Source organism: Xiphophorus hellerii, chromosome 5, assembly GCF_003331165.1.
Source record: "Xiphophorus hellerii strain 12219 chromosome 5, Xiphophorus_hellerii-4.1, whole genome shotgun sequence".
Classification (NCBI taxonomy): Eukaryota; Metazoa; Chordata; class Actinopteri; order Cyprinodontiformes; family Poeciliidae; genus Xiphophorus; species Xiphophorus hellerii.
The window spans coordinates 18,304,265-18,590,432 of NC_045676.1; the positions used below are offsets into that span (position 1 = coordinate 18,304,265).

Genomic DNA, 286,168 nt, shown 5'->3' on the forward strand with positions numbered 1-286,168 from the left:
TGTTATCTGGGACTGTTTTCTCACTTTGACTCTTTCCCTTTTGCTGCAGTAAGTTCCTCATCAGTAAGACATGATTCAGACACTGCCAATGGAGACTTCATTACTTCCAGATGCTCCAGATCAAAATATGGGGAAAATAATTTTGAAAGTTCAATGATTTGTACAGTTTTTATATTTGTTGCACTAGTGCAGCTTGAACTTAAGTAAAAGCCTGACTTGTTGGCGTTAATCTTTTACTTTTCCATTTTCAAATTTCAACGTACTTCAGAACCATCTTCTATCCCGGCTCCACCAGTTTACCCTTGACCACTAGCTCAATTACTGAGATCTGATTTTATTCCTTAACGCAGTAAAATATTCACCAGTCAGACGTCCACCTTTTCCACAGGTCCTCACATTCACTGTAAGGTTTAAATCAGATGAGGTTGTGGACTGAGTCTTGAATGCATAAGTGGCATAATATTACATTTTTTGCTCAAAAATTTTACTTTTTAGCAACACAGACTTTGTTGCATGTAACTGTTAAGCTAAGATAAAGTTTTCACACGAGTGTGTGTGACAACATTTGGGAAGTTTTGTTCTATGTTTTCCATGATTTTGTATCTGAGAGGATCCTGTGGTCAGAAAGGTGCCCACGAAAAATCTAGAAATCTAAATATTTCTGTGAAATGCGCAATTAACGATCCGGATGGTTGATGGTGTGACGACATCCTTGTATGTTCAACATGTTCACCAAACGGGAGCAAGCTAAAAGGTTTTAGGCCGATCCAGCTGTGATTTATTTACTCTTGATAGAAAACATCTATCAGTTAACGCGTAACAATAACATGTTATTTTTATGATGCTCCTCTGACCGTTCCCCACCGCAGCATTTGATCCTGAAGGAACAAACTCCACAGCGATCACACTGCGTTCTTATGCGTGACCCCGATGTGTGTGGGGGTGTGTGTGTGTGTGGTGGAAAAAAGTGCATCACATGTGTATCTGGGATGATGTGTGTAATCGGTGATTCATAGCTGGTCACATGAGGGACACACACGGGGGAGTGTGTATGTGTGTGTGTGTCGCACTGGTGCAACATTCACCAGTCAAACGTAAGAAGTCTCACTGTGAACTCAAAGAAGACGATAACCAAAGGGACGACGGCTGGCTTTTCTGGAGAATACCATGAAACAGTAAATAGGTTTTTGCTGAAGATGCAAAATGTGTTGTTGTTTTTTTAAGTAATTTATAACAGAAAGCTTATTTCATGTCTCTTAGAAAAAACTTCAGTCTTCCTTTGGAAACTATGCTTGTTTGAGATTGTTGCACACACTCAGTATTTGAACATTTATTAGTCCATCTTCCTCAGTTGCAACCTCACATTTATGTTCAGAGGCAGGACGTCAGAGCTCTCCTTCAGTGGCGCTGCTACGCCATGATCGCGTCTAAAATCAGGAACATTGCGATTTTGCAACAACTTTGATGCCAAAGTGAGATCATTAATGCTACTCGCATTTTAAAATGACATTTTTCTTCGTTTTCATACGTTAAATGCACAAACTTAACATTCTATTTCACATGTATGTGTAGTACCTTGCAAGAGTTTTTCAGCTTGATCTTTTTCACATTTTGTCTTGTCAACTAACCTAAATGCATTTTATTAGAGCTTCATGTGAACCGACACAGCGTATGGGTTCAGAAAGATGTTGCAGAAGGTTTAAAGCAGGGCGAGGTCATCAAAACATTATTCCTACCTTTTTTTATTCCATTATCTAGAAAGGGAAAGAATATGGCACAACAAACCTTTGCTCAGTGAGATCCTATGATCATTTGTAAGCTCTTTGTAAATGTGTCTTCAGCTAAACAATGCAAACAGATAATTTCAGAACTGTAGGTTCACCAGGTCCATTATAATTGATGTAACTTGTAAACTATCTCTGTTCTGATGTTTGTCGTTGAGTAAACTCAAGACTTTTTTTTTTTTTTTTGCAAAACGTTACCAAAAAAAAACTCCCCCAAAAAACAATTACAGTCAATAGTTCTCCAAGGCTTCTGAAGGCTTTTCTACAAACCTTTTTCTTTTTTAAACTTTCATTTCATATGGTGAGTCCCATAGAGATACAACACCTATTTTTTCAAAAAATGATTTATGTAAGACATCATAAATAAAATTTGTTACAATTAAAAAAAACATTTTAAAAAGAAAAAGAAAGACAACACTTCAAATCATATGTATCAAAGTGGGCAGAATAAATAATAAAAAGCGAGAAAAGGTTTGAAAGAGAAAAAAAACAATGTCACCTCTGACTGATATTGTTGAAGCAATGATTATTTCTGGCCTGTGCGCCTCTTCTTCGCCTCCCTCCATTTGGTTTGGGCTTTGTCTCTGACATCAGTGTTTCACATCAATACTCTGGCACCGTTTGCTTCGTTATGCAACTACAGTCCGCTCCTTCCGTGCAGACGGTTTGGTCTGTAATCCGTTTGAAAAGCAGCCTGCGGGCTCTCTGAACCTTCTTACCCTCGCACATGCAGACAGATCGTAAAGTACTCATTTCCATCACTCTGCTCGGTGATTATTAAATGAGATTTAGAAATTCAGCTTAATATTATCTGCAGAAACATACATTCTTACTTCCAAGCAGATTCTTTTTTTTTCCCCCTTGTCCATTTGTAGTTCGAGATTTTCACCTGCAGAGGGCGTTCTTCTTTGTTTCAGAGGGCGTGCTGGTGTGCTCTTCATCCCCAACATTGAACAGGAGGAGAGAGCTGCTGGTCATTTATCTCCAAAGAGCGACTGGAGGCAGACGCGTCCTTCCACCTGCTGCTGAAAAGACGTCAACATGTTCTGCAGACGGGCATTGCAGGGAGTCGGGCCGCTGGCACGATGGCTTCTGAGGCCCATATCCAAGAGCAGTATGTTGTTTGTTTACCACTTTCTGGTGTTTAGTCTACTTATCAATTAGCATTGGAACTGGTGTTCTTTAAAAGAAGTCGGAGGAACAGCTTGATGTTTTCGTCATTTGGGGAAAAAGACCGGAAGTAACTTTTCAAAGTGTGATTTAAAAGAAAAAAAGATTATTACTAGCTTAAGTATCAGGGTATTATTTTTTTTTTTTAGGTTATGTTGGAAAAGAGAATCTTAGTTGGTTTTTAATGTGCAGAGTCTGAGTGAAGGAGGTGTGTCCTGGATGGGGAACACGCAGTTCTCACATGCATGACAGCTTTACAGCTAAACTCTTGAATTGTGGATAAAATGTTTCAAACCGTTTCCATACATTGGTAAATATTTGCAATTTTTTGTTAAATTGGCGTCATTTAAAAAAAATAAAATATTGTGAACTATCTGGAGTAGAATCAGTCCGAATATGGGAATCATGCAACAGTGATGGGACTTTTAACATTGTGTACCATTTAGCATGTCTCATTCCTGAATACAAGCATTTTGGAAACGTTGGAGCTGAACTGTTCTCTTGTTCTTTCAGGAGATTTTTCTGTCTTTGTAAGTGCATGCTTCCCCTGGTCGTCCTTTGCATTTGGAGTTTGAGCTTGTGGAATCTGTCCTGAGGGCGAGAGGCAGCTTTAATTTCCTCTTTCAGAAAATTCCTGCAAACCTGAATGCATCTAGGCTGGAGAAATATTATTGTGTGACTTTATGATTTAAACAAAGACAGCAGAGCTGGATGCAGGAAGCTACTGTCCTTGCAGGCTGTTTTCTGTCGCTGCCTGACGCACGTTCATTTTATACATGCAGCTTGAACCTGAGGAATCCACAGGGATTAACTGATTACCTGTATAAATAACCTGCGCATGGAGCTGATGTGTCATGGGTATTAGAGCAGGAGGAAGGACAGATGGCTACAAAAGCATCCACGGCTGGGCAATATGAGTAAACTTTACTAGGAAAGCCGTGCACAAAAATGGAAACGCTGAGCTTTAAATCCAGCAGAGCTAGAACAATAGCCATCTCAACATGCCTGCTTTTTCTCTTTTGCTAAAAGTGGAGCAAGAAAAACAAAAAAACAGCTTAGTTTTCCAATTCTTGAATCTGTTGCTCAAGTAAGATTCTCTGTTGTTTTGGTGAGTTCAAGATGGACTCTCCTTCATCTAAAATGTCACATAGATTCGGGCTGCCTGGCTTGACAAGAGCAGGAGTCTTGTCAACATGGTAACCTTAATGCTTGTGCAGCACTTCTTTGAAAAAAAAAAAACGTTTTGACCACCAAAATCAAAGCAAACTAATCAGACTTTATTTATAGAGCTCTTGTCACACAGTCAAATGGAATGAAGAGCTTTTACAGACATTCAAACAAACATGCCAACAACAATGCAGAATCGCAAAACACATAAAATAAATCAGATATTAATAATCAGAAAAAGAACAGAAAATAGACGATTACATGTAAAGGATTTTAAAATCTTAAGTGATACTTTAAACATAGAGGTAAATAATATTAAACACATGACGATCAAATTGAAAATGCAAAACAACAAAGCAAAGACAAACTCTGACATTCGGTTAAAAAAAAAAAAGTATAATTCTGAAAGTCAAAATGAAAGTCAGGCTAAAAAGAAAACATTAGCTGATCTCAAATTTGAACAATGCATCTAAGATGAGTTTTAGTTTTAATTTTAAGTACCAACCGAAAACCTTCATCACAGGAGCTGAAGAGTTTGCATGGTGAAATTAGATAATTTAAAAACTACACTTTAAAAGCAGTTCTGAAAAGCACAGATATAACCAGTGAGATGTTAATTTTCTTCTTCAACCTCCTCAGCATTCTTGTTGCTGAATTTAGTAATCACCCAACTGGGGAGAGTTGTTCTACTTAGGAGGACCAGGAAGCAGAGCAGTGCAGCAGTCTTTTCATTTTATTTTCATTTTATTTTACCTGATCTGAGTAGTTCAGAGTGTTCAGAGTCATCTGTGTGATTCTCTCTCTCTGAATGTCTGTACATTAATGCCAACTTGTGTTTTGTCAGGATTCTCCTAGCTTTAAAATACAGTAAAAAGGTGGACCAGTGGGTCATCAGAAGACACATCAATATGGAGTTGCGTGTAGTCGGCATCAAGTTCAAAAAGGCTGAAGGTTTTAATACCAAACTTAAAGGGATATTTTGGGATTTTTTACTGTGAGTCTAGTTAAAGGTTTATCCTTCGGGGTCATTTAGTATAAATCCAGATTAGCTGGTTCCAGAGGTGCAGGGGCCAAGACCAAAGTGAACTTCTACTGACTTAAAACAACTCCAATCTCAAAAACATCATTGAGAATCATGAAAATCCTACTTTAAACAGTCACATTCGCATTAGACAGGTTCGTACAAGGAAATGGAGCTTGGAGGTGGTGCGCCAGTAATGACCTTCCTGTGTGAAACTTGTTCTGAGAATAAAGCACACCCATTCCCATCGCACCAGCTTGTCTAATAACAGGTTGAGGCGACGAAAGCAGAGTCATTACACACAGATAAATGTATTGATATATGCATAAATATGTAAAACAAATGAAAGTATAATATACTGGTAGAGTAAGGGAAAATACAACAAGTAAGATCTAATCAAATGAGAAAACCTTAAATAACAATACAAAAAAATTGCGCGCAAGTTGTGAAGGCGATTGTTGTCCTCTGGAATCTTCATCATAGTCTTCATCTAAGCTGTTCTCTTTAGGGGAGTTTAGATGAAGACTGATGTTCAGCTTAGATGTTTCAGACTTCTCCCTTCTCTTTAGGGAAGAAGACTAGATTAAAAAGCTTCATAATTCATAGCGGTATTTTTCAAAAGTTTATTGTCTGCAACACTATTTGGTAAAACCAACTGATCACCTACAACCCGCCCACTGTCGATCTTCATCACTTAAGGTTGGGCTTTGTTTTTTTTAGGATCGATTTTTTCCTCACCAACCAAAACACACATCATGCAGAACATGTTCTGTTTTATTAAAAAAAATAAATAAATCAAACATCGCTGATCATTAAGACTCTTCAGTCTCTCCCTGTGGAGGATTTATGGGCACATCTTTCAGCAGAATTGACATTATTAATGTTGTATGAGTTGTAATAAAACAAAATACACTACTGGTTAGTAGAAAAAAGAAAAATTAAGCTTTTATCTGCTGATTCATCACTATTGGTGAACTCATTATATTCATTTTGTATGACATGTTAAACTTTGTTCAGATTCAGGGTTTTATAAATAGAGGAAAGTCCTAACACCCCATGTGAACCAAGAAGACGCTTCTGTCTGAGCTTCACATGCAAACTCGCCTCTCCTGAGGAAGCAATGTGCCGGTTCTTAAAATGACTTCACCCTCTGCAGCAACTGTATCCATTAATATGCTCTTTGTCTTGTTAGAGAGAGATTAGGCTCTGGCAGCGTCTGCGAGAGTCTTATCTAAGGCTTTGTCTTAGATTGCTCTTGGTGATGTTTAACAACTAAAGCAGCACAAGAACGATCCACTAAAAGGGGCTTTCAGCGGAATTACTGCGGATCCCTGAAGGGACTGTTTTATGAGCCTGAACCCGCTGGACGAATTAGAAGTTGTTTGTTTTGATGCATCAGTCAGGAAGGGTTTTACTGTTTGCCGTGGGGTTAAATTCAGGGACAGTTCTGTGTTTAGCTTGGCTGCTGCTAAATCTTTCCGTGTCCTCGGTTACAAAGAGCTGCGTTGTATAACTGGATTAAAGGATGGAGACATGGTGTAGCTGTCAGAACTTCAATGTATGATGGAGTGACTGCTTACTGATGGAGGAAATCATGTTTTCTGTAATGTCTAACATTTTCCTGTTGATTTGATTTGATTCTATGTGGTGTAGGGCTTAATAGGAGAATGGAGGTTAAAAAAAAATACTCTCTGTGTTTTTATTTAACAAGTTTTAAATTAGATATACGGTGGAAGGTGTTAAATAAATAATAATTTACCTGCTCACTTTTTTCGGTTTGTGCATTTTTCCAAACTCACTCTCTCAATATGTTGTGTTTCCCAGCTGCCCCGGTGCGACACATGGCCTTAGGCGTTCCTGGAGGATCCACCAACTTGGCGTACGTTGTTTTGTGTGGAGGAGGCCTTACCGCTGCAGTCGTCTATGTGAGCACTACAAAACTGAGCAATAACAAATGTTGTCCTCAGCCTGAGAACCAGCTGTATATTATAATAATACAAAATAAAAAAATCTCCTATTTTGAATCTGATACAGAATCTGTGAAGTGAGTTAAAGATTAGAGTGATGGCTACAAGGGGTTTCAACCTCAAAGATCTTGAGTTCATCCTGAAAGAAAAGTTGTCAAAAATACCAGTAAAAACATACAAAAAAGTTGGTCAGCAGTAAAAAGAAATGTTTGGTTGATTAAGAGGTTCACACAGATTATTTAGGGATATATAAACATTATTTGCTGTGTCATTTACTGAAATTAGATTCTACTTTTGCATCTTTCTTTCGTTTTTCACAAGATGGTTAAATTTTAGCATCACTGCATTTTATGTTTTCTCTACTCTCTAATGAATAAAACCAGTAGTCTTTTACCGAAAATTTCTAATATTGACAATAATAATAATATTGATTGTTCATCTTCATATTTATTAATATGTTTTTGTATAAACTGTTCTTTGTTTCGTTCTTTTGTCTTTTGCTTTTTAATAAAACTACTAAATGAGACGTCTCCCCTCACAACTAACCAACACAGATAACTTTCTTTCCTTCAGTCTCAGACTAAGTTACAAATGTGTGAAGTAACATGGATTATGTCACTTTTCATTTCACTTTATAAACTGTGGACTTCGATGATTTATCATTGTCGTCTTGGTGACAGAAAAACGTGCCATATCTGAATAGCTGCAACTAAAGTTTCAGTGATTTTTGTCTATATTTGTGCTCATAAAAGCTTTTTCAGATGAATTTGAATGAACAATGAAATATGACCATGGAGCTACTCAATATGTAACGTACCACTTGGTTATAAGATCCTGAACCATTAGCTATTTTGGTTGAATTAATAGCTTAGCTTGGAGCAGGAGAAATGCAGCAAGAAGTTTGCCTGATTACAAAGTAAAAAAATGCATAAAGTAATGTCACCATTCTTAGGAGATGAAACATAAAGGTTGTATTTTGGGTTGCGTGATATTTTTCTGGTGTCATCTGGAGCCAGTTAACATGCGACCAGAGTGCAGGCTGGACTCCAGACCTCACCTCAGCTTTACACACTGCTTTACACACAGACACAGAGGCTGTTGTTCATGACTGGACGCTTCAGTCATGAACATCAACAACAGAAAGTCTTGTTTCCTTGGAGAACAACAGCATGTTTCTGCTGCCTTATTTCATGATGTAGTGTGATGACTATTCTGTACTAATGTAAGATTATAATGTGCATTTCTCTCGTTCTCAGGCCTATAAAACAGTTAATGGTGATACCGAACGTTACGAGGACAGACTGGCCAACATAAGCTCCGAGGAGAAAGGTAAAAACAGCTCATTTTGTAAAAATAAAACATGCACAGTGTCCCACAAAAACAGTTTCTATGGAACCTTTCTTCTTACATTTTGTCTTAATGTTAAAGTGTTTTTGGAGATCTTATGTGACTGACCAACTCAGTTCTGAAGTGGAAGGAAATAATAAATGGGTTCAACATTTTTTTTACCAAGTCTTAAAAGTGTGGTATGCATATATATTTGTAACTTCCCTTCAACTATGGCCAGCTTTCTTCTTCCAGCTAAAGAAACACCCCCACTGCGTGCTGATTCATATTGTAAGGATGATATTCATGGTGATGTAATAGTAGTTGTCTTCCCCCATAAGCATTTCATGTTGGTTAAAGAATTTGATTTTGATCTCACATGAACAGAACGTGTCTTTGCTGTGACCTCTACAGGACTTTTGTCAAACTTCAGTGGGACTCTATTTTCCTTCCTTGTGACATAAAGTGCTTGATTAATAACAATCCTGTCATCACATATTTTCTAACAAACCTCTGAAGCCCTAGGAGAACAGCTGAATTTATACTGGTGGGTTTTGTTTAGGCTATTTATTAGACAACTTCTGAAGGCAGATGTTAGCAATGGGTTTTATTTAGGGAATGAATGGAAAAGCTCTTCACACTTTTCATATTCTTATTCAGAAAAACAGCCATTTGTAATTTTCCTTCCAGTTCACAATTATTTTAAACTTTGTGTTGGTTTGTCACTTAAAATCTAAAAAAAAAGTAGTTGCAAATGTTTTATTTATAGTGTGAAAGTAGGTCAAAAAGAAGCCTGAACATTTTCTGAAGGACCTGTAATAAATTTAACATCCTCTTGACTAAAACCGAGAGCCAGGCTGTCGCTAAGGCCACGGAGTTTTTACTTGGAATGACAATAGCTGGACCAAGACCTTAATGCTTCCCAAACGTCATTTGTGAGGAAGCTCACAGCTTGTCCTAATGGCCAAATAAGAAGGGCTACATATGAGTTTATTTACCTGGACGATAAATAGTAAATGGCTTGTACTTGTATAGCGCTTTATCAAGTCCAAAGAACCCCAAAGCACCTGTTAATATTATAGAGGTGGAGTATGAATGTGGCATTATTTTGTAAGATAAAATCAGAAATCAGAACGGAAAACACTAATGGCTCTAATCACCAAACATTAAGATCTTCTACATACCAGCAGTGAATGGAGCTAAGACTGACATCTTTGAAAGCCTCATAAGTCACAGGAACTCTGATCGCTTGCTGCACATCAGGTCCTGGTTGCAGGAACTGGAAGAGTTGCATTCACATGCTGTGGAAGAAAATAACAAAATAAACTCCTCCTGGTTTTACACTGGCCCAGTCAGCTTAGCTAACAGTGTGGTTTTTCTGTCCAATTATCTTTTCATATTTTTCCAGTTGTGCTCTTTTCGTACTTGACTTTTTTGGGTTGGACAAAGAGCTGCCTTACATCGGACCTTTCATAGCTGCTTTGATAATTGATGACTTAAAGTAATCCTCTATAGTCTACTCATTATAAGAAAATGTGATTATGTGACTAATAAATAATATCAGCGAAAGGTGAAAAAGTCATTCCAGTTTGATCAGAGGTCATTTTCTATTATAATGATACAGGACAGTCATCGGAGCTGGGTGTAAAATCTACAGTAAGTAAGAGAAGGCATTGAAGTGGTTTTGTCTACAGATACAAAAAAAACAAGTTGGATTCAGAATGAGAGTATGAACCGGAAAACTGCTAAATTGGCTATAACCAAATTATTTGAGCTAAAACCCAGTGAACTCCAAGCAGCATTCCCTATGTCTGTAACGAGTTGCACCAAATGAAGACGTCCCACGCAGTTCAGGTGCTGCACGAAGAGTAATCTCTAAATTCTCATAACTAGCTTGTTTGTGGAAAAGTACCAGGGTGTTTGATGTGAAGTGACTCTGCATCGTTGAGTGGCTGTCTAGTTAAGAAAAGAGATGCATGTTTGAATTGAAAATGAGTGCAGTGAGCCTGAAAACTTTCTGGCTGCTCCACCCAAATCTCCCACATGGTACAGTGACTCCACTCAATGGCTTCATCGTGCCTGTCTGTTTGGATTTGTGTCTGCAAGCTATTTGTCTGCTCGGCTTGCAGAAATCGTGGCCTTGTGCCCTGAGCTACTAACTAGTGCAAAACCTGATCGCTACTGGTTCAGATGTACCATGGAAAAGTTGCTTTGGAGAAATGGAAACTTTAACAATTTGGATGCTGATGTGGGAGAGTGTTTAAAGTTTTTTTTCTGTTCTCAGATCTGATAAATGGTGCAAGCATCTCATTTTTTATAGCTACAATTTAACATCTATGTTTTATATATGTCAATATATTTAGGCCCTGATGATGATTACCCTCATATACTGAACAGTTTAACAGAAGCTGCTTTGCATTTTTAGACCGATAAGACTAAAGGTGCTGACCCAAGAGAACCTCCACAGTCAAAAAGCTTTTTATGCTCAAATGATATCTCTGTTTGACCAGTTGGTTTATGGGAGGCAGTCGGTGGAAAACTACTTGACTCTAAAAGATTATACAGGGTCATGTTTATAAAAGTTTACCAGTGGAAGTTCTTTTTTCCAACTATCTAAAACACCTTGCAATGAATCCTGAAGTTAGTCAGTCTCACTGTGATCTGAGGATCCAGTTTTTATCTTCTTTCCTCAGGAAACATGAGCAATTTTGCCCAGAAGTGCCACAATTCCAGGTTTAATGTATGGTTTACATATTCACAGACAGTTCGGGTGCTGCACTAAAATGTCTGAATGCATGATTTATGTTTATACAATATTCATGCGGTTTTGTAGTTTTAAGCTGTCACATATATGAATGTTTATTTGACAAACACAAAAATGCTGTTACTGTAAAAATCGTACTCAATCATGAAAAATGTGAAAAACATTTTGCAGCTAAATTCAACTTCCTAGTAAAAGGTCAGAACCAAGAAATAACGCCGCCTTCATGGACAATAAGGATTTATGGGTTATGTAGCAACTCAATTTGAAATTTGTTGCCAGAAGTGAATTAAATTATACAACTAATGATACAAAACAAAGTTTTTCCATTCTTCAAATTTAGCTTTTGGAAGGCAAATCAGTGAAAAATATATTTTTTGGCTTGAGATTGAGCTCATAATCTTCCAGCAGGTAAAAAAAAAAACAAAAGAAAAAACAGCCAAACATTGGAACCATGAAAACATCAAAAATATTTCAATTTCTGAGTAAAATATTATGATGTCAGTATTAATGAGAAATTGTTTCGGATTAATTTTCTCTTCATAACAGTGATTCTGATAAATCAGTTGCTTTGAAGTGTTTACTTTCTTATACAGAGGAATGACACACAGGTAGGCCTAAATAGTAATCCATTAACCAGTTTACCAGTCTGCCTGTCATGGCTGTGTGTCACTGAATTAGTTTAAGTAAGCTTGAATGCTTTACTGCAGAGGCCAGTCACTTCTGTTTATCTTATGTGTTTAAGTATAGGCTGTATCTGTGGCCTTCGGTTTAATGTTAAGCAACCTCTCCATTTATTGGTACTCCTGGTCAGGAAATACAACAAATAATTTACTTTGGTCTTCTGAGACACAGATGAAACTTTTTGCTTTTTTTCAGGAACTCTTTTATTTACTTACATTTGTTCTGAACCTCTTCATCTGCAGCTGAAGTCACGTCAGAGGCTACATTGTCTCCTCCAGCTGAATCCGCCCCAGCAGAGGACGAACCGGCTCCCGGAGCTGAGATCACACCAGAACCTGTTCCCGCTTCCCCAGAACCAGTGGCTGAGACGTCAGCCGAACTCACCGCTGACGCCAGCCCAGAAGAACAAGCAGCTGCCGAGGCATCTGAGGCAGATGCCACCGAGGCTCCAGCTGAGCCAGCAGACGCAGAGGGAGCGCCTGTTGCGGAGGAAGAGACTGCTCCAGAAGTTGAACCTGAAGTTTCAGCCGTGACCCCTGCTGAGGACGCAGCAGCAGAGAGCGCTGGTATGGCGGCCGTAGAAGAAGCCCCTCCTGCTCTCCCTGCTAATGCAGAGACTCCCTCTGAAGCCCCTGAGCCTGAAGCAGTCCATGCTGCGGAGGTGGCTGCGTGAAAGTGCAAGTGCTCAGCAGGGTGCACCTAGAAAGAAGGGCTTTTAGGACGTAGATGTGTTATATTCCTGATTCCCTGGCCTGAGGGAAAAGGACTCATGAACCTCATTCTCTTACAAAAAGTAAAAGGAACATGCTCTGGTTTATTTCTGTATAGTAGTGGGTATGTTATGCACACTAGAGGTTCATCAGTCCAGTTTTTCTGAGGCTTTTTTTTCTCTTTACCTTTGCTTCCACATTCCTGAAAACCAAATAATCTGATAATGTCTTGTTTTAATGAAAATCATGGTTTGACTGTTGGGGGAGGGGGAATCATCAATGAGCAATAGAAAGAACCTCCTCGTGTTTTTATGAAAGAATATTTCATGGTGGCCTTAAGAGAGTGGCCAAAAAATCCTGCTGGCTCTTCTTTTTCAGACTACATCTAAGTAAAGTATTTTTTGCACAGCAACAAACAGGCAAAAACATAAATAAAGAATAATTAGTTTCAAATGTTTTTTTTTTTTTTGTTTCACCTTGCATTATCAAATGCTTATGTTTTTACTGTCACCCCCTCTCTGTTTTTAATGATTACACCAATTGGTTTCCATCTTATGAACCTTATCCATGTCATTCTAAAATCTTTTTGGACTTTAAACTTTTTAAGCCATTTTCTTACCTGTATCAAAGGATGCTGTAGCTCCCATTTTTCTCAATACTGTACAATGTTTATCCTTAAAAAAATCACCAATCTGTTTGGGCATTAAAAGTTGTTCTAATAAATCAATAAAGATTAAAATATCACTGGGTCAAAAGGAAATTTGAAATGCTTTAACTAATTCATAATTCCACTGGAGTTTTAAAAAATATACATTTGTACATTTTATTGACTGTTATTGAAAAAAAATAATATTTTTTTATTTTGAACAAAATTTGGTAAACATCAGCACAAGCAGAGCTGGTCCTGGACACGCAGCATGTTTGATCTCAATTCTAGCTAAAAATCATGTTTATTGATTTTTTCCTATTTGAAACTCTTTTAAAATACCCAATGGTAATATTTATAAATGAAGCTCACAGCGACATGCATCTCCGTGCATACAGTTGAAAAAAATCTATCTAAATTATTAAGATAATTAACAACTTCTTATTAAGTTATTATAGAAATAACTATATATGAGTAGTATTATGCTTGTTATGGTTTTATAGCAAACTCAAACTGCTGCGACAAACGATACTCCACAAAATACATGGAGCATGTTGAAAGATAATGTTTAATATCACCTTCAATATTTTTTTTTTACTTATTGGGCAAGAATTGTTCCTTTTCTGATGTAGAACCTCCAACAGGGCCCAAAATTGCACATATAAGCAAAACCTGAACCAGCTGCAACTGACAGATAAATGTTAGACGCCCTTCTTAGATGCTGCTTGAGCATCCTGCTTTCTAATGCCGCCCTGGGCAACTGCCCATATCTAAAACTGCAACTGGGCACAAGGAGCATGAACCAGTCTGGCAGTTTTCTATAGACCATCCAGTTATAGATACCCTGTCTTTGCAAATGTGATTATAAAATAGGTCATGTTTCATTTGGTAGAAATGTAAAATGCATGACATTGGTTGGGCTGATTTAAATCCTACATAAAATATATTGTTTGTAGCTTTAGTTCTTGTGTTTTTGTATAAAATCCTGACTGGTTCCTGCTGTCCCACAATCTGCAAACAGCTGTACAGGCCTTGGCTAGCTCCACCGCAGGGATCATCAACGCCTTCGTGGGCGAGGAGAGTCTGGGGGAAGCTCTGCACCAAATGGAAAACGATGGAAAGGAGCTGAACAACGTGAAGGAAGATCTCCAACCACATCCTCTAGAGACCACAGTGGAAACATCTATAGAGGCAGCTGTTTATATTGAAGAGCAGTTATTTGAGGTGGAAGAAGTGCCACATGGTCTAACTATTGAAGAACTATCTGCTGACCGGATTCCAGCAGCTGACGCAGAGCAGGAGGAAGAGGAGAAGGAAAGAGCTGTTTCACTTCCTAAGGAAATTGCTGAGGCTGAAGAAAACACTGCGATCCCCGACTCTCCTTCGGAGGAAACCGTCTCCTCTCCTGAAGACTCTTTCTCCTCTGATGAGGCTTCGTCTGCTGAGGAGGAGGCCACCGTCACTGCAGAGGCAACACCACAGGAGGAGGAGACTAAATCTGAGCAGATCCCTCTGGGGACAGTTGGTGAGACGACTCAGCTGGCAGCCGCCTCCACCGAGCCAAGCCTAGAAGTTCTTTCAAACACAGAACCAGAACCTCCATCACCTGTGGCTCCAGCGGACAAGGAGGAACCCTGCCACAGCTGCCACTCTTCTCCATCCTCCAGCAAGGAAGCGGCGCCACCTGCTGCTCTGGGAGAGGATCTGCTCGACATGGACATCGCACAAGAAGCAAAGGAGTCCTTTGACAAACCGCTGGCAAAACAAAGTAAGAACACCGAGCTGCTGTTTGTTTGCATTTGATTCAGCCTTACATGTAAGAACCCCTACGCGACTCTGTTCAACCTGAAGGAAGGCCGACAACAAAGTGTAATCCTCCACCTTAAAGGGCAAAAGAATAAAAAATGGCAGTGAAAACAATAACAAAAAGTAATCTAAACACAAAAAACACATTTACACAATTGGTTGTAGAACAATAATGACACTTTTCTAATAATTATAATTAACGAAAAACAAAGTGTGCACATAATAACTATACAAGTAATTGTAGATAATTTTGTGCTGTAAAAAAAAGAAATGCATTAAGTTACTGCCTTAAATGATCCATGTATGGGCTAACAATCAACTGGACATCTGTTACTAATAAAGTGGCCAGTGAGTGGATGAAAATGACTCCATTTTAATTTAATTTGGAGTCAGAATCATCTTTATCCTGTCAACAGAGCTAGTCGTGTGAGAATGGCTATGACTGATGACATTTAAAGGAGATTAACTTAAATTTTGTTCCATCTGCCTTTACACATCTGGAAGTCTAACCGGAAAAAACAAGGATTACTTTATCTCCTTAAAACTTCAGACATTTCTAGTTTTATGGCTTGCAGTTTCCAGTTTTCTTTACATTCTTTACTACACTAAAAAATATATCAGCACTGTTCTGTGTTAATTTAGTTATACACCTATACCACTTTATTATCTGTGCAATTAATTTTTATGGTTAATTAACTTGTTTGAAAGTTGTAATATGTAGACTGTGGATTAATAAGACAGTAGATATTTACTTGCTTGGATCTCCCAACAAGGTCCAATACATCTTTGTTCTTAATGCATAAAAAAGAGAAATGCATAACAAAACATATAGCTGCATCTCAAAAAATATAATATGTATCTAAAAGGTTCAATATTTTTGTACCTCGTGTCAAAAAGTGGAATCATGTGGAAGGAAAAATTATGGAAGGAAAAAATAAACCAGGTTGTAGATTGTTGTCTAGCAACATCCATTCAAGGATTTGGGGGAGCTACACAAGGCCAAGAGGCCCAATATTAAATAAATAACACATCATTAAATCATTAATTAAAAGTATTATAGAATATATAAATTCTTAATTAAATGTTTAAATAGTTAATTTAATAAACAATTTATTAAATATCTCTTAAAATGATTAAAATACAAACTTATAATAGCTGATGCAAATAATTAATTAAACGTGTATTTAATTATTTCATGGATCCTGTTCCTGCGCATCAACATAAAAATAATTTTATCTGTAAGACACACCAGTCAAAGCTGGAGTTTCATTATGTAAGCCTTAATCAGAACTACAATAAAATACATTAAATATTTTTACTCCATGTGTACTGAATGTAGTTTCACTTTCTGAAAGGAGTGACAAAAATTTTTCTGCTTTTTCAGGATACTAAACTGATTAACTGATTAAGCTACTTTTTCCCTATAGTGAAAAACAATGCATACAAGTGTCGTGCTTCCACCTCACATCTTCTTTTTTGTGTTTGCTTGTTTTAGCCATTGAGAATGGAGTTGCGGTGACAGCCATGTCGTGACAGAAAGTTTGCCTTCCTCAATCAAACCTGGGCGGCAGAAGACACCAACAAAAGAAGAGGAGGTCACACTCTGAGGCGTTGTCTTTATTAGCAGGTGTTATTATAGCTTTTGTCCACTAGGTGTCAGTAATGCAAAACCTTCTAAGAGTTTTTAGGGAGTGAAAGTCTTTGATATTGTAATAAACCATAGCCTTAGATATTTCAGATTTGCATCACTGCTGCCCATACACCCAAGTATTTTGCAGTATTTAATTTTAAAGCTTTAAAATTAGAAAGTCACGTGCTGTTAGAGATATAAAACTTTAATGTTTCAAGAAAAATGCCCATATTTTGACGCACACTTCTTTTTCTTTTTTTTTTTAAATTGTATTGTTTATTTTCAGATGTTGCCCTGTTCATCAATCAGATATAGTGACGGAAATCTGTGTGTCCTCCAAATTTAACAGAGCTGTTAAAACAAAAACTTAATAACGAGGATAACCATCTACCTTCTCTTTGTCTGTAATTTTGAGTGTAACTAAAGACTATATAAAAGAAAAAAAAAATGACTGTCCAGGCTGGGACAACATTTTGAGGCAAGCATTGCACATCATATAAAGGAAGACATTAAGAAAAATAATGATTGTAGATGGGATGTTTATATGTTTTTTGAACTCTGCATGACTGGGACATAATGAGGAATGTACTTGACAAGCAAACGATAGCGGTGTCGTCATACCATACTCATATTTCAAATAAAGTGGTGGACAATCTTGCTTTTTCTTTTTCAACATTCATTTGCTGTTCATATTTGTATTTGTTTGAACACCTGAACGAACGTGTCACCTTCAGAGCTCCACAGGTATACCTTGGCTGGTTTCACTTTATGACATTCCATGTCAACTGGGTGTGTATTTATAATGAAGAAATAGTGAATTAAAATGTAAACAGACATAATGTTAAAAAAATCAATTCAACATTTTATTATTAAAAATATAACTATTCAAAATTGAGAAACAGAGTAAAAAGCATAGAAAGTTTATGCAAAAAGAGCAAGCTTTTGAGATGTCATAATTATAGAAATCTTTGTGAAAAGTTTCATTTTTTAAAATTTACTTCTTATTAAGTATTTTTTTTAAAGTCACTCACTGATAGTAAAGTTTTTGTTTTTTTTTTTAATGAATGAAATGACTCTCACTGTTAAACTCTGACGTTTTATGATCTGACGTCAGTAGTCTGATTCTCCCGAACCAGAGAAGAAAACCAACCGAGCCGAGCTAATCTCCTTTACCACTGGAGAACCGAACCAGCGACCGTCCGCTCATCCGTCCAACCAGCCGCGTTTCACCCACACCGGGGGCGCCGGAAGCCTTCAGCGGCTCCGGGGCTCCTCATCATGGCAACGGCCGCTACTGTTACCGTTAACTAGTCCGCGGCGTCGCTGAGCGGCGGGACTCTGGAGGCTGACAGTCGGCGCCAGCAGCAGCGGACACGGGGGACGGAGAAAGACGGTAGTGTTCACACTCACACTGTAAACTCTGGTTAGCAGCCATGCTAACAACAACAATAAGCAGCAGCTGCCTGGAGCCAGCAGGAAGCCGATAAGAGGAGTTTAACCCGACATTAGTCAGCTTTAGCAGCTCGGTTTGTTATTGTGGGTCCAGCTTGTTTTAATTGGAGGCTGTCGGAGCTAGCCTGTTAGCTCTTGGCAGTTACGGATTTCTGCTGGGTTCTTTGAAATTCATAAATTAAGCAGGTTATTTGGCATCAACAGTAGCAATCGTTTCTAGTAGTGACCTTATCGGAAAGTGTTAACACTGAAATTCACCTGCTGAAGGCATACCGGTCTATGAATTATAGAGGTCTGTAATCCAAAGCAGGTTGGATCTTGACTGTATGAGTCAGATGTGTCTCTACGAGGAATTTAAATTTGTATTAGCAACTACAATGGTATGCTTAACAACAACTAATAGCATGAGTCTGCAATAAGGTGTAGAAACAGGAGGTATGTTACAGGTGTCAAGGTGTACTCAAGTTTTAAAAAGTTGCAGTTTAAAAACAGGTGAACTTTCCATTCTTGTGTATTGTTTTTTAAATGAAGTGTCAGATGAAGTGTTGAAATGAGCAAAGTTTTCTTCCAGCTATACGGAATGCTGAGTAATGTTTCTTGCTGCACACTGCCCATCAGCTGGCTGAACAACAGCCCAGAGGCTTTTCCATCCAGATCCTTTTAAGCATTGCTTTATTCACTTTTAATTATTTATATGACTTATTTTTTGATCTTTTGCTCATGTTTAAATTTAATCATGGGGAAATGGACGTACATAAAGAGCGCCACATAAAGCAACAGACTGCAAGCTACGATCAGCATATCATGCATGATATTGGTGTTACGTTGTAAAGAGCAGAAGGTTAAAAATATGTATAATAATATCTACAATCAACACATTTATCCAAAATACGGTGAAATTTATATATATTCTGTATTTTTGCTTATGTTTTTCTAGTACAAAATTGCAGTTGTAATAATCAATATACTATGTTATTTAAAAACAACGTATACTAAAATATGGATTATTTTTGATTTTCTGTTTTTAAAAAAATGATTAGATTGTGTTTATATATATATTTAAATTCCAGGATATATACTATCGTACAACATTTTATTACTCATCCATGCGCTACAGTTTTTACATAGAGGCTAAAAAGACTGTGATTGTGTGGAAAGTATGCTGAGACCTGGTGTGCCCTGTAGTGAAGTGTGTGTGTGCGTGTGTGTTAATGTTTTGACTGTCCAGTATTTGCTCATCCAAAGTCTGAGCAGGCCTTGTGAGAAAGGTTATGGTGGGTCATCCTTTCATGGAGTGCTTTAACAATAAACAGTTAAAGAGTAGATGCTGAGACTGAACTCAAAGACAGATAAAGGATGAAGTGTATCAGAAAAACAGTGTAATATGGACGTTATCTGAATGAGATCTTCACAAATCTGAAGAAATGTTGGTTTACACAGCAAACGTGGAAAAAGTTGAACTTTATGGCCCACAGTAAGAAACTAACACTTCACATCATCCTGAAAACACCATCTGTGTGGTCCAACATGGTGGTGGCAGTATCATGCATTGGGGATTTTTTTTTTCTTCAACAGGAACAAGGAAGCTGTTAAGAGTTTGTTGGAGGATAAGTTTATCTAAATACAAAGCAATCCTAAATGAAAACCTATTGGACGCAGAGGTTCACCACCCAGCGGGACGTTGACCCTAAACAGTCAGCTGTGTTTATATCCAGAGTTTATATCAATGCATTTCAAGTGGTGGGGTGGTCCAGTCAAAGTCCAAATCTGAATACCATTTAGAAATTTTTCTACAGATACTCTATATGCAATCTTACTGAAATAGAGCTATTATGCTAAGAAGAATTAGTAGAAATTCCAGTCTGTAGGTTTGCAAAGCTGGTAGAAACCTACAGCTAAAAACTGTAACTGGAGCAAAAAGTTGGCTCTACAAAGTATTAACTTAGGAGGGAAGAATCATGTATTATTTTTGTTCCAAATTACAATGTATCTGCTACAATGTGTTGGTCCTTCACATAAAAGCCTCCCCCCTGATAGACTGACATTTGTCTATCAGATTTTTATCTGTATTGATAAAAATCTGAGAGTTGTCCAAGGCAGTATGGCAACTAATTATATGATTAGGGTTTCTTTATACAAATCTGTAACCAGCTCTATTAGACGTAGAAGCCTAAGAAGCTTCATCGCCACGTCACCCGTCCTAATAACTCAGTGGACTTTGCTTGTGTGTGTTTAAATATGGGCTGGGCGTAAAGTAAATCCTGAGGTCATATTTGCTGTGTATTTGTTGATTGTATCGTTTGTGTGTGTGTGTGTGAGTGTGTGTGCGTGGGTATGTGTGTAGGGAGGGCAGGACAGGACACAAGGCAGGGCGTTGTATCTAGACCAGCAGCCCCAGTTATTTGGAACAAAAGCTCAGTTGTTGATAGATCATGTGACAGGGTGTGTGCGTGTGTGTGTGTGAGTATGTGTTCCTCCCTCATCATGTGATGCAAGCTCGAGGCAGGCTCTGAGAAGTGCTGAGTCGATTCTGAGAGGATCCTTCCACCGAGGGAGCAGGCAGGCATGCGGGCAGGGAGCGGAGACGGCCGTCCACACGGCTGGATGGACGGGTGTCGGATGGAGAAGACGGAAACGTGCGGGGGGGTTTCTCTTGGCTCAGATGGGAACCATCGGCTATCGAGTCTCTTTGCCTGTTTTTGGACTTCGAACAGGAGAAAAGTGAAGATGCAGTGCTTCATGTCGAATCCACATGTCAGTGACGAGGCAAGTTTGGGCCTGTTCTGTTATCCGTTTTGATGCTTTCATTGGGATTTTGATTTGGAAAACTTAGCGTTTTCAGCGCGACATCAACACCGCTGCTGATTCACCACCAACCAAGAACATTTAGAACAATGCTGTGCTTCGTATCACTTCTCACTCTGGTAGGACTCAGTGAACTGGCCACTGACACATGTAGCTGTTTTCCACCATGCTCCAAAATATCATTTGAAATTTCTGAAATACCCACATGACTCAAACTTAATAGGCCACGGTTATTCATTCCTGTAATTATCCTTGCTTTAAATGCTAATGCAGGCGTTTTAGACTAGCAGCGGTTAGACAGCCGCGTGTCCTCAGTTATCTTGCAGGTCCTGTATTGCTTGTTTGATTGAATGCAACCTGCTTGAGGGACCCTGCAGCTAACTGTTGGGTTTGTTTTTGCTTTTACACACGTTTTGATGTCAACTATTAATTTTCCATCTGTGCATTTGTCCATCTGTCTTGCAGTTGTTAGATTTGATCCCTCAACAAAGATCGCATGCAGGACTCTGCCCGCTGACACACCCTTTAACTCTGTACTTGTTTCTTATTGACTTCTTGCTGCCCAGAGCCACATTTCACAATCTCAAACCGCCCCCTGAGCTTGTTTCATGGTTGAAAGAGCCACTTTACAGTTCACTTGCAGAGCTCCCTGCGACTAAAGGGCTTAAAATAGCTATAAGTTAATATATAAATGAAATTATTGGGACACTAGACCTGTGGATATGTCATGTGATTGATGAGCATGTTGAAAATATGAGTCACACACTAGTCTTTCTAAAATTGTATATGCATTTAAAACCAGAACTTTGCATACACATTATATAAATAGATGTACCTTCTTGTCTGACATAAAATATGTGCTAAACTGTGCCTTTGTTAGGACATTTAGGATTGCCAATATTGGTCAGATGTTTTGGGTTTCTTTCTGCCAGCGTCTCACAATAGTTTTCTGGTATTTTGGCTGAAATGAGCCAAAGTTGTTGGCCGTCTTTTTTCAGAGCTACCGACAAATTATGTGCCACTTTGTAACTAACTAATCCTTAGGGTCATTGTCCATTTAGAAGATGTATAAAATTATCTCCGTCATTGTTCTAAGATTTAGCAAATGGGAATAATGACTCTAATCAGGAAAGGTTTAGACTTATTTAATGTCAGACAATTAGAAACTAGTGGTTATGTATCTTTTTTATCTCAACATCTGGTTGAAACTGTAAGATCTGAGTCCATCATTGGTTCTTTATGATGCTGAATAATTGAGCTAATATCATGTTGGTCTTAGGAGCACAGCATGGCTCATCCATTATACAGTGGTTAGTGTGACTGCGCGTGTTCGAGGAGTCTGTACAGTAAAGCTGGAGCAGTGAGTTTGTAGGGAAAACATATACATTCTCTGGACTGTGCATTAATTTTACAATCTGTTGGTCTTTTTTTAATCATAGTTTTGTATCTATTTTAACCCAGGTGTTTTATTTCAGTGCAAGATTATTTTAGGTAGTGTTTTAACTGTGAAGAGGAAACATGTATTCTGTTGTGTTTGCGCTCTTCTTTGGTTTAAGAAATAAAAGGAATGCGTGACTTCTGTACATTTTTTTTAGTAATCAAATTGTTGTTTTGTAAATTAATTTTTAAATAAATTTACAAAACATCTTAGACCCTTACAAATTATTTACAAATTGAATAATTTGTAAGGGTCTAGTGGCCTATTACTTAAACCAATGCCTGTTTGTTTGCTGAGCTCATGTAATTAAAGTTCATTACAGAAGACTATAATTAAAATGTGAAAAAAATACGTTTAACCATTGGTTGTCAAAACATTGGCAAAACATCCACCTGGTTATCATGAATTGATGTGAAACATCCCAGCAGCAGATGGTCATAATTACAAGGGTACACAACAGTTTGGAATGTGGGAAGTTGATTGACCTGCACAGTGTCCTGATCGAACACTTTTGTGATGAATTGGAGGGGAGATGGCAGGCCAGACCTTCTCGTCCAACATCAGCGTCTGACCCCACAAATGTGCTTCTTTAATAATGGTCCCAGTGGAAGGCCCTCCCTGAAAAGTTGAAGATGTTATAGTTGTGAAGGGTGGGCAGGCATCATGTCAAAATCTATGGATTAATAATGTGAGGGCAAATAATCTCAAAAGTTTACAGTTAAAGAGCTGGAACGTCATCATAATAGTCCTTTGATTTTAAGGGTTTTATACACACCTTGTATTCCAGTAATATGAATAACCTCTTCCTGTGCTTAACAACTGGGCAGAGGAAGTTTAGATGAGAAGTATTAAAAGATGTCAGACACTTGTCTAACTAAAGGTTGCTGCTGCACTGAACAGGCACCGAGAGCTGGTTCCTAGCAACTGTTACCATCGTCCTGTCTGGACACGGTTCTTGTGTTTGATGTAATGACTTGGCTTTCCCTCAGCGCTTCTCTTCCTGTAACAGCAGACAGGCCGAAGCCACTCAGGGAGAGATGGAGATCAGATCTCTGCTTTTAAGCACACATTTAGAAAGACACAGGGAGATTTTAACTGTACTAAGTAGTGATCAATCTCAATGATCACTAAGTCTGTTATTTCTACCCAGCACATTTAATATGTATTAATCTAGTTTGCTTGTTTTTCCAGTGGCTGCTGTTCTCGACATTAGCCGAGGTCACCAGGAGGAGGGGCTGTGTCTCCTCACCCCAGGGGAGAATGAATCATGACGTCAGTGGTGCTGGTTGACACTGGTGGAACGATGGTGGAGTATGTCACAGCTGAAGAAGATCCTCAGCAGGTGGTTGTTCTTATCTAATACTAGTTCTATATTGTCAGCGCCGTGGCTTTATTTTTTCATCCATTTTCCTCAGCAGGAGGGAGCGTATGAGGCCGTTGCGGAGCTGGAAGGAGAGGTGGAGGATGAGTGTGAAGCTGAGGTCTGTGAGGAGCTGGAGGAAGTAGAGGAGGCTGATGAGGACCTAGCAGTCATAGTGGAGGAGGTGCCCACTGCTAACCGGCTGGATGAGCAGGGTTACTCCGCCCAGGTGGTGGTGTATGGGGATGAAGCCTACGTCATGCAAGAGGTGGAGACGGAAGGAGAAGGAGGTGGGATGTTAACATTTTTAAGAAGCGTTTAGTTTTGCCAAATCTGAACCAATCGGATCGACTTTAATGCAAGAAATTTTCATCTTACACAAATTTCGGTGCACTTCATTGTGATTTTATGAGACAGACCAACGCAAAAGAAGTTGATAATTGTGAAGTTGAAGGAAACCGGTACATGAATTAAAAATTCTTTTACAAATAAAAATCAATAGTTTGTATATAACCCTGGCAGATCTCCCAGCTTCAACTACAGCTGGTAGGTCTACTGATGGAAAATTTTACATATTCCTCTGAGCTAAACACTTCGAAGCTCAGTGAGACTGGATGGTTGGTGATTATCGGTGAAGGGTTGCTGAAAATTCGTGATTGGATTTACATCAGGTCTTGTCTGTGAGTGGGCTATCAAACACATGCATAAGCTTTGATTTAGCTCTGGCTCTATGTTCAGGGTCAATGCCCTGCTAGAAGTTGAACCTCCAGCCCAGGCTGAAGTTGTTTGCAGGTTTTTTTTGCCAGGCTTGCCATGTTTTCATCTCTATCCATCCATCTTCCCATCACCTCTGACCAGTTTTCTCTCTCCCTATTGAAGAAGGAGATCCCAACAGTTTGTTGCTGCTACCACCAGGTGTCACCATGGGGAGATCTCTGGAGCTCCTCCAGCTATCATTGAGTTTCTTTGGCCGCTTCTCTGATTAATGCGATTTATGATTATTGGTATATATGGGTCTGAATCACAGTTTTTATACTTTTATTTGTGAAACATGTAGAAACCACATGTCATTTTCCTTGTACTTCACAATTGCACACTTCTTTGTGTTGGTCTATCATATAAAATCCCAATAAAATCCACTGAAGTCTGAGGTTGTAATAGCAATAATGTGCACATTTTATCCATGGTACAGAGTGAAAGGGTCATCTTAAACTTTAATTTTAGTGTCTTTGATTTATTTTTTGTTTGCTAAATGCAACAGAGGAAAAGATTCAGAAAAACCATGCTGTAAAACCTTGGTGTTCTTAGGTCGTAAGACCTTGGTGTTCTTAGGTCGCCACCTTGTGGATAGAATTTCAATAGTTGATGCATAAACAAGAACAGATTTACCAACCTGATGTTAATTAATAGATCAATAGTTAATCTGTTAATAATGTCAGTTAGTTTCTGAATGCATTCAGAAACTAACTGACATTAGTTAGTTTTGCTCTTTCTTCTGAGCAGAATAAAAAATTGTTGCCAAAAATTGTTTTTGCCTATTTAGTAACTGAAATTTAGATTAATAAAATATTTATTTTCTAAAGCAGTTTGCTGCTCACCAAAAATTAAACTGCTACTCCATGAAACTTAAACATGTCATGGTTCGCTAGGTATTTTTGTTTTGGTTAAATTAGAAAATTAATTACTTTAAATTGACCCATATTAACAATGGATTTTTGGGGTTATTTTTTTACTGTGTATGTGAGCAGGTAATTTGATAATTTGGGGATTTTTACCATTTGGCACTTCAGTTGTTCAGTATACATTTTTCGTGGTAGGAGAATGTTTTCCATTGAACATAGGTATGTCTCTTCCTGCCTTGGGGACGTTTTCTACTGTTTTCTATTGTTTTATACATAAAGTTAAACTGATTAGTGTAGAGCTTCTCTGATCAATCAGCCGGAATCAATCAACCAGTTTTTCCCTTCTTGTCTGGACAAACACTGAAAGCTCCCATTTTTTCTTTAGCTACTCCGTAAATTTATCAAAACTAAAAACTTTCATAATTTTATGCCAAAAAATGCATTAACCAATCTCATGTTTACTCTGCTAATATGTCAGATGTGCACTTTTTTGGATAATTGTTAGTGACATAAAATTTAATGCATAAAAAACCCCCAGTAATTCTTTCCTATTCAGTTTGACTTAAGATTCTTGCCATTGTCAAAGAACTTAGCACATTTATTCTCTTTTGTAATATATTAATAACATTAAAATAACAATAAAAATGAACTGTACAAAAATTTACTGGGAATTGGCTAATAAAAGCGTGGCTAGTGAATCTCCAGATTTGTAATTAGTTTGTAAGCAATTCATCCGGTTCTGGTTGTGCTTGTTGCTTCAAATCCTTCTTTCAGTAAAATCTGCACTTTAACACCTTTCGTTATTTCTTCAATTTTAACTTCATTAGAAAATTTCAAATATACGATTTTATATGTTATTTTAAAAATAACCGATTGTAGTTCTGCGTTAGATGCTGAAATTAAATAAAGTTGTATGGTGGAAAAAAAAACAGCAGCTATATTTGACGTATGAACTACGCAGCAGAGGGAGGGCGAAGGGAGGACTTCCTGTGTCGCTTGCGGAGGGATTTATACATTCTGGCGTGATTCGTCTCGTTGAGATTTTGACTCAGCTGCGGAGTGATCCAAACAGTGAGAAGTCAATGAGAATCTGCAGCGAGAGGTGGAAACATGGCGACTTCACAGCATGAGGGGCACGCAAACCAGCTCGATCTGCTCATCAGAGCCGGTAAGGTGTTTCCACGTATTGAAAACTCCGACTTTAGAACCGTGGTTGACGGGCGGCTTTTGTTTTTGAGACTCGAAGCGCGGCGCTTCGGCCCGCCCGCCGCGGTGTAGCGATCAGGAAGTGATCACCTTGGTCGCAACCTGCATGGCGTTGCTCAGCGGCTATCAAAACCCGCTTTAAAAAATATAACGAAGCTTGCAGCTGGACGTGTCAGTGTGCGCCCTCGGATAGCTGCGTGCATGAAGCGTGTTTTGCATGTTTTGGTTGGTTTTGGTCGGAGCTCGATGAACGTGAATAACGGTTCGGCGCTGCACAACCAGGAAGTGTGCAGTTGTTGTCTTTGCCACGCTGTCTGAGGCGGAAGGACATGTGGGTTTATTTTTACTCGGCAACTACTAGATATAAATATGTTATGTAATTTATTACGCTGGTTTTCTCCGTGAAGCTCATACGTTTGTTTATTTTTAAAGTAAATCCTAACAATCCTAAATAGAGCAACACTCCTTAAAAAGTAGGCCCTGTACTTTTAAATTTTATTTAGCAAATTTCAATCATTTTTGCTCAGACTTCAGTCGACTTTCCTTCAGTATTTCCCCAGATTTTTAAGTCTATATATTATGACCCTACAATCCGTTTATCGTGTTTTTTTTCCCCAGCCTCCTTGTTGGACGCGTGGGACGGCCTGGCTGTGCTCGCTTTCTTCCCCTACAAACGTCCAATCAGGTTTCAGCAGGGGCGGGATCTTAGCTGTAGCCCGGCCCAATGGGAGGCCGCGGCGGGCGTTGAGTGACAGGGGAATTTGTGAGCTTCCTCGAAGAGAACTGGAGGGAAATAAAGAGGAGTGTAAACACGGAAGTCGTCAGAGGCAGAACTACTTTTTGTCGGACTTCCAGGGAGATGATTATTACTGGGAGCCACTCCGGCTTTGCGCTCATATCTTGCATTAAAACATATTTTTACGTAATACCGTTTTAATAACATTAGAGGATTCAATGGGGGGGGGGGGGGGGGGAAGAAAAAGTAGAAGAAACTTTCGGGGTAGTATTTTAGCTAGACAGCGAATTCTTCCAGCCCATTGTCTTTGCTAGAGAGAGGGTCTGAACGAGTGCAGCTGTCTAAAGATAGCCTGTTTCTGTCCCCTGCACTGCTAGATAGCCAAACATGGACAGGGCGTAATGCTTATCTCAGGTTTCCCACCGGTGATTGACAACAACAGCAGGTGCCCCCAGGGTCCCTCTCATGGTCCTAGTGGAGGCCAAGCTTCCTTTAACAAAGCCTCAGTTTTACATTCTTGGAGAAATCAAACTGCTTTGAACAGAATTATGATCAAACTTTGTTTTTCCTTTGCTAATAAATATTTCTGCATGCTTACACTGGAGTGCAGCATTATGCGAACTGGAAACGGGTGACAGTTTTATTCGCGAGTATTGGGCTGAACTTGCAAAAACAAAACAAAAGTTTTTAAAGATTTGATTAGTGGACTGCAAAAGTTCTAACCTTTGAACTTTCCACTTTTTGTCGCATTGCTACCACTAATTTCAACTGGTTTTATAAAGATTTTTTTCATGCTAGACCATCACAAAGTTTGCCATAGTGGTGAACTGTATTGAATAGGATTACAATATGTTTCTAATTAATAAAAACAATGCAAAAACTTTAGATATTGTGCTCCTTGAGAGCACTGCTCAGTCTATCATTTGGGTGAGACATGGGAGGTATTAATCAAAGCAGCATCCCAGAGATTATAGGTAACTCTGGGGTGCAGATTTTCCCATATCACAGGGGAAAATCTGTAAACACAAAAACCTTTATTCATCCTCTCCTGAATGCTGACCATTACAGAAGAGAGGCTAAAAGAAAGCGCTAAAACGTTGTTGCTGTATAGAGGAAGGTGCGCTGGTTGGATGAGAAACTGAACTCTTTTTCTAACATCTTGAATAATATGTGAAGAAAAACAACTGCATCACTTTGAATACATCATCCTCACAGTTAAAGGTAGCGGCAGTATTATGCTGTCGGAATCCTCTTATGCTGGATATTTAGGTATTTTATTCATACCTATTAGAGGCTGCAAAAAATTTGAGGCTGGAAGAAAATCCCACGATGGGTCTAGTTAAACACCAGACCTGAACTCATTTGAGAGTCTGTGGAAACAATTGAAAACGAAGGTCTGCTGGGGGTGCTTCAAGATTTTTATTAACTAATTCTGTGTTTATGTTGCAGTGGAAGCTTCTGGCTACAGCAACGTCCACTGCTCTGACAAAACTATCGAGGCGGCAGAAGCGCTGCTGCACATGGACTCACCATCCAGCCTCAGAGAAGACCGCAGCCCAGGTAGCTGGAGTCTGGGAGGCGCTGTTTGTTGTTTTTGCTGTAACTAATACAGAAATAGCTCAGCGCTTTGTCGTATATGTGCTTAGAATACTAAATACACTGGACTGTTCAAGACATCTTAGTGAAATGCTTTAATGAATTTTCCTTTAAAACTTTTCGATTTCTTCTTTTAGAAGCTTTTACGCCACAAAGTGAAGCTGCACCAGACTTCCTCCATGCTGCCATGCGGCCCGATGTGATTGGAGAAACGGAGGTGGAGATTACCACTGAGGACTGCTGCGAGGAGGATGAGGAGGAGGACGAAGAGGAGGAGATGGTCACCTCACTAGAAGAGCCAGAACCCGACAACGAGCCTGTCAGAAAGAAGCGAGGTGCACAAACCCGGCGTCTTTCCTCCTTTTTAAAAATTTTTTTTTTTTTTCATGTTAGACTTTTTTTTTTCATGTTACTTTCATGTACAAATACTATTAAATTTTGGTATTTGTGCTAAAACCTGAAAATATGGGTTATGAGCTCGCTCCAATCCTATTATGTAAGCGCACCATCTAGTGGTCAGTTAGAGCAGTGGTCCCCAACCTTTTTACCACCTCGACCCCCCCCACCACTCCCTCTCACACACACACACACCTCCCGACTGTCGCAGATAGTCGTCTCTTGCGATAATCGGAACTGATCCTCCGGTACTGTGAGGTGTGTTACGACTGATCTGATCCAGTCGGTAGAACTTTCGGACCGCTCCGATCTAATATCGGGCATTTTCAAAATTGTTTTGGCCCGACTATGGCAGCCTGTGGGGTTTTCCCTGACAGGGAGCGAGAACGCAGCCTGTTAAATGTGACAGGTAGCCAATCAGAAAGCGGGGTGACGTAAGAACGGAGGGGAATCCCAAACAGCTGACTGAGAGCCCGGTCAAGTGCTTAATGCAGCAAATAGAGCGGCTGCTCACACCGTCATTTATCCAACGCCTTTTCTTTTTGTTACTTATTTTATCGCTTAAAATGAATCCACAAACTATCACTGTTACTATATCGTCATCCGTGTTTGTTTATATTAAATTCACATATGGTATGTTGGGGATTTTACAGGATTTTTTTCTGGAATCGGAACGTTCGTGACTGGAATCGGTTCGTGTGTGGAGTGTTGCTCCTGCCGTGTGGCTGGACACACGAACCGATCGAACCTGTTGTACATCACCTCGTGTGTGATCACAGAGGTTTGGAAGTCGGCCGACAATTCTTAAATCATGCCACGTGAACCAGACTTAAGACGCACAAGCTCTACTTCTCTAGTCTCGACCACTGTCCTAACTCTCTCTGACTCTGGTCGCTATGGTAACATTCACACATCCCTTTGAAATAAGATACAGATGCGCCACAAAACGAACCTTTTGTTTTCATGAAAATTTTAACTGTCGATAACGGCAAATCAATGGGACCCTGAGCTTATTTGTCTGCAACGAGACGGTCCCATCTGGGAGTGATGGAAAACAATGACACATGAGGTGTGTCATACAGGGTGCTTGGTCTCTACATGGCGAAGCAGTTTGAAGGCTTCATTGCCTCATTATCGCTTGGAATGTGGGAATCACCTACCGGTCTGGGATCAATCCATTCTCCTATCTCCTCTCTGGGCCTTTTCCCCTTCTCAAATAAACTTTCCAAGGACATCTGATCTGTTTCTTACTCATTTTTCTGCTTGTGGGCTCAATGTTGGCGCTCAAGGTGTAACTGAGAGAATCCGATTAAAGGATTTTCAAAATAAAAGATCCGGTACCGGTCCGTGGCCCAGGGGTTGGGGACGACTGAGCTAGAGCCATTAAGCCCAATCCCTGGACCATGATCTAAAAGGAATGACGTGGGGTCAACCGTCCTGTTTCTGTGGCAAAACCAAGAATAAAGTCCGATCGTTCTGGACTTAAGTTGGAACAGATGGCAGAAACTGGTCGACTCGATACAAGTGAAGCTGTTCTTAAAAACAGTGATTATCTGCATATTAGTTTGATACACAGGAAGCTAAACCTTTAATAATTGATCAGCTTATATGGAAGATTTTGACAAAAACAATAACTGCTGTGTTTTAAACAACCTAATTTTCCCTCGATTGTTTTTCCTGATTTAAATTTGGGACCCACTTCCTGTTTGATTAGTGTGAATTGAAATAATAGCAGTTAAAGGGATTTAGAACTTCACACACTTTTTGATGGTTGCACTGCTATCATTATACTTGAAGGTGACCTCTTCAAAATGTTTCCTTTGTAGCTGGACGGAAAACGAAGGCGTCCCAGTCGTCCATTTCTAACGGTGCACCAGATCTGAGCTTCAAGAAGAAACCAAGAGAGGGCAAAGGTATTTCTTTGTTTAAATAACTCCTGCTTCAGCCAACACATTCCCCTTACAGATTCCTTCTGCTGCTTTTTTTGTCAGGCTTAAATGATTCAGATCAAGCTCATTGTAAGACCAGAGAAATATAAAGTAGAATAAACAGAAATTTGGGTCGGTAAACGTGAGTCGAGGCTTTGTGTTCCTTTTGGTCGGCCGTGTTTTGGGCCTCACTACTTTCCAATGAAACCAAATCAGGTTTTTTTTCTAAAAATTTGTTTTAAGATTTGATGCATTTCAGTGCGACCAAAAGAGAAAGAGAGAGAATCTGGAATGAGAGAATCTATTTCACAACCCTGTTGACGAGCATATTTAGCCTAAATGTACTTAGTGAGCTAACATCACTTTGACTTTCAGCAGGTAGCACCACTTATCTATGGGAGTTCCTGTTGGACCTCCTCCAGGACAAGAACACCTGTCCCAGATACATCAAGTGGACCCAGAGGGAGAAAGGCATCTTTAAGCTGGTCGACTCCAAGGCCGTTTCCAAGCTTTGGGGTAAACACAAGAACAAGCCAGACATGAACTACGAGACTATGGGGCGGGCGCTCAGGTAACCAGTCTGACTGATTTAAGGTTTAAGCTCAGTATTTGTAATATTTTATTTTAAAATAATATTTTAAATCTTCATAATTCCTCTTATGTCAGATATTACTACCAACGAGGAATCCTCGCCAAGGTGGAGGGTCAGCGGCTGGTTTACCAGTTCAAAGAGATGCCTAAAAACATCGTCATTATCGATGAGGACAAGGCGGAAATGTCTTCTCCCGATGACCTCATGAGTTCAGAGTCGCAGTCGTCCTACGATCGCGTGCCTCCGCCTTCAGAAAGGTTACTGCAAAACGCAGAGCTGTCGTCTCCCAGGAGACCCAACATCCTGCGTGGCTCCAACAGACCAATCGTGGTCCAAAATCCTGCCGCCACAGTGAGCGGACCAGCGGTGATGGCGGCAGCGCCGAGGATAGTGACGGTTTCGGCAGCGCCCGACGTGAGCCAGATCCCGAACGCCACAGCGCCGAGGTCAGAGTCCTGCTAGGAGAACGTAGATTCCTCTATGATGACACAGCTAATGCAAATATTCTTGACATTTTTTCCCCCCATGCTGAGTGTTTTTCTGACTCGTCAACAGGACGGTTCGAGTGGCGATGCAGGTTCCGGTTGTAATGACGTCTTTGGGCCAGAAGATCTCCACCGTCGCCATGCAGCAGCCAGCATTGACGACTGTGGCCCCGGGGCCCACCACCCTGCTCACTAACGCGTCTCCAATCGCTGCTTCTGCTGCTAATCCTAATTCACAACAGAAGGTGAGTAGATGTGGACGTTTCCTCACAGACAAGTTTCCTTAGAAAGCATACATGCAGCGCTGAAAATATTTTATCCATTGACTCTGTTCTGCCAGCTGTGGGTTTAATATTTTTTATAATATATTGCAAAACGTACAAATAAAATCAGATTTTAGTTTGATTAAAGAAATCTTAGACACGGAGGCCTTCTTGTATATTGGCACCACTCAGACACGAGTATGTGTCCGAGTGTAAATTTACAACCATAGACTACGAATACAAAAATGAATTGACTTATGATTAATTGTCGATTTAATGGTTTATTAGAAAACTGCTGTTTATCATTTAATCTTTAGTTGATTAAGATCAATCAGCTTTATATGAACTCATTAATGCATAGCTTGCATCCCTACCATAGACTGTGTATTTTACGGGATAGATCAGCACAAAATAATATAATTTAAAATTGAAAAAATGGTTTTAAAATGTTTTGCAAATGAAAATCATCTAAAATCCTAATAAGTCATTGAAGTTTGTAGTTGTAATTTGGCGATGTGTAGAAGGGTTGTAAATACCTCAGGCTGGTACTGTTTTGTTTTTTTTTTTTGTATTTTTTATCTTTTTGACTAAAATGTTATTTCTTGTGAAGGTTGTGATCCAGACTATCCCAACAATGGTCCCAGCCACAGCGGAGAACGGAGACAAGATCACCGTCCAACTGGCCAAGATCATCACCATCCCAGCCCACCAGTTAACCCAGTGTCAGCTACAGGCCTCCACGGGGGTCAACAAACCCAACATGGCCGCCTCGTCCACGGGCATCAGCCTCTTAGGAAGCCCCCTGACGGTCCGAGCCCTCGCTCCCGTCAACGTCGCCCCGGGGGCGCAGGTGATGAGGCTCACCGTGCCAACGCAGACGCAACCGCAGACTCTGATGGTGTCGCCGCCAGGAAGCGTCGGCTGTGGCCAAGCGGTGGCGACGCAGTCGCACGTCATCGGCGGCGTCATAAACGGTTCGGATTTGGTGATTGGCGGGCCGGGCGGGGTTACGGTGGAGAAGCTGAAGGCTGCAGGAGTGCAGCTCCAGACGGTGCACGTTCCTCTGAAGGTCCAGCAGAACCAAGTGAACCCAAAGACCGTTCAGAACATCAAATCAGAAGCCACAGACACTGAGGTGGTTATGAAACTGGAAGCACCACGTGCAATTAAGACAGAGGAGCCGGAGTGTTGAGTTACTAACATCTGTTCTTTCCTTTCTCACCTCCTGAGAAGTTAGTTTGTACATTTCTGAAGTTCTTTTTACTATAACTTGTAATAACCAGCAGCAGACTCTTGAAGGACGTTTCTTTGTTTTTGAGTCCTGAAAGTGTCTTCACAACTCCCCTGGACAAAGAGCCGCTCAGTCTCCCTCAGAACGGCAATGGAGCCTTGGACCCAAACTGAGAGGTTCAGTAAGGAAAAAGCAACGGGACCAACTTTGATCACTACACAACGGATCACATGCACTGAGTCCCAATTGAGGATGAATATGAAACTGCAACACTAAACAAACAAACAAAAAAAAGTAAATAAAAAGAATTACAACCAAAAATGTAAATAGAAAAAGAAACAGCGGAGAGTAAAGAAGGTTCTTTTTAAGAGTGTTCATTTCTACAGATGTTAAAAACCAGCATTTTCTTGTTTTTAAACTTGCATCACTGTGTGAAGAAAGCGCGAGAGGACGAGATGAAGGAGATTTGGGCTCTCATTAGGAACGATATCAGTCATGTTTGTATATATTTATATAACTATATATATATATCTTTACAGTTTACTGAGCTAACGGTAACAGACAGCCTTAGGTTTTAATTTGAAATGTTTCTTTTCCTGAACAGTAAGCTGTTTTGTTTTTCTTTTGATACTTTGTACCATGCACAGTGTTATTGAAACTCTGAACTGTTGGACTTTTTTTTTTTTTTTTTCCCCCTCTGCCTCGGTTTGGCTGCTGATGCTGGTGTAGTTTGGCACTCGTCCACAGTGTGCTTGCAGTGTGTCCTTCAGCGTCCCTTAAAAACTCCCCCCAAACCTACACGTAGAAAATGGATTTATGAGTTTTAAAATGTGTTACTTGTTAGTGCAGAATGTTCTGCCGGCAGGCTGCATGCATATGCAATAAAGTAAGATGAATCTGAGCCAATGCATGCTGCCACATCTTTACAGAAAAAGTCAGCATTCGTTATTTCAATAATCAAAAAAGGCATCAAATTATGCAAAACGGCTGCAGGGCATATACAGCTATAACCACTGTGGATCCCCCTGATCACTTTCAGAACAGAGGGTCAATGTGTCAGTCTGCCGTGTTGGTCCTGCCGCAGCATTTCAATAGTTTCGTTTTTCTGAAAAGAGGGAAGATCGTCTGTGTTCAGACTGAACTGTTTGTATATTCAACATTTGAAGCATATTCTATTTTGTTGTACTCTTGTTTCAAAGCGTATTAAAGTAGATTTTACTGAAATACAAATACTTGACACCTGTGGGGGTTTTTTATTGCTCAAGTGGAGGTTTGTGAGATTGTACATTTTTGGCTCCTTGGCCTTGCCGTATGCATTTGTTGTTGAGATAAAAAGCAGCATGAGCAAACATAACTTTACAAACTTATCAGAGGTAACAATGAGGACTTCTGTGGTTTCTTTGCACGTCTTATCATTCTGTTTACCTTTACTCAAACTAAACTAACAAAAGAAACCAAGAGGAAAATCATAAAAATTTTCTGACCTCTTAACTCAGGGGTGTCAAACTCCAGTCCTCAAGGGCCGCTGTCCTGCAACTTTTAGATGTGCCTCTGCTGCACCACACCTGAATAGAATAATTAGGTCATTAAGGCTCTGGAGAACTGATCTACACAAGGAGGAGGTAATTAAGCCATTTCATTCTAGTGTTTTGTACCTGTGGCACATCTAAAAACTGCAGGACAGCGGCCCTTGAGGACTGGAGTTTGACATCTAAGCCTTAACTACAATCAACCTGATGCAACAATCAGGTTAGGGCTACTCTAATTTGCAGATACCTATCTTACACTATTTCGATTTCGAATGATCAGCTCTCGCTACCTGAATTGGACAATAATGCTGATCATCCTGCTCACAGCAATCATTTATAATGCCAATTGGGGCGTCGTCACACTGTGTGAGAAACGAGTTTCTGTAAAATTGCAGTTATTTTGGAAACAAAGCTCTGCAAACTGTCAGAGAGCACTTTTTATGCCGTCTCTAGCATTGTATGCCAGTGACGTGAAGAGTAATTTCCCTTAATGGTGGATCCTTACAGTTACTCGGACTTCCAGATAAAAAGTTACCAACATTTTCAAAATCAACATGACCCAAAAAAAACCAGGAAGCTTCAAAGGTAACAAAAACGGCATCACAACTCTGATATGCTTCTACAGCAAAGATTTTTGTTCCGCTATCGATTTAAAGAAAGTGTTAGGTCAATCCAGCTCTTTCACAGTACCAAACTCAATTAAAAATTGGTGCAGCCATAATTTCATAAAACATTGTAGTATAAAGGTCAAAGTCACAGCAGACATTTAACACCATTTTAGTGTTAAATGTCACTAAAATGGTGAAGAATGTCGGGAGGTAACATTGCTCAGGCTCTGTTCAGCCTTCCTTTGTTTTGGCAGCCGGTTAAACGACCAGAGTTTGTAGGCAATAGTTTGTCCTTCAGCCACAACTTTTACACAGATACATTGACCCCAACAAATTGTTAGTGTGTTTGTATGGCAGATTCAGTGACTGGTCAGGCCTGGTTAAGAGTAGAGGTAGATGGTGCGTTAGCAATATTAAAATGTAGACAGACACCAGATGTCTGAAAGCTTTTCAAAGTTGTAAGCCTAAAATGCTTAAAAGAACCATGAAAACTACACATTATCTGGCAAAGACACTTTATTTACTTTCAGTGTTATATGATGGTAGTACCAAGCAGTATTCTTATTACAGTCTGATTTCAGTATTTTGTAAAAAAAAAACCAACCCAAAGTTCATGTATGAGCAGCTTGATTGCTGATGAAGGTATGAGACGATCAGCTGGTGCAGACTTAGTTCAGGCAGGAAGACTCGCGATGCATTTATCTCTTCAACCTCAACACTGCAACATTTCAGTCACTTCACACTCGAGGCCTCCTGTCTTCTCATCTTCACCCGTTCACTCACATTCGGCTTCCAGGCTTTCTGTGGAGTGAAGCAGCGAGGGAGAACCCCTCGGTCCAAGGAATCAACATTTCCCATTGATGAGCCAGCCTCTTATTCCTTCTCCCTGAAGCTGAAGTCGCAAACCAGAGAGAGGTGGTCGGATGGATAGCTGTAGGATGGAAGCCTGTTGGGTCCGATTTGCTCCTCGTCTGGGATGTCCAGGACAGCGTCCACTCTCAGTGTGTCTTTAGTGTACCAGATGTAGTCCAGCGTGCAGCAGCACTCCCCGGTGCCCCGGATCTTCCATGTCGTGTACTCCGGCTCACTCACGCCGTCCTGACTGAGCTTCTTATAAGCAGAGTCCAAACCTAGAGGGGAAGTGGCGAAGCGTCGGTATACTTCCTCCGACGGGACTGCGTTGAAATCGCCACAAATCAGCAGGGGGACTTTGACGTTGGAGTTGCCGCCAACGAGCTTCTGGACCAGATTCTGAAGGTGCCAGAGGAGGTCCGACCCCTGAGCGCTGCGGAACCACTCCCAGCCAGATCGGGCTTTTAGGTGAGTCGCAGCGACGCATACATACCTTCCACTGCTCCGACAACGCAGAGTCGTCACCACAGCAACCTGAGGCAAAGGTGCACAGTGTCAATAACATTATTGTATTCTTCACGAGACAAAAGAAAGAAATGTTTCCTACTTGATTTGTGGGGATCATCATGGCGGAGAGTCTGATGTTCACACTGTCCAGGAGCTCGAATCGGGACTCATCAAAGAAGAGGGCACAACCATCGGGACCGCTGTTGCCTTCTATGTCCAGGCATGGAGACCAGGGTTTCGGATAGAAATGGCTGCTGTACCCCAGATTCGCCAAAACCGGCTGGAAGGTGTCATAGTAGTGGTCTACTTCCTGCAGACACAGGATGTGAGGTCGGTAGGCCAGAATCTCCTCCAGGATGAGGCTCCTTCTTCGGGACCAACTGAGGGCCTCCAAGGGACACCGGACAAAGTTGTCAACTCCTACGCCCAGAGCTGAAGGTCAGAGGAAGGAGGAAGGTGTGAGCTGCCAAAAACTGCAGAGACACACTGAAAGGCTTCTAGAGGTTTCCAGACTCAAAGACCACTGCTACATGTTTCTGTATGGCAACCTGTCAACTGAGTCTTCCAACCTGACCTGTGGGCCTCTGCAGCTCATCCAGAGTCACTGCTTAGCAAAAGATCAATGCTCGTCTTTCCCAACATGTTATTGGCACCAGAAATGTTAAACCCTTTTCATTGTTACATAACAGAATATGGGTGGGCAATATTCTGGTACTGCCCAGAATATTGCCCACTGTGATTTTTAGTACCACAAAATCACAGGTACTGTTGTGATAACAATAAAAGTGATGATTAAACCTACTTTTAACTTATGTTAAAATATGTTCATAATGTTCTCCAACAAACACATTTTGTGACATTCATTATAGTTGTAATCTCACAAAATGTAAAAGGTTTGCGAGGTTTTTGCTTTTATGGCCACTAGGGGGCAGCAGGTAAGGTTTGTGACAGTGAACCAAAGCCTCAGTGCTGCTGCAGCCTTTCAGATAACGTCTCTTAGGTTATGAAAAAAATAAATAAATAAACTTGGACAAAAAAACCCTTCACATTTTAGATTAATTAAAGTGAAATGAACGTTTCCTCAATAAACCTGTTTTCTTATGAGCTGATGCCAATAACAATCAGTCTACCTTGGGCTAGGATGTTCCACTGCATCACCCTGATGGGGATGCTGGCAATGTCGTCTCCATTATTGATGTAGACAAAGTTTCTATGCAGGTGAGGAGGTCGGTCCCTGAGGGCCTCTTCACACTGCTGAAGCAGCTCCACTGGATCAAGGGGGCATATCGGGGCGCTCTTCTGCTGCTGCCCCCAGAAACACACAACAGATAGCGTTCAGCTTTTTGGGCGGAAAAATGTCTCTAAATAATAACCAATGTCATGAACAAACAAAATAAAACAAAGAACAAGGGAAATGCAGAAGGTTTGTTTACCAGGCAGAAATCTGAATCCAGGTTGGTAAGAGCGGGCTGGTGGGGGCTCAGGTAGGATGGCGGGATGGACAGAGGGGAGCTGCTGCCGCTGAACGTCTGAGTCAGGGTGTTGTACAGCCTGGTGGCTCCTCCACCCATCGGACACACTAGTGGAGAGAGAAAGCCCCCACATGATTACCATCGGAGAAAAACTACCCTTCAACAAGACCCCTGGAGCCGGCACGCTGAAATTAGAAAAACCTCTGGAGAGCTTTATAAAATAAAAAGACTAAACACCTGGTCTTTTTACTTATAAAGAGTTGATGGACATACTTACCTTTCTACCTTAATAGACTGCATACTTATGGAAATTTCCCCAATAACAATCCTTAACCTGCAATAACACATTATTTAATCAGTCTCAGCAGTGCTGTCAGCTATTTCTATCAATAAAATGTATCTAACAAAACATTTAGACTAAAAGTAATCTTATTTTCAAATTAAAATCTTATTGCTAGAAGCTTGAGTCTGGTTTCTGTATTAAACCAAAATTTCTATAAGGCTTCCTGAAATACTGAACAATACCTGGGAAACTCACTGGGTGTGAACAATTTAAAGTGTCAGCCTGATGCCTTTAGTTGCCAGAAACCAGTCGTACAACAACCTGTCAGTGTCAAAATCTCATGTAAAAAGTTCAAAAGAAAATGTGTTTTATTACAATTTCATAAATTTTGTACTTTCTAGAAAACAATATTTGTGTAATATGACTTAAGTGCTCAAATGAGGCACTGATCAAAAACTTAACTTCATTTGGCCATAAAAAGTACATTAGTGAAAGAAAAGACATAAAAAAAATAACTCAAATTTGTAATAAATGTATCATACTAGTATGAGCTCTTTACACTTAAAGATTTGGGACAGGGTTTTGAACACTTGGGTGTTACGTCTCATCAATCAATTTGGAAAAAACCCAAAATGTTCTGACTCACAGCAACATAAGAATCAACAGCACACATCTTCTGAAAGGCAACTCCATTCACACCCATTGTAGACCTGACTCCATGTCCACGTTCCAGACATTCAGGACATGATGCCGCCTCGTGTTTGGACTTTTAAAACTTAAATGTGTAGACATAAATGTTTGCTGAATGTGTCCGGTTGGAAAACCTGCCAATATCTCAACTCCTTACGTGGATTAGGAAAAACGCTGCATGATGTAAAACTAGAGGTACATGATTAAAAAACGATTATCTCTATTGAATGGTGACACACAAACTAAGGAGGTAAAAACAACAAAAACAAACATTTAAAATCCAGACACCTTACACATTCCTCAATCACTCAGGACAACAGGACTGACAAGATTCCCATCAGTCTTCAGTACTGAGTTGAACAGCAAGTTGTCCTATTCTGCCTTTTAACTCAAGCAAAGACAGACCTGTGGGGTGTCAAAAATAAACGCCAGTCCACAGATTTGTCACTGATAACAGCTGCAAGACGTCCAAAACCTCAAAACGCCTTTCATCGTCTGAAAACTAAAAGAATTTCTTTTGATCAATTTCTACATCACTGGAAAATTTTGTTCATGCATTTTTGGGGGAGGAGGAAAATTTTGATTTGATTAAAAAAAAATTGGTCAAAGATCGTCTTTGTAGTTGTTCCAACAACATCAGCTTGTGATTCGGCAGTTATGTTAGTAGGGTACTTTCATTAAAATTACAATTAAAGGGTAGCAACCTTTACACAAACCCACCATTCATCTACATTCTGTGACCTTTGTTGGACTTCAATTTTAAAAAATCAAGTTTTTAAATGAGATGTTTATAAAACAGCCTACATACAACCATCTGACCAAATTCATTGTAAGAAATTCATTTGGTTTGGACATGAATGGAAATTGTCTGATTCACAGTTTTCTTCCAGCTGAATGTAAACCTTGTAGAGGAGAAGTGTCAAACTCCAGTCCTCGAGGGCCGCTGTCCTGCAGTTTTTAGATGTGCCACAGGTACAAAACACTGGAATGAAATGGCTTAATCACCTCCTCCTTGTGTAGATCAGTTCTCCAGAGCCTTAATGACCTAATTATTCTATTCAGGTGTGGTGCAGCAGAGGCACATCTAAAAGTTGCAGGACTGCGGCCCTCGAGGACTGGAGTTTGACACCTGTGTTGTAGAGGAATATAATTGTTTATGAATATTAAAATGTAAAATCCCATAAAAGCGCATTAGGATCAGCCTGAGGAGAAGGTTTTTCTGTTTATTTTACTTTATCCGGTGAATGGTATATTAGAGATAACAATCACATCAGATCTGCTGCTTGTTCATCACCCGAGATATTTTCATCTATGAAATCAGTCGCGAGCTCCGACTCACCTAAAGTCTCCATCACTGTCCTCACCTGCAGCACTTCACTAGAACGTTCTCTGTTCTCCTCTAAATGGAACCGTCCTCCTCACAGATGTGGCTGCTGTCAGCAGAGAGTGGGTTGTGTTTGCCCTCTCTTCTCGTTGCCGCCTTTAAAGCCTCCAGATCAGGAAGCCGGCGTAACCGGCACCTTGCGGGGCATCGGCGGTCACATGCTGCTGATTCATTACTAAGTAATGAATCAGCATGATGCTGCACGACTGCATAACATCCTCGGCACAGGTGCGCAAAACTTGCGAGGCCTTTTTCACCGTCTGCCTCCGCCTGTGTTTTGTAACGTAACATAACTCCAAAAACAAGATCACCGTTGTTATACAGCTGGTTTTTTCCAAGTTGAGTGCTGTTCTTTTCCACACTGATATAACTAGATATAATCTGAATGTTTACAAAGTACTGGAAATGCAGGGACCAAACTTTATGTTCATATTAATATTAAAAACAATTTAAAAAATTTTTTTCGTTTGTTTTAAATTTCCCAGCACAGTACATTGAATAATGAACTGCTATTTGTTAAATGGCTAAACTGTCTGCAACAATGTTGTGCTTTATTTCTGTTGCCCCAGATTTGGCTCCAGCAGTGGACACTTTTTGAAAGGAGATCAAAAACATGCGCAGCAGTGTAATTAAAAGTAAAATTAAATCATTTTCAGCTGTAAAACCTGTAGTTTTCCACTTTAGCCTTGTTATCATGCAGCTATTATTGATGGGAGTTACAAATATTTTTGTTTTAGAAGTTTGGAAAGTTTGAGGAGCTCCATCTTTTTCACAAATCATTTGTCTCATTATATGTAGTATAGTATATATCCTTATATAGTATATACTATGCTAGTATATACCATATATACTAGTATAGTATATATAGTATACGTTATATATCCTTGTCATAAGTCGGAATATGCTTTTAAAAAATACATACATACTGTATCTATCCTGTTTTATGTTCATCTTTATTTTAAATCCTAAAATGTATTCTAAATCCGAAAAATGTTTTGTCATTTAAAAATGACAAAAAAAAATGTCCTAAACTAGGTATGTGTTTAAAACGTTGTATCTTTTCAGAAAGTGATATTGATAAGTGATAAGTTGCGGCTCTCAAAGAGCTTTATTGGCTGTCCTTAAAGCAAAAATGGCTCAGAAAAGCTCAGAGAAAAGAGACTATAGACAGGACAACCAGTAGGGATGCATTCCACACATATGACTGATGAAGCAATGGCATGAAGAAAATGATTGTGGTGAGGAAGTTATACAAAGTCCCAATGCATTAACTAAGGTGGTGGCAACATTATGCTGTGGGGTGTTTTTTTCCCCAGAGATGAACTGAGCTAAATGCAGGTCAATAATTGAAGAAAATGTGAGGCAGAAGTTCATCTTCCAACAAGACCTTAAACATCCACCCGGAGGTATCTGACCTAACCAAAGTCCAGATCTAAATACAATTGAGAATCTGCGCACTACTTGAAATCTGATGTTCTCCGGCGCCCTCCGTCAAATTTGTCAGAGTTTGAGTTGCAAAGAAGAGTTTTGTGTCTTGTTTCAACCAATCATCAAATAATTCTGTTTACAGTGAGTGTGAAAAGGTAAATCAATCAATATTTCAGCTGTTTTGTAGTTTTTTGGGAGTTTGTTCCAGATTTGTGGTGCATAGAAGCTGAATGCTGCTTCTTCTGGTTCTGGGGATGCAGAACAGACCAGAACCAGAAGACATGAGAGATCTGGAAGGTTGAACAGCAGATCTTTAATGTGTTTTGGTGCTAAACCACTCAGTGATTTATAAAGTCAAGTCCAGTGTTTTTTAAAGTCCATTTTTTGAGCTACACGGAGCCAGTGTAGGTTATGACTTTAGGTTATGAACTGGGGTGATGTGCTCTATCTTCCTGGTTTTATTGAGAACACAAGGTGCTTTGTGTGTTCTGCTTCAGTTTAATTCTCATAATTCAGACGAAAAGATTACATTCTTTACCTCACACTTTGATTATGTGGTTGTGTGTGAGCAAACAGTCTCACACACAACCACTGTTGTAAAACAACAACAGAGAACTAGCTGTTCTTGCGGAACAATGATTGGTCGCTGTGTTTCAGCAACCTTCACACATCTCTGAACATCTAATCAAAACCAGCGTGGCTTCTTTCCCAGCAGGAAGACGGTCTTGGAGCCGATACAGAACAACGCGGACTCAGACGCTTCTGTGATGAGCTATAATGCCTCCAGGCAGAAAACAAGATGCTGCGATCAGGTACACAACATTAAGAACCAGTACTTGTCATAAGTGGGAATGACAAGTACCGAGAACAGGAGAACAAGTACTACTACATCAGATTGTATGTTTTGCAGAGAAAGCTCTGATGCACACGAGTGAAAGTCACTTTACCCACACAAAACCTATTATCTATTGTCAAGAAACACCGGGAGACACTAAAATACACTGGGAACCACACTCTCAATTTCAAAATTTCAATTTGCTCAAATCTAAAGAAAGGTGTAAAAAAAAAAAAGTCTTGTTAAGATAGCAGGCTTTTGGTCATGTGGAAGAAATAGGCCGTAACAAATCATTTGAAAATGTTTTACAACATATGATGAGAAATTTTCAACCAAAAGACAAATCCATCAGAGGGAAATAGAAAGAGAAAAGTAAAAAAAAAGTTATCATAATAACATGGTTAATAACTGTGTGCGTAGTCACACTTGAACTAATATTCTGTTGAGCCAGCTTTTGGTTCAGCCTCGGGAATTTTATTTTATATTCTCCTCTACATATAGTTTAATTCTGTAAAGAACAACCTTTTCTGTTTATTCTTGTGCTCAGTCATAATTAATACAAGTTTTATCTCTCATAAAGAAATGCATATATTATCTATCATTTAGATCATATGTTTAGAAGGGTGAAGCAAAGCTGAAACAACCAGACACACGACAAGAGTGATTTAAAAACAGATCATGAACAAAACCTGCTAAGCAAGTAGTAGGAAGGAAGAACTCGGTTGTTAAAACTATCCTCATATACAAATTGTGTAACTGAACTATGATACAACTGAAGTGCCGCTTATTGAAAACAGCAGTACCTTGCTTCATTGTTTTATTTGAAATGTTTTTTCTCCTTATTGGATAAGTGTATCCAAATTAAAAGGTTCAATTTTGTTCTGATTTTTAAATAGTTTTCAGAATGAAAACTTTACAATCTGCTCTTGTTTCTCCATTGTTCAGGTGCCTATCACTGCACTATACAACCTATCTATATCTCTCTACCACGGATCACCAGCTGGCTGATCCTAAAATAAATTATTCTGGATCCTATAATAAATGGACCGCTGCTGTAACATACAGCATATTCGCTGTACAAAAATGAACATCACATCAGAGATCTAAAGACTCGACTGTTCAGTATTTAGAATATAATGTAATTGTTGAATCCTTAAGGTTACAGCTATGGACTAGAGAACTGCTTTTTTTTTTTTTTTAGTCTGCCACGCCCATAAAAGAAATGCTAACAACGCTGTTCATCAATCTCATGATGGCAAAGTATCACGACTATTGTTGTCAACTTAATTAGACAAATATGAATGTGCAGGTGCCGGTCTCTGATTGGTTCCTCGAAGACGACAGAGACGTCCAATTGGTGGCCTCCCGGACTTCCTGGCATCCAACCTCAGCTCATCTCAACCGGCCACACTGTTTGACTGTTAGCGCCATGTAAAGTTCTGGAGTTTGCAGGAGTGAGCTGTCATTTATGTTTGCTTAGTTTTCTCATGTTTTTCTTAATCAGGGAGGTACATTTTTGTCATTTGGTTTATTAAATTTCAATTAGGTAAGTTTCAATTAATATTCAGATAGTTTCCTTTTGTTTGTTGTTTTCGGCATGATAGCTCACTCTGAAGCCATATGCTCCATTTGTAACATCTTAATCAAAAATACATCTTTTTAAAATAAATAACATTATAAAAATGTTCAACTTCGTGTGTGTTGGCTGCTTGGGATCTGAAGAGGATGGATCCTTCATGTTATGATCTGGCCACCCCTAGACGGGTCGTAACAAAAGTGACAACATGATATTTATCAGCAGTAACAAGCTGCAGGGAAAACATTTCCATAAAATATACGATTAGCCCCGACTTGATCCACCTGCTGTTTAGTGACGTTCAGAATTTGTTCATACTGTTGCAACCGCAAACACTCCGATATTTTCCCACGTCCGTGCTGGACGTGTGCAGGGTGCGGGACGTGTGAGCAGAGATCGGATCTGTTCGGTCTGTGGTGTTACGTTGCCCCTTTACTCTTTAACCTTAGCAGCCTGAGTGAGGCAACGCAACATAAACAGCGATGATCCTGCGGCTGTTATAGTAAATCTGGCTCCAGCAATCTGTCACAAGGAAACAGAGCCGTCTTTATCTCATGTAAAAATTGATTACTGTATTTAGGTCAGTGCTTGCTGAACAGAACTAAGACAATCTGAGAAACCCAGTGAAGCAAAAGGTTTGAGATATGCTGTGTGTTAAAACAATAAATTAATCTTGGGGTTTTTATGCTGATTTTAATAAGAAACATGTATCAGTAAAGCTGCAGAATGACAACAGCAGCAAGCTGAATTTATGGAGCAATATTCCCTCAGAGAGGAAAAACTTGTAGCACCTATGCCACACACATATTTAGGAACCTTGACATCATGTATGGAATACATGCAAGAAGCTTCTCTAAATATACAATTCTGTCTACGCTGATATACAAGATAATAGAAGTGCAAATACACAACAAAGTCAACTTCTTGTTTTCCAAACACCCACCTTCTTTCCAAGAGCTGGGGATCCCTTTCTTCTGAAGTTCAACTCTGGAGCAGCAAAGCCTTTTTATCTCCTAACCAGGATTTAGTTCTGCCAGAACGCACCACAGAAAACCACTGTGGCTCAGTCAGCAAGTGTTTGCATGCTTTAGCTCAGAGGGGGGAGTTGGGGTAAAGAATTAACTGACCCTCTAGAAGCAGGGCAAGGTCACAGCGGAGAGAAACCGGATCTGTTCTGCCATCTGCTGGCTGGAATCACACGGTGAACATCAGCTGGGACGTCTGACAAGAGAAGAGAAGGAGGCATTATTCACAGTGATGAACACTAACACAGAAACATGGTGGTGGCAGCATCATGTTGTGGTGAGGAAAAGGGAAGCGTGTTTGAAACGGTGAGAGCAAATTACAGAAAACTACCTGTATGGCAGTGACTGTTTGTCACAGCGATCAAAGCCTCACAAGCACAAATACCGCTCTAGAGAAACGTTTGTAATACGCTTCTAAAGGACACCAGATAAGACGAATAGTTTGGGGGAATTTAAACATCATCAAGTTGAATTTATCGTGACAACGATAAATCAAAATTTCTATCATGATAAGAAGTTTATAGCAATAAAAAATACTGTAAAAGCTCACCCCTAATGCACACTTAACAATTTTAAGATAATCATAGCACCTAGAATCTTCTATTTACTATAAATGGTGTAAAGCATGTGCCCATTTCTTACTTTGCAAAAATGGGAAAGACGAGTAAGACACATGTCTTGAGCTGCAAAGGTTAGAAAATGGCTAAAAGAAAATACCTACGTGTCTTAAAAATATCCCTGAAGCTCACAGAAGGACCAGAGCCAGAAAATAAAACGGCAATTAAAAATTTATTTATTTTATGAGGTTTTTATTCATCTGTGTCAGAATTGCCAAAAAAAAACAGGGTCCTCCAAATCTAAATTAATGCACTAAAAAAGAAAAAAAAAGTCAACCGTATAACACATACTGTATATGACTAACATTGTTGGACAATTGGCGCAGTTGGTAGAATTGTTGCCTTGCAGCAAGAAGGTCCTGGGTTTGATTCCCGGCCCGGGGTCTTTCTGCATGGAGTTTGCATGTTCCCCCTGTGCATGCGTGGGTTCTCTCCGGGTTCTCCGGCTTCCTCCAACAGTCCAAAAACATGTCTGTTACCCTGCGACAAACTGGCGACCTGTCCAGGATGTACCCCGCCTCTCGCCCGGAACGTTAGCTGGAGATAGGCACCAGCAACCCTCCTGACCCCAATAGGGACATGGGTGTTAGAAAATGGATAGATGGATGTTGGACAATGCGAGAACTGTTTCACTAAGGATTTAGAAAAAAATAATTTAACTAAAAATAGAGTTTATTTATATTCTTTAAACTTCACAAATATTGCAGAATGACAAATAGAGAACATATCTTTTTTATTATTGTTTTTATTCTCGTTTATTGATGGGCTCCTATACTGATAGTGTAGGCAGGTTTGTATTGTGATGCATGAAGATGTATAGTGCACAGTCCGTTAGTTCTGCCATCGCTCTATTGCTTTATCTCCCAGTCGTTTGCTAAACTCCAGCATCACTTGGTGCATCAGCGCGTTGATGCTCATCAGCTGCTGGTTCCTGGTCTTCAGCTCTTTCAACCCTGAACCCATAAACGACAGCAGTTCGTCGTCACTCTTCTTGATGCCTTTAATCAGAGAGTTATCTTGTCTAAATCCTTCCTGTATCTCTTTGAGAAGGGCCTCTGATCTGCTGCTGAGCTCCTGGACCTCCTGCTGGTACCTGTTTTTCTCCTGCCTGCTGGTGCTGATGTCCTCCATCATCTGTCTGGTGGAGAGGTGCAGCCTGCTGTTCTCTTTTCTGATCTGCCCCAGCATCAGATTCAGGTCATACATGTTCACCTCCATTTCTCTCAGGGCTGAGCTCTGTTTGTTCACCACGTTGCCGTGAGACTCCTGCAGCTCCTCCAGTTTGACCTTCATCTCCTCCCTGCGTGCCAGCAGCTCTCTGGTGTGCTCCGCCGTGTCCTGGATGGACCGCTCCAGCTCGGATGTCCTCCGAGTCAGCACGTCTTTCTGCTTGCGCAGCTTGTCGTTCCTGAATCTCTCATCTCTCCACTTTCTCTCCACCTCGTTCAGTATCTTCAGTCGCTCCTCCAGCTCCCTCTGCTTCTCGGTGATCGTACTACTGACCTCCTCCGACTCCGTGATGATCTGATCCACCTCCTGCTGGCAGAGGTTCTGTATCTCTCTGTTCTCCTTCTCCAGTAGTGGCATCTGATAGAGCATCAAGTCAAAATCTTCGCTGTCAGGGTGCCGCTCAAGCAGCGCAGCCCGCTCCTGCCACAGCGCCTCATACCTCTCCCTGTTGTTGTGTATACCGGACGTCATTTTCTCCTCGTAATCCTGCTGCCTGCTCTTCTCGGCCATCAGGCGCTTGTTGAGCTGCTTGATTTCCTCTTCTAACAGCTTGATTTTGGAATTCGCCTCCTTCAGATCGACGAGCAATTCTTTCCTTTTGGACTCAACAATCCGCCTGTTGATCTGATTGTCCTCCTGTAGCTCTACGATCATCTTCTCAAGCTCCAGGATTTCCTTGCTGTACTTGACAATGGAGGCAATGCGCTCCTCCAGCTGCAGCCGGGAGCTCTCCATATTCTTGGAGACCTGCAGAAAGTCGGCCCGGGACTCATCCTCCACTCCAAGCTGATACTTGCACACTTTAGAATAGTAGGCCAGCGATTCTTTGAGGACCAGCTGGGCAGTCAGAGCCTTCTTTTGGTCTTCTTCCACTCCACTGATTTCCTCTTGCAGGTTTTTGAGGGTGTGGTTGAAGTTCTCCTCTAGCGTTTTGCTGTGCTTCTTCTGCTTCTCTATCTGTCCGTTCAGCTCTTTGGTCTGCAGTATTTCTTCCTGTAGTTGTTGCTCACAACTACAGTGGGACATCTCCAGACTTTGCACATTGCCCTGCAGTTCAGTCGTCTCCTGGAAGAGCTCTTTTATTTTGCTTTTCGTTTCCCTTTTCTTCTCTTTAAGATTATCTAATTCCAATCCAATCTTCTCAACCTCCTCCCTCTGCTGCTTAATCTGTCCCATCCTCTTGGCTATCTCTTTGTCCAGGTCGTCTTCTTCCTCAGCGAACCTCTCCCTTTCCAAAGCCACGCTTTGCTGGAAGGACCATTTCTGCTGCTCAACATCAGCGATGGAGCTTCTCAGCTCCTCTGTTTGCTCCAGCGTGTTGTCCAGATGCTCCTGCCTGCTGTATCTGAGGCTGATCAGAACATTCAGAGAGAGGATCAGCTTCTTGTGTTCAGCACTCACCCGATCTAGCTCTGCCTGAAGCAATTTTTGTTTTTCTAACAGCTCCTGTATCTTCTTCTTTTTCTCCTCTAGCATCTGAAAGGATAGACTGAGCTCTCTGCGGAGCTGCTCTATCTCCTCGGCGTTAGAGGCCCGGGCTGCTGCTTTGTCTCTCAGGATGTCATCCCTCAGACGATCAGTCATGTTTAGAATATTGTATCTAAGCTTGCAGTTTCCTATGGACTCCACTTCCAACTGCTCACGGACAGCTCGCCTTGAGGCTTCTAACTCGGCTACAGCTTCTGCAATGGCCGTGAGGTGGACGCATCCTTCGGCTGAGAACGGGATTTCGTCCTCTCTAAGCTCCCTCTCCAGGTCCTTCAGACGCTCCAGTGCCGCCACGACGGCGGGGAACTCGGGAACCAGGCAGGAGGCCATTTTCCTCCCAACTCTTTTGCTTTTTGCACCAACGTTGTCGAGCTAAACTTAGCCGTTATGAACCTACCCGCTTTCGAACGCTGTAACCACGGCAACAGAGCTCCATACGGGAAGCCGCTGAGGCCATAAAAGACCAGTAACCGCAAATCCCGAAATAAAGCGATTGCATCCAAAGGACAACGAAGCTTCCACAAAATGCGCTACATTGACTTAAGGATAGAGATTCAAAATCGATATATAACGTGTTTGAAATGTAAGAGAAGCCATCGCGACTATAGGATAGAATGCAAAACGCTCGGTTTAGCGGCTTACCTGACGCTGAGGTTGACCTACAAAATGTCTGTGTCAGCTTAAAATCAAACAGCAAGTGTCAGCACAGTAACCCTGGGTTGCCAGGTTTGAGTTTTATACCTACATTAGTCGTGTTGAATCTCCGCTTTTGTACATCACTGAGCAATAAAATGTGGTTTTCATAAGGAAAGAAGAAAGACGTTGCATCACTTCAAAGCTGTTAACTCACATTTTACATTGTTTCAGAAAATGATTAAGTTTTATGTATGGAACTGCAGTTAAGTCAAATTATCTGGATTATATGATAAATCTGAATTAAGCCTGCTTACCTTTTCAAATTCAAAAATACTTTATAGATTCCAAAGGAAAACTAAATGTCGTTGTAACTCATTAATTCAGATGCTTCAAAAGAGTTATTGTAGATGATGATGGCTGTTGGCAGGAAAGATCTTTTGTAGCAGTCTGTGTTACAGCAAGTCTGAAGAAGCCTCTGACTGAAGGAGTAATCCTAAGAATACACGGTACCTCATGATTTTCTTGATTTTATGAAGAATCTTTCTTTGCATCATCATCTCCAGAGTTTCCTCAGTCGTGCACAGAACAGTACCAGCCTGTTTTATCAGGCTGTTGAAGGTTTATAGCTCCCTGGCTCCGTGTGCTGCTGCCCCAACAGATGATAGGAGAAGAGATAATGAGCAACTACTACTACTATCCAAATGTTGATAAAGGTTTTGACATTTATCTGTCTGAAAAGGCTTGGAAAGCAATTTCTAAGGCTTTTGGACTGCAGCAAACCACAGGGAGAGGCATTATGCACAAATGGAGTTAATATATAACATCGGTGATTGTTCCCAGTTCCCAGTAGATTGTTGCCTGGAGAATTACTCCAGGCAAGAATGAACAACTCATTTGGGAGATCATAAAAGAATCAGAACAACATCTAAAACTCCAAAGCACAGTTGCTTAATTATTGATTCAAGGTTATAAAAGAAACTGAGGAAATAGTATCCATGTGATAGTTACCAAAAAAAAACCTTTTGAACAAAAAGAACCCAAACGCACGTCTCGCATTTACAAAAGATAACTTGAATAAAACACAGGATTGCTTTAAATAAATCAAACCACTATAACTCATCAGTGTAAAAAACAAAACATGTTGGTGGTTTTATTGCACTCTGAGCTCAATGTTGAAAACACCTTCACTATATGTGGGCAGTTTTGGTAGCCTATAAGGAAGCCTATAACCTGCTTTGCTAGTTCACGATGAAGAATGCTACTATTGGGAATATGAGAAAATATGTAACCTTGTGAGGGTTTTCTTTGTTTGAGATTGTATGTCTTTAATATTTTAAGTATAAAAAAAAATTATAACCAGGTTCTTTTTCTATTCATCTGTGTTGTGCCACACACCCCATCCCGAGAATGAAAATATAATTTATACATTTCAATGTCATATTTCAAAACAAGAATCAAACACATTCTTGCTTTTATAAGTTCATTTTCAATTTTAGCAATTTAGCAATGACTTTTATATTTTTTCTCAGCAGTTTAAAACTTTAACTGTTCATTATAGAAAAAGTAACGACTAAAACAGCTGATGTTTCGATTCTTTAACCAAACTGCAAAGAAATGTATCAATCAGTTTGCGTTTGTTTACATCTGCACATGTATTTCGTGCAGTTGTGTTGACAAGTGGACCTGGCAACCTGAGTGATCGCATGGTGTTGACGTTTGTCGACAATTAAATGCGTAAAAGCACAGAAGTACAGCGGATAGATCAGCGCCCACACCCTTATGTTGACATTTAAGCATCCTTACACAGTAACAACGGATGTCGGTTACATTATATATTATGTGACGATTATCGGCTAGTCTGGTTTGAATTTTATACTCACCTAATTAAAGTAGTGGTATTCCTGCAACGGCGCTTGTTCTACACGCTGCAGCTCTGGCAGAAGCTCCATGGCTGGTCTGCACAGAAGAACCACAGAAACATGGACCTCATCTCCAAACCCAGGAGCAAATCTGTGGTGTGGACATACTTTGGCCTGAAAGCGGATGAGAAGGGACAGCCTCTGAACACCGGGGAGGTCATCTGCCGCCTGTGCCGGAAAATAGTGCTCGCTAAAGGAGGAAACACCACCAATCTGAGGAGCCATCTATCGCGGCGCCATCGCGCAGATTTCTATGAGCTCACTTCCTTCGCGACTGCTGGTGGTGCTTCGTTTGAATTTCAAGGTACTCTTCGGCCTATTGTTAAGGTTTCCCCTCTTAAAATGCATGGAATATTAACTGTGCATGCAGGTTTTGTTGTTAAACTGTAACTGCATACCTAACAGGCCTCCTTTTTGCCAGGTCGTTGTGCAGATGCAGAGTAGTTGTAATAAAGTTTCAAGAACATGAAGTTGGCATTCAGCACTAGATTAAAGGGCTACTCCACTGCATCTGCTATATAGAATATATATGTATAAAAATAAAAACTAGCATACACAGAATGCTCAAATGGAGTCCTGCTTAAAAATTACATCACCTCAACAACTCAAACCTGGATATGTGTAGATTATTTAAAAAAAAAAAAAAAAACAGCATCGTTTTTGGTTTGTGAAAGTTATTCTATTTGCAAAAACACAAGGCTATAAGACATTTGGGGCATCAGACCATATTTCATTGGGTCCTAAAAACTAAATCAACGACACAACTTTAATAAACATCTTCACAAAACAGCTGTATTAATAATATGAACTTACACACACAAGTTAACTTTTTATGTATTTAAGCTTCTTGTGTGGCTAGCTATCTTGAACTCTGAAACCTGTTGGCTGTCCAATCACTCAGCACTGGACAGAGAAGTGGGTAGTAGTTGCGTTTACATTAGTAGTTTTACTGCATCATGTTTTTACTTTTACTTGAGTTATTGTATTATGAAGTGTCACTAGTCTTATTCGGAGTGAAATTTCTGGATGTTACATATATTTACACTAAATAAAAAAACAAACTTTTTTTTTTTAAACTAAAAATGAACCTACCTAAATATATCTACAGTTTATGAAGTGAGATTTCTTATTTGTATATGTTTTTTGTCAACAATTTCCCTGGAAGAAACAAAGTATATCTTACCTTTTATATGTATTTGTAATATGTTATTTATTTTGACTTGTTTTTTCAGTCTTTAAAGTTCCTGAATTTACACATAACTTTGTCTGATGACATCATTTTATCATTTTGAAATATTAAATCAGATGTGATGATCGGTTACTCAGTACTTAAGTAGACTTTTAGCAAAATGCTTTCTTTACTTGACTTTTTTTTATTTTCTTAGGCTACTTTTTACTGTTATTTACCTACGAAAAAATATGTTGAAGTAATGCTACTCTTACTTTAGTATAGTTTTTGTACCCATCTACTGGATTTAAAAGGGGCTGCATACACATGCAGACCACAATTTATATATATATATATATATATATATATATATATATATATATATATATATATATATATATATATATGTATATACAGTGCATAGGTACTTTGAAAAACTAACTTTAATCGGATTACTGATTACTCCTTGAAAAAGTAACTTAGTTAGATTACTGATTACTTGATTTGGAAAGTAGCTAAGTTACTCCCAAAGACGGGTAGAGGAAATAAAATTAAATTACAAAAGAAAATAGTAACGCAAAGTGGTTTCGATAAGTAACTGTAGTTTGATTACTGGATTTGAAATAGCAACGCGTTAGATTACTCGTTACTGAAAAAAGTGGTCCAACGTCAGTAACGCGTTACTGACATCACTGTATATATATATATATGTGTGTGTGTGTGTGTGTGATATATATCCCACGCTACATTGTGTGTAAAAACTGTGCAGCCTTTTCAATTCCCGACCTGGTGATTTTCCGCATGTCTTCCCCTTTCTCTCATTACCCACTTTCCTGTCAATTCACTATCAAAAAAATGCCACTAGATCCAATAAGAACAAAAAAGAAGTGTCAAGAGTAAAAGGGGCATAATGATTTTAGACTTTTTAAGATCTACTAAATGTTTTATATTAATTGTCAGTACAGCAAATTCAAGTACATGTTAAAATTTTCCATCCAACCTCCTTTACATCAAAAAGGTATCACATCACCTTCTTGGTATATTTTTGAAATATTATTATAGGTATTTGTAATTAAATCCTTACTAATTACTATTCATATTAAAGTCTGAAATAGCTTTGTTACCCCCCACCCAGTCTAATATTGAAAGATGCACCAATCCTGGACAATACTGATATTGGGTTTTCAATGAGAATAAATGTGGTGCAGGTTCCTTGACATAGTTCTGAATTTAACCAAAGATTGACAAATTATCCCCGTTATTGCTTCAGTATCAGATATGTGATACTGAAGCGTCTTAAGAAGTGCTTCAGTCTCACATACCTGCCCTTTGAGCTGGTTCTGGCTTTACCTTAGCATGTAGAACAGTGTGGGGGGTTGTTTCCTTTTCCTAATGGGGACATGTTGTTAGGAATGTGTGAGGGGCAATTTAAATGGGAAGCAGTGGGGGAAGGGAGGAGAGATCACTGACCACATGAGATAAGAGAAAAATCCAAAACCTGTTGGACTTGTTTTATTAATAAAATGCTGTATTTTAAATGAATTCAGTTCTAACTTTTGAGGGGTTTTTTGTTGTTCCTGTTCTATTTTGTTTTGGGTTTTTTTTTTTTAGTGCATTTCTGCAGCTGTGTTGGTAGCATTATCTGGCAACCTCTGCTGTCCCTGTGTGTTGCCGTTGGTCGACTCATAAAGACGTAAAAACATAGAAATAGAGCAGATAGACATTGAACTATTAACTGGATTTTTTTGTGTGTGTTTTCCGTCACTCCGCCCTGGAGGATTGTTCAGACTGAATCCTGAACAATACACCGATGCGCAGGGTTTCCCGCAGAAACCCGATCCTCTGGATCAGTGTTACTTTGGCACATTAAAAACATCGGCGCAGTTCTCCTGGGGACACGTCTACCGCACAGAGTTCTGTCTGCAGCTCTGCAGCCAGCCGCTCTGCAGAAAAAGGGGGCCGCAAAAACATGGATCTCGTAATCAAGCCGAGAGCAAAGTCATTCGTGTGGCTCTATTTTGGCTATAAAGCTGGCGAAAATGGCCGGCCGTTGAATCCCGATGAGGTCGTTTGCCGTTTATGCCGAAAGATTGTGTGCGCAAAGGGAAACACCACGAATTTAAGGAGTCATCTCAGGCGTCGACATCCAAGTGAGTTCAATGAGAGCATTGGTTCTGCGACCGCTGGATCTTCCCTGGAGCCTCAAGGTAATATAACGCTACATTTAGCTACTGGAAACATCCACCAGCACTTTTTCTATTGGCATAATAAGTCGGGCATGAATCATTAGATGCGATCCTGCTCTGTATTTCCAAGTGTTGCTGAATGGCCCTAAAGCGTGGCCGTGTTAAAGTTGCAACCAAGTAACACGGATAAAACACGTCTTTAAAGCTGAGAAATGAATTTGGAATATTCATCGTACTTTGAAACATTAAAACTAGCCGATGCAAATGCAGACGAACCCAGAGGCTCTGAACAAATGCGTGTTAAATTCATACAGGATCCCTAACTGATTACAAGGAGGCCATCGAGTATAGGTATTGGAGTTAGTATTTTCTCCTTATTTCATTTTCTATTCTGACTTGTAACTTATTTTCTTTGTTTGCCGGTAAATTGTACAATGTAGCGCCTTGTACAACATTGTGCTACGCCTGCGCACAACTTAAATTTACCTAGTTGCTATGGTATTCCCTAAATGGCTGAGCACGTGCAGCAAACTAAAGAAAACACCAATATTTGTCCAAGCCTGTATTATCAGTTTAAGACAGGGGGCGCTGTTCTACTGCCCCATCAACACTTTACACACCACCGCCCTGGTGTGGATTGATACAATTGTCGCCATTTTCTCGAAGCATATTAGACTTTATTTATGCTACATAGAATAATGTAACTGAGGGATTGGAACTCAAATCTGGAAGTGACATCATAGCCGAAATGAACGCATTCCTGACGCTGCTTTCGTTGTATCCCGGAAGTAGAAGTTCTGAATGACGCTACAGCAAGCGTGACTATCCTGTTTCGAAAAGTAGAGAAGACAACGCTGTTTTTTTTTTGTTGTTGTTTCATTTAACTTTTATTTTACCAAGATTTAAAGAGTAATAATATAAACATTTCATTTACAAGAGTTGTGGGCTAGACGGCAGCACAACAAGATGCAAACAAGACGGTTTTGATGCAGATGGAAGTTTCACAAGAGAAAATGTTGCTGATGAATTGAAAATTAAAAATCAAAAAATAATATAAATTATTGCACAGGATAAAAATTCAGTGTTGTAAATTAAATTTCTTGAAAAACATCTGATTCTAATGACTCTATTCTTACATAATTTATGTTCAATTAACCCTAACAACTGCAATTCTTCTGACAGTTAAAACCTTATGGAAACTTCACTTGTATTAATTTGTGACCATTTAAATTCCAATTTTAGTATGTTAAATCATCAATACCTCACTCTATGCTACTATAGTAGCACCCAATGACATAATCCAAGAAAATCTCAGTTTGCAGCATATTAACTATCTCCTGCTGACAGATCGACTATAGAAAAGCAGACTGTATATCAGCTGATCTCAGCATACAGATTGATGGTGTCTGCGTCACTGCTGATGGATGATTGAAGAGAAGATTAATCTGAAGCGAGGTAGGCAATGAGATGAAAAAATTGGAAACATCAGACATGGGCAGTGTCCAACTTGGAGGTTGAGGGACTGCAGTAAGCGTGGCTCCTAAAAAAAAAAAATCGAAATGCTGGGAATGATTTTACTGGCTGGTCTGAGTCACGCGGTGGATCTGGCAGCAGACAGCAGTATGGATTTTTTATTTTTTTTTACTTCCGAGCAGGGCCATTGTGGGATTTGCATTTCATGGCATATTGACCTGGATGGCGAGTATAAGCAGTTTTCTATTGGCATTGAATTTTTAAAAAACATTTCTGGATGCTGCCTTCTATACTGACCACCATTTTCTTGTTGCCTTTAATGAAGCCAACACTTTAACAGTGATATAGATGGATCACAAACCACTTAAATGTACTGGCTATTTGTGCAAAGATGCTGGAATACCCTTAAGTTTTCCTGTAGCAGGAACTTGAACACCAGTTCGAGTTCCTAGAACTGGTGAACCTATAAACGTTCTAAAAAATGTTGCATTTTTGTCTTGTCAGCACTATTTTAGAAATAAGAATAGTTTGGTGTGTGAAGGCTTTGAAGACTTAGGCAGCAGAGAAATACCCAGATAATTCTGCTTATCTAGAAGATCTACCTTTTAATTAGAAAGCCGTGTTTTGTCTATACAGTTGCTACAAAAAATCAGTAGAAGGTGCATCTATAAAATATTCAAATTATTTTTTTATTATATGAATGCTTTGCAGCTTTCATCTGAAGTTGATTTCAAATACATGATGTTGCTGTTGTATTTTCTCCAGCTCTAGATCTCAATCACGAAGAACTCAACGAGGACGTGCCGCTCCTCCAGACGCCTACCACCTCCAATTACGTTCCCGATGCGGTGGTACCTCCGGGCGAGCCGTGGCTCCATGGCGGCCCCTCCCGGGCCGTGCTGTCCCTGCCTGCCTGCCTCTCCCTCCGTTCGGATGGGGCGTCGTCGGGCGAGGAACAGATGGAGCTGAAGGTGTACGCCAAGTGCCAGCTGCAGCAGGGGGTCCTGTTTGGGCCCTTTCTGGGGGAGGTGTGCAAGGGGCAAATGCCGAGCAACCTCAGATATGCCTGGGCTGTAAGTTGACACACCCGCAAGATTTTATTTAACAGGATCATTTTGTAAAGTTTTGAAAACAACTTTTCTAGTAGCCGGCAAGTAAATTTTAATTATGACAATAAATATTTACAATATTTCAGAAAATCAGCAGGAAAAAATGTTGCGTAAGCGTTCAGATATTCAAGCAGGATTTTTATTTAATTTTTTGTTCTCTATATACAGTACAGACCAAAAGTTTGGACACATCTTTTAGTTCAATGAGTTTCCTTTATTTTCATGACTATTGACATTGTAGATTCACACTGAAGGCATCAAAACTATGAATAACACATTTGGAAATATGCAGTAAACAAAAAAGTGTTAAACAACTGAAAATACCCCTTATATTCTAGTTTCTTCAAAGTAGCAACCTTTTGCTGTGATTACTGCTTTGCACACACTCTGCATTTTCTTGATGAGTTTCAAGAGGTAGTCACCTGAAATGGTTTTCACTTCATGGGTGTGCCCTGTCAGGTTAATAAGTGGGATTTCTTGCCTTATAAATAGTCATGAAAATACAGAAAACCCATTGAAATAGAAAGGTGTGTCCAAACTTTTGGTCTGTACTGTATATTTTTGTTTAGTTATTTATTTTAACCCTAAATTAAAGATTTATAATTTGTAATTTCAAACCTTATTTAAAGTTTAAACAAATTTGTGCTTGAGAAAATTCCAACACATTTACTGAAAAAAATCATTTTTTTTTCTAGATCAGAGATGATTTTGCCTTCACCTATGTTGATGCATCTGATGAGAACAAGTCTAACTGGATGAGGTGAGTTATTGATATCACATTGCCGATCTTCCCCTGTCAGCCAACACGACTCACTGAAGATGTTTGCTTTGTTTTCTCAGATATGTATCATATACAAGCAATGAGGACGAACACAACTTGGTGGTTTTCCAGTTTTACCGTCACATCTACTACAAAGTTTCCCAGTCCATCTCAGAGGGAACGGAGCTCAGAGTCTGGATCGGGAAGGATTACGCCTCCCTTTTGGGTCTAGGCATGAGTGAGTTCTCATCTACGGGGTTAATGTCCTGTGGTGGATGATCTGGTGCATGTAGGCAACTCATAAAAGTGGACTATTATCAAAAAAGTTCATTTATTTCAGTCAATAGTTTATGTACCTTCTAGATGTGTTGCACACATAACATTTTATTTTACTGTTTGTTTCTGTCAACTGAAGATTATGGCTCGCAGCTAATAAACCCTCCAAAATTCAGTGCGAGAAAGTTTTGAATATTTCATAAAGCCAAAGAAATAGACCTTAATTCAGATATATTGTAAAACAATTCTGACATTCTTGGCACATCAACAGAGCTACAGGCTGATGCAGTAATTTGTGCAAAACAAGTTCCTAAGGAAGTATTATGTGTGTGTATATAGTATACCCCACATGGATATACTATATATGTGGATATATTTATTTAATTTGCTTTAAACACAATTTTGAGTTTTCATCAGCTATTATCAAAATTAACAGAAATGAGTGCTTGAAATGTATGTAATGTGTCCACATTAGGTTCAATATTTTAAATAGAACTGCTGAAAAAAACAAAAACTAATTTTGGCTATGTTCTAAGTTATTGAGAAGCCTCTTGCACTGTTTTTTTTTTCCAACTTGCCAACTTTAGGCTGACTGGACTAAACTTGGTGTTCTTGGTAGGTGGCAATGCAAAATGTGAAATTGGAGACAAGGAAACTGCGCTGCGCCTCCTGCAGGACGTCCAGCTGGTTACCCTCCCAGAGCCGAGCAGCACCTCGCTTTGGTCCGACAGCAGCCAATCACAGAGCCCCATGCCTGTCATCAGTGAGGTGACAACTGTGTCAAACCCAGAAGTAGGCGGTGATCCGGGCTCTGCCTTCCCCCCAGCCATCCAGAACCAGTTTGTTTACAGCAGCTCCAGTGTGACCGACAAGTACGATTTCCTGCCTGGCAGCGAGAAGCTGCTGAGCCATCCAAACGCCCATCAGCACAGCGCCTGGCAGTTTTTTGGTTTGGAGCCGGATCCCACCGGTCGGCCTCTGGATCGAAGCATGGCGGTGTGCAAGTTGTGCATGGAGCGTGTGAGCTGTGGAGGAGGAGCCACAGATCTCCAGAACCATTTGACCATCAAGCATCACCTCAAACCTCGAGACATCACCAAAGATCGCGTCCTGGCAGCAGGTGACAAGAAAATAAATGGTCAGGATAGGATCGATCTTACAACACAACCATGTTTACGATACAAATTTCTGTCACATATGACAAACCTTTAATTCAAGACCAAAATTACCATATATATATATACATATTAAAACATAGCCTAGAAAAATGAGACAAGAACAAATAAACTTTGTCATTTCATGACATATTCTATCTGCCTGAGAGAACATATGATGAACAGCAAAGGACTGAGCACTCAACCCTGAGGGATTCCCTTCCGCAGGATGATGGCATTGAACATGAGTGTCCAAAGTGAACTGACTGTCTCCAAGTCAGGATCCAGAGGTGACTTGCAGTGTTCAGGCCAATCAGGAGTAGTTTCTTTATTTCTCTCTAGGGTATGTGTCAAAATTGAGGCCCTGTGGCCAAATCCAGTGCACCATATAGAACCTTCAAGATAACAGTAGTGTGCTTAAATCAAATCAAAACTGCTTTTATCTGTATCCTGCAAGATTAAATCAATGTGAAAAGATGTTCAATGTTATTTCATTTTAAGATGTACTCATGGAATGCAGTTTGTAAATGGGTTTTATCAATACATTTTAGCATAGCTGGCCTTTTGAGGACTTTCATGATCTTGATATGGCCCAAATTGGAAATGAATTTGACAGCCCTGCTCTAGGGAATTAGTATTTTTAAAAAGCTAAGCTAAAATCATCAACAAGACTAAATCAAAAGCATATAGAGCCATTAAATGGGAAGAAACATTATGGTATTCATAACACTACATTGTATCAAGTTTTTATTAACCAAGTAGTGAGTATTTGTTCACTATCGATTTTCCAGGGATGCCCTATGCAGACCACACTTTATCCTTTAGATTTTATTAATGCTTTTAGCCAAGGTTTAGCCATTTTAACGCCTTTTTGTTTCCTTTGACAGGTCAGCGTATCGTTCCTGTGATGGCTCCCGGTGGCGTTCACACCAGCTCTCATGTCGCGACATCTTCTCAAGTGACTAATGCCATCACCAGCTTCCTCATCAAGGATCTCCAGTCGCCAACTCTAGTGGAAGGAGAAGGCTTCAAACAGCTGCTGCACACGCTGCTGCCCTCCTACAAGGAGCCGCTCTCCTCCCAGCAGCTGCAGACCATCCTTAGAGACCACTACATCAAGGCCAAGATCAACCTGGTCCAGCTGCTGAGGAGGAAAACTGCGAGCACCGACATCGAGGAGATGAGCGACTACACCGCTCCCATCGAGTTCGAGCCCCGGAGGCGGGGGCGACCCCCGAACCTCCAGAGGGCAGCTTCTCATTTCGTCACTTTGAGCGTGGACGTTTGGCTCCACAGCTGGCAGAACAGCTGCCAACATTACCTCACCCTCTGGGCTCATTACATCGACGATTGTGACTTCAGTCCTCACAACCTGGCTCTGGCCACCCAAAGACTGGAGGAGAGTGGAGCAAAGGACTTAAACCTCCAGGCAGTGGAGACGCAGGTGAAAGCGATGGCGCAGGAGTGGGGGGTCAGCCAGCCAAACCTGGTCTTGCTGGGAATGGAGGGGAAGCACCGGATGATGCTGCGCCCCATAAAAACGGAGAAGGGAGTGGAGGCTACAGGGAGTCTCCCCCACCCAAATTCGACAACCTTTTTAGAGAGGGATGACTCGGCGTCACCTGAGGAACCGCAGGTGTCCACCGAGCACTTCAGCGAGGGCCTCCCCTCTGTCCCGTGTTTCTTCAGCGCCGTGCAGGGCTGCGTTGAGGAGGTGATGCTGCACCCGGTGATCTTCAAGACCCTCTGCCTGTTCCAAGGCGCTCTCTCCACCCTGCTGCTGCCTCCAGCTCAGAAAAGAGGCTTGTACCATCATCATGCGCGGAAGCTGCTGCACAGCCTGACCAAGGCAGAGCAGGACCGGATCAAGCTGTGGGCTCACAGCCAGCCCACCTGGAATTTGCTCTATCCGTTACTGAACTCTCTTATCAAACACAAGAGCCTAATCTGTGATATAATAAAGGACGTTAATGAAGAATGCATGGCCAGAGAGGAGATGGCCACCGAGCCCTTGGGCAGCTATCAGGCGAACTCCGCCTCCAGCACGTCGTCGACGAGCCTCCCCTCATTGCGCTCCGAGTGGAAGGTGGTGGAGGAGCTCTGCTTGGTCCTCAAGCCTCTGGACGTGGCCTGTAGAACTTTGGCCAAAGAGGCCTTTCCTCGTCTGTCCCTCATCAAACCCATTCTCACAGGCTTGCTGTCACGCCACCTCGTGCCTCGGCCGGGCGACTCCTCGTCCATCCTGAAGGAAGTGAAGAGGATGATGAGACGGAACCTGGCAAGCTGCTACAACAGCCCAGCAGTGAACAGGGTACTGTGCGTGGCATGTTCCCTCGACCCCCAGTTTCACGGGCTGGGCTTCATGGAGGAGAAGGTGAGTTTTGATTTGTTTTTGTGTTTTTTTTTTGTTGTTTCTTTCAAATACTTTTCCTAATACACTTTCTCCTTCCACTCAACTTTCCATTTATACGTTTTAGATGGAGAAATCCACTTTATTTAGCAATGATCTGTTGTGACTTACCGTATACTTTTCTGCCAGCAGATGGCAGTCTTTGTTGTTTGTTGTTTAGGTCAACACATGACATTACTGTATAAAAGAAAAATAATATTTTTATTTTTAGTCGTCCGATGGTATATTTAATTGAAAAGTTAATTTATTGCTGTAAATGTGTAAATTGTTTGAACTTATTACAAAAATCAATATAATTCAATTCAAGGGTTTTTCTGTAATTATTTTAACAATTAAGCTCGTGAAAACCTCCCAAAAATGTGAATATTGTTGATTATTCATGTGTTTTGTCTTTTTGTAAATTTAGAAAGAGCAGAATTAGTTGTGATTAGTCAATTTTAGTTATATTTGAAATCATAACTAAAATGATGTGTTATGAAAATCAACTAAAATTTTCATAACTAAAATTATTTAGTTTATTAAACATTTATAAATGGATGTTTTATAAATCCATTTATAAAACAAGACCCATTGTTTTATAATGGGTCATTTGAAAATAATTGCAAAGAAATCAATTAAGTAGTGGCATAATAAAAACAAATAAGGTCATTTTCGAAATTAATAAGTTGTGAAAAAAATGTCAGATTGGGCAGATTTTCCAAGTTAAATTTACCTTAAGTTGGACCAAGGCCTTCCTTGAGGCCAAAAAATAACAGTTAGCTCGTCGGCTTATCCTGAAATTTTAAACACAAGAAATTTGCTCATAGATTCTCTCAATGTTTAGTCCGGATCAACATGGTGACGATGGTCTCAGACATCAGATCTTCTCCAATTTGCCTGATTTAAAAAAAAAAAAAAAATTCTGGATGAGTTTCAATAATGTGCAAAGAATAATAAACTGTTTTAACCTCATGTTGCAGGAGCAAGTGGGCACATTCAACTGGCTGAAGCAGGAGGCTGTGAGGATTGCGAAGGAGGACAGGAAAGGGATTAAAGCCAATCAGATGAAGAGAAGCTCCCCTCCCGTGTCCCCGGAGTCAGACAGCGAGATCCTGCGGCGGAGCAAACGCCTCAAAGAGTGTCCCCCGATCAACTTCAGAGAGCTGATCGTGGAAGACGAGTTCAGCGATGCTGGGGAAAACGACGACTGCGGCGACCCGTCGGACCCCTCTTGCCACGCGGGGCTCACTGGCATGGAGTTCCTGCTGGGCGACCTGTTCTGCTCCACCCCCAGGAGCAGGCAGAGCTCTGTGGAGGAGTCCGTCGACATGGAGATGTCCGTCTTCAGAGCCGACAGAGGGGCCTCGCTGGGGGTGGAGCCGCTGCAGTGGTGGAGGACCAAGGCGACTCAGTTTCCGCTGCTGGCCTCAGTGGCGCGGGTTTACATGGCCGCTCCGGCCGTGGCGGGAAACGCCGCCCAGGACTTCGCACAGGAAGGACCGGGGAGAACCACGAACAGGAAGAGGTCCACCATTCCGCCCGAAAGTCTGGACGCTATCCTGTTTCTGCACCACAACCGCATTTCCACCGCTGAGGGTGGGCAGGAATGATGGCGGGAAAAAGGCTTATTGAACATTAAAGGGGTTTCTTTTCCCCAGACAGGTTCTGATGAAAAGAACTGAACCATTCCCTGCCGACTGGACTCGTCTGAGTTAAAAGTGATCCAGAAACCAAATCTGCAAGATGATTTAAAATTTGAAAAGCGGTGTCATCCTGGAAAACCAATCGGCAAAGATCCCCTTCATCTGATTTTGCAGATTGGTGTTTACCAACACATTCATGGTGTAGTTTTTCTTTTTATATTTTATTTTATTTTTATTTTTTTGGGCTGCAGACTGCAAAACTGTATTAGATTAGATTTTAACTACTGATTTAGATTTAATTTAGTTTATTATCCTGTAGTCCTTTGTGCCTTATCACATTTTGTTAGCCAACCCGTCACATGACATGTTTTCTAACCAAATTCAGCTTTTCTTCCCAACTTCTTTTCATACCTACAGCTGGTTATGGACTCGTTTTCTGCTGTTTGTCTTTGATTTCTTTTTGTTTTGTTGATAAAAATATGAAGTAAACCTTAAAGATTGTATCAGTTATGATCACGTTGCAACGACACTATTAAGTAAAAATCAACTGTAAAACATGCTGTCATGTTCAAATAAAGGTTAGCATAACCTCTGCTGTGATAATTTTGTACCACCTCGTATTACTAAGCATAATATCTGTACCATAGACTTTATAGAAGGAATTTTATACAGTCGGTGGTCTGTATTGTGTGTCCCTGAATGTATTCTTTCACCTTTTTATAAACAAACACAGAAAAAAAGGTTATTGTCCAAGTCATGTAGCAAACCTGTCCTATACTTCTTTTTCCAATAAAACGGATTTAACAAGGTAAACATTTTCTATGTTTGTCATGCGGGTGGGGAGACTTTAATATTCACTTCTGGTGCAACATAAAGTAGTAAGTTCATTTTGGGCTTTGATGATTTATTTAAACTTTTATTTTTACAAAGTATTTCTTGAAGTCAAGGTAAAAAATTCAAACCACAGAGTACTATGCCAACTGTCAAGCATGGCAGTGGCTTCCTCATGCTATGGGATTGTTTCTACCAAAAAGTGGCAAAATATGGACCACCACATTTTTCAATATCTCTAAAACCAACAGCAAATTTAACGTTTGGTATAATTTGATCTTCCAGCAAGGCAATGTTAATAAAAACACATATTTACAACAATTTTTTCCATATACATGAATACAACAGCAAGAACCCTGTTATAGTCAGTAGTTTCTGTCTTTCAATCTGGGAAATTTCAGAAGGTCATTTCCAGACTTATAATTCACCAAAACTGGAATTGACAGAGGGTTTACCCGTTCACTAAAAAGAAAACAAATTTTCAAACTTACAAGTCATAAAAACACATTTGTTCCTGTAAAACATTAAAAAAATCAGTCTGTTTATAAAAATCATATAAAATATTCTTATTTCTATTTTCAAGTTAAAACAATGAAATGGAAACGAGGAAACCCTGAAATATTAAACTTATCACACAAAATCATCCATCATCTACAGTTTAGCTTGAGCCAAACTGGGACCAATATCAACATCAGCTGGAGGGATGTTCTCCCTGCTCCGGGCTTTTCTCCTGCAGTGGATGAAGACGTAGACGGGATGGATGAACACCAGAACAGACAGGAGAGTGAGAGTAATATCCACCTGAAACAGATGGCGTATATTCAAACATCTGAAGCATCATACAGTACAATGCGTTAAACACAAAGATGCGCTCGTCTTTTGTAAATTGATATCTAGTGCTCACATAAAACGGATCTCCATCCAGAGGTCCTTTGACGAGGGAAAAGCAGGGATACTGCAGCAGAGAAATGACAGCAGAGAGCGACATCACCAGGCCGTACAGCTTCCCAAAGTGACGGGCTGGAAATCTGAGAAGGAGGGAGTCGAACACACAGAAAGTCAGAGATGGCTTTTGTTCTATTGTGGGCAAAAATATACTGTGTCCTGCAGCAACTAAAAGACACATAGTGTCTTTGTGTGTACCAGCTGAATCGAGTGGAAAGTTAATTCTGAAAATGCATGAAGATTGCTACGCAAATTACATTTTGTTTTCACTTTGTGTAATAACTTTTGTGAAGATATCATTTTAAAGTATCAAAAGGAAAGGTCCCATTGCAAGGAGGGAAACTGGATTAAATATCAGAGAACACCATGAAATCTTTTAACACATGGCCAAAAGATGTGACAAAGACAGACATATTTTTGTTTGATGTAACAGATGAAAATCATCTCTTTTTTGAAAAGATTAAAAATCATCTTTTCATCTGCAAAAATAGTTTCCATAAGTGATCAACACTTAATGTACAATATTGCTTAGTGGAAAGAAAAAGAATACAAGGGTCTCAGAGTTTGTTTTTTTTAAGTGTTGCATGCATCTGTATTCACCTACTTTACTATGTTGCCCCTAAATAGAATCCAAGGCAAACTGTTGTCTTTAAGTTTACTCAATTACTGAAGAAAATAATTTTGTAAGCCACAATAAATTAAAATGACATACGTTCATAAATAATTCTTTTATTTATTTATTCTTATACCAGCCACTTACGCAATGCTAATGAAGGCTGCATTTCCGCCGTAGAGAAAGGATCTGTTGAGGACCTGTAGGATGAAGGTGACGTACTGCAGTGGGAGGACAGGAATGGAGGCGCAAACAGAGAAGAGCAGGCACTGCAGTGAAGTCAGGAACAGAGACAGGTAGGAGGAGCGCAGGTCAGCATCCTGTTCAGTTTCTCCTGCAACAAGAGGACAGAAAGAGGGAAAGGTTGATGTTGCACAGACATGCAGTGTACTGGTACAGGCTCCAGGGATTTACCAGGGGCTCCAGGCTTTCCCTTGTGTCTGTCCAAGATGAGTCCGTTCCAGGGGGCGCCGAGCACTCCGCACAGCTGGGTCATTGCAAAAGCATTGGTATACTGGCTCACTGAGAGGCACGTGGCGGAAAGCAGAACACATCAGAATCATTAAATCATTTTGATGAAGAAAATGAAAAGAAGAAGAAAATGGAGAAGAAGGTGTGAGAAAGTCACCCAGGGTGGGGTCGTTTCTGGCCAGCCGGCTGAGCCTGGAGTTGAGCGTGCCGATGAAGAGATAGTGTCTCAGCTGCAGTATGGACAGCCACGACAGATGCCAGAGGAAGAACCAGGACCAAACACAGCTCCGGAAGCTCGCCACTGAACAAATCAGAGCAGTAAATCCATTAATATCAGCCGTCTTGTGCCAAGCAACCTGCCACTGAAGCAGTAGTACAAATATCTCAGTACACTGAGAAGGAGTTCATATGTTTCTTACTTCTTCTTACTCCTTTTCGAGTGTGTTAAGATTATTGTAGTACAAAAATATGTCTTTTGCATTCTCTGTCCATGAGTGTGATTTTATATTCCTATCATGTTCGAAACAAATAAATAAATAATAAAAATAATAATAAAAACACTTAAACTAAAACAAAAATCATGTAAAAGTAAGCTTTTCAGCAAGATAAATGAGCTTCTTTTACGTCACCAATTCTTGAATATATATTAGGTAAATTATATGTAAGTACTAGTTCAGCTGGCACTTTCACTTACAACAGAAAAAACATGTTTTGTTATAAGCAAAAAAACCAAACAAACAAAACTTTACATTCAAGAGTTATTTACTTAAAACAAGCTCATATAGTAAGTAGAGTCTTATTTCAAGTGTACCAAAATACACGTAAAATAATATCTCATCCTGTTTTTATCTAGTTTCTATTTTTTTCTACAAACTAGATAAAAAAAATACTTGGTTAGATTTTGTGTTTTTGCAGTGCAATAATTTTTGCACATTTTGTTGATGTAGCTCAAATACATCCTGAAGAAACACACTGAAGTTTGTGGATGTAATGTGACAGGAAGTAAAAAGTCCAATTAGTGTGAGTGCTTCTACAAGACATTGTACTGTTTTAAATGCTGCTAGGATGTGATATAATCTGTTGAACTGATCAGCTTCTCCATAGGTGTTGTCAATCATAAATCTGATACCTTTTTCTGTGTTTTCGACCTCTGTTTCATCCGACTTTGCCGTTTCATCTTTCCCACTGGAATCCTGATTGGATGCATCCTCCTTCGTCCTCTTGACCTGCTCCACGTTGTAGCTGTCGGCCTGTCCACAGTTCACCCTGGGCATCAGAACACACTGCATGCCGTCAAGTTTCAACCCAGAAGAGAACCTGAAAACAACAATGAATAATAAGACGCTCACCCGTATGTGTAGCGTGGAGGCAGTGGGTACGGGATGTGGGTCTTGGGCATGAGGAGGAAAGTCCTCGCCAAGTGAATGATGCTGCAGAGGGACAAGGCAATAAAGGAGGACTGGAGAGAGATTCCTCGCTCGTGTAGAATCTGTAACGGAAGATGGAGACAACATTTGGTGATCTGAAGCAGTCTTTACATTCTTCATCTGTAGAATCTTTTCTGTGCCACTAGGATTATTGTCATCTAAACGTAGTAGGGTTCATTGACTTTCTGTATCACTAAAACTAACTTCAGACTAAAGTCACTGGCTGATGTTGCAACGGTTTTCCCAGAAATTGATCACAAAGTTTAGGATTTATTTTCCCACCGCTGATAACAGTCTAGATAATGTAAAAATATTATAAAGGTTTCCAGTCCTTTGCTCCGGCATAGCAAACTGTCAGATTTGTTCTTGTAATTTTATTTACTCTTAAGACATTTCCTAAACAAGTTTGGAACAGTACACTAACTCAATGTGGTTGAAAATAGTTTTTTGTGTTGTTTTTACCTATTTTGTTTTCTACAAAAGTTGCAACCCACACTTTATGTCTAGATAAAATGAAAGCAATGTTATCTTGTATTTTATTTTAGTTTCCGACTTTTGCTAAGTTTGGTGTTTCAGCCTATTAAAACAAATCCATACTTAAATAATCTGTTCCATTTCCACCAAATTAAAATATGTAGCAAAACATGGCAATGCACCTTGATGATGAGGAAGACTCCTGAAGAAGAGTCAAAGGCTCCGTTGTAGAAAGTAATGATGGTGGAGCGATGAGCGGCAAACAGGTTCCCCACCTCCACAAAACAAACAAATTCCAAATATGTAGTTCCAATAAAATGACCTCCTGTATTTGATTTCCAATGAAGGAGCAGCTTTTTTTTACAGAATAACCACCTGAATGTTCGTCATAAGGAGCAGAATTCCTCCCACAGCGATGCAGGATAAGGCAGGGAAGAGCATCAAGGAATATGCTGCAGAACAGTGGAAGAGAAAAAAAAGACAACAATCTTTTATCTCGAAGACGAATAGCAGTTTGACTAAATGTATTAAATATGTCTCCTGTGAATTATTCTTTCTACAACCTTACAAATTAAATGTGTTTGTTTGCATAAAACAATTGCAGACCTGCACTGGAGAAGGCCACAAAAAGGGTTCCAGTTGTGTACAAAGATCTGGAATGAGAAAACACATGAGTATCTCTGGTCATTTATATAACATTAATAAAAAGTTACAGGCATTATTGTGTTTTTGTTAAAAAGGTTCATTTTTAATGGCTTACATTGTTACTATCTTGCTTGTTATTTTACTACGCCAATTTAAATGGTAATCACAGTAACTATTGACAGTATGTGGTCAAAGGAGGTGACGTCTGTCTGGGTGTAATCTGTCTTTGTAAGACCCTCCCTAACTTTATCACGTTGTAGGTTCCTCCTCTCATCCTAACAGAAATAACTGAACCACAATCTCAATTGTTACATGTCATAAAACCTGTTTCTTGAATTTTGTATATAAACCAGTCGGAAGACTAAGCAGAATTTCAAGACTGCCGATGTAGAAGAAGTTCTCTATATGCATTGCAGACTGCAACCGAAATCTAAAATCAATAATTAAATGGATTAGTGCCCTGAGTTTGCATGCAGATTCGGGCTTGAACTTACACTGCCAGCAGTCTTGTTACCATGGTGCCAAATCGATCAAACAGGTAGCCGTTGATCAGACTCAGGAAGTTGTTCAGGAACGAGGCGATAGTGAAAACCAGAGAAAACTGCTCATCCTGACCTCTGCAGTCTGGAAGAAAGAGAAACACTCAGACATGGACGAAGTTATGGAAAAAACATGTTGAATTACCCACAGAGCAACTCTCAAACGTGTACACACCAAAATTTGACCACAAATAATTACTTCAAAGCTTTTTCCAGTCACATTGTGACTATAGCTTCATGGTGTCCCAATCTGCAGGTGTGTCTATATACTTAGAGAAATATTTTTTATGCATCTTTAGATCTGGTTTCAACATTTAGTCTTCTTGTGTGCTGAAACAGCATCAGTTATAGTTACATCAATTTACTGTAAATGAAGTTCGGTGACGCTAGTAGGACTTTCTTGATGTTTTCATGACTCAAAGTTGTCTTCAAATATGCATATTGTGCATGTTGTTGACTTAACGTGTGCATTTAACAGGGTAAATATGACAAGTATAAAGTGCTTTGAGTGACCAGTCTGACTAGTAAAGTGTAAGGATATCTTAGCATAAATAGTTAAAGTTATGAAAATAATAATGTTGGTTTTTTTTAAGGTGTGCTAAAAATATTATAGACAGATTGGTTGGTACCCCTAAAGAGTGTGTTTTACTCTCCACTTTACAGGACAAAGAAATCCTATTTATATATAAGTATATGTTGTCAATCAAATCTAAACATAAATACCGATTCAAAGTTGGTGGCACATTTTTAAATTCAATAGTTCTGAATCTATGCATTCAAGTTCTGTTTATTAAAGGTGAAGGCTGCAAGATCATCTCCAGGTAGCTACATGTCCCTTTATTTTGATCATCAAAACTGATATGCTTAGAGTAATTTAATGTCTGACAGTGAGAAAAAAACATTAGGTCTTGTTTTATACCTAATATATAAAACAAGACAGCAACAGCGCTGCAGCTCTGATGACTGATGTTTTTTACCCAGCTTTAGGATAGACATTCATGTAATGTTAGAGCATTTTGACCCAACTGACAAACAAACAGCAAAGATCAACACCCAAATAACTGGAGAAATAAAAAAATAGCCCCATCTTCAGAAACTTAAATCACAAAAGTCTTCTGTTTCTTCTTGTGCTCACCTGTCTCCACCAGAGAGCTGTTGCTGGCTGTGTTGTTGCTGCACAACTCACTGAAGTACTGGTCTTCCTTCAGCACAAACACCAGAGAGGTGTAACCAAACACCACACCAGCAAAGCACAGACACTCCAGCATCCCTGAGATCAGCGTCAGCCAGTAGCGCATCTTGGAGCCGACCTCGCAGCCCTGCATGCTTCAGTCCTTCTCCGCAAGAGTTCAGATGAAACTTTCAACGACAAGGTTTTGTCTTCAGAGAAATCTATTCTGTTTTCTAAAGCTCCCTGGGGTTCTTCCAGCAAGCAGCAACCATCTTCCTACCTAAGAAACATGAGAAAACAAAGGGGAAGATCACTTTTTTTAATTTGTCAGTTCCTCTGCCATCTTCTGGTGAGCAGCATTAAATTAACACCATAGAGCCAGCTGTGAAGAATATGTTACGTGGGATGCATCCCAAAGCTGCTAAAACAATGAGAGGCTGAAGGAACATCTGCTACTGGACAATATAACAGATGTTTTATTGTCAGTGGAAATCAGGGTGTGTTTTTACTGTATTAGAGCAAAATTAAAGATCTGATGCTGGAATTTATTTTAGTAATTAATGACTTAACTTCAGTAGAGCAACATTTGAGCAAAAACAACTACAGTAATACTACCAAGTTTGAAAAGCATGTATTGTTTTTGTTTTTTTACTGATAATCCTTCACAGCTAACCAATGCAATGCATGCATATCAATTCTTAGCAAAATGTTTATTACATCATGTATTTTTCTTCTTCCAGCTACGCTATAGTTTTGAGCTGAAGATTTACTATTCATAAAACATCTTCATGGCTGAGATTAAAATGAAACTTTAGCCTTTTAAAATATTAATAACAATTTTAATAATAATAACTTTCACCTCGGTGAAGCCTCTTCAGTCCAGTTCCTGTGAGTTTATCTTGTCAGCTCTGTGACAGCATGGCAGGTTTTCCCTCTTAAAATGCTTCTTATCTTTCTCATAATGAACCGACGCTACAACATACTGACAGCCGACTTTACGGACAGTGGGAGTTATCTGCAGGAAGTACTGCCTCTAATCCAGATTAGTTGGGTTAATCTATGAGTACCGGCACAAGACAAAATACTGGTGCAATAAAACTCACTTACATAGGCTCTAAAACAGGATTGGTAAGCACAAAATATATTTAAATTTACTTCATGAAATGCTGTTTGTGCGATTGAACTTACTTTTGCACTCCTACACTTTTATGCCAGACCTGGAGACACAACTAAGCCACTGATATGCCATGCAGAGTAGCTTTGTGTTTCCGTCCACAGCACCAGGAGGGAAGCCAGATTAAAACAGATGCTCTGATTAATAATATAAAATGGATAATCTAACAGATCTGAATTTCTTGACAGTCTAAGAAGATTTCTCCAGGCTTTTTCAACCGACGTCAGGAAATCCAGATGCAACAAACAAATATTCAAGTGCCATCTGTCCACAGCTTGCTGTGGAAAAAATAATGACCAACTACTGTTAAGGTTAGAATCACTCAGTCAGGTTTATTGATATTCTGTGCAGGAAATGAGCGCTTACAAATGATGCGATGTTGAACAGGTCAAGGTGAGAAGCTCTGCCAGCAGGAAAACAACATGTCAGTTTTATGGGAACAGTAAAGGGAAAATAATTGTAAACACTGAAGAGAGTGAGACTATCTTCATATTTGCTCCACTGAAAGAGACAAACTTGGTCCAGGTAAGGTTCCTCTGGGAATGTTGATAAACATTAAACCAACAACATAACTATCAGATGATCAAAAGTCAAATTTAATTAAACTGAAATAAAATTTGCTACATTTTATCCCCTTGGTTATAATAAAACCCAGTTTTATAACCACATAGTAAAATTTTATTTTACCCACCATTTGATGTCACATAATTATCACGAGGGAAATTTTATTTACTCGAGTTCATCCAAAGAATATGCAGAAATTATAGGTATAATTGGTGTTCATTTTTTTAAAGATTTCTGTTTGTAGCAAAGCATGACAGGAAACTCTTTCAGATTTTAATAAGAAAAAAATCTCTATATAAAAAGCTCTATATATGTAAACATAAATCCATAAAATGTATGTCAAAAGTAAAAGTGGATAAAACTGACATTATCAAATTTCCTACCATCTGTTTAACTTTGGGAATTATTCAGCAAGACAGCACCATCAGGATTGCAGTGCTGTATTATGCTATCATGTAATAAAACATGGTTTTAAAATGTAATAAAATGTAATAAAAACCGCATTATGTAATAATTAACACATTTAACCCTTGGACACATTTTAAGTCAATATAACCATAAGGTGCCTTTGAGACTTTCCCATTTCCGAAAGCTGAGGGTTTCCATTGAACTTCATTAAGTTGATGTTATTCTATTTGAATTGCATATTTAATACAATTTGTATAAATAAAATGCCACCAAAAAAACAGCAAAAATATTTCCACCATGTCATCGACATATTCAAAGCAAAAATAAGTACATTGTAATAGTATGGCGATTGTAAGACGTATATTTTTAGAAGGTTTTTAGGTCTCCTTTTCAACAATATATTTTTGGTGATGGAAAAAGATTTTGAATACTAATAAAATTATGGCAAACTCTGTGTTTCTTATTAAATCTTTCAGACTTTCTTTTCTAAATAAGAGCCGTCTTCAAAAATATTCATAAATCCACTTTTAATTAACTTAAACCGTTCTATTTGGCCCTCAATTATTTGTAAAGGAATCACACAAACGTATAGAAAATAAATTGTTTATTTTGATAAATCAGGAAAATGACAAGGTGAACAAGGACATAACAGGGTGGACTTTAGACATAATAGGGTAGAGATGTGAAATATCATAAAATGGTGTCATAAATCTAATGAACATGCACGTGGTGACTTGGCCCTAACTAACCTCTTGTTTTGTTTCTTATATTTATCCGTTTAATTGTTTTGGTTTTTTTGCAAGCTGTGTCTTCAATATTTCTTTCTGTTTATTTTAACCCTCTGATCCTTAAGTAACTGGACCCTACACTCTTCCGTAAATGGGTCTTTTTTGAAGCATGTTAGAATCAATGTGTTTTTATGCTACTACTTGTAATTTTGATTCAAAATAATGTTTTACATAATATTTTCTACCATCTTTTATTCCAAACAAGAATAATTTCATATTTGAAATAGTTTTATTTTTCATTTTTTAAACATTTGTAGAACAATTCGTAGAACATTTGTGACAATTTGTAGAACATTTTTAAAACCCTTTCATGCATGAATTATGATCCTTTGTGTCAGAATTTTTTTTCCATTTTTAAACAGTTAAATGTACACATTTCAAAGAGATCTCAAACATGATTTAAAATCAGCATCAGTTTTGTGTTTCTTACATTTAATGCTACAGAAAATCTTTACCACTTTCTTTTGACTGTTATAAAAGTGACATTTTCAGGAAGGAACAAAGTTCTTTAATCTTGTGTGATTCTTCTGCCTAATTTAAATGCAAACAATTCTTACATGTTCAAACTGTTCAAAGACTTAGTAAACTTCAACATTAAATCTCTTTTATTTAATTCCCAGTTATCTATTTCCAGTGAAGTGCTTCAACAACAACAACATAAAAAACACACGTTTGGCCATCTGGGCATAAGATGTTTTCAAAACTCATGGGAATCAGGAGATTCCTTACAGGAGAGAATATTTTTCAGAAGGCTTTCATATACCGGTAATTACCAAGATGACGACATTTTTTCCTCTCTCTAAAATAGTTTTAATCTTTAAAACATTTATTTCACCGTTCACAGAACTTCTTCTCATAGGGGTAAGAAAATAGCGATGACAATCTCCTTCAAGTAAATATATAATGTAATAATCCAAACTGGTTATCTTTGCTGCTTTTGATGAGGCCTTAATTGAGGGGATCAGATTAATCAGTTTAGAGAGGTGTGTAGAGAAATCTCTAGGTGAAAAATTGAGAATTCGCCCTGGGAAACTTACAGAAAACTTAGTAAGATACATAGAAAAGGACAGGTCAGTAGGAGGCCCTCAGATAGCCGCTAGACATTTCCACAATGTTTGACACTTAGGTGTCAAGTATAGCTCCATTAATGCTCCAGCTGAGGAGGTGGATGAAATGCAGAGGCACCAAGAGCACACAACTCAGCCTCGTCCTTCCAGAGGAAAACCTGCAGCTCAGTGAAAAACAACATGGACACCGCACAAATCCAAATCCCGGCAGCTTCTCACTGGTAAAATTAAGTTCTTCCTCTCCACTGATATCACATGATCGCTCAAGATGACAAAGCATCAGTTGTTTTTAAATGATAATTAGATATGACTTCAACACAATGTAACCAAACTATCCAATGTAATTAGTAGGTGATGAATTACACCTGTTTTTCCTGTAAAGCAGGGCTGTCAAACCAATTTTCATTTTAGGTCACATCAAGATCATGAAGATCCTCAGCAGGCTGGTTGTTGCAGAATGCATGACGTTATATTCGATGAGTACTTCTAAAAATGTCATATTTAACACCCATTTTAAGAACTTTGGTTATGCGTTTTGTAAGATCAGTAAAGGCGTTATCCTCGACAGGTGAAACCTCTGGAGAAGTTCCTCATTTCGGCCACACGGTGGCAACATCTGAACTCTACAAAGTTTAGGTAGATCAGTAAATATTTATTTCTCTTCTAAAGTTTCAAGAATAGAAAAATCTAAGGCTGTAACGTGTAAACTCTATGCTATTTTTTTGGAGAGCCAGAAAATAAAACCAAATTTAACTGCTGCAAAAATAATAATTAAAAAAAACACAAACAAATAACAAGGAAGAAGTAAAACACAAAAACAAGACAAGTGTTGATGAAAAAAAGATGATACGAAGCCCTTAAGTTCATTTTGTGTTTCCTTTGCAAACCAAGATTCCAAGGTGTTGCGAAGTTGGAAGTTGCTTGAGGTCCAGTGAGAGGATTATGAAAAGTATAGAAGAAGTTGCAAATAAATCCACCTCGGAATCCGTGACACTTCCGCAGAGCCACAGGCTGGTCACCTCCATGCCACGCTGCACTGTTGCAGTAAATCGCGGAAAATATATTGTGTCTAAGAAATCAACTTTTAAAAAATACATATTCTAATTAACTGAGTTGCACCTGTATGCGAAGCTTCTGGAAAATGATCTGAGCCGAAGTTGGATTTCTTCCATTGTATTGGATGTGACATAGTCATAGGGGAGGAGTCCTGTGGGAAGGTGAGGAGCCACACCGACCTTTCCCATAGGAGTGACAAAAAGTTTCTTCTGTTTATTGGATCATTTGTGAAATTTAGAAACCACCATAACCCTAATTACTTTAGAATAAATCAACCCTGGATCTGGCTCGTATCGTTTTGAACTATCCTGCTTTCTTATCTGTCGCTGGCCCCCACATCTTCCTCCCCCCAGCGGAGAGGAAGAGGACAGACAAGTAGACAGCGAAGGCGAGGAGGAAAGGAAAAAACTGCGCTGCATAGGTGTGTGTTTTCTCCGGTATTCACCGTGGTTCCTCTCAGCAGCTCTCGGGTGTAAAATCGCCCTGCGCCGCCGTGTTTTTGTTGTCTCACCCAAACTCTTCACCCAGCCCGGAGGGGTCGGGCTCCCCCGGATTGTGTCAAACAAGAGAGCTTGGCTAGGCCCGAAGCCATCAAACACTTATGGACTTTAAGAAAGAAACCTACTGAAAGTGTCTACTACATGGGTAATGCCAATCCTGGCAGTGTTTCGTTTTGTGTGTGGCTGGTTTGGGGTTTGTTGGTGGTGGGAGCGGAAGCGACTTTTGGTTTGCTGAACTTGGCTGCCTGAACAGGCTAGCGGCGTAGCGTGGAGCTAACTGAGCTAGCATCAATGTCTACGTTTCGTTGATGAATAACTCGAAAGTTGTATTAAACTACGTTGACCTGAAAGCGGCAATTATATAGAAAAGAGAACAAACTCTACACATTATGTCGGTAAGTTTTAATACAAATGAAAGACTTGCGTGGTGTTATCACGTAAAACATCGCCTCTTCACTGATTGACGCGTTTGAAAAACGCTATTTTAAAAAAGATTCCTCCGCCTCTTTCCCCGGGATTTCCTGTGTACCAAGGACAGGTGAGAGTACACGGAAGTCCCCTGGGACGCCTTACCGCATACTAAACCGTAAACTCAAAGTCAAAGTCCAGCTTGCTTATCAATTTCGTCCTTTGTGTGCCCTGAAACGCCCACTCTCTGTGGGTGGTTAACCTGCGCCGAGCTTTCAGGTGACTATCCTCCTGTTGTGTGTATGATTGCCTTTGATTTTGGTTCACATTTTGGTCTGTGTTTAAAGTCTGGTGTGAAATCTCAGCTGCTGTCTTTTGATGTGGTGGGGTAGGCAGAGGAGAGGGAGACGGCGTTTCAAGTCTAAGAACCTGTTGTGTGGGTCTGGACTGGTGGGGCGTGGTGACAACAGGAGTGTTGCTTCATTTAGTGTGGAGGCTTAGTTTTACCTTCACTTACAGTTTTTTGAGTCTGAATACAGACAGGAAATCTGCCTGGATATGCAGTGCCTTGCTAAAGTATTCATTCCAACTTGAACTAGACACTTTAATCTATTTTACTGGGATTTTATTAGACAAAAAAAAAGAGATACACAATTGCATTGTGTGGCAGAGTGTGGCGTGTATTTATATTTAGCAACTCTGAGACAATACTTTGTAGAAACACCTCACAGCCGTCAGCTGCAAATCTAGAAGGCTGCTATATTTATCAGGTGATCTTTGCAACATAGTTCAGACTCCCTGAGAGTGAATGTAGAGGTTTTGTGAACTGCAATTTTCAAGTCTTGCCTCGGTTGGTTCTAGGTCGAGTCTTTTATTAAGGTTTAGCGTGGATGTACGGTATGTTAAAGGGGGTCACTCCAGTTTGAAGTGGTTTGAAAGTTTTAACCCTCTGAGATTGTTGTTTATTTGGCTGCATCCATTTACCCATCAAGTCTGACCATTTTCGCTGATGCTGCGACCACCATTGTCCTGCAGACAAATTCTCCCTCCTGAGCTGCACCAATGATACCTTGGGCCTCTTTACTGCTTCTGTGATAATCTAGATTCTAGATTATTTGATCTAGAGTGTGTTCTGTTTCCTAAGAGTGTATTCACACCAGTCTTGTTTAGTCCGTGTTAATTAAACTGATTTGTATGTCTACAAAGTCCGTTCGTTTGGGAGATGCGAATGGGGAATCGAATTCTGATGTGGACCAAAAGAGCTAATTTTGGTCCACCTAAAAATATAGGTCTGTGTTTGGTTGAAGTGAACTCTGGTGCGGTTTGAATGCATTATGTGGATGTTAAGCAGACCGGAGGCCGCTCCAAAAGCAGAAAGTGGGCTATAACGCTGGGCATTCTGGGTAAACACAACCAAAACAAACGTGTGAGTCTAACGCTAGCGGGAGCAATGGCTCGTTGTGTTTTGCCAAAAATAAGAGAAATCATACAACCGCTAAAATCTGATGCCACTTTCTTTTTGTTTTCATTTCGTGAAGAAAGAAGTTGCTCTCAGTGCCTTTTTCAGAGGTTTTTGTGTCGTTTTCTTTAGTGGTTCTTGGTTCTGTACTTTAGTGGAATGTAATTTTCTGTAGGATTTGTTTGGTTGCCTAGACTGCCACACAGCAAACCCGAAACTTTGTTTCTGCACTTGCAATTAAATAATTTCTCGTTTACTTATTTTTTCCCCCTTTGCTACAATCAGCTGATCAGTGAAGCATAGAAATGCCTTGCATATTTCTGTGTTCACCCTATAGTGGTTATTGCTGCAACCTGCTGGAACACAAATGGAGTAGATTGAGGACAAGTTTGGGCACGCTTAAAAATGTCCCCTCTTGAAATGAGGGAAGAAGGGAGTGGCCACTGAAAGAGAAAATGGACACAACGTCCTTTCTTTAGATACTTCTTTTGTTGCTTGGAATGATTCCTGGCCGTTCTGTCTGTGGAGACCAAAGTTTTCCTAGCTGGTCGGGTGTTTTAAGCAGGGCTATCATTTGCTAGTGTGTAATGAATGACTTGCAGGGCGCACCATGGGTGTGTCCCTCTTCTGACACACATTGAGGCTGGAGTTCTGCTATGCTTGCTCCTCCTTGCTGTCTGTTTCTCCTTTTTTGATTTATCTCCCTTGATCTACATTTCCACCAATCACACCTTCAGCCTGTTTTTACTTGAAAGTCGGGTGTGTTGGTTGCCTCTGCGTGTTCTGTATGTGATGGTAAACGCAGAGTGGATCAAAGTGAGCAGATAAACGCAGCGGTGAAGTGAAACCTCTGCTCGGTTGCCTCCCTGGGAGCTCGTGGTAGATTTCTTGGAAAAGTTGACCACCGACTTGTTCGGCAGCCGTTGCGCAAACATTCTTGTCGGCAAGCGATCACTCTCTGTTCGCAGATTAAACGTAGTAAATCATTGTCAGTTTTAATTCAACGCAAGCTGAAATGCGTGGCGAATTTTTAAGTGATTTAAAATAATGTAATTCTATAGAAAGATAGTTTATTATCCCACAGTGGGGAAATCCTGAGAAAATTTTATCTTCAGAATGTGTTAATTTTTAACTAGCTATTAAACGCTGCAGCCACTAATATCTTTACCAGTTCCCTGTTTATACTCCATTCAATAATCACATGGTTTTGCTGTGTTGATATGTTTCCTTTATTTCTTACCACTACTTACTGCAGCCTAGAATAACATGGTGCTAACCAGCTTCTACACAAAGCAACAGTTACATAATCTCAATAGTGGTCAGTGGATTTAGTGGCTTCTGCTCAGATGTTGAAGTATTGATGGATACTCTACTATCAATGGAAGCTAATTTATTTTCAGCTAGTCAGTGGGTGCTAGCTTCTGTTTTCTTTTCCCTGAGCTGAAGGTGGTCCTGGACTTTAAACAAATCATTAAATCAAAGGGCTTATAAGGTTAATAGACATTTCTCTTTAGGGTTAATGAGAAATCAAGGCATAATGTAATATGTAGATCATTATTAGCTGTGTACAATTAACAGATGCCTCTTAGTGGACCAAAATGAATAATATTTCTGTAATGTATCTTTTGACTTGATTCATGTTGTAAGATCTGTGCTGAAGTTTTATTCTTTTGTGATGGCTGAGAACAAAGTCCGTCATTTAGAAATAAAAAGTCAGAATGTAGCGTATTTTTAGATCCCTTAACTTTTTTCTAAATGTTAACCCAATAAGATCAGAAGGAGGACTTGTAAAATGTGCAACAATGGTTTAGAAATATTTGTCAGCTAAACCAGCAAAAAGCACAAATACACCACTTCTTGTCATTTGATATTATTATTTGATTTCTGATCCTGTGAGAAAATTTGGGTTAGGAATCAAATGGACAGTGCAAAAGCTAAGTCGATTCATGTTTGTTTTACTTTCTAGGTCTAGGACATAGTTTTAAAATGATTTAAATACATTATTTGTCCTGGCTGCTGCTTGGAGTCAAATTGTATGTTTGTTAAATATATTCAAAATTCTGATATAGTCCATAATTAAAACATAAATTATTTAAATGCAGACACTGTGTTTTTATGGGATCTAAAAACGTCTGTAATGTTCCTATATCTGCAACAGTGAAGTATTAAACATCTGGTATTACAATATTGTCCATATAAACATTAGTAACTTACGGACTGCCCCACCACGGCTCTGTCCTCCTAAAACTTAATGTGAGGTCAGCACAACGTTAAGTTTCACATATGAAATGGTGAAGGGGCCAAACGACCAGCACACCTTTTACCCATGACTTCTCTGTTCAGTTGGTAAGGATTTAATGTCTAAAATATGCTAAACAATGAAGTTAAGTAACAGTAAAAACACATTAAACTCTTTAACTTTAAAAAATAATTAACCCAGACTGAGGCTAAAAAGTTGAGCAAAAATAAGAAACTATTTCGATTTTCATTCTAAAAGCTGTTTTCCAGATAGGTGATTTCAGGGAATTTGACCAAGTTGTTTTAATTTTAAGTCCCTAATAAATTTGTTGGCATTGGTTGTTGTTTTTACCCTCCCGCCTCAAGAATTAGCTGAGCTATGTGACAAAGGTGACTGAACCACTTTCATTTTTCTAGTCTTGTCAACAAAGTATGGCATGTTCTACATGTTTGCTGATAGCTCATTAAAAGAGATTTTGGATCACTAAATGGTCTTATAATCTTTAAGATGAAGTAGGATTTTAGGTTTAAGAAGTCTGTGTTTTTTTTCTTCTGCTAAATGTTTATCACCTATTTGTCCAAGAGTGTGTTGTGCCTGTTTGCTGCTATGTCATTTACCTTTGGTTGGTATTTAAATTTCCCTAGAGTGTACTTTGTGCTATTTACCCCCTAATTTAGGAATGCAGATGACATTAACAAACAGATTTGGCCAATAGCCATCAGTGACAACGCTGCACACAAGTCAGACATTTACTGGTTGTTAGTCGGTTTTAGTTGGAAAGAAGCCAGAGAAACTAGCTAAACTGAAACCAAGAGGCAGAGTATGAGACAGTTTTGAAGATAAAGAAGAACAGGTGATTAGTGGAAGTGACTGCTGCTCTGGGACATGCCTTTCATGTCTATTAGTGACATGCAATTTCATAGCTATAGGCTGTGATGTTACTTGTGGTGATGAGAAAAGTGATGTTAAAAGTTATTGCATAAATAAATCTCATTACCTCACAAATTTTGGAGAGTGATAAACACAAATATCGCTTTAAAACTAAAGTTTATGCATTATCGATTGAAGTTCTTAGCAACACCAATTACTTTAAGTCGCATATCTGGACCTCTAAATGCTAATCAATAAATATAAAACCTTTTATTATGAGACATAAACGTAACATAAACCTACCTGAGAAAATATAGCTTGACAGTAAATAAACCCAATCATACTGCCAGTTTTTTTTTTTAAGTAATTGTCATCCATTAGCTTATTTTTGTTATTGTAGGAAGACTAATTGTTCTGAGTTTTTTATTTTATTTTATTTTTTTATGCTTTTATAGACATGACACAGATGAATTACAGTTTATATTCCATCAATATTTTGAATATATTAAAATCATAATATATGCTGAGAGGATGCTTTTCCTCTCAGCCAGAGGGAAAAGCATCCTCTCTTTTCCCTCTGAGAGGAAAAGAGAGGATGCTCTTTCATTGGCCATACAAATTTGGCCAATTTGTATGGCCAAATTGGCCATACAAATTGTATGGCCAATTTGTATGGCCATACAATTTGTATTGGCCATACAAATTGTATGGCCAATTTGCCATACAAATTGGCCATACAATTTGCCAATTTGTATGGCAAATTGGGTGCCAATTTGCCATACAAATTGGCACCCAACTTCAACACAATCAAAACATAACCATGACTGATGATAACTACCGTAATCTTATTTATAACACTATCAAAGCATGATAATAATGTCGGGGACATAAAATGTAGATATGTTTGCAGTTGGCCTTGTGGTTGAACATGTTTTCTTTAGTGGTATTTGTTCAGTTATATTCAGATTCCCTCCATGCGCCCAAGGCCACTCATTTCCTTTCCCACTAAGATAAATGAGCTTGTGTTGTCTACATGGGGCAGTTGGCCTTGCAGAGGTTCCTGAAAAGCCTGCATGAAACCCTGGGTGTGAGTTAAGGTGGACATGTTTGAAACATTCACTTTCTTGGGGTCTGCCTTAATGGCCACATGTGGAGTAGTGTGGGCCAGGACCAGAGCCCCTTGTGGTTTCATGTCAGGATGGTAAAGGTGGGACTATCTGGATTTAGGCCAAGGTCAATGCACAAAGCACCACAGGGTGTTCACCAAACCTCTGCGACCATTCAGATGAAGCTGAGTCAGCAAAGCGCTTGTCCAGGCCACAACAGCATTTTAACTTCATTTCAGCTGTGAACAGGATGTGTGTTGGACTACCTCAATGACAGAATGATTGAAATAGAAGAGATGGTGTATTATAAAAGAGATGGCACAGTTATAGTCCATTAAGCAAAAAATGTTTTGGGGGGGGACTAAATATCTGCCATATACTGGTTATGGTGTATTGCTTCTTTGAGAAGTTAATGGCTGCACTGCCCCTTTAACAGAGAGGGTTTGTGCTGCTAATGGCCCAATAATAGCGCAATGGCCGATTCCCAGGCTTTAAGTGACGGAAACCATTTACAGCTTTCACAGCAAAGTGCATCTTTCCACAAGAACGTTGAGATTTGTTAGAAGTTGTTGGGATTGACTAACTCTCTATAGCAGAAAGGAAGGAACAGGAAATTAGGTTTACATTCTTGATGTGTTTGTTCTGTCAGAAAGATGTAACAACTCTTAACTTTGATAAAAAGACTTATCTCAGATTCTCACTAGATTTGCATGGAATAAGAAAACCACATGATCTCTCTATAAGATTGTATAACATAAACTAATTGGTTTTATTGAAAACAAAAGCAACACTTCTGGTGTATAAATTACTAACTTGTTATATTAACGTCATAGCTAGACCTGTCACTACAATACATTTTTGCTGGATGATAAATTGTCCCAGAAATTATTGCGATAAACGATAATATTGTCATTTTGAGACCATCTTTAACTAATATAATAATGATATAATAATACAAGTTCACCCTCTCAAAGATTAATAAGTTTTGTACAGACCTAGAGTTTATTCAAAGCAGCCAAATACTTTTTTTAAATTGTAGGCAGCCTTTTAAAAGCTGAAGTTCTGTTTAAGTTATGTCACCCGGTTCACATTGAAATCTGTTTAAAAATTGTAATCCCAGAATTATATATTTTAAAAAGAAACAAATATTGCTATAAAGCCTTCTATAAGTGATATTTAAATGTTTTTTTTTTGTTATTTTCCATAATAATAAAGTTGTAATAGTGTATTCGGGTCAAACATTATAACTGTTACAGTGGAATATTTTCAGACCAAAACAGAGCAGATTCTGCCTTGGAACAGAAATGCATTCAGCTTCTTTTTATTTTTTAAATAAAGTAAAACTTTCAGTAACAAGATGGAAAAGGTAGATAACCTTTTTCTAGGTATGTTTACATTATCGTTGGGACTTTTTAAAACTGCAACCTGCTGTAACCTGAGACAAACACAAACCTGAATGGTATGAAAACAACTTTTTTGTCAGTTTTAATATGGAAACTTTGTAAAACCTGGTAAGGAAGACCGGTCCATGCTTACCCGTTCCCATTAACAAGTTGCTTTTCTAGATCTCATTGGCAACACCTGACAGCCTTTTCAACATAAACATGCTTTTTGTTTTATTTTAGAGATAAGTTTAAGCCAACTTGTTTTCTTGTTTACCTATTTCACCTAAGAAACAGTACAGGGGTCTACCCACTTTCTCTTTCCAGCTTTTTTGTTTAAAATACCAAGACAAACGCAGATGAAAGATGAATTATGAGCCCTTTATTTTTTTAGGACAGCTCCCAACAGCTGAGGCAGGATATGACACCCTAAATCTTACTCTGGAATGTATGACAATGGTACTACGGGAGTGTTTTCTTGCTGCTCCAATGTGCTTTTGACCACAAATGTCTCTATTTTTTTTTCTTTAATTATTTTTTCCTCCCACACAGACGGAAAAAACGTTTTACTTAACTTCACAAAAAAGTTGCCAGTGCTCTGTTGGAGTATTTGAGAATAGTAACAAGCATACAAACTTGCCACTTTATTCAGTCTCTCTGATACCCAACCACACATCACTTATATACAGATGTGAACACACACTCAAACTGGCGTACATCCACACTTAATACCGGAGTCTTTTTTCATTCAGACAGTCCCGTCTATGCGGTCGGACAGCAGATTGGAGATCCATGAGTCAATGAACTTTGAAGCAGAAAATGATTTTTGCCCTGGTTTGGAGATGAGCCATGCTCATGTCATTCCTTTATTAGACTCTGCTGAAGTAATCCTTTTCCAGATTCCTCTGTCCTCCCACGCCAGGATGAAAGTCTAAGACTGTGATGGTCTTACTTTGGGCTGGACTGGCCTCTGTAATTTAGGTTTATACCATCTATGGCATGTGTTTAGGTTGCGTTTTCTTTATTTAACAGTAGAAAAAAAAAACCTTTTTTCTCTGCGTTTTTCCTAAGCAACCATGTCTTAATTTCTTTCCAAGCATTTCCTTTGTGGCTACATGTTAAATTGAGTTCATTTGACATGATTGATTGCCTCCATTATTCACAGCAATATAGCTCAGTAGGCTGTTTTAAAATGGCGTATCGGGTCTCATTTAGTTTTATGGCATCGTGTGTCAAGCGGTCCATTTATGTTTGACTCAACTGTCTTCAGTCTGGTGTGTTCACACAATTTTTCAAAGAAGCTGAGAACAACCACCAAGTTTTAGACGATGGCCATGGACGGTGTTATCTTGGATCCTTGGTGGTTAATTGTTAACCAGAGTTATGGTTGCGCAACGTTGGATTTTTTTAGGTACAGTCATGGCTGCTGAGAGGCATTTTTTAAAAGTCATTACAGACATAAAATACAATGTAGCTCTGTATTCATTCACTGGACAAAGTTCAAACACAAGGTTGGCTTTTTTAGCTTGGCTTCATTTTTGCTTTGAGAGGCTTTAATGACATTTTCTCTGCTGCTAACCCTATCAATACCCTTTAACTTTGTTTCTAGTTTTAACACAGATTTTAGTGCAAAACTAGAAATGCTCCAAGAATTCAGCCAATCAGGATCAACTGTGCTACTTTAGATTTTTAAAAGCTTGACCAATAATTGGCTGAATGGAAACTTAAAAAATTGTTCCAGGTGATAATAACAGCAGTACTCTTTCTGACAGAGGAGTACCTAAAATAAATTCTCTGTTTAACACTTTTACTATACGACTCGAGTAACTTTGTACCACTAACCTAAATGTCATAAGTATCCTTACAATAAAATATATCTTATTTAGAAATTGATATATAATCACAACTCTTTTTGTTGTTAAATAACCTGTCTTTTTTGTTGCTTCGATGCATTGCCCCAGTCTTTAAACTTTAGAAGCTCACAGCCCCTCTCTGCTCTCACATCTCTCCCCTTTTCATGTTCGTGCTATTTTGAAGCCAAAAGGTGCTAACAAGCTCCACATGCTGCAGCTGAAAATTGCCGCTCTTCCCTCTTGTTGTAAATCTCACTTTCTAATTTTAACACTGCATAGCTGTAGGTGAAGAAAGATTGAAATGTGACGATAATCTGCTTATGTCACTCCCTGTCTTGAATTGTTTTAGCAATTTCTGCTTTTTCTGTTTCCACTTTCATCACTTTTTCTCTGCTTTATTTTCCAGCTTCTCGCTAATTAAGTATAAACTTCATTATCGCTTCTTTGCTGTTTAGATTCCTGGCTGCACCCTGTGTCAGAGCCTTGCTTTTTATCTGTGTGTACGTTGGTGGTTTTCTGTCTGTCCTCTGATAAATCCTGGTGTTGGACTCATCTGTCCCTGTGCTGTGTGGTGACGGTCCTGTCCTGTCCTGTGCTCTGCTCTCAGTGTGTGAATGGAGCAGTGTGCGAGTACGGCCTCCCTGCTGGCCTCCGTGCGGGAGCAGGAGAGGCAGTTTGAGATGCTGAGCCGGGCTCTGGAGGAGGAGCGGAGGTCGTGTGCCGGCACCTTGCCCCGCCCCCTCCCCAACATGCAGGTAACGCCCTCTGACCCTTCTACCCTCAGTACCCTCATGCACCTTTTCCATCTCAGTCCTCCTCGGATTCTTCCCTTTGATCTGAAGCGGTTCATCCATTCATTCATGATCACCCTCATCTCATCTGTGCTGGACGGCAGCAGACCCCACAGCAGGAGTTACAACATGTGACTCTTAGAATTCAGCTTAAAGAAAGTCAAGTAAATGCTTTTTAAAACTTAAGCCCCAGAGGGGTTTTCTGAAGTATGTGTTTAAAATAAAACACCCAAATCTAATTTATATTTTCTTAAAAATTACAAGCTCTATTTCAATGATCTTGATATCAGGAGACTCCATCAGAAGTGTAAGTGCCACAGCAGCTGCTATAGTTTTAGAGAAAATGAGAATGGAACATATGATAAAATAATTTGGATTAGGCCTGTCACAATAACGTGCTGAACAATAAATTGTATTAGAAATTTCTGCAATAAATGACAATATTGTTGTTTTGGGATAATTTTCACGCAATATATTAATAATGCATAATAATGCAAGTTTGCTCTCTCAAAGACTAATAAACTTTAAGAATGTACAAAACACTTAACACTGGAACTGGAATATCCGAAACGAAACACAACACCCAAAAACAATAAATAAAATGTAAATAAAAGCCACACTGAGTCGAAACCATAAATAAAATGGATTATGAAGTTTCTTTAAGCAAAATTGCCTGTCAAAGATATTAAGCATGAGAAAGATGAGCTTATTTTAATATACCATGCGATTACTTGCTTATTGGAACAGATTTATCCCTCACCAGAATTTTTTGCATTATGGTGTAGCATATACAGACCTTCTAGAAATATCACAAATAAGGCTACAAACTTTTGGAAACCACAGACTCACCTGTGGACATTTCCTTGACAATTATAGTTCTAATTAAATAATAAGAAATTTATATTTGACTCAAATTCAAGTGCATTTTTTTGAAATCCAGTGTAGTAAAAAATATTACGAGAAATTAACACTTTTTTCTGAAAAGGGGGATTAAAGTAAAAGCACCAAAATATATGCTTTTTTTGGCACTACCGGAGCTCTAAGTTACACAAAGACGTTCTCGTGATCGTTCCCCTCCAGCTGTCAGGCTTTGGAAATGCTGCGCCGCCCGATGGTTTTGTCCCGACTTGTCCTTGAATGTGTGCATGCAAAACTACGTCTTGCTTTAATGTTTGGTTTGTCGTTCCGACTTTTTCTGATCCGGATTACTCTTGTTCTTCTGTCTTTACTTGCTGGAGGGTATCCCCTGTTGGGGTAAGAATGAAAATAAGATCCCGTCTTTTGATTTCGTAAAGTATGGCACTGTTTTGCTTGTCAGTCACAGGGTGAGTCGGTTACTTGGCTCTGAACCCAAACTTAAAACGCTCGATAATTCTTTCACTTTCTGAGATAAGCCATTAGTGTACTGGAACAGTTTAGCACACTTCCTCACCATCAGGGAACCGTTGCTGCTTTAGCCAATAATAATCCACCTCAGCCTGCTGCTCTTGCATGTAGCCACACCTTAATCTGACAATGTCTCAGGTAATTTCAAGGCTGTTCTGAGTCATAAGGTGCTGCTGTAAATGCAGGATGTTAAATAGTGAGTGTGTGCAGATCAGGAAGGTTGCTTGTGTTGCCCCCATCACTGCTGTGTGTTGTTGTGTGTCAACATTGCCTGAAGGCTCCAGCATGCTTCTGCTACTCTCAAGGCAACACAACATGATATCAGTCTTTACTGACAGGTATCCACATGTCTCCATCTGCCCAGTTGCTTCTCTTTCTGTCTGTGGCTTAATCTGATCTGAACAATTTGTGTCCAGCAGCTTAATCTGATGTGTGTGTGTTGAAGGCTTTATTGTCATCAGTTTCCAGCCAACAATGTCTTATTTCTGTTTTTGTTTTTTTTTACTTTAAATCACGAAGGATCTCTTTTTAAATGTGTTCTCAGCAGGAACAGAGGTCTGTCTATGGCTGAAAAATCATCAGTCATGTCAGCTGTTCTTTCTTTCATTACTGACAAATTCTCCATTTGTCATCGATTCATACCACCATCACAGCCCATTCATTTAGTTTTATTATCATTATGCAACAATGCCCTGCAAAAGTATTCAGACCTCCTTGAAGTTTCTCATATTTTCTCTATATACAACCTCAACCTTTAGAATTGTTTTCACCCTGAATCCAAATAAATATAATTCGCTTAAAGCCACAGATGTTATGTTTGGGAAAAAAAAAAATTGTTTTTTTCTAAATGTCTTATATGGGAAATTTGTTTTCATTTTATATAAAAAAATTATTTTTAAAATAAATGAAGCAAACATCAAACTATTTCCTCCCGATTGCTGGATAATGATGGTCAGTTTTTACATTTTCATTTGTAAAAAAGTTGCCAAACCCATAAAGTTTCCTACCACTTAAAATATGAATCACTATGTTTGTTGTCATTGGAAATTCCAATAAAACAGATGTTGTGGTTGTAAAGTAACTCAATGTGAAAGGTTGAAGGAGGATGGATTCTTATGCAAAAACCGTATTAAGGTAAAAATGTTTTACCTTCTTAAATATAGAAACCTAAGTTGTATCGTCATGACTGTAAGTATATATTTTTTAAACCATTTGTTTTGATTCTGGTCTTTTGATTACATCTCTGTAATGCATGATGGGAAAAAAAGGTCTCGTAACATTCCTTTTTTTCTTGCTACACAGATGTGGCTGAAATTAAAAAGTAGTCTGATAAATTGCTGCGTTCTCCTTGTTCTGGATGAATAAAGGCATCTGCTCAGTAGTTAGCGGCGTGACACAAATGCTGTTTGCCTAGAAATGCATATTAAATTCAATTTCTTGTTAGTGCTGAGTGGGATTCTCTCATGAACATGATTTTGTTTCTGTCTGTTAACAGAACGGCCGCATTCCTTGTGATGCAGACCTAGAAAGGCTGACGCTGAACGAGGGTTACATCAACGGGACACATCATGTAAGAATCAGACCTCTGATGCCTGAAGCTAGAGATAATGAGCATCACATTCCTTTTCTGTCAATGGATAACTACTGTATATACGCTTTAGCAACATAGAAGTTATAATACGCTTTCTACAATATCAGTAGCTGATACTGATTTTAATAAACCACACACTGGACAAATGGAGTATAAGCTATAGACTGCATTTAATGCTCTAACCCTCATGACTGGAACTGGTTTGAGAATAAATAGTTTATTGATCATCACACAATAAATTGAGCTATGTTATGATATTATATCAAATCGGCCCTATGGAGTCTCACAACTTGAGACATTGGGACTGAAATTGAGCATTGTGTACATGTGCATGTAGTTCAGGATGGAGCCTGGTCAGCTGATGCAGGAGACTTTCACAATGGAGGAGCCTCAGGATTTGGCCCCTGTAATCTCCGTGGAGATGGATGACGATGGGACTACAAGGCGCACAGAAACCACGGTAAGGAGGATATCAAATGGCAGTGGCGTGTTTTAGAATCGAAGAGTCCAGGTGCATCTCAGAAAATTAGAACATTATTCAAAAGTTCATTTATTCCAGTAACTCATTTGAAGAACATCATATAAATGCAGTTCACATAGACTGATGCTTTCAAGAATTTCTTTCTATTAACTATGATGATTTTTTTTAACTTTCAGCTAATTAAAACAACATTTAAGATTACATCATTACATCAGACTCATAAAACAGTTTGAATAGAGAAGTTTCATACCTGCTTAAAGATTGTTTTCAAAAGATACTTTTAATCTGACAAAAAGAGCCTTGTTGGGAAGCATATTTTAATTTCTTGGTGTATCTGTGTGCCATTTTGTGTCTATTGCAATTAAATGTTGACAGGGATTTTATTTTGTTTTGAAATGTTTGAGAATGTTTTCTCCAGCATGATTTTCAGACGTTTCCGATTAAAGTAGCGTATGAAAACACAAACAGAACTGACTAAACCTCTCGCAGCAGCTACACGATGTCTTTTTCATGTTGCAACTAGTCTATGTGATTTGTAATGTATTAACACAACATGGCTCATAGTTGTGATCTGGGATTGAGAGAAAATTAGGTTTATCAAAATTTAGCTTTCGAATTCATGGTTCTTTACTCTGATACCTGTAAATAAAACCCAGACAATCAGCTTCCTTTAAAAACTAAATAAAACCAGGTCAATCCTTGACAAAATGTCAACATGTGTAAAGAACACAGCTCCTGTTTTAGGGCTAGGTGTGTTAACAAAAAACACGGTAATACACTCGCTCCCTTTATTCCCTTTTTAGGTGAAGAAAGTTGTAAAGACCACCACTACTCGCACAGTCATCCCCTCTGTGTCGGACACTCTGTCTGTGGATGGAGGCGGTTCCCTTGTTGGGGGTTACGCCTCACCCATGGTCTTCAGACAGGGCCCTGGCGGCGCCGTGCCCATGGAGTACCCCACCCATACCGTGCCCCGCAATTATCACTACAGTCCCGCGGGGGGCTACGACGACTACCGTGGAGGACCTCCGTCTGAGCCATACTCCAGCCTTAGCAGGGGGGCTCGGATGGACGATCGCTACAGGTAACAGGAGTTTACTGAAATCTGAACTCCTCTTATCAGATTTTAGTGATGTAGTCGCTGCATTTTGAGCTTGTTGCGTTCAAATGTTTAAATGGATTCATTTCGACTCAGTTTTCCCTCCACTCTATTCTCTGTCAGACCAATCCACCCAGACGGCTACAGAACCCTGGATCCAAGCTACCGAGCTCCTAGCAGGAACCAGTTGGACCCATATGCTGCCCAACCACAAGTGTGTTCAACAGTCACTGCATCATTAGCTTTAGGGCTTGTTTTAACTGAATCTTGCTTTGGCATGCTGATCTTGCAGGTTTCACCTGCTAAGTTAACATTGATGATTTGTTTGCCAGCTGCAGTGTGTCAAAATTTACTGGAATAACTGGTCTGCAGCTACTGTAATGCGTTATTTCCATCCCCATTTCCATTTCTGTCTTTTCGCAGGTTGGGCGACTGGGAAGTGCAATGGAGCTGTCGTCCATTCCCCGGTTTGTCGCAGATCCGTACGGTCTGGAGGATGACCAGCGCAGCATCGGCTACGACGAGCCAGACTACGGCATGGGACACCCAATGCACTACAACACCATGCCCCTCAACCACGCCTTCCCACATGGCCCTCCGCCGCGCAGGACTGGGTGAGTGTGGTAGTACGGTTTGACAAAAATTAGTTTTTTCTCTGCCATAACTTAGACAAGCTTGTTCTCCCTCTGCAGGAGTTATGAAGGTGCTTTAGATGGTGCAGGAGAGGTTTACTATTATGGTGCCGGGGCACCTCTGGCTAAGGGTGAGAGGGGCAGCGTGGCTTCACTGGACACTCTGAGTATGAGGAAAGGACCACCAGCTAGTGGATGGCGTCAGCCAGAGCTGCCAGAGGTCATCGCCATGCTGAACTACAGACTGGACCCAGTCAGGAGCAATGCAGCTGCGTACCTGCAGCATCTCACCTTTAAGAACGACAAAGTAAGACTTTTTTTTTAATCATAAAGATGACCTTCTCCATGTAGTGCCCTTTTTATCCACGTGAGCACCTGACCTTAAAAGCGTTTGTGCACACCACTGAGCCTGGTGAAATATAAGGAAGCACATGAATAACATCAACCTCCTTGATTTGCAGGTGAAGTCTGATGTCCGCCGACTGAAAGGCATTCCTGCTCTTGTGTCCATGCTTGACAACCCTAACAGAGAGGTCAGAATTACGCTCTCTCCAACTGGTTTTCTGTCTGTTTCATAAGTTATTTATGCCTGAGCTAAGTGGAGCCAAATTAATGCCTAAAAGGATCGAGCTTTTACTGCACTGCTTTTACTCTTTAAACTGAGTGCAATAAAATGTCTTAGGCGATGTGTTTACATGGTAAATTTGGCGAGATGGAAACCTTCTGTGTTTGTACAAAAGGAATTAAAGCTATAAATTTGAATTATTCGGGGACACATGGTCTTACTATGATTTTGGGCTTAATCCATATGAATGTCTTTTTTTTTTGATTACTTTCATATAGATGCCAATGTTGCAACATTTTTTTATTTTTTTCTACAGAATGTAGTGTAATAAATCTCAATATATTGTACAATTTGTGTCTGAAACCAGTTTTAATAATCTTGAAATCAGATATTTGTTGGAAAATTCATGTATTGGTTCAAATCAGAGCCACTCTGGTTGGGATTAAAGGTGGTTCATAACTCCACATTTCTGTGCATCTAGAGTGAGAGAGAAGTGTGTTGTACACTATGTGCAGCATAACTCTGGGTTACAACATTCTGGTTCCTTTACCTGCGTTTAATCTTTTGTTTACAGAGTAATCACTAGTGTCTCATAAAGGTGTCCCTGGCTCTCTGTTACAGGTTCACTTTGCAGCGTGTGGAGCACTAAAGAACATTTCTTTTGGCAAAGATGCAGACAATAAAATTGCCATTAAGAACTGCGATGGAGTTCCAGCGCTGATCAGGCTGCTGAGAAAGACGCGCGATCAGGACCTCACAGAGATCATCACAGGTTAGACATATTTTATTAAAAAACACAGGCTTCATATGGTCTGGAGATCCGGACTGTACTGTAATTTCTTTAATAATTTATCTTTAAAGCTGCTTTTCTTTCAAAAGAAATGATTGAATGCAGTTGAAAGAGCAGAAACTTGGCAATATTTCTTCCACTAATCTGGCAGCCGGCTAGATCGCCTTCTGTTTGAAATTTGCATTTCGTTTAGTAGTTTTATTGTACATACAGGGATTCAGAAACTTGTTGCAGGTTATGTCATCTATTTCAAGCCCATTAAATCCATTATGTTCTTGTCTCCACTTCCTTGCTACATTAAAAGTCTTCCTTCTGCTTTGCCCTACTCTTGTGATCAAAAGACTGAGAACTTTTTTTTTTCTCTCTGTAGGTTTTTCATTTGTGGTAAAGCTCATTCTACTGATCATTTTCTTCTGTAGTCAATGCACATGAGCAAAACAAAGATTGAATGAGAAAAACACAAGAGTGTAAAAAACTGAACTGAATTACAGGGACAAGAATGAAAGTTATATTTAGTTAAATTACAGAATTCAGTGACCTAAAAAAAAATCACATTCTTGCAGGCTGTTTCTCTCCAAATTGGATTGTTTAGGTTATTTTGGTATAGAGACAGTATGGATCATGATATAAAATGCTGAATAGATGTATGTAATGAGCTTTGTTTCATTTTTATATTGGCTGCTTACAGTAGCTGATAAATGTGGGTTGTAGACGGTCTTTGGAACGTGTACCTTGGATAAAATAATGAAACTCTCAGCAAAAAACGATGAATAGGAATAAAAGATGCTGACGCATAACAAAATAAATGATCTATGAAACAATAGAAATGGTTATTCAGAAGTTGTGGATTACTATTATTGTTTTAATAATGCTATACAAGCACATTTCATGTAATTCAAAATTTGCAGGTGTCCTGTAGCTTTCCAATTATCTCTGTTTTTAAAGTCACACTTTAAAACAAGACTAAACTTCGTCTTTTCACACATTAATCATAAAATGGTGTGTTCTCCCCAAAGGGACTCTATGGAACCTGTCGTCCCAGGACTCTGTGAAGATGGAGATTGTGGATAACGCGCTGCACGCTCTCTGTGACGAGGTCATGGTTCCCCATTCGGGCTGGGAGCGGACGACCAACGGTGCTGGAGGGGGCGAAGAAAACGGCAAGCCCAGAACTCCCGAGTGGGACACGGCGCTCACTAATACTGCGGGCTGTCTGAGGTATGAAGGAAGGAAAGGGAAGAACGCAGATCAAAGTTGCCGCTAATGGAGGGGAGACCTGATCTTTTCAGGAAAACAACAAGGAGTCTGGTTAAGCAGATTGATAGTACGAAGGAAGAAAGTTAACACAGCAGAGGACCTGGGTGTGTTTTTATAAAGCCTTGTAGAACATAGTTGGAATGCAAAAAATTTACAAGCTTTCATTAATCTGATTGAGCTCTGCTGCTCTTCAAGAAATGTTTTGTCTACATAAACATAGTCTGACTAGAGTAATTATGTAATGAATAATTTTTCTGCAACATTTGATCTTACAAGTGTGTATTTATGTTGCTTAGTTTTCAAAAGGTTTTACCAAACAAAGTCAAAAAGTGCGGATCACCCTAAGTTCTACCAATTACTTTCATACGTCACCTGATGTTATTTTATGTTAATCCCCATAAATACTACTGTTCACAATCTCTAACACCACACATCTCCCTGAACCCACCCTCTCTACCATAAAACATAGAGAGGGCAGCATCATGTTATGGGGTTGTTTTTCCTGAGTATATTGGTCAATCTTGGGACAAAAAGTCTATTAGAGGCTGGAAAAGACTTGAGACTGAGACAGAGGTTAAAAGTCCAGCAGGTCAGTCGCCCTGGACTTCCAGCGACTTCCAGCAAAATGCTGGAAAAACAGCATTTTGTTGCTGTTTTTCCAGCAACAAAATGCACATCTTTCTCTTTCCTCCATTGTTATTTCACCCTTAGTTATATAGAGTGAACTTTCACTCTAAACAACAACTTCAGACAAGAGAGAGCTACAGTGGAGTGGTTTAAGATCAAAGCGAACCTGCTTTAAGATTAGACTGACCCAGTCAAAGTCTGGATCCAAAACTAACTGAGAATCTGTGACTGAAGCCTGAAAATGGCTTTCCACAGATTCTTTCCATTGATTCTGATTGAACCCGATCGATTTCAAAGAGTAGTGGAAAGTTTTGATATAAACCAGGTTTATATCAACTCCTGATTCTATAAAGTATTAACAGAAGAGCTGAGCTTAAATGAACGCCACACTTTTAAGATTTGTATAAGTAAAAAAGAAAAAAAAAAAAAAAGAGTATCCTTGTTATTACACCTCGCAATTGAGTTGGTGTGTTCCTGACAATTCTTTCAGAGCCCTGCTGCTTGTTAAATTTGGAAGAGGTCTGCCACAATGTTTAAATAAATCAGAGGAACGGGAAGAAAGGAATTTAAGTTGTTACAGGAAATAGCAGAGAACAGTGGGGCAATGGCCTGTATACCGCAAACAGTATTAGCAGGCCAGTGGGTCTGTTATCAGTGGATTCGCTTCAACAGCTCGGTTAATTAGAGCTGTTCTGCTTCATGGGAGAAGTATGTAAATAATGTTATCTTGAAGACTTTAAAAGTCTTGGTGGTTGAAGATTTGTGCTCGGCATCAAGTAGGATCAACATCATGTTGAGCTTTGACTGTCTGCCTGATGTTCCAGAATGAATCGAGTGAATTGGGGATGAAAATGAGACATTAATAGTTCAACTTATAGAATCTGGTTTTGCTATAAGATGGATGTGAGAAGTATGGTTTGGATTACTAGCTGTAAGAACCAATCTCAGGGTACATTCCTTAGGGGATCTAAATTCCCATCTTAACTCTGTTTAAAAGGCTTCCAAGATTTCCAAAAACCATCATTCTTCCTGACAGGCTGAAAGCTCAAATAAATACAGATGAACAACTTTGCTTTAATTTATTAAACTTTTTCTGTGATTTGTGTGAACTTTCACTCAAAATAACAACTTTAGACATGTGATATAGTTCTCAGTTTGCAGGTATTTCAACCCGGCTATTAATTAAAGTTTTTGAACAGGGATGAAAACTGTTTGAAGCTGGTGCAAACAGCTGATGGCAACTGGTTTATTTACTCAGCTTCTACTCGAACATAGCAGAGTTTTGAAGAAGCAGAAATTTTGCATCTCCAAGTACAATTACCAAAAGTTCTAAAAGTTATTTCAGCTTTTAATTTGATTCCAAATAACAGTAAAAAAGAGAGTAGTAAAGTTGGAAGATTATCTCCATATTTTCAGAAACCAGTGAGTCTTCTCCAGGTCAGATTTATCGCAGCTAATCTTGCCTAGAAACTGTCTGCATTTTCAGATGTTAATTAGGTAAAAGTACCACGTTTCGACAACACAATATGGAGCTGCGACTTCAGCATGTCATCGAACGAGCATTCGCTTTTTGATTCTTAGCTTCTACCTCACTAGCTTCCACCACATTGCAAACAGTAGCCCGTCTCCCTTCAATGAAAGTGCTCATGTAACACACACATATTCCTTATCAGGAATTGTGCCGAGCTGAACAAGTTAGTAGCACAACATAGCACAATGCTATCAGCCATTGTTTTTGTTGTCATCTTCCCGCTCAGAGATGGGACAAACCCTACAGCTGTGCGTTCTGTGCAAGTGCACTTTCACACCTGCAGATTTCTTCACACCTCATGGGATGTTACAGAAAAGTTCCACTCTGAGGCCTCGTTACACCGAGACACTGATGAATTAAACAGCAACATTTTTGATGCAATCCAGCCGCTCGTTTACGCGACACCAACGACGAAAGTCTCTCACAGTGGAACTTTTGAAACCATGTCTCAGAGTGAAACTTTTCCATAACATCACCTACGAAGGTGCGTAGTATTCCGCAAGTGTGAAAGTGCACATGCGCAGTATGCACAGCTGTTTGGTGTATTCTGCTCATCCACTGGCACATGATAATAAAAACAAACGAGGATAAAGCTGTGCTACTTTCTGTCCCTCCATAGTTCTAGTGAACTTCCCGACTTGTACGTATTCGCAGTTAGAGGGACTGTGTCCTGGTGTTGGCCGAAACGGCCGTCTGTCGCTGGGAATTACAACACTGAATGGCTGCAGTTTTCTAGTCTATCCTGCTTCCTTTATGTTCTTTGACTAACTGAGTTAGTCAAGGACACACACACAGTTCAGTTTGAGCTTTAAGTAAGAATGAGTCAGAGATGTAACCGGATCTTGTCAGACTGTACTCTGACTGTACTCTTCTTTGTGAAACTGCAGATTTAAATGGAGTTTCATTCAAACAACTTTTGTTCATGTTCAGACACAGCTGTAATTGTTGTCGGCTCATGTTGTGACCAAAACTGACTCTTTTTTTTTTTTTCCCTTCTTTACGGCTTTTCATTTCTCAGTTGCCTCATTCTTCTCTTTTCGTGTCTGATTTTAGGAACGTGAGTTCAGAGAGAATTGAGGCGAGGCGGAAGCTGAGAGAGTGCTCCGGTTTGGTCGATTCCCTCATGTACATCGTTCAGTCCCAGATTAACTGTAAAGAGCTCAGCAATAAGGTACGTGCAAGATTGACTGGATTTACAATCAGTATGTTCAAAATTCTGCATTTAAAACTAATTGTGTATCCTACAATTTTTTTTATTAAAAAAAAAAAATTTTTTTACACCTGCACCTTGTTCTCTTTATGTCCACAGTTGACTGAGAACTGTATTTGTCTGCTGAGGAACTTGTCGTATCATGTGCACAAAGAAATACCGAACTTCGAGGCCTACGATGAGAGCAAACAAGCCAACTTGAGCGCTGCCCCCTCAAGCCAGAGGGCTGGCTGCTTCAGCTCCCGCAAGGGCAAAGGTCGGTGTCACAGAGTGACATGGAGTCATGTGTTGTGTGTGCTCATTCAGTTTGTGGGGCATTTAGGGTGATATCACTGACTACACATTCCAACTCAACTGATACCAACACACACGCCTCAACAAACAAAACTACTTGATGTTTGAGGAATGTCAACAATCTCTTCTCATCGTCTGTGGTCGCTGCTGGTTTTTCATTGAGAGCATTGATTTGTTTCAGCTGCAGCTTTCTTTTTGCTGAAACACAAGCTGATATTTATCGTATCTGTATTCATGTTAACTGAGTTCATACAAAAATGGTGAGTTTTTTAATTAGTTATTTTTCGCTTGTTTACTTTTTGATCATTAACAATGAATGATCCTAATTTTCTCTCTTTATGAGAGTAAAAGTTCTTTTTGTTTAAAAAGATCCCTGCTGATAGAAACTTTACATTTCATGATCATCTAACAGCACATGTAGAAACAAACTGTTTAATACACATCTTGTTTCTTCTGAGGAGTTAGTTAAAGGGTCGGGCTGATGTTAGTTTGCTTTCTCTGAGCTAGTTGATGTTTGTTTTCTTTTACTAAGCTAAATCTGTTGGTAATAAAAAAAAGACACATCTGCTTTTATTAGTTAACATTTATTTAACTAGATAAGATAATTGAGAACAAATTCTCATTTTCAACCACAACCTGTTCAGAAAACATTAAAATATCATACAACAAAATATCTTACAGAGGAATGTCATAACAGAAAAATTTCTGGAAATACAACCATATTCGTCACCTGTGAATGATACAGTGAGATCATAAAAAGTTACTTTTTCAATCCCTTTAAATATTTGGATTCTTGAATACATACAAGGCGCATGTCATCTGTGTTGGTAGTCAGGATTGAACGAGGTTATTTGGGTGGCGGAGTAATGGCTGCTTTCCCTTTTAACGCTTTCTCTCCTTCATTTTTTTTTCTGCCACTCTTTTCTTCCTTATTTTTTTCTCTTCTCCGTTCCTCTTTTCCCCATCTGGGTCGGCTACAGATGAGTGGTTTTCCAAAGGTAAGCTTTCTTTACCTCTGTGTAACGACACTTAGCTTCCGCTGCTTGATCTTGTCTGATCAAGTCTGGGTTGTTGACACTAACAAGCACGCCTGCTCTTCATTGTGGTTGTCCAGCACCCTAACCCTATGTTAAGAACTTGCATCTTAGTTTAACTTTTCTTTTTAGGTAGTGTGTTTGCAGATGTCAAAATAAGTAGAAATGCAACAACAGTAGAAATTGCACTAGAAATGTCTCCTATTTAGACGTAGCATACACTTGTTTCTGTTCATTTCTTGAAATGTAATGTCGAAGGTCTGCTGTTTCTAGGAAAGAAAGATGAGGAAGCACCTGAAGAGAGAATAAGTATCCCACCAAGGGCCACGCCTGCTAAAGGTAAGCATAGACTCTGAGGCGATGTTTGGCTGCATCACATAAATCTCCTCTACATTTTTCTCTTCTCACCTCCTGTTACATGCTTCCTCCCGCCTTCCTGTGTCCGTCCATCCTGCAGGCTATGAGCTACTGTTCCAGCCAGAGGTGGTCCGCATCTACACATCGATGCTAAAGGAGAGCCACAACCCCATCGTGCTGGAAGCCTCAGCTGGAGCCATTCAGAACCTCTGTGCTGGAAGATGGACTGTAAGAGCCACCTTAAGCCATCATCCTTTTCTCTTTCACCAGAACTCCCTCTGAGGCTGCAAAAGCTTCTGCATTTCTATCTTTATTTCCCACCATCACAGTCTTCCCACTTCTCCTCCTGAGCTTTCAGGCGTTGATCAGTGAAGATGCTTTAGAACCAACTGACTCAGAACGTTTTGTCCTTGAAATGTAATTACCTGTAACAATTTGTGTTACCCTTGTTATCAGCGGCAGTGTAACAATGAATCATCCTCATAAGTTGTATGTATTTTGCTTCCAAGCGGCTAGATATTCCTGTAGTTTTGGGAAAAGGTTTTGATCACTATTTTAAGGCTTGGAAGTTGTCTCTTTTTTTCATTTTTTAGTTGCTTTTCACTTGTTTTTTAGTTTAGACCATGTGTTTTGTTTGATAAGCCTTTTAAATATGACTCATGAATCAATCAGGTATTAAAGGCTCCTGAATTCAAATTTATTCATGGCTCTTTGTCACCAAAAACTCTAAAAGTCTAAATTTATTTTGTTGAATCAAATGTAGATACTTTTGTCTTTGTTCTTCAGGTGTGGACTTTACTAATTTTATCCAAGCAATGCTCTGCAAAATTAACAACTTTGTATAGGAAAGTTCATTTGTTCTTTCAGAAAGCTGCAGAACAAATGACAAAAAAATCTAATTAAAAGTTTAGAGAAAGAAAAATTATACTGAAAACATTTCTCTGTGACAACTGTGTTTTTGTGTGTGATTGTCTGCAAATGCAATGTGGTTAAAAACAACTTATTGTGGATTTAGTTGTACCAGTAAACAGAAGTTGCTTCTCCTTCTAATTGGAAATGTTTTTTTCTTTCTTTTCTTTTTTTTTTTTTTTTTGACCAAACCTCAATGTTTTGTTTGTAGGCATCATTACTAAAACACTTGACTGCTGATGCTTATTTCATATATTTGCAATTTGTAAGTTTTCAGAATAGTCACAACTAGTAGTTTACTGAAAATCCTCTGTGCTCCTGTCTGTTTAGCATGGACGATACATCCGTGCGTTGATGCGTGAAGAGAAAGGCTTGGTCGTGGTGAGCGAGCAGCTGGACAACACCAATGACAGAGTCGTCCGTGCCATGTCCGGAGCCATCCGTAACCTGGCGATAGATCCGCAAAACAAGAAACTGCTCGGTGAGGCATCAAAAGCCATTTCCAACCAAACAGACTCTGGGTTTCTAGGGATGGATTGGATCGGCGCTGGTGTTTGTGTTGAAGAGTGTTTAACTTTTGTTCACCTCTGCCTGTTGGCAGGTAAATACGCGGTACCCTACCTGGTGGGAGACTTGCCTGGTGGTGGGCAGAATCAACCAGTGAAAGCGCTGTCAGAAGAGACGGTGGTGTCCATACTGAGCACGCTCCATGAGCTGCTGGGATCCGACGTGGAGGCTGCTAAAACCTTGAGGGCCTCGCAAGGAATTGAGAGACTCGTGCTCACCAACAAGGACGGGTAATGGTGGAATCGGAAGCATATTAATTGTTTGATCAGGGTGAATGCGCATCCTTAAAAAGTCTTAAATTAATGCATCTAAAATTAAGGCCATAAAATGTCTTAAATTCATTGGTGATGGTGGGGGGGGTTGGCCTTAGATATGTTACCACAGGTTTTACATTTTGTTGCGGCAGGACTATTTAATTTCAGATATTTTATGTAGTTACATTTTTTTATCACAGGACTTTGCTGTTACTCAAAACTTGAGTACTGAGTTTGTTGTTCTGCACACAACTCAGTTTTGAGTGGCTGCTACCAGGAACTAGTTGCTAATACACCCTGCAACAGTAAAAGCAGGTTAGGGCAATTATGTCCATCATGGGTAAATGCAAATTTTATTTTAGCCATTGGTTAACTTCTGTCGGCAATCCACGCAATTTATTTATTTGTGATTCTTCTTTTGTACATTTGTCGCAATTTAGGATCTTAAATTCCATTCGTAACCTTAAAAAGGTCTTAAGTCTTGAAGCAGCTGTGGTTCTGTGGGTAGAGTAGTCATCTTGCCTACCGATGTGTGTATTAATGTGTGTGCAAAAGGGTGAATGTGAGCCTAGTGTAAAGTGCTTTGAGTGGTCAAAATGATTGGAAAAACGCTATTTAAGTTCAGTCCATTTACCATTTAAGTGTTAAATTTGAGTTGGTGAATCCTGAAGAAGGCCTGATTTAATATAGATCAGATTTTATTGTGCTTCTGTGGTTGCTTGCTTGCTTTTTCTCTTTTTTTTAACATCCAGCAATTTTTTCCTCTTTGAACTTTGGGAAACAGTAACCGCTCAGACCGGGAGGTGCGTGGAGCCGGGCTGGTGCTGCAGAGTGTGTGGGCCCACAAAGAGCTCCGTCGGACCCTGGAGAAGGACGGCTGGAGAAAGACCGACTTTATGGTCAACTTAAATCCCCCCAAATCCGATGACAACAGGCTCAATGGAAGACATGACGACAGCACTTTGCCTCTCATTGATAAAGGTTGGGAAAATATCAAGATTTCCTTCACGGTTTCACTGTATGTACACATTAAAAACACAAACACCTCACATACCGGCTTATTGTTTTTGCAGCTGCCTGCGTTTCTATTTATACTTCTAAGGATTCAACTAACATGATTTATTTTTCTCGTTGTTTGGTTTTGAATTAAGTGTTGCAGTTTTTGTATAAAAAATAGCTAGTTCAAGGCTTTGAAGACATTTGCTGGTCTTGTAAGCCAAAGAATCCAAGAAGTTCAGACGCTTCGGAAACCTTGTAGCCTTGAGGAATGAAGAGAATCTGGATTTACCCAGTACAGATTTACAAAGCAGCGTCTGGAAACATACTGAAGACAGTCTTCATAGTCTGAAAACTATATTAACATAGTCAATCTTGAATGCCAGTTTATTAATTAAATATTATGCTTGCTGTTACTGCTCATAAATAAATCAAGTAGCGGGCTGTTTCTCTGTGACTGTAAACCTTAGGTCGACCTGACATTTAGAAAATAAAGCTGTTCACTCAATTTTAATGTTTTGCTTTCATACAGGTGGGAAAAGAGATGAAGAAATGATTCCATTGAATGAGTTTGGACCAGGCAAGTGCAGAAAACATTACATTCATCTACAGCTCATAACAGTGTAGAAGAGACATTCTAGTTATGGAACATAGTGGAAACCCATGAATGAGGAAATGCTTTCATATAGATAATCAGTGAATGTGTGAGAAGATGGTGAATAAGAGTTGAATGATTAGAATTGATCTTAGAACAGCTGTACTTCTACTAATTTAAACTCATCAGATATAGTTTGCAAGTATAATTTGTGTTGCCTGTTACTTCATTACATTCCTGAGCAGGGTGGTGTTTTTTAACATTACTTCTGTTCAAAAGTTTTTAGTCTTTGCCACTCGGAAAGTGGAGCAGACTTGTCTAAAACCCAAACACAATGGCTACTCTGAAATAGACTTTCTATTGAGCCAAGCTTTAGGAAATGTTTTTCAAAATCTAAACATGAGCTCAATCGAGGCAAGAAACGACCGGGAGATGGCATTCTAATTTAGTGTAAGGTTTGACATTAACAGAAAGGCTAAAATATTAAACACCAATCCTACTGTACTGTCCTATTTGTTTCTACTCTAAGGCTAATGTTTTTTTTTTTGGTCTTGTGGCTTATGCGGAAAATCTATTTCTTTGCAATAATACAAAGTATCTTACTTGCTGAAGACAGCAATTAGAATGAGCTCATGGTGTCTGAAAAAAACCTCTGAGATGTAACAAGTACTGGGGGATGTTTTAGCAGCTACTGTACTCAAGATTATAGACGGCAACACAAATATTTAGTTAAGATGGCAAATTAAGTAACTCATTTTATGGCAATGAGGTCCTGAAAACCTGGCTTGTTTTTTTTTTTTTAGTTGATTTTGTTATTTTTGAATGGACCCAGCTCTAAATGTCCTCTAGTTTCTCTCCAGGGAGAATTTCTTCCTGGTTTTCCAAACAGAGCTCACTCTTACTACTTTTAATTGCATGAAAGACACACTTTACTCATTACTACTCAGTAGAAAAAAGAGGTTTTTCTTTGCAATAATACAAAGATCCTGCAAACTGATTTTATGTAGATTGAAGTTGGTCATATTCAATTAAAACCATATTACATACATGCACTGTATTTACAAAAAACATTAAATTAACCTACATTTTTCCTGTTTTTGGTCAGTGAGAATTTCCAAAATTATTTCCATTTCCCAAATGCCAGAATGAAAAGAGTTTAGATCAAGATCTCTTTACTCCAATTCAATAGTTTAAATAAACTAATGTTGAAATTCCTTTAATAAATTTGGAAATCTCTGAAGATGGAGTCAGTCCTGAGGATTGAGGTAACCTTAAGGGCTTTTACTCTCTCAGCAACATAAAAATTAATCGATTTTTTGCAATGAATCAAAACTTTAGCTTTTGAAGATTTAATATTTGGAAAATCTGGATGTTTTTGTCTTATTTTTTTTTTAAATTAAGATATTTGTACTAGAAACTAGACAAAAATATACTTGGTAAGATTTTGTGTTTTTGCAGTGCCGTTCCGTTTGGGAAGAGATGAAGTGTGTGTGTGTGGGTGTGGGTGTGTGTGTGTGTGTGTGTGTGAGAGCGGGTTCCACAAACCTGACCCGGTTACATCGGTTCTGTCAGGAAAAATGGGCCAAAATTCCAGCAAACTGTTGTGTAATCCATGTGTTGGGATACAGAAAACACCTCAGTCATGTCACGCAATTCGAAAAGATTTCTACCAGATACTGAGGAAACTTGTGTAAATCTCTGAATTTGAAAACATTTTTTTAATCTCTAAAGCAATCCACTTTTATTATAGAATTTATTTTATAGTATAATTGTTAGTAGTCCTAACTGAATGAAAACGGTACAAGTATATTTTTTAATCGGTACAGAACAAATGCATAGCTATTTTCAGCTGCACAGCCTCGCTCCTCCTGGGTTTCATGCACATAGGAAACATGAAGATTTTCCTGGCTTGTATCATAGATGTCTGTGTGCCACAGAATCTTAAAGACATCTGCTTCCCCCTACAGACGCCTACTCCACACTGGACCAGAGAGGCAGAAAGAACACGCTGGATAAAACACTCGATGCTGCTGACCAAGACTCAGTACAGGTAGATTCTGATCCCATGGGAACCCACTTCCACAACGTTGCATGACTGCACCCTCGGTCAGAATTATAGCTACCTTATCGCTGAAAAAGAAAACCTCTGGAAAACACTTCCAACACCTTCTTTCCTAACCCCAGTTATTAAGAAACGATTTTTCATCTGGATTTATTTGTAAATTGGGGTTTAGGACTGTTGGTCAATAAAAGCCCAGTCACAGCGCTTCTTCAGCTGCTTCAGCACCTCTGTGAAATATTTCCACTGACGTTGTATCTGTTCAGGCAGAGTTCTCATAAAGCTGGGAAAAATACATGTCGTTGCTTTTCTCGTTTAAAAGGTTGGAAATTCATGGATGTGATTAGATCATGCGCAAACACACACTGAATGCGAGGTCCGGGAATGTTGTTGTGTGAACGTTCTCACACCCACAGATGGCATGTTGTAGCACGTCCTATCAGAGCAAAGTGCTCGATCTCTATCTTGAACGTTATCTCCCATGCGTCTCCCTGAAACATGAACTAACATCGCACTAACATTTTTATTTTTTTTTTTATCTCATCCTTTGTTTCCCTTTAACTACATCCTCTGAACTTTTTGTGTCACACTCAACTCATTGTTTTTCTTTGTTCACCGTTCTCTTTGTGTTGTCCCACCTCTGGGCTTCTCTTTCTGTCTTTTCATAATCTATCACACTCTCTATCTCTTTATATTTTGTCTCTTCTCTCAGGGAGGGATGTATGGGGAGAGGCAGGCTTCATTGCCTCTGTTGGATTCTTACGATGGTTAGGCTACATCCTCTGTCACACTGCATGTCAGCGCATGGTATGTGTCCCACCAGCTTCCCTGCTCAACTCACCGCATGGCCTAATATTGTAGAAGTGTGTAAAAATACCTTGCAAAAAATTTTTTATACCCCTAGATATTGACGTTTTGTCATGTTACAGTCAGAAACGTCTATGTATTTCACTGGGACTTTGATTTGATAGATCAACACATGATAGGAAAATGAATTAAATTCATAATGTATAGATGGAGGAAAAAACATGACGCAACTACAGATCAACAGCAGAGGTAAGAAAATCTACCTGGCAAGGTCTGGAAAAAAATTGGAAATTAATTTTAGCCTTTGCCAAATCTGGAAAAGTTTTCCTTCAGTTACCAAAGATAAAAATAGGATTTCCTGGGGAATAAATGGCTTTTTACTTTTACCTAAATATAAATGGAAAACTTTTTCTTTTATCAGGAATTGAGATATATTCAATTGATTAATAATTCTCTCTTTTTTTATAATTATTTTACTGCTGGGTTTCAAAGTTGACGTAAGGTTTATGAACCAGATTTAGTTTATAACTTTCATCAGTATATGTTTGAACTGAAGAAAGTGATTAAAAAAAAATATTGCATTGAGTTTAAAAACTCAATGCTTGAAAAACTAATAATAAAAGTGTTGGCACCATCAAGCAATGGGATTATTATTTTTGTGCAGGGTTAAGAAAGCTTCTGGAAGTAATGTGCGGCTGGGTTTTATTTAGGGGTTGTAGAGTTAAAAGGTTGCTAAATGCAAATGTCTGGCACCCTTTTTTGATTTTTATTAGTGATAAAACAGCTGAGAAACAAACGTCCCTTTCTTTTTATTTCCTCTCAAGAATTTATGTACTAATTTGTGTTGTCTGCTGCATAAAATCTCAAAATAAACACCATGAGGTTTGTGGCTGTAACATGTAAAATATTCCAGGACTTTTGCAAGGCACTGCAAAAGCACCCATTGTTTTCATTGAGCTCTCATTGTACTGTATTTAAACCCTTGTTTTGCCCCCTCTGCTGGTGGAAACTGTTATTTTTCTTATCTTGATGTTTTGCTTTTTTTTTTTTCTCACACAGTTTTTGTCTTAAGATGTGATGACATTGCTTCCCACAGCTACTTCTTGTGAATCTTGTGTTATTATTTTTCTGAGTTTGAATTTGAAGCATGAGCACCTTTTATCACTCGCTTCACACAGTCAGCTCCCAACACTCTGATTTTCTGTTGTTTTTCAGAAGAACTGATTGTGTGCATCGCAAGACGACAGCCTCCTCCAACTTACTGCCCCTGCTGAACTGACAACGGGGGTGACCACTACACTACCGCCAGGATTTAACTCCAACATGTACACTCACTCCTTTATGTCGCAGCTTCTCTTCTTCTTCTTCTCTCTCTGTTACATTCCTCTATTGCAGCGGACGAATGAATGAAACTACAGGAAGTGATGTGGATCTAAAGCGCTGCCTGTGGACAACGGATCGTGACTCTATAACCACTCTGTGCTCCGTGATTCAATAACCACTAAGTTTGAGTTTGTGGCTTATGATTCTACATCTCTGTGAACAGCACTACAGTACAACCTACCAGGAAGACACTAAAAGGCCTGATTTGACACTTTTTAATGGAAATGATCAGACTGGAACACTTTGTGGGGAAGTTTTATATTCATGATGATGACACTATTTTGACAAAATCAAGGGAATGTGTTTTGGGTTTTTTTCCCTGACTTTTGCTGGCTATACGCTACAAAATTCTCTGAGAATAATTGTTTCTGTCTTATTAGATCTGTTTAAAGCTTCTGCCTCTTGTTGCTGTAGTGGTTGATCCTCTACTTGCTTTGCGCTGAACTGCTACTTGTATACATGCTCCGTACCTGTGCCAAAATGTTGAGGCAGAGTTCAAAATCTTTTTTCTCTTTCAGTAGCTGCACTTAAAAAATGTCTTTTGCTTTATTTGACGTGCTGCCTGTGTTTCAAAGTTTGCATCGCTGATCTCTTTGGGGCCTCTGACCTTGGTGAATATCCATAAATATAAATCAGTGCAAGTATCTGTAATACATATGTGTCAGTACAGAGGAATAAATGAGAATATTTTTCCTCTGGCTTGTTGGAACAGACAGAAGAGTCTGTATTTAAAGTGATCCTTCTTCCAAATAGTTTAATAATCCTGGAAAGTCTTGGGAGATGCCAAAGCATCCGTCAAACTGGATCTGCTGGTCTTTATGAATGTGCAAGAGAACTGTTGCTAACAGTGCGCTAACTGGAGTGCCTCACATATTGGATGTATCCAACATAGCCTGAAAAGACAAACGTTTTTCACTTTCTCCTATCGCTGCAGCTTATATGTTGGGAATACAGCAGGGGGGGTTTTAAAGCCTGTTCTGGAAGAATAAGTGAACTAATGCTTAAAATCTCCTCTTTGTATGGCATAAAATTCTCGATTTCTGTTTAACTTACTGCTTCAGAACACTATTTCCTAGGCGAATCCATGTTGTGAGTTTTAGCCCACATTTGTTAGTGCTGAGTGAGATGTAGATATTGTCTGGATTGTTAAAAGAAGCACTATAGGGGGGAAAATGTATTTGGGTTGTTTTGTTTAGTTGGTTGTTTTTTTTGCTTTGTTTTTTTTTTTTTTTTTTTACTTTTCCATTCCAGGTGAAAAATTATTCTCTTTTTCCCTAAACGGACAACTTGCCTTTGACCATAAATTTAATAAAGTTGGAGAACAGCAAAGGATCATGTCAGAAAATCTGTAAGGAGGCATAGAACACAATTTGCTACTAGTTAAAATGGTGAAAAGAATAAAAGCACATCTAAACTATATATATTCAAGAGAATATTTGTTAATTTTAATGGTTTTATGTATTTTCTTTTTATATTGATTTGGGAGTTCATTGTTTCGGGTGTGCTGGGTGAATGCATATGCAATCAGTTTTTGTGTTTTGATTTAAAAAGAACTGAGTTTACGTCTTAATTACATGCAAACCAACATAGCTGGATTAAATCAAACTTCCTACGCAGAACATTCTGATTGTGGATTACACCTTAATCTCTTTGCCTTGGCTCTTAAAAGTTGCACATTCTCATTTATGATTGAATTATGTAACTAGCAATAATGTTTTTAATAAAAAAGAAAGCTAGATTTCTGTCTTGTTTATCGTTGTGATTTTGATTTTTGTAATGAAACGGGAATAATGTGCAAGTATAAGAAATCAAATGTTCTTTTTATGTGGATAAATTAACCAGTGATATGTTGTACAACATAAACCCGAGGAGGGGGAATCACGTACTGGTAGATTACTGCTCCTCCTTCATTATTTGTGACCCACCAAGACGAGGTGAGCTTTTTTTAAATGAAGTATTTAAACAGAGCTGCTGGCAGAGGCATAATCAGTATATCCTGTTTAGAAGTAGTTCAGGTGATCGTTGTGGTTCTTATATCATGGTAGAAAAACTCTTCTTCAGATGCATTGTAATTGTAAATAAGAATTCATCTTTAATTACTCACTTATATAAAATAAAGCTATAACCAAAGTGTACGTTTAAATTTAAGTGGGGATGGAGTTCAAAATCAACAACCACAAACCTAAATTTTCACCAGCAGCTCTTTTTCGCTAACCTGCTCCCTTCTGCAGCGCACGTCAACAAATGTCTCTTAAAAGCATTTGAGTTGTTCATGGTTACTACTTTCTGTTCAGCTTTATGTCATAGATCAGAGTACTGTACTTTCTTTAAAACTTATTTTGATTAGCAGTTCTTCAGGTGTTATAAAGTTTCCCTGTGGACTCTGGCTGCTTTCCCCCCCCCCCCCCCCCCCCAACTCTTGGTCAGTAGAGTGCCTGCCTATTGTCAGAGGAACGAGTTTTTTTCATCAAGCTTAACTCTGACCTGTGTGAGTCATTCAGGCATACAAAGTTCTGTAAACTGAAAATATGAAAAAGTCATAATTAAAACTATGATGTGAGGAAAACGTGATCCTAAAATTATTTCTGAACATTACAGTGACTACTGATTATATCCTGACTTTCTTTCTGTCAAGGTGCCTGCCGGTCTTTGTTAACTTGAGCATCTCAGTCAATTAAAGTAAGAGGGTGAAAATTGGTAGCAGGGAAGCTTTGTCCAATTGGTCAAATATTGACATGGGGCTGGATTTGCGTTCATGATACTTGAAATATTAAATAAAATACTGTACTGAGGCAGATCTTCATAATTGCTACATTATGCATGTTATTTGATATATTGTGTCATATGCAGTAATATTAATTTTTAAATACTTGTAACAAGTAAAAATATTTTAGCTCCAAAGAACTACTAACTTAAATTGACAAAATTTCTATTATGTCTTAACAGAACAGGTTTCCTCTTTTTTTCCCTCCTGTAGTTTGGCAGAGCGGCCACAAGATGGCATTGCGCCGCGCAAAAGCGGTGACTCCTCTTTAGATTAAACAGCAAACAGCGAGTGAGAGAGAGAACTGGTGAACATTGATCGATTCTTTTTAATGTTCAGTTTAACGTAAGTTTCATGTGAAAAGATTAGTCGCTCGTTAGACAAATGCTTGAATGCGCTATAGAAAAAGTAAAGGTGAGTATTTTTAAGCTAACCCGCAGCTAGCAAATTTAGCAATGTAACATAGCTAACATCATCAAGTTCAGGGTTTATTCAGCCGGGCTAGTCGTTAGAAAAAGTTTTTATGCGTCCTGTTTTAGATTTCTTGATCTGCCTAATTACAAGAGCTAACAGTCAGCCTTAACGTTTTGTTTTTTTTTTATCAGTGAAGGTCGTAGACCTTCACTCCAGCATGGAAAAAGACGGACCTTACTACACGTGTTCTTCTTTTAGACCCTTAAGAAATCGAAAACTTTTAAGATGAATCAGAAATGTTCAGTCTGGTTAAAAAAAAAAGAGAGATTATTATAGATTTCCAAGTTAGACTACAAAATTTAGACCCGTCCCTAACAACTGGATTTTGCTGAAGTTAGCATCCGATGTAGCACCAAGGGGGTTTCCGCTAAATTTGACTGGAACTGGATTATTTTCAAAACTATGTCCATCCTACACCGTGTGTCTTACAGAATATGTGATGTCTATGATATAATCCAATTTAAATTATTATTTATAAATTATTTAAAATTATATTTTGTTTGTTCTGAAATTGTAAGTTATCCATAAGCAGCAAGGCAACCCCAGACCATCACACTGCCATCACCGTGTTTGATGCTCAGGTCATAACGGTACAGATGTGAGATGGACCATTGTACTCTCTCTGCTCAGCAGTGATTTAGGCCTTGAAACGTTCTCATGGATCCAAACCTCTACCTTACTGCTGGGTTAACCATGACAAATGTAGACTGCAGTGCTTTGTTGCTCCTGAATGAGCTGTTAAAACCCTTTTGGATTAACTTTGGTTGGCCGGCTGCTTCTGTACCATCATCACCGTGGTTCCCTCTAGTCCAGAAGCCATAGAAATTGCTTTGTAAACCCTTTCAGACTGATGGATGTCAAGAACTTTGTAGACCAAGACATATTTTTGCGTTTGAAGAGCTTTTCGCCTAGGGCTGGACAATAAATCAATACAACATACCGCAATGAACACGTGATCAATACCGATACATGATACATCTGATCGAGTATTCAATGTACAGAATATTCACTGAACTCCAATCCAGAACCGCACAGCATTCTGGGAGATGTAGGCAGAGGAAAAGCTTTAACCGCTGGACCTCTCACTGTGAGCCAGGCCAGGTGAGTGGAATCAACTAACTCCTCCCCCCTGTTCTTGGGCTACGTAGCAACAACCTGTCAAGTAACAGCAGCAGTTTCAGGTTAAAAATAAATCTAAAGGCGTGGAATAAAAACTGTAGATAAAACAGGAAAGGTCGCGCCAGTATTTCAGATATTTAAAACAAAATCTAATTAATAATTAATGATATAGACAATTACTGATATCGACTGATATCATATGCTTCTATCATGATAAGTTTTCAGCCACATCGTCCAGCCCTACTTTTCGCCGACCTCATGTTGTCAGACAGGTTGGGTTTAAGTTTCTATTGTTTCTATTTGATCTGATTTCATGTATATAAGTTTGATAATCGTATTTATTTGTTCCACAGATCCGGCAGTAACCAGCCCTTGGTGTGACTCATTAAACGTAGCCCCAAAAAATGTGATTAATCACAGGTAATTAATGATGTAACCAAGAGACAGTTGTATTTCCTCACAGGGCTAGCTTTGATGTAGAGCTTTTTGCCTTAAAGATAAACATTATTGCATTTTATGTTGACTCTGGTCGTCTTAGTCCAACATTAAAAGTAGTTTGTTGATCTGAAATATATTTTTTTGAATTGCTCCTCTTCATTGGTGCTTTTTGCTCCCAGGATCTTGTGAACATGCAGAGGTTCTGGTGGCCCGGCTATGAAATGCAGCTTCTTGAACAGCTGCAGACGCAGCAAAACCGTGCCCAGTTCTGTGATACCCTGCTGCAAACTGAGGGTGAGGCCGCTACTAAAAGCTACATCAGGAAAATCATGACACTGTATCCCACAAACTCAAGAAATCCCTGTCAGTAACTCTCCAACTTGCCTCCACCAAGGTATCGCCATCCCAACCCACAGCTGTGTCCTCGCCGCCCTCAGCCCTTACCTGAGCCAGAGGCTGTCGGACTCTCCCTCCCCTCCATTGGGGCAGAAGCGCCTGCTCCACCTGCAGGAGGTGACGGCCCACACCTTACTGAAGCTCGTTGGACTCCTGTACTCCGGCCGGCTGGAAGTTAAAAGCAGCAAGGAGCAGAACGACGTTCTGGCCGCTGCCCACAAGTTTGGAATCTCTGACCTCGTGTTGGGATGCAGAGATGGGGAGAGGAAAGGCGTAGAGCTGCTGGAACGAGGGCGGAGGTTTCACACGGGAGAAGGCACAGAGCCGCGCAAAGGGATGGAAATGCAGGATGCACAGGTTGAGTCTGAGATAAGTGGAAAGACGGAGAATGATTCTCTTGTTCAAAGGAAAAGCTTTTTAACTGTTGGGACACAGACTGTAAACAATACTCTGATGTCTGTGGCCAGTCCTGGTCCTCTTTCTGATCAAACTCCTCCAACTATAGAAACAGCATTTTCTGTATCAAACTCGTCTGCCTCACTGCTACCTCAAAACCTCTCCAAGTTTTCGCTCACTTCTTACCTAACCGTCCACAGCGAGCCAGAGTCTACAGCTGGACAGTCCTCTGACTGTTTAACACACTCCTCATCCTTCTCAGCTTCGTCCAGGTACAGAGGGACGGTGCTACCGGTCGCCAATGACGATGTCGGTTCACCAACATCTCATGAAAAGAACATTTCCAAACAGTTGGTGGAGCAAGAGAGGCCAGGACAGGAAGATGGAAACGCGACTGTGGATGGAGGGAGTTGTTCTCAGCCAAGAGGAGTCTGCAGGGAAACGATACGGGGAGAAGAAAAGGAGAAGAGCAACTCAAATTTTAGAAGAAGTGGAAAGAATCTGGACAGGATGAAAGAGGTAGAGCAGATGATGGACTCTGCACAGATTTCTGTCAAGGTAAGACCTGCACACTGCACTCAGATGATGACACTGAACAATAATCAAGGGAAACTATAATCAAAAATGTCTCATAATCTGGAAAAATTTCATAGTATATCAAAATCTACAAATTAAAGCCACTTTTAATGGATGTTTTGCATCCTGGAGTAATACTTCCTGTATGTCTCTGTATGCTGGCGAATCCTCTTCCCACTTTACAAAAATACATAGCGGAAAATGCAGAAGGTAACCTGGTAAAATAGAGACAGAAGATACAAACGTTATCAGAACTTCATTTGATGTGTTTGTTTCATGGCTGTAAATTGTAATGCTCAAAGCAATGAACCCACAGGAACTCAAATAGGAGGAACAGATCTGTGGTTTTATTACATTATTTCAATAATCTTTGGCTCAGATGAAACTGAGGAGGAGGACTGAAGGAGAAGAGTGGGAGATTGTGGAAGATGCAGATGAGACGGCATCGGTTCCTACCAACCCGAATCAGGTAGATACATAGCATGTTCAGAATTTAATCTGTTTTATGCCACAATGGATTCATTTTGACAAACTCTTGAGGGTTTTTTTTTTTGCATTCAGTCTAGTTGGGAAGGTTTTCCAACATGAACAGGATGTTAAAGGTCGTTCATCCAGCAGCATTCCCATCAGTTCAAGTTCAGAGTTTTGACTATGCTGCTCCAAAACCTGTTTTGAGTTTTTCTTTTTTTTTATCCATTCATAGTTGGTCTGCTTCAGGTAATTGTTCTGGTCTGAAACCCAGGTGTTCCTGAATGTAAGATGACGAACTACTGCCCTGAGATTTCTCAGTTTCAGGGTTTCCTGGTAGAGAGCAGAATTCATAATTCCATCTATTGCGAAAAGTAGCGTAATAGTTCATCACTCTACCGCCACTGTGTTCGATGACTGATTTTGGTAGCATATGGCAGATAAAACAGGACACATTAGAGTTTGTGGGTCTTAATGGGGCCAACCTGTATAAAAAAGATAGACTAAATAAAAGTAAATCCTTCAAAATATTCCTTATAGTTAATACAGAGCAGTAGTTTTCCCCCTGTGCAGATTCACATGGAAAATTATTAGATTTAAACTTAAAAAAAAAACAACCAAAAAAAAACGTGTTCCTAAAATCCGACTCGTGTCTGTTTCCATAGAGTTGCTCCAATCAGAAACCCCCTCAATTTGCTCCTAAAGTTGTCAACTCCCCTGCTCACTCTGTCCATCCGGTCCAGAAGCCAGAAGCCCTGAAGGTCCAGCTTGTCTTAACCTCCTCCCCCCAGCCTCCTAAACACGCCAACACCAGCTCGGACTCGGAGGCGCGCTCCAGCGGCTGGCTCTCTCTGAGCCGCAGCAGCGAGCTGGAGTCCGAGGGTCGCACGCCGCTTCAGGGTCCCACGGAGGAATCTGATGAGAAGATAGACAAGCTGTTGGAGAACATCATAATGAGCATGAGCATGCTGCCGGACCTGGGCAGGAGCTGCAGGAAGACGCATGTGAACCACGACAACTTGCCGACCTATTGCCAGGTCCCTGGTGCAGAGAGCGGGGTGGGGCCGACTGCGCCTCTCTCTGACGTCTGCACAGAGGAGTGTGTTTTCTGCCAAGACCTGGGGAGGCAGGGGAGCCACTCAGACACAGACACAGGTGGGTATTGTTTAACGCTGCTTTATTAATGTGACAAAACCAGAGCTGAAGTGATTAATTGTGATTAATCGATTATTTAAGTAATCGTTCACTAATTTAGTAATTGATTTATTGTTAATTGGAGTGTACAGACTATAAAAAGTCAATTTGCTGAAAGAACAACAGATACTCAGAGCAGTAATTAAGTCAAAACTGTAAAAAATATATATAAATGTTCTACCCAGAACTCTTCAAGTGGCAGTTTTAGCGTCACCTGGTTCAAATTCTGCAAAAAAAGTCAAATAAAATCAATGTCCCAGCCCTACTCTATGGATGTTAAGTCGAGCAGAAAGGGTTGAGTTTTTCACATGTTGATGTCACAATGATATTTCTAGCTGCATATGCATCCTTTGCTACAAATGGTCAAGTGCTGTTATTAAATTGTAGGTAATACATTTTTCTTATTTAAAAAAGGAGTTGGATTATGTGTTTAGTTGCATCATTTAATCTATTTTTAATATTACATTAAAAGTCTTCAATGGTTTAATGACAAATCTGCTGTATGAGCCAGTCGTTTTATCCGATTAATCGATTTAATAATCAGAATACAAAATAATCATTAGTTGCATCCCTAATCAGAACATTTGATGTCTAAAAATGATCCGGGAAGGATTTTTATTTTCAAACCGAAACCTGTACTTAATGGACTGTCCTCTCTCTCTCTCTCTCTCTCTCTCTCTCTCTCTCTCCTGTTGATCTTTAACCCTCGATGATCTGGTTGTCTAGGGCTCCATTACTGTTTTGGAGCTCAGAACCAATCAGGCTACACAAACCCCTCAGCTGCACACACTGCTCTGCAGACAGAGCAACCACAGCACTCAGAGTTCAGATCCTTTGTACCGATGGATGGGCTGAGCTGGACCGGAGGAGAGAGCTCCCCGTATCCCGTTTCGTGTTTCTCCAACGGGCAGAAACTTCACGACTTGATACTGCAGCAGCCATTCTGCCAGGAAGACCAAAGCATCGAGTTTTTGTCTCTCTCGCATGAAAGCGACTCACAGTCAGCCGATGCGTTTTCCCTGCCAACTATGGAGGACTTGAGGCTGCCACAATGTCTTTCCCCATTAGTGCCCTCGGCAGGTCACCAACAGCCCGACCCCAGCGTCTCGGGCCGGATGGAAAAAGATGTTCAAAGTCTGCCCTGGCTCACAAAGAACGCCTGCATGCTGACATTTCCACTCAACGCCATCACAGCGGGTAAAACTGAGCTGCTGGAAGCGGACAGCAACACACAGCAGTCGCAAAGCTTCAGGAAGCTCACGCTGAAAAACGAAGGACAGGGAGGCCCTGCGAAGAGTGTGGGACAGAGAGAAATAAAACCCAAACGAGAAAGAAAAACTGACGCCATGAAGAGGAAGAAAAACAAACACGATGCTGCAGAAGACACGGCACCGCCCAAGAGGAAAAGAAGGCGGCGACCGGATTCTTGGAGAGAGTTGGCTAAAGTTTCATCCCTGGACACAGAAGTCATAAATGCAGCAACAACAGTTTGTTCTGTGAGTTTGTCGTGTAAGAACATTCTGATGAAGCAGAGAGAAATCGGCATCAGCTCCTTAAACAAACCCCCGTCAGCATCAACAGCCACCGGCAACGAGAAATCCAGAGAACCCGGAATGCTCTGCACCAAACAGCCGCGGATCAAAACCAGGGGCTTCGTTAAGCAGTCTGAGCGCGACACGAGCAACGCCGTCTCAGATAAGTGCTGCGTTTTAATCCCGATGATCCGCCAGCCCGTCTTGGTGCACAAACAAGATCCAGCCGTGACCAAGAGGAGACGTGGGAGACCGCCTAAAGTAAAACTTGAGAATTTTCCAGAAGATGCCGGCGCCATCTTTGAGAACAAGGGTCATGTTGAGGCCGGCGAGGAAATATCGGAGAAGGAATCGCCAATGGAAGACATAAAGTTTGGAAAGCTGATGAGCAGCGCAGGCGAGGGAGAGGCGAAGCAGCTGAAGAAGACCACTAGTGATGAGAGCTCTGGAAAAAACAAAACTGATAACATGAAAAGTGGTGGACCGCAGAAGCAGTCGTGGATGGTGACTCTGAAGGAGTTCCAAAAACTGATTAAACGCAAACACTCCAAAACAAGGAAAGGGACTGAAGTCCAAGACAGAAACAAACCTGCGGATGTTGGAGAATTAGAAAAGCAGGCACAAATAGACAAGAGTGGCACCTCAGAGACTCACAGCCAGGCGCTTTTTGATGCTACAGTTGTTGAAAATCACAACCAGCTTCCCAACACGTCGGCAGCTGCGTGTAAAACGAGCCTTCAGGATGTGATGATCAACTCAGAGGCCAGGAAGAGCTGTGGTTCAGGCGAGGAGGACAGACCGGCCTTTTCCTGCGACGTTCTAGAAGAGGAGAAACAGTCTGCTGCAAATCTTGATGAAGGTATGAAGAGGTTTGATTTTCATCAGTGTTTTTGATTTGATTTAGCTTTTAAAACCTCACTGACTGTCAATGCATCCCAGTCTGTGTGTTGCCACCAAAAGACTGAAATGTAATTATTTAAGAAGCTGAAAAGGTCTTGCACCTCTTGAACTTCTCAGCATTTCCTCGTGTCGCAACCACAAACTCCAACGTAAATTGTATGTGGTACAGGGACATAAAGCAACACATATATATGTTTAGTGATAAATAGGCCTGTCACGATAGCAAATTTTGCTGAACGATTAATTGTCTCAAAAATTATTGCGATAAACGATAATATTGTTTGAAGACCTTTTTACACTGAAAATGACGTAATAACGCATGCGATTTCCTGCCAAAGTTAGATACACTTTATTTTCAAAAGAACACTTAACGCTGGAAATGATAAACAAAATAAACAAAACAACCAAAAACAAAAATAAAATGGATTCTCAGTCTCCATTAACAAAAAATGTACTTGAAAAGAAACTAAACAACATAAAGCCAAAGTGTAAATAAATACTGCATTCAACCAAAAGAGTGCAGATTATGAAGTCTGTATATTATGTTGCCCTTCAGTAATAATTAGATTTAAATAGAGAAAATGGGCACATCGACTACCTGATGCAATAATTCACAGTACACGATTTTTTGCGGCTATTTTTCCCCTTACAACAATCTTAAAACGTTGGTCTTTCTAAGATTGTGAGGTGTGTTATGGTAGATCGTCGTTGCCGCTCCGATCTAAATCAGGGGTTTCCCCCGACTGGGCGCTTTAACGCAACCTGTTGAATGTGACAGGCAGCCAATCAGAAAGCTTGGATTCTCCTCTGTGTTTTCTGATGGGAAATTACGTCGGGGAATCCCAAACAGCTGACACGACGCAACCCGAAGTCCAGCGGACATTGGAGATGATATGTGGAAACAACATTAATGTTTATTCAACATGCAAAGAATATAGAAATGACAAGAGGAGGAGTTGGAGCGAAATTGCTACCGCAGTTGATAAACCCGGTAACTTTTCAGCTGTTCTTCGTTAACGTGATGTAAATAGGTTATAATGATTTTCATTCAGTCAGGACTTTACGCTGACACTAGTTACATGCATTGCAGGTAGATTGTAGTAAAGCATTGATTAATGCCTGGTTTTTAAATTAGTTAACTGGACTTGTAGCCATTATTTTGTGCCCATTGTTGGACACCACACGGCCGGACCGAACCCGATCGAACCGTTATAGCTAGGATTTCTGTCGGCTAATGTGTGGACTGTCAGGTTTTGAAAATGGGCCGACAATCGGCCGGCAGATCTAAGATCGTGTCGTGTGCGCTGGGCTTTACACTAAGGAAATGAGGAAGGGAGGAGTCAGTGGAGAGCACCGAAGTTGAGCCTTTTTCCATTTAGTGTCATTAACAAAGAGAAAAAGGCTGAAGAGACGATAGTGCCGATAATTAAAATGACGTCGATAGTTTTAATTTATCGTACGATTATCGTTTATCGCGACAGGCCTAGAATGATTCGGGGTTTTCATTTTATTTTCGAAGCGATGATCTGAAAAACATGGTGTACATTGGTAGTCGTCTTTTTTCAGGTCTGTCTCTGCCATCTTTATTAGGGTCGGAGGTGTTTCCTGTTCTTTGCAAAACAACTGAAGCTCAGTCAGATCAGCCGGAGAGTCTTTCCACAGATTCTCAGCTGGACTTTGACTAGGCCATTCTAACACACCAATAAGCTTTGATCTAAAAAGTCTAGTCATAACGTTGGCTGTCATGCTGCTGGAAGGAACCTCATCAGTCTCCAGCCTTTGGCAGCTGTTAGCAGGTTTCCAACAGTCTTCTTTTTGACTTCTTGTTCTCTGACTGATGCTCCCTGCCGGTTTCGATGTTTAGAGTCGCGACAATCTCGTCCCATTTTTTTGGGTCCCTTGGTTTTCATTGCTCTGCAGCTTCATTAGTGCTTGTGATTAATCCTCTGAGGCCTTCAGGTAACAACGGTATTTATACATAGTAAATAAATCACAAATTGAGTCACATTAGTGGACTCAATTTACCGATTTGGTTACTTGTGAAGGAAATTGCTTCTATTGGATTTTATTTAGTGTTGTCGATGTGAATGGGGCTGAATAAAGGGGCGCCACACTTTAAAGCATTTTAATAGTAGAAAATGTTTGCTTCTATTTCACAATTATGCACCAGTTTATGTTGGTCTGTCACCTAAAATTGTAATAATATACATTGAAGCTTTTACTTGTAGGGGGTGCAATCAATATGATGTAGATTAAATGATACGGGTGTTCAGATACAACAAGTTCACTTAGGATACTGATAATGCAGTATTTGCCGATACTGATATCAGCACAAATCATGTATACTTTTATTACTTATTTTTAGGCTAAACAACATTTTTTCAGAGGTAAATCTAGGAAGGAAACTTAAAAGAAAGCATTAGAAATGATAAAGAGGCTTTTTATCTGTTCAGGAAGCTCAGTCAACTGGAAAATTGTTTTCAGACGCTCCTTCCATCCACAGAGCTTATCAGGTTTTAACACATTCGCTGTTGTTGAACATTTGTGAAAAGGTGAAAAATATCGGTGTGACAAAGCGCGGTCTCCTAAACGGATGTCAAGTGCCCTAAATGTCACATAACTAATCTTAACAATGGACATATGGAAAGCAGTGTAGCTTTCCATATTGAAACAAAAACTCATCTAGGTTTGCTCTGTTTTACCTAATTTCTGTTGCATGTGAAGAGTGACGTCGCAAAAAAGAAAGCCACTAGAAAATACCTAGCACAATTTGTGTCACCAGGTGCGGATGGCGGCAGCACTTTGTCCGGCTGCAATGAGAAAGAGGAGGACGAAGAGGTGGACGTCATACTTTACTCTCCTGACAAATTTTCAACCAGAGAGTTAGAAGAAAGGGTGGTCGTCATTCCAGATGAAGAGGAGGAGGACGAGGATGTTATCGAGATAGATGTCATAGGAGATGAAGAAGAATAATGCTTTGTTATGGTTTTTGTTTTTTTTACCATGTTTGTTCAGCATTTTTAATAGTTACATATTTTTATATAATTTTTGGAGTTCATTCGTTTCTATCTGGAAGATGCTTATTTTTATTCAATCAGAATTTAGTTTTCCACCAGATTTAGTTAAAAATGTACCGTTGGAGTGGAGGATGTTTACATTTCTGTATTAACAAGCAGGAGGAAAGTTCTCACTGTTGTTTATATTTTTCAAATAAATTTGAATGATTTCTGTGAAAAGAAAATTAGAAGCTATTAAGTTGAAAACATTCCTATGTGTAAAATATAATGTTATGTTTATTAAAACGTTGTCTTTTCATGTTTGGCTTTGGCCTCCACTTCCTCGGCGTCTAGGGAAACGCCCCTAGGGGGCGCACTGTTTTGGAAGCCCTCGTTTGACGTTGTCTTGCCAGCGGAAGTCACAGAGGAAACGCTCCACACGTGTTTTAGCTGCAGATTTTGAAGGTTACAAGAGAAACAGCGGCTGGGATTTGTGTCCGCAGCAGAGGGTCAGAAGAGCGGCGTGTGTTGCGGTTAGAAGCCGGGGCTGAGCAGCACGGAAACGGGAGACATGGACCCCATGAAGGCGCAGCAGCTGGCGGCGGAGCTGGAGGTGGAGATGATGGCTGACATGTACAACCGGTAAATCTCTTCTAACAAACCAAAATCGTTGCCGAGTTTTGCACACACACACATGCACAAATAAATAAGGTGAATGTCGATCACTCAAGTGTTTTAGGTTGATCTAGAATATATTCTGATCAGAAGGGCTGTTTTCAGCCTACAACTTCTAAAGTCGTACATTTTGTATCTTCTAATGTGAAATCCATAACTAAAGTATGTTCACCCCTGGACATTTGTCACGTTACACTTAATGTAATTAGCAGATAATTTGATCCATCCCACTGTAGCTCCGCCTGTATGTTAAGGGTCCATTCATCATCATCTTCATCCCATTAATTATGTACAATTTCCCAGTCGTGACTAAAAAGAATCCCCGCAGCATGGCGCTGCCACCACCATGTTTCAGTGAGAATGGTGTGTTCAGGGTGATGTGCATTTTGAGTTTTTTGCATGTAGCATTCAAAAGTTCAGTTTTGGTTCGTCTGACCTAAACTCTTCTTCCAGAAGGACAACCACACGGCTTGCAATGAACTTCAGCAGGAACATTTTATGACTTTTCTTCTCACCACTCGGTCAGAAGGTCACGATTTATAGGCAGAGCATAAATGATCAGTGTTGCATTCTTTTTGAAATTCTTCTCTGGTCTTAAGGTGAGTTTTCTATAAGATAATAAAATATAAAAACAATAATGTATTAAATTACAATGTTTCAATAAAATAAAATCAAAAATCATAACAGAAAACAAATTATTTTATACGTGTCTACTCCTGTATAAAGCCACGTCAGTTTAAGTTGTCATTTCTGGAGGGTCAAATTGTTATGCGGTAAAAGAAGAATAAATGCCGTGGGAATATTTTTCCTCAGTGTAACAGGAAAGAGGCTGAACACAGGTGCACACAAAATGGAAATCATGTCCTTTGTGTTGAAGCACGACACAATTCAATACAACACATGCTTGTGGTCGTAAAAAGCCATTTAACGTTTCAAGTGTCACATGAAGAGAATGTTTAGATGTCTTCCTTATTTAACTGATAATTTTGGTTGCAAATGTTTGCCTGGTAAATGTTTCCTGAGCAACTCTAGCTGTTGGAAAGTAAATAATAAGATTTATTTTAATTACGGATCTCATTTCAGAAGATGGTACTGTGAGAATGTGATGTTTGCTAAAAACAATTCAAGCCCTCCTGGAAGCACTGGAGTGATGAGATGGGAGTGTTCCAGCTGAGACTGTAGGATCCAAAAACACAAAGAAGAGGGCTGGATCTGATCGATAAAATATACTGGGCCAGGTTCACTTACTGGGCCTAAACCCTAGTTCCGATTTATCCCTTCAATGTGTCCTAATCTGAAGTCAAATCAGCAGATTTCATGAGACAAATCTAGAGCTAATCCACGTCCAAACGGGGAGTTAAATTAAAACTGACTGGAGGCAGATTTAACTCTAGATTAAAGGCTGTTTGCATGATGAACATGGATTATCTTAAAGATATTATCGATGCTAAAAAAACAAAACACAAGATGATCGCTCTGACGGAGGAATAACCTGCCGAATGGATTTAACAGCATTGGTTCTTCCATGCGTACAAAAACAATGCAACTGAGAAGTTTTATTTCGGACAACGCTTTCATGTGACTCAGTGATGGAAACCCAAGTATTTATCACCTAAATGAACAAACAAACTGTCAGGACAATAGTGCACACAGTCTGTAATTAATGCAACATGTGAATGAAGAAAGAGTTGCATCAACTCATTCTGCCATCCAACAGCTCAGTAAGTATAGAGTGACTTTCTGTGTTGATTGATGTCATATTCCCAATATGGTGCAAGGTTGTAGAGTGAAAAATGTTTTCAAAACATGTACCAAACTTGTGCCTTGATCTACAACATTTTATCTGGACCCACTCATGATTCCAGATCTCCTGTAATGTGCTCAGTCTGAAGCAGGACAGCACAGTGGAAATGATCCCGCTGACATCAGGTGTGCAGCAGGTGTGTAATGAGAACAGAAACTCTTCAAATTGAATGATTGTGTGAAAATCCGGCCAATATGAATAAAAGAAGGGAAATCTTTCCGGAAGTTGTCTGAGTCATGTTGGTTTGTATTTTATTTCAGCTAAATTGATTCACAACAGGGGTGCGTGGATTCATTCCTCTCATTCAGTCGTCTCTGGTTGACTCATGCTGCTTGCTTTCAGTTGTTGGGTTCTTTGAAATAATACTTCTCACATTGCTGACAGTTTTCAACGTCATTTTTTTTCTTCCTGTCTTCGTTTTATGATCCTTTTTGAGTTTCTCAGTGCATCGTCCTGTTTCCACCGTGTGCAGCACTTCTTACAAAGGTTTTGATTTATTAGTGAATGTTTAAAGCAAAGTAGCTGGAAAAGTTGTTTTGTGAAATGTTATGTTTCTAATTTGAAATTGCACTTTTTGATCCAAGTCATTCATCGGCCATCATACTCGTCTGCCATAATGTTTTGTGAAATTTCATCAAAATTCATTGTCCTGCTGTTTGAACAAATGCCAGCAGGTGGTGCTGTTGAAGTTTACCAAACAACAGATTTTGAGCATAAATGAAGTAACTTCACTCTTTTTTTTTTTTTCTTTTTTTTTTGGATGACTGACTTTTTGTCTGTATTAAATCAACAATGTGACTTTTTCTGTTCTCAGGATGACAAACGCCTGCCACAGGAAGTGCGTCCCGCCACACTACAAGGAAGCAGAGCTGACGAAGGGCGAGTCGGTGTGCCTGGACCGCTGCGTGGCCAAATACCTGGACCTTCACGAGAGACTGGGACGTAAACTCACAGAGCTCTCCGTGCAGGATGAGGAGATGATGAGGAAAGCGGCGGTGGGGAGCGGATAGAGACTTTGAAAAAAAACAGGATCTGTGTAGAGAAATACAAGAGTTTGGGCTGGGATGTGTGGGATCTAACAGACTCATGTCTTAATAAGAGGGAGGGTAAATCAAAAATGTTAAGTTAAAGGTTTTGAGGGTCCATAAAGATGAGATTCCTCCTCTTTTGCATCAGAGGATGACGCAAACGGCAGCAGTGAAGAAGTAATGGAGGGAAGTGGTTCTCCACAAGCCTTTCTGGATTTTGATTCTTCAGATTTGCCTGAAGATCTCACCTGCAGAGAACCGCAGGTGTCCTGGGAAGAAGGACACATGCTTAGATTTTACTCTCAGATTTATGGCTAATTTCCAGCTGTCTCTGGTCCAGAACCATTCAAGCTACTGAGCTGTTACTGATTATGAAATGAACTCGGTCAGCTGTTCACATTTTTTTTTCCGTGTTTCAAATAAATATGTAAACTCATAAGGTTGCATAAGGTCGCAGACATAGCCGGTCCAAGATATAAGTAACTTTAACTGCTGCCTAGAGCCTCCAGACCAGCAGGGGGCCCCAACTGGGCTTGTGTATATAAAAATTTCAGATTTGGAAATATTATTATTAAGAATGAACTTACTTTTGTATTTGGTTCCCAAATTTCTGAATATTAAATTGAAAGAAATATTAAATGAAAGGTAAGATGTGATTTAAAGAACTAACAAATGACGGTTGTTTAACAGTCATGATTTAATGCCACTAACTTAATTATTTGTTTTGCTTACATTTGAGCTGGATGGTTTTTTTTAAATTTACATTTACCTACAAATAATTTAATTTTTTTTGTAATTTCTTATAAGCGCTCGGGCCCCTATGTCCTGACTTTAAACTGTATTAACCACACACCAGATATGACGAAAGAATAAATAAGTCTGTGAACTAAACCTGCCAACAAAATGTTTTTACTGCTATTTCTTTAGTAATAAATGGAAAATTATTAATTCTAGGCTCAAGGAACTCATTCTGTGATGGGATCAATTTATCTTAGCAGGAAATCATCACACTATCAAACTGAGGCAGACTAAGAGATATGAGGATTTTGTTTGGTGGGTGTGATCTGCTCAGGGCCCCAAATACTCTAGCGTCGGCTCTGCCTGCAGGATCTGTATAGTTAAAGCTATACTGAGTGTACAACTAATTTAGAAAACAGTGGCTGTGTTGTGAACCAAGACACTATGCAACATGTACTCGCCATTTTATTTTTATGTCCAGCTTTTGCTGTATGGTTCTTCCAGATAAAATGGACTTTGCTCTTTGTTGTGCTTGTGTTGACTTTGTTTGGCTCTTAGTGGACCACAGTGATTTGCCAGTTAAAATTTGTTAATGTGCAAACCACACGGATGGTCTGTTGTTAATCACGCTCAATAAAAACAGTGTACTGTGTTTATCTTCTGAGCAACTGAATCTGTCCCATGCTTGATGCGTCTCAATCAGTGAAGATTAAAAACATCATTTGTCAGTATTTCAATAAGAAAAGTGGTTGAAAATATTTTTTCATCACAAGAAGAGGGCTATATTCCAAGTTTTTATTTGTGTTTGATTATTATATCTTGCAGCAAATAAAAACTTAATTCGCTTTCCTCTCGTAGTTAAGATGTCACATAGGAGCAATGGAAATGAAATTTTAATTGAGGGAAGTTATGTTTTGGCATCATAATACAAGAAAGGTAAAAGAATGAAAAACTAGCTCATTGCAAATTGTCAGTCATGACAATTTGTGTTTACTATGAAAATAACATTTTCATTTTATTTTCATAGTAAACACAAACACCACGACTTTTTGTCTTGTGTACACTCATTCATTAAAATGGGCTAAATACAGCAAATGAACGAGTGACTGTATCAACTTCTTCTTCCTGACTTTAAATTAAGCAAATTTTCTACACTAAAAAAATAAAAACTACTGATTCCAAAAATCTAGAAGATTTTATATCTTTGTATCTACAGGGATTTATAGATTCTCTCTCTCTCTCTCTCTCTCTATATATATATATACAGTATATATATACAGTATATATATATATATATATATATATATATATATATATATATATATATATATATATATGTCTTTAACCTTCACAAACCAAAAACTTATTTTAATAATATGGAAAAGCAGTCTGACTTAAATTTTTAAAAATGTACATTATTTTTGTAGCCCACTCGTCCTCTCAGTTTTGACCCACATTCCTGACCCATCAGTTCTAATTTATGCAGAAGGTTGTTTATTTACATCTGTCCAGTGGGCAGTCATTGACGTCCTCCCCAATGAGGGTAAGCTGCCGAAGGTCACTGCTCAGGAAGCAGACAGTTCACACAGGGCGGTATTATTTAAAAAACTTAGTGGAAGAAAAACATACAAAAGGCATAAAAAGATGCATAAGAAACAGCACTGAATGGATTGTGACGCAAAACCTGTTCAAGAGATCGAGATTGACGAGGTGTGGGCCGCAGCTGGATTCAGTCCAGTTCTTTTCAGAGGAAAGCCATTTTTGCATTTCATTTTTGAAATCAAGGAACCAGAGTCTGGAAGAAGAGCGGATAGGCACAGAATCCAAGTTGCTTGATGTCCAGGGAAGTCTTTTTTAGCCTGTGATAACTTGTGTCACCTGCTGGTCCACATTGTTTCTTTTTTATCAAGACCGAAGACAGCACTTTTTTCAGTGAAGGGACTTTGACAAGTTTTGTGGAGATGCTGATTTCATTTTCCATCAGGACTTGCCGCCTGCGAAAAGTACAAACAACTGCACGACCTTAGCCTCAGCTGAAAGTCAAATAAATATAATAAAGCAAACCGGGCTTCCTTAACACTTGATTAGCAAAATCGATTAGGCATCTCCAGCCCTGCACTGATGCAAAAGGAGCCTCAACCAAATATTAAAAAGCATTTCACGTAGATTTTTAAATGATCTTTTAGGCATTACGACACAAACAAACATAATCAGATTTTACTCTGTGTAATCAATCTACGTGATACACAAGTTCTTTTCAGATTGGAAATGAATTTTTTAATCATCTTCTAATTTTTTGACATGTACCAGTTGTCTGTCCCAACATGCGTCGCTCTGTAAATGGGAAGGATTCGGCTTCTGGGAGGTAAACAAAAGTTCTTCGGTGTGTTGCAGTGAGAGTAGGCAGGGCTTCCTCAGTATGAGTGTGTCTGTACCTTTAAGACAAACTGCGACTTAGCAGCGGTGAGGAAGTGAGAGAGCAAACTTTCGCTTCCCCCGTGAAACTTTTTATTTATACCTGCGAGCCAACTGTGCTTCGGAAACGGGAACCAACAAACAACTGAGACTAGAAGTATCAGAGAGAGGGGGTGTGGGTGTCCGCATGTCTCTGGCTGGCAGGTGGATACTTTGTTCATTCTGCAAGAGAGTCCTGAGACCGACGTGGTGAGTGAATTTTCTCTGTTTTCTTAGATAATAAAACAAGGACGCTGTAATATGAAGGTTAGTTGGAAACACGTCTCAGACTGTGGGGTGGAGCAGGTTTGGAATGGGTCGTTCGTGCACCACAAAACCAGCTGCCCCGGTACTGGTCCATCCACGCCTAATGACTGCATTATTAATAGTCAACAAACGTGCGCAGTTTATAAAAAAATATTTTAGAACTTAACTTTGTTTCCAAGAGAAATTGTTCTAGCTTGTACTCTTGTACAGCTGAAGAATTAAAAAGAGAGCATTTTTTTTGACAATTATTTGAAACTATACACGTTTATTTAGGATGGGAGAGTTCTTGTTATATAGTTTTAAATAGTTTTAAAGACTTAAGGCCTCCGTGACCTGTGGAAAAATTTGGTCATCACTTCCTCATAAACTTTAAAGTCAACTCCTAAAGCGCAAAGCTGATAGCTTGTGCACTGATCCAGTTTTCAAGAATTTGTTGGCTTATTTTACTTGAAATTTCCGTATGCATGTAATAAACACAAAAATGTTGATGATCAAACCGATGGCTATATATCAGATTTTTATAAAAAAAAAAGGTCACGTTTTACTTATTGTTGAATTGGCAAATATTAATTTCATCATAGATTATTGATGCATCATGGTGTTGATTTCTGATCTCAAGTTTTCTCCTGAATATGTGGTAAAATTGTAAAGAGCATGCCAAAAATATTCACGTCTTCACATTTATATATGTTAAATATATATATATATATATATATATATATATATATATATATATATATATATATATATATAAATATACACCATTGTGTTTCACTGTGTTGATTGTGTGTCAGTTAATAAATAACTTTGTTTTGACCATTTGCATGAAAAGCAACTAAATTAACAGAAAATAAAAAAGCCCCCCGGATTACATTTAGAAACCTGAAACCACAGAGTTTTTTCTTACTTATTAAAAAAATCAACTCAAAGAAAGAAGAAATTCCCATTGCTATTAATATACTTTAGGAAAGTGGTTATGTTTGAAAAATGCTAGGCTAAAATAAGTTGAAAAAATAAACTAGTCCACATGCAAAGAATAAGGTTAATATTCAAACAAAACACAAATATAAGGACAAATAAGAAAAAAACTCAATAATAATAAAATTGAAACATCTGACAGGATGAAGGATGATCATTGAAAGGTACATTGTCAAAAATTATGTTGCTTTCAAATAATAATTGTTTTTGCTATATTTACTTTTTAAAACGTATGAATAATCTTTGATACTGTGTGTTTATTAGGCCACTTTTTTATTTCCATCCCTTTGTTTTTCTTAATTTCAACTTTAGAAGTAATCTAAACTCCAGGTATTAAGAAGTAATCTAAACTCCAGGTATTATTAGTTATATTGATAACTTGTGACGTAAGAGGACTGTTTTAATTAATAACAGATTAATTATTTTGTTAATTAATTATGAACTAAGTATTGGTGTGGTACAGAATGAAAGAAAAAACAGCTATTAAAACGTACAAACGTTAGCAGACTACATAATGCATAAATGTGCCTCAAATTATTAAATTATATTTATTGTTATTTCAACAAACCGTTAAATACAATTTCAATGAGTTTGAGAGTAAAAGTTTTTAATCTTGTGCACTGCCCTCTTTTGGTCACCAGATGGAGGCAACTGAGGAAGAACAGCTTGTTGAGGATGGTGATCAGGTTGTGGCGCCTCCCAATGGTGGCGTGAACGAACTGCTGGATGTGGGGCAAGAGGGAGATGTGAGCTCTGATTAGGATCTGTAAAAGATGCTTCTTTCTTGACGTAAACGGCTGCTGACGTAACTTCCTTTTTTTGCTCAGATGGAGGAGTTTCTGGGCCCACAGGCACAGTACAATGAGGAGGAGGAAGAAAGGAAGTACTACAGAAGAAAGAGGCTGGGAGTCATCAAGAATGTTGTTGCCAGCAGCTTTGGAGCCATGATTGTGTACAGTGTTTATATGGGTGAGCTTCTAATCATCTATCCATCCATCCAAATGACTGAAATTTCTGGAAATTTGAGTCTGGAGGCGTTTGGAATTTTGGAAAGATGTGTTGGAATCTCGACAGAGAAAAGAGATAAAAACCCTGAAATATAGCAGAGATTAAGATGTGTTTATATCATCCTGTGTTTGTTTTCTCTAGGCCTTTTACAGATGCAGCTGACTCTTCATTACGACATGACCTACCGTGAGGTGAAATACAGCAACCTTGGTCTTGTGGACATCGACCGGAAGATGCTGATGGGCATCAACGTGACCCCGATTATCGGCCTCCTTTACACCCCCGTACTCATCAGGTAGAGTCACACAGACATAAAGTAAACATGAATCCCTTTGTCTTTATCTGATGGTTCTTTTTCACACGTTTTATCTCCTTCTCAGGTTTCTTGGCACTAAGTGGATGATGTTTCTGGCCTCAGGAATCTATGCACTATTTGTCTCAACCAATTACTGGGAGCGGTACTACACATTAGTTCCTTCAGCTGTAGTCATTGGTGTGGCCATTGTGCCTTTTTGGGCTTCGCTGGGAAGTTATATAACAAGGTGAGACGCAAAGCGCTAAAGAAGACAAATTTTTGCTGATCCCTTTTGCGTCAGGTTGAATATAAGCACAGTGTTTCTGCTAAGTGAATAATCTTAGTCATGCGTGGTGTTTTGGTTATTTTCAATTAATTTGAGATACGAGTATCCATAAAATAACACCTTCTTCTAAAGAAACTATGGAAGCAAATGAATTACAAACAAACAAACAAAAATATGACATCATCATACCTCCTGCCCCATGCTCTGGAAGTCACCTGGTCAGATAGAACCATTATTCACTATTTTGTGTATTCTACAAAAGCATAGCAAAGAGACATACTTTTATTTTAACTAGAGACCTTTGTCAGTGGCAGGACCTACAAAAATGAAGCTGCTGAGCATGTTGATGTTATATATAAAGGCGTGAAAAAAACATGGACAGGAAGCCTCCAGAACTTACCTTGTAAAATCCCAAACTGGTTTTGAAAATCTTCAGTGGTTCGACTCCTCGTTGATGTTTTGTTTCCTCTTAAAGCTACTGATTCAGTAACCTATGGAGCATCCGGTGGGAGTTGTGAGGCCCTTTCTGTAAAAATTATCGGGAAGAAAGGTCCTTTTCTGAGCAAGGTGTCAGTACGAGGAGCTGCTTCACTGCAGATCTAAAAATGAACACAGCTTTGCATCATTTTAGTTTAAAAGTGAAGCCGTGCGTAAGGACTGACAAGTTATGCCCTTATAGCTGACTGCCACTATTTTGGAATCAATTTGATGATGTGTTTATGGTTTTAAATTGTGGAGTCTGTGTTGTCTTTTGTGTTTGCATTTTAAATTATATCGTTTTACTATTTGTGATGCGATCATAAGCCAACTAGGAACTGACATTGCATACTATCTTAGACTAGCAGAGTTGTCCCCAGAAAAGGCATAATTTATCTATGTTTTTGTTTTTCAATAAATGTGAGCTTTTTTTTTTGTCTTAAAGCTCATTGTGCCACACACTCCCCTTCCCTCCTGCAGGATGGCCCAGCAGTACTATGAATACGCCAACTACAAGGAGGAGCATGTTCAGGAGCAGAGGAAGCTTCCAAAGGGGGCCTGCTACAGCTACATCATCACCTTCCAGTCCATTTTCTATGTCATCTTCAATGTGAGTCTGCACCTTTGCCCCTGCTCTGCAACCGTTTTCCACTTGTGCATCATATTGTGAAAAACCAAGACTGAACATGAAGAGAAAATCAACGTAAATGTTTTTGTTGTATTTTCTTCCATGTTAGCTGAGCTTCGTCTTCGCCGAGTTCCCCATGCGTATCGTCCTCCACGATCACCTGCATGAGAACTACCACGTTCTCTGCAACGTGAAAACATGTGGTAAACACATCTCATTTTGACTGGGGACAGATGAGTAAAGCACTTTACTGAAGAAACTCTGATTATTTGCATTTGATTATGTTTTAGCGGAGAGAAAAACAAAACTCCAGCCAAAAGGTGTAACACATGGACAGAAAAAATAGCTTAAGCCTCTTTATCAAGTTACAACATTTATTTCATCACCTACAGGTTTAGTGTTAAACATGCTACATCATCCTCCACAGTTATTAGCACTCCTGGGTTAGATGTGTAAAAAAAAAAATTCATATTCATAATTTCATCTCACCCTGAAAATGATAAAAACAAGACTTTTTTCTGCTCACTTGAGCTGTAGATATCATGCAACCTAGTGGTCCATTTTTGTCTTGGGTGCTACTCAGAAAAGGGAAAGACAATATAACATGTCAAGTGTTGAGGTTCATAAATTAGAAAATGGCTGCATGTATCCAGCTACTTCTTCAAAGTTGCACATATTTACAATTGGAACAAAAAACAGGGAAAAAAATGGCATTAAGATTAATTTAGCTTCTAAATACTGATGTGACAAGTAAGTAGCAGACAACAATTTGTCAAGTTGCTATCAGTGCATGGGCATTACGTAGGGGTCAGAGTTGAAACTTTTAAGTGTTTATTTCATACATCGAAGTGCAATGTGCCAAAAATACTGCAGCTTTACCTTTTGCTAAAGATACAAATATTTTCTGCTGGGCACTCCTTTCCTTTTTAGTCATGTAATCTTGTCAGATTGAACTTTTGTGTAACAAGCATACCAAAGAATGGACTCCTTCAGACCAAAGTGAACCTCTTCATGAGGAACTGAAACCCTGCTGCTATTTGCAGCCAGATTGGTTTTTAAGACTGCTCTGCTCCTCCCAGGAAGTTGAACATCTGTAAACCCACATCAACTCTTCCTACAGTTGTTCTTGCATGGAGTTTCCCTTTAAATTGTTATTAATTCAAACCATAGAGCCTTCACTGGTTTGTATTGCCTTGGGGTTCAGGGACTCATCTACAGTCGGTTTGATTAATTTTCTTAAAGCGGAAGTGCAGATGGTTTCAAATGGAAGTATAGGTCCTCATTTTTCCTCCAGTTCATCCAGCTTTTTAACATACAAAGCCTTAAGCATGAACTCTCTTTGAAAAGCCACCTCTGACAGTTTCCCTTTTTTGTCACACACACTGAAACTAACTTTATTTATATCTCTGAGAAACTGAAAGCATAAATTTCCAAACACCTTTGGTTTAAATCTTCATATTTGCAGCTGTTTTCTACTGATCAAACCTGCCTTTTTATCCGACGTTCAGGTGCTGCAATCAAAGGCATCATCCCGGGCTTCAACAGCACTGTTCTGAAAAACCTTCCCCGCTCCATGCTGCTCATCGAGGTGGAGAGCATCCTGATGGGTTTCGCCTTCCTCGCCATGATTACTGTAAGAGATGCACAAGAGGACAATTTTACGTTATTCTCTAGATCAATCTTATGATCTTTTTGCTGTGGTTCTTTTTAACTATAAAAATTTGTTTCAAGATTTTGATAGTCGTACTAGAGTCATTATTTGAAGAACAATCGTAGCTATTTAATAAGTTGTTTTAGTTTTTTACTCTCCACTCCTTGCATGCTACTTGAATCTGCATCTTATAAGCTGCAAAGGTCAAATACAGTTCCTACATTCAGTTCCTGTAGAGATCCCATTAGACAGCATGGTTGTTATACATTGTGTGTAGCAGCAGCACCGCTTCCTGTTTTACTCGCCGTTTTCAATAACAGGTCATTTGAAAGCTGCTGGTCTTGTGTGTGGTTACTTCTTGTTCAGGCATCAAACATTTGACCTCAAGCTTTCTCACTGAAGAGGAATAATGAGACGTAATCAGAAAAAATTAAATTATTCACTGTGAAACAGAAATAGTGTCTTAAGTATTTATTCTTTGAGAACCTTGTCACATTTTGTCATGTTGCAACCATGAACTTCAACACCAACTCCGGAAAACGTTTTAGGGTCTTTAGTGGCTATAGCTGTCACGACTGGTTTCCCAAATAGTCCAAACTTCTCGTGATGCGGAGAATATTCACGTTACTCAGCATTATCTTCACTCAGCATGATCTATAATTAGTGTGTTTTCTTCCCACAGTTTCTGCTGCTGTGTGGCCCCGCCTACCGGCCGACAGAGGAGATTGACCTCCGCAGCATCGGCTGGGGGAACATCTTCCAGCTGCCCTTCAAACACCTGCGGGATTACCGCCTGCGGCTGCTCTGCCCCTTCTTCATCTACAGCGGACTGGAAATGCTGTTTATCATCAGCGGGTTCTCACTGGTACTGAACTAATGCGCTGATTTTCTACAGTGACCTGCTAGTTACATCCAGGCTTGGTCGTAATAAATGGTATAATTATCCCCACACAGTCCTATGGCGTCTGCATTCTGGGCATAAAAACCCTCTGGCTCCTCATCCTGGTCTACGGCCTCTCCTGCTCCGTGTTCTCCCTCCTCTCTCTCAGCCTCCTGCGCCTCCCACGATGGGTGTGTCTAATGGGGGGCGCTGCGGTGCATGGAGTCCTGCTGGTGGTTCTCCTCGCTCTGACTGTTAAGCCCAACTCACCGGAGTATCTGGGTCCCCTGCTGGTGATCATGGTGCTGTGGGGACTCGGCAGCGCCCTGAACAAGACAGGGGTCAGCAGTGAGTATCTGTGGTCATCCAGCTAACATCATAAGTAGGGCTGAAATGATTAATTGACGACTGAAATTCATTCTGTTTCTCTGTCTGTCTATTTTTAGCTTCACCCTACATTTATTGTCTTACTAATATTGTATAAAAAAGAGATAAGTGGTTAAATTAAACGTGTAGAATGTTCTAGTTTTTTATCCAATTAATTAGTTAATCATAAGAATAATTGATAGCTCAATCAAATAAAATAATTGTCAGTTGCGGCCCTAGTCACAGCACAGCAACTCTTTCACCACAGATCATTTGGCTTCACATTTTTAATGATAATAGGAATATTAAACAGGTTAACATAAAAAATACTAATACACTCTTAACATTTTTAATTGACCATAATATGGATGCTTTTTAAAAAGGATTTTGAATTCTTGTGTTGCTCTGAAAATGGTTTTTCTCGTATAATCATCTCTGTGTGCCCCAGCCGTTGTCGGCCTTCTGTACGCAGAGGAGAAAGAGCGCCTGGATTTCGTCTACACCATCTACCACTGGTGGCAGGCCATCGCCATCTTTGTCGTCTACCTCTGGTCCCAGATGCCCATGAGGGTACGTTTTAGCTAATAGTTTTTTCCTGGATGTAATCATATATGCTAATATATGTTATTTTTAAAAAATCTTTTTGCCACTTAGGCTAAACTGTCCATCCTTCTGGCTACTTTGTTACTGGCGTGCTACTGTTATTGGGTGATGGAGCGCCGCGTGGCACAGAAAGTGAAGCCCAGAATGCCTCGCATCCCTCGGCCAAGACACAAGGTGACCCATCTCTCTGTGCATCTACAGCTACTTAAAGGGACAGCACAGATTTTCTGAAGTAAAAGTTAGAAGCAGTTGAAATCTTATCTGCAGTAGTGATAACAGAGATTAGTTAGTCCTGGAGACTGAAGCTAATGTTTGTTTTCAGTTTCCGCATGTTTGCCTCAGGGTGTTAAACAGAAGTTAATACTTTTTTAACACAGGAAAATGAAGTAAGAGGCTGTGTACCTCCCATGATCTTCCTGTGTGAAATACAAACTGAGAACAGAGCATGAAATGTGACTCCAGTTATAGCAAATGCCTGATTAAAAAAAAAAAAAAATGGTACAGAGGTGTTGGCATCATGTTGTGGGGCTGCTTTGCTGCAGGAGGGACTGGTGCACTTCACAAAATAGCAGAGATAAATGTAGAAACATCTCAGAACATCTGCCATGAAGTTGGAGCGTGGGTTCAGTTGTGTCTTTCAAATAGACTAAATATGCAACCCTATTAGTTATGAATGTGCTTAAAGACAACAAAGTCGATATTTTGGAGTCGTCATCACAAAGTACCAAACTCATTAACTCAGAATTTGAGGACAGTGTTGAAAAGATGTGTGTGAACAAAGGACCAGAACTCCAGCAAACTGTTGTGAGAAGCTGGGTGGTGATTTTAAACTGTATAAATAAATAAATCATTCATGAGACAGTCCATTAAGACTGGAGAAGTCTGATCCTTTCTGTTTATTTCATACTCCTGATAACCTTCTAATACAGACATGAAAACTTGTTCACCTGATTGTGCAGGAGTGACTGAGGTCTTAAAATCATGGCTGGGTTGTAAAACATCCAAGTGGAGAGTAAAAATAAAAGCTTATGTTTTTACCCTCAGGTGAAAGGCTACCGTTACCTGGAAGAGGACAACTCTGATGAGTCAGATTCAGAGGGAAGCGAGGAGGATGACGATGAAGACGAGGAAGAGAGGACGGAGGAGGATGAGCGCGTTGTGGAGGAGATGGTGGCAGGGGACAGGGAGGAAGAAGGCCGGGACGCCAGAGTCGAGGGCGCTGACTCGCCCAGAGCCTGGAGAAGAGGGGCCGAGGGTCAGGGGGCCCACGTGGAGGACGACGGGAGGGAGATATGACAAAATGAAAGAATGAGGAACATGTGGAAGCGCTATTGACTATAATGTTAACTGGCATCCTTTATATAGTTAAAGCACAAAGGGAAGAAGGCCTTGAGCGAAACCTTCTGCATCATGGTCACATCTTGGTAGAATTGTCTGTGGATTGTCCTAAGAGCTGGTTAGTGCGGCCAGCTTTCCCTTTTTCAGATCATTGCAGTGGCATACACCTCGGCATTTTACACATTTACAGACTTTGATGTATTTCTCTGGTGTGTTATGTGACAGACCAACACTTTTACTCCACATTGTTGCCCCACATTTATCTCCATCTGTCATCCCACAACCTCTGATCAGTTTTACTGCCCCTTCTGAAAAAAAACCCATCCCCACAGCATGATGCTTCCACCATCTTGCTTCACCATGGTGATTATTTGTACAAAGTGGTAGTTTTCACAATTACATGCTACTTTGTGTTGGTCTATCACATCAAATCCTAAAGAAATACATTAAAGGTTCTGGTTTGATGAAGTCTGGACAATTTTACTGCTAATAAGCACCTTAACAAGGAACTACAGCTCTTGTTTTGTAATTTTTTAAACATAAAAATGTACATAAGTTTATGGGCAAACAGATTTTTTCCCCTCATGTCTTAAAATGTTATATTTCTACATGTGTAGAAATATTTTGCAGTATATTAAGGGCTGTACTTTCCAATGCCTGATCACACTTTGAATCTACTTTCACATCTCTTCTGTTTCTTAACCTCATGTATCTTAGAAGATGCTTAAAATTCATACACAGTTTTATGCATGTTTTTTTTATAAAGCTAAGCAGCAGCCTAGAGGAGGCCATGACAGTCTTTAAGGGTGATAAAGCCTTAAAGATAAAAAAAAAAAAAAAAAATACACACAAATGATGGTTTTTCAGATATCAGTGTTTTATACAATTTCGTTGAAAGGAAAGTTTTAAAAACATTTTTATCTTAAATGTATGTTTTTTAATGTGATTTTGATGTTTTTGGATGAGACTCTATATTTCTTGTAAACATGTTCTGTCTACAGTGGGTAGAACGGGGAAACAATTTAGAGCACAATGCTTTCAGTTTTCTATCCGCTCAATTTGCGCTTCATGTTTACCAGATCTGTCGATGAGCAGGATCTTTTGTTGAGTCTGTAGAGTACTTGGCTGTAAAAGAAAGATCTGAAAGAGACAGATTTGAAAAAAAAAAATTAATTAGCAATTGATTTTATCATTTGAATAGCAACATAAAAACTTTGTATTAATATCAATTGTAAGACAGCCTGCTTTATTCTGTTGAATGTGAATAAGGCTTTTTTTGTGGTTTTAACTTCTGTCTTGCTTTAAGACTAGGATGACAGGGTGGCTGTAAATCTGCTTTTCTGAAGGATAACAGAGAAGAATATGAATGTGTGCTTAGATTTAATACAGTTCAGTATTTTGCAGTTCCAAAGGCGAACCAAGACCGATGGCTATTTAGTTAGCAGTGTCTGCGCAGCTTTTATTGCCACTGAAAAATTCATAAAATCTGCAAAAATATATAAATGAAGCTACTCTTATTTTTAAAAAGTGCAATGATTTGTCTACACCAAGCAAACAAACAGATAGGTGATTTATTGCAAATAAATCAGTTCAGCTACAGATTTTTGTGTTGAACTATAGAAAACACAGCGTGTGTGTGTGTATATTTCTAAACACACACACACACACTGTTCAAAGAGAACTCAAACTCCTGATTAGAACAGCAGTGAGGCGGTGGTATCGCAAAAATACAATAAAAGACATTTTAATTTATAGGAAAAATGTGTTGTTCCACTGGCAGATTATCACTTGTACTTTTCCATTAATATTAAGGAGTTATTGACTTAAAACAAGTGTCTATATTACCCTGAAAAGTTAATTGTACCAAGATATTTGCACTAGAAAGAAGACAGCAAATACTTGACTTTGTGTTTTTTACAGTGTGACACTGCTGCAATGGTCCTCCAGCATGAAGGTCCTGGGTTTGAATCCCAGTCTGGGGTCTCTCTTTGTGGAGTTTGTCTTTTCTCCCTTTGCATGTGTGGGTTCTCACCTCTCACAATCCAAAACTGTTATATTAATAAGTTATTCCAAATTACACATAGGTCTGAATGTGTGGGTGTGTATGCGTGTGTGCATGTTGGGGTGAACTGGTGATCTGTCCACAGCATTCATCAATGTCCATTAGAGACAGGCACCAGGGTCTCTGCGACCCAGACAGGACCAACTGGTCTAGACGACGGATGGATGAATGGCATGCGTTTGTGTGTTCACTTTTATTAAAATTCTTCCTCTGTCTTGGAGCAAAAGAATGTCCCCCTCATTGCTTTTGAACAGTTAAACAGACACTAAACTCTGCAGGATTTTCAAATGCTGCAGGGGCATCTAACCTGTATCACTGACTGGATTAAGTCTGAAAAGCTGCACTTGTATTTACCTATCCAACTATTGAAAAGTGTTAAGTTTTCATTCAAAAAATGCAGTTTCAGTTTTTCCTGTGACGCAGAAACAGCTTTGTGTGTGCTGTATGATTATGCCTAATGGCCTCCCTTCTCCCAAATGAAAGCTTGACCTGTCACAGGAAGAAAATCACCGAGGGAAGATAATAACATTAATTTGCAGCTTTGGTCCAGATATTGTGCTTATTCTTTGTAATGCCGTCATCACATTCTGAGCGGTAAAGTAGAGCAGATTTATTGTTAACGTCCTTCATTATGCCTGAATCTTTCCTGCTGTGACAGGAAAATATCTGGAGTGCAGAAATATCCTGTTAATGACGACAAGTTGACTTTTTTTCTTTTTTTTAGACCTGCTGTTTGGTCTTATAGAGATGTTTTATTCTGCGGGAGATTTTTCAATGTCATTGCAGTGAAGCGCAGGTGCTTCCAATGATGAATTTGTCCCACTCCAAGCGAGGTCCTGCTTCTGTATGGAAACATTTTTGGCAGGATTTAAAAAACAGATTTTATTTTTATTTGGTTGGCTGGTTTTACACTTGGAGATCACATTTCTTGGTCAATTTGAGAGTGAATTTATACCTGAACATGTTATCTGTATTCTAGGGTATATTAACTATTATGCACAACACATATTTTAGTGAACTGAGAAACATCCTTATTGCACTGTTCCCCATATATTTGAGAGTTTGCAATAATATATAGTTGCTGTCGTCTTTACTGATATTTCTTTTCTGCATACACTGAAGCAGGAGCTTAAAATAGATGAAAGCGATAAAGTTTTGCTTACAAGATGTGTATTGTATTTTCTATCCACCATCTTTTAAAATTAAGTGGTAAAAAATTTTTTTTAACATGTATCTCCATGGAAACTCTGAAGAACAGCAAGTAAAGAATAAGATAAAAATGATTCCTTGAATCAACTTTCAGAGTTTGTTCAAATACCTGCATTCTCATAACAAGGACAGTTCAGCAGACATGAGAGTTCACTGGTTTAATCAAGAAGAGTGGATCAGATGGTTGACGGTTGCTCTCACCTAAATTAACTCAAAGAATAAGTTTGTCTTATTCTTTAGGGTGTTTGAAATTAACTCTCTGTAAGAGAGACTAGAGACAGAGAGGAGCAACAAGTGATATCACGGTTACTCAAACAATAAATTAAACACAAAACAATGTATTTAAAGATAATTACATGTGTAAAAAAAAGCCATGAGCACAAGCTGATACAAAAGGATCAGGGAAGGTGGAAGATTATGCTAAATACAAATGATCTATTTTTGCTTCATAGTAATATTATTTTTATAATACTCACTCATGGATAATTTTTGCGATTCAAAAATTGTCTAAGTTACTCTTGAGATACCTGCCTCCGTTTTGTGTGCAGCTATGAAAGTTAATTAGTTTCGCTTTGAGACAGGATTCGTGACCGTTTACAATGTGAGAAATGCTCATTAAGAATATGTTTATTTCATGAATCCACAGCTGAATAAAGAGTTTACTGAAGGATGCTCATGGGGCTTCTTGTTTTAATAAGCCTGTCTGCTGTGATGATCCGCAGAAATATAGTACATAAATTAGTCATTAAAAATGAGGAGAAGCTAAATTGTTCTTTTTTTTTCTTAAGAATCCCACTCTGGTCCCACTCTGTGTGGATACATAGAATAACAAAACTATTGAGAAAGAAGCTTATTTATTTATATGTTTTCTTTTTCTTCTACATGCATCAGGTGTTTATTATCTTTTTGAATGATCAGATGTTTTCTCAAAAGTGTCTTTATGTGTAACAGAATAAGACTTGCTGAATTCATCCATAGTGGCCCCTAAACTTGTACATGCTGGGTAACATGTTCTTCCATTTTCTTCAGATGGCTCCTCATATTTCAAGGCTTAACTTATAAAAAAACAAGTTAAATAAAGTTGAACTTGTTTCTTTGTTTCCATATTAATCCAAAGAAACGATGGGTGGGCTTGGGACGTAGCTGCTAGATCCCACATGGTTTGTGTTGTAGTTATGGTCCAAAGCCCCTCTGAACCAAACTGAGGTGGAGCTCAGGGGTTCTTTTGCTCAAGTTCAACCTGCTGCCGGTCTCGATACGAGGCTCCTCAGTGCCTGGTGCGTCTGATGGACTGGATCTTTGGTGTCTGGCAGTGGGAGCCCCAGTTCCTCCAGTGCTAGTAGTCTCCCCCATGCCTCTCACACTCCATGATGTACTGCTGACCTCTGTAGCCTGGGTACTCATAGCACACAAAGCTAAGGAGAGGCAGAGCCACAAAGGGGATGTTAAAGAGACAGCAACAGGCTCGGTCAGATCAAGCATAGACTTTTGAAGCAGTTTCAGCACTAAAATGTGATTTTTTTTCTCTTCACTTTATTATATTTGAAAGAAATTGTTTAGCTTTTAAGTCATTTTTATCATCTCTGTTGTACCATTGCAAAAATGAGAGATGCTGTCATCCTCACATGTAAAACATTTAGCAGTAACATTTGTGTTCAAAGCTCTCCATCATAAATCAGCAAATTCAAAGACTGGATTTGGGAAAATAAATTATTATCCTGACTGAAATCTTTTCAGATTATATTAGAAATATATAACATCTATCCTTCCTCTTAAGCCACTTGTTCAGGCTGTTTGGAGGTGCTGGGTCTATGTGAAAGATACCATCACCAGTGAAATCAAAATTCCAAAAAACTTATTCCCTGAATGACTAAACATGTTGACTCCACTGTATGTATGAAAACATATTTTATGTATCTTCTCCCCTGAGTGGTTTTTGTTTTGGATGAGCAGATTCCCCCCCTCACCTCCACTCCTGTACGAGCTTTAACAGCAGAATCTCTCTTAGAACTGAAAATGTGTTCTGTTTGTTGAGAAGTCAAAGCAAATGGGCAGATACTGACAAAAATAAAGTTAAAACTAGGACAAATAAAACTGTTTTGCAGCACAGTGCATTATTGTATTGGAAGCAGCCATCAGATGATGGGTAAACTGTAGGATAAACATGATCAAATAATCAGGATTTCTCAAAGCTGAGCCATTGACACAAAGCAGCACTATTCTTCCATCCATCTATTATCTTAAACGCTTATCTCCAGCGGTCAAAGGGCGAGAGGCAGGGAACACCCCGACCGGACAGGTCGCTAGCCGCAGTACTATTTACACCAAATTCTGGCTCTGAAATCTTAATGTCACACCTGAAATCAAAAATTATTGGACCAGGTAACATTTATCTCATCTGTAATTTTCTGGATTTGGAGAACTGTAGCCTCAGTTTTCTGTTTTTAGCTGACAGGAGAGTCACCTGGTGTGATTTTCACAGGGTTTAGATGTTGATATTTGAGCTACTGTTGCCTTTATATCCTCTTGACCTATTTTCCCAACACCAACAAGACATTTCCATTCACACAACAATCAGACAGTCCTCTGTAAACCTGAGGGATGCTTGTACATGAAAATCCCATCAGATCAGCATTTTCTGAAACACTCAGACCTGCTCGTCTGGCACCAACAGTCATGCCACCTTCAAAGTCAATTATATCTTATTCTTCCTTATTCTGATGATAAGTTTAAAACTCAAAACATCTTCAGTATGTCTAGTTGTGCTGCCATGTAATGGTCTACTTTAATAGTTTTGCTATCAAACAGTTAAATAGACATGCTTTTCAAAGTGGCTAAGGAAGTGAATGTTCATAATTCAATTAACTTATGTAACACTGCAATAAACATTTGAATGATGGTCTTCTTCTTACAGCTTGCAGCTGCACCAAATTTTTATTTTTTCCCCCAGTTCTAGTTTGTTATGTGAATGCAATGGACTCTGATTGCTTTCTCAAGACACCTGAGAGATATCATTTTAATTGTTTTGTACAGTAACTTCCTCTTTTCTGTATCCACTGCCTACTTTTCTCTTAAGAGTAATGCTTTTGAATTACACATAAAAACACTTTTGTTTCAAACTCACCAAATGACTTAATGAGTGTTGCTTTGTAGATAAAAGAGCGTTTGAGCTCCATTGTGTTGAAAAATAACTCAGCGATAACGACTAGCTTGGATTGTTGCCTATTTTTTTTATTACCCTGTCTTTTAAGATTTTCTGAAACTTCATTTATGATAAAAAAAAAAGCCAGTAGACTCACTTACGCTCCGCTCTGCACATGCATGGAGCCGACCTCGGGCATGAACCAGCCCACGGCCTGCAGGGACGGATGAAGTTCTCTCTCTCGAAAATCATCATGCGGTTGCTTTGAGGAAACTGCGAAGAATATGTTACCATTAGCAGACCTGCAAACAAGATCCAAAGCTTTGGCTCCTCATCCATTAAAGTTTTACTTATAGCACAATAAATGGGGCGAATCGACATGAAGCGCTCGGTGTGGTAGGATAAAGAACCAGCATTGGCCACCCGGTTGGGGTACTCACCCCTCTCTACGACGAACAGCTGGCAGTCATGGCGCTCAAACCCACCCAGCTGCAGATGTGAGTGGTGAATGTGACAGCTTCAGATGTTTTAGTAAAAAAGGTTAAATATGTAATATGAAAACTGTGAACATGAACCTGGCAGTGCACACCTGACAGACAGAAACATTTAAGCAAATATGGGGGTTTTTCCCCCAATATTTTTTCACTCTTAAATGATTTTTTAAGACTTCTCATGAACAAAAACAACAGTGTGCTGACAGCAGTGTAAAATCTGCCTCGTATTTCCTGTGAAAGAAAATTGCAAAAGTGATTATTTTAAAATATAATACAAAGTGAGAAGTAGGCGTTGACGTGTCACTAAATGCATTTTTTTTCTTTGTTTCAGGAGTTAAAGTATTGGTTAATCGTGTAAAAGTTGCTGTGTCAGTTGATTTAATACAGAAAGGATTTAAAAAAATGTTTCATTAAATATCTACAATATATTTAATTATATACATTAAAAAATTAACTGATTTCTTTTTTGAGATTATTAGAAGGGATTTATGTAACAATACAAGATAGTACAATAATGTAATTGTTTGTGCATTTAGATTTTTTTGTGAATTACCCAGCATGTAAATACTTCAGTATTACAACATAATGTTCTTTCCTTATGATGCCATCTATTTTGTCCCTCCTGCAGCAAAACATCTACAGTTCAGACCAAAAGTTTGGACACACTTTCTCATTGAATTCAATGAGAAGGTGTGTCCAAACTTTTGGTCTGTACTGTACACAACATGAAACTGCCACTCTATACTTTAAATTTAGGATACCGTTATCTCACGTGCAAGCTCCATCTTTCTGCCAAGCTCTTCAGTTTTAGTTTCATTAGCTGTCTTTGAATGCATTTGGAAACGAGCATCTGGGTTTTTATATTTATTTTTGAAGTAATTTAATCAGCTTTCCGGCTCCTGACAGAACAGGACTGGTTTTACTTTGAAAAATGACGCTCCCTTTCTAGCTTCTACCAGCAAGGTATTGTTGGTTTTCTCTCAGAATTATATCACATAAAATACTAATAAAGTACATTTAAGTTTGAGGTTGTAATGTGACAAACTGCAAATTAAAGGGGAGTCACTGTACAAACAACCTTTTTCCTCTGGTGATGTTGATATTTCACATCACTCACTTCTCTCCTCTACTTTTTGGTGAATGCAGAATACACACCACATATATAGAGATAGATATAGACGCAACAATCAGCTGCTCACTGAGACCTGCAGGTGCACTGGCTGTGTGACTCAAGCGCCACTCTCCACTCGGATGGAGCGGATGTTGTCCACGCCGCAGTCATGAACTCCAGACACTTGCCCTGGAAGTGCTCCTGCTCAAACACAGTCACCTGTGGGGGGAGCAGCACATGGGGAATGGAAGGAAACTGAGCCTGTTTACAACAAGTATTTTCAGTCTAAGTGAAAAGTGTGATCTTACTTTAAAAGAAGGGAGCGGTGCCCATGGCCCTATTTATGGCTAAAAAACAAGAAAAGGTCAGGAAAAACCCAAGGGAATTTTTGTAATTATTAAACAGTAACTGAATAAAAACAAAATACACAAAAATGTTACATTTTATGCTTATTTTTCACTAAACACACAAATTATCAAATAAACCATTTGTGTCTCAACAACAACAGTTCCAGTTTGACTGTTGTTGTTGAAAAAATCAGTAATTTAAATCTTACCAGACTGTTTTCCTCGGACTTCCCACGTAACAAACCCTCTTTAAGATGAGCGGCCACGCGCCGTGCACGTGCCACGCATGAGCTCTCGAGACTGGCTAGGTGAGTCTGTCAAGTGTGATGAAAATAAGAAAAACTTCTTCCGGCTGGCCAAAACCTTCAAAATAAAAGATCATCGTGACCTACAGACCAACTTGATACTGTATGCAATATTAATATACTTGTAAAAAATAAAACTTTATGTATTTTCTGAAGCATTTCTGTCAAAATACAAAAGTTAGTATTCGACAAAATATTTTACATAGACTAGATATTGCTAAGAATATTATTAAAAAGATACTATTATTACGTATTGTTAAACAAATTATCATTATGTCTTACATGAAAGTGACAAATATGTTTAATGAGAAGGTGTTTTTTTTTTTTTTTTTTACCATTATTATTTTTAATAATTAATATTTCTTGACTTGCTATTTCAGGCAGACTTGTTGAAAAAAAAAACTCTGCAAACTCTGTTGTTTCATGTTTTTACATTCATTTGTACATTCTTTTATTTATTCTTTCATTGAAGACAGAAGAGAAGATGAGTTATGAAAAAACGCTTTTTGAGAGGCAACTATTTTAAACACTGGAGAGTTCCGGGGTTCGTCTACCTAATATTGATCAACTTGACGCAGGTTGTGGAAACAGGCGCTTCTGAGCTTAAATCTGTGCGTAAAGTGAAGGAATGAGTCGAGCGCGCACACCAGCGGTTAGGATCCAACTCTGTCTTTGTTAATCCTGAGCGCCCTGTCGACTCAGCAGATCATATAGACAGGACCCACAGAGGTCCGGCTTATGAATGCCGGGGCTGTTTTGGTCTAATCGTATAGGTCAGCAGTGCCACCGTATAGCGCAACAATGGAGGAGGACTATAGGCAGAGAATGAACAGGATTTTGAAATACCATTCAGGGGTGATGGCGGTAATGATGGCATCCCAAACTCAAATGTCTAATGGAGATGCGACCAGTGTTGTGGTTCCAATCATTATTATAATTTATCTAGGATTAAAATATTTTAAAGGGAACACTGTTAAGTCTTTGCATTAGATCACACCTAGATTCGGACGTGACATAAACCTACTCTTTAAGCAAGTTTACTGTGAATGTTCCATTTTCTTCAAAATACATTTCTCCAACTTTAGCAGTAGCAGAAATGTTGCATAATGTTTGTGGAAACTGCTGTTATTTGGCTGTTATAGAAATGTTCCTGTCCAACCTTGCTCAGGTCTGGCCTATTCTTGATGCTGCGCTGTGTGACCCTTTTGTGCCCCCAATATAATGCACAGTATTGGGATCTTAAAATAAGGCGGGAAATGATTTGGAAGCAAGAATGCTTACTCTAAACATTTCTGAGTTACAAATAAATGTAGATTGACATATTCCTGTTAAAATGTTTTTTCTTTGTCATGTAAGAGAATCAAGTTTCTGTTTACAATGATAGGCAGTTTCTCCTTATGTCTCATCCTCCATATATGGCATGTCTTTTTGCTTTTGGGAGGCATTTCTTTGTTAAAAACACATTTTAGAAATAATCAAATATCTGCTTTGAAAAATCTATGGAAAGGTCAGTTGTGAATGGAAACCCTGTGCTTTTAAAAGAGGTATGTAGCTATACTTTGCTTTTATGCTGCCTTAAGAAATGACAAGCACTGTTACTACTGGGTGAGGACTGCTGGCTCTCCTTTAGCATCTGAAAGTTTTATCTAACAATATAACCATGTAGCATCACTTGGATTGTATGCTGCACAGGCTGAACTGTTTTTAATTTTAAGCTGCAGAAATACAACTTAAATGTGTCTAATGACACATTTACATGGTAGTATTGAACCCTGCGGTGCTACAAATAGCTTGATGAAGTGAATGACAAATGGGTAAACATGGGTTTGATGAATGAGTTGTAGAAATGAAGGCAGAGCAGACTCCGCTTTAAAACAGAGAGATGAGTAAAACAAACCATGGCTTGGCAGAAGATGAACAGAAACAGACATAAACGATGGTGTGTGTTCATAGTTTTTACTACTATCTTTTCTAGTTAATGCTTGCTTTGTTATAGTGATGTATTCTCCAGCAGCACTGCCCTTTTTGAACACAAATATCTCCTATGTGAGAGTAATAAAGGTACCTTGACCCGGAGTAAGACAGGATATCACACAGCCTTTCGAGTGGGAAAATAATATGGGTTGGGAATAGTCAGTGAATACAAAAAAATGAAGACAATCCTGAGTGGAAATAATAACAAAGAAACTTAATGCTTATAATTTTAAGTGAGCATTTTTTCAGATAATGTTCCTATTTTGAGCTTTAAATCACATCAATGCTTTATTGCCAAATGTAAAATGTAAGAAAATGAAACAAAAATTGTCTAATAATCAGTTCTATTAAACATATCTCATCATTTTATCAATGTACAGCATTTAAAAAGACCTCTGAAGAATGAATGACTTCTGATTCTACATTCACATGATTTTGGCCAAAACTTGTTGAAAACATATTCCAACAGGTTTCGGACAACCTTACAGCTGCAAAGCCTGCCAGAGTAAAGCTTAACACCGACAAGGTTCTCCCCAAATGTAGGTGTGTGTTTTGGAAATATTTCTAATCTTTCATGAAAAACATTTATGAGGTCAAACACTGATGTTAGACAAGAGTCTCTGCTCTAATATATCCCATGGATGTTTTGTTTGGTTGAGTTGACTTTGTGCAGGTCAGTCATGTTCTTCTACACCAAACCAACTCATCTGGATAATGGACCGCTCTGTGAATTGGTGCAGTCATGTTGGAACTGACGCCGTCATACCCAAACTCTTACCAACACGTCAGGAGTAAAACTGAAATATATTTTGAAAAACTACAACTTTGAGCTCCAGTCTCTGAAAATAATTAGCTACAGTACCCCACCCCTTCCCCCATAACTGTCTTTGGACCAAACTTTACACCTGACAATGCAGTTCGGCAAAGACTGTTCTCCTAACGACTTCTGAATTCAGATTCATCCATTGGAATTACAGAGAGGCATTGCAGAAAACATCCCTCCAAGCATGGCCACTGCTTTTCAGTGCAGTGACCGTGCATCAGTGGCTCCATCACTGAAACCCATTTTATGAAGCTCTCTCTCTGCTCATCAGCTAATGTGAAGAGAGTTGGTGACTTTTACCTTCAGTTTTGTGCTACAGAGAGCAATTTGCAAAAGACAGAGGCAATTTCTTGCATGCATATGTATTTTATTGAAGTTTTGTCACAGACTAATGCAATGTATCACAAATTTGTTAAGTGAAAGGAAAATAATACATCATGTCCAATATTTTTCAAATTAAATACAAAACTGTAGCAGCAATTTAACCAATCCCCATTAATTTGATACAAAAAATAATTCAAATTGGTTGGGTGATATCATACCTGTGTGTTTTACACTAAATTCAACTGTTCTATGATTAGAAAAAGAGTTAAACAGACTCTTCTTGCACTTATAGGATTAGTGTCATTATTCATGTCCATAATGATTATGTGCAACTTTAAACCAGATCTGTAAATAAAACACAAAATGGCAGCAGATCATCATCCCTTGATCAGACTGTCTACTCAATATCCGTTCTATACAGATGAAAAATAAAACAACAATTAAAAATCATACTACAGTAATGAGAGCTTCATATTTCATGTATGTAGAAATATAAATGTGATGCCAACAAATTTGAAAAAACCTGACATGATAGAATACTTTTTGTCTTTCTTTTACCTAAACGTTTTGTACTTTGTTATTTCTAAATAAATTGGTTTTCAAGTATGACTGAAATTTGTTGATGGCCCTGAAAACAGGAATCTACTCTACAGTTAAAAGCTGTTCTGTAAAGTAACTTGAACGCCTCTCTCTGCTCTTTTTATTTGATTATCAGACTCTCTGCAGTGACAAAGGAAGCTCAATGTTTGATTCATAATGCGTCCTCTTCCGAGTCTTGATTCTCGCTGCCTCTATCTTGGGGCTTTGACCATATTCAAAGGACAGGAAGTAGGCTGGCCATTGAACACCACTTTGCTTTACGTCAGCTGCCAGCGTCTCAGCTGGAGCACAGCTGTGGCCTCAGCCCCCTTTCTGAGTTCATGTGATGCTGTACATCACATGAACTCAACTGCCAGCTCATGCTTCACATATGGCCTGTCTGTTTCCTCCACGCTCTGCAGCCCACACCCAGTGTAATATTACCCTCACCCACACTGGAAGGAAAACACAGAGGGCTTTTAATTTAATGACCTCCTCCTCCAGTGTTCATGAGGGAGATTTAGATGGGTGTTTGTCCTTGCATTCACAGAACCCCTTTGCTCACCCAAAGGTATAATGAGGTTATTGCTTCTCCCAGCTTATTGCTTCTCTCGTTATTGTTTTACCCAACTCGTTTTTATTACAGCTCCGACAGAAACAGGACAGAATATTTTTGTGAGAAACCTCACTGTATAAAACTAGAAAACCTGCCTGCTGTTACACTGAAAATAACAGGAGACCAAAAAAAATTAGGTATGACAACAAACACAGACAAAGATTGCTAAATCTTTGTCAAACTACAATTTTGAACAGATTTTTGGGTATAGTTTATGAAAATATATGATTAGCCAGTAGTTGTGGTTGCTGACTCAAGTTATTGCCAAAACAACTGGGATGTTTTTGTGGAGCAGAGATACAGAAGCTGATCCTAGTTTTTAGGAAGATGATTTTTGCTAAGTGAAGGGGAAAAGGAGGACAAGGAGGAGAAACTAGAGACAAGGGTGGAGGTTCACCTTCCAGCAGGACAACAACCTCAACCAATACAATAAATACAATGGAGTGATTTGGATTCATCAATTAGAACAATGCATTCAAAGTTCAAACCTAAATCCATGTTTTATGACATGCAAGTCTTATTTTATAAAACTGAGGTTGAGCTACATATAAAACGACTACGGGCAAAGATGTCTGTATCTACGCATCCACAGCTGGTTCTGCCATTAGACCTACAGTGGTACTTGCAGCAAAATATGAATACAGAAAAAGGTGAACGAGTTCTAAAAGTAATTAGAACTTTTCAGATTACCACCTGTAAAGAAAATGAAGAATGTTTCATTTTTCACAGAATTATACGTTGCTTCAAGTTGATCAATTCCCTAAAAATAGGAACAATTTTTTTAGAAGACACTTAATACGACATAAAAACCTGCACATAGAACCTCCTGTACTGTCATAATTAAAAACTTTGTGAGTTTTTTTGTGAGTCTTTTGTCTCACTTTTGAAAACATATCCTAGCAAAGTTTCACAATGCACTTTTTCTAACTTTCTGTAGCAACTAATGCTGCTGCAGCTACCCGAAGGCTGACATCAAGTAGACATTTGTTTCTAGTTATGTCATATTTTTCCTATTTCTGTCCTTATTAATTACTAAACACACCTTTAGCAGCATCTCTACTTTATAAAAAACACAATACCAAAGGATTCTTGATGCTAATTGGTTGTAGTTTCCACTGCAACAACCAAAGTGTCTCTACTTTGCAAGAAAGTGAAAATGAATAATTTTGACAAAAGAAAAAACAAAAAAAACTTTGCACTTTTGCATTAATGTAATTATAAATAACTTGACATTTGGCATCATTTATTTATTTTCAATATTATTAATAGTTTTACTCAAGTGATTTGGGCCCACTGCTGGTGTTATCAGCCAGTTTATTTGTAAATTCAACAGCAATGTCTTTAATTGGATAGTTTGCCTCTTGATCTAACAAAAAGCTTCGAGGTCATGTGTCTTCCTTGTAGTTTTCTTTTATATCAACTGGTATCCCGTGTCTCTCTCTGCGTTTGATGATGGGGTATTTCTATTCTGTGGGGGCTGTGAGCTCAGCGAGTTTTTTTCTATCTGCATAATCCCCTCACTCCAGGCGCCAGCATATAAAAGCTACAGTGGGGCCCCTGTACTCCCACACTGACCACCAGCCCACTCCTTTACTCACACACTGCCACAGGTAAGACAGTGATCAACACCCCGCAGAAAAGAAAAGAAAGGAGGGAGAAAGAGTCCAGATATTTATGCTCATGGGAGTCAGAATTATAAAATAATATTAATTAATGTGATCTTATAATGGAAAAATCCAGCATTATTAATGAAAAATATCATGGCTTGCTCATAAAGAATATGGCAGGATTTAAAATCAAATTTTGTGCTGGCACATGGTGAGAAAGCATTTCCAGTAGCCAGTGAACGGATCCATACTGTTAAACTGAATTAATTTGAGTGATTTTCTGCAGCTCACTTTGTCTTTTGTGCTTGTTCATTGTTTGACTGCGGATAAAAGACATTGATTGTTTTGAGCTCCAACAAGTGATGAACAAGTGTGGCAAAGTTTGAACAGACTGATGGATCTTTTTGTACCATCTGTCGAAAAACAGCTCAGATTTTGCTTTGCGTTGCTTTTGTTCTGTTGTGCAAGTTAAATGTTTGCTAAAGTGGGACTCTGTGGTCTCATCTCAGGTGACCAAGCTTTTATTACTCCGCTCAAAGACAGAGAGAAAAAAGGGATTTAAAAATGTTCCAGACAGGGTAACAGCAACAACCCTTAGGAATTACATATAAAAAACACTGAGAAAAAAGGGAAAAAAACTATATTAAAAAGTAAAATTAAGCAAAGCAAAATGAAAAAGTACATTTTGATTCATTTTACATATCTGAACAGGAGCAGGAAGAAGCTTGTTCACATTAAATCTAATCCTTTGTCTACAAGGTAACGGTTATATTTTTAAGCAATATTAATGACAAAATCTGATTTATCAAGAAAAAGCAAGTGGCAGAGATATTTAGTGCATTGTAAATTATGTCAATGTTGTGAAAGCATCTTAAATTGTAATCTCCTTCTTTGCAGAAAGCATGTTTTAAAGTTTAACTTATTGTTTGTTCTGAACAAAATCTGTGCTGCTTCAAATTTTACTAAATCAAGAAATATATTTAGATTTTAAGGAATAAAAGCAAAAAGTTTGGTCCCTACTACCAAATATGTAAATAGATTTAATTGCTTATATTTTGAAAAAAAAAACCCAACAACAACAAAGTTTTGGACTTTTGTCGATTTAAGACTAAAAGTTTATTATGTTTTTAAAGGATTATATTAGAACATTGTAGAAAAATCAACCAAATTAAATAGTTTACTTTAATTGTTTCTACATGTCTCTGGGATATGTGACGTCAAAATTATTGAGTGTTTGCCAGTGGTTGGTAACTTTTAAAATGTTAAAACTATATCTTTATCACAAATCTTTTCTTCTTCTGGTTTTAAGTCATGTCTGCTGGAGGAGAGCAACCCAAGTCCCAGCCTGATGGGAAGGCAGCTCAGAGCAAGATGGCTGAGATGGGCATGATGTCCTACAAGGTAGGAAGAGTACACCCACGCATCTACAGCAGATTTTCAAACATTTCCAGCTACTCTGCCTTGCTGTCTTTGTTAAACAGACAGTGTGAAGCGGCTGGCCTAACAGTTTACTCTCTGAGCTCTCACCTGCTGCTCCCTCCTGCTGGTTTTTAAAGCTCCTTGAGTAGGTGGTCGAATGCTACAAATGGCTGAAAAATACTCCAGGAGGCCAGTTAGTGCTTTCCAGAACAACATGGGCTCTTCACAATCACCTCTACCCTACACCCATTATTAGGAAAGTTTTCTCCATCTCAGTTTAACCAGTTCCTTTCTCCTCGCTCTGTGTTGATCAGATGTGCGTATACGACCAGGAGAACTTCCAGGGCCGCTGCATTGAGATCACCGCCGAGTGCGTGAACGTGTGTGAAATGGGAATGGACAGGGTGCGCTCCCTGCGCGTCTGCTGTGGGCCGTAAGTACCGCGACTTCCGCACGCCCACGGGTTTAAGCACGGCACACAGAGACCCCACTTCTCTGAGCATACAGCAGGTGATTTCACTGATGTGCCTCTCCATTATGGGACACTTTGCTCTTTTAGGCAGTCAGGGGAGGCTTTTATCCTCAGCGATTTGCACAGAGTGCAGAAGGAGAGTGAGCTTTAGTTTTCCAGATAGCATCTGACTTTGACCAGAGCTGGGCAGCAGCTTTCCTCTGCTTATACACTAACCAAGAAACTGCAGTTGCCGTGTGAGCAGAATGAAAGACAAAAGCACGAAAACAGACAATAACAGAAAAAAGAGCATCATTATACAACTCATTTTTCCACTGAATCCCCAAAGAAGCATCTCAGGCCAGCATATGTCAACAATCAGTTTTGGGAAGGAGTCGACAAGCAGAAGAGCGAGATCAAAGGCTAAGCAACGCTCTCGCGAAGGGTAATCAATGCTGCTCTCTGAGTTTAATAACTGAAAGGCTTCCATAATCAGAGATTCAATGCACATCTTTCGTCTTAGTGCATTTTATCCCATTCCTCAGATTTGTGGGCTTTGAACAGATGAACTTCTGTGGTGAAATGTTCATCCTGGAAAAGGGCGAGTACCCCCGCTGGGATTCATGGAGCAACTGCCAGAAGAACGATTACCTTCTGTCCTTCAGGCCTGTGCGGATGGTGAGCTCTGCTATGCTGTCACTTGTGAATAGAGCTTGCTCTCTTCTAGTTTTCCTCTTCATTTCTTTTTTTGTTTTGCTCATCCAACACATTGCAGGATCCTGAGAAACACAAGATCTGTTTATACGAGGTCGGAGAATACAAAGGCCGTAAGATGGAGATCATGGATGATGATGTTCCCAGCCTGCCTGCCTACGGTTTCACCGACAGAGTGGGAAGCATCTTGGTCAGCTGTGGGACGTGAGCATCTTAAAGTTATTTTACCTTCGTGGAAATGCTTCCTTTTAGGTTGACCTCATGTTTCCAACCATCAACGTAATAAGATCTACCTGCTTGATTTTTGCCTCAGGTTTAACAAACAAGTTTTTTTTTCTGAATTTATTAAAGAGTATTTATACTATTTATGGCATGTTAAAAAAAAACATCAGATCTCATTGACCACAACACTCTTAGATGTGGATGTAATGACTGTGGGAAGAAGACACAGCAATAACCTTTAGGAGTACAGTGTGTACAAAAAAGTCAGAAGTAGAGCAAAAGCTGTAAAAAGCTCTTTATAAGGAAACTGTATTTTCCACAGAAGCATGACAGCTTTTCCTCCAGGCTGCTACGTCAAAGAGCTCGACATGAACTGGTCACTTAACTCCTTTGCCTTTTTCTACCTTTAGTTTTCATTTATCGCAACTAAAAAAGTGATGTTTGCCACAGAGTGTGATTTTTGGATGTATAGTCAGACTGGCCACATTTATTTAAGTTGATTCCAGGAAGGCTGGAGACCAAAGTTGTTCTCTTTAAATTCTGTCTTCAACATCTTTCTGACATGCTGGATTTGGAAATGTTGACAGACTTTAGCTTTTTCCATGGAATACTCAGAGACAAGTAATTAATACAGCTAACAATGCTAATCTGTATAATTCCTGATTGGGGAATGATCACCAATGTTATACAACGTTGCATTCTGGGTGCTTAGTTGCTGCTCATCAGCTCCACTAAACAATGCCACACATAGATGACTGTTTCAGATTAAGAGAAATAGTCAAACTTATGGATGTTTTCTGTATAATAATTTGTCTCAGTTTATCTTCTCAGTAGTTTTTTATCACTTTACGGATAAATGTTGGCCCAGTGGTGATTCCTGCATGAATAGAGCCCTAGGCAAGCCTCTGTTTTTAAGCCTGCATCCTCAGATGCAAACAAATCCAATTTGTAATCAGTGTAGAATATCTCGGTCCTGATTTATCTTGTTCATATGTAGTGCTTTTCATGGTTCAATGTTAGTAATCCAAAAGGGCCTATAAAGTATGAAAATGTCTCATTTTGTCTTTCATAAACGTTTACATTTATGGTTTGTAAATCTCAAACTAAGAATCTCTGTTCAGTGTAGATTAATCAGATTCAGGACTTACAGATTCACTTATTTAATATTTCAGATTTACAGGCAGAGATAATCAAATTCAATCCATATTATTGGAAAAAATAAAAATAACCCTTTAGCTTTGCAGTAAGTATTAGAGTTCAAATTAGATACCAATTACAGTGCCTTTAGCCTGCTACAATGAACAACCAATTTTCTTCACACTCATGTAACCGCTGGTGTATTACTGGGTAGGGAGTCATATTGCTCATAAGAAAACAGACACTGAGTTGGTCAGAGGAGAAAACAGTAATAATTCTGTGGAGGACTGTCTTTTCTTCACCACCAGAAGCGCCATAGCGAAGAGCCGCTCTGTAGCTAATGAGGCGCACTTGTTGCAAATGCTGGTAATAAAGTTTTGCTGGTTAAATTAAAAATAACAAATCTAAGCCAGGATTCCTCTACATATCTGGTATCTCATCGACAATGCTAGGATCATCTCACATAAATCTTTACTTGATGTTTAAGTGTGGATTTGCCACACTCCTACACAGCAGTTGCAACAACTAGAGGAGCCACCAAAGGACAAGTGAACTGAAAAGTGGCTTGTTAAAGCTTGCAGTCATTTTTGAAGTTCGTCGAAGCTGTTGTTCTGATTTTATAATTACGTAAACGCTGATTCATCCAGGAAACCTCCTACTAGAAGAAGTTAAAGACCTTTGCAGTATCTTTGCAGTTTGTTTATATATACATCAGTCTCCGAGGGAAGAAAGTTTGAAGTCACATAAGCTATTTAACATAGGTTATTTTTAAGTCATTGCTTATTTGAAACAAAGGCAGCCATTAGCATGTACAAACCGACACTTAGCAGTGCTATCATGTGATTTGTGAAGTACTGGAGGCTGCAGCTTTGACAAAACAAGGAGGCAACTTCTGCTCTCCATAACCACTCAAGCTTTCAGGTCACATGATGCTACCTGAATCGTTTATTCGGGGTACACATTGGACAGAAAATGTGAAAATTTAACACACAAAAAAGACGTCTCTTCCACAAAATCTAATTTTGTCAGGAATCACATCATGCTTCTAAAGCATAAAAAGTTTACAGGAGATTCGAAAAAGAAGTTAGATTAATTTAATGTGTTTTATGGCAAAATGAAAAGATTAATTTTTCTTTTACGTTTTAAAGCTTGGGTTTCAAACTGCATCCCTCGAGGGCCAGAGTCTCGCAACTTTAGATGTCACTCTGCTTCAGCACACCTGGATCCAATCTGAACTCTTTACCAGAGCTCTGCAGAGCTTGACTGCATGAAAGTGAGGCAGTTTCACCATGTAATCCAAGCTTGTAGGACAAGGGACACATCAAAAAGACTGCAGTTTGAAATCACGGTTTTAAAGGAAAGACCATCAACCGTTTGAAAAAAGAAAATTAATACATTTCTTGGTTAGAATATTCTAAATTTTTTGGAAAGTGTCTATTGACATACAACTTACTAACTTTTTGGTTGTACTGAAAATGAAAGAAAAAAGAATATTTGTTAAAATCAGCCTTTTCTATATAAAGGTGTTTGTATTGTTGGCAATTGCTATTGAAAGTCCTACAGAACCACATGTTGTCCCAGAGCCACAAATTACAAAACCTTCTTTTTTATACAGGACTCCCTCTTGAGGGAAAGTTTAATAGATGTTACTTCTACGAATAACATCTACAAGCTGTATTTGCTTCTAACTCTGAGGTGTCATGAAAAATGTCTAAATCTGGTATTTATGTCACCAGGATACAATGGCGTTGATATCAAGTTCCTCTTTTTACGTCACTGCATCCTCTATTGTGAATTTGATATTCACAGTATAAGGTGGAAATTGCACAAGTCTCACCTTTGTGGCTTGAGATCTTATTTAACTTATCTAACAAGTACATATAAGCAGTGCTTTGCCGTGTTTGTATGCCCGACTGAGGCTGCAGCCCAACTACCACACAGACGTTTTCAGCATTTGCATCTTCCAGTCGGCAGATCATACATATTTCAGCAGAACTGTCAAAAAACATTGCACTCTGATTCTCAAACTACTGCGTCAAAAAAAGTCAGCGCCTGCGTGCCGCTGCGTGTGTCAGACGGTTTTCATATCCGTGACGTCATTCTCATACAGGCAGAAACAGCTTTCTAATCACCAACTCTCAGAGCTGTCTGAGAGAGAGAGACAGAGAGAGAGACAGAGAGAGAGAGAGAGCAGGAATAGAGACTTTTTCCATCAGCAGCTTGCTGAGGGTGTCGTGGACGTCAGCAGCTCTGCGTCCCTGGATGTGTTCACAGAGGTGTGGTTGCAAACAAAGCTTCTTCTCTGCTGTGATTACTTTGTTCTCAGTGCTGTGAACCAGTGGAAACAAACAGCTGGGTAACAGACCAGGCTGTGTCTGAAAGCCTGACGGCATAACAAAATAGATCAATGTGTTTTTTATCTGAGAGATTGTTTACCCACTATGATTTCTCTGCATCTGTCTCTGAACAGATTTTATGTACATTTCTCACTTATCTCTCACTCGTCTTTCACCCTTCTGTTTGCCTTTACTTGTAAGCAAAATGAATGAATCATTTTCATTGCAACTTTGGAGCTGTTCATGCCATGCTTCCTCTTTCCGTCCCCAGCTGGGTGGGGTACCAGTTCCCCGGGTACCGGGGCTGCCAGTACCTGCTGGAGAAGGGTGACTACAGGCATTTCAATGAATTCGGAGCTCCCTGCCCTCAGATGCAGTCCATCAGACGCATCCGCGACATGCAGTGGCACCCACAAGGCTGTTACACCACGTCCTCCAAGTGAAGCTCGGTGAGGGTGAGGAAAAGAAGAAGTGGGGGAGAGGTGGAGGTCTGGAGAGGTGAAGGGGGGAGGGCAACGAAGGACAGGAGGAAAGAGAGGGTGTGTTGATGTTTCCTTCGTCCTTGGTGGTTCAATGTGCAGAGTAGAGGGAATACGGTAGGGAGTTATTTATAGTTGCAATTCGGAAAACAGTGGAGAGTTACAGGAAGTTGTAGAGGAGATAATTACAAGAACCACTGGGACTATATCTGGTTAGAGAAACTCTTTACTTTTCTCTGCCTCTCTCCCGGTCTCTGTCATGCCCTGCCTTTCCCACATCCCTCTTCCTCTCCCCTCATGTTCCACATTTCACCCACGTCAGCCCTCACCCAACCTATCACAGCCTGAGTAAGGGAGGGCAGGAGTTTGGATTTGTTTCATGTTTGCGTGACGGACAAAGGAAGATCGAGTAAATAAAGATGGAAAAACTCTGAAAATTCACTGCTCCCATCCTGCTGCTACATCAGCCCTAACGCCAATAAAGTTACTCTCCTCCTAATTCTTTTGATTTGTCTTACTTAGCCAGTGTGCTAGAGATATATTTTAACTCAAGGAGACGATGATGGACACCTAAGAATAAGTCAACCAGCTTGCAATATCCCTCCATCATGCATTTATTTCATTTTTTCCCCCTGAAAGACAGAGTCTTCTGCTAGAGTTATCAATCTCTTGTCTGCCGCTGAGTTTAAAGTTCTTCTTGTTGTACTAGTTACATTTTTGGAATGAACAGTGCTGCAGAGATTCTGGTATTTATAATGCATATCCACCTTAAACTTCTCCATAATTTTATCCCAGATCTGCCTGCTGTAATCCTTGGTCTTTGTGATGGTGTGTAAACATCACAAACAGCCCGATTAAATCACAGTTGTGTTTATCGTTTAGTTGACTTCAAAAAGCATTTTAGTATCAAAAGCTTAATAAGTTTTGTTAACTGATTTAACTATGATGTTTTGATGACTAAACGTGATCAAGTGGTTTTCTTTCCTCAGCAATAGATTTTCATGAATAAATTTTTCTGAATGTTATTTATGTTTCTGACCACATTTAATCAAGTAATGCTGGTTGCTATATAAAATCACGGCCTTTTGTTGAAAGAAATGACAATTATTATCTCCATAGAGCTTCAAAGCATCTTTTTGTTCATTGCTTAGGTTTGCTCCTCAAGTTTGCTCTGATTATACTTCAGATTAAGAAGTTGCTGAGCAGAGCAGGAAATATTTTGCTTAAAGTCCACAATATGTTCATAGCAACAGGTAAAAGCTGAAGTCATTCGATTTCATTATGAACAGTGTATCTCCATCCATCCATTTTCTTTACACCCTTGTCCCTAGTGGGGTCGGGACAGGTGCTAGAGCCTATTTCATGTGAGACATTTCGGGCGAGAGGCGAGGTTCACCCTGGACAGGTCGCCAGTCTGTCGCAGGGCAACACAGAGACACACAGGACAAAAACCACGCCCACCTAAGGAGAATTTAGAAAAAACAATTAACCTGACAGTCCTGCTTTTATACTGTGGGAGGAAGCCGGAGTACCCGGAGAGAACCCACGTATGCACAGGGAGAACATGCAAACTCCATGCAGAAAGACCCTGAGCTAGGAATCAAACCCAGGACCTTCTTGCTGCAAAGCAACAGTGCTACCAACTGCGCCACTGTGCAGCCCAACACAGTGAAAAATTCAACTTTTCATCTGAAAAGTTGAATTTTTTTCCCACATTTTGTTAGGTTACAGCATTATTGTATTAAATTAATCTCTTTCCTCAAAATTCTATTTCCACAACGAAAGTGTGGAAAATATTTTTTGCAAATGTATTGAAAATAGGAAATCACAAGGCAGTGAGATTATGAAAGCACATTTACATGTGTATTCACATGTATGGGGCTCAGAACTTCGTGGCAAAGGTTCCATTGAATTGTTTTCAATGAACATCCTTGAGATGTTTCAACAGCTTAAATGAAGTCCACCTGTGGTAATTTCAGTGGATTAGACATGGTTTTCAAATCCACACACCTGTCTATGTAAGACCCCACTGTTGACCGTGCAGGTCAGAGTGCAAACAACTAGTTTGAAATCAAATGAATTATCTGTAGACCTCTGAAAAGTAAAATCCGGATTCAGAAAAAAAAAAAAATCTTCTGCTTTCAAGGTCCCAATGAGCCAAGTCAAGAAAGTGACTTGCTACCCAAAGGTCTCCCTGTTGTCCAGAGCTCTAGCTTTCTTCTGTGGAGAGAAGAAGGACAACTGTCACTGCAGCAGTCCACCCATCAGGCCGGTAAGGTAGAGTGGCCAGATGAAAGCCTCTCCTTCTCTCCTTAAAGAGGAAATATTATGTATTTTCCAGACACTTATCGCCATTTTATAGCAAAATCAAGCAACTATCTTACCTTCAGCTGTCAAGAAAATATTATATGTAACTTAAAAGGAGTCCAACTTATCATAGCTTATTCAGAACTGAACTAATGAACTAAGCAGTAGTTTAAAACTTTGTGGAAAGCCTTCCTAGAACAGCTGTAGCCATTAGAGCTGCAAAGTGCAGGCTCACATTATATTAAACCCTTTGAATTAGGAAGTGGTTCAAATTCATGTTTGTGTGAAGGCAGACAAACAAACAAACACTTTGGCCAATTTAGGGTATTTGTTATCTTTATATTGTAGAAAGATTTGGTTTAAGAAGCAAAATCAGAAATTTGACAAATGCAGAATACATGGAAACTAACTTCTCTAGCACGATGTTTACACATGATTCACATCTTACTACATTTAAACTCATCAGCAACAGAGAGTGTTTTTCTGAGTTGTTCCAAATAGATGGGGATTCGATCTGATTGCTGTTTCCAGCATAATGTCGTCATTCTTTCTAATCTTAGTTCCTGTAATGGAACGATACATAGTTATCGTAAAATGGGTTACATTAGTGCCAAATATTTTCTCAAAGGGGTTCAATTATTAAAAGAGCATTAACTCTTCAACATGTCTGAACTTCGCTGAGTCATTCCTGTTTTACCATCAAAAGTCAATAAAATAAATGACCAAACGTAAAATTGGTTGTTCTTTTCAACCAATTTTATTTTATATTTTAAAATCCAGCTAACGTTCCGGGCGAGAGGCGGGGTTCACCCTGGACAGGTCGCCAGTCTGTCGCAGGGCAACACAGAGACACACAGGATAAACAACCATGCACACACACACCCCCACACACGCACACCCCCACACACACACACACGAACACCCCCACGCCCACAAACACACACACACACACGCACGCACACGCACACACACCCCCCCACACACACACCCCCCAGCTGGAGATAGGCACCAGCAACCCTCCCGACCCCACTAGGGACAAACAAGGGTGTTAGAAAATGGATGGATAGATGGATATTTTAAAATCCAGCTGTGCCAAATCATTGCAACAAATGTGGTGTGATCTTATTAAAAGTAACTCACATGCTGAACCTGCACAGAACTGAATGCACTGTTAGTTGCTCCTTCAAAACTTTCACTAACTTAACTGGATGGTATGAATAACTTATATTCTGGAGCATATCTTAAAGGAAGCTCTGCTCTCAGCCCAGCAGTGTTTTCACTCAGCATATTTCTCAAAAGAACTCAACTTGATTTATACTGATGAAAACCAATTTGGCCCAGCGTTGCTTATTTGTAGAAAAAAAAAGTCCATCCCTGCTTCCAGAGAGTTCTAACAACACATTACGTTTTCTAGCTTGTGATAAACCACTCGTGCATTATTTATCAATTCCACTGGAGAAAATATTGATGCGGTCTGCAAACATCCGCACAGACGTTGATGCAAACACACTTCTGCATTGACATTGTCTTTCTATTCTTGCACGAAATCGTCAGTTATTCTGAGTTAATGTTCTCCTTTTCCTTTAAATGTTCAAAAATTCATAAATTTAATCACACATGTGGGAATTTATAGAAACTCTGTGCCACGTGGCTATGGTGGGTTATCCTGGCAATCACACTGCATCACTGATGATTAGATTTTAATGGAACAAGCCTTTTAAGCTGCTTCAGTCATACAAGTGTGATAAAGCGACTTTCAGGAAGTTACAGGGGGTATTAATCATTATTTGGCTGCAGACGGATCGAAAAAATAGCTCAGCTTTAATCTTTTAACCCTTTCTTGAAGAAGAGGACAGTAATGTTTGCAGACATCTGACATGCTGTCCTGTCTTGGGGACTGTATTGTTGTCAGTTCTCAGTTACAACAGCAAAACAAAGCAGCACTGTCTGTATTCACGTATTGATGAAAAGTAGAATAAATAAAAGGTCCAAAGAGCAGCACAATCTGATGCAACCCAACACTGAGTGATGGCAATGCAACCTGCTCAAGTTCTCAGATAGATGTTTATCCACAGGCCTGGGGTTATACTTTGTGCTTGAACTAAGAATGCGCATTCAGACACACTTGTGGTTAAATATTAATGTGCAAAAATCAATTGCAGTGTTTTCCTTTTAAAACTTAAAGAGTGGGTTTGTATTTTTATTTACTTTTGAAAGATTTTTGTTATTTTTGAATGTTGATCCCATTATATTTTATTCTTGAATGGTGTTTTCTTTTTTGATAACCAGTTTTGGTTATAAGCAACTGGCTTATTAACAGTTAAGATAATTATTTATTGCAACAGAGAAAATAAAAAAAGAACGTGGCTATCATTTATAAGTGGTAAATTAAGGACTTGGAAATGTAATTTACCACTTTAAAAAAAATATGAATTTTAGTAATTATTAATTAAAACAGAAGGTTTCCAGAGCAATGCCTAATTATCACAGATTACAACACACTAATTTAGTTTCTATTCATCAATAAAGCCATTAGATCATTATGTATTTGACCAAATTTGTTCTCCATTATTTTCCTTTGTAGTGTTGTAAAGTTGTAGAAAATATTTAGTATTTAAAACTTCAACCTTCTTTATTACAGATAAAACAGATCGCTTCATGGAGTCTGGCAGAGTAGGTGGTTCAACGGGTGAAAAACTGCTTTGAATTTAAGCAACACACTATTAGGCAGATCATAATGGTAAACCTAACTACTGACGCACTATTCTGCTTTTCTCTGAATGATAAAGTAAGACATGTCAATAGTTTCTGTCTAAACGTGGCACAGCAGCTTTCCACAAAATGGTGTAAAACATTGCAATTCTTAATGAATACAAACAATTACAACAAGAATCTGCTGTGTGGGATCTTTTGAAAGCACTTCAAGAAACATGTAGAAAAAGGCTGCATCAGTTTCTGCGGCTTAGTAGTTTTTCTTTGCATAATCAAAGTTCAATTTTGCCCCACAGCTTATTTGAGAATCCTTTCATTGCACAACAGTCCTTTCAGGGGTTGCTTTGAACAATGTTAAACCAGCACTTCTCCAGATAAAAGCTGTGCAGGAAGAATACGCCTAAAAAAAAATACTTTTTTCCCCCCCAAAAGCTACTCAGCTCTTCGTGTGCATCTATTTGTTTAGACTGAGATCTTCTTAAAAAGAAGTTCAGATTTACAGGCAGAAAAAAAAGTTCATTGAATTATTAATGGAGGAACAGTTTGATTAGACTCACAAACCTATTCAACCTCAACGGATTAATGACATTCAAAACACAAAAATATACGTAAATAAATCAGAGCAGGTGTGCAAAACTACATTGTAAGAGCAGTGGCGATCTATTTCTGTCTTCTGTGAAATGGTTCATGCATTTGGTCTGAAAGAGTTTTTGTATGTTTCCTCTTTCGCCAAGGGAGCTCTGACGTAGCTGCATAATGGAAGCAGCTAAAAGGCTATCTAAATTATTTCTTAGAAATCCTTGGAGGGCCTTTCTTTTGGCACCTGAGGCTTATAAACCAGTGCCCCAAGCTTAACATTTGTTTTTCGAAGGTTATCAGTGTTCATGACACATCCAGGTGGTGTGTGTCAGCGGTACACTGCCGCTCCTTCATGAAAAGATACACGTGAGTCAAGCTGTTTGAAAAGATCATTTAATTTAATTTTTTTTTTTGCATCCTGATTCTATGTGTTGAAGACTTCCCCATTTTTTCACAATCTCACTGCCCGTTTCTGGCTCAGAGCTGCAGGATTTTGTGACAGCTGGATCGATAAAACCTATAAAGTTTGATGCAGCTCAAAAAACAGAGAGACAGTGAAATCAGCAGTTAAAAAACAAAACAAAATATTAATACATTTTACTTGGTTTTCCTGCATTTTTCATCAGTCCCATCACCACGGCTGCTCTGCCGGCAACTCAGAGATTTACAGTCAGGAGAGAAAGCTGTTGAGTAAAAGTTTTCAAAGTGTGATCCCCAGGGGGCTTCAAAAGCTTCTAAGGAGTGTTAAGGTAATTACTCACCAGCTGTCCAAAGAAAAAGATAAATGCATCTTTTGTGGCTCATGAGCCCAGAAGCATTTCTTCAGGAGAAGATTTACTGATTGTGCAGCACATATTTATCTGCAGGTGCTCTCAGGCAGGAAAAAACACAACTTGCTAGTAGACTGGTGGACATGTTTGTGGCTCAACAATAAGACTAAAGACATTTATTCATTTTCCAATCGAGGCCTAAATCATTAAACTACTAGCTGGTCGTCATAGCAATGAAAGCCAAAGCTTTGTGCAAATTCAGAAAGCATTAAATATCTTGTTAGGACTCATGCAGTTGGGAGGTTAATTTAAATTTTGCCCCACAGTCATGGAGCAAATTGAAAAAACGTATTAGTTCAGTTCCAGCATTTTGTTCCCCTGGCTGAACTTAAGATCATTATGTGAAAATGTTTTAACTGAAGAATTATTTTATTCCGTATTGCTATATTGTTGGGTATTTTAGCGAGGACTCCCTCAAATATTTGATTTTATCTAATGTAACTTCATGCTTTTTTTTCCTATATTCAAACCAAGGGAAATCTTACTGTTTTTAAATTGCGTAGTTTAATTAAGCCTTTAGTTGGTTTAGAACTTTAAATTTATGCTCTATGTTGAGATGATGGCATCTGACAAAATGTAATGCTTATTGCGTGTTTCATAATTTATGACTGTATGGTGTAATTATGATGTAAAACTTTGAACTGCCGTGTTGCTGAAATATGAAATACAAATAAACCTCATTTGATTTGATGCAACATGAGTCTGAGAGCAATCCCGCACATTTCACTCCAGGAATGTTTCTCACACAACACTGCGAAACCATGTATTTTATTTGCATTTTCTCCATATTTACTCTAATTTAAAAACTAACATGTAATTATATTCTTATTTCGATGGCAGTAAATAGACTCTAGTATGACCAATGGATTTCAAAAGTCATCTAAATAAAGGTTACATGTGTGTCATTTATTTACAGTATAAATATAGCAGCTCTTGAAATGTTTTGGAGGTTTGTAGAAGATCATTGAAGAAACGGCATCATGAACACCAAATCAGATAGCAGACAGATCAGGAAGAAGGATGTGGAAACGTTTAAAGTGGAATTAGGTCACAAAAACATAATCCATTGCATTAAACGTCTCACAGAGAACCGTCCAATGAAGCATAGTTCAATGGGACTAAAACATTTTGTGCTGCAAGCAAAACCAATAAGTGCTGAAAAACTAACATTAAACATCAGCCTGCAGGAAACACCGTCATCATGAAACATGATGGCAGTATCATGCTTTGGGAATACTGTGAAGCTGGTAAGAGTTGATGGGAAGTTTGACATCATGTAAACACAAACTTATTAGAAGCTGCTAAAGATTTGAGACTGCAGGAGAAAGGATGCAAAGATCACCTGCTGGAAATGTTCAACCAAAGAGACAAATGTCTAGAGAAGTGGTGACTCCATCCACTGAAACGGAGTTTGAACTATTTTCACAAGACAAATGTATGCATATTCCAGTCTCTAAATATGGATAGATTGTGAGAGTGATCCCAAAACACTTGAGGCTGTAACTGCACTCAAAGGTTTGACAAAACATTGATTTCAGATATCTTTTTCTATGAACAAATTTAAAAACCATGTATCTTTTTCTTACGTATTTATGCAGAACTTTATGTTGGTCTGTCACATAAAGTCTTACTGAAAAACATTTGACTAAATGTAAAAGTTAAAGGGTGTGTAAACTTCAAACACGCATGACATAGTAAATACATATTTATAAAGATTGAAAAGATGCATTAGTAACTACCTTTTGGCAATAAATTATGTAATTTCCATCTTGGTTATGGATCAGAGGAAAAAGCTACAATTTTCATTACTGAATGAAACCTCCTGTGATCTCAGCTTATGTTTACTGTTTCAGTTTGAGTCATTTCAGCATTTCTGTAGCTTGACACTTTCTTTAGAGCAGCTTTCTATACTAGTGTGTTTAAATAATCACAGCAGGCTTTAAAACTGTAACACATGTAAGTAGGCAACAAGACGATGCACTGTTCCAGCCAGTTCCTCATTATCTTTTCGTTCAACCTGCCTGAAATATAAACCTGTGGTAAAACCCAGTCCAAATAGAAAACATTCCCTGGCAGTCTGGCTCCACAAATAACCCTGATTTCTTTTTTTCCCCTCTTTTTCCCCCTCATACTCAAGAGGGAAAGACACACTTCACCTGTCACTCTCACACCCAGTTTAGTTTCTGCCTATAAATACATTTATAGAAGACACCTACAAGGTGCAGTGAGACTTCCTCACTGTGCTGTTAAAATTAGATCGGAGGAGCATTGACGTCAGACCAATACACACACACACACACACACACACACACACCCACGCACGCGGCCACACACGCACGCACACCCCAACACACATGAGGAGGTTCATATGAGAAGACCAATGCACGCACACACACAAGCTCTCGCTGCTTCGTCACTCTGTGAATTGGGACCGTCTCAGCAGCAGGGCATTATGGGATAGTTTATAGGAGCTTAATGAATCCTCATGTTACAATGCAGCTTGAGAATGACTGGGAGGGAAGCGGAGACACACACAGAGAGCCACACATATTAAATCTATCTCCTGTTTGTCACGTTCATGGTCAAATTTTCCCAGCATGTAAGGATTTAGGTCCTGCAAGTTGACCCACAGTCTCCATCAAAGGGTCATCTCATTTCTGGGTATAAAACAACAATACAATCATTTTTGTTTCCTTTACAGAATATTTACGCCGTTTTAGTGCAAATAATACTCCAGCATTATAGGTAAGTTGTGCAGAGTTTCTATTATTTGGGATTCATAAAGAGGTGGTCATTAAAACCATTGCTGCACTCAGATCTCTACTAATGTCTTTTAAAATTTAACTCCACTGCTGATTAAAAAATATTAAATAAAAATGGTGGACTCCAGTCATCTTGACGTCAAATAGGGTCTTTGATCAATCAAAGAAATTCACTTTTGAAAATATATGCATTCAGGACGTGTTTGCATTGCTTTGAAAAGCGTCAGATGAAATCTGGGCCAAAAAGAAAGACATCTTTTAGATACCAATGTGTCTGGAAAAACTTGTGGAAATTATGTCCTATTTTTGAGAGTGCTGCTCAGATAAGGAGTTAAGGAGAAGACAGGTCGGGAGAAAGTTGTGAAAAAAGTTCAAAGCAGAATTAGATTATAAAAACATCATCTCAATGAAGAAGGTTCGTCTGAATTTGAGACGATTATGACACATCTGCCAAAACATAAAGAGATGACTGCCCATCTAAAATGAAAAACTGAAAAGGAGATGATTAATTAGAGAAGCAGCCAAGAGGCCTAATGTAGGTCTAAAGGGCTTGCAGAGACTTTAACAGCTCAGGTGGAACATGTAACATTCATGAAAAACGACTACTGTATTTGTGTTTTTCATAAATCTGGGCTTTATGGAAGAAAGGCAAGAAACATCTATTATTGAAATAAAGCCTGAATACATACCATTTGTAGTTTTCCACAGTGTTTGTAGGCCACACAGAACATATTGGGAAGATAAAATCTAAATAAAACATTTTGTTGACAGAATTATCTAGGGATGCTTTTCTTTAGCAAGGACAAGGAAGCATCTCAGAGTTGATGCAACAATTGATAAAGTTCAATACAGGGAAGAAACTCCTTCCAGGAGGAAAACAGACAAACATACATCCAGAACTACAATTAAATAGCTGATCATAAATTAATCAAGATAAATTCATGTAGTAGACTGAGAAAATCCTGGCCTGTATTTACTTGAGAATCTGTAGCAAGACTTGAAAATAATAATGGGAAAAAAATGATTATTTAAGAGAGAAAACTTGTTTTAAAACCAAACTGAACGTGTTCAGTTTGTTCAAAGGCAACATAAATCTTGAGGTAAGAATCTATAACTTTTGTATGAGATTTCAGATTGATCCTGATGTGTGCTATTAACTCGGACCAGCAATCTGATCAACTAGAATCACTTCAAGATGCCTGCAGCGTTTCCAGTAAGCTCTTTTTTGGCCAAAGACACATATATGTCAAAAAGACCGTCATCAATTTGCTAAATCTTTGGAATTTTTTTATTTTTCTGGTTCTTTTCTTGTACAAAGAAAATCATTCTAATCTCAGAATTTTCCATTTGCATGAGATTTGAATGAAGTATTTCATGAGGAGCCCAGTAGTAAAAGAGCCTTTCAAAGACTTCCATGGATTATTACAATCACCAACCACGTTATTATTCGTGCCTATCCAGCTGCTCTTTAACACAACTACTCAATCGGCCAATCACATGGCAGCAACTCAAAGCATGTAGGCATGTGAAGAAAATAACTTGCTGACGTTGAAACCAAGCATCAGATTAGAGAACAATGGAATATTTACCTGACTTGGAACTTAACATGACTATAACCACAAAATGGTCTGGTCTTAGAAACATCTCCCTGGACTCTTATACAGAACCATCTTTGTTTTAGAGAAAAGTGTCCAAAATAAGACGTAATATCCAGAGAGTAGTAATTATTCCCCGTTGATGTCAGAAGTCAGAGGACAATGATCATACTGGTTCAAGATTACATGAAGATGTCATCTTGAACATTTTTCAAGGTGACATCTTTCAAGATGTCATCTTATTCAGATGTCATCTTGAATAAGAACATAAAGCATAAGACATTTTTATAAGACATAACCAGATGACATCTGGTTCAAGCTGCTCTTGTTTCAGTTAAGGAAACCAAGCAGAGGGAATAACTCATACAGACTCAGCAATATTGGACAAAAACATGAGAACAATATTTCTTGCAGAGATTAATCTAGATTTCAACTTCAGAATAATAGATTATTAAATTAACCTTCTCAGTTGAGCACTCCTTTCGATCGGAGTACTTTATTTCTGACCCACTGTACATTATTTTAGTCTTTATTCTATTTTTACATATATTTTATCTTGTGTTAATCTGCATACTTTCATATCACTTTGCTGAAGTTGCATTTTCCCACGGTGGGGCAGTAAATGATATTCTATTCTATTCTGTTTTTTTTCCATCGTCAGGTCGGTTTGTCTGATCTGTATTGTTCCTAAGCTTAAAACCTAGTAAGCCAGCAAGACATGTCAGCTTCATAAAAAATTTAGATGAAACCGGCAAGCATGCTGTGTTGTGCTATGCAGCACTCTGGTAGGCAAAAACAACAAACTGTAATCTCAGATTTTATTTTACAACATAAAAAGTGAGTTAAAAAAGACAAAATATGTTCTTATTGAGAGGTCTGAGATGATAAAATTAATCATGTTTTTATATGTAAAATAACAGATAGTATTGTTTTTTTTTTGCAATAATTATGTACTGAGCTGTGTACTAAGATTTATACAACACATCTGTTTCCACCTTGGGTGAAGAGATTTTTAAACGAGCAAGCAAAAAAAATACTATTACAGTAGTCTAATCTCACACTGAATAAAATCCTTCTGGATACTAAATAGAAAGTTTTGGACATTCTAATGTCAGAGTAGAGTAATTCCTGGTCCTACCTATCTTTTGTTTAGTACAACTTTAAATGTTTAAACATTTAAATATGAAATATATTGCTCGGTCTCTTGATTTGAGCAGGCCGTGGTAAGCAGCTATTTTCTTGTAGCCATTTCCTGAAGATCTACAGTCATCTCACTTACTAGAATAATATGTTTATGTTTTTATTTTTCAATTAAGGAGTGGGTAATAGAAATGGCTTTGTGTCACATCTTAAGTATCCCCTAAGAAAGCAAGTCCTTGCACTGAAAATTTATTAAACTTCAAAAAGTGAAGTATAAATTAGAAAAAAGTGTCCATTTGTCATAGAAGGACCAGAGTCCAAGCAGCAGACAGATGGACTTATTTCCTCACTAACAGTTATTTCTTTATTTTGGTTTGGAAACTACAGATGTGGCACAGAGAATTTTATAAATGAGCACCTTTTCCAAAATGGAATAAATGTATTTGTAAAGCTTCATGCATCCTCACCAGTGGACTGGATGTGGACGGCAAAGCGACTAAAATCAATCCACCACTTCTGTTTCTTTCTGTTAGTTAATGCGACTACAAAACATGCGACCTGCACCGTACTGAAAGTGATGCATGTACGTTGGTCTGATGTCATTAGGCTTTTGTTGTGAAATGTAATGGAACGAGTACCAAGGGATAATTAAGTACTAATATGTTTAACTGTTCTTAAATGAAAAACAGAGTAGATCTAAATTGGGCCTAATTTTCTTTCCAGTGATTATCTAATTAACATACTAAAGACTACATTTTTTTTTAAGAACTATAATTTATCAAACTTTCTGCACAGCAGGGAGGCAAACCTTTTAACTTAATTCTCCCAATGCATTAAATCATATTAGTTTACAAGGTAAATATTTAGTTGATGCATTTATTACTCAGTGTTATTTTATCATTATTTGTTCTCACCTGTTCATTTCTTTTTCAAAGCCTTCTTAGGATTTCTGCGCTTGGTAATGAACTCATTATCTTTCCTTCCCACTAACTGCACAGAAACAGCTTCTCAGAAAACATAATGAGTTTAATCAGAGTTATAGACAAAGTAAAACCATCAGATGATTCTTAGCCATGTTTATTTCTTTTAGTTTAACAACTCTTTGGCTGACGACTAAATGTGTAATCAAATTTCAGTTTACATCCATATTTTAAAGCACACAGTTCTGCGTGCGACCTTGTTAATCATTACATTTGGCTGTAATTTGAATGATGTCACTGTTACATGCACAAGTTTGAGCATTTATCTTGAGTAGGTGGGTTCTGACTCTTTTAGCGTCATTTTGTAATGCTGAGTAATGTAAAAAATATTGTCCACAATTAAACAGTTCAAGTGTTACGAAACCTAAGCAAATTTTTGGCTCTTTCTGTGGACACGGTCCAGCTCTGCCCCGCAGCCGCACATAATAACTATTAATAAATATCTGTCCACACATTTGCAGCCCTGTTCACGCACACATATACGAGCACACAACTAGTTGGGCCTGACAGTTGGTGTGCGTCATGTGGTGTTGATGCTCATTCACTGGCTCTACGAAAAGTCTGAGGCTGACTGCTGAGTGACGTAAGATTGATATGTAACTCCTCTTCTATCTGCTCAAACAAACGAGTGGGTGTGTTGAGCTTTCAGGAAAATAGATGGGGCACAGAGGAACGGGAAAGAACTGGGAAGAAAGCAGTGCTGACTAGGAGTTTAGTTTTTGGACGTGGTCTGTGCCACTGCACCGAACACAAATTGATAGCAGACATGACGAGGGACCAGTGTTTGGGACATTATTTAGTTTTGAATTATGTGTAAATTACCATTTATTTCACCTCCCGTTCCCTGATGTTTAACTACATCTTTTTCACTCCTCGTCTCCCTAATCAGACCCCCTGTGTCCGCCCATGTTTCCTGTTTTACATCAGTCGCTGTCTAGCTCGCAATCTATCCACAGACGAGACCTCTTTCCTCTTTAGTTTACTGTGTCCACATTACGCGCCCATCTGCGTCACGCATGAGGCATGCCTGAGGGTTAAAAATAACAGATGAAAGGGGAACAGACGGATGCAAAGAGAGAGGTGAGGGGGTACTGATGACTAGGGGAGTTGGAGATGGAGGGCAGAGGAGGAAGAACTTGTTTTAAAGGCAGCAACTTATAGGAGAAATCTGAAAAATCCATGACCCATAAATAAATAATGCACTGGTAGTATACTAAAGTCTATTACCAGCAAAAGACACAGGACTGAGGGAACACATGGTTGAAGCTTTCCAAAGACACGAGGTCCAATAAAAGCATCTGAATCCTGAATAAGGCGAAGATAATGGACACTGACCACAATGACCATGAAATTGTGAGGCATGTTAGTGTGCTTTTCTCTTTTTCACGAGCTTACATAATAAAAAATTTAATTAGATTTGTCTGTGGAGTTTTGTCAAGCTGCATGTTACGCCCACAAACTTACTTGTATTTCATTGGGAATTGCTAAGCAAAGTAACACACAATAGTAAAGAGAATTATGCACCGTTATTAATTATTATCGCATTTAATTTTTTCAAAGAAAAATGTGCAATGTTTGGCAAACCTTTATATTCAGTCTCTCTGAATCAATGCTTTGTGGAGCACCTTTTTGTAAACTTACAGCTAAATGTCTTTCAGGGTCTGTCTCTAGCTGCTGTGCATATTTAGAAACAAAACTTTCCTCCCTTTGTTCCTGAAAAAAACAATTTTAGCTCATTCAGGTTGGATAGAGTCTGAACCGGCCAAATCCTGCCACTGATTCTCAGTTGGTCTAATGTCCTTTGATTGGGTTATTCTAATATTTGAATATACTTTAATTTGAACCATCTCAGTTCAGCTCTGACTGTATGTTCATGTCTTTTGCTTCTATTTAACAGGTTGCCCTCCACTACTGCTTTGTTTTTAGCTCCAGTTATCAACTGATCAGCTTCCCATGACCTGCTAAAATAATGCATCCCCAGAGCATGATGCAACCACCACCAGACTAATGAAAAGTGCTAGTTTCCCTTTGTGCATGGTGTGTACAGCCCGAGTAATAACTAACAAGTTTAAAATAACTGAAACAGAGACAAAGATGTCATGAAAAGGAAATCCCAGAGAGAATGACGTGGTGAAAAATGTCAAAAATGTCTTTGTTTGAGAGCTGCAGCAATATTTTTAGTTTTAGACAATGCTACTACAACAAATGGGTCATTAAGGAAAAGGCTTACTAAGCATCTTTAGGATGCAGTATACATATCTAAAGAAAGTTCTTCATACAACCTGCAAACATCACAAAAGAAAGTCTATGCAAAATTTTGAAAATTTTTGTAACTAGAGCTTAACCATTTATTTATTTTTTTTAAATATTTCGTTTTCTTTGAAATTATTATTTTTTTGGCTCTAGTGGCCTTTATTTGATAGTGAATAGACAGGAAACAGAGTAATGAGAGGAGGGGAAAGACATGCAGCAAAGGTCGCCAGGCCAGGAATGGAACCTGCGATAGCCATGTCGAGGTCAACCCATATGTGGGTTGTGCTTAACCCCTGCAGCACCGCAGCTTTACTAATTTTAATAAAGATTTTAAACTTAAATTTCACAATGAGCATAGTGACATTTTTAAGTAACTCAGCAATATTGTCTCAATTTGTTTGATAGCATATAGCTCACCTCGTAATTATATGAGTTTATTTTGTACAATAGTGTTAAATGTGACACATTTTGTTTGACATATTTCTTAACTTTTTTCTGCATGTAAAAATCTACAAAAGGTTACTGTAACTTTGCAGCGCCAACGCAAACTCAGCTTCTTGGTTAAAAAGCTGCTGAGACAGTGTGTGCAGTGTGTAGTTTATTTTCCCAGTTTCTATACCAACACCCACCTTATTTAGCCACAGATATGAATTTAGCTCAGATATGAATACCTGAGGTTATATCTGGCAGTCTTCATATTGCCCAATATTGGTGTTGACTGCATAAGGTGACAGCGGTGTCAGGGTAAAAATATTGTACTTGCAAATGTCGACAATGGTTTGACAGCATTGACAGTGGCTGAATAAAGCATTGCTTCCTGCACCATGGCAGTGTTAGGCTAAGCAGGACGTTGATTTTTTTCTTTTTGGTACTATTTCTGTTTGCTTCTAGTAGAAAAACACAAATAAATGTGCAGCCAGTTTTTGTAGAAACAGTCTTAAAAATCCCAATTTTTGTTTTCTGTCAGTAAATTAGCATTACGTTGAATTTCACCACTCGTGTTATTATTTTGTCCTTCGTGGATTGAAAAGAGCTTGACGGAAGCTTAATTTGAGTTTTGAGTCTCCTTGCTTAATGAAAACACTTTATGTTTGGCTGCAGTTGCAAAGAAGTGAGAAACCGAGGACAGGACTGTTTGTAAACACAATTACTGAAATACATTATTAAACACATCACAGCCTGTGTGCCTGGCTGAATGCATTTTTAAATTTTTTTTTTTTACTGTATCTGCATGGGATGAAATTCTCTTTTTTTTTTTTTACAATACTTTATTTTGGATTTTTTTTTTAGTAATAACATCACAAGTATTAACTGACAGGAAATTGGTTCACAATAAAGCACAATTCAAACAATGAGACATACTTAAAATAAAATACATTTACATTAATATAACATAACTACCAAATGACAAGAAGGACTGGATGGGGGTGGGTAGAGTGGGGGAAGAGGGTAACCAATAAGGATGAAATAAAAATATTTATGAATCAGAAATAGGTTGAGAGACAGATGGTATCAGATTCGCTCATAAATCCTGTCGAGTCCAGCTCGATTACAGGAAGATCAGTCAATCCAATGTGCTGGTAGATTTTGCATATACCTTAAAAATGGCTGCCATATTTTATAAAATGTCTTACTACTATTCTGCATCCAATAGGTTACTTTTTCTAGTGTCACACAGCTATTGATCCCACAAAACCATATTTTAATTGGAAGGGGGCGTCTGATTTCCATTCTGGGATGAAATTCAAGAGTCTGTTATTATGGTTAATTGAAACAGTGTGAGCACAAATCCTTGACTACTGGGTAATTTAAATCAAATGTATCAGTCAATCCCAAGGTATATATTTACACATCATAAGAGAACTAATCCTGTACCTTGAATAGCTTTTAGTATTCTAAAGAATGTAAAAAATATGTTACTTTAATCTTGAGTGAAAGTTCCTTTGCAAAATATACTTATCCAAAATGCAATAACAGTCAATTAAAATTGGTTTAAATAATTTGTTTCATAATAATGTGCAACAGTTTAATCAGTCACATTTCAATGTTATCTAAAAGGCTCCTGGAGGCCAACATCACAATTTCTTTTCACCTTTTCTATCTCTCTTATAGTTTTTAATGAGCTGTAATTAATATATATATATAAAAAACAATGTGACCAAAAGGTGTTCAGGACATCTGAGAAATTGGCAATAGAATAAAGCTTACAGCAATGCCAGGAAACCTTCAGCAAATTGAACAGAGCCGAGCAGAGAGACAGATGGAAACACGACAACAATGGAGCAAATCAAACAATGAAATACATCAGAGGAAAAAATTAAATTCAGCTCAGAGAAAATGGCCTGCCCAGGTTGGCCCCACCCCTGAGGACTGACATTGATCAAACCCCCATCTGTCTGTAGACAAAGCTCACCTCAAAGGAAAACAAAACGGGAGTCTGTGCATTTATAAGGCCAATAGATGAAAGTCAGTCACTGCTTTTTCTAATGTGCATGTGATTTGTCACCAGAGAGTTCGCTATAAATATACATTTGAAAAGTTCTGCTTTCTAATCTTTCGTTGTTGAAGCCAAAATAATATGAAAACAAGTTATGGTTCCAATCCCAGAGAGATTCATGGTGGTTACATGTAATTCAGAATAAACTCTTCCTATAAAAAAATACAGAGACCATTATCTGCTCACGGTTTGGGGGAACAGATCCTATTGGTCGGGACCAGCCAAATCTGCATTAATGTACCAACTATTTCTAAATGCGTTGATAAAACCTTCATCACATTGGCTTTAAAGGACAAATAAAGCTAGCAGCCAGCGTCTTACACATTTTAACAAGCTTATCTCCCCTTATGGAAGAAAATGCAATTGTGAAGGATGGCCATCACAATCCATTTCTCCAGCATCTCCCCAATACTTGATATGATTATGTTTACCCATTTAAGACATTAAATTTGATGTTACCACATGTTTCATAGCTGTATTTGCTCTTTAAGAGACTCTATTTTCCCCTCCTCCCCCAAAATGCAACTAATCTAGAAATAAAGTAGGTAGTTTGTTTACCTGTTGGGAAATGACAGAAACACTAAAGGTTGTAATATGCGGACATGATATGTTGCAGATGTGGCAGATCTGCAGTGAGTAGATCTGCCACGTCAGTGCTTCCATGAAGGCTGCTCAAAACATCAATATTGGCTCCAGGGTGACAGAACGGATTTATTTCATACCCTGGAATGATGATCGGGAAAACTTTGTTAGTACCACAACTCCAAATTGCTGAATAATAGTAAACAAAGACTATTGAAAAACATTGTCATAACCCACGATTCCTTTAAAGACAATTCGTGTCAAACTGTTTCAAAATATAAAGGATGGATAGATTATTTCTTGTTTCCTAAATCAGCAGGATTGCATTTTCTAAAAACCAAGGAAAACCTACCCATCCTTGTCCCTTTTTCAACTTTATTTTTGTCCTGAGTCTGACACAATAAATGCAGTTGATGCATTTTTTTTTTTATTTCTCATTATAAATATAAATTTCACAAGGAAGGCAAAAACAGCAGCACCAAAACTATTGGACTCTAAACCTAAGGAGACATTGAGAGAGTAATGACCAATATGGATTTGTTAATCTATGACTGTCACTGTGGACATAATTTAGTTAATGATGCAAAATCTCAGCTGGGATAATAAAAAACGTATCATACAAATAAATATCGCATTCTATTAGTTGTAAGATATTAACAAAAAATAATCTGGTCTTTATCAAATTTTGATATTACCTAACTCTAATCTCAAGTTTACAAAACACAGATATGCCACTATTTATTAAATAAACAATTAGTCAAAATGCAAAGTTTCAGAGAAGCCAAGTAAACAATTGATGCACAAAATGTACAGTTGAAAAAAGGTATTTGCTTATACTGAATAAAAAGACTATATTTTTTCCCTACTGTCTGAAGTTAAATCAGACCAACCTTCTCTCTTTTTAGGTCAGTTAGAATTATCAAAATTATTTCTATTTGCAAAATCCCACAATAACAAGCAACGGAATATCAGAGATGTGTTTATGAATATCTTTAAAATCCGATCTGCTGCAGATAGGCACCAGTCACCCCTGACCCTGGAAGGACAAGCATTTGTCACATTTGTCTTTGTTTGTGCAGTAGCAGATTGAATACTGTGGTAAGCACACATATGAAATGCCAGATTTTAATCACATGAAATAATAAAAAAAATATGAGAAAAATATGAATGCAACCTTTATGGGGTATCAAAGACAGGAACACATGCTGACTTGCGACTGACAGATGGGAATAACTGGATTTTGTGAATGACAACTAATAAATTAAATATGTTTATATTTGTAATGCTTACATACTGAAACATGCCTATTTCAGACATTTATACTTCATTCTAATATACAGTATAACTGTATTCATATTTTTTCTTAGTTTTTAGTCCTCTATCTTCTATGTTTGTTTGAAGGATGCAATTCAGAAGAAAGATGGGATACACAGAGCATGGCATCTCTAAAGAAGTGTGTTGCAAGAGGAATGGAGGAGGCAGAAGAGGAGGAAGGAGAGTGGACTCTATTGATCTGAATGCATGAACATATATGGTTGAGCGTTATACAATTGTTCCTTTACAAACGAAAATAGATAAGACTTAGAAGTTGAACACACTAAAAGGCACAATCATGATGCTGTCATTTGGTATGATTTAAAGTTCTTTGCTGCATGGCCAAAAAACATTGCCTCCATAAAAAAAAGTCAGTCACTGTAATATTTTATTTTAGCTTTGATTATAGCACATATTCACTGAGGCAATGCTTGGATAAGCTTCTGCAATGTCACAAGATTTGTTCCCATCCAGTGTTGGATTAGTTTTTCACCAAGATCTCTTATTGATAATGGGAGAGTCCCGCTGGGAAAAGGTCCAGACTCTGTGGTGGCCAATCCATGTGTGAAAATGATGTCTAACTATCTCTGAACAGATTGACACAGATTGAGCCTGGTGAGGCTGCCATTGTCTTCCTCGGATGTTCTCATATTATCTGGGAGAAAACAATCCACTGATGGAACAATATGGTCATTTTTAATCAAAAATGATGGTTCCCCATTTTCCTTCTATTTTAATAATAATGTGTTCGACAGTTTTTATCACATGTTTAGCAATTTCTGCAACCCCCTTAGATATTTTCTAAGTTTGATGCCAAATATTTAATCCTTTTCCACAACCACTGGATGTGTCTTTTGAGATGGTTGTTTAAGAAATGAGAAGCTACTCATTGCATCACTTGTTGCCAGCTGGAAGACAGCAGCAACTATCCAATAGCTGGCTTGTACCAATTTTATTTGTTAAATCCAGGTGGAAACGTGTTTTTGTTCAGACAGTGCATTATCTCAAGTAGAAGAAATAAAATGACAATAACAAATGTCATCACATGTTTGCATGTACTCGTCATTTATATGAAATTTTAAGCTTTTAATATTTATTTGACTCATTCTTTCCCAAGAATTCTACTACATACAACTTTAATAGTTTTCACAAACAAGAATTGGGTCTGAATTCATCCCGGATTTGGCTTCAGCTACACAAGATCGATGTTTACATACACAGATTCAAACCTGTCAGCAAATGGTGCTGAAGCCATTTTTAATTGTATGTGGCAAACATCTCTTAGTTTCTGGTAAGTCGTGATAATTAACTGCATCAAGAAGTTTCTTTTTGGCAGTAAAATAATCTTTGTGTTTGACAGGATTTATTAGATTAAAGAATGCTCAGAATAATGGGATAGTCCAAGGAAATAACTGAAGATATACGAGAAACAACTGTAGATGAACATTAGTTAGGAAGATATATGAAAGCTGTTTCGACACAACTCAATATCACAACTATAATTCTAAATTAATCTTCCTCCAACATTTGGAGGAAAACCTGATCTAGCTCCAATCAAAAGAAAATGATTTTGAGGTTGAAAAACAGATACTTAGTCTGGAATTAACTACTTCAGATTTTACCTCATTACCTCTACATTCTTCAACTTCACTTCAAATCAAGTCGTATTGTTTAAACTTGGACGTAGCTGGTTGTTCCAATAGAACGATGATACCCAAACACATACACACTGGTTTATGAATTCATGAAGCAGGCAAACGTTAAAACATTAAACATCTGAGAACGAAAACCAGAGAAAGAGAAAGAGAGAGAGAGAGATTTGTTATAGTATATCTCTGTTTCGTTTCTTTTTTATTTTGACATGACAAAATGTGATTTTCATCTCTATCATCATGTATATGTCATCACTATAAACAAGAGACAAATAAATTGAGAGAGGCTTTCTCCGACTTTCTCTCAAAAACAAAAGTTTGACTCATCTGTGAAACTATTAAAAAACAAACAAGAAATCGCCTAAAAATTAAGGCAGCTATTTGTAAAGATATTGGGGGACTTTTGAAATAAAAAAGGAAACAGATGCTGGCCGTATTTCCAGTTTCCTTATAAGAAGGAGAACTGACAACACACCATTGTGTGACAGAACTTGCGCCAATGTGTGGAAAGACACCAGCAGTTTATGGTTAAGCGGAAGCGGTGACGCCAAGGCGCCAAACAAATGAAAAATACTGGCAAACAAAAAAAAAAAAAGGGAGGGAGCTCTGCAAGACAAAGAGAAGCAAGATGTAGGAGAAAGGAGCTGAGCAAGACGAGGAAGAATAGTGCCGGCGTCTTTGTCTGTGATTATTGGACAGAAAGATTCTGGTGTCTCTGAGAATGCTTGTGACTGATGAGATGATCATCACAGTGAGCAATTTGCTAGTTTGCTTCAAAACAACACATGTTGAATCACTTACAGTTAGTACATGTTCTGGTTCTTTACTGTGTTTGATTTTCTGGTGTTCTTTTTCTGAGGCATCGTGGTCTCGCTGGTTTTTAAGCTGTTCATGCACATAAAAACGTTTTTTTGGGAGATGCCTTTGAACATGCACTCACATCCTCTGGCTCATTAATGTGAACTAAAGGTGGTCAAACAAGTTCACCTGCAGTGCAAGCGCATGCAGAAATGTAATTAAATCTTCTGCGCACGACACTTATTAAAGGACGCTGCAAAGTTAAGAGATAAAATTGATTGAACCTTTGTCATCTTGAAAAGATTTAGCTAAAACCTGTCAGGTACAAAAGTGAAACCATCATAAACAAATATTTGAATAAATAATTAAATATGTGCATTAGTGATTAATTAATACACAATTAAGTGTTTGTGACAATGTCAAGATCATTTGTTTTAAAAGGGCTTAGATCCCATCTGATTGGTTAACCTGCACAACTAGTATTAGTGTTGTGCAGGGAGGGACAAAACAATTACTGTTACCCAGCAACCAGCGACCAGCAAGAGTTTCACTTAGGCATGAAAATTATAGTAGGTTAATAGTTTTTTGTGAAACCACATTTTCAGCTCACGGTGTTTTAGCCTCGCCCACACGAAAACAAAGATTTTACACCTGAAGTTTAAGATCTGATTAGAAATGACATCATAATTCGCTGACAGATGTGACAAATTCATGATATGCTGCTGCAAAAAACTGCAAGTTAATGAAATAAAACTCCTTTTTAATCATTTATTTTCACATTTAATTAGTTGGCCTGTTTTATGTATATTCAGCCACTTAATGTAACATAATTATCACATACTCAGATACATATGTTATGACTAATTGATTTATTTTCACATTTAATTAGTTGGTCTGTTATTTACTCACATAACTTAATTATCGCATATGACTAATTAATGTGTCTTGAATTGTGAAATTCTTGTTACTCTGCAGAAATGCTGCGAACAGAAAACATGTGGTATGTGGCTACTAATCAAGTACATTAAAGAAATGTATTATCATTAACCAGCTACACTGGCTGGTTATCAGAATCACATAAGTTTCACAAATTTCTCATAAAATCTGTTTCATCTCAATAAATGCCGACAAAATGTCAAACGCTTTCAGTGCAACTTTACAACTGATGGCTGGTCTTGTTTTGCATTTGAGCCCAGACCACAGAAATCAGAAACGACAAAAAGCAAGACTGATCAACTAATCAGCCTTTTGGACAATGTGAGAGCTGTGTTGTGTAATTCAGCCAATGGAGAAAAGTGCTACTGAGGTTAGCCCATCATTACAGTTCATTATCTGAGTCTCACTTTTACCCTCTAAAAGTTACTTTGCACATTGATGACATACGCAACACATATTCACAGAATAAAAAAAAAACAAACTACTTTAGACCCAAAATTTAAACATAACAAACCGTGAGCATTGAACCTTGTTATGACCAATTATGGATTATTCAAATTGAAATTACCTACAATTTTGACCTTTGCTTTGCTTCATATGCTTTTCATAAAACATTCCAATGTAGCTGCAGCTGGCTTTATATAAGCAAACCTCCACAACAAAAATAGAAAGCATGACTCTTTTCCCAGACTACAAGGTCTTTTTCCCTAAAATATACATTTCAGCTGGTCAGCTTAAGTGAGTAAAAGTCTTTGAAATTTTAAATGAATGAATTTACTCAATATGCATAGGGAATATATTTTTTTCAGCCAAGTTCTTTGAAAACAGAAACACCTTCAGCTTGGTGTTCTGTCACCCTCGCTCACACCCTCTCTGATCTGCTACCATCATATCACCTATGATGTAACACCGCGCTCAAACGCTCTGTCACACCTGCAGCAGAGGATCCTGGAGGCTCATTAGGACAGACCGAGTGATTGGCAGTTTATCTCAGGGTACTTAGCGCCAAGGGGTGCAAAAGATGTCAGCGTGCCATGTTAGTAGGTGCATTGACGCACTCAGCAGTTAGTACGGTAACAGTGGATCGAAGCCCAGGAAAAATGACACGTGGATCCAAAACGGACAGACAGACACGCAGATGGACAGATAGACGGGGCTGGCAGATGTGAAAGAGTGGGCGCCGGCCCGGGGAAGCCGCGTTTTGTTTTTGTGTGGGGAATGCACAAACAAGACGTAGTAATAATCACACCAACCGAGGAGAACTGCGCCCACACAGCACTGCCAACCTGCTGTGTGGGAAACTGGCACAACGCTGACTTACTGTTGGGCCGCGGTGGCATTTAGACAAAGTTTACCACAGCGGGCAGGCATGCAAACACAAATTATCACACACATTTAATCACAGCAGGTTCTGTGGGTGTGTGTAAAGGGAACGCCAAGTGAGGTTTTGGCCCCTGGACAGGCAGTGGGCACCAGAACCTTTAATCCACAAGCAGGAGGTATGAGGGAACAATAACACTTAAGGGCGTGGTGTGATGGATCCCCTATAATTACTCATCTGTTTATTATTTCTGTGGCTCTGTTGGCACAGAAAGAACTGCAGACTGTCAGCTCTGTGTATGAGTGTGCGTACTGCATGCAGCCGTGCACAGGCTCCACACACTCGCACAGTGACTCCATCCACCATCATTCACTCATCTGCTGGCCCTCCTGTGAATTTCTATGAATGGCTGCACTTCTGTTGTCTGCATCCTCAAGGCTCCAGTCTGAGCAGCCTGTCCTCATTGTTCACTATCAATGAGAGATTAAAAAAAGGTGGAATTATTTCCCAAGGTCATCTCTGACCGACTCCACTGCATCTCTTGCGACTTCAGTCTAATCAGTGATGTAAATGGTTCTCTTTTTATTTTTTCTTGTCTTTCATTCCATGAAAGACAATAAGAAACATGCTCTTTAGAAACCTTTCTACAAACGTGGAATTGTCTGCAGCGATTTATGCAGACAGGAGTCCCAGGCTAAAAATAATGAATAATTACTCAAAGCATTCTGTAACAGTGTAGAGAGGTTTAAGCAACTTTAATCACTATTTCAGAAGACACGATACATTCATGATAAAGCTATAGAGTTTAATGAATTCTTTTTGTACATTTTAAAAGTAGAAACATGAAAAATCTTTTAGTACAGCAGGAGGTTGGAGCTCATTTTTGGACACAAACTTTATTAAGGAAGATGATAAGATTAGCTTCCAAAGCCTAATGTTTCTCTAAAGCCGTCATGTTAGCTTGACAACAATACTACTATGGTACTACTAATGTTTTGTAGTACATTTTATGTTTTCTATTTTTGGTGGTGTGGCTTACATGTATTCAAACTTTTTTTTTCTGGAAAATAAATCAAATCTTTGATTTTTGCTTTCAGTCTGTTTGACTCAGAAACCTTCAGGGTGTTTCTGCAGCCTAAGAAATGGTGCTGTATTTTTTCTGGACTCTACCTTGCCACATATTTCACTGTTTTTGTTTTTAAGAGACCAGCTTAACTATTTTAGCAAATTTTTGCAACAGGTCATGTGAACATCTGAATTAAAAGAAGAACAACTGGAATTAAATAAGATAGGACAGGATTACATTAAGCATTGACCACTGGTCAGTTCAGAGTCTAAATAAATTTGGATAAATATAGGCAAAGAAAAAAAAATACTAAGAGATTTTTAATAGTCTTAATTTTCTCACCTTTCAAATTGTGTTTTTACCATTTTGAATTACCCTCTAGTTCATGTAGGTCTATCACATAATATATTTTTATACCAGTCTTTCATCTATAACACCCCAAAACCTAAACTCATCAGGAATAAACAGAAAATTAAAAATACATTTTCTAAACATTCATAAGTTGTTAGATTTGTTACTGAGAACGCAATATTGTTTTGCTTTGAAGGTTTTCACTTTTTTGTTACTTTTAGGCTGTGACAAATAATAATAATAAAGAAAAACACTTTGTAGTTTTATGTAAACTGTGTCATATTTTAGGAATGTAAAAAATCTTTTATGCACCGCAATTTTATGGTATTTTTCCTGTTAAACTAACATACTATAATTTCTCATATTAGAATTTTATAGTCAGTTTTAAGTTAGCGCAAACTTGCTAAGTACAGGGTACATTTTACGTTTATTTATTTTAATCAAATAACCTAACTTATTCAATACTCATGAATGAGTATGATGAAGGTGCCAACAAATATAATCTAAACAGCAAACATATGGAAAAATGTTTTTCTGCTCAGAATGTACCAAAATTAATTTTTCTGGTCTTAATGTAAAACTGCTTTTGGTGAAGAATGAGCACTGCAGCGCTTCTTTAAAACATCAGCCCAACAATTAAATATGGTGGTGGCAGCATTATACCGTGGGAATTCATTTTCTCACCAGAGACAGAAAAAATATAAACAACAATGTGAGCAAAAACAACTAAAAACAACCTGCTTTGGGGCTGAGACACGCCTTCCAGCCATATAATAATCCTGAACATAACCAGAACTTGAAAGCTGCTGTGCACACAAGGTCTTCATCTTATCTGACAAACAAAGCTATTTTGCAAAAAAAAAAGAAAAAAAAAGAAGCAAGCAATGTAGTTTGCCAATGCAGAAAGCTTTGTAGAGACATAAACTACTGTGAAATAATGGTTCTACAAAATATTGGCTCAGGGAGGTTGAATCATATCTCATTATTATACATATTTTTACATAGCGCTGCAAATGCCAGCCAGTCTTGTCTAACAAAAGTAATCTCAGTTATTATGGCCTGTTTCTCAGCTTTTATCACACCGTTTCAAATACTGGTAAATCTAACTCAAAATGAGGAGAAAAAAATGGCAAGTACTGACTCCGGAAAGCAAAAAGACGACAAAACACAACAGATGCCTTAATGTGGACGCCACTTCAAGTCTGTTCAGCTGTGACTCTCAAGCTGTCACTGCTTGTGATTGAAAACCAACAGTGACATGTCATCAGTTGCATCTATGTCACTGTGACAACTTTTTTTTTCTTTGCTAAAATTACTTTCTGAAATCAAAAATAAACCTCTGGTTACTCAATTCTAAATTAAATCAAATCAAATTTTATTTATATAGCACATTGCAGCAACAAGGCATTTCAAAGTGCTTTACATCATAAAAACACAAAGTCATAGAACACACAGCCAACAATTGAAACATTACATCTAGTCAAGTGCTATTGTTAATTTTGTCCTTTATTATGTTTCAAAGGCATCTCTAAACAAGTGGGGTTTTAGTCTAGATTTAGAGGCACTCAGTGTTTCAGCTGTTTCGCAGCTTTCTGGAAGTTTCCTCCAGATTTGTGGTGCATAGAAACTGAATACTGCTTCTCCTCGTTTGGTTCTGATTCTGGATCTGGTGATGCAGAGCAGATTAGAAGCAGAAGACCTGAGAGGTCTGGAAGGTTGTTACAACAGCAGATCTTTAATGTATTGTCGTGCTAAACCGTTCAGTGATTTATAAACTAACAACAGCATTTTAGTCTATTCTCTGAGTTAAGGGAGCCAGTGTAAGGACTTCATACCTGGGGCGATGTGCTCTGTCTTCATGGTTAAATGAGAGCGCGAGCACTATTAAGTGTGAACACTTTTTTGCCAATTATATGTGAGGTGAAATAACTTCAGACTGAATACTACAAAAGAAAGCTGTGAAAACAGGTAGCCCCTTGCAAAAGCATCTTTACCCGGTGAACTTTTTTCAGATTTTGACATGGTAGGAAAATCAAATTAAAGTTTCTTTTCACAGAAATAATATCCAAAGTGTGCTGTGCATTTATATTTACGCCAAATCTGTTATGTTGTAGAACTGGGTTTAACTCTAATTACAGATGAAAATCAGGAAGCACATCTAAATATGTTTTTGTCTGATCATGCTTTTGCACTTTTTGAGATTGAAGTTTTCAGCCTTTTTTCCCCCTCAAAGGGGATCCAGTTTTGTTGATGGACAACATCTTTTGTTTGTTTGTTTTAAAGTTTTTTAAAAGATTCTCAATGAACAATTTTGAACTTTGACTTTACTATTCTAACACAAAACGATACTTTAATCTAAAGAGTTCTATCGTGGTTCTGGCCGTATACTTAAGGAGTATTTAAGTTGTTGTTGACTGTGTGTTCTATGACTTTTTATTTTTGTGTTTTTATGATGTAAAACACTTTGAAATGCCTTGTTGCTGAAAGGTGATGTACAAATAAAATTTGATTTGATTTTGATTTATCCTGCTGTGAACCTTCACCTCACTCTCAGGTCCTTTCTAGCTCTCTAAAATGTTTACTTCCGGAATGTCTTGGTCTTTAGGTCCACCCATGCATCCCAGCTTGATGCTGCCGTCACCGTGTTTCACACCAGGTATTTGTGCTTATGGTGATGGGTAGTCATTTGTTTCCTCCACACATATAAAACTAGTTTTGCATTTTGACTAAAATAAGCTTGAATAAGTCTCATCTGACTGGAACTCCGTTTTACACATTTCCTACATGGTTTGTGCTACCACAAGACTTCTTCCTGGTTTTGTTGGATATTGGCTTTTATTTGCCACTTTTTCCTAAAGAGTTAATTTATGAAAATTTTTTTTACCTGACTAATAATCTACCTGAGCAGTGGATCTCAGCAAGTCCTCCAGAATCACCAAAGCACCCTTGTATGCTTCTCTGGTTAGTGCTCTCATTGTGGGGCTTTCAGCTAAGTTGGATGACCACATGTTGCTTGGTGATGGGCTGTGCCATGTTCTGAGTGTTAGACTGCTGTTTGTTCAAGTTTGCTGAGAGTCATTCATAGAACAACTGCATTTATACTGAGAGTATTTTACACATATGTTGACTATGTTTACTAACTGTGATGTGAAGAGATAGTTGGTTGCATTGGATGTCATTTAGGTGAATCAGAGTTGTACTCTATACACTATTTTTTATCAATCAGTTTAATAATATCCCAATAAAACTGAGTGAGTTATGTGGCTACAATGTAAGACAATATGGAAAAACTTCATTGGAAAGAGCATTTCTGGAAGGCATATGTCCGAATTTGACTGACACATGGCATTAGGTACTGACACCTTCCAAGTGCCAATTCCTTCCTTGTTGATAGGTGGCATTCCAGAGTTCCGTCATCAGTAATTATGTCAGCACTATCATTAAACCACAAACAGGAGGACTGCGGATGCCGCAGTTAAGCACACCAACAAAATTCTCTTCAATGGCGGTTGTTTGGTGTGACTCGCTATCTTGTGGCTTAATCATAACTCGGGGGCATCCTCCTTCCCTCGGACAGAACCATCTATAGGACTGTTTTTTTTTCTTTGTATCACTCTGTCTGGGCGCAGCGCGCCGGAAGCAGACCATAACAGTCTCTGAGAACGCAAGCCAGGAAACAAGCCTCTGCTACCCATCCTCCGCTCTTCCACAAAGCCCAGTCATCATTACCGGGCACCGTGCCTTATTGGCTTGCTCCCGCCTCCCTCATCTTCTTACACACACACACACACACATGCTCCCACCCTTCCTTCTCTCTGCCATCACCAATGTGCGTCGAGAAAGTCTCCTCCTCCCGGTCCTGAGCGCACGTCTCCAACCAGCCTTTTACGCGCGTAGAAGCTCTTCTCGAGAATCCCCTCGCGGTCGGCCCCTCCCCTTTCCGTTTTCTCGCCGCCCTCATTCATTCATGACCCCCGAGCAGTGACGTAGGAGATTCCACGGTGCCCACTGCCGTAGGCAACTACGGCATGCTGGAGTATATATGGGACAGTGGTGGCCATCAGCCGGCACACTCTCAGTCGCTCCGACTCGGGAACCAGAGCATCAGCGGAGATAGCAAGGCTTTACTTCGCCCTCTCAGGCTAACTCGCTTTGGGCTTTGGTTCAGGATGGACAACTCTTCTATTTCTCGGAGCCGACGAAGCTCCATCATGCGCAACTGCAAAAGTAAGTTTCTTTTCCGTCTTTGGCTGGGGACAATTTTTGGATTTTACATGGAATTGAAACGTGTTTGCTCTATGATTGAATTTGTGCATGAATGCATTAAGTTTTATAAAAAAAATTATATGTGAATTCTGTGATGTACCGTATATTATAAGCAGAGAAAATTGAAAGATGATGAATGTTTTACTGTTCAGAACCACAGATGAATCTCCTATTAATAATTTCAGTCTTACTGATAATTGCACATTTTTCGTATTGGTAGAAGTAGAAACGAGTTTTACTAAAGTCTCAGAATTCAATGTTGTGTTTTGACTGAGCGGTTTTGTGGCCATGTTGTGCGTAACGGTCAGAGCGAGTGCGTAAGTGTGATAGGCATAACTCAGAGGTGTGTATTCTTTTGGAAATTGTAACTTTAGCTGAAGTTTCCGTGTATTCAAGCTCTTTATTGAAATTGGAGAATTAAACGCGTATTTCAAATGAGTGCAGTTGCTTTAACGTCAGGAATCTCTGTGCTTTTGCACTGGATAAAAGAGGATGAATTCAGCACCACGGACTGCTCTCACCTCTTTTTCTTCTCTGTCTCTCCTCCAGACGGTCTCTCCCTCTGGCTGGTGGTCTGGCTGGTCCTCGGCAAGCCAAATCCGGCGTCGGCGTGTCCGCACCACTGCGTGTGCTACCCGACACCCATGACTGTGAGCTGCCAGGCGCAGAACTTCACCGCCGTCCCCGTGGGAGTGCCGTACGAGTCCCAGCGCGTGTTCCTCCAGAACAACCGGATTACGGAGCTCAGAGTTGGCTCTTTTGGCTTCGGAACTCAGGTAGGAGGGCAAAAGAAAAAAAAAAAAATTCAAAACGTGTTTTAATAGTATTTTTTCCCCCAGCATTTAAATCTGAAGAAAAAAATAGCTCAAGATTTTTATATGTCTTCTTGTAGGTTCTGTGGCTGTTCTCCAACAACATCACATGGATTGAGGCAGGTGCTTTCAGTGAGCTGAGGGACTTGGAGGAGTTGGATCTGGGAGACAACCCCGGCCTTCACAGGCTTGAGGGGGGAGCTTTCCGCGGCCTTGAGAAGCTCCAGAGCCTCCACATGCACCGCTGCCGGCTCACTGCCCTGCCCCATGACATCTTCCACAAGCTTTACAGCCTACAGTTCCTCTACCTGCAGGTAGGGGCGCTAGAGACACATTGCTGCACTCATTTCTAATTCACATACACGTGCAGCTGCCCACATTGTGCATGTGCTACCCACATTCCAGATCAGATAGATGAGTTAATTTCTTTCCTTATCTTCTTTTCTTGATTTTCAGGAAAACAACCTTCACTTCCTGCAAGATGACATCTTTTCTGACCTCATCAACCTGAGCCAGCTGTTTCTCCATGGCAACCGGATCCGAACCCTCTCAGAGAACGTGTTCCGTGGCCTGGTCAACCTCGACCGGCTTCTCCTCCATGATAACCGCGTCCGTCAGGTGAACCGCCGCGCCTTCCGCGATCTGGGCCGCTTGACGATGCTTTTTCTCTTCAACAACTCCCTGGCCGAGCTGCCAAGCCAGACCCTAAGGGACACCCAAGGCATCGAGTTTCTCCGCCTCAATGCCAACCCCTGGTCCTGTGGCTGTGAGGCTCGTGCCTTGTGGGAGTGGTTCCGTGAGGCCCCCGTCTCATCATCCGAGGTGATCTGTGCCTCTCCTTCCATCCGCCGTGGCCAGGATCTCCGCTTCCTCCGAGAGATGGACTTCGCCCTCTGCCCCCTGCCTGACCCTGGCTCCATCGCTGGCTCCACCACCACCACCTTCAGCACCAAGACCCGCTGGTGGTTCCACAAAAACAAGCCCCAGTCCTCCACAAAAGGCATCTTTGAGAAGTCGTCAGAAACTGTCAAGGCTGGCTTGTATGGAAAAGGTCCTTCTACAACCACCTCAGTGGTCAAGTATGAATTGGCGGATGAAGAGCTGGCTCTGCCCAAACTTGACCCTGAAGAGTACTGGGCAAACTACGGCAATGAAGACTCAGGTGTCACAGTGCGGTGCTTTGAGCTTGAATGTCCACCTGAGTATGATTTGCCTCCATCTTCCTCTCCTCCCAGATCATCCTCACCCTCTTTACTCTCTCTACTAGCCCTCTCTGTCTTCACCATCTGCCTCCACCTACTATTTGGCTGAATTGAACTCTTAGTGCCACACCCCTTCCCTTCCAGCCTGTTTTAGAGGCTGAAGGAACCCTGTTAGACTCTTTATACCCCCTTTGCCCACTCTGCTGTCAGGTTTTCCTCAAGGAACAGCATGGGAGATTGGGGGAATGGCTAGATTCTTAATCTACCACCTATAGGGCTTAACACTTATTCAGGGCTGCTAAGAGTTCTTCATCTACAATCATCTACAATGATCAACAGGTATGGCTTTCTGTGCCTTACCTGCATTACGACTCCCTGCGAGCAGGGCTACGAGGGCTGAGTCCATCACCAGTAAGAAGGCAATTTGATAGCAGTTGTGTACGATGTTGTCAATTCTGTCACCTCAACTTTAGTCAATACTACTAGTGCTATTAGTGCATCCAGTTATCTGGCTGCTATGAATACTACGATTACTGTTAGAAACAGTGTACAGTAATTACACTACTGTAACCACTTAAAGTGTCATGTAAATAGGTTTGTGTTGTGAGTGGCTGACTTTGTGGTCCAGCGCAATCACTTTTCATTTGGATCCAGAAAAACTGTGAAGGCTTGTGCCTCTACTTGACAGAGCACCATGCACAGTGAAGCAGGGAAGAGATAGGAGCACAAAAATACTGTGAAGACAAAGACGATAGAGGGGAATTCAAGATGACAGGGACAACAAATGGGAAGGAGGGAGAGTGTTTGAGCAACAATAAGAGTGGGAGAAGGTCAGTGCTGGCAGTAGAAGCAGCAACCTGCAGGAGATAAGTAATAAATCTGGTTCATCTGTAGTCCTCCATTCGCCACCCTCTGTAAATATGGTGTTGTTTAGCGACAACCACATGGAGAGAATGCTTTCTTTCGGAAAGCTGGAGATTTTTGATTTTGGATGTCTTTCTGTGACATATTGATATAATGTGTGATGATTGTTAACTTGAATGCCAATGAATGATCTTGATATAAAAGATATACTGAATATTTCCTGTATCATGCCTTTCTTTGATGAATATCTTCTAATTGGAGGGTTTTTTGTGGGCGGTTGGTGATTTTGAAGCAATATGAATGCAAGAGAGAATATGGTAAAGCAAAATATAAGATACAAACCAAAGTAGCAGATTGCTGTTGGGTGACAAAAGTGTGACTAAAGAGCTTGTGGACCTAAAGAACTGACCACACAGTCACATGGGCAGCTCTGGCTATCACAGGCATCTGTGAGTGTGCATCAAAGGCAATGAATGGATTCACAAGTTGGCAACTCTGCAAAGGCAAATACGTCACTAGATTTAGCACTTCACTGACTCACCAAGGGGTTGCGCCAAACGGACAGACGAGGTGTAAATTGGATACTTTTGGTGAGCAAACTAAGAGAGCAACACAGGAATCCGGAGCCAATAAATTAAGACTCCCGTGCAGACTTGTTGAGATGAGGTTACTCCAAAAAGTCAAGTTTTCCTGGGGATTCTGAGGCTGCAAGTCATTTTGATCAAGAAGCAGAAAGAGTTAAAGCTGAAGCAGGAAGTTTCCAAATATAGTCATCCACACTGAGGGAACAAAGACGATGTTGATGTACAACTATGCCTTTATTTCCTCTCTCTGCTCACCTAATGTTACACACTTTATTTCAAGCCATCTCGAGCCCTCAAAGGTAGTGGAAGAGATTCTTCAACGAAGGTTATCAGGGGAAGGCCAGGATGTAGTAGGAGTGAAAGAGTAGGTGGTTATGTTAGAAATCTTCACACATGCAGACAGATGCAATCAGAGAGCTGGTGAGCTTCGCAGTGCTTTTCACTCCTTTGATATTTCTCGCCACAATGAGGAAAGCCTGTGGGAAATATTCAGTGCTATCTTGCTGTTTAGTAAGTCTCCTAGAGGAGGTCAAACTGAGCCCGGGTGCTCTCTAGTGACCATTACGTCACTTTCAGATGACCAAAGTGCCAGTTATACCATTTCCCCAAAGTTTCCTTTGTTAGTCTGACAGTCTGCATGTTTTATGTTTTGTATCTGAAGAGAGAAATAGTCATTAATATATTAAACACTGACTTGTTATTTATTTTTACTGTAAAAGAAAAAAGACATGTTCTTGAAAGAATAAATTCATACTTGTTTTAACAAAGTCTGTTTGTGTGGGAGTTTTATTCTATGTCTTGGCAAATATCCAGTCAAGCACCCAAAGCAAATAGAGTACAGCACACACACACACACACCCCCACCCACACACACCCCCACACACACACACACACACACACACCAACTCACACCCACCGACACACAGAGACTGCTGGCCTTGTGTATGCAGGCAGCTGACCATCCCTTTCAGCTACACAACTACTAATAAAAGCAAAACAGTAACAGAAAGTGAGCAGGTCTGCAGTTCTCTGCTTAGTGAATCTAAATCAAATTCAAGCAGCAGGAATCTTAGCTCTCACTTATATGAGACTGGTACACATTAACACATAATGTAAATCATTCAATCTAAATTATGAGCGTACAGATTAATGTCATTTTATTGACAATTGATTTTGTCATTCTAAGTTAGGCCATGTCGTCATGAGTTACAAAAAAGTCACTCATTGTCAGTTTTTACAGTATAAGATGAGCTTAAATACATTTACCTGACAAGCACTGTTTGGAAACTCAAGAATTTCACTTCTGTTTATAGACTGCTTAGTTAAAACATTTTCATTAAACCTTCATGAGCTGAAGTTGAATAACAAAGGTCTCTTCTATATTAATACATGAACAATAATCGTCCCTTTTCCTAAACAGCTTCTGAAAGGCTCAGAGGCAACAGAAAAAACTGTAATAGCATATTTTGGAACAAAAATATCCAAACTGTCCTAACTGAATGCACAACTGTTCAAAGCTCCAATTTGCATTTTGTGCAAAGCAGTGTGTTTCACTAAAACGATACACTCTGGCAAGAGCTGTTCTCCTGGCATCTGCCAAACCACAACATTTATTGCACAGATAACATATTATCAGACTTCTGAAAGTGACTAATAGTTTTACAAATTTAGGTAGTAGCAGTCTGCATCTAGATGCTGGATATATGTGAATGACCTGAGCACCTGAATTCAATGATTTACCTGGGTGAGTGAATATCTTTGGCAGTATTGTGAACAACATTGTTCAAAAACAATGCATAAAGGATTTAATGTCTCACAGTGCACTGTGCAATCCAGCATTCGCAAGGGCATAGCAGAACCGCAAACCAATACATGACCATCCACTGAATCAGAAAGGTCAGGCAAAAAAAAAAAGATCAATAAGAGAAGTAATAAATACTTTTTTGGAGGAACTGCAGAGATCAGTAACTCAGGTGGGAGAATGTTATGACAAGATAACGCATGTAGCATTTATGAAAGAATGACAAGCTAAAAAGCCATTGTTGAAAGATAGCCATAAGAAGTCATATTTTAAATTGGCAACGACAAAATAAGAAACACTATAACATAAAGATGCAGATCAAAGGATATTTACATGTTGAAATGGAAAAGTCAAAGTATGGATCTGAATCTAATCAAGAATTTGTGGTGCAAGTTAAAAATTGATGCTCACAGACAATCGTCATTCTTTATTACTGAACTTGAGCCATTTTGTGAAGAAGAATGGATGAAAACCTGAGTATCTAAATTGGCAAAGCTGGGGGAGCTTTGTCAATTACCCCAGTAAATGTACTTTATTGGGATACCTGAGTACCCCAGTAAAGAAGTATTCATTTATTGGGATGTGTTTCTGTCTTTAACTCGACAAAGTTATAAAAAGTTTTCTGCATATGAATATTTTTTTAAACCTATGCATTCAAGTCATGCAGTTGCTAAAATAAATTATCAGTTCGTTTTCATTTAAAGTTACAATATGTTTGTGGCAGATTGCATCCCAAGCAAACAGACAACCCTTTCATCCTGCAAGCACACAGTTTGCTCTTCGTGGCATAAAGCTCACTCAGAAATTTCTTACTCTAGTTTGTCATGCCTATATAAGGACGAAACCAGCGCATCACTCGCCCCATCTTTTAGATTCCCATTGGTCTCTGAGCTTTTGTTTGGCAGGAAAAAAATTCGATGACGCACCTTCGTTGTAGAGTACATATAAACTGTGTGGGTTTGATTGGACGCCATCCATGTCACTCAGCAGTCAGAACGGACATTATCTCTAGGAATGTGAGTGAGGTGGAGGGAGCGGTTGTGAGCGAGTGTCTGTCGACGCCTCAGTTATGTTGAATAGATGAATATTAATGACTCCCAATTTAACTTGTAGAAGAGAAGGAGCGGTGCAGAGACAGCGTGGAAAGCTCTGCGCTTGTTTGAGTGCGTCACTATTCTGTCACACTTCTCTCCACCTGCTGGGCCCTTGCTGCTCTCGCTTTCCTCCTCTCCCCACACACATTCATACATTCTCACCTTCGCATGTGCGAGTGCAATTTGCAAGTTATTCATCTTATTTTGTGTTCAGGAGCTGAATTTATGCCACCCCACAGACATTTTACTTGAGTATATCTGTGCTCCCGTTTCACACTTTTCCTGTTTTGCTAAAGCACCTTGACGTCATGTTCTGTGTTTTTCTTTAAACATTTGCACACTTATGCTTGATTCCTTTTTAGGCTGCTTTATGTAACTGGAAAAAAAGAGTTTTAATTCATGGTCTTTTCTCTCAGTCTTTCATGTAGCCACTTAGACAATGTCTGCAGGTCTGCTCTGGAGCTGCTGTCCAAACCAAACTCATCTTCTAAGAGTTTTTTTCTCTCTTTGACTTATTTACAATATTCTGCTTTAAAAATTCTCCTCAGGGTATGTCTGCCTTTCAGTTGTTCTTGTGTCATTTTCAGCAGCCAGTAAGAACTGCTCCGAATCTAAGAGATAAAAACAAAAGACGAGACAGAGGTGAGAGAAAAAATATATTTTGATGTGCTCCCGAGCCATAATTGTTTGTTTGTTGTGTGTGAGAGGCAGGGAAGCTAAATAATAGCCAACTCTGAAATAATAACAAGCTTGCTTACGTAGAGCATATAATGAAAACACAAATAAAAGTGAATTCTTTTCCTTTTTTTTTTTTTCTTAGAAATTTAAGACATTTGATTGTGTGTCATGTTATCTTACCAAACATTGGACACATACATAATCACTCATGTCAAAGAATACGGAGAGTGGCCACTGTGCAAATAGATAATAAATATGTAGGTGTACAACAAAAGGACTACAAGGGGTGAAAAGTCACTGATGTCAAACCAGGACTGGAAAACAGAGCTCACCGCTGACAGAGGGCTGAAAATAAGGACTTGTGTGAAAGAGATAGCGACAGTAAGATAGCAACAGAGGAGGTGTGACGTTTTGAGTCATGTTCTTGGATCTCTGTTCAGTGGAGAACATTTGGACGGCTTAAGTGTGCAAGCACACAAAACACGTGCGAACATACACCCTCTTTGGCAGAGGTCTGCGTTGCTGCTGCGCCTTAAGAGAGGCCGACTGGGAGACAGACGTTTCTTCGTGCATCACACAAGCGGGACCACGCACATATACGGGCCCACTTGTACATCAACAGGCAAACTCACTAGGATTTTTCCAACTAGGTGGCCAAAAATATCAGATATCTGCTGTGTTTTCCAAAACACAAGCATTTGGAGGTAGGTCAAGAGCTCTGCAACAATCAGTCACATTTAAAAAATTAGAATATGGGTTCTGAAGAGGCTCTTAGTCAATGTAAAAGTATTTTTTAAAAATAACAACCTTTAAGAAGGCATTAAACATACTTTAATTAAGCTCAGTTTTCTCTGTTAAATAAGTTGAGTTATTGATGTGGTTTCTGTGCTCAAATTTTAAATGTTGTAAAGAGGAAATCCTCAATGTCAAGAGATAAAAAGGCTTGGAAAAACATCAGTTTACATGTAATTAGTCTATCTAAAGTGTTTCACTGGTACCAAGTAAAGGAGTGGTTTGATATCCATGAGGCTAGGTAGTTGGGCTATTGTAAAGCAGAATGACGTGACATGTGGGTTCTCTCATGAACACACTGAGTCTAACATAAGACCAATCTGACACCATTATGAATGAGATGCTATAAAGTACGATATGTCATCTCGGCTTAATCCAAACCTAAATTACATTAAGAGCTCATTCTGCAATCAAATGTGTTGCCTCTCTAGTAATGATGATCACTGACTGATCACATGACTGTGAGCATTAATTTTCAAACTCATATTGCTAATGTCAGATTGTTTTTTATGAAAGTGGACTAATTTGGGGGCATCTGTAGGCAGATGGCTGCAATAGGGGGTATCAGTAAATCGACACTAAGCAGGTTTGCGCCTGACTTTTAACATTTTTATAAGCAAAGAATTAGTAATAGTTTGTTTTGAGTTGTTTTGATTTATGGATTCTAGTTTTATTATTATTCTGTGTTCCTTAGTCTCTTTCTTTGATTACATCAGCCTTGTCTAGTGATTCTAAGTTATATTTATTTATTCCTTAAGTCTAGTCATTCTTTAGTCTTAGATTCATTTTAGTTGCCTTATTAGCTGTCCTTTGCCCCTTGCAGCAGTTCTCTCTCTCTCTCTCTCTCCTCAGTTTGTCTTCTGCTCTCCCCTCACACCTGCAACCTGTGAGTCAAAAGATTTAATATCGGGGTGCTATCATGTAAAATTTGAGACCAAATGTCCTATGGGCATACTAAGACTTAACTTTCCTTGTGCAGTTGTGTTCACCAGGCAGCAGTTTTTCCCACAGGAAATCTTATTGGCTAATGTTAATAACCGTCAGAAGCTGAAAAAGCCCAGAATATTTGTGGAAAGCAGGGGGTGGGCATGTCTGATCTCTCTATCATATAATCATAAAGCAGCACCAGAGAATCGGACCACCCACAGTTTGCACTTCTTGGTTCTAGACTTTCTCAGAGTTTGGCTGAATAAAGCCATTATAGATCAACTTCTTCTTCTTTGATTTAATGTGCCACGTTTTCTGGACTCACATGGAGCGGTTCCACTGGGTTCTCACAAATCACCTCTCTTATTTGTATCCTGCAGCTCTGAGCTAAGCTTTATATTCATTTCCACATCTTCCCACTTCTTTGTCTCTTTCTCTCACCAACTCCTCCTTCACATTTCACTTTCTCTCTTCTTTTTGTCTCCTATGTCATCCTCTCGCACGTTCTGTTCTGTTCTGCGGGTGATGACCGGCCGTGTCACCACAGTGTGGCCTCAGTCAAGAGTCATTTTTGGAAATGTGTTCTGCTGCAACACTGTTTCATCATATGGGCTTCAATTGATTACACAGAACAGTTAGAGATGGATGGGATGACAAGGAGAAGACGTGGGAAAATGTTTTTTAAATTTTTCAACCAATAATGCTGCATAAAAAAGTAATTGATTTGTTACGACTGTAAGTTAAGTTTTTTTGTTGTTGTTGCTTTTTAGGTTTTGTGGCATGTTTAAATTTATTTTTGATTTGGTTTTGCAGAAAAGGTCAAGCAGTGACAAATCAAAATACAAAATTGTGGTTAAGGATAAGCTACATGCCTTTAGATTTTAACTTCGATGCTGTTTCATGAGTAGATTGGCGAGCTAGGGTTTTCTTTTTTTGACAAGTTATGAAGCAAAACCTTTAACCTTTGTGATTCAGTTCAACGTGGTCTCCAGCATTTTGCAGTTTACATGCTCTATATTTGTACTTCACTCCAGGCAGGTTTATAGTGACTAACAGAAAAACTCCAGCAGTAGCAGTAAACATGATCCGACCAGAGGCATGGAGTGGAGAGGAGCAAGATGACAAACAAGGACATAAGTAGCTCACAAACTGAACAGCGGGGGATTTAACTCAGGGCACCATTCACTTAATGAAACTACAAAAATGCTTTTCCTCTCAGCAAGACATAGAAATTATTTACAGTAAGAAAAAGAAAGCAGTGCTCCTGGCTTCAATCTAGTTCTTTCTCCTTTTTTGGTAGCCGGAAATTGACCGAAGTTCTGCGACTGCAGAGTTTACGACCCCGAAAACTACCTGGGGAAATACTAGTTACTAAGTCAGATATTAAAATGATTTACTTCTCCCTGTATTAACTAGTTGTATATTTTCCAAAACAGAAATTTTCCACATTTTTATATCTCCTAGATTGAAACAAACATGGAAGACCATTTAGTTCCATGTTGAAATCAGGGTTCTTCTTTTCAGGTGCGGGCTGCTGAGTCATATTTTGTCTCTCCAAATCATATGGCTTTCAGATCCCGCTGTGGGAGGGCTTTATGGCAGCTTGCATGCTTCTCGTTTCTCTGCATAAAGGAAATGTTCCTCCTATAATGTCCTTAGCTGTGGGTGCCTTTCAAGTTTACTGAGTCATCGGTTAAATTAGGTTAAAAACGAACCATCAGTCATGCCTTTACTGTGAAGGGATAAACAAATTTGAAAAAAAAGAAAAAGAAAAATGTCCAAATGTGTCTGGGAGAATTACAAGATGATCAAAGCGTGGCGGATCATCACAGGCTGACAGTAACGCAGTTCGGTTCTGACAAATCTTCACCCAGTCTGACCTTGAAATAAACAGAAACGGATGATGAAAAGCAGTGAATATTTTTCTGGCGAATACCAGGAGATGATGTAATAACTGGGTGACAGGAAACTCTCACAGTTTCAGATGCAGATGGACTTATGTCAATTAAAACTTCAAAATGCCTGAAGTACATAGCATACATCACATTCACTAGCATGTGAAGGAAGTACACTTTGCATCCTATAGGTACTCAATAAACTCTGTTACTAAGCCTTTGTTAAGTATTTATTGGATCAAATGCTATTTTGTTCAATTTAATTTAATAAACTTGTATTTAAAAATGGAAAACAAGAAGATAACACTTAAATAGATTAAAAATGATCAAATTTAACAAGACAACTTACAAAATGTTGAGCTGAGTCTTTCAAATCATTTAAAAATAAAAGGCCTCAAATCACAAATGCTCATTTTGAATTCAATGCCGGCAATGTAGTCGAGACAGAGACATGTTGCCACAATGTTGCATCACCTTTCCTTTAACAATTGTCTTTATCTGTTTGAGGAACTAAAGGGAACAACTCTTTCATCCATTTAAATGTTCACTATACGTCTCTGACCTTGCATCTCATACTAAAGAAAACCCCAACAACCCTGGAGTTTGATTCTGAAAGGAGTTTTAAACTCTCAACTGAAGGATAAAGTTTTCAGTCATACATTTTCATTGATATTTGATTCTAACAAAGCATCTATAGCAGGGATATTGTTTGAATATTTTCTTTTGCTTTTAACATGGTTGAGTTTTGGCGTGCATCAGATACAGAGAAGATAAACGCAGCAGAAATATACAATGATGAATTTAGACATTGTTGTTTGAAAGCCGGACAAATGTTTTAAAATGATCAAGTTTACAGAGGCACAAAGTTTCTGTCAATTTCTTCAAAATCATGAATGAACCATATCTGTGTGTCTCACTGATGACAAGAAACAGGGCAGGGGGCGGGTTGTGGATCAGAGTGTAGACTGATCGTCTTGGATGTGGGAGGATGTGGTTTGATCTACAGTTCCTACAAGTGTCAAACTGTGATAGAGAAAGGTAGTTTACCCCTCTTTAATCTTGCATCTGTTTCTTTGAATGTGACATACAGCACATATAGTGCGCCTCCAGAGAGTACATATGATGTAGTTTGATTTACTTTAGCTACAGTTATGAAGTATTTTAGCATTATAAATTACAGTACAGACCAAAAGTTTGGACACACCTTTCTAATTCAATGGGTTTTCTATGTTTTTATGACTATTTATAAGGCAACAAATCCCACTTATTAACCTGACAGGGCACACCTATGAAGTGAAAACCATTTCAGGTGACTACCTCTTGAAGCTCATCAAGAAAATGCAGAGTGTGTGCAAAGCAGTAATCACAGCAAAAGGTTGCTACTTTGAAGAAACTAGAATATAAGGGCTATTTTCAGTTGTTTTACACTTTTTTGTTTAGTGCATATTTCCACATGTGTTATTCATAGTTTTGATGCCTTCAGTGTGAATCTACAATGTCAATAAGTCATGAAAATAAAGGAAACTCATTGAATTAAAAGGTGTGTCCAAACTTTTGGTCTGTACTGTATGTGTTTGTAAAATTCTTGTGATAAGTACTTCATGACTTTTTTTTAATGAATAAGTGTATGGAAAGATTTTAAAGCAGTTTTTGATACAATAACAACACTTAGCTCTGATTTGGTGTCATTGGCATAAATTTTAAAATGAGTTGTGTGTGTTTTAAAGAAAACTTGTGTCTTCACACTTTGTACGACTATATATATTCTGTACTAATGCCCCTGTCACATTATTGTGTTTGTGGATAATGATTCAGTGAGTTGCTGTGTAAGGTGAATTATCTTCCTGTTTTGATGTACTACACTTTTGAAAATATAACATATGCTGTTTGATCAGCAGCTTGGTCAGGAAGATTTTGTGGACTTTATGAAACATTTCAATTCTCAGGCACCACATGTGAAGTGATATTGGCTAGTGCTATAAAACTTTAAGTACTAAGCAATAGTCTCAACAATCATGTAATAATAATGTTTTCTAATCTCAATGCAATTTAAATGCCATATTTTTTAATGGTTTTTAATTATGCCAATATACATGGCAAAACAGGAATCCATAGCACCAGCTTTAAACTACTTCAGCTACTCATATTTTAGTAAAAAATAATTAATCTTTTTCTGTTTCCTCACCTTCTCTACAGAGTATCACATCATAATTTTACTGTATAAGAGGAGTAGCAGAAACGATGAACACTGACAGATTGTCGAGTCAAATTTTGCAATGATCTGTTAATTCTGATTATAGACTCCTGGTTAATAATCACTGCTTACACTCTGTTTTCTTCAGCCTTAAACTCAGAAATCAAGGAGACACCCACAGGCCTCCACCTTGCTCTCCTTCAGATCCACAAGCCAGTTCCTGTTTCAGACAATTATCACCTGGAAACCCTTCACCCAGGCGTGCTCAACACTCGTCCAAACTGCCTGGCAAACATATAAATAATTACTGCCTTTTACAGAACTTGTCCTTCACCTTGTTTAGCGATCTGGAGATCCTCCGCATACCAGCTGTTTCAATAACTCGCCTCCTCCAAATGAGAACAATTGAATTCACAAGACTGCATCTAATGAACCACCTGAGCTTTTGTAATACCCTCTCACTCCTCATCCAGGCATTTCTTAGCTGCTGCACAGTCCCATCGTTATTCAAGTCCTTGTTGTTGGATTGGTCTTTTTTTTTTTTTTTAAAGAGGAGACATTTTCATAGCTTTATTAAATCACTTAATGCTGATCTTTGTAAATCTGATTATTCATGTTTTCATGGTCAGAGTGACTACACATTGATGATGTCCACTGTTGTGTATTCAGCTAATTGAAAAACAGTAGCACAGATTAATTTTTTTCTTTACTGTTCTACAAAACAAATAGTTAATAAAATTGCACGTTTCTTGGGGGAATCTAGGCGTCATTTTTGACTGAAAAATGAAGTAAGTTGCTGTATTTGTAAAAATAAACTTTTAAAGCTACATTTTAACTTCAACAGGTTAATCTAAACAGCTAGAATATTTAACAAACAGGAGAAAAATGAGTGGGAGGCAGGACGTATTCATTCCACGTATATGTTCTCCTGAAACCAGTAATAAGATGTGGAGATAAAGTATGTGTGGGTGTGTTTGTGGTTCTGCTTTCTCTGGCTGCCTGATGAGTCCTAATTGAACAGCCTTTTGATTTTAAATAACATTTTTCAGCAAACAACCTGGAGTTTAGAATAAACTGATGATTTCCTGAAAAGTCAGGGATTGAAATACTGAAAAAAAAATGTAGCCTTGCTTTTGTGTTTAGCACTGTTTTATAATTTTCACCCCACTGATGTAGTTCAATTAGCTAAATCTTGAAATATTCTCATGTTTGTTCTAACATTTTGTCTCAGTACTTTCACTTTAGCCTTCCATTCCCACCCTCCTCCGCGCAGACGATTGTATCACTCAATGCATCACAACTAAAATACGTCATTGTGGTTAAATATAGAACCCAACTGATCCCACAATCATGTCACTTTTGGCATGCTTGGTCTTGTCTTGTGTGCAGTGATTCTTTTTAATCCCAACAGACCTTTCGAGAATCCTGTGTGTTGAAGTGAGTCATTAGCTGCCAGTTGTCCTGCCTCCTCCCAGTACCGCTCCTTCTGCTCCCAGAGTCTATTTTAATTCAGTAGAAATTATAAGTGACTGAATTACAATCGCTGTGTTTCCTCTGATATGCCCCTGTATGCACAGTATCTTGAGAGGCTCAGTTTTAAGCCTCGAGCCAACATGGAAACAGTTGGTGTTTGTGTGAGCTCCTTAATGCCTTTATTCAGTTCCTGTTGCTATTATTTCACACTTTATTTTTGAATAATTTGCACTCCAGGTTTGGTTTATTTTTAGTTGAGTTTTTGATGGATAAAAAGAATCGTTTGTGCAAAACAATTTATAAAATTGTGAGAATTTGAGATGGACTGCCTTTACACATGATTTCAATTAATTTATGTTTCAAAAGTAAAAAAGTTTTCTCTCAGCTTATTTGTGATGAACTAAAAAGTTATTCTAATTTTTAAAACTGGGAAACCGTACATACCTGATCCTGTAAAAGCCCATTTTGTAATGAGTTAATTTCATTTTTTGTGTTGGGATATCTTTTAAGTAATTACCGAATGTATACACTTTAGCATTTACATTCTAAGCTAATTTCATCTTCATTTTGGGCTTTTCAGTAATGATTTAAGCTCTCTCTTTTTTCTACTATAAATTTGTCTCTAACACACAAGAACAACAAGAACAGTGATAAAACTGTTATTTGGTCTTTATCCTAGAATAATTTTATCTATGACCAGAATGAAGGCGCATGAACTCATCAAACCAATGATGGGCGTCATCACAGCAGATAGAGTTCGCTCAATCATTTTACTGTGTGAAAATTAGACAAACTAAAGCAATTTTCCTCAATTCAAAGGGAATCTGACTCTACAGATGATAAAACTGCAATATAAAACACACATCTTTAATGAAAAACAACTAATAGCAGCAGAACATCCTTCTCCACTTGTGGCACAGCCTCATATTGAAGCAATAAATACTGAGCCGGAAACACAAAGTCCATCTAACAAACATCTGGTTCAAACCGAACAATTTCTGCCACAGCTCAATGTATTCAGTTTTTTTAAAGAAATGGACATTGATATAAAGGTTACCTAAAAAGTAAATGTCACTTATTGTACAAGCAACAAGTAAGTGAAATGAAGTGCTCTGTATTTGTTGAAAATCCTCTTGAGTAAATTTTCATATATTTTCAACAAGAAGAGGAGGATGCAGTTCTGAGTTACTATTTGTACTAAAGTTCACAAGAGGGCAAACTAGCTATGAAATTGTGTTACAACAAGCATCAGAGTAATGAACTCGCTTCAGAAAAGTCAGAATAAACAATTAGCGCAGTATACATTTTTGTAATTAACTTGGTCTCAGATCAAACCCTATGATTTAAACTGCAGATTTTTTTCTTGTTGACTGTTCTTTTTATTATTTTTCTCTTTTGGATTTAGTTTCCCTAGCGTAGTATTTTCCTTTCTGGTTTTCTTAGTTTCTCAGAGGTGTTAAATGTCCTGCTACATCTCAAAGTAGCAGAACACCAGGCCTCAAACACTAGTTGACAAAACACTATTCATATGGCTAATATGGATAGTTAAATAAAAACTATTGTTAAAATTTAGGATTAAATTAACTGGATCAGTTTGAGAAAAATTGATTCAGAATTCACATTGGGAGAATGAAAACAAGTATATTCATGTTTTTTGTTAACTTAATGGGAGTCAAAGTTCCCTTTAGTTTTTCAGTGTTTTTGTGGATATTCTCCTCATTCTTCACAGAGGAGGTCCAGCATTGTTACCCTGCCAACAGCTCTTTTCATGTCCAGCCCCGTTTAAAAGTCTCTAAATCCACCACTGTGTCTTCTCTATTTTAAAACAAAAGATGCATCAGAAGAAAATATCCAAATATTCATTCTTTGAAATAAGAGTTGAAACTAGTTTGCTGACAGATGAGATTGTGCAATTTACTCCCAAGAAACACAGGAAGCCATCATGATTTTTTGCAGACCAGATGAAATCTCATTTCCTGGTCAGCAAAAAATATCCCTAAATCAGCAATTACAGTTATGGCACTACTATAGACAAATATACTCTGTGGTGAGACAGAAAAGTTTTGAAAGATTGTGGATATGTCAGTAAATTGTGGTTTTAACCTGACTCTACTTACAAAAAATATGTTGGGTAATATTACATGTGGGGTGATTGGTTATTGCCTTTTTTTAATTGCAGTTCATGCAGAAATTCTGAATAAAACAAATGAGAAAATTTACTCAAGTGAATTGTTCTGATAAAAGCTTTACTGGTAGAGATACAAGATCAATATCAAAACAAAATAGGGACAGGACTTTATTGCTTTAATTTCAATTAATTAATGACATAGATTTTATCTTTACAGCATTATTAATGACATTTTTTGTTTTTGACATGTGAAAGTCCCAAGCTGGAACCTTTGTTGAAACAATCTGATGATAAAGACTATTGAAGTTATGCCAAAAGGAGCTAGCCTATCACCAAACCTAATAAAGCCTAAAGTAGCATTTCAAAATGTTTTGTATCAGCACAAATGTCCCAAAAGCTTATGTCAATGTCTAAAGTAAACAATTCAAAATAAATATTTTTAAAACTAAGCTATATGGATGATCAGGGGTTCCTAAAACACTTGAAAACTGAATGGATGTAAAAGCACTTTAGACCAATCTGAGGGTTGAATAACCTAAATAATAAATGAAAAAGAAGAAATATCTTTGTTGTTGAGCTCATTTGTCTATTTATTCAGTAATTTAAGGGCTTTTTTAAATTGAAAATGTTCATTTTGTTGATATATGGTATTCAGCTTAAAATGCTGACCTTGCAGTTTTATTCAGAGCAGTTGTTCGTAAAGGCTACCTCATTTCAGTTTAATTTTTCCAAACTCCTGCAAACAGACAAAGAAATGTTTGAACAGGATAGAATATGTGGGAGAAAGAAACTACTTACTTTTAGTAAATATCCAGGCTTTGGAAAACAGTGTACCACATTGTTTATCCTGTTGTGGTTTCAACCATAAGTTGTTTCCCAACTACTGGAAAATAAAAACACAGGATTTTATTACCGAGGGTAATATTTGCTTATGAACATCCTTAAAAATTAAAAGCAAAAAATATCAATTGCTCCAGCATCATTAATAAAGGAAGTATATATTTCTCCTCCTCCCAGTTATTCATAAGTCTTGCAGAAGTGGTCACACCGGAAGCAAGGCATATAAGATTCGATGGCTTCTACAAAAAAATTGATTTGTCCGCTGTCCTTGGTTGCTTCTCATCCAACAGAGGTAAGTTTTTACACATGTATGAAATCATGAATTCTTAAGAAATGTTTCAATGATCATCACAAACACTTTAAATTTACTTTTATAAACTTTGCTCTCATGCTTAAGATAAAATCCACAACAATGTGAGATTTTTAGTTGAAATTATATAAATTTGTGTTGTTTTTTTTGGTCACACTGATGAAAGTTTAGCTTCTGTTTCAGAATCTAACAATGTCACATTATAATTGTTAAGGTTTCACTTCATCAATAGTGCAGAAAGATGAGTGTGGAGTACCAAGTCTCAAAGACAGATGATACGGACATGACCAGAAGTGAAATTGCCTACAAAAATTTTTCCTCTGATGGGAAAAATTTTCTCATTTCAGGTACTGACACAACCCTAACTTTTACTCAAGCTTTTTCTCATTAACACATATCTGGTATATCTAACATAACCATTGTTATCTTACCAAATAATGACAGATTCTCTTTACTGCTCATATATCGATATTCTTATTAATATTCTAATAACTTCCAAAATTGTTTTTAGAAGCAGATAGAGGAGTAGTAAAAACTTTAATGCAAATTTGTAAAAATAGCTTTTGGAATATTTGTGGATTTGTATGCAGCTAAAGCTCTGAATTGTCCCTGTGTTGTAAAAAATTATTTTGTAAAGCAAAACATCAACCAAGCTGCAGATTGTTTTGACCAAACATGAAACGAACGCTATCTTCATTTTTTTTCTTCAGCTTGCGTCCCTTCCTTTTGCAAAAAGAAACTGAAAGTTGCCATCTTGCATTTATTTCAACAGGCAACTCTAAATAATACCACATCAACAATCGTAGCCCCCTTTGGATTTGAATTCACTCGAATGTGAATTACTTTAACTGATTTTGTAGTGTTTCATTTTAAAGGCTATTATCCTAAAAGCTTTCACAATTCAACTTTCACAACTTCCTCAAACGACTTCATGAATTTTAAGTTTATGCTTCTGCTTTCCCTGCTGTCAATCAGTTTATTCCCTGAGAAGCAAGAGCTTTAAGGTTGCTACAATTGGCCTTGGACTGCTCTGCGTTGTGCTGGTGGCATGGCTAATCGGTCAGAGTGTTCACAGTGAGTTATCCTTTTTATAAATTTGCCCAAATATTCACACTGTGTGACCTAAAAAAATGAAATGACTGATTTGTGTGTTTTTGTTTCTTTTTTAAACTTCTGTGTAGATCAAAAGGTAAAACAAGACCATCAGGACACATTAAAAGCCCTCAATGAAAACAAAGAGCAGCTTCAAGCAAACCTGAAGACAGTGCAAAGTGCAAAAAGAGAGCTAGAAGCCAATTTGAAGCAGCAACAGGGAAATAGCAATTACTTATCCAGACAAATAGACATACTGCGTTCCAATAACAGAGAACTAACAAATGAGAGAAATGATCTTAAGAATAAGCAAAGAGAGGCAGACGCCAACAAAATTGCTTTAAACAACGAGTTGGGACAGCTGAGAGACAGTACAGCCCGGCTGCAGAAAGAAAGAGATGCACTGAGCACTGCCCAAAGCAACTTAAATACACAATACAATGCAATTGTCAAAAGAACCAAAGAACTACAGGCTAATTATGACACTGTTACTAAGGACAGGAACAATTTACAGAACAAATTTAACAATGTGAGCAGATCTAGAGATCAGCTCCAGTTAAGTTACAATGACATGATCAATAAGATGGAGGAGCTACATGACAAATACAACTTCTCCTTAAGTGAGAAAGGCAAGCTGTCGAGCATCCACCTAAACCTTACAGCTGAAATCAAAGTACTGGAAGACTTGAACAATATGCTGAGAAAGGCAGAAAGTACCTTGCAGAGCTCATATGGATCGGTGCAAAGGGAGAAAAGTGAACTTCAGAGCAGCCTGAAGAATGTAACCACTGAGCGAGATCTTCTGAAAGCAAACGTTGATAACCTGACTGCTGAGCAAGAGGAGCTGCTGGGGAGAATCGACAAACTGAATGCAACTCTTCAAGGTAACATTGAGGAAATACTCAGAAAAGTCTCTACTGAAGCCTTTAACAATTTTTTTTTTCCTTTTTAAAAATAATGTCTGCATAGATATTTGATATCAGAGTATTTCGATAACACTTTCTTCTGAAAAGTTAGGAGTTTTTTTTTTTTATTTTAGTTTGGCTAGCTAAGGAATGTGTTCAACTTTGTTGTTTGTAACACAGAGAAACGTTGCCCTGCTGGCTGGAGGAAGTTCCAGTACAGCTGCTACTTCGCCTCTACCACCAAAAAAACCTGGACGCTAAGCAGAGAGGACTGCCACAGCAAGGGAGCAGACCTGGCCATCGTGACCAGTAAAGATGAAATGGTGTGTTCATCTAATATATACCATGAAAGTGTCAATAAAGTCAAAAGTCTTTTTAAAATATCTAAACAAATCTAATCAATAATGTGGAGTTGCACAAAAAAAAAATACAAATAGTGGATTGGAAATCGGTAATATTAGAGAACCCTTTAAAAGTTTAGCCATGTATAGTATACTTAATCTCAGTTATTATGGTTGTAAAAATTTTGGTGCAAATCTCAGTGGTTTCAAATGTCCATATGTATCTTGAAATTCAATGGTGTAAAGACAAACCATTTTAAGCAATGACCCACAATGCACTTCAGAAATGCATTTCAAGTCCAAAAGTGACTTGCTCAATTTTTACTACCAAACTGTGACCTTTTCATCCTTAATCCCTATGCATTGTATTTTAAGAGGTTGCTTCAGAGATAACATGACGTTCATAGACTAGACCCAACGTAAGGTTTTAAAATGCACTTTAATTTTTACGTTAAGATCCATATAAACATGTGGCGAGATGGTTGATATCACCTTAACAGGGCAACCAACTCTCTAAGTAAATCTGAAATTTCTTTTAAAAAACATTTATTCCCAGCATAATAAGCAAGATAGTATTTTATCAACTGTCTTGTTTTTGTCCTCCTAGAACTTCATCAACAGCTTGTACAATGACAAAGAGGTGTGGATCGGTCTGACTGACGGAGGAGTGGAAGGGCAGTGGAAATGGGTTGATGGAACACCACTGACTTTAACGTAAGGAGCTTTGAAACATTTTCTATCCAAAATTTAAAATCCACATAACAGTTTTTATTTAATTTGTGCTTTTGGGCCACTGCATTATTTAGGTTCTGGGCTCAAGGGCAGCCAAACAGCCATCAAGGGAGGAACCAGGACTGTGTGGAGGTCTGGCACCGTACCAAAGGGGATGGTGACTGGAATGATGAGAATTGTAGCGTTGAACAACACTGGATCTGTGAGAAGTAGCTTTCCTTTGCAGCTTTGCTTCCAAAAGACATTCAATCATGTATATGAACATATTGTCATCAGATAAGACCAAAATCAGCAATTTTGATCTACATTCAAAATGGTATACTGTATGTGAGGAAAAACTAAAAATGCTGTGAGCACAGCGTCCCCACAGTGAGACATGATGGTGGCATCATCATGCTGTGGGAAGGTTTTTCTACAGCAATTACAGTAAAACTTGTAAACTCAATAGCGTTCACAGAATGTAATTATTTACATTTTTTGGTCTTGAAAAAGTTTTCCTTTCTTTTCATTCAGTATTTTCTGCAGTGTAATTCGCATATTTGGACTTGCGCTGGTATTTCATTTGTAAAATGGAGCTTGCTGGTGATCTGTTTTTTTTTGTTATTGTTGAATTGATCATTATTCCGACTCCATCTGAAAAAGATTTATATAACACATTTTTATCCATTTGTTCTGAAGTGTGCTTAAAAGATTTCATGCTTTGGACCAAATTTTGAATGAAAATATATTAAAAAATGTAAGTTTTTTTTCTAGCTGGTAATTCTGCGTGAGAGTTTAGTAACACTTAGATTTCAGTCTTTTTTGTATTAACGTCTTGTCGGAATCCAGATTAGAGGTTGTACATTTTTTAAATACCAAACCAATTTATGCTACTGATAACTTGATTCTGTGAATAAAAAAAATCATTTTCTTGAGAGTATACTTGTAACTATTATGTGGTTGTATGTTGTATTATTTAGCTTATTATTGATCATAGTTAAGTTGCATTCTTGATCCAAAGTCTCGTTCTCTCCAATCAGTTCTTGCAGATTTTCTCTTTTGAAATATGTGATCAAGTCATTGTAAACCTAAATGTATCTTATTAAATGAGAATAATGAACAGTGTAAGATAGGTCTGCCTGCCATCTATCTCCTCTATTTTTTCAGTACTTTTCAAAATCTTTCTTTGTTATGCCTTTTCACATGACACAAAAAAACGACAACCAAAAATAATATGAACGTCATGCAAACAAAGGCCAGAATACAGCAAAATAAAAGGTGGATAATTGAATTGAGCATAGCTGATGAACATTTTGAGTGCAATTCCTCACCAGTATTACAGAAAGTGTATCACCATTAGAGAGAAAATGCCTTGATTGCACTTATCTCAGTTTTTCCATTTTAATAACTGTTAAATAAATATTAGTTTTTTTTTTTAAGTCTCCACACTTCCATTCTTCTAATATAAACAGATTTACACTTTTGCAGTTCCTGGGAAAACTTACCATCTATATCAAATTAGAAGGTTCACATAGTTTAATTATCCTTGATGTATTTAATATATTTGTCTATAATTTTTGAATTTGGGGGCTTTTTGAGGAATTGTTTGTGTCAGTCAATAAATTATTTTAGTACAAGCATCAACTGATACTAATCTGATACTTCATTAATGTTAATAATGAAAACAGCGTAAGTTCACAGAGCACATTTAATCAGTACTGCATCCTTTTCTAGTAATGCTGAAGTCTCTCCTTATTTTTCCTTTTCTTGACATTTACAAATATTTTGTCCCAACCACAATGTATGCAGGACAGGGTTAATGCTCCAACACAGGTTAACTCAGTTAAAAAGAACAAATATAACTGTCTTCTTTGCTGAAAACCTTTCGAAAATTCCCAACTGTGTACACCTGGCAGGATCACTGCTTGATGTTATGATACAGCGAATTTTTACACTCTGATCTGACATTTTCAGATCAGAGGAACCAGAAGATGACTATCCTCTCTATGAGACAGAGTCAGACTGTTTAGTTTACATCTGTGTTTAATGTACAACACCTTGTAAAAGCAATGTGCTCTGATCTGTGTATTTTGACGTTCAGATTTCTAGAACAGAGCCCTCCATCTGCTGTGTATCCTGTCTTAAAGACGCCCCATGATGTTACCCACAGGTATGATTCATTGAATACAGTATTTAAAGAGTAGTGGGCTACTTAAATGCTATGTTCTCAATCTTATTGTGTGAGGTAATTTTTTTTTCAAATATTTAGTAGATTGTCAAATATTTAAAAAAAAAAAATTCTGTCATTTTAAATATGATCAACAGATTAGCTAAATGTTTCATTAGCCAGTTGAAAAATACTTTTTTAAGAGCATTTCACACAAGAAAACAACCTAAGAACACTCTCAAAGTTGGTTAGGATTGACTTGAATGTGCTTACATATTCTAATAGATGGAGGTAAAACAAGTTGCATAATAAAATAAACAATTGACATAAATTATGTAAATATCCATTAACTGTGCCTTGTATGATTTAGTTACAAAATTAAACAAATACTGACTGATACATGTTTTACTTCTTTTCTCTCTTAGACGGTACTATCCAAAAATATCAGAGTCCATATCTTCATCTGACACCTGTGATTATTCATCGTCTAAATCTAGGGATTCCCAAAGCAGCAGTGACACAGTTTTAAATGATCGGTATCATCTAACCCAAATGTAGAAGTTGCTGTCATTCAAACACTTTTTCTCCAGGCTCCATCAAGGATCCTGACATCATGTCACAATGATAATAACCCAAATCAACCTCAACAAAGAAGTTTTCCTTATGTTTAAATCCATCCACATTCTATCAACCTGCCAACAAGGGAGCCCACTGAGTTCTTAATACGCCATTAAAGACCTTGATCTGACTCTGCAAAATAAAATTAGTATTTCTGATTAGTTTATGATTAGAAAAAGTCTTCATTTGTGGGATGATTCCACTTTACAAATATAATTCAACTGTTCTTTATTTTGTAATTACCTGCTTTTCTTTACTCCTCTCAGCCATGGGGAGTTGATGTGTGACATTTGCAACCACAATGCAGCTGTGAAGATATGCCAGACCTGCAACGACTTCTTCTGTGAGCCCCACGCCCGTCAACATGGCACACAGTTGCAAAAACACATTATCAAAGACATCGGCAGTGACATCCAAGACAGAAGCTGTCTTCATCAGAAGTCTAAAGATTTTTACTGCATAGCTGATCACATGCACATTTGCAGCATTTGTGTGGAAGGAAATCACAAAAGACACAACATAATTTCACAGAAGATTCAGGTAACCGTGAGATAATAACTTGGAAAACATTGTTTTGCTGGATCTTCACTAATAATGCTCTTTTCTAACAGGTGGATGTTGGTGAGGACCTTGGGCAGCACCAAGGTCACCACTTGTTTACCAGTTTTTGATTCTTATTTTTTTTGTGTGAATGTTGTCTTGATGTCAAATATCTGGTTTGGACAAAACGTGTGCGTAAATAAGTCCAAAACAAAAGTAAAAGTTACTCTAAAGTTAACAAATAGCAGAGACAGAAATTATGATTGTGTAACCACTACTTAATTTAATTAGCAATAAATTCAGTAGGAAAGTTACTTTTGTTCTAGGGTCACACAGGAGGATGATAAGCATACAAGTTTTAACAACTCAAGTTTATTTTTCTTTCCCCACAAACAAAATAATAATCCAAGTAACACTAATTACTTTAATAAAATTAAGGTATAAAACTTAAATTATCCACCCTTATATTTAAACAGTAGCTTTAAAGCTTATTTCAACAAAATAAGTTACATATTCCAGTTAGTCCTTCAATATAACAGTTCAGTCAGTCAGTTCAGTCAATGTGCACATAAGTTGTCCGTTATGAAAATGTTCATGAACAAATAGTTTGTGGAATAAAAAAAAAGATTTTTGGGCCCCCTTTTTGTTCAATAAGCTTATCTGTTGTCCAAGCAAAATCTCCAGCTCCAGCAGCACCAGGCCCTCCAGTCCCTCCATCTTTCCAGGCTTCAGTCCAAGTCACAAAGATGGCGGCGGGACCCTCCTGCTTCTGGAACCACTGGCTCGTTCAGGTATCGGTCGTCCAAAAAAAAAAAAAACCTGCATGCAGAGCGTTAACCGATCATGCAGGTTTACGGAAATCATAGAAATCTTTCAATTACTTCTCAGTGAAAATCAAATTAGCGTTTAAAATAAACTAAAAACGCTCAGTAATAAAGGAATTACTTAATAAGCATCACTTCATCATAAACAGTCTCATTTCACAGAGCTATGCTGCTCACAGAGCGACACTTTATACTCCGGTTGGTTTTTTTTCCAGTTCGAAAAAAACCGAGCAACGTTAGCTGCAGCTAGGTAGCCATTCTGCGTAAGTAAGCAGCTGAAAATAAAACAACAGACTCACCGGAGAACTCTCAGAACAGAATGTACATTATCCAGTTCAAAATAAACAGATTTCTCTCATATCACAGCAGCACTTATGCGTAATAACTTCTCTAGTTCTGCTGAAATGTGCTTAGTCTGCCATTTCTTTTTTCTTCTTCCCTCTTCTTCTTCTTCTTCTTCTTCTTCTTTTTTGTTTTATGGCGGTTGGCAAACAACTGTCAGGTGCATTACCGCCACCTTCTGGACTGGAGTATGAACCAGATGCCTAAACCCTATAATCTCCCTATTAGACCTGTTTTTCTAAGAAACCTAAATACGGAATTAAAAACCACATCTCCAGAAGATTTTTGTAGCAGATCTCTAATATTTAATTTAACTTTATTCCTATTTAACTCTTCTACTAATTCCTCTCTTTCTAGATTATATTTATTACATTCCATAAAAATATGTACAACTGTTTCCAACTTTCCACAAAAATTACATAACCCCGTACTATGTTTATTTATTATTTTCAAAGTACTATTTAGCCCTACATGTCCAAATCTTAACCTAGATATAATATCTTCCTCTTGTTTATTCCTATTTTCCTTTCTACACTCCCCCACTTTTTTTTGAATACTATAATAAAACCTTGCCTTCTTTTCACCCTCCCATTGTTCCTGCCACTTCTTCTTGTAATATATTTTACTTATACTCTTTATCTCACTTTTACTATACTTAACTTTCAATTCAATTTCACTTCTCTTACTCGCACTCTTTGCAAATGTATCTGCTAATTCGTTTCCAATTATTCCAATATGCGCCGGAATCCAAATAAATTTGACAGTAGATCTATGTATCCCCATTTTATGTATTGATTTATTTATATCTATCAATATGTCTTGTCTTGCTTCCGACTCTTGTTCCATAATACTTATTAATGCACTACTTGAATCAGAACAAATTAACACTTTCTTGTCATTTAATTCTTCACTCCATTTTAACGCCATTGAAATAGCCAGTAACTCTCCTGTGTATACATTCAAACTATCCGTTAATCTTTTATTTTCCATGATGTTTAAATCTGGAATTATAAATGCTATCCCTACTCTATCATTTACCATTTTTGATGCATCTGTATATATTTGTAAGTATTCTCCATATTCCCTTCTTATGTATCTTTCCACCTCTCCTTCTACTGTCTGTCTTCCTTCTTCTCCCTCTTCTTCTCGTACCGACACAGGAGAAATGTGGGTCTAGTGCCCCCTACAGGACATTCTACATACAGACAGATCAGCATAGTTTATGGGGGTTACGATTGAAATCAGCTTTGATTCTTCTGATTAATAGGGTAAAAAGATTTTAAAGGTCCTTAATGTTATATTGCTTCTAGCTGTTTTATTGCTTATTCATTTTTATGATGTTATAATCCCTTAGTTACATAACTGTCACTGACCTTTCTCCAGACCTGTGAAACACCTAGTATAGTGGGAAATGATGCAACACTGTAATAATGATACTGGAAGGTGATTTAAATTAGATAAAGTGTGTTGTCGGTGACTGCCATTTTCATGGAAAAAAACATGCAAAGATCTGTTCAATTACTGCTGCAAAATACCTTAATTTGTCTACTTTAAGAGTTACCACTGAAACAGTGTTCTGTAGGCAGATGCAGAGAGTTTTTAGAGTCGGTTCTTTCCTGCTATATTTGCTGTCTCGTATCACACCAAATCTTGTTTTATAACATCAGGATGTCCTGTGATTTGTGGCAAATTCTAACTTGGTACACTTTTTTTTGTTGGCCAGTGGTGCCCCCTCCTGGTGAGCTCGAGTTCATGACAGTGAAACCAAACTGTGTCGCGTTAACTTGGGGACCCCCCAGGAACTACGAGGAACTAAGAAGTTCAGAGTTAAATGGAGCTCTTTAACAGAGGTAGAAGTTTTTTTTAGTTATCAAAGACCTGAATAAAGTGGAGATAAACAACATTCATCTTGGAGAGCAGTATTTCTTCAGTGTGGCCACAGAAGATGAAGGTGGCAATTTAAATAAATGGGTGACAGCATGTGTGTCTACAGGTAAAAGTCATGAAGCAAAAGCATGTTTTATTGGGTTAATTATTAAATCCAATAATTTAATGGTTTAACAAACCTTTTTTCATTGTCTTCCTTCTCGCAGCCGTGCCACCTCCTCGAGATTTGACAAAAGATTGTTTAGAATCCATGATTCTGTCTTTAACTTGGAGCAAAGGAGAAAACATGGAAGGAATCCCACATCAATTCCTGATTACCATCACAAGTCCAGATAAAGTACCTTTTGTAATATACACAAAAGATTGCCACAAGACATTATCTGACTTAAAGTCAGACACAGAGTACAATATATCAGTCTCAACATTGCTGAATGACAAGACGAGTGATCCGGTTTCTATCTCTGTGCACACAGGTGATTTCATTTGTTTTATCTGTAACCAGTTAACAGTTAGAAGCAATCTTGCTGAAGTATAGTATCTTGAAAAAGTATTCACATCCCTGAAACAATTTCCCACGTTTTAACAAATTTCAATGTGCAAGTCAAGGCAGCTAAATGTTGTAGAAATGCTTTTCAATATTGGATAGAAATATCTCCCAAGGCATTTTACCCTTCAATAAATGTGATGAATTTGTTGCTTTTGTCTTGTTTGACAGGGCTTGGCCTCAGGGAAGTATTGACAAAATTGGACTTGAAGACGAGTATGACACCAAGCTAAAAATTAGCCACATCCTCCAAATTATTCAGCATGACACATCAGAGATCAACATCGAAACAACAGAATCCCTTACTGAAGCCTTTCTAAGGAGACTTTTAATGTGTGACAAAAACGCTAGAAGTGTGAAATGTGTATCTAGTGATCTGGAGATGGACAAGAATTCAACAGTTGAAGAACTGGATTGTTTCTCTGCTCAGACAAGTTCCTTCAGCAGAATATGGTTGGTAAAATGGTACAATGCCAGTTTGCAGTCCCGCTCCTGCTGCCAAACATTGAAACAAGAGAGCTAACCATGATGCTGTGATATATGCGTGAAATTGTCCAAAATTTCACACCCTGGCAGCAAGCATTCAGAGGAACAGGCAGTGAGGAAAGACTTGTGTTCTCTGAAATGCCTCTTGCATCATTTGCCAGGCTGGGAAAGCACTTCCTATCCAAGACTCAGATGTTAAACAAACTGCTAAGTAACAGAGAGCAGTACCATGACATATTTTACCATTCTGCTTTGGAGTGTGGAGATGTGCCACGAAGAATTTCAGAGGGGATTGTCGAATTCAGCTGGTACCTTTCTTGTGGCAACAGTTCTGTAGATAAGTTCAGTGAACCAATGGCTGTTGCCAACTTCAGAGGGGACATCAGGTCCTTTGATAAGCAGTTTACATTCCTCTTGCAGTCGTCTGCAGTTGTTTATATCCTCTGCGAAGAATCAGAGTTTGAAAACTTTAAATATCTGCAAGGAAAACATGTGCAAGCAAAAGTGATTTTGATCAGCAGCAGAAGAGGGAAATCGTTCAGATTAAAAATGTTGACATTTGAGCCAAACTTAAAAAAGGGTAAATTTAAGTGAAACAAAAGCAGCTGAAACAGAGTTAGTCAGGCCCCTCCAGGAATCGGTTTCTCAAATGCTCAGGAAAAAGTCGAAAAAGGTGTCTCTGGAAAATCTGGATGAAAGAGCTCCGTGTTGTGACATCCTCGTCGATGAAGATAGTGATGAATGCCGAAATGCTCTGAAGAATGCCAGAAAAATCACTGCACGTATTGATAAAATATCTGAGTTCGAAGACGAAGAACTACCAACTCAAGGAAACATCTGGAAAGCAATTTCATGGGTGCAAACAGAGCACTGGAGACTGCGAAAAGTTGGCAAAATAAAAACTGAGGAATACCGTAAGTCCCTGGAAAGAGAAGAAAAAGACTTCAACAAGAAGCAGCAAAGGTTTGAGATGACAACCACAATGTCAAACTTCCTCAATGGGTTGAGTGCCTCTGAAGTTCACTGCTCCTATTTCCTGAAATGGTTGGAAATGGCACTAGAAGATCTGTCCCAGCACCAGCTGTCAGCTCTACTGAAGCAATACATAGCACTAGAACAAAAGTCTCCAAAAGAAACAGATAAAATAGCAGATGTTGACCAACAAATTTCTATTTCCTCTTTACAAATAAAACAATTTTTTCGAGAGTGTGGGCAGCGATATACATGTATGGCTGGCCTCACAGAGTTCTGCATTCTAAGGAGAAAGATGGAACCGCTCCCCATGTTTGCTGCTCAGATGTTGCTAGATGGTGTCCCTCTTGAGTTTGTTGATGGAGATGCAGCAAACATTCCCTTGAAATGGATCAATGCTGTTCTTTCTGAGCTTCACTTCCTTATACAATCCAACAGTAAGGTCAAAGTCATTTCAATGATCGGAGTAGAAAATTCAGGAAAGTCAACTCTCCTCAACATCATGTTTGGGACCAGGTTTGCTGTCAACAAAGGAATGTGCACTACGGGAGCTTTCATGCAGATGATCACTGTCAGCAAACATGTAAAGAGCAAGATAGGCTGTGACTGCATCATGGTCATCGACACTGAGGGACTGAAGGCCCACAAGATGGTACAGGACAATCATAGCCACGAACGTGACAAAGAAGTAGCGCATCTTGCTTTGGCACTAAGTTACATCACAATAATCAATATTTCCAAGGACGCCTCAGTGGAAAAGGAGTTCTTGAGGATGGTACTTAATGCTCTGACAAGGGTAAAAGTTGAGGACAAGAAGCCATTGTGCCATTTTGTTCAAGTTCACATGACAGGAATGCCTGCTTCTGATCAAAAGAAAAGAGATAAGGCATTGCTAGAACAGTTCAATGTGATGATCCAGAGGGATCTTCAGATAAAGGCGACAAAGCTGATGATGTAGTAAGCTTTGACTCAAGCACCTGGATCTGGCACCTTCCTTTTGTTTGGAGAGGAACTCCAAAATTGGCTTCTTACAGCTCCTACTACAGTAGGATTGTACAGGCTATAAAACGTTGCCTGCTAACGGACCTAAGCAAATGCCCTGAGAGAGGTGATCTGATGGATTTTGCAAAGAGGATAGAAAGCTACTGGAAATCTCTATGAGGCATGACAAGTCGCTAAGCTTCCGGTATTTCAAATCCAGGAATAACTAAACGTGCTTTACGTCACTCAAAGAGAACAAACAGAGAAAGATCTGGCAGAGTTGATCCCAGACAGTGTTTTACAGCGATTCGTCGCGTCTCGGATCTTCCCTCCTATTCTGCAGAAAAGACAATCACGACTGGTCTGAATCCTTGCTAGATAGGAATTAAATAAACCTATCACAAATCTAACCATGAAAATAGAAAAGAACAATAATAACTGTTAATACAGTGAACCTAGAACATTTGAAGAACTTTAGAGATTACCAGCAGAATCTGTTTGACTGGAATCAGAGGAAATGGGAAAAGATGCCTGGGTCAAAAATTTGAAAAGAGAGTTTAGTCCTGAACTGCATCTTTCTTCTGGTTTGTTTGGTTGAAGCCTGCTGTCACACCTGGATGCACACCTGAAGGCACTTCCTTCTCAACAGTGGTCTCTAAAAAAGCCTTGGTCATCCAGTGCCTCACCATTTCCCTTGGGAATCTGGAATTTGGTTGACTGTTAAAATCTCTTCTATCAACCGAGAGCAATTCTGTAAAACAATCTTGTTTGGGGAGCTATTTTATTTCATGGTATTCTGACTTGGATGTGATGCTTGATAGGGGTTCTTTCCAGTTTGTAACAAGTCAGGGAGCTTACTCATTGTGTTGTTGTGTATCTTGAGGTAAGAACTGTTTTTATTTTCAGTCACCAGAGGACATTTATTTGTCCTTGTTTTGGAGTTGTAGACTATAGTTAGTGCTTCTTTTACTCTGTGCCTCCTAGTGTTCCATTTTAAGAAGTGTAACAAAAACCCTTAAAATGGTTTTAAGAGTTTTAAAATCTTTATTTTGCTGTTTTTCATGGTCACCTGTTTATCATATTTTTACTCTTTACTCTCTGGTCTTTTTAACTTTATGGGCAAATATGAATGGAGTTAAGTAGCTTGATTGTTATCATACAGTCAGTCATACACTGGACATGGCAAACATAATTTATTGTCATCCACCCATTTCCAGGTGGTACTGCTTGCTTGTGGAAATGCTATTGATTGTGTCTTCAGTTTCCTGTAAGACGGCAAGCATCACATCCAAGTGATTTTTTGGGATGTAATTGTCAGAAATGAGCTATATGTCTAAAATAACTGGCAGTTTAGCTAAAGTTCATTTTTATTTTTTTTGATGGTTGTTCTCCTGCAGACATCTGAAACTCAAACAACCTTAACAAGACCACTTTTTTTTGCGTTATACACTCAGATGGAGCTCAGTTTATAGATTTAGCTCTCGCATTTGAAACATTTACTCCAAATGAAATTGGATTACTAATCCTGCGATTAGTAGATTATTTCCCTTGGGTTATCAACAGATGAGGAATTGAGATGAATGCCAAGACGAATTTGAAACAACTACCAAAAAATCCTGTATGTTAGCTCCTTTCAGTTTGTCAACAAAAAATAATCAGAGGGATACACCCACCTCATGTCACTGCTGCCTGTGACCAGGCCCAAGTGAAGAACTATGGCTTCTGAAAAGGTGTATATTAGTAATTCAAATATAAATTATGGTATATGACTGACAAACAAGTAGAGCAGTTAGTCTTCTATGACTAGAAGACTTTTCATCCTTGTCCTTTGAGAGGTTGTTCAATCCAAAATTTGGTAAATCACAGGGATCATCTTTAATTTGTTACCAGGAATAAGTTTTGATAGGGTTGCTGTTTACTTTCATACTTGACTCCACTGGGACTTACTAACCTCTACTGATAATCAAAGTTACACTAAGTGTAAGTTTAAAAAATTTGCAGTAATTATCTTTTAGCAGTAATAATTAATTGCCTCATCCTAAGAAATTTTGAAAAATTCATCTTTTAGTATGAGAAATAATCAATAAAATAACAGTACACATATTAGGACTTTTGACTGTTACTTTAAAATAAAAGTAACAGAAGCATTTTCATAATTCAAATTTGACTTTTTATTATAATTGAAGTCTATAAGCTGATTGTCCATGAAAATCAGTTTATTGGGAGTCAAGGCCAGATGTTTTATTTGACCTTCCTTACATTGTTCTTAGTTATATTTAAACATTTGAAAAAAAGTAAAATTAAAACAGTTTCAGACAAAAGGATAGCTTGCATGGTCTGACTATTTGATGACTGTACAAATAATATTTTACACTGCATGAAAAGAGGGATTTTCGACAGCTACTGACACCTAGCACTGCCTCGTGCTTAGAGATTGAGTTCTATCGGCAAGAGTTTTTTGTCAGAATGGGAAATTGTAGGGAACTGCAAAGAATTGTACTATTTTAAAAGAACTTTTTGAAAAGTACTATTTTACGGAGTTACTTTTTCAGTATCGTATTGATATTAAAGCAATGTTCCAGCGGAAAACAACAGATGACACCACGGCGCTCCAAATAATTATTTGCAAAAGTATGTACTTAGAAACTCATAAGGCTATTTAGAAGAAATATATTATTTTTTACAGACTTTTTGGCAAATATGAGAAATTCTCAAATTAGTATTACTAAACTGACGTCAAAATGATATTACAGGCTGTTGTGCAGATTTTATGCTATATGGAAGCACAGGAATAGATCATTCTAAATATTATAAATGTTTGATACCTTCTAAGAATTTGTTGATTGAGGTATTTGTATATAAGCTAGTTTGCTTGTTCTCGCAAAATAATATTTTTCCTCTAGTGATGAAAGCAGACAACAGGCTGGCAATAATTAGGTTGTTATGTTTATTAATATTTAAATAATAAATGTTCATGTTTATTTCAGTGTTACATTTACCTTGAGAATAAAGTTAAATATTCATTTGAAAATGTACACAACTGCATCTGGCAAATTGTAAAAATAAACAGAAAAATATATTAATATGTCTAAATAAAATTTCAATGTGATTTGTCGTCACATTGTCAGACATTGACATAAAATTATTTAATACATGTCACATTTTATTATTTTTTTAACAAGTCTTGGAGTCATTAATCTACAACCTGCTATTACGCACATACTGTAATACATTTTTACAACGGATAAATAAACTAATGGGTCTACCTGAGAGGCAAGTGAAAAATTACAGAGACCAAGAATTTTTTTTGTACATATGCAAAGACTTAACAGTGCGCAGTCTGGTTCATGTTGGTTTCAGTGCAGTAAACCGAGACTCGGAGGAGATTCAGCGAGACATCATTCGCACGAATTCTGTGGAAAGGTGAAAAACTTCGTTATTGTATTTCATCAAAGTGAGTCAACAATGCGCTGAAAACCTTCAGCTGATCAAGAACACAGAGGTGCATGCTCACATTAGCAGAAAAGGTTTTCACAATTTTGCTTGCTCTTTGCCTTCTAAAATCCACACCCGTACAGTATTTAATTTCATGCCCCACATATCTTTTCATATGTACTTGCATGTCAATAAACACATCTAATGTGGGTCCAAATCTGAAGAAATCAAAATAACTTAGTGGAACATCAGGTTTTTTCATCTCAATGCAGTATATGTATAGATTCTGATGCACATACTGCATTGTACACACAATAGTGTATGCATATTAGAATGAAGAATGTATAATTCACATCATTCTGCTGTGTCAGGGAGAAGGTGATTACTTTTGTGATGTAACGCTCATGTTAATTTCCTTCCTCCTAATTGACCATCTTGGACTGAACGGTGAGTGATGTTTTTGAAGTGGATCATGTGTGATATAAGCTATCCCATCACATGAGCTAAGTCAAGCTAACAGCTTGACTTAGCATGACATGAACTGCCTATGAATAGCTAAAGTCAGCAAATATTTGAGTCCCGTCCAAAATGACCTGTGACTGTGTACCAAGATATAGTGTAGCTTAATATTCATTCATATGAAGAGTAAAAACTGCCTAAGCACTACTGCAGAAGCTAACATCTACACAGTCTTCCCTACTTCCACTCTTTGGGAAAGAGCCAATCAGTATCAACAAAAATGAATGGCGCTCTCGGATTGGCGGCTTTGTAAACGCCAGCCAATAGCATGTCTAGTAGCATTGTGCCCAGTTATTTCAGCCTCTCAAGCTGCCTTTTCTATTGAAAATCCACAAAAAGGGTTTTTCTGGAAATAATTTGGTGTCACAGAAAAATCTGTGAATAGGTGTATCTATGAATACTGAACTGTAAATAGGCGTGGGTCCACTGCAGTGTTTAAGCTTTATAATATCTTACCTTCAAAGTCCACCTGTCCGTCTCCATTGAGGTCTACGTCTCGCAGGATCTCATCAATCTCACGGTGGTTCAGCTGTTCTCCCATCAGTTTCTTCATAGCTTCCTTTAATTCTCCAAGGCTAATCTGACCATCACCGTCCGAGTCAAACTTAAAAGTAAAATAGTTTTGAAATTAAAAATTATATATATATATATATATATATATATATATATATATATATATATATATATAAAGAGCTTTAATGTTTAGTAATATGCTGCTAACCTCTCTGAAGGCATCCCTCAACTCTTTTACTCCAATCATGTCTGCAGTCTCAGCAAGCATTTTGGGGCCCATCAGTTCCACAAAGTCCTCAAAGTCCACTCTGCCACCGCCTGTGAAATATAATATTATATTACTTGCTTTTCTTTAGCACAAAGCATACTGTGTGATGTTTTACATGAAATCATAGAAGAAGAAATTCTGCTAATTTTGGCAACAGCTCCATGGTAGTGGGTCTAACTTTGTTTACCTTTACTGTAATGTTTGTGGGAAATATCTTAAACTGACTCCATTAGTGTTTTGGAGACTCACAGATCTGCTGGCTTAGCTCAATAAGTTCCATTTCAGTCGGCATGTATCCCATAGTCCTCATGCACTCTCCCAGGTCCTTATAGCTGATGAAGCCATCTTTGTCTTTGTCAAACTCTCTGAAGGCTTCACGCAGTTCTGCAGGTAGAAACCAATTTGAGTGATAACAAGAGGAAATTACTAAGTAAAAGATTTATTGCTGCTGTAAAGGAGTGTGAAACAGTTTTTTTTAGATTATGGCAAAGGACATTTACTGAAGTATCTGATCTCAGAAGCACGTTGTTCTCAGAAGCTAACATTGGTGGACCTAAGTGAATTTGTGAATATTTATGCAACTGAGATATTTTGCTAAAATAAAACATTGTTCACATTCAGCTCAGTAGGTGTGACGTTATAATTTTAAGTTGTGCAATATAAAGTTCAGACTTCAGCAGTTGGCAGTGGAATTGTTGATATTTCAGTACCTTCCATTTCCTCTGGTCGTAGGTCTCTGTCCTGTGTTGGTGTGAGTCGGAGACAGACAATGAAAAACAAAAGGAAAAAGAGTCCATTAACATTACTCTCTGATATAACATTCACATCACTGACAGCACTGTTTTAATGTTACCCTTTCACCTCTCCAGATTCTCTCAAACATTTTTTTCCTTTCACCGTCTGTCAGTGTGAGATAAAACTCTATAACAGGATTATTTGATTTTTGATCTGACTAAACAGACTTTCTATGTCCAGCTGCGGAGAAAGTATGTCACAAATACGCTCCAGGTAAAGTATCTGAATTGTGTAACACAGACATTCTTAGTGCATTAAAACTGAAGAAAGTTTTTTTTTCCTCTGTGTGTGCACTTCAAAATAAAAGAGAACTCTGTGAAATCCAGACCTTTCAACCACTTTATTGCAGAGTAAAACACAATGCCATTATTTATTAACATTAAATTATGGCAAAAAATGTTGGACAGATGACAAAAGAACAGCTCCACTTGCAACTGTCTTGGTTTCCGGCATTAGTTGAAGGTTATGGCAGGATAAGTCTCTTGACTACTTGTTCTGAGAGGTCATGACATCAGCAGCAGCAGGAATAATACAGGCTTGGATTAGAGAAAACAGGGGACACTACAGCAGCAGGGAGATTACAGCTGTAAATTGTATTACAAATCATGAAGGCTTATCGGTTTATCATTTCCCTATCTGCAGCTTATTTTCATCTGCAGCTGAACTGCTGCTCGGTCGACTTTTGTTTTCAGATCAATATACCTGAAAAGGCTAAAAGAACGTGTTAGACACTTGTTTGCAATGACTTTATGGATGATATAATATTTGGACCATGCCTCCTTTAGTCTTGTTCCACTGGTCACGTCTGAAACAAATTCTCACACTGTGCACAAAACCCAGAAGCTTTACCAGTCAAGCTAAAGTCAGACCCTACTTTATGCACCAAAATGACAAGAGTGGAAAGAAAAATAAAAATGTTAACAGCAGGTTTTGCAGATGCTGTTCGCAATTTTATTTTTATGAAAATATTAAAAAGATTAAAAACCCTCTGTTCTCTGTCTAGGGTTTCCATTATTTTCCTTCTCCCATGGATTCAAATAAGATTCTGTCCTTTCTGTCCTGAACTAGTAGCAAAACAGTTGAAATGTATTTGTTAAGGAAGTTGGTCGTAAATCTTTACATGGCTGAAATCTGTCACAAAGGATTTTATGCCCATTCTTTAAGCACACATTTAGATCTTACAGCAGACTCTACAAGTAAAGAGGTAAAGCATCAGAATAAATTGTTGACATGAGATTTGGTGAACCCAAGTTTTTGTTGCAGTTTACAGAGTTTCTTAGATTTTTACCTACTTCATTTAAGCATCCTGTTCATTGCAGTGGCAACATAAACCTGAGTCTTTATTCAGCTTTGATGGTGACAGTTCAAGTTGTTTCAAAAGTGTTTAATTATTGCTCTGGCTGTAGATATGTGCAGGTTTACACAAGTAGCTGTGGTACTGAAATAATTTTGATAGCTGTGAATTTTTTACTGAAATAAAACTTTCTTTTGTCTTTTGTATTTTAGAGAAAATTGCCTTTTTGTCAATTCCTATTCATACCCCTAGGACAATAAGGAGTGACCAATTACTCATTAAAAGATCATTTCCACTTTGAAATGCATAAAAAAGGAGAATAAATTAGAAAAAAAAATATGTTTAAGGTATTTTAAAGTCAAATAAATGTAGTGCCAGAAATTTAATAAAGACTAAGGCTTTCTTGAAGTGGAATGTTTTTCCTCAAATTTGCATTTGTGACATTATGCTAGTGTAATAACAAATAAATATTTTGCAGGTTTTTTTCTCAATTTTACCAAGGATACCAATAATTACATATTCTGTATCTCCTTGCAAGTGCAAATCATGATATTTAGGCATTTCTGCTACTTAAAATTGCAAAGGAATTTTGAAATGGTCAGAAAAATGCATCAATCTTTTCCATGTGATGCGATTGAACAATGAGTTTAACAAATTTTTTCTAATAGAAACAATTGGATTTGTTTAAATTGCATTTTAAACATTTGTTAAGTTCAGTGTGAAGTTAAAAAATGTACTTTACGATGTGCTAACATAGATATTCTGCTGTTTGAAGACCAGCTGCAATTGTTACACGTCTATTTTAACTGCGTGAAGGGTCATTGCTGTAATGTGCAAGAGTGTTGACAGGTTCCTCAAAACAACATCAAGGTCGGCTTTGAAACACAGCAAAATAACTATATGATCATCCGATCATCTTCAATATTTCTCACCTCAGGGGAGAAATATCAAGGGCTTCATTAAATGCTTTGTTCTGCTTTCTTTCTTATATATATGTATGGCATCCATCTGATTTAAGTCAGTACCAGACTTCTAGCCATGTTTAATTACATATGTCTCATACATGAAACACAGCTGAGACATTACTAGTGATTTTCATGCTTTCATAACAAAAAATATTTTTTATACTCCGTTTTGCACAAACATGAACATAGGAGTGGTATGGATGGGCAATGAAGGTGATTTTAATTGTAAAGATGACTCAGCAGATTGCATTGACTCAACCTTGTCCAGTATAGTTGGGTCAAAGAGTGTAAAAGAGTGGATCAGAGTGAGATGGTGTAAAGTTGTGACTGAGTGGGTGTAAACTCTTGTGTAGGTGAGCGTCATACATACAAGTTGGCTTTGAGCGAAGCCCTGTCTGAGGAAGATACAAGCAGGCCCCACTATGTTGTGCAGCATGTTGCAGTTCTTAACCAGAGTGCACAGGGGGTCATCAAATTCCCGCTTGCTCCCTCCTTCCTCCTCCTCCTCCTCCTCCTCTGTGTCCACCTCCCCCGCACCACCCAGGGAACCTAGCATGGCCGTGGCTAACGCTGTGTCGCTTTGCTGTACGGACGAAGCCCCCTTGGACAAAAGGAACCAGTTGGATTAACATTATGATATTCTCTTCAGAACATAAGATGTCATTTATTTACTTTCACAATTTTTGGGGGGATTCTACAGGACAACAAATGACTAAAATTGTCAGTTTCTTTGTCTATTAAATCTTAATTTGATATAGTGTCTTGTATGTAAATCAAGTAGGATGGGTCATCCATGCCAATTTTTTACAAAAAATAAACTTCCATGTATTTTACTGGGATTTTGTGTGATAGACCAACACAAATAGCACATGGAATGAAATCTTTGTTTATTTCGAACAAGTAAAATCATATATGGTTTTCAATTTTTGTACACTAGGAGACTCCACTTTTCTAATATCCCTAAATAAATAAAACCATAACCAACCAATATCTTTCATTCATTCATCTAATCAGCACACAGAGTCTATCTGTACTACTGTGCCTGTAATAAATATTTTAAAATCTGGCTCCTGGAAAGCCAAAAATGTCAATACAACTATGGTCTGTCAAATACCTTTAAATTACTGGTACTATATTTGTTTGTTCTTTTCTGTTATTATTATTTTTGTGTATTTTGTTTTAACCAACCTGCCAGTGGGACTACAGATGTAAATTAGCCACTTAATTATAATCTTATAAATTTACATGCAAATATTCATTAATATGTACTATACCATTAAAATAATAAACTCAACTGAACTGCTTGTAATATAATCACTATAAATCCACCAGCTTTGTGAAAGTCTCCAAGGTTTGGTAAAAGACAATAAAAGATAAACGGCAATATAAAGACAGTATTAGTAATTTTCTAAGCTTTGAACATCTCACGAAGCACTATTCAACCCATCATCCAAAAGTGGAAGGAATATAAAACTGCAACTCCCAGCAAAAAATAACTCTTGATGTAAACTGAGAAGCTAGGCAAGGAGGGTCTTTTTGAAAGAAGAAGCCAAGAGGTCCATGGTAACTACAAAGTTCTGATTCAGAGTGATATATGTTAAGGAAGGACACAATGAAATTAAGCCAAAAAGTGCCCTGATCAGATGAAAAAAATACAAATAAAAAACTTTTTCATCTACATAGAAAATTATGTATAAGGAGGAAAACTACCAGTACAGATCACACTGAAAATCCCATTTCCATTGTGACACATGGTGGTGGTGGAGTTATGTTGTGGGCATGCCTTTCTTCTGTAGAGACAAGAAATCTGGTCAGTGCAGGAAGAAAACGTGCTAGAGGTTGGAAATGACTTGAGACTGGTTCAAAGGTTCATCTTCAAACAGGTCAATGACCCTAAACCTACATTATGGTTGTTACAAAGGATGGCCTGGTTAAAATCAGTGTTTTAGAAGGACCAAGTCAAATGACTCATCTAAAATCAATATGCCAGAAGGACGACTAGGATAATTTTCAGTCTGTAGATGTGGAATCCTAGAGGGGAAACAATCCAAAAGACTTGCAGCTGCAAAGCTCCAAAGGATGGTTCTTAAAAGTACTGACTCAAGGGAGTTGGATACAAACACCCACTATATTTTGCAGATATTCACTTAAAAAACAACAACTTGAAAACCATGCATGATTTTTCTCACTATTGTGCACTGCTATGTATTGATCTGTGACACAAAATCTAACAAAATGTGAAACTGTTTCTTTATCTAATTTCATGCTAATACATACTTACCTTTTTCCTGGTACTGTCCTTGTTAGAAGTCTTGTTGACGTTTCCCATCACCCTCCCCACCTGCCTCCTCACACCACCACCCTTTCTTCGTTGGTGGTCGCAACACTTGTCCAAGACTTCTTCTTCTCTTTTTCCTTTACCCTTCTCCGCTGCTCAAAAGTCACATAAAAGTGGAAAATCCATGCTAGATCCAGTGCATCCCACGTCGAGAGGGGGCAGCTCCTTTCAAGAGGAAAGAAAGTGTGTCCGACTACACTGCTGTCACTAAAGGCGACTCCTCTCAGTTCACGTATCCCGGATCCTATTGGTCCACTGAGACGTAAAGCAGGTGTGCGATGCCACGCTAAATCCTAAACTCCTGAGCTTTAAAACGTTTGGTGTGACAGTATAGAAAGCAGGATGAGAGAGATTGACGGGGTGGGTCAGGAACACTGGGTCATATCTGGGCTGAAACATGCTGCTCCTGCCAAACTCTGGCTGTGATTGCAGGACTTGACCATTTTTCTCTCTCTCTCCCTCTCTTACAGACACACACTCACACAAGCTCTTGTTTATCTTCACAGATAATTTCTTGAATTCGGTTCAACTAAATCTAATTCATCTCATCCATCGTCCCCTCACTACCTCTCCAACATCATATTTATGCTCTAAAAATGACTAGTCTGGCAGAACTCTAAGGGTGTGTGTGTTTGAATCAGTGTATGTGTAAATCTGCAGGAGAAAAAGGGGGAGGAGATGGAGGAATTATGGATGGAGAGTTGGCCGCCCGTTTAATCCCTGGAATTTCAGATTAGAGGAAAAGAGCTATGCTGTCAGGCGATGGGAGTGATGGGGTTGCGAATAGAAGAAATATGTGTTTGAGATATTGTCAGTCTCTAACATATACTGAAGAAATGTCTGAAATATATACAATCTAGAAGATTATTCAAGATGATGTTTTGGAAATAAAAATCATAACGGCATCCTTTTTTACTTAATAAACTTATTAATGGATTATTTGAATTAGGCAAAAGGTAGAATAGCTGAATATGGTGACCTGCAAAAATATTCCCATATTTTTCTCGTTATAACCTGAACTTTAAATGAATCTATTAAAATATTGCATGATTCTAAAGGTTTTAAAAAAGTGATATATATACTGTATATATTTAATGTTTAGAAAACTAACAAAAATGAAAAAATAAAAAACAAACAAACAAATTAAAAAAAAACCCCAGAAGGACATGTCATGGATTCCCACACCTGGAGCCTCTCAAATAGAGTCCAGTGATAATTGCATTTGAAGCAACTTGATTAATACATAGAGTCCACCAGTTTGTTGATGGAATTATGAGTACCGCAGCTCTGTGAAGGCCTGTGACAGCTGTCCCGACTGTCACAAGCAGACACTGTTGGTAATGGTTTTTTGTTTTCCCTTAATATTACTTTATATATTGATTAGTGAGTAGTTTAGATTTTTATCTTTAAATTTGTTTTCATTAGTCTGACTCTTTAGTTAACTATTTGTTGTGCACCCATTTAGTTAACTTTATGTGTCAGTTCTTTGTATATTTTGTTAAATACAACAAATTAATTATTTTTCTTTTGAGTTACCAGTTTCCTCTGGACCTGTGGCTGAAAATCAGAGATGAGCTCCAGCTGATTGTTGTCCATATATGGTTGTCAAACTTCCTCAGCGGACCATTCCATTTGTTCACCAGGGGAGGGGGAAATTTGGTCTTTAGTTTAATTTGACCATTTATTTAATGTTTCTTCTTTTGGAAAGTTAGTTAAATTCTGATATTTATTTCATTTATAGATTTAGTAATATTCTGACCAATATTTATTAGGTTTTTGTGTGTTTAATTACCCCCTAGTGTGTGTTAATGGTCTGATCAGCCACTATTTAACTTCCCCTCATGTCTTGTTTGTTAGGTCAGTTTGTGCTCGAGTTTGTTCTGTTACCACCTGAGTTGTACTTTGTTATGTTGACCTCAGTTTGGGCCCAATTTATCATTTTGGATTCTTTTTGTTAATAAATTAAGATTATATTTTGAATTTTCATCAATGTCTCTCTGGCTGGTTTATGCAAAACCTTCACAAGGCCTCAGAGTTTTTTCAAGAAACATGAATAAACAGCATTGTAAAGACCGAGGAACACAGCAGACAGGTGAGGTAAAAGTGGATATCCACATAAGCAGGTCAGGAAAGCATCTCATCAGTCAGAGAAGCAAGGAGAAGATCCTTGATAATCCTGGAGGAGCTTCAGAAATCCTCAGCTCTGGTTGGAGAATCTGGTGACCTCCCAACCATACATGACAAAAAAGCCTGACTGCTGATGAAACTGAACATGACTGAGTTTGGTGTATTTTTGCAAAAAGGTGTGGCTGAATATTATAGTCTGTACAAAGCTGATACAGACATGCATTGTAAGACCAATAAAAGGTAGCTCTGTGATATAATGACCCAAAAGGACCAAGAAGAAGTCCCACTTTCAGCAATGTCTTGAAAATAATTGAAAAACATTTGTCCTTGTTCTTGCACTTTACAGTTATGTGCTACTTTGTGTTGGTCTACCACATTAAATCCTAACAATAATAAAAAAAAGTAAAGAGTTGTAATGTTAAATGATGTGAAAAAGTTAAACACTTCTATAAGGATTCAAAATCTGTTATAAGTTGATTTTTGGAAACCTTCAGGTAGAGTGAACCAGAATTTCTCCCCTCTCCAACAGCTGCTGCCTAATTCCCATCCCGTTTGTTTATTTTGTGAAGTCTCCGGTAGTTGCTACTGCCATCAACAGCACCACCATCTGGTGCATTTGTAATACAAGCATGGATCATCTTAACCAGACAGGTAAACAACATTTTCACCTACAGTATAACAGTTAAAGTGTCATCTCTGTAGTTAGTTGTTTTACTGATGTCGGATCCATTTTGGTTTCTGTCCAGTTATCAGCCACTAAACCTCGCCGTGATTTATGAGTGAGAGGAGAATTTTCTAGATCTGCTTTTGATTATATGTGTGTCTTTATTAAAGTATTTCAAGGAATTCATGTGAATACATTTTTGGTCTCTGTGTGAAAAATATTGCCAATATTTACATTTGTGTTCATGTGAACATTGTCAGAAACTTTCACTCTTTTTCTTTATTTCTAGGTGTCTTCATCCTTCATCTTATTCTGCAAACAAAAGGGATGTTTGTTTCTTTTTTCTCAATCAGTCCTGATGATGGTAAATATATAAAAATTGATCTTCAGATATCCAATATTTATAGTTCTTTTTTAATCCCCATCTACCAATAGTAAGAGCTTTTAATCCAGTGTTGTGTGTGTTTGTGTGGGTGTCTGTTTTAGCACAACTCATGCTGTGCTGTTTGCGTGCCAGAGATTAACACATGAATAAGGCTGCAGCTCTAATCCTCGCTGGACGGTTTAGGAGAAATTACACTTTTTTTTGTCCTTTTCAAAATCTAGTCTTCAGCGCTCTCATGCTCACTCTTTTCTTTGGCAAGCACCCTATATTTATTGTTTACTCCTTCTATTACATTTTGTATGTTCATCCTTTATATTTTTCTAAATAATTATGATTATTCAGGTAGATTACATGTTTTGTGAAGCAATAGCACTGTAACCATTGCTGTCATCAACATTTGTGATATTGTACTAAAATATTATAAGCACCTTGAAGAGCAGAAGGACGTATAACATTTTGTTTACTTCCATGAGCTCTATGTGGTTTAAAAAATAAAATAAAAAATAAAGTTCAATTTGAGGGGGAATAAAAGCTGAGCAAGACTTTATCCCATCCACACAATAATTGTCCATCATCATGTTTCTCAAGATTGGTGGAGATGACCAATCTTCATCTCCACCCAGTTTCTGATTTAAATAAGAAGCTGCATACATTTATATTTATTTATGAACTTTTGTACAATTTACATGGTCACCGTTTCACCAGCAGGTTGTGGAAAACACGAGACAATGATGGAGAAACAGTTTAAGAGTTGTAATACTCATAAGTGGCCACTAAGCGTCAGCATCATACCTTCCCCCACAACACACCAGAGAGGAAGCACTTGAAATGTTGCTGCTACATTTTCTGTTTTGGGACAATAAGCAGAAGTGAAAAACAAAAAGGATTAACATTGTAACTGTGAGTGTGAGGTTAAGCATGTCATAAGTATAGTTATTTTATATTTATATTTATTTTAGTCTCTAAGCAATAAAGTATTTAATATTTTTTATGGTCATATAATTCCACACAGATAGCATATTTTTTAGTGGAGAAAAATTATATACAGTACAGACCAAAAGTTTGGACACAGCTTTTAATTCAATGAGTTTCCTTTATTTTCATGACTATTGACATTGTAGATTCACACTGAAGGCATCAAAACTATGAATAACACATGTGGAAATATGCACTAAACAAAAAAGTGTAAAACAACTGAAAATACCCCTTATATTCTAGTTTCTTCAAAGTAGCAACCTTTTGCTGTGATTACTGCTTTGCACACACTCTGCATTTTCTTGATGAGCTTCAAGAGGTCGTCACCTGAAATGGTTTTCACTTCATAGGTGAGCCCTGTCAGGTTAATAAGTGGGATTTCTTGCCTTATAAATAGTCATGAAAATAAAGAAAACCCATTGAATTAGAAAGGTGTGTCCAAACATTTGGTCTGTACTGTATATATATATATATATATATATATATATATATATAAACCTGCACACCAATTTCCTGGCGACATCCTCAAGAAAACATCTCACAGTGTAGTGCCATAGTCAGGGGCTGCTTTCTACTTCAACACCTGACTGCTTGCTGTAATTGACCATGAGTTATGCCCTCTACTGGAAAACCCTGATGAAGTATTATATAACATTTTTACTAGGGGATCTTAACCTAAAGTCCTCTTGAGTTATGTGGAGCAATATTTCAGAGCAGACCAGGAAATTTACACCTGAACAATTCAAAGAAATCTAAATTAATATTTTGATGTGGCCTAGTTATTTTTCACATAGGGTTAGATAGGTATGGATAACTTTTTTGCCATAATAAATTAATAAGACATTTTTAAACTTATTTTTTTTAGTTACACATTATATCACTCTTTTTATATAAATATTTTTGGATGATTTGAAGAAAATTGTGTGAAAATTATAAACAGCATGACTGGGTTCACATACAAAGCTGAGTTTGACATCAAACTGTGGGCCAAGTAATGAAAAAATGCCCCAGATTCAAGCATCACAAAAATGATGCAGCTTTTTTTTTTACTGAATGTAAAAAAAAAAAAAAAATCCTGTCTAATTTGCCAGTCTAGTTAACATCGTGTCTCTCAGTCATTAAACCCCAACCACAGCAGCTGTGTGACAGTTTGCGCTTCATCCCTCAACAACAGAGAGCAAAGCAGATACCCAAAAAAACATGGTCAGAAGATTTTCTAACAGGAAAATCTAATACTGAGGTGCTGAAAAACAATGTGGACAATTTCCAAGAGTGGGGATTTACATGACACCAAATGCTAGTAGCTGCACTGTGGCTAAGGTCAAACAGTGTGACTGATATCATCTGTCTGTGTATCTGCACACTGACACATTAACACACATTTGTAGAATAGTTAATAAATCACCCAGTTATAAGGTTAATTGTGTAACTTTATAAAGCAACTAAACATAAAGGTGTGGCATCTTTATAATAGTAGCTAAAATGTGTTGTCCAGAACATTGTCATTACTCTACTTTTCCATAAATTGTCTCTCACTGATCCAGAAGAAAACCCAATTAAATCTGGGGGTCTAGCCAGGTGCCCCCTAATATATTATAACATACAAACTCCAACAAACCCCTTAGCAGTCCAATGGGGATACACACTCTCGGATTCACTTTTTGAAAAAAATCTGCATTAATTTTAATTTGGCATTCCACAGGTGTTGGCCGAGTTCTTCAAAAACTGGAAAAGCGTGTCACCCATGACAGCTCAACAATATTTAGAGTCTAAAGTGTCTCATAGGGTGCCCTGCTACACTATGATCTTACACCATGGTGTTTTATGTTTATATGTTTTACTCTGTGTAGCCAGATTCTGCCTCCTCCACGTATGATGTGTTTGATCCTCAAAGAGCTCCTAAAAACATCCTCAGTCTAGAATGGCAGCCCACTTTCTTAAACAGAAAAAAAGACTGGGATGTTCCCTTCCTTCCTTTTCTACATCGTTGACTTACTTATCAGAACATGTATGATGCCTACCGAAAGTCTTTCTCCAATGACTTTCAGACCACTGATTTTAAAAGCCAAATCTGCAACAGCAGAACTGAACGAAGCCTTATTACATTCATTTTCCCCCACCTCCTTTGGAACATAAGAGAATTTATCCAAGAGGAGAAAACCAAACATTGCTTGCAGCAAAAATATCCCATTGCTTTATTTACCTTTTGCCTATTCGCCATTCATCTAAATCTATCCAGGACCAACAATATCATGGATGAGGAACAGCTACCTGCTGTTCTAAAGCTAGTCTCCATCAACCACTTGTGATACCACATCATTTTAGAAATGATGTGGTATCACCCATGGAATAAAAGAGAAAGCACTCTCAGAGACAATCACACAGAACATAATAATCTGCTTTTATTTCTGTGTATTATTTGCACGCTCTCTTGACCCTTCTGTGAATTTTCTCTGAATTTTAAGTATTTAATATTTTATTGAAGCAGAAGATAAGATTTCCACTTTAAGTTTTCTAAGATAGCAGCTCCTGTTGGCAATTCATGATCATAAGAATGTCATGATCAGTAGGGAGCATAGCCTATATAAAAAGATTTTTACCAGCTCAATCAAACTAACTAAAAATAATGGATCTTTTGATAAGGGTCAATGAAATGCCATAATTTTGGAGGATATAACTCATAAGACAGAAAGATAGAAGACAAAAATACCTGCGTAGATGTGCTGACATTTGGGACAAGTTTCTTTCTTTGGCAAAGCATTTCTCAAACATTAGTAAATCTTTCACATTATTTAGTTATAAATAGGTTTTTAACACTATTATTACAGTCCTGATAGTGATGATTATTTTACTTTGATTTTTAAAGTCAAAAACACGCAGTATACATTTACTGAAACTATCCTTTGCAATAACTTCTGTCTTTTTAAGAAATTCCCAGATAATTATCATCTGATGATAGAGATAAGTCTCTATATTACATACTGTGACACACTTTAAAGTCCTTTTGACTACTTCTGAATGTCATAAACCCCTAAATAACTTTTCAAAGATGTGTTTTAGCTGTATGATAGAAGGTGTTTTTAGTAGATAAGCTTCAGAAATCCCTGGACTCCATATGAACAAGCTAGATATTAGCTACTAATCCCATTTCAAAGTCAAATTTTTTTTTTGTTCTCAAGATAAAACATAAAATACATTAGACGGAAATGCTTGTTGTTAAAGCTAAAGGCCACTTTGGGTATTTTACTCAACTCAAACAAAGTTTTGAATTCAATCATTGTAGGAAAAAAGTTATTTAATTCCTCCCAACACCAAACAAAATAGAAATTAAATTCTAATCTAGAGATTTTAAAGTTTGGACAGACTCTTTATAGCTAATTTTGGAATAGTTGTGACATAAGTTTGCAGTTTTTTTGCTGACAGAGTTTATTGCATCGGTGCAGAGATTGTGCAACATCATGTTTGACAGTTAAAAGAAAAGCTTTTGCTTTACATATTCTAATTTCCATACTTCAAACTTTTGATTTCTGTTTAACAGTTTACTGTAAATCATTGAAGATATAAACAATTTTTTTGTATTTTCTGCAACATGGAGCATTCTTGCTTTCTGTAACCAAGTTCAATAAATTTAGCAAAAGTCACTACATATTTGTAGAAAAAAACAACTGATAAAAGATGAAAACCGTGTTACACCATTCATTTTTCATTTTAAGATCAGTAAAAGAAACAAACAACAACAAAAAAAACTATGCACCATTTTCTTTTGTCCTGTGTGTCTCAATCAACCATCTGAGTTGGTTAACCAGGTTTATTTATTTAGCCCAGGGCTGCACAAAATCAGTCAGAGTCAAAAATGGCCCCCTGGTTGCATTCTTGAAAACCCCTACAATAAAGTAATGTAAACACAGAAGTGGTTAATTAGAAAGCTGTTCACAACTACAGTATTTATTTTAGGCAATTAAAAAGGATTCTTTGTCATTTTTCCAATAGACAGAAAAGTTTCCACCACAACTTTTGCATTCCCTTCAGATTAATTTTGTTTTAACAATCGTTTTTACTATTGTGGTTTCTTATTTTAGATATAAATATCATATTCAATACCCATTTTTTAATTGAAAACAGAGAAAGAATGTAAAATAATAATTTAAATACTGTATTATATATGAACTGCTATTAAATGAACAAGAACAAAGAAACCATCATATAATTTGTATGGGAACAATGGGAGGCCATAAGAAGAAAAAGGTCCTGGTGCAGTCATTAAAAGACCTGACATACATTTTTCAGCCTGCCACCAGACAAGGCTGTGCTAAATGTCCCACATTCCCCGCTCTCATTCTCAAACACCTACTCGCTACTGAAGGAGGATAATGCCATTTGCACCTGTTCAGATTTTCTCTGATGCTTTTCCATGTGACGTAAAAGTTATATGTGAATTCTCTTTTTAAGGTCCTGGAGGTCCTATGGATTAACGATTCTGTTCAAACAATGCCACCAGGGGATAAATGTAGGCAAAATGTCACAGAGAAGTCAGAACTGAATGTTCTTTATCTCTATATCCATGAGCGTAGAGTCCAACTGTTGCTGCACAGTGTCACAGTTATAATGGTCCATCAACTAACCCACTTTTAAATCTGTCCACAAAATCTGTTCTTGTTTTTGTACTCATGCCCTCTTTGTATTGTCTGCGTTTTCAACAACAACCACAACAACCCCAACATTAAAAGCTGGTATGTTAATTGCTAAGCCTACTGAGCAAAACATGTTTCCACACATAAATAATTTTTCTTTTATGGTAACATTTTGCTTTTGTTGAGTTCTCCCCTTTATTTTTAACACTGAGTTGTCAAATCAAAGTTAAGTAAATGGTTCTATTTTATGTTGCCATTCTTTCCACACTATCAGAATTTTTTTATTGCAGTCCAAATGGAAAGAGACATTTGGACTGAATATACTAGATCAGGGGACTTCAAATCCAGGCCTCGAGGTGCCGGTGTCAGGCAACTTTTAAACGTGTCCCTGGTCCAACACATAAAATAACTGAATCACCTCTTGAGCGTGGAGTCAGGTTTCCCAGGGTCTTGCTAATGATCTGATTATTTGACTCAGGTGTGTTGAAGCAGATAAACATCTAAATGTTACAGGACTCTGGCCCTTACGGCCTAGATCTGGAGACCCCTGCACTATGTTAACTAATAGATTTTTTGGCACTTTGTTCTCCTTTGTCATTACTTTACCCATTTATAACTACATGACAGTTGAAACCAGATAGTTGTATCAACTATCAACTAGACTCATGCCCAATTTGACATTAAATCAAACACTGAAATGTTAATAGGTCTGCTATGATTATTTAAATTTCCTAAATGGTTTCTGTGGCTTTATTATTAAAATGTAAAAATTGATTAGAAAAAAGAACTACTACACCATTAAGCATCATATGGAAAAGCCCACATGATGATGTCATGACTTTGGAATCTTCTGATAGGTGGATTCACAACATTTGGGTTAAATGGAGGAACATCTGTGGATATTAAGGAAACAGCACTTTCTTCTGGGAAAACCGGGAACTTTTAAGAGAAATCGCTCTAGATATAAGGAAGAATGTTGATCCTCCATAAGTCTGGTTCATGTTTGGATGCAAACACCAGATACTTGAAGATGCCAAATTCATGTATTCAAACTATTCATTGCGAGTATCACCAACATGAGGTCGTCCAGCCATCTCCGTTCAGGAAGGAGATGATTCTCTGTGTTACAGATTAACATGCTTTGGTGTGAAATGTGCAAATCAATCAACCCAGGAAAAAAAACCTCTTGAAAATCCTGGCATTTGTTCCTTGTAAGAGATGGACATAACCTAAATAAGGACAATTTATGGAGCAAAAGGGGTTAAAAAGTCTCTCAGGAAAAAGGTGACATAAAAAACAGATAATTTAAATACTATATTTTGTGAAAGGACTTAAAATTTTGAGGGACATACTGCTTGGGGTCCTAGTTGTAGAGTGGCACCAAAGTTTATGTTTTGGATAGGACATCTGAATTTTAAGAAAGATTAAACAATAATAAGTCAGCACTTGCTGCTCAGACATACAATGTTCTTACAATCTGAGACACAGCAGAGCAGACAGCAACATCACTCACATAAAATGCTTTTTTAAAAAAAAAAAAAGTTCCTTCTCTGCCACAGCCAGCTGGTGGTGAACAAAATTACTAAACATGTTCAACAATAACTTTATTCTAACTTATGTATGATGCATTACTATCTATCAAAACTGGAAAGGCACAAAGCTGTACAATATTTGCAATAAACTACTTGTTACATTTACCCAATATTTGTTTTTAAATGTGTGTTCACATTCCAACTTCTTGTCTAGTGGCTTCATATATTTATCTATCACATTTTGGGTTTTTTTCTTTCCTTAATCTATTGATCAACAGAACTTGGCACAACACTTCCAAAGTGCCTCTACATTCATAAATTAATGAACCTTAAAGATCTTTAACTTTTAGTGAACAGAAAGAATCTTGCTGGACTAACACAAGAAACATAAATGGATTTAGTGTCAGAAAGTGAGTAAATTTGGTCATCAAAATGTTTACATAGTGTACATAAATATCTGATTTTTAATCTAGATTACAGAGGTGGAAGAAATGTTCTGCCATATTGCTTGCTGACACTTTGTGTTTAGCTGGCTTGTATCTAACAAGGATCAGGATATTTCAGAGCAGCTCCAACATAAAACTTCCAACAAGGATTAAATCCTATGTTCTGCATTTGGGCAAAAAAACAAAAAAACAAAAAAAAAAACTGCCAGCCTTTCAGAGGTCAGATTGTACTAAAAAAAAACTCATCTTGTTCCTGAAAGTTCAACTCTATTCTCTGCAGTAGAAGTAAACTCTCCTCTAAGCTCTAATCCCCCTGTACATCACAATCAGTCTCTTCTATGTTTCTTTACGACACTCAGCCATCAATCCCTCATCCCGACCCAACCTTCTTTATTCTGTTTCTCATTATTCAGTCCATCTGTTGCTATGGATGGCAAATCAGAATACAGAATGAGAGCTAGATATAGAAACACAACATATTTTACGTTTTCTATGAGACTTTGGATAAAGTCTCCTTTTATAATTACTGTTGTTGGTCTTGCTGCTATGCTGTCTGCTGGGACAAAAATCCCATCTGGCCAGATGAAATGAAAAGCACATCAAAGATATCACTACACGTTCAGGGATTATTTGGATTTCCTTTATCTTTGTTTGGAAAAGTTGAGTTTATTCAAATGACACCCAACTATTTTTGGCCATCAGCATCAGCTCTGCAGAGACAGCACATTTATTTGGTTCAAGTGTGTTAGAGAAAGAATGAATCTAAAGGTTGCTCTTGAGAACTGAACTTAAGCAGCTCTGCAATAAACACATCAGCAATGATGAGTTTATTGGCCTTAGAAGTAACCCTGCATGTACTAAACATTGTGACTTATAGCTGCCAATTTAGCCTTGCTGCAAATAGTCAGCACATATGACTAAATGTGCACTGTAGAGAAATATCTTTGCAATATGAAGCTGAAACCACATATCAGATTCTGAATAAGCATTATTAGCTAAGAATGTGCAAATGAACAAGGAATTTGATGTTGGTTTTAAACAAGGGCGTAGGTTTGGTCTAAGTTTTGGTGGGACCTTAGAACTTACTTACCACCACCCCCGCACCCCCCTCACCGACCATTTTTGACCGTGGGGGGGGGGCGCACCACATTGGCTTAATAACCCCCTCCCCTCCTGCCCCCTCCCTATGTGAAAAAATATTACATAATTAACAGACCTATTCTACCTCACATTCAGTGCTGACCTCACTAAACACCGGACTACAACAAATGCGTTGCGTGATAGATATCTAACTTATGGGTCCACTCACTGTACTTACAGCCGAGGTAGCGAAATAACTTCTAATGTCTGTCGTCCTTTTCTTTTTTGGTGGCGACATGGTCTCGGAGACTCATAATAAATGTCAAACTCAGAAGGAGACGCGTTCACTTTCAGCACCATGGACCAAGCTTCCGTTCCGCGTGTGGCCAGCTGGCCGCCGCCTGTTGCAGCTAATCAAAGAACGTAGATCCACGTTCTGTGAGCCAATAGCGGCATGGGTCGTCTTAGTTCAGAACAGCGAATTTTAAAATGAATGCTACCACTGCGTAGTATATTGAAATATTAAACTAATCAATGTAGATTTTCGTTTATTTATTTTGTTTTTGTTAAAAAATACATATGTTTTTTTTTTTTAATTAATATGGCAAAAATTGGTCGGGACTATTTTATATCCCTTGAATATTGGTCGTGACATGTCACGACCGTCCACACCCAAACCTACGCCCATGGTTTTAAAGCACTCACAGCATACAGACCTAAAGTACAAATATATAAACTTTAGAGGAAATACAAATAAGGATAAAGGAACAACATGCATTCATTTGCAGTCCATGTTTTGTGTGTTGTAAGAAAAAAGGATTGTTGTGCAAAAATGCTTATTTTGTGTTTGCAGTAGAGTTTCTGACTGTTCAGGTTGTGAAGTGTTTACTGGCAAGGGATTCTCGCTGAAAGCAATATCTTAGAAATTACTTTTGAAGCATATCAGTCAGAAACACATTGTGCAAAAAGGGTCACTTAAAAAAGATGAATAGACAACAAGTATTAAGTATCTTTTTGTCATTTCATATATCCAAACCATATAATATAATAAACTTGTGTTTCTGCTTTCTGGATCTTGTCAATTCAATCGAAGTATAACCTTCCTTCATTTCTGAAGAGGGAAAGCACCAGTTCCATTGCTTGACATTCAGAGAGAAGGTGGACTTTTCTAAGAAAATACAATGGCATCTTGATCAGCAACATCTCTCTACCTAGCCTGCAACCAGGATTCATTCATCCCTTGTTTTTTTATAGGTTATGAATGAATAAATGGATTAACACCTGTATAAAACCCGTTTCTCCAAAGACCCATGGATTTTTCTTGTCTGAGTGGAAGGATATTAGCTGAAACACCATAATCAAATTCAGAGATGTTGTCAAGGGAAGGTCAAACCAAATAATTTGAATCGCCCACTTGGTGCTGCACACACTGGATGTCTGCTTGCAGCTATAAATAACCCATTCTGGTTTCCCATTCTGGTTTCAAAAGGACGATGTTTATCAAGACAAAATAAAAGCAGTGATGTGGTAGTTTCCTGCAGGTCAACCCTGAAATGTTCCCTGTTAAAGGGAATTGCATTATGGGGTTTGTAAAGGACCCAATCACAAGGCTGGCAGTGGTGGAAATGAGGAGGCCTTCACTAACAAATAAACTGAGGGAACTTGCACATAAATCACAGGGAGAGGAACATGGAGCACAACAGAATGAACGATGGCAGCCAGTGAGGTGATGCACTGAGGCAAGGCTAGAGAACAATCTTGGCTCCAAATAAGTTTAATCAGGGGAATGTGGAATAGCTGTCAAGGAGAGCAAACAAGGAGAATGAAAATGAAATAAAAAGCACAAGTATCACACAGGGAGCTAGACTAGACACAAAATGATCTATGGATCAAAGGGAAAAGCCTAATTCAAAAATAGGAGGGCAAACCAAAATGCACAGACAGAATAACACAACAGATAAGTAAGAAAGTAAACAAAGGAATGAACCATAAGAACAATAATGAATACAGAGAAACTACTTGGATTTTGCAAAACCTTACAAACATATATTAACAACAAAGAAATTATCAGAAAACCAGTCAGGAAAATTTATGAAATGAGAAGTGATTTAGGTGATTTTCCTGATTTGAAGATATTTGCTCAATTTTACATTTTAAAAATCCAAATTTTAACTATCCTAAAACATGTAACAATGGAAAGAATTATTCAAGTACAAATAGTATTCTAACAAATTGGGTTTTGATGTGATAAAGAGTCTATATACAACCTCTTTTACTCAAACCCATAACAAATCATGCGGAAAAAAATCAGTATGTAGACCTAACACTCTTCTACAAGCACACAAACAGAAGATGAAACCTAAAATCTAGGTATTATTAATCTTTCCCTGATAGGGCATGGCAAACTCCATATGACCTCATGCAGACATTTTGCAAAACTTTTGAAGACCATTGGAACTCACTATTAACACTACATAAAACTGTAATAACAACACAAGATACTTGTTCATGCTGACTTTTCCAATAAAATTTCTGTCACACACATTTTCTGTTTTCACCCCGAAGCACCAAAGCACAAAAACTGTTATCATGCCAGCATGGAACATACATGGCCAATGACAATCTTTGTTCATCTTAAATTTGAAATATAGCCACAAAAAACGACTTCAACAAAACAAGACTATTAAAGTCACATTGATATTGTTGGGGCTGATATTATGCCTGGCTTCTGATAGATTTATTCATATGGCAGCATCAACACATTGGAGCTTAGAGAATGAAGGCTTTTGTAGGAGAAAAACTCATGTTTCCTTTAAGTTTTCTCTCAATTGTTGCTTTTAGACCTCAATTGTTGCTTTTAGACATTATAGGAAAAAGGCCAGATGATGAAAGCACAGGGAATGCACCTATTCATTCATTTGACAAAACAAATCAGTTGAAGTCCTTCAAAAGCTGATGAGAAGGCAGATTATTCCAACCAATAAAGGGCTTATCTGTTAATGCGACTGCAATCGTTCATTCTTGAAAAGAAGGTGTATTTTCTGTGTTTCCATGTCTGACCTCGTCAGATTACAGTCACAAATTGCTATGCAGAGTGCATTTTTAGACGCAACATATAAATGCTCAGCTGCCATCTGATTAATTGAAAGCAGTCCATGCCTGATAGCGGCTTATGTCAGCCAAGCAATGTAAACACCAGCTCATGAACTCAGAAGTGACCCAATTTTCTATTTTATGGCCCTACCTGTCCAAAGACGGAAGCCACAATGGGGTGCAGCTTCCTCTTGTCTCCTTCTGGCAACCAGAGATCTTCAGGGTCTCCATCAGGGGAGGACAGACTCAGGGTCTTGGCTTTGGGCTTTGGGGGCCTCTTTATGCTTGCTGAACTCCACCGTCTGAAGGATTCAATCTTTTTCTTAATGGAACCCTAGAGAGCAGTATCAATGGTGTCAACCAAGCGTATCAAAATTCACTCGAAAGAAAGACAGGACGAAAACATAAAATGACACCATCTTACAAAATGGAAAAAAATGTTCAAATAGATTTTTTTTCTTATATTTAATAGAATAGACTTTGTATCTGCATCAGTGGCAGAACTTTGCACATTACAGTCATATATTCGCATCCACATCCACTGACCTTCTTTATTAGCTTCCCCTCCTGCACGTCCATTGACTGTACCCTTTTCATCTCAGTCATTTTTGCAGTCCAGCTGAACCACAGAGGCGTCTTTATTTTGCTCTCCCTGCACCTCGGTCTCTCGTTCTGTCCTACTCTTGATCTGTCACTACAGCATCTGACACCAAGTCATAATCTGAGGTATATCCCCCCGCTGCCTTTGCTCCTCCTCTCATCCCTTACACTCTCCATGTTTTACCCCTCCTCTTTTATTTACATCCATCACTCACTTTATTCTGAATTGACCGGATTTTATTCATTCTCCAGATTGTGCACATTTTCATTCACAACGAAGCATATCAGTGGGAAATGTTCTTTAGTCCTGTCATGCAATTGACCCTATATAGAAAATAGATCTAAATATTCAGTTATATATTTAGCAGAGGTGTATCAGTGGCACTCCTCACATTGTGTCTGATATGAGCCTGCCACTATTTTCCGCCCATGTATGAGAGTTCTTTGATAATCCTGTATTTATTTCCGCACTCACCCTTCTGCTCTCATGCTAATGTTGGCTTATCCTCAATCCTCTGCAATTTATAGTGCTTCACATTGTTCATCATTTTCCCCATATGGGATGTTTCTTCATATGCATGCGCTAAATCGTACATACACATAAATACCAATAAAACATCTTGACTGCAAGAAGCTAGCGCTGGCGCCCAGGACTCCATTTCTGCTGCGTTCCTCAGAGAAAAAAATTATTACCATTGTAGAAATTTATAGCAGAAAAAGCTTTTTATAAAGATCATTATATTATTTATATTAATCCAAGTTAGGCTGGTTGAGATCCAGAGTTTTCAAGGTGCAGACAACTAACTATAAAATACAACTAATAACAAATACAGCCAAGATGAATTTCAAAAGCAACAAAACTTGCAAGTGCTTTTGTCAAGTTCTGTTAGGTTTAATTTACTGTGAGATCCCTACTTGAAAAGGATAGGTCTCTACTGTGGAACATAACTGGGTTTCACTCACGGAGTCTTCATTTTAGTTAGACCATCTTTATTTTCATAATTTTTGTAGACCAACCACATAGGTGAAAAACCTCAAAACAAACAGAAACACATCTATTACAATCTGAAATTAACAAGATAAATACATTGTGAAATTAACAAGATAAATTTCCACCCCTTTAAACCATTTAATCCTAAAGTGTAATAAATAGCAAATGTTTTATAATAAAATTCAACGCCAATAATTAAATTAGCATATTTAACAACATTTAATTTCATAGTCAAACATCCTAACCAACTATTTTTTTCACTTTCTACTTCAATAAACACCAAGTGTATTGTCTTTTTTTTTCTTTTCAATAATATTAACTCTCAAACAATCAATCCAAGTCCATGTTTATGAGCAACAGTATAGTAAGCTTACCGGCTGTCCTTCACAGTTTTTTTAGAAACTTTTGCACAGTTTCAATTTACATGCTACCAGGATTGTTTGCTTTCATGCTGTGGCACTTCAAAACCAGGAGTGACAGGTCAGTCACCCCTTAAGTACCTACACTCTGATTGGTAGGAGAGTGAATCCACCTGGTTCTCATCACTCCAGCAGAGAAGAAAGATGCAGCAGATGGGTTTGGCAGAGGGGAGTGGCTTGCTGGCAGTTTGTCAGAACAGCTTTTAAAAGATTTTAAAAATCTTAGAGAGCTATTACGTGCGATAGTTTCAAGTGTTGCCGCAGGGAGTGTCAGAATTAGGGGGAGCATGTGAGATGGTCTATTTTCCAACTCAGATGGGATGTTCAGGTTAAAAAGTCCTGAAAGTACAGGTTGCAAACTTGATGTTTACTTGATGTAAGTCAAGTCAAATGAAGTTTATTTGTATAGTATATTTTAGCAACAAGGCAGTTCAATGTGCTTCACATGATAAGAACATAAGACAGTGAACAAACAAGCAACAAACAGAAAAAGAAGCACAGATAATAACTTCAATTTTGTTTCTGTTCAGCTGGAGAAAGTTATTGTACATCCATGAACTGATTTGATCTAATAATCAGTGCTTGGATAGATAATTGGACCTTGTGACATCGTAATGTAGAGCTGTGTATCATCTATTTAGCTATGGTATCTACTTTTATTATTTATTATCATATGAGCTAACAGGAGAATAGACATTTAATAGAAGATGCCCCAGGATTGAAACTCACAGGTGATTTCTCCCTCCAATGAGAAGTTACCTAGTGACACAACAAAGGCCCTGTTTTTAAATAGGATTCAAACCAATCAAGTACCATAGAGTACACCCAGCTCTCCTGTTGCATCAATTTCTTGTTCAACAGAGTTAAATGCTGCGCTGAGGTTCAACAGAATGAGCACTGAGGTTCTTCCATATTCTAAAAGTTCATATGTACAATAATAGTATAATAATAATGTATAATAGTCCAAGTACTGATTTATATATCAAACTGCTCCCCAGGATATCTGTGCATGAGTGTAAAGATGTCCTGTTGTACATTATGTGTTATAATGTACATTCTATTATATTTTTTAAAGAATTGTGAACAACTTTAGAGGCCACATTAAAAATGCACACAAGAAACGGCCCGGCTAAAAGAAAGAAATCTCTTTCCATGGGAAAAAATGTGTCAAATTCAACCGTTCCAAATACGCACGGTACAATAGCTGGGTGTGTCATTACAAGCATTTGTAATCACTTTGAACGTTTATTATAATCCTACAATATAAGCAAAACAGAAACAAGTTTTACCAATAAGAAACAACTTACCAAAACATCCTCTTTTAATTAGATTATGGATGAAATACATCTGTCTTCACAGATTTATGTAGCTAAACCTTGTGGGAAACAAAAAAAATGTTTATGTTGGTCAACAGAGCCTGTGTTTAAACAGTCAAAAAAAAAAACTCTGCTCCAAAAATCATCGCATTTGTTTCATGAAAAAAAGAGACATCATTCTTGCTAAAGTTTTCACAACAAAGAAATTTTGATTACTAACAACTTTGAGTAGACTCTGCTGTAACAGACACAGTGGGCAGTGTTAATGTATTTCACATCAGGCTGTTACATAGAAAAAATTAAGCAATGACATCTAAGTGGCACAACAAATGCTGGCATTCATAAATTCAAATTATGCACATGTGTATTACTATTATTGCTAACCACAAATTACTCTTGTCATTTTGATTAGTTCCTACTGTCTTCCTTCTTATCATCCTTGATTCATCTTAATTTCCATCTGTGCCTCTCATGCTATATCACTGTCTCACTGGCCAATCTTTATTAACATCAGAAGATGACTCCACACCAAAACATTTCAGTCAAGTTGAGCTTGACTCGTGTATTTCAGTATCTTGATATTTTTCTTTGCAGCTTTGCTGTTGTCATCAGATTATTGTACTGTCAAACCAGCCAAACTCACACTTCAGCTTTTAGAAACACGATTTTTCTCAAAGCATGTATAGCATCCCTAGATTTTTAGTCTTTTCATTTCCACTGACATGTTGGCCTCTTTTTCTCTTCAGCTGGCCATTTGGATTTTAAGATTTATTTATTTATAACAGAACATGTATTTGTGACCTCCCAGGCTCCAAACGAATATTTTTCTTCATATGAAAGCCATTTGCAGATGCATCAAACTCTCTTTTGAGACAAAGGATAAGATCATAAAGGTTAGCCATCTTCTTCCCTTTTTATTAAAATAGTTCAGAAGTTCTCTTTTAGCACACTCTTTCAACATTCATTATGTCAAAATTCAAATTGAGAACTTGTTTCTGTTCAGTAGTGGTTTTAAATACCTTAAATATGCAAAGCAATATTTGTCACAAAGTTTATTTGAGTTAAGAAAAAAAAAATTGGTCACACTGAAAAAAGAATACAGGAGATCCAACTTAAAAAAAGAGAGTTAATTTGTTACAGGTGACCACGTTAAAATTATCCAACAAAATACATTTAGTTTATCACGTTGTCATGTTAAACAAATGTAAAGTAAGTTAGACAACCTTAATATGATTTCATGTAACAAAATACTTTTTTAAAGTTGGAAGTCTATTCTCCTTTTTCAGTGCAGAATCACACATCTGTGAAAGTCTCCGATGTCAGAGAAGAGAAAGCTTAACGTAACAGCTTCCACATTGCCTAAAAGTTGGTTTTTGAGAGGGCGAGGAGTCCTAGTTGACTTGCTCCAGGGAGCAAAGCGAGTCTTGGAGAACCTTTGAGTGTCAGAACTTTCAAAAAGCTTTGATCCACCAAACAGCCTGACCTGATTGCGTCAGAGCCTGGGCTGATTATGTTTCATCAGTTTTTTTCTTAATTTTTAAGGTATGCTTTGGTGTATTGAATAACTTGTTAGTGTCCTTTTAGCATTAACAAACTGGTTCCAAAACCAAAGTGACAGAGCTCCAGGTGTCTAAACCTGGAGCAAAAAAGACCACTGCTACTGTTCTATCTTAGAGTGCTTGGTCTCAGTTGGCTGAAGAAGAATGTTTGTTTAGACGCACAACCATTCTGTGCTTTTCTGTTGTCCTCTCAAAAAACCCAGAAAACATCCTTTACAAGACATTGTGTCCTTATAATTATTTTAAATTCATGGACTTTTAGTGAGTGATCTTAAGTCTAACTTTTGGGAGTTTTATTATTTCTTTGTCTTCTGCAGAATCTAATGTTAGTGAAACTATGCTTAAACACCCACTAATGGAAAGATTGACATCTGTTTTGAATGTTTTCTTTCTCATGGTGGAATGGTAGTTTGTGATTGGTTGTTTAACCCATCTACTTGACAGCAGTAGACACTGACAGCAACCTGACAGCAAGTTCATGTCAAGTTGTCCCTCTTCTTGCATCAAACGGACAACCTTAATCTTTCGTTTCCAGGACATTTCATGAAAAATCTGAGTTAAAGAGAAAGCTTATATAGCATTAATGAGAAAATGGTTCCTTTTGTTCCTGTTCATTTTTAAGGATCTGATACATAATTAGAATAACAACAACATACAGTACAAAAATTCTGTCCAAGGAACAGGATTTCCAGAAAAAGCGAAACAACTTTAACACAATATCTTCAACAAAGCCAAAGTGTGGCACCAAGTCTCTCACTAACAGTGGGTGTTAGAGAAAGTAATCAAACTTTTAGGACACACCAGTCCAAACAGTAGTTTCAGAAAAGAATCAGCTTTCAGTTCTGCTATCAATTCACTACGTGACAAATACGCAGGAAAGTCATTAAGAAGCAAAAAAAAAAGAAGTCCTTGTTTTTGCCTGTAGCTTCTTTCCCAGACAGACTGAGAGCGCACCATAGCATGAGACATAGCACAGTCCGTGAACTCATCAGGGAACTCATTCTCACGCATCTTTGTGGTGCGAAACCAGCGGCACTGGCTCACTGACAAAGATATTGCTAGTAAAGCATCGTCCCACGTGCGTAACCAAAATACCATTACCCAAATCATAGAAACACACCCTGGTATGCCAGGTGCACGGCCAAGCCGCCATCCTACAAAAGAACTCACATACCAAAGAGACTCCCTGAAGGGAAACAGACAGAACCCCTAGCCCAGGGGTGGCCAACCAGACAAAGACCAAGAGCCACATTTTTTACCAAGTTACCGCAAAGAGCCACATCATATGCATGGGCACACATGAACATCAACCCATCCCTTCCTCATACTCATACTTTTGCTCAGCCAGATTTATTGTAAATTTCACACACTATTTTAACACTACAAAGACCACAGGCCAGACATTTTCAACAATGAACACTGTGCACTTTCTCATGCAAACAAACTCTGTTTAACCAAATAAACAAACAATAATAGAACAATTTACAATACATTTTTCCTTTTATTATGTGCATTACATGTGTTATTTAATGGGACTTCTGGCATTCCTTGTCTTGAACAATCCTGTTCAGATCTGGCTTGTACTCCGTTGTTGTCACTCGAAGCAATTCTTTGACATGGATGTCGGTCAGAACAGACCGATGCTTCGATTTCACATGTCTCAGGGTAGAAAACACAGACTCGCAGACATATGTTGACCCAAACATTGACAGTATTTTAAGTGCAGCTCGTTTGACATTGGGATATTTTTCCATTGGCACATGTTTCCAGAACTCAATGGTCCCTTCCTTTAAAGCAGGTTTCAGTTGGTCCTCCTCACGAAGATCAATTATCTCCAACTCAGCCGCACACTCATCTATGACTAGCGGGGCTTTCAAACAGTCTGTCTCAGCATTAAATGGGTCGACAAGGAATGTAATCTGTGGCCTTTTCAGTTGTAGATCACGGAACCGGGCCACAAAGCTTTCGTGCAGGTTTTCAACCAGTGTTGCATATCTGGCTCTTTGCTTGTTCAGGGTGGCGCTGGTGACCTGCCCGCTGGCTTTTAGTAGAGTGGGAAAATGTGTTAAATTTCCCTTTTGAATGTGCGCCTTGAACAAATTCAGTTTGTTGACAAATGCAAACACACTTTGCACCAGGTCAGGCAGCATTTTTAATTTACCCTGCAAGGTCAGGTTCAGTTTGTCCAAGTGACACAGCATGTCAACCAAAAAGGCCAGATCCATAACCCACTTGAGGTCTGAGAGCTCAGGATAGACCTTGTTCTTCTCTTCCATGAACACTTTCACAGCATCCAAAAGCTGGAAGAAGCGAGAGAATACCTGGCCTTTTGACAGCCACCTTACAGTGCAGTGTAGCGGCAGGTCACCTGGAAGCCCTTGTTCCAGCTCAGCGATGAGATTCTTGAATTGTCGGTGGTGAAGCGCATGTGTGCGGATGTAGTTGACGATTTCCATCACAGGCTTCATGACACTGTCTAAATTCAATGATTTAGACACAAGTTGCTCCCTGTGTATGATGCAGTGGAAATTCCAAAACTCTGGAAATGTTTGGTCAGCTTTGCACAGCCCCACAAGCCCATTCACAGATCCGATCATGGCTGGCGCCCCATCTGTGGCTATTGCAGTTAGTTTCGCTATGGGCAGATTTGCTTTCACAAATGCATCCATCATTGAATCTTTCACATCTATGCCACGGGTTCTGTCTTTTAATGGCATGATATCAAGGAGTTCCTCTTTGATCAAACAATCGTTTGACACAGACCGTACAAATATTGCCAACTGAGCCTTGTCTTGTATGTCACAACTCTCATCCAATGCAACACTAAAATACTCACAAGCTTGAAGATCAGAGTGCAACTGTGACTGAATAGCCATGTTAATGTCTGATATTCTGTGCTCAACAGTGTGGCGGGACAGTTGGACGTCTGATACCATTCGTTTTAGTTTATCGTTTTCAGGAGACAAGATTTCAACAACGTCACAGAGGCATTTTTTAATGAACTCACCCTCATTGTATGGCTTTTTGGCCCGTGCAATGTTCCAAGCCAGTTGATATGATGCAAGCGTTACAGTCTCTGAGTGCTTTGTAAATTTTTGGAAAAACTTTGCCTGCTTTTCTGTCTGACTTTTCAAGGTAACCAACTTGTGTTTGCGAAGTTCAGTCCCTTTTGGAAATTCCTGGTCGATGTTAGCATGGAGTGAGCTGTAGTGGCGCTGAAGGTTTGAAGCCTTAAAATGCGACAAGGACACCTGACATACAAGGCAGAATGGCTTTCCACTACGTTCAACAAAAAAATATAAATTCTCCCACTCTGTCAAAAACGTCCTGTGTTCATCTTCATATTTTCGTTTTCCTGTGCATTTTTTCCCTGCCATTTTGAGCGCGAAAGGTTTACTCAAATGATTTTACTCTTACTGAAAAACTGCGCACATGCGCATTTGACGAAAATACCGTATTGCACTCAAGCGAAGCGAAACTTGGATATTATAGCGACCCTACAGTATGTGCTAAATGTTACTGGATGTTACGCTGTTTAGAGATTAAAATTAGAGTGTATGATTTCCCATTGTCCGCGAATGCATCAGGATGGATGAGAGAGCGAGGGGGCGGGGGAGTGAGAGTGAGGGGTGAGCGGAGGTTTGTGTGAGAGCAGATGGCAAACGACTGCAAAGAGTAAGGCTGCAAGAGAAACAAAGACTGTTTTTTGTTTGTGTTGTTTTTGCGTGGTTACGGCCAACAGTAATGGCGTGCTGCTGTTGCCAATAATTGACAGTTCATTTGACTACTTTTCGTCATTATTGCACGTCTGGCAGAATGCGACTATATGAACGTAAGAGCCGCATGGAACCGGTCAAGGAGCCGCATGCGGCTCTTGAGCCGCGGGTTGGCCATCCCTGCCCTAGCCCATATCAGAGTAGAGACTAGGAATCTATACTGCTGTAGTCCTTGAGATTCACTGTCGTGCAGGTTTTAGATGCAACCCTTTTCCAACAAACCTGATTCAAATGAATAGCTTGTTACAAGGCCTCTGCCAAACTTGATGGCATGCTTTAATCATTTGAGTCAACTTTGTAAATTCAACTTATTACACTCAATAATAATAGCTTGTTCTATCTCCAGATGGACTTTACTAAATTTGTCATGTTCAATTAATATCAACAACAATCCTTTATGTTGTTCAAATGTCAAGTCAGGCAGCATAATAACAGGTTTAAGTGCTCTGGGTCCAACAGTTAGTCACTTCTTAAACCAAATATGTAACCAAAATGGCCTTAACATTTCATTTTGAACAACATCCATCTAGTGAAGTCATTGGTGTGAAAGTCCAAATTAAGGTACAAGTATTTTGTAATTTCATCATATTAAAATCCTTCAATTTCTGACTCAGATGACTCACACTGCTGTCAAATGTATCTGTTTGGGATAGTCAGAGTGGCAGCTCACCTCCAAGCATCCATTGTATAGAATATGCGTCCAAAAGTATATGGTGACTCGGGTAGAAAAAAAGTCTACTGCTCTGATGAAGACTGGCTTTCTTTTAAGGAAAGATGTAGAATAATGGGACTCTGTGGTTTTGTTTTTTTAAAGGGATACAGCACTGTTGTGTTGATTTATGTGGGAACATTTATTGATGTAATTGTCTGAAAAGAGAAATGTCACACGGCTGAAGTTCTAACAACTGAAAACATGTGAATGTATTAATTTATTATTTGGAAATCCCCAAGTTTGGAACGGCCCCTGCCCTCCATCTTTATACTTGCAATTTCTGTTACAGTGAAAGAAATGAAAGAGGCTTACTGTGGTGCTTCATTTAAAGAGACAGGAAGTCTTGAAGCAAAACACCCACTTTTAAAAACTGAGCAAGTCACAACAGCAAGATTTTTTTCTTGCAGCAGCTTGTTGTGAAACATGGTAGTTTAGAAAACCACTTATGAAAAACTGCTCTTTCCCCTTTTAGAGTTCATAAAGGAGGAACCACAAGAACGAGAGGGAGCTTTTGTACTTAACGGTCTTCACAATTAATTTTTTCAATTTACATTGCGGCTACTTTAGAAACTTGGGAAAAAAGGACCTGAAATTGTAACTGAGTTGCAGACCAAAATTGTGAGTACAAGTCTGACTTCTCTCCAGGTTTATTGTGGGTTATTATTCTTTAAGTAATATACACTTAAACCTTAAATTATTCATTTCTACCAAAATCAGATTTTAGATTGTTAATGTCAGGGATAATAACATTTTTGGGTTTACCTGTATGAATGAATTATGCTGTGAAGATATATGGCTGTTACAAATTTGTAATAAGATCCAAGACTTCATTATTAAGGACATGCTGTTTCATCTTAACTGTCAGATGACGCATTAGACCTCTCCTCTTTACAAAACACATTGTATAAGATATCACATATTTCATATTAATGCATATTAATGCAAATGTATTAATTAATTGAATTAATACATATGCACACATGTATATCATTGCATGCTTTACATTATGTTAGTTCCTCTGAAATGTCAGAAAACAAGAGTTTTGCCACATGACTTGATGACATTGACTCTGTAGTTGAACTTTCTGCAAACATGCTATGTGAGACGGATTGTTTTCAAAGTTTTTAAAATAAGATATAAGTTTTGGGAGAAATGTTGAGTTCACAAATGCAACACATTTGCAATACAGATCAACTGAGGAACTTCTTGAACTGTTTTCACTCTGACCTTAACTGTGCAACCTCCAGGAACTTGGATAATAAATCTGTCCAAATTTTAAAAAGTGCACTCAAGAAGTCCCTCTCACTCTGAAAAAATGAAAAACTATTAGGAAATGTCAGTCAGCTTTAAATACTTCATAATAAATAGTCTTGTTTTTTAGCACAAAAGAGGTAGGAGTTTGTGTAGGCAAAGCTTCTGCTGTTAGATGATTTCTTCTGCCCAAATCTCAGTGTGTAAAGCAAATAGCCCTGATAGACGGTTCATGGATGAACTATTATAGCAAATCAATAGCATATGTTATGCTATTGACTTGTTCAGATACAAGATGCACTGCAGTGTGTAACATTGATCAAATTTGAAAATGACACTAAAATATCACTGAGTAATGATATAACAACAAATAAAAGTAAATATGCAACAATTAATATTTAAATTATAAATAAAGCAATATCCAAAATAAGAACTGGGTAAACACCTGCTGTTTCAGTCTCTTTCCAATGTTTTCAGACACCTTGCAGATGGTACATTTTGCCATGTAACAACCATATACTTAAATATATTTTAATGGGATATTTTTGTGACAAACAAAACAAAGTAGTTTATAATGTTTTTTTTGTTTCTTTGTTTTTGTTCTGCAAATTAAACTCTGAAAAGTTTGACAACCATGTATATTCAGTGTGTTTTACTCTGAAATCCCTAACAAAAACAAATTCTCTTCAGAAATTGCAGTCAGTAAATAGAGTTCGCCATTTTATCTCAGGATAAATAAAGAAGATTTGTTAAGGTTTCAGAGGTCTTGTAAATAACGTTAGTGGACAAATAGCAACATGACTGAAGATAAGTCAGCTATTTGAGACAGGAAACTAACAGGTCACATCACATTTATTACATTGTCTCAACTGTGAGACATAATGGTGGCAGCATCATGTTATGGCTTTTCTTAGCAGAGGCAGGAAAGTAAGTCAGAGTTAACAGAAAGATGGATGGTGTTAAATGCAGGGCAGTTTTACAAGAAAACCTATTTTGGCTTTAGAGTGATTTAAACTGAATCACAATCACAACCAGCTTTATTGGCTTAAATTATCTGCACAAACAAGGAATTTGACTTTGGTTTTCAATTCCTCACAGCAAGCAGACATAAAGTCTATTACATAAAATAAGGGTAAATTAACAATGAGTAAATGCATTTGCAGCCATTATCTAAAGAAAGGAAAGCATTGTTGTAACAGTACAACAGTCCTTATTTGTTTGACAGCAGAGCTGACTCATGCTGTAAGAATTTCATTATGTTCAGAGAAAAAACCCTAGAGGGGGATGTGAATATTCAGGTATGGAAGCTCTCACCTTACATGTAAATGTATCATAACCTTCCTCTCAGGATTTTAATTCACAGATGCCTTCCAGCAATGACACTTCACTCTTTTGAATGTGTGTGTGGATGTGTGTGTGGGCATGGGGGCGTGTGCACTAGTGGGGGTGTGTGCGCGTAGGTGTGTGTGTGTGTGAAAGAGCATATTCTTAAATACATGATGATTAAGATAAATAGTGACCACGTAACTCAGCTCTAATACTCTTGTCAGCATCTGCCAGCTATAAGTACGGCAGCCGAGCTCTAAACCCTTTTAAAGCAACACTCCTCCTCCCTAACCTCTCTTTCCTTCTTTTCTCATATCTCATCTGTACCAGCTGTTTTTACAGCACTTTACATAATCTATCGCTCTTTCTCTCTCTGGTTGAATCAGTTTAAGCATCTTCTGCATTCAGACATTCTCACTTTTCTTCTGCTGTTTAATTATTGTTCCCTAATCCACCTGAAACATGCAGTTAGGCGTCTTATTCCATCTGTGTTACTCCAATCATGACCTCTCTGAGAAATTCTTTTTTTTTTTTTTTTTTATTCAAATACATGCTCGGACCATTGATCTGGATGTAAAATTATGGACTGAATCTTGGTTCATACAGCAGCCTTCTCAGTTAGTGGAGCTTCTGGTGAAAATTGCAAAATGCTTGAAAAAAAAAAGTTCAAATCAGCAGTATCAGAATCTTGCACTAGGAGCTTTAGAAATCATAACATGTTATTTTGAGCACTTTTGCGAAGTGATAGAGGAACAGAAAATAATAAATGGCACATTAGTGCGACACCTGTTGGCAGCCTTGAAGATTCTTGCTATATCACATGCTCTCTTCTCTTCAGCTCATTTCTTTCAGGGGGACTTATTCCCCTAAGGGCAATCTGTTTTAGATAAATATAGAAGACCAAATGATTTTCATGAGATTTTGATTTAAAATAGCCTTTTATTACCAAATCTTCATAACAAGGTTCCTAGGGCTTTGGATGAGAAACAGGCCCACAGCATGACAGATCTTTCCCCATACTCAACAGCTGGCATTAGACATTTTTCTTCAATTTTGTTTCACTCTAGATCCGGTCTTATGTTTTAGTTTCTGATGGTAGAAAAGGGGAGACGTTTTTACAACATGTCTCCCAAACAACCAGTGATGATGTACAGTACATTGCACATAATGGTTGCTTTAAGGCCACTTTGGAGGTTGTTATTTTAGTATCCTCTGTGATGTCAATGTGGTGGCAAAATACACCTGAGTCTTCACCCAGGCTTGTTTGTCACGGTTCCTGTTGTTTTCATCTTTTTAATGATTTCTCCACTGACTAAATATATTTAAATTAAAGGTTGATCAAGATTCTAATCGATTAAGATATGCTTTTATTTTAAATCATTTTCACCAGGAGAACCAATAAGTGTGAAGGTTGCCTAACACAACCTGTGGATTGTGAATGTTACCTAAACATTCTAACTAAAGGTTGAGTCAAATCACCATAGCCTCAAACTAAAGAAAAAGAAAATTGTGAAAGTTTTCTCTTAGTTAATATTGACCAGATTTACAAAAAAGCCACTAAACTGTAATTATGAGTCCAACAAATATCAATATGAACTTATAGAAGGAAATATGAATCCAAAAAGGAGGAAGAGAACAACAGTTTGTTGGATGGGAATGGCTCATGGGAATGTAGAAGCTGACCCAGGCCTAATCCCGGTTTGTGTTTATTCTCAGAATCTTCACTCTGTAATATTCTATCTAAATTAGAACTACCTTTGTGATAATCCCATGCTGTGACCTACATTATGCAAAAGCCTCTGTGTCCACCAGAGTGTGAAAAAGACACATAACTGCAGTGGTGGTGATGAGATGGTTAATCAAAATTTATATCAGGTAAGATGAAATGCAATCACTCAGAGAGCAGGTCAGACGTTCAGCAGCTCAGATTTGAAGTGATCCTGGAAAACAGGACCTGAAGAGCATAATCCTACTTTCTCACTTCACTGCTATTCATGTCATCAGTCCTATCCTGCCCTCTGGTGGCTGGAAGTAACAGTGGTACGCAACATTGCAATCCTGGTCTGGGCTCTTTCTAGATGGAATTTGCATGTACTTGGATTCTCTCCCTTCTCTCTCACAGTCCAAAAACATGCAAGCTAATTGGTTAGGTATGGGTGTGTGCCTGGCTGTTTGTCCTGTGTGTCTCTGTATTGCCCTAGCAACCTGTCCAGTATGTACTCATTTTTTTCTCTTGCCTAATGGCTGCTAGTAATAGGCATCAGGTCCCCTGTGACCCTATAGAGATAAGTGTGCATAGATAATGGATGTTCATAACATATAACACAGTTGATGAGGCTATCAGAGTAGATGAGTGTCATTAGAGGACTTTAAAACAAATATTAAACATTTGTTTGAAACAATAACTAAAAAAATGACTGTATAGCCTCTTGTAGACTATTGTCACAAATTTGCCTTCAAGCCATCAAGCAACATGTGGTCTGTATATAATGCTTGTTGTCATTTATCATATTTAAGGCACTTTTCCACAACCTAGTAGCTTGAATTATGCAATTTTACCCCATCTGCATTCATCATATCAACATTTACATGAATTATTTTTGTTACAATCAAATGAAAAAAACCCCTCTTAGTCCACCAAAAACACAAATAACAATATTGTGGGGTGTGCTGTGGTGGCGCAGGGGGTTAGCATGCCCCACGTTTGGAGGCCTTAGTCCTCGACGCGGACGTCGCGGGTTCGACTCCTGGTCCCGACGACGTTTGCCGCATGTCTTCCCCCCTCTCCTCACCCTCCTTCCTGTCTGTCTACTGTCAAAAAAATACGAGCCACTAGCGACGCAAAAACTCTTCGGAGAAAAAAAAAAAATAACAATATTGTTTTAGATATATATTTTATTTTTGATATTTTTATGCTAACTTTGTAATAGGACATAGGCCATCATGCAAACAAAAAAAGAAACATGTTCAGCAAGCTTTTTATCCTTTGCAGATAAGGTGTAAAATTGGATTCATCCTTAGTATCACAATAAGAATAGTATGATATATATGATAAAAGTATGATCTCAAAGAAGAGAGCGATGTTTTAGCTAGTCACCATCCCATTTTCCACTTATTGTGCTGTTTGATCTGTTTGACTGCCTCTAAGGTCTTTAGAGAGCAGATGCAATGGTAGTTGTGCACCAGGAGGCTGGTAGGATGAAGATTTTGGTGACTTTGGTGACCCTGGTGGTGCAAAGCTCACATCTCGACTATTCCTCCGCCTAATGTAAGCTTGCAGGTTCCTGGCCGGAGTCATCAGTAACCCCTCACCCTCCTCCACAAGCCCATCAAACACTGCTCCCAGACTCTGTCGTATTCTCACGCAGAAGTGGGGGCAGCTGAAGACGTACAGGACAGGGTTCAAAACTGGATTCAGAAAAGCAAACGTTGCAGACACTGGAAGGCCCTCTTGCACTAATTTGAGGATTTTTTCATTGTACTGGGCTGTCATTTCTAGAATGCAGAAAATGTGATAAGGAGCCCAGCACAGCACAAATGCTGCAATCACAGACGTCACCATTTTGGTGAAACTTTGAGAAAGTTTCACCAGGCTCTGATATGACGGACTGGAGATGACGGGAGACAGGTTGTTTAATTTGGACTTAAATGAGGAACCAGAAGTCAAAGACTTAACGTCATTTGTTTTAACCATTCCTGAATGTGCATCGTAGCCAGGCAAAGTCAGCATATCAGCCAGTCTGCCGGTACTCTGCTTTCTCCTTCTGTGTCTGTTTCTCAGGCTTAGGGCAATTTTGATGTAGCTCCCTGCAATGACCACTAGAGGGAAGACGAAAGCTAACAGTAACTTGGAGATGGCTGTTGCCCCCTGCCTCACATTACAGTCCATTTTTAATGAATCCTTACTGGATAAATACAAAGCAAAATTATGGTAGCATAGCTTCCTCCCATCAGTCTTCACAATCACTGAACGAAATATGGAATAAGGTAGGGTATTTAACGCTGCCCACAGCCAGCCCAGAGCGCACACCTTCCAAGCTCCTGCCACCGACCTGTGATTCTTGCTCCACACTGGCTTGGAAACTAGAAGCAGACGGTCCAATGAAATGGCTGCCAGTAGGAAGGCTGAAACAAACATGTTGAAGAAAAAGATGGAAGTTTGTACTATGCAGAGTGGGTATCCGAGCTCCCAGCTGTGGGAGGAATAAAAGTAGAAGGTGAAGAACGGTAGAGTCAGGGTGGCCAGGAAGTCAGACATGGCCAGGTTAAGCATCCAAATGGAGGCCACTGTTCGATGCCGGAGGCGAAATCCCAAAACCCAAATGATCAAGGCATTTTCCAAAATTCCCAGGGAGGAGAAGATGCCATGGATGCAAACCACGACCAGGTTGACCTGTGTGTTGTTGTTTAAATTGTCTTCTCTCATCCGCTTCAGCAGTGGGCAGAATAACGGACCCTCAGAGACATTGGGGGTGAACACCATGTTGAACATCAGACGGCTGAAACAAGAAATAAGTCAGATTTATGAAAAACTTAAACTCATTGTATGTTATAATTAGAAAGTTGAGTGCCAGGTTTGCAGCTAAGCCATACACTTTTCATTTCAAATGATGGATTGAACAGAGCTCTGTGAGGAGTCCAAAATTTGAGATTTTATTTTATAACCTACCGGTAACTCTTTTCTTAAATTTCACCACAAGTTGACCCTGACCTGCTTTGTTCATGGGTCTTCATGATGCTGTCTAATATTCTCTAAAAACAATCTCTAAGGTCTTCGAAGAACAGCTGAGTTTAGATATAATTTACTGTGACTTTAGAGGCAGTTTGCTGCTCATTTTGATAATTTTCTGATTTTAAACAAATGGAAAACCATAAATTATTATTCTTTCCACTTAACAATTATGCACTACTTTGTGTTGGTCTATCACAGAAAATCTCTGTAAAATATATTAATGCATGTAGTATTAATATTAAAATTAGAGAAAAATTCAAGCGATATGAATAGCTCAGACAGCCATATGCACATTTATCGCAAAACTGATTAATTTTGTTTTAGGATTAACATTATCAGAAAGAGCCAAGAGCGAAAATGTTTCGTGAATACAACTGATTAATTATTGTTGTTTTTCATGGGTGAAACACTTTTACAGATTACTTAGTCTATACTTTTTAAAGACAAATTACAACCCTACTGCGCTGCCACCCTCTGCCCCCCTAAAAGTTATTGCATGAAATTAAGTTAGCCTTAAAAGATCTAAAATAAACAATCTGGCAGAGACTGCAGGAGATTAAATTTTTTACAACAGTATTCTTGAAAGCAGACACCTTCAACGTTCTGTTCTGACTTGTTTCCATCAACAATCTCTGGGGACTGATTACCATCTGTACAGAAACAATGACCCTTTCAGCTGGTAATAGCCTTGAAAGATGAAGAAGTTGTCTTTGGACTACAATTCGTCTTGATCTTTGGGACTTTGATTGTGTGTTTTGCTTAATTTTGGTGTTTATATTATGCTTTCATGTTCCCTGTGTATACGTATTTTCACCCATTTTATATTAGTTAAGCTTCAGCCACTTGCCTTTCTTCAAAGCAGCATAGTTTCTAATCAACGACCTGTCCCTTATGTCAACTCTTCAGCTTAGCTTTATCGTAGTTTGTAATATCATACTGTTACATGTCTCCTAGACCTTGTGATTGTTATGTTTTCACTTTGATTTTAAGTAGTTTTTATTCCTCATATTTCTAAGTTAATAGTCTTACTGTACCTTCTGCCTTTTCTCTGTATTTGGGGCCTGCTCCTCACCATTTTGTGACACAATTCTAGTGAAACATTTAAAACTGCCTTTAATTGTATAGGACAGGTGAAGTAATCGCTGTAAAATCTTTATGAACTGTTCCGAGGTAGTCATCTCTTAAGAGTTACAGAAGCAAAACAAAAAAAAAAGGTTGTGCTTTTGACGCTTACAGCATGTTAAAGCCTGTTAATGTTGTCTAGCCACATTCCTATTGAGAAATACTGCATGGACAGAAGGGATTAACACCTCAGAGGTGCTAACATATTATAGTCAAACTCAGTGCTGCCTTGACTGAACTACTTATCCTGCACTATAAAATTTGAAACTATCACTAAAACATAAAGTCCTTCACAGTTAAAGATGCACACATGTAGTCAGTGATCGTTTTTGCAGCAAAAAGTTCGTAAAAATGGTTAGAAACTGAATGAGGAAGGGAAAGAAAGACAAAACCATCAGTTCTCTAAAGGAAATGAGTCAGCTGAAGTCTTGCTTTGGCTAACAACAGCATTTGAAAATTTACTCTTGGTTAATAATTTGCTTACTTTTAATCCATAAAGTTGTTTTTATACATTTCAACGATTTTGTTTTGAAAAATGCCAGATGGCTATCTGCTGCTGAACAAACATTTATATCCAAGTTTTACCAACTCATTGTACCTAAAGTTACACAATAAATAATAGTGATTAAATGTGGTATTGCAAGTTTCTCTATTGTTGACCACTGTAAACAGATATGAGAGCAACAATAAGTGTCTCTGTTGATCAACAGTCGTTACAGCTGAGCTGAATTGCTTTCGCTTGCTCCATGTAAATATTTACTCAAATAAATTAACTTTTGCTCAAATAACAAATTATTCCACCTTATCTCACTTCTCCTAGCACAAAAACAATTAAAGCAGCACCACTTTTAAGTCTCATCACCAGTAACTGTTAATGAAGCTGCCTGTTTGCTGAAACTAACAAATAAATAACATTTAACTGTGATATTCTTGGGTTGGAAAGAACAAGCAGAGGGAATGTGGAGACGAAGTCTTTTTAATGGTGGAACGCAGGAACAGACAGCTACTACAGTACAGGGGTTTCTGACTAACCCCACCTAATAAGTTGGCCTACTAAGAACTATACCTAGAACAGGTATATCTGTATTTCTACCACTAGGGGCAACAAACCACTCTATTACATTCCTTCCCTTTTAGATTTCTACTGCAACTAATATGTAGGAAAAAATGCATAATAACAGTAAATAAATTCCCTATGGCCTTCACTAAGAATTTAACAATTTAGGCTGCACTTAATGCTTTATTACCTCAAAAATCAACTAGCAGTAACTAAATCATACTTTATACATTTTCAAAGATTCAGTCTCTTTGGAGGAACTCTGTGCCTCACAGGGTATCTGCGCTCCGCTGATGGGCTTTGGGTTGTTTTAGGGGTTGATACCGAGGGTTCTTCTGTTGTCTGCCCAGGTGATTCAGCAGGCAAAGGTGATGCTGTCAGGGTTCCTCTCGGACTTCCTGGAACAACACAGTCTCTGATCTCTTCAGGTTCCTCCACGAGCACTTGGGAAGACATAACTGGAGATTTCTCCACATCTTGTTTCCATGGTAACATGTGGTCGACATGTATGGTGCGCGTTCTCTGTCCATCTTGTATCCGATAAGTGACACTTCCCAACTTCTTCAGAACTGTTCCACAGGTCCACTTCACAAACCCTCCTCTGAAATTTCGGACACGAACAGTCTCTCCTTCTGAAAAAACGCGCAAAAATGGAGCTCTGCGATCATGATGTCGCTTTTGCTTGAACTGCCCCTGTTTAATGTGTTGGGCAAGTTCAGGTTTGAGAAGACTGAAACGGGTTCGGATCTGACGTTTCAGGAATAGCTCTGCTGGTGTGCAACCTGTCACGGTGTGTGGTGTACTGCGATACATGATAAGGAAGTTTGCCAATCGATGACTGAGTGGCAATGTGGCCTTCCCATCTGTCTCCAGTACATTTTTCATCAAAGATCGTTTCAGGATTTGTACTGACCTCTCTGCTGCTCCATTTGATGCAGGGTGATATGCAGGAACAGCTGTGTGACGGATCCCGTTTAACTCCAAAAACTGGCGGAATTCTTGTGACACCAGCTGAGGTCCATTGTCTGAAACAAGTTCTTCTGGAAGTCCATATGAAGAGAATAACCTTCTCAAGATTTCAATGGTATTGTGTGACGTGATGGATGTCATCGGAAATACTTCCAACCATTTTGAATGACTGTCAATGACCACTAAGAAATAGTGTTTGTCCTTTTCAGCGAAGTCAATGTGAATCCGTTGCCACGGTCTTTCAGGCCATTTCCATGGGTGGAGTGGTGCAACCGCTGGCAACTTCTGCACAGCTTGACAGATTTGACAGCTTTGGACCAGTTCTTGTATGTCACCGTCACACCCTGGCCACCACAGGTAACTGCGGGCGAGAGCTTTCATACGACATATGCCTGGATGTTCATGATGCAGGTCTTTCAGCACTTTCTGTCGGTAACTTGGTGGGATGATAACACGTTGTCCCCAAAGAACACATCCTTGTTCTGCTGACAGTTCCTGTCTGCGAATGAAATAAGGTTTAAGTGTTTCATCCTGCACATAATTTGGCCACCCATTCATGGTGTAGCTCCACACTCTGCTGAGAAGCGGATCTTTCATAGTCGCTTTCTCAATGTCTTTTGCTAATACTGGTAGTTCTTCCACATGAGAGAAGTAGAAGATGCTTCCTTCGTCTGCAGTGTTGTCTGGTGAGTTCCGCGGTAAACGTGACAACGCATCCGCATTTGCATGGTCAGCTGATCTTCTGTACTCAATGTCATAGTTATATGCCATCAGAATAAGAGCCCAGCGTTGCATCCTCAAAGCAGCAAGTGTTGGCACCGCTGACTTTGGTCCCAGTATAGTCAACAATGGCTTGTGATCTGTTACGAGCGTGAATTTCCTTCCGTACAGATATTTGTGGAATTTCTTGACTCCAAAAATGATGGCAAGAGCCTCTTTCTCTATTTGGGCATACTTCCGCTCAGCATCGGTTAGCGTTCTTGATGCAAATGCCACCGGCCTTTCCTCTCCATTTTCCAAGATATGAGAAATGACTGCACCAACCCCATAAGGTGATGCATCACAGGCTAATTTCAATGGCAGGCGTGTGCTATAATGCACTAACACTTTGTTCTGCAGCAGTAGTCTTTTTGCATCTTCAAATGCTTGTGTACATGCTGTTGTCCAAATCCATGTTTCATCTTTTCTCAACAGGTTGTGGAGAGGCTGAAGGATGGTAGATGGATTGTTTAGAAATCGACTGTAGTAATTCAGAAGACCCAAAAAAGACTTCAGTTCAGTGACATTGGTTGGTTCTGGTGCCTTTGTTATGGCTGCAACCTTTTCCTCCATGGGGTGCAGTCCATCTTTGTCGATCCTGTGTCCCAAATATTCCACACTGTTCTGAAGGAAACGACACTTTGCAAGCTTAACTCTCACACCATGCTTCTCCAGGCGTGTGAGAACTTCTTCCAACCTCTGTAGATGTTCCTTCTCCGATGACGCAGTGATGAGAATATCATCCAGAAAACAGGTCACATGATCCATCCCTTGGAAAATCTGATCCATCACAGACTGAAAAATAGCAGGAGCACTGGAAACGCCATAGCTGAGGCGACTGTACTTGTACAGACCTTTGTAGGTGTTGATAACCAGATACTTCTCTGACTCTTCATCTAACTCCAGCTGCTGGTAGGCATGAGAAAGGTCCAGTTTACTGAATGATGTTCCTCCCGCCAAAGTAGCAAAAAGGTCTTCAGCATTAGGCAGTGGATAATGTTTCTCTTCAATGCACTGATTTATGCTGACCTTGTAGTCACCACAGATCCTAATGGTTTTGTCAGTTTTAGGCACTGTAACAATGGGAGACGCCCACTCACTTTTCTCGACCTTTGAAATCACCTTCACCTTTTCCAATCTGTCCAACTCTTTTTCTACCGCTTCCTTTAGTGCATAAGGAACTGGGCGAGCTTTACAGAAAACTGGTGCAGTGTTTGGCTTAATGCGAATCCTGGCCTTAAATCCCTTGATGCAGCCTTGGTCATCTGAAAACACTGCCTGATGGCGTAGGATCACTTTCTGTAATCCTGGTTTTGCATCTTTTTGCACTAGTACCTTGTGTACTGTGAAAATCTGTTTCCAGTTTAGCTGTAGTTTCTTTAACCAGTTTCGTCCAATCAGGGATGGTCTGTTTCCCTGAACAATGATCAGTGGTAAAGTACTCTTTTGTGTTTCATACTGTACTGGTACAACTATACATCCACGAACAGCGATGCTTTGGCCTGAGTAAGACTTCAACTTTAACCCAACTGGTTTTATAGGGAACTGGGTGAGATGTGACTGGTAATACTTGTCACTTATCACTGATACTGCTGATCCTGTGTCCAGCAACATGGTGGTGTTTTTGTCTCCCAGTAAAACGTCCACTGTGTAACCTTTTTCACTGGAAGCGACAGAGTACACCGAATAAACTCCAAAAAGGTCGGCTTCATCATTTCTGTTTGATGCCTCGATGTCCGTTTCCACATACTGAGTTTGTTGTCTGCTTTTTTTATTCCTGCAAGCACGAGCAATGTGTCCTATTTTTGCACAAACATGACATTGTTCATTTCTAAATCTGCAGTCGCGTGCCAAATGTTTTCCACCACATCGATAGCATGGTTGCCTTGTTGCTGTATCTTTTTTAGACCCCATCCAGCTCTTAATTTGATGTTTTTCCTCTTTTGAGTTCTGTCCCTCTTTTGAGTGCTGTCCCTTCCATCCTCTCTTAGAAAAAATTGGAACATTTGTCAGGGCATTGACTTGGTGAGGGTCATGGTGTCCAGAAAACTCCATAGGATTCTTTGAAGCAAGTTCCATGTTCACGGCAATCTCACACGCACGTGAAAAGGTAAGATCTTTTTCTGCCAGTAGCTTACGCTGTGCAGCATCCGAGCGCAGCCCACTGACAAAACGATCTCTCAGCGCCTCATCCAAGTATTGTCCAAAATTACATGTGGCTGACAACTGCCTCAGGGCAACCACGTAGTCTGATACTGGCTCCCCCTCCTTTTGGTTACGTTTTTGGAATCGAAAACGCTCAGCTATCACCACTGGTGTCGGCTTATAGTGTGCTTGTAACGCTGCAGTGAGCGCTGCATACTGCATCGTGCTCGGTACTTTCGGAGACACAAGATTCTTTAGCAGCCCATATGTATCTGCTCCGATCACAGAGAGAAAAGTGCAAACAACCTTCTCATCCGCCAACATCCACTGTTCCAAACGCTCCAAATATGACTCAAAATCTTCCTTCGATTCATCATATTCAACCACACGACCCACGTGCATAGCCATATTAGCTTCTCGGTGCTAAATCTTGTAGCTTCGGAGAAAAAAAAAACATACGGTTGTTTCCCTTACTTCCGCACAAAGTCTGTCGACAGGCTCATCTCTGTCACGCTGTGGAAATCTTTTAAAATCCTCGTCGCCAGTTGTGATATTCTTGGGTTGGAAAGAACAAGCAGAGGGAATGTGGAGACGAAGTCTTTTTAATGGTGGAACGCAGGAACAGACAGCTACTACAGTACAGGGGTTTCTGACTAACCCCACCTAATAAGTTGGCCTACTAAGAACTATACCTAGAACAGGTATATCTGTATTTCTACCACTAGGGGCAACAAACCACTCTATTACATTAACCACTACACACTCAGGGATTAGGCTCAACTTTCCCTACATTAGCATTGACTTCTAGGACACTTATACACTGCTATAATTGAGTTACTAATTTACCTGTTAACAAATATGTGAGAACAACAATGAGCATTTAAAGTTCTATTTGCATGTTTTACCTAGCGCCATAGGGAATATTTGTTGTTTTCTTGCTTCAAAATACAATAAACTCGTGTTTTATTGCTGAATCAACTGTGATGCAACATTTTTTACATGCAGGTCACAGCCAGTGGAAATATATGTGAAGAAAGCTGCTAAGAAGGAAAATGTTTGATTGATGTGATGCCAGTTAAGATATTACAATGATTATTGTCAAAGGTATAAATGCAGTTTAAAAGTTTTCAATAAAATGTAAATAAAAACAGCTGCTTTTTTAAAATTATGCTCATTTGCATTGTTTTGTTATCATTTGAAAGACGCCTGTCATTTCCTGTTGTGAACCAATTTATTAGAGGCTACAGGTATGCATAATTTTGGGATACCTGTACATTTACGAGATAACACTAATTAACTCCTCTGTTAAACGTTTCAAATTAAAGTTTGAACATGAAACATTTAGTGTTTCATGGTTTGAATAGTCCTCTCACAACCAAACTCACACACTTAGTCACATCCTGCCGACTGGAGGAGACGTACATAAATTATTATTCCAAGTCAGCACATGAAAAGACTTGAGCAAACATTCGTCTGACATCCAATAAGAGCAGATGTGACTAATTGAATTTAAATGTCTTTAACAGTAGAAAATTATAAATAAAATACAGTACAGACCAAAAGTTTGGACACACCTTTTAATTCAATGAGTTTCCTTTATTTTCATGACTATTGACATTGTAGATTCACACTGAAGGCATCAAAACTATGAATAACACATGTGGAAATATACACTAAACAAAAAAGTGTAAAACAACTGAAAATACCCCTTATATTCTGGTTTCTTCAAAGTAGCAACCTTTTGCTGTGATTACTCCTTTGCACACACTCTGCATTTTCTTGATGAGTTTCAAGAGGTAGTCACCTGAAATGGTTTTCACTTCATAGGTGTGCCCTGACAGGTTAATAAGTGGGATTTCTTGCCTTATAAATAGTCATGAAAATAAAGAAAACCCATTGAATTAGAAAGGTGTGTCCAAACGTTTGGTCTGTACTGTACATCTCACTTCCTTGATTTCTAATACATAATACAGTAACACATAACAAATAACTATTCACTAGATTTATGAAAGAAATATTTTGTATTCCTCACAGTCCCATAGTTCCACACAATAGAACAACTACACTGACTGTAAAACTGGAACAATTTTTCACCAGCTAACAAGTGTCAAGATATTAAAAGGTGATTTATTTCAGTATTCAGTCTAATTTAAACAAGCTCACATGATAAGGTTTTCATATATTAGCTGAACTGACTATGATTATATGATGTTCATGTAATTTAAAAGCGATATCCATCTAAAATGTATGTTAGAAAAGTGCTCCAAACCATAAAAGCTTAAAGTGTATTATATGAACAGAATTTCATAGAAATCTTTATCAACAGAGAATTCCAGCAGAAACATATGATACCACATTATTATATACATCAATCTACTATTATCATACTAAATTAACAGCTTAGCATCTCATTCTATAAGATAAACTAATCTTTATAAGCTCAAAACTCACCAGGCTGTTGGTTATACTCGCTTGTAAGAGGGGAGCATAAGGCATTAAATCCTCTCCCGTGCTTCTTCTCTTTGTCCCCCACACACACTCATTTCTCCAACTCTATTGCTTTCTGCTGCCCTCCTGTGCTGGAGACACCCACCCTCTGATTCACGCAGATGCACATACCTCAGCTGGCTCCTCCCAACAGAAACTGAACAGCACAGATGCAAATTACACTGAAATTTTAATGCAGGCAGCAACTGGTGAGGAGAGATGCAAACAGACCAAAAAGCACATGGAAAACTGATGAAAGGGGGAAAAACTGAAATATAATATCTGCACTGTTTTACTGTCAGTCTGACATCATAGAGTCTCTCAACAAGGGAAGGCTTGTGTGAACATGACTCTGTCATGAACTGTTGTGGTGGAAGCGGTGAGGAAGACACAGATGATCCAGGTGAGATGATTGATGGTTGTTTAATGATGAGAATAGAGTTAAATAATTCCAAAAGTCCAAAAAACCTGGCAGCACAGTAGAGCGGAAGGCTAGGGCTCAGCACTGGTAGCAACAGGCTACACGCATGGACAGGAACACAATGACAAGGACCCGACAGAGACGCTGAGACACAGGTGACATTAAATACACGGGAGGGTAATCACAGAAACGAGACATACCTGGGAAACAATCAAGGGGAAGACAGGACAACACGAAGACTCAGGGACACAGAAAACTCTAAATAAATACACAGAAAAACACATATCCTGACAGACTCACCATACAATTGTACTTTTGTTGTGATGATACTCTGCTCCAGCAGATTTTTGTTTGTTTGTTTTTCTTAGATCAGCTATGGAAAAGTACATTTTCCTTTATTATTATTATTCTGCAAAAAAGCATGGCTGTGACAATGTAAAATTTTGACTAAACTTTCTGTAGGTATAGAGAAGGTTTACCTACAAAAATTGAGAGATCCAAGTATTTCCTAAAGTTTGCATAGTAGTAAAGAAACCTTTTACCTTTCATTACCTTTCAATTTGATAATAAAATTCTTTATAATTGTTTTAAAAGTCACATGGTTTTTATGTTTAACCACAAAAATTCCCCTTTGTAGTTTTTAATGGTCTATGTACTGTATCTGCTCTATCATATGGTGCTGTAAAAAAGTATATGACCTTCCACAAACATGTTATTTTCTGTTTTTGTTCAAGAATCGCAAACACATTTTACCATAAGACAAATGTAACCTTAGTGTATACAAACAACTTGCTATGTTGAATAGATAAAGCAATCAAAACTAGCTATGTCCAAAGGTATTTACCCTCCTTGTTAAATCATGAATTGATTGTTGCTAAGCTAACCATATTTTGGGAAAGTTGTGTTCCAGTTCACTGGCAACATATCTGGCTAATTACTGCCAGATATGTAGAATAAATAAAACAAAATAATTTGCATCTATCAGTCGGGAATGTGTTATTAACAAATTTCTACTGCTTTGGGACTCCAACAAACTGCAACGAGATTATTATCCACACATTATCCACAAATAAAATGCAGTGGGGAACTTTCCCAGGACTATTAATTACTCAAATAGTCTATCAGTGTTTATTCGGAATGAAAATGCCCCAGAACAACATAAGAGTAGGCCTCAATTGCCTCATTTAAGGTCAGTGTTTACTATTCCATAACAAGACACTGAGAAAAAATGCCATCCATGGGAAAAAGCACTGTGTCTGTGTTGGAGCACTGAATTCTGCTCTGTATAAGGCATTTTTGAAAAGGAATAACAAGCCATTACATTGAGACTTTGTCTTAAATGGATTTGAATTATTGAGCAGAAAAATTATCCAAAGCACAACAGCATGTCCACCCATGAAAGCTTTAAAAGGCAACAAAAAGACTCTCATCAGTTAAACAAAAGTCCATTTAAATCCTGTTTCCATTCTGTGAAATCAGACAAACGGCTGCAAAGTCTGTTTGAACACAATATACATCAAAAAACAGCTCAGGAATTTATAAAACATAACTGGCTTTCAAATTGTTTGATTTTGTATTCAAATTCAAAATCGAACAGAATAGAATGGAAACAGCCTTTTTGTCCTGCAAAAGGGAAATTCAGATCTAACAGCATCATATATATATATATATATATATATATATATATATATATGATGCTATATATATATATATATATATATATATATATATATATATATATATATAACTTCACACCAAAAACTTGCTAATGTGTCAGAGTAATATACAAAAAACAAGCCACTGAGTAGGCTTACGTTTTCAAAAATGTACATAATGTACATGTGTACTCAATATTAGAAAAAAAGTTTTTCACTTTATTTCCATACAACTTAATTTATGGAGTTATTTATATTGATTTCTTTGCACTTTTGGGTTATTTGAGTTATTAACAACAGGGACTGATGATCATCTGCTTCTGCACCAGTGCAGAAAATCAGATGAGCAAGAACAGTAGAAATGTTATTTAAAAACAAGTGAGAACATCATAGATTGTGTAAATGCCAGTATGAATGTAAATACATGTAACTGTAGGGAGCAGTGATGGTTATATCAACAGGAGTGTATTGTAAACTATTAAAGTACCACAAAATGAACAGCAGATGTCACTAATTCTCTCCTCTGAATAATCTTTTTTCAATTTTAATTGAATTGAAAGTTCTGGCACATATTTCATTATTTTACAAACCGTTAATCATGCTCCACTCCCTTTTACTGGGTACTTGTACCTTTTTCTAAAATGCACGTTGGAATAAGTCAGGGAGGAGAAAACTGATTGACGTAATTTTCTTATCTTGTTGTCCAAGCTTCCTGTTAAGTCTGACTTTTGTCATGTAGGTATGAGCCACTCTCCACCCAGTTATTGCAAAATTCTGTGTATATAAAGCTGTGAAAAGTGAAACTCTGCTTTACATTTTTGGGGGGGAGGAAACTAGGGTCATTGCTGTTGGAAATTATTCAGGTATGAGCTAAAATTTATTGATTCTGTAATAATATATGTCTTTTTAGAGCCTCTTGGTTTTTCTCAATAATACTAATAACCAAAGTTATTTTATTAATGTGAAATTTTAGAGTGTATAATATTTTAGAGTGTATAATTTGCCTTCATCTAAGTCATAAGTTTGCAGGAACAGCATCTAATTTACTTTTGAGTCCTATAACTTTTTTCACTTTAAGGTATGAATATATGTTTTTCATGTCTATTTAGAATAATTCTAATCACTTTACCTGTGTAACGTTTTTCCTATTCAACCATGTTCATGTTTACTGAGACCCTTATTAGTAACTAATACAGGATAAAATAAACGAAGGACCAGGATACCAGGTTGGCTGCGAGCTGAAACTGGTTGAATGATTTTCTGTATCTGTCTCTTTTTTATCTCACATCTCTGAACTGAACAGCTATGAGTGTTGTGGAAATAAATTATATAGATGGCCTGTCACAATAAGCAATAAATCAATTAATTGCATGACAAATTAAAACAAGCTCAATAATTTCCATTTGCATTGTTTATTGTTTTCCTCTTTTCTCTCGCAGACAAAAGCCTTAAGTCTAATGCATTGGTCTCAACTAGCTCTGTTAAACAAGCTTTTACAGAGACTTCATAATTAATTTTATTTGCTTTTTCTGTTGTTTTGTTTATTTTGGATATCTAAAATGTCTTCCAGTGTTAAATGTTCATTAGAATTTAAAGTTTATTGATATTTGAGAATGTGTTCTTGCATTATAATGCCATTACCAGTATGTTACTTGAAAATGGTCTCCAATAAACAATATCGTTTATTGCAATAAATTCTGGGACAAAATTGTTATTAAGCAATATGTGTTATTGAGACAGGCCTATATATCTAGTATTCATGAATATAGATCTATTCTCTTGCTTATTTTTCCTGTCACAGTTTCTTACATAATTATATTGAATTGTTGCATTTACTTTTCTGAAAATATTACTTTCACTAGATTCAACATGAGGAAATATTATTCAGACTTACAAAATTCAGGCGTATTTCTGTCATATTTAATAATGAACTGGTTTCTATTTATCTCTCTAGAGTCATCATGACTTCACTGCTGGGTGCAGCCTTGCTGACTTTGAGTCTGATGTCCCCTGCCTTGGCTTTTGTTCCAATCGGGGGAGGGGCATCCACTCATGTCAGCATTACTGGGACGGCCCTGCTGCAAAAGGTTGCAGAGACGTGCCGGGCGGTGGCTGATGCAGCCGGTCATGAGTTCAAACCTACGGTAGGAAGGAAGAAAAAGCACATGCAATAACACTAAAACTCTTGGTCAACATATAGAAACTGGACTCTGACATCACATTTTACTGTCCATTTTATAGACAGTAAAAATAAGAGAACACGGGTACACACCCGCACACACCCCTTCACATTTTGCTTTATTCAGTTCTTTATATTTACCCAAATTACCTTGATAACAACATATGAGAAGTGTACAAGCAGCATTTTAACTCTTAGTTCATAATATAAAAACTAATGCAAGAGTATATAAATAATTTCTAATCTCTTTTTTTTCTTCTCAATAATCTTAGTAACACTCATTGTTCTGATAGGAAGGTTTTGCTAATGTATTTTCAAAAAGAGCATTAGAGAGCTTCTATGGAATTAGCTCATGTGCTGCTTTGGTTTTAAAAGACTGTTTATTAAACCAGCAAACACTGCATTAATCACTTTCATTGTTTCTATTCAAAAAGCTAAGCTTATATAATGTATTGGATACTAAGATATTTTAACTATTTATCTTTATTAATAATCACCCAAACCCAAAATTCAATTTCTCAAAACTTTAAATATCAAATCAAAACTTTATGTTTTAATCCTGAATACCTGTATATAGTATGTTTCATTATTTGGACTGAATTCCTTAAGTAAATTAAGGTTGTTTGTGATATTCAAATTCATCAAAGAGTCGTATTTTTCTCTTACGTGACTCAATAAAATAACCTTATTTTAGTTTAGTCACAGTACTCTTGTTTGTGTTATTTTCTTTAACATCTTTGTATTAATTTATCCTTCACTTTAAACATGCACACTTTATCATTTTCACTATTTTCCCCCCACCAGTGTTGATTCTAGTCACGAAAACAACAAATACCCTCTTCTCTGCTTCGATAAAAATCTCCACTTTTATCTCTGAGATCTTTGGCTGTTTCATTGCGCATCACAGTTTAGACTTGAAAAGAGTCTTAAAATCTCTCTGAGCACTTAAGAGGATGGATGCAATATTTGTGCCTGACTCGGTAAAGACAAAATCAAGATACCCACTACCTGTTTCAAACTAGCACTCCTTAAGCTCTTGACTGATAATCATCTTGAAAAAGAAAGATTCAGGTAAATGTGTATGTGTCCTTCACAATTGTTCAGGAACATATTTCACTCAATCATAGCCACAAGTAACACAGCATAAAACGTTATAAAAATATTCGAAGTTTATTTCAGTCACAACAGTTAAAACTGTTTTTGTCACATTTTATGACTTCTCAGAATATTACCTCACATTTGACACCAAAGAGAAACCTAACTCATGTCATGACTAACTACAATGCAAATAGCATTGCATTGTAACTCAACATGTAACTCATATTAATGAGTTACATTCAATGAAATTTTGCAATGAAGAAGGGGAGAAATGACCATTTAACTTCTTGCGTTGTTTTTTTCACTTTCTTAATTATTACCTTTTGACTTCTTCTGAACTTTAGGGTTCTTCTCCAGGAGAGTTAGTCCAGGCCTGTCTGGGTCCCACCGCACCAGGAGATGTCTCCGGTGCCAAGTTCCACTCAGCTCTTCAAGAGATCTACACCCAGAACAGCCTGGTGGACCGTGACTTTGTAAACAGGTAAAGTGGGAAGAAAAATACTGTGGAAAGAAGTTTGAATTAAAATGAACGCATCCAGTAAAATGTTTTGCATTGAAAATTTCTCCAAACTTCAGTCCACCACATCACTTCAACTCCGAAGCTTTCTTAGAGGGACGTGGACTAATCACTGAGGGCGTAGCGGCCATCAAGGCTAACATTCAGAAGGAGAACTTCAAGGCTGCCAGGGAAACATTGGGCAGAGTCCTGCACACAATACAAGTGAGAGGGGTCAAATGACACAAAATCTTAAAAATAAATAGCTCAAAATGATAACAAAAGACAAGCTAGTACATATACTGTATGTCTATTGTTTATAGTACTTTTTTTCAATTGTTTCATATGTATCGTATAAAAAACTAGAGGAAAAGGGTTTAAATGCCTTATAGATAGTTAAAAAGGATGCTATAATATGAGTGTAAATAAGATGCAGAGGTGGCCATTGCACTTTTTTATGAGCTAACTGATTTTTCAAGGCATGATTGTTTCTGTTGATTCTCAGGATTTCTACAGCCACAGTAACTGGGTGGAACTGGGATACACCAAACCATATGTCAACCTCTTAAGACCAGACCTGCCTCTAGAAAACCTGGCAGGTAAAAGTGTTGAAATAAAGAAGGACATTTTCTGTGGGTGGGGTGAAGTGTCTTAAAGAGGACAACTTGAGTCATACTTTCCTGAAAAACACTCGGGTGTCCAAAGTGCAAGGATTGCGTACTTGTGGCTTAGAAAGTCTTCAAAATTTAGCCAATGAAATAAATTAGCAAGTGTTTTTACAGTTATTCACCTGACAAAATTTTATTTAAAAATTGTGAAATTCCACTGCCATCTTTTTTTCTTCTTTTGTGCAGATGTGAACACTCCGACCTGCAGCGACTGTGCCAATAGAAAATGTCCTAATCAGATTCTCTCCAACATCCTGAATGAGAAGAAACTCACATCAGGCTACATGGGAATCTTTTCTTCTCAGAAACCTAAAGGTATATTATCTCATATTTACAACAAATCTAAAACAACACAATCCTCCAGTCCCAGAGTAGTAAGGAAGTTAAAAAATTCTTAAAGTTTGTTGTTAAGTAACTCCAGCAATATGTGGAACATCTATTGTCCACTGTTAAGTACTCTGTCTGAATGCAACCATGCAAAATCTTATTGGAGAAGTCTAAATGTTGTCCTTTTTGACATGGTCCTGCAAAAAAAGAGGAATGCATTTTGAGAAATCTTGTAGGCAGCACATAACTTTATTCCTTTCTTCAAATACTTTCTATTACTTAGCATGAAAAACCAGTATGCAGTCTTTTCTCCAAACCAAATTGTATCTAAATTCTCGAAGACACTATTAATGTTTAAAAGTTATTTTAATACTCCACAGATAGGCGTCTATTAAGACCCAGTTTATCTTCTTCCTCCTGTCTTGTTTCAGGCAAATGTAGCCATGGAGGTGAATCTGATCTCACCAGCACCACAGTTCCTCGAGGAGGCATCAGCAAAGACGAGCGCCGCTCTGACAATAAGGAATTTCATGATGCTGCTGTAAATGCAGCAGTAGCTGCCAGCCTCCAACTGTTAGAAGACATTCGTTTGGCTTCAGGCAACCATGACTTTTTGAGGTATAACAAGATTTAAAGACAAAAAAAAAAGATATAATACACTAAACAGACACAACCTTAGAATCACTGACTGAGGAAGTAAGTAACACTTAATCCTGCCTATTAGTCAGTGGGGTATGTCAGAACCCAAGCAAAAATTCAGAGCCATGGGCAGCCAAGGGACATTGATGGGCCGTGTGGTCCATTCTTCAAGATGAGTAAATATAGCTTGAAAATGCTTTGGGAAGCTTGAAAGTTGACTTCCAATCTAAGTACTTTCAAGCCAACCAAACATCTGAGTTTGACTGTACAGACAAGTCCAATACATGGAGGCTTCATCTTCAGATTTGGAGAACATAGAGGATTGCCTATTAACAACTTGGAGCCTGATATCACAGCTCTCTTTCTGGGCTCTAGTGGAACCCATGCCTTGACTGGTTAGAGATGTTTTGGCAGCAAATGGTGAATGAACACATTAGGCAGGTGGTTACTATGGTATGTCAGCGTACAAACTGCCTAAAAGTAAATTTTGCAATTAAAAAATATGCTTGCCTTTTCTCATAGAATGATGGGGATTGCTCGTTCATCTGTGGTGTGCTTTGTCATTGACACCACCGGCAGCATGTCAGATGATATTGAAGCAGCTAGGACAGTTATGTATAAAATCATTGACAGCAAAAAGGGAACACAAGATGAACCATCTGAGTACATCCTCGTGCCCTTTAATGACCCAGGTATGAACAAGTTTACCTTACTAATCCTAAATGCAGATGCTTAAAGGTTAGTCTCTGTGCTTGGCTCAATTATGCGTGTATTTGTAGAGTTTGGACCTATGATCAGGACAACTGATGCTGAGAAAATGAAAAGAGAAATCTCCAAGCTCAAAGCAGCAGGTGGTGGAGACACACCAGAGATGTGTCTATCAGGACTTCAGGTACATGAACTGACTGTGATGTTTTACAATTTCAACTGGAAACTAGCAGTGCACCAATTTATTGGCCAGCTGATTTATTGGCACCGATTTCCTTGATTTTGGGAGATCGGTGATAGGCTGATACTTACATCTGAAGAGCCAATCTTATCCTCCGAGTTTATCTACCTCAGCAAAAATCAGCCACCATCCTCTTCTGCTCTCCCTTGAGAGAGGCTTGACTGACAGACCGGCCCACCAGGTCATGTCTGCACATTTGCTAATTTTAGCAACATTTCATTGATATCGGCTAAAATCGGAATCAGAAGGTTAGGCTTTTTAAAGATTGGTAATCAGCGATCAGCCAGAAAACTGCAATCGGTGCACTCCTATAGGAAGCATTAAAAGTAACTGTGAATCGTCACTTTGAACTTTTCATTCTTTCAGCTGGCTCTCACTGGAGCCCCTTCCTCATCCAACATCTATGTTTTCACTGATGCTATAGCCAAAGACATTGAACTGAAAGACACAATCATTGCTCTCATGAGGAGCACAAAATCAACGGTAAACATCAAAAAGCACTAAACGATGACGTAAGCATAGCAAGTCTACACAATTAGGGAGATGGAGGTTCTAATCTTTCCATGATCTCTTTTCCATAGGTCTCGTTCTTTATGACGGGGGCAAGCAGGAGGCGGCGGCGGTCTCTAGCAAGTTCCTCCTTCAGTGACTATAAAGACTTGGCTTTGGCATCTGGAGGCCAGGCTATCCAGGTGTCCAAGGCCCAACTCCCTCAGGCTACAGATATTATCCTTGACACCTCAACTTCTGCTCTGGTAGGATTATTTACATGTATTAGTCTGGAAGTGATTGAATTGGTTTAAAGAACCATGAGTTGAATTATCCATCCTTCTGGCAGGTAACAGTTCTTCAGCAAGCTACTGTTGCAGAGCAGGAGACTTTCCCTTTTGTGTTGGATGAATCTCTGAAAAACATCACTATCTACATCACAGGAACATCACTAACTTTCACATTGACCAATCCTGCTGGTAACTCATAGTTTTAAAGAAAATGTCTTGCCTGTCTGTTCTCTGAGAGTAACCACGCTGACTAATGTTGCATGTTTCACATTTATAGGTGTTTCCCAGACTGACACTGAAGCCAATGGTAAACTGGGAACCATCCACACAGTGGGTAACCTCAGGAGAATCCGTCTGTATGCTGACAAGCAGTCAGGAACCTGGCAGATCAACATCATATCCAGTCAGCCATACACACTCAAAGTCACAGGTAAGATACCATATATTTGTTCATCTTTTTTTGTTACCTCTAAATAAAGTTAATGCACCAGTAGCATCGGATGTATTTTGAATTTATCCTAACTTTTTTTGTTTGTTTGTTCCCAGGCCAGAGCACAATTACCTTTATCTATGACTTTGTCGAAAAGTTCACAGGACCTCACTCAGGCTATGCAGTACTCAGTGGACGTCCACGAGCAGGTACACAGAACGGTTCTGTATTTTTTGTATGTACAGTATTCTAAAGTGAAATATTAAAATGTATTTATTGAAGTTTAGAGAGAAATTCATGAGAGAAATTTGTAATCTCTATCTTATGTTGCAGGAAATAATAATAAAAAAGTAAAACAAAACTAAAACAAATTTCTTTTCAAATAAAAAACAGATCAGCCTGCCACCCTGATGCTCTCAGTAATAGGAAGAAAAGGTCCAACTTCAACAACTATCGAAGAGGTTGGCTTGGTAACAATGTCTGGTCCAGAGGTTGTAACCAATGGCACAATGACTGACATGGGGAATGGAGAGATCCTGGTCACGGTTGTTGCCGTTCCTCAGGGGGAGTTTGTGCTCATTCTGAAAGGAACAGACACAGTGTCTAACAGCAAATTTCAGAGACAGTCTACCACCCAGATGTCCGTCTCCAAAGTTAATATCCAGGTCTGTTCTTGCAGTATCTTGTCACATCTTCCAAATACACGTTTGACTGATGACATCAATAAAATGGAGAGTATTCAGATTAAAATTATGTGTGAAAGTTTCAATAATCTATATCTTAAAACGTTGCCTTGAGCAAGCAAATCAACTTTTTAGTGTTTTAAAGTGATCATGCAAAAGGCTACACAAGGTCATTTACACTTTTTTTTTGCCCATTTTCTGCTCAATACGCCTACATATGTTTAACTATGGCAGCAGATTCTGCAATTTACAAAAGAAAAACAAAGTAGGCAAGTGAACATTCTAAGGACAACAGAAGGCCTTTAAAAACGATTTGCTACAGGTTAGCAATGTCTGGAAGCCATTGCCAGTTCAGTGTCAGCTAAGACTTGACACTGAACTGCAGAAATGCATCGTCCTGATTATATGTAGTATTCCAAGTTTTCATAATTGAATAAAAAGCATACTCTCTGTGCCTAGTATTGTATGTAAGAACATTAAAATATATTTTGGTGTGAAAAGATAGAAACTGGTCCTCCCTAACAATGTGCCGTGATTCTTCTTTCTCAAGGCTGCAGTGGAAAGCAGTGTTAAGCCAGGGGAAACTTTTAAACTTCCCTTCAGTGTGATGACCCAAAGTGAAGGGGGTGCATACACCATCAGCGCCCGAAATGACAGAGACTTTCCTATGTCATACCCAAAAACGTGAGAAAAATCTGCTTTATATGGTTTCTTTCCAAAATGTTCCTGTATAAAACTGACATTATAGGATTGGGGTGGGAGGAAAACATTTCTAATGTGACATCAAGCATCTATGTAAGACTCATAGGAATCTACTGAACTAATGAGCAGCAAAATTTGGCCTACATATTGCAATATACAAGTTAAAAAACTAAGAATTTAATTGATAACTGTAAAAATGATAATAATGATAATGCAAATTGTCTTTTTAGTTGGAGTATATTCATGTTATGATAAATGATCTTTTTTAACACTGAAGTTCACAAATTCTTGCAACATAATTTTAAAACTAATTTTTACATCTTTTGACAGACTCAGTTTGTTAAGTGGAGAATATGCTAATGCTACACTGACTATTACACCAACTACTGACACAGAATCAGGCACTGATGTCACTCTGACTATTGAAGCCAAATCATCAAGAGGCATTGATTCCAATTACGCTGTTCTGAGACTGTCTGTTGTCAATAAGGTAAGATGACATATTCTCATTAGGCTCTCCAAGAAAACATGGTAGAACAAAACAGGATTTTATTCTGATTTATGTACAAATAACATCTGCAAAGAACACTTGTCTAAAACTTTCATACAATTTGAAAATGTGGTTTATAAGAAAAAAATGAAAAGACATCCACATTAAAAATGACAACTTTAGGTCAAAAGTTGCTTTGGGCTGATCAAAGCAAACATGAGTTTTAAAGTCAAGGCTTAGATCAAATTTGGACAGAACTATAGGCCAAAAAGTCACATTTTCAACATTTTATCTTTGCTAAATAAAGATAAGCACTGGCAAACCTTAAATAGCCAGAGAAAGATGCCCATGGATCTCCTGTGTTTGGAGGGACTTTCTTCGCATTCTATAGTAAATTTTATGTTGGGGAAATTTTATTATAAAATATTGAACTGAAACACTTTTAGGTCACATTGGTTTGTCTTGAGTTTTGCTCCTACATTAAATGGATTACCAAATGCACCAAACATTTCCATTAGCTCTAGAAATAGACTTTTAAACCTAACCAAAAAGTGATATTTTTTTAAGAATACCATACTGATTTGAAAGGTCACTTCAGTTCTTAAAAGGCCATGCAACAGTGTTAAAATTTCAATTGATCCAAGTCTTGAACTGGTACTCCCAGAAGCGAGCACATCTCGTTATGACCTCCCTCCACCGGCTGCTAGTCCATTTTAGAATAGAGTTCCTCCTATTGGCTTTGATTCCTCTGGACCAATCACTGACCTTTGCCGTTTTAAATCCAATATTAAGACTGTCACTGTGGCATTTTATTCCAAAGTAAAGTGATTAATCATAAAAACCCAGCTTTATTAGGGCTTTGTGGACATGACGAAGAATCACTGTCTGTAATAGTCACCTTTCTTCCTGCATTTTACACAGATCACAGATTTTATTCCGCCAAAGTGTGAAGTGACGACAGTAGTGGCAAATTGCCCTCATGATGTCTCAAAATGTGGACCTTTCCAGTGGGAGCTCTCTGCCAACTTCACTGATGAAAATGGCACTGGGATTCAAAGCATTTCCTTGATTCAAGGCAATGGGAATTTTACACACACCACTCTGAATGCTTCTGTCGTCCAGGCGTACTACAGCGCCTCCTGCTGTTCGCAGATCGTCGAGATTGTAGCTGTAGATAAGGCTGGCAATGTGGGCAAATGCTACCACTCGATCATTCGTTCACACAGTTTTCCTACTACAACTCTGTCGTTGCCACTATGGCTTCGCCTTTTGGCTTCTATTTTTGTGGCAAGGCCTTAAAGAAGTTTACAGGATATCATGATAAATGTTCAGTATAGCTTGTAAATTATTTTGTTTTGAAAAAAAGCCTACTTACGCTCTTGCCTCTTATTAAATATTTTACACAGTTTGTTAACTTAAAACTATTTGCTTTTCACTATTGTGATGACATTCATTACACACCTTGTTGGTGCTGCGACAGCACCAACAATGACTTGCAGGCTGAATAAGTTAGGTCATTGCTACTAAGCAGAATTAAATACAACGCTGCAACTTGGTCTTTAATGCTTAAGAGTCAAGTACTAGATATCTGGATCACTACTAAATATTACCAATGCAGTAAAATGAATGCATGATTCAAAAGTGACTCTTTAACCCTGCCTCACAGAGGAAGCCCCTTACTTTTGTGTCCATTTAGATGAGTGAACAAATAACTTCTTCAAAAATGTTTGACCTGTTCATGAGAATTAGATGCCATGTCTTGTACATTATATATAAAAGTAAACTACAGCACACATGTATTCAAATCTGCATACACCAAAGATTAAGGCATCACATAACTGATGTATTACCAAATAAAATGGAGCATTTCACTATTTCTGTTTTTTGAGTGATTATTACAGACTAAACTACAGGTATTGTTCTTGTAACATTCTCTTTTTCGGGTTTATTTCAGTGTCTGTACTAGCTTTCTCAGCAGGACAAGCCCTGAGACAGCAAAAAGACACCTCAACAAATTTACTGCTAAAATAATTTTTTTTTCCAATTACTGCAATTACTGTGCTTGATGTTTTATTCATACATGTTTTACTGATGTTGTAGAGTTTACGTCCTTTAACTAAATAACACCACATAAGATGATTCAGTTGCCTTGTCATTTACAGTGCTAAAAGTATGAACTACTTTCTGACGTGAAGTAAAATAGTCAATTGACCTTTGAAAAGAACACTGCAGCAGTTGCAAGTAAAGCTCTTCTTCATATGTGATTAAAGGGAGCTTGAGAGTAACTCCTTTCTACCTCACAAAGGTTGTGATGCATTGCTTGTTGGGTTTTGTAATATTTGAAGAGTAGCAAACAGTGTGGGCAGGTAGCAAACAAAATAACTCATAGCTTTTCTTCAAAGGGGTTATAAACATTAAACATTTTTGTTCACCTGGAAACTGAATGCCAAATACTCACCCCTTAAAAAAAACAATGGCAAACCTCAGAGGTACTGTATATGATAGTCAGATTAAGTGGTTGGATTTTTGGAATCTCTACCTAGTTTTGTATTCTTCAAATGCATAATTTTTACATGCCCTTTTAACAGTTAAAAATCTGCTTCCATTTGCCTTGAAAAGACAAAATCTAATTACTTATTGCTGTCTGAGATGATAAGTTTTAAGATTCTGATTACATTATTTCACTGTCCTATAGCTTCATATGTGGTCAAACATTTATGCCTAAAGGTTGTCCAAAGTCAAATAACAGCAGTAAACAGGTCTAGGTGGTGAGCCTAAATATGGGTTAAGCAGCAACCCCTAGCTCTTTCTGGGGACACACTAAGGACGTTCCAGGTAAGAAGAGTCAGTATGGGACAGCTCTGGACTTACCCTAATACCTTGTTCGTGAGACATGTCCAAAATACCTACTAAGCTATCTGAAGTCATTTCACAACTCCAAGTTTTATATCACGTAGTAGCATAACTCCAAGTCTACAGGATAAAAAGATACTTATTAATTCCAACATCACAAACAAGACTTTTGTACAAGACATTTATTATTTCTTCAAACAAAATATCCATCTGAAATTGACAGAAATCAGGAACTTTACAATATATACAGCTGTTTTCCATAACTTACATATCAAATCTGTTTTGTTAAAACATTTTAATATCTTGTGCACTGAAAAAAAAAACTTAGGCAATTAGTAAAGTACTACTACTTTTGCAATGCAACAGTAATCATAGAATTAAATTTAATACTTTTCTTTCTTCTTTAACTCAGTCAACAGACACTGAAGCATTGTCGAAGTGCTTCTTGTTCCTGTTTGACAAAAAGGTTTAACTAAGGCATGAAATGAAGTCGAAATAAACTTAAAGCATGCACAAAATCACACACTGATATCAGAATACTTTTTTCTGCTCAAACTGTTCATATCCTGATATCCAAGTGAATTATAAGCGGTTTGTAAAAAAAAATCTTGCCATAAGCAATGTAAACAGGAGATAAAGCAAAAAACATTTACAGCTCTTCTGATGTTGATCCATTAAGTGCTTACATACTTGTATTGAATTGCTGTAAAAGCAAGTCAATTCAACAGTCAAACATTAAGCCTGAAAAAGCTACATAATGAAACAAATTACAATATTTAAAAAATTCTCTTAAATAAAAATAATTATTTTTAGATAATGTTTTCACCGCTGGTTCAAATTCCAATGTTGCATTAATTCTCGTTAAATATTTTAATTGTGTTTGTGAGGTTACGGGAAAGTGAGTCAAATACTTGCGTCACTGGATAATCTAAAACAGGTGTCTAAGAGATAACTTGCAGACTCTTGGAAATTTACAAAGCATTCAGTATGTAATAGATAATTTTCCTATTACATACTTCTTAAAAGCTATGGCAAGCAATGAAAATGAAGGTTACCACAAATCTGGCAATTGTTACTCACAAATTAAGTAAAACCAACTACTTTCCCACCTTAAAATAAAAAAGCACAAGTTTGCATAACTTTGTCTTTAAATTCCAGATAAATTATTTTAAACAGCAAATATATCAACAAATGTTTTTTTTTCTTGCTACACTATAAAAAGCACACTGTGCCAGTTATATAACAGTTTAAAAAAAATAAGACATCAACCCATCTATTTTGTGCAAATTCAATTGAAATTTTGGGGCTCGTCAATGCATCTATATTCACATTATACACTTTGCCATTTTTGTTTTATTTTCCTAAACCCTTACATACATAAAACAAGGTGATTACTTTTCTTTTTTGAAAGAAAAATAAAACCAGTTCCTAAAGCTGTAAACTGTGTTTTGTTGCAGCAAGTCATTACTAACACAAAAAGAGAAAAAAATACTATTGAATAAACATGTACAATTAACTGATTTTTCTCTCTTACAGTGCAAGCGCCGAGAAAAACAGGGTGGTCCCGTTTTTAAAAATTTATTCCAGTTTTATTTTTTATGCACACTTTTAACGTGCTTTTTCAGGTGACCAGTCTGAGTGAAGTTCTTGGGGCAGTGTGGGCAGGAATATGGTTTCTCCCCAGTGTGGGTATATCTGTGTCTCTTCAGGTTATTGTAATCTAAAAATCCTTTACCACAATATTGACACCAGTGTCTCTTTTCTCCATTGTGCCACCGCAAATGCACATTCAACTCCACTTTCCTTGTGAATCTCCTTTCACATATGTGGCATTGGAAAGGTTTCTCTCCGGTGTGGATCCGTATGTGAATTTCTACATCCCGTTTGGTGTAGAAACCGTTGCCGCATACTTGGCAGATAAAAGGCCTTATCCTGCCATGGACCATTTGGATGTGTTTGCTTAGACCGAAACGATAAACAAAGCCCTTCCCGCAATGTTGGCAGACGTGAATCCTGCCGTTGCGATGTACCCGATCGTGACGTTTAAAAGTCGTGGAGTCTGGGAAGTACTTCCCACAGAGTTTACAGGAGAAAGGCCGGTATATTTTATGGAGACTGACATGGCTCTCGAGTGCATTGCTGTTGCTAAAAACACGGCCACATTCTCCACACTGGTTCCTCAGCAGATGCCTGCCGATGACAGCCAATGGCTGTAAGGGTGACACAATAGGTGGTGCACTAAGGGGTATATCTGGAATTCTGTATTCTACCTTTAGAGGTGGCGGCCTTATTATATCAGTCATAGGTTTTTCATTGGGCGGAAGCGTAGGAGGATACCACACTTTAGCTCGCCACTTCTTCACAACCCCTGATGAAATCACTGGTAACTCCAGCTTTTTCTTTTTATAGCTACCTCTTTTCTTCCCAACTCTTCTCCTACCTTTAGCTGCATTGGTCAATTTTTTGGCACTTGCAACTTTATGGTTTGTTTTCCGACCACAATGGCCTTGAAGTTGTCTGGGTTTCTTAGGATTGGATTCTACAGTCATTGGGGGACTGGGATCATTTTTTGCCATTTTAAGACACTTTGGACTGGGGGATTCAGGTTCACTCTTAGTTATCTCAGTAATAGAACTGTCTGCAGTTACAATATACCTCCTAGGAGTGAAAGGACTGTATTCCCTTTTCATGGATTTTGTCTTGGGGTTAGATTTAGGTGATGTAGAGCAACTTTGGGTGCTCGACATCTCCGGGCTTGAGCTGTTTTCATCTGTACTAGATTTTGTCTTTTCGGGACTAGAAGATACTTTGGTTAACCTCTTAGGACTCAGTGAACTGGATTTTGCACTTTTAGGTGTAGAATCATTTCCTGTTATTTTAAAACTTATAGAAGTGGGTCTCCTGGGACTGGCAGAACTGGACCTTTTAATTAGTGAAATTGTATCATTTTCATTTGACGTGGACTTCTTTGGACTCACAGAAGTTGATTTAGTTACATTTATGCTTGTACTTTCTTTTGGAGAGCTCGACTGCCTTGGACTTTCAGATATAGACTTCATAACACTATGTCTACCTGAGCAAGGTTTCTTAAAACCTACATTAGGTGATTCTTTTGTAGATCCTGACATTCTAGAAGTACCACTTAGTTCACCACCACCCTTGTGCAGTCCTAAACTCTGCATACAAGCAATCTTACTTGGAGAGACAATATAAAGAGCTTGAGCTGGTATTTTGGTTGAGCCTTGAACAATTAACCGTGGTTTCTTGTTGTTTTTGTTCTCAGTCTGCATTTCTTCTCCTGCAACCTGCTTTGTCGAACTTCTTTTTGCTTCCAAATGAGCCTGCAGATGACTACGTAGACGGGAAACAATGGATTTGGTTCCTCTGGCATTTGAAATTTCATTAACGTTGGACTGTAAAAAAGAAAATGTGAATTTAGTACAACGCAAAAAGAAAATAGAAACACTTCACTATATTTATGCATTTGCATAGCTTACCTCATTTTCCAAAGGTGACACAGAGAGTTTGGCTAGAAACTGAGCTTTACTCATCTGAACATGAGGGTCAGATGTATCCTCCTGTGTTATGAAAGCACCTTCTTGTTCATCCTCCATGTCACTGCATAAAATGTCCTGTTCCAAATCAGGAGTTAGTCGATCTGCCTCAGCTGAGACATGAGCATATGATGACTTTTCTTGGATGATACCCTTGGATAACAACGTTGAGATTAAGACCGATTCTTTGGTGGAAATAGACAACGGGAGTCGAGTTAATCTGACCACTGCTCTGAGTTTGCGCTCAGTAGTTTGGGTTAATGCCAGAGATACTGATGGTGGTACTCCATCAGCTGGAAATTCTGAACCTGAGTGTTCTTGAATGGAAGCTATTGTACTTTCAGCATTAGCGCTAATTTGTCCAGGAGAGTTGAGGTTGTCAGTTGTGCTGTGTAATTTTTTAGATGATGTTGCATGACCTGAATAAGATGAACTTGATTCTTGTAACTCAGACATCAAGTGTTTTGATGATTCTGGATGAACAGGAGCTACAAATTCCTTGTCATCCAGGGTTGCTGCAAGAGCAATCGTCTCAGGTTCTCTGGAGACTCCAGATGGCATCGCTTTTGAAACAATAGTTATTGTTTGAGGGGCCACATACTGATGATCTGTAAAGATTGTGCTTGACTGTAAAGACATGACAGGATCCTGTTTCCTGTAGACAACTTTAATAGTTTTTTTGGGAACTGAAGAAAGGGGAGGCGTAGCTGCTGTA

The 286,168-nt window shown here is 38.4% G+C and overlaps 17 protein-coding genes and 1 long non-coding RNA gene across 47 annotated transcripts in view; 11 read left to right on the top strand and 7 right to left on the bottom strand.

Moving 5' to 3' along the window:
- Nucleotides 1-1,045: 1,045 nt before the first annotated feature.
- LOC116720816 (fibrous sheath CABYR-binding protein-like) lies at nucleotides 1,046-17,329 on the top strand. Its single transcript, XM_032564267.1, has 7 exons — nucleotides 1,046-1,175; nucleotides 2,702-2,898; nucleotides 6,967-7,067; nucleotides 8,366-8,438; nucleotides 12,123-12,446; nucleotides 14,258-15,004; nucleotides 16,538-17,329. The coding sequence occupies exons 2-7, from the start codon at nucleotides 2,826-2,828 to the stop codon at nucleotides 16,573-16,575; spliced, it is 1,356 nt and encodes a 451-aa protein (XP_032420158.1). The 5' UTR covers nucleotides 1,046-1,175; nucleotides 2,702-2,825; the 3' UTR covers nucleotides 16,576-17,329.
- A 471-nt stretch (nucleotides 17,330-17,800) lies between these two features.
- Nucleotides 17,801-35,012, top strand: elf2b (E74-like factor 2b (ets domain transcription factor)). 7 transcript variants are annotated; one of them, XM_032564260.1, is made up of 10 exons: nucleotides 17,801-18,065; nucleotides 23,559-23,709; nucleotides 23,783-24,017; nucleotides 28,741-28,851; nucleotides 29,025-29,222; nucleotides 31,110-31,196; nucleotides 31,587-31,782; nucleotides 31,878-32,249; nucleotides 32,359-32,533; nucleotides 33,162-35,012. In XM_032564260.1, the coding sequence occupies exons 2-10, from the start codon at nucleotides 23,635-23,637 to the stop codon at nucleotides 33,741-33,743; spliced, it is 2,031 nt and encodes a 676-aa protein (XP_032420151.1). In that variant the 5' UTR covers nucleotides 17,801-18,065; nucleotides 23,559-23,634; the 3' UTR covers nucleotides 33,744-35,012. The 7 variants fall into 7 exon arrangements, with proteins under 7 accessions (XP_032420151.1, XP_032420153.1, XP_032420154.1 ...); XM_032564262.1 differs by lacking the exon at nucleotides 17,801-18,065 and adding an exon at nucleotides 19,195-20,890 and having other exon boundaries at nucleotides 31,590-31,782; XM_032564263.1 differs by lacking the exon at nucleotides 17,801-18,065 and adding an exon at nucleotides 19,195-20,890 and having other exon boundaries at nucleotides 23,786-24,017.
- Nucleotides 35,013-36,417: 1,405 nt separating this feature from the next.
- Nucleotides 36,418-52,085, bottom strand: LOC116719974 (nocturnin-like). 10 transcript variants are annotated; one of them, XM_032562884.1, is made up of 8 exons: nucleotides 51,970-52,085; nucleotides 51,823-51,898; nucleotides 46,074-46,167; nucleotides 45,890-45,976; nucleotides 38,712-38,857; nucleotides 38,409-38,583; nucleotides 37,379-37,710; nucleotides 36,418-37,305 (listed from the first exon to the last, which is right to left on the bottom strand). In XM_032562884.1, exons 5-8 carry the CDS (start codon nucleotides 38,847-38,849, stop codon nucleotides 36,793-36,795), a joined length of 1,158 nt encoding a protein of 385 aa, XP_032418775.1. In that variant the 5' UTR covers nucleotides 38,850-38,857; nucleotides 45,890-45,976; nucleotides 46,074-46,167; nucleotides 51,823-51,898; nucleotides 51,970-52,085; the 3' UTR covers nucleotides 36,418-36,792. The 10 variants fall into 10 exon arrangements, with proteins under 10 accessions (XP_032418775.1, XP_032418776.1, XP_032418773.1 ...); XM_032562885.1 differs by lacking the exon at nucleotides 45,890-45,976; XM_032562882.1 differs by having other exon boundaries at nucleotides 45,890-46,167.
- Nucleotides 51,907-64,832, top strand: LOC116719971 (uncharacterized). 3 transcript variants are annotated; one of them, XM_032562864.1, is made up of 7 exons: nucleotides 51,907-52,165; nucleotides 57,454-57,761; nucleotides 58,493-58,557; nucleotides 58,638-58,795; nucleotides 59,453-59,971; nucleotides 60,875-62,361; nucleotides 63,357-64,832. In XM_032562864.1, exons 1-7 carry the CDS (start codon nucleotides 51,922-51,924, stop codon nucleotides 63,984-63,986), a joined length of 3,411 nt encoding a protein of 1,136 aa, XP_032418755.1. In that variant the 5' UTR covers nucleotides 51,907-51,921; the 3' UTR covers nucleotides 63,987-64,832. The 3 variants fall into 3 exon arrangements, with proteins under 3 accessions (XP_032418755.1, XP_032418757.1, XP_032418756.1); XM_032562866.1 differs by having other exon boundaries at nucleotides 59,453-59,953; XM_032562865.1 differs by lacking the exon at nucleotides 51,907-52,165 and adding an exon at nucleotides 54,732-55,236.
- An 87-nt stretch (nucleotides 64,833-64,919) lies between these two features.
- slc43a3a (solute carrier family 43 member 3a) lies at nucleotides 64,920-72,094 on the bottom strand. The gene is made up of 13 exons (XM_032562879.1): nucleotides 71,995-72,094; nucleotides 71,100-71,415; nucleotides 69,920-70,049; nucleotides 69,387-69,433; nucleotides 69,156-69,232; nucleotides 68,963-69,055; nucleotides 68,229-68,368; nucleotides 68,009-68,145; nucleotides 67,037-67,180; nucleotides 66,823-66,930; nucleotides 66,556-66,742; nucleotides 65,755-65,878; nucleotides 64,920-65,651 (listed from the first exon to the last, which is right to left on the bottom strand). The coding sequence occupies exons 2-13, from the start codon at nucleotides 71,287-71,289 to the stop codon at nucleotides 65,502-65,504; spliced, it is 1,527 nt and encodes a 508-aa protein (XP_032418770.1). The 5' UTR covers nucleotides 71,290-71,415; nucleotides 71,995-72,094; the 3' UTR covers nucleotides 64,920-65,501.
- Nucleotides 72,095-76,404: 4,310 nt separating this feature from the next.
- Nucleotides 76,405-108,962, top strand: ctnnd1 (catenin (cadherin-associated protein), delta 1). 11 transcript variants are annotated; one of them, XM_032562871.1, is made up of 23 exons: nucleotides 76,405-76,613; nucleotides 86,617-86,764; nucleotides 89,682-89,756; nucleotides 90,115-90,237; nucleotides 91,062-91,342; nucleotides 91,481-91,571; nucleotides 91,781-91,971; nucleotides 92,050-92,296; nucleotides 92,451-92,522; nucleotides 93,176-93,326; nucleotides 94,361-94,562; nucleotides 97,813-97,930; nucleotides 98,069-98,225; nucleotides 99,244-99,261; nucleotides 99,571-99,636; nucleotides 99,755-99,882; nucleotides 100,894-101,044; nucleotides 101,165-101,360; nucleotides 102,169-102,365; nucleotides 102,913-102,960; nucleotides 104,943-105,025; nucleotides 105,747-105,841; nucleotides 107,057-108,962. In XM_032562871.1, exons 2-22 carry the CDS (start codon nucleotides 86,624-86,626, stop codon nucleotides 105,804-105,806), a joined length of 2,796 nt encoding a protein of 931 aa, XP_032418762.1. In that variant the 5' UTR covers nucleotides 76,405-76,613; nucleotides 86,617-86,623; the 3' UTR covers nucleotides 105,807-105,841; nucleotides 107,057-108,962. The 11 variants fall into 11 exon arrangements, with proteins under 11 accessions (XP_032418762.1, XP_032418763.1, XP_032418759.1 ...); XM_032562872.1 differs by having other exon boundaries at nucleotides 107,060-108,962; XM_032562868.1 differs by having other exon boundaries at nucleotides 105,747-105,801; nucleotides 107,057-107,115.
- A 136-nt stretch (nucleotides 108,963-109,098) lies between these two features.
- Nucleotides 109,099-120,796, top strand: LOC116719970 (uncharacterized). Its single transcript, XM_032562862.1, has 7 exons — nucleotides 109,099-112,001; nucleotides 112,199-112,313; nucleotides 112,414-113,369; nucleotides 113,767-113,856; nucleotides 114,521-115,010; nucleotides 115,776-117,440; nucleotides 120,264-120,796. The coding sequence occupies exons 2-7, from the start codon at nucleotides 112,211-112,213 to the stop codon at nucleotides 120,452-120,454; spliced, it is 3,495 nt and encodes a 1,164-aa protein (XP_032418753.1). The 5' UTR covers nucleotides 109,099-112,001; nucleotides 112,199-112,210; the 3' UTR covers nucleotides 120,455-120,796.
- Nucleotides 120,797-120,880: 84 nt separating this feature from the next.
- On the top strand, nucleotides 120,881-125,386 carry timm10 (translocase of inner mitochondrial membrane 10 homolog (yeast)). Its single transcript, XM_032562891.1, has 2 exons — nucleotides 120,881-121,119; nucleotides 123,771-125,386. Exons 1-2 carry the CDS (start codon nucleotides 121,049-121,051, stop codon nucleotides 123,964-123,966), a joined length of 267 nt encoding a protein of 88 aa, XP_032418782.1. The 5' UTR covers nucleotides 120,881-121,048; the 3' UTR covers nucleotides 123,967-125,386.
- Nucleotides 125,387-127,185: 1,799 nt separating this feature from the next.
- Nucleotides 127,186-139,891, top strand: unc93b1 (unc-93 homolog B1, TLR signaling regulator). Of its 2 annotated transcripts, XM_032563345.1 has the most exons (13): nucleotides 127,186-127,386; nucleotides 129,063-129,167; nucleotides 129,249-129,390; nucleotides 129,571-129,724; nucleotides 129,810-129,971; nucleotides 130,968-131,097; nucleotides 131,225-131,318; nucleotides 132,624-132,748; nucleotides 133,449-133,631; nucleotides 133,721-133,994; nucleotides 134,461-134,582; nucleotides 134,667-134,789; nucleotides 135,660-135,911. In XM_032563345.1, the coding sequence occupies exons 2-13, from the start codon at nucleotides 129,063-129,065 to the stop codon at nucleotides 135,909-135,911; spliced, it is 1,866 nt and encodes a 621-aa protein (XP_032419236.1). In that variant the 5' UTR covers nucleotides 127,186-127,386. The 2 variants fall into 2 exon arrangements, with proteins under 2 accessions (XP_032419236.1, XP_032419237.1); XM_032563346.1 differs by lacking the exon at nucleotides 127,186-127,386 and having other exon boundaries at nucleotides 135,660-139,891.
- Nucleotides 139,892-140,061: 170 nt separating this feature from the next.
- On the bottom strand, nucleotides 140,062-147,341 carry cryba1l2 (crystallin, beta A1, like 2). The gene is made up of 7 exons (XM_032561798.1): nucleotides 147,297-147,341; nucleotides 144,528-144,632; nucleotides 144,060-144,190; nucleotides 143,605-143,621; nucleotides 142,717-142,830; nucleotides 142,528-142,639; nucleotides 140,062-140,639 (listed from the first exon to the last, which is right to left on the bottom strand). The coding sequence occupies exons 1-7, from the start codon at nucleotides 147,339-147,341 to the stop codon at nucleotides 140,561-140,563; spliced, it is 603 nt and encodes a 200-aa protein (XP_032417689.1). The 3' UTR covers nucleotides 140,062-140,560.
- A 3,170-nt stretch (nucleotides 147,342-150,511) lies between these two features.
- Nucleotides 150,512-158,329, top strand: crybb1l2 (crystallin, beta B1, like 2). The gene is made up of 6 exons (XM_032563347.1): nucleotides 150,512-150,549; nucleotides 151,856-151,947; nucleotides 152,280-152,398; nucleotides 152,962-153,094; nucleotides 153,192-153,334; nucleotides 157,097-158,329. The coding sequence occupies exons 2-6, from the start codon at nucleotides 151,858-151,860 to the stop codon at nucleotides 157,266-157,268; spliced, it is 657 nt and encodes a 218-aa protein (XP_032419238.1). The 5' UTR covers nucleotides 150,512-150,549; nucleotides 151,856-151,857; the 3' UTR covers nucleotides 157,269-158,329.
- Nucleotides 158,330-186,988: 28,659 nt separating this feature from the next.
- Nucleotides 186,989-191,474, top strand: rtn4rl2a (reticulon 4 receptor-like 2 a). The gene is made up of 4 exons (XM_032563978.1): nucleotides 186,989-187,206; nucleotides 187,795-188,021; nucleotides 188,138-188,371; nucleotides 188,514-191,474. Exons 1-4 carry the CDS (start codon nucleotides 187,008-187,010, stop codon nucleotides 189,366-189,368), a joined length of 1,515 nt encoding a protein of 504 aa, XP_032419869.1. The 5' UTR covers nucleotides 186,989-187,007; the 3' UTR covers nucleotides 189,369-191,474.
- Nucleotides 191,475-204,718: 13,244 nt separating this feature from the next.
- Nucleotides 204,719-209,016, top strand: LOC116720692 (CD209 antigen-like). Its single transcript, XM_032564083.1, has 7 exons — nucleotides 204,719-204,821; nucleotides 205,054-205,186; nucleotides 205,815-205,913; nucleotides 206,021-206,815; nucleotides 207,017-207,159; nucleotides 207,785-207,891; nucleotides 207,984-209,016. The coding sequence occupies exons 2-7, from the start codon at nucleotides 205,081-205,083 to the stop codon at nucleotides 208,120-208,122; spliced, it is 1,389 nt and encodes a 462-aa protein (XP_032419974.1). The 5' UTR covers nucleotides 204,719-204,821; nucleotides 205,054-205,080; the 3' UTR covers nucleotides 208,123-209,016.
- Nucleotides 209,017-210,293: 1,277 nt separating this feature from the next.
- Nucleotides 210,294-211,575, bottom strand: LOC116720693 (uncharacterized). Its single transcript, XR_004339442.1, has 2 exons — nucleotides 210,917-211,575; nucleotides 210,294-210,805 (listed from the first exon to the last, which is right to left on the bottom strand). It is a non-coding gene; the product is annotated as an uncharacterized LOC116720693 (long non-coding RNA).
- Nucleotides 211,576-220,426: 8,851 nt separating this feature from the next.
- On the bottom strand, nucleotides 220,427-245,620 carry cabp2a (calcium binding protein 2a). Of its 2 annotated transcripts, none has more exons than XM_032562629.1 (7): nucleotides 242,856-245,620; nucleotides 242,461-242,643; nucleotides 222,695-222,725; nucleotides 222,234-222,368; nucleotides 221,925-222,034; nucleotides 221,660-221,807; nucleotides 220,427-220,662 (listed from the first exon to the last, which is right to left on the bottom strand). In XM_032562629.1, the coding sequence occupies exons 1-7, from the start codon at nucleotides 242,913-242,915 to the stop codon at nucleotides 220,637-220,639; spliced, it is 693 nt and encodes a 230-aa protein (XP_032418520.1). In that variant the 5' UTR covers nucleotides 242,916-245,620; the 3' UTR covers nucleotides 220,427-220,636. The 2 variants fall into 2 exon arrangements, with proteins under 2 accessions (XP_032418520.1, XP_032418519.1); XM_032562628.1 differs by lacking the exons at nucleotides 242,461-242,643; nucleotides 242,856-245,620 and adding exons at nucleotides 225,409-225,639; nucleotides 227,320-228,399.
- A 6,497-nt stretch (nucleotides 245,621-252,117) lies between these two features.
- vwa11 (von Willebrand factor A domain containing 11) lies at nucleotides 252,118-280,920 on the top strand. Its single transcript, XM_032562626.1, has 18 exons — nucleotides 252,118-252,300; nucleotides 271,561-271,750; nucleotides 273,228-273,364; nucleotides 273,460-273,604; nucleotides 273,885-273,978; nucleotides 274,234-274,362; nucleotides 274,806-274,992; nucleotides 275,536-275,705; nucleotides 275,793-275,905; nucleotides 276,329-276,445; nucleotides 276,544-276,717; nucleotides 276,801-276,930; nucleotides 277,019-277,171; nucleotides 277,288-277,380; nucleotides 277,565-277,836; nucleotides 278,405-278,538; nucleotides 278,887-279,046; nucleotides 279,968-280,920. The coding sequence occupies exons 2-18, from the start codon at nucleotides 271,568-271,570 to the stop codon at nucleotides 280,343-280,345; spliced, it is 2,769 nt and encodes a 922-aa protein (XP_032418517.1). The 5' UTR covers nucleotides 252,118-252,300; nucleotides 271,561-271,567; the 3' UTR covers nucleotides 280,346-280,920.
- Nucleotides 257,137-267,875, bottom strand: LOC116719869 (prostaglandin D2 receptor 2-like). Its single transcript, XM_032562627.1, has 2 exons — nucleotides 267,495-267,875; nucleotides 257,137-258,758 (listed from the first exon to the last, which is right to left on the bottom strand). Exon 2 carries the CDS (start codon nucleotides 258,749-258,751, stop codon nucleotides 257,372-257,374), a length of 1,380 nt encoding a protein of 459 aa, XP_032418518.1. The 5' UTR covers nucleotides 258,752-258,758; nucleotides 267,495-267,875; the 3' UTR covers nucleotides 257,137-257,371.
- A 1,143-nt stretch (nucleotides 280,921-282,063) lies between the features above and the next one.
- LOC116719918 (serine-rich adhesin for platelets-like) overlaps nucleotides 282,064-286,168 on the bottom strand; it is a 10,452-nt gene continuing 6,347 nt past the window's right edge. The window contains exons 5-6 of the mRNA XM_032562744.1: nucleotides 285,397-286,168; nucleotides 282,064-285,312 (exon numbers count right to left, since the gene is read on the bottom strand). The exon at nucleotides 285,397-286,168 is cut by the window's right edge and continues 1,318 nt beyond it. Of these exons, the coding sequence (XP_032418635.1) occupies nucleotides 283,489-285,312; nucleotides 285,397-286,168 (2,596 nt within the window). The 3' untranslated portion in view covers nucleotides 282,064-283,488. The remainder of the gene's footprint in view (nucleotides 285,313-285,396) is intronic.

Excerpts from the sequence above, each read along its gene's own strand:
- LOC116720816 (XM_032564267.1), top strand. The coding sequence starts at position 2,826 with ATGTTCTGCAGACGGGCATTGCAGGGAGTCGGGCCGCTGGCACGATGG. Across the intron at positions 12,447-14,257 it reads CGCAGCAGCAGAGAGCGCTG|CTGTACAGGCCTTGGCTAGC; the intron begins GTATGGCGGCCG and ends ATCTGCAAACAG. Across the intron at positions 15,005-16,537 it reads CAAACCGCTGGCAAAACAAA|CCATTGAGAATGGAGTTGCG; the intron begins GTAAGAACACCG and ends TGCTTGTTTTAG.
- elf2b (XM_032564260.1), top strand. The coding sequence starts at position 23,635 with ATGACGTCAGTGGTGCTGGTTGACACTGGTGGAACGATGGTGGAGTAT. Across the intron at positions 23,710-23,782 it reads CTGAAGAAGATCCTCAGCAG|CAGGAGGGAGCGTATGAGGC; the intron begins GTGGTTGTTCTT and ends CATTTTCCTCAG. Across the intron at positions 28,852-29,024 it reads CAGAGAAGACCGCAGCCCAG|AAGCTTTTACGCCACAAAGT; the intron begins GTAGCTGGAGTC and ends TTCTTCTTTTAG.
- LOC116719974 (XM_032562880.1), bottom strand. Across the intron at positions 38,584-38,711 it reads TGGATTCAGATTTCTGCCTG|CAGCAGAAGAGCGCCCCGAT; the intron begins GTAAACAAACCT and ends TTCTGGGGGCAG. Across the intron at positions 37,711-38,408 it reads GTGGAACATCCTAGCCCAAG|CTCTGGGCGTAGGAGTTGAC; the intron begins GTAGACTGATTG and ends TCTGACCTTCAG.
- LOC116719971 (XM_032562864.1), top strand. The coding sequence starts at position 51,922 with ATGGACCTCATCTCCAAACCCAGGAGCAAATCTGTGGTGTGGACATAC. Across the intron at positions 52,166-57,453 it reads TGCTTCGTTTGAATTTCAAG|CTCTAGATCTCAATCACGAA; the intron begins GTACTCTTCGGC and ends TATTTTCTCCAG. Across the intron at positions 58,796-59,452 it reads CCTTTTGGGTCTAGGCATGA|GTGGCAATGCAAAATGTGAA; the intron begins GTGAGTTCTCAT and ends TGTTCTTGGTAG.
- slc43a3a (XM_032562879.1), bottom strand. The coding sequence starts at position 71,289 with ATGCAGGGCTGCGAGGTCGGCTCCAAGATGCGCTACTGGCTGACGCTG. Across the intron at positions 68,146-68,228 it reads CCTCCACGCTACACATACGG|GGTGAACTGTGGACAGGCCG; the intron begins GTGAGCGTCTTA and ends TCTGATGCCCAG. Across the intron at positions 65,879-66,555 it reads GCAGCCTTCATTAGCATTGC|ATTTCCAGCCCGTCACTTTG; the intron begins GTAAGTGGCTGG and ends CCTCCTTCTCAG.
- ctnnd1 (XM_032562868.1), top strand. The coding sequence starts at position 86,624 with ATGGAGCAGTGTGCGAGTACGGCCTCCCTGCTGGCCTCCGTGCGGGAG. Across the intron at positions 93,327-94,360 it reads CCTCACAGAGATCATCACAG|GGACTCTATGGAACCTGTCG; the intron begins GTTAGACATATT and ends TTCTCCCCAAAG. Across the intron at positions 99,883-100,893 it reads TCTGTGCTGGAAGATGGACT|CATGGACGATACATCCGTGC; the intron begins GTAAGAGCCACC and ends CTGTCTGTTTAG.
- LOC116719970 (XM_032562862.1), top strand. The coding sequence starts at position 112,211 with ATGCAGAGGTTCTGGTGGCCCGGCTATGAAATGCAGCTTCTTGAACAG. Across the intron at positions 113,857-114,520 it reads TTCCTACCAACCCGAATCAG|AGTTGCTCCAATCAGAAACC; the intron begins GTAGATACATAG and ends CTGTTTCCATAG. Across the intron at positions 115,011-115,775 it reads CCACTCAGACACAGACACAG|GGCTCCATTACTGTTTTGGA; the intron begins GTGGGTATTGTT and ends CTGGTTGTCTAG.
- timm10 (XM_032562891.1), top strand. The coding sequence starts at position 121,049 with ATGGACCCCATGAAGGCGCAGCAGCTGGCGGCGGAGCTGGAGGTGGAG. Across the intron at positions 121,120-123,770 it reads ATGGCTGACATGTACAACCG|GATGACAAACGCCTGCCACA; the intron begins GTAAATCTCTTC and ends TTCTGTTCTCAG.
- unc93b1 (XM_032563345.1), top strand. The coding sequence starts at position 129,063 with ATGGAGGCAACTGAGGAAGAACAGCTTGTTGAGGATGGTGATCAGGTT. Across the intron at positions 129,725-129,809 it reads TACACCCCCGTACTCATCAG|GTTTCTTGGCACTAAGTGGA; the intron begins GTAGAGTCACAC and ends TCTCCTTCTCAG. Across the intron at positions 131,319-132,623 it reads CTGCAACGTGAAAACATGTG|GTGCTGCAATCAAAGGCATC; the intron begins GTAAACACATCT and ends TCCGACGTTCAG.
- cryba1l2 (XM_032561798.1), bottom strand. The coding sequence starts at position 147,341 with ATGACTGCACCAATTCACAGAGCGGTCCATTATCCAGATGAGTTG. Across the intron at positions 144,633-147,296 it reads TCCATTATCCAGATGAGTTG|ACTCACCTAGCCAGTCTCGA; the intron begins GTTTGGTGTAGA and ends CACACTTGACAG. Across the intron at positions 144,191-144,527 it reads AGTCCGAGGAAAACAGTCTG|GTGACTGTGTTTGAGCAGGA; the intron begins GTAAGATTTAAA and ends CTCCCCCCACAG.
- crybb1l2 (XM_032563347.1), top strand. The coding sequence starts at position 151,858 with ATGTCTGCTGGAGGAGAGCAACCCAAGTCCCAGCCTGATGGGAAGGCA. Across the intron at positions 152,399-152,961 it reads CTGCGCGTCTGCTGTGGGCC|ATTTGTGGGCTTTGAACAGA; the intron begins GTAAGTACCGCG and ends CCCATTCCTCAG. Across the intron at positions 153,095-153,191 it reads CCTTCAGGCCTGTGCGGATG|GATCCTGAGAAACACAAGAT; the intron begins GTGAGCTCTGCT and ends AACACATTGCAG.
- rtn4rl2a (XM_032563978.1), top strand. The coding sequence starts at position 187,008 with ATGCTGGAGTATATATGGGACAGTGGTGGCCATCAGCCGGCACACTCT. Across the intron at positions 187,207-187,794 it reads CATCATGCGCAACTGCAAAA|ACGGTCTCTCCCTCTGGCTG; the intron begins GTAAGTTTCTTT and ends TCTCTCCTCCAG. Across the intron at positions 188,372-188,513 it reads TACAGTTCCTCTACCTGCAG|GAAAACAACCTTCACTTCCT; the intron begins GTAGGGGCGCTA and ends CTTGATTTTCAG.
- LOC116720692 (XM_032564083.1), top strand. The coding sequence starts at position 205,081 with ATGAGTGTGGAGTACCAAGTCTCAAAGACAGATGATACGGACATGACC. Across the intron at positions 205,914-206,020 it reads AATCGGTCAGAGTGTTCACA|ATCAAAAGGTAAAACAAGAC; the intron begins GTGAGTTATCCT and ends ACTTCTGTGTAG. Across the intron at positions 207,160-207,784 it reads TGACCAGTAAAGATGAAATG|AACTTCATCAACAGCTTGTA; the intron begins GTGTGTTCATCT and ends TTGTCCTCCTAG.
- cabp2a (XM_032562628.1), bottom strand. The coding sequence starts at position 227,367 with ATGGGAAACGTCAACAAGACTTCTAACAAGGACAGTACCAGGAAAAAG. Across the intron at positions 225,640-227,319 it reads AGGACAGTACCAGGAAAAAG|GGGGCTTCGTCCGTACAGCA; the intron begins GTAAGTATGTAT and ends CTTTTGTCCAAG. Across the intron at positions 222,726-225,408 it reads GCTTCGCTCAAAGCCAACTT|GACAGAGACCTACGACCAGA; the intron begins GTATGTATGACG and ends ACACCAACACAG.
- LOC116719869 (XM_032562627.1), bottom strand. The coding sequence starts at position 258,751 with ATGTTCAACATGGTGTTCACCCCCAATGTCTCTGAGGGTCCGTTATTC.
- vwa11 (XM_032562626.1), top strand. The coding sequence starts at position 271,568 with ATGACTTCACTGCTGGGTGCAGCCTTGCTGACTTTGAGTCTGATGTCC. Across the intron at positions 275,706-275,792 it reads CGTGCCCTTTAATGACCCAG|AGTTTGGACCTATGATCAGG; the intron begins GTATGAACAAGT and ends GTGTATTTGTAG. Across the intron at positions 278,539-278,886 it reads CCTATGTCATACCCAAAAAC|ACTCAGTTTGTTAAGTGGAG; the intron begins GTGAGAAAAATC and ends ATCTTTTGACAG.